Source organism: Pan paniscus, chromosome 12, assembly GCF_029289425.2.
Source record: "Pan paniscus chromosome 12, NHGRI_mPanPan1-v2.0_pri, whole genome shotgun sequence".
NCBI lineage: Eukaryota > Metazoa > Chordata > Mammalia > Primates > Hominidae > Pan > Pan paniscus.
The window spans coordinates 40,229,377-40,469,493 of NC_073261.2; the positions used below are offsets into that span (position 1 = coordinate 40,229,377).

At 45.4% G+C, this 240,117-nt stretch overlaps 3 protein-coding genes and 1 non-coding gene across 15 annotated transcripts in view; 2 read left to right on the top strand and 2 right to left on the bottom strand.

The window, feature by feature from the left end:
- The window catches only part of IMMT (inner membrane mitochondrial protein), a 52,863-nt gene extending 44,956 nt beyond the window's left edge, over positions 1-7,907 (top strand). For all 12 annotated transcript variants that reach the window (XM_063594813.1, XM_055107708.2, XM_063594814.1 and 9 more), the window contains 4 exons: positions 296-519; positions 4,009-4,140; positions 5,645-5,774; positions 6,958-7,907. In XM_063594813.1, coding sequence (XP_063450883.1) covers positions 296-519; positions 4,009-4,140; positions 5,645-5,774; positions 6,958-7,571 — 1,100 coding nt within the window. In that variant the 3' untranslated portion in view covers positions 7,572-7,907. The remainder of the gene's footprint in view (positions 1-295; positions 520-4,008; positions 4,141-5,644; positions 5,775-6,957) is intronic.
- A 5,805-nt stretch (positions 7,908-13,712) lies between these two features.
- Positions 13,713-48,250, bottom strand: PTCD3 (pentatricopeptide repeat domain 3). Its single transcript, XM_003816564.4, has 24 exons — positions 48,120-48,250; positions 46,059-46,111; positions 45,925-45,961; positions 43,306-43,351; positions 38,165-38,233; positions 37,602-37,706; positions 35,715-35,838; positions 33,164-33,279; positions 30,998-31,059; positions 29,681-29,768; positions 29,248-29,308; positions 28,883-28,968; positions 24,552-24,696; positions 23,866-23,916; positions 21,121-21,210; positions 20,747-20,775; positions 19,428-19,534; positions 18,594-18,672; positions 18,414-18,504; positions 17,473-17,558; positions 16,862-17,010; positions 15,287-15,328; positions 14,709-14,867; positions 13,713-14,380 (listed from the first exon to the last, which is right to left on the bottom strand). Exons 1-24 carry the CDS (start codon positions 48,221-48,223, stop codon positions 14,290-14,292), a joined length of 2,070 nt encoding a protein of 689 aa, XP_003816612.1. The 5' UTR covers positions 48,224-48,250; the 3' UTR covers positions 13,713-14,289.
- Positions 15,843-15,979, bottom strand: LOC112438997 (small nucleolar RNA SNORD94). The gene has a single exon (XR_003027305.1). It is a non-coding gene; the product is annotated as a small nucleolar RNA SNORD94 (small nucleolar RNA).
- A 99-nt stretch (positions 48,251-48,349) lies between the features above and the next one.
- POLR1A (RNA polymerase I subunit A) lies at positions 48,350-135,848 on the top strand. The gene is made up of 34 exons (XM_003816568.7): positions 48,350-48,767; positions 54,299-54,503; positions 55,710-55,859; positions 64,535-64,642; positions 65,595-65,680; positions 65,796-65,899; positions 71,481-71,567; positions 72,947-73,052; positions 73,675-73,837; positions 76,384-76,554; positions 76,687-76,809; positions 79,364-79,594; positions 84,362-84,616; positions 89,216-89,407; positions 101,952-102,101; positions 103,245-103,428; positions 107,000-107,082; positions 107,200-107,358; positions 108,979-109,077; positions 110,480-110,632; positions 110,889-110,971; positions 111,944-112,109; positions 113,050-113,271; positions 114,141-114,355; positions 115,491-115,658; positions 116,576-116,711; positions 117,181-117,338; positions 122,255-122,381; positions 123,662-123,772; positions 124,409-124,714; positions 125,648-125,848; positions 127,325-127,442; positions 127,987-128,151; positions 128,513-135,848. Exons 1-34 carry the CDS (start codon positions 48,691-48,693, stop codon positions 128,611-128,613), a joined length of 5,163 nt encoding a protein of 1,720 aa, XP_003816616.1. The 5' UTR covers positions 48,350-48,690; the 3' UTR covers positions 128,614-135,848.
- Positions 135,849-240,117: the final 104,269 nt, after the last annotated feature.

A 240,117-nucleotide genomic window follows, 5' to 3' on the forward strand; every position in this document is an offset into this window, starting at 1 on the left:
AGGCAAAGTTACAGTAAATGAGAAAGTCCATTTATAATTAGTTCAGATTAAAAGAGGGTTCCTGGAAAACAACTGATTATCTGAAGGCCTACCTGAATTTTGCCAGGGGTTGAAAATACCTTATTGGACACTAGCCAATTTCTGATTGAACTGGGGAATCTAAATCTCTTTTCATGTTAGCTAAGTTTTACTTTCGTTTACTGCTCTTAAATTATAATCAGTTGATGCAGATTACCTTGTAATGAGGTATAATTTCAATGACATCATTAATATTTTAACATGCTCTTTTGCTTAGCTGACAAGCTCTCTACTGATGATCTGAACTCCCTCATTGCTCATGCACATCGTCGTATTGATCAGCTGAACAGAGAGCTGGCAGAACAGAAGGCCACCGAAAAGCAGCACATCACGTTAGCCTTGGAGAAACAAAAGCTGGAAGAAAAGCGGGCATTTGACTCTGCAGTAGCAAAAGCATTAGAACATCACAGAAGTGAAATACAGGCTGAACAGGACAGAAAGGTAAGAGAAATGAGAATTGTTGCCTAACATTTAAAGTGACTCTAACTTGATTGTTTACTTGTAGAAATAATACTGGCTCAGCCGGGTGCAGTGGTTCATGCCTGTAATCGCAGCACTTTGGGAGGCCGAGGTGGGTGGATCACTTGTGGTCAGGAGTTCGAGACCAGCCTGGCCAATATGGCGAAACCCCTGTCTCTTCTAAAAATACAAAAATTAGCTGGGTGTGGTGGCTCGCACCTGTAATCCCAGCTACTCGGAAGGCTGAGGCAGGAGAACCACTTGAACCAGGGAGGCAGAGGTTGCAGTGAGCTAAGATTGTGCCACTGCACTCCAGCTTGGGCGATGGAGCAAGACTGTCTCAAAAAAAAAAAAAAATACTGACAGTCATTGGCTTTAGGATATTGAATATAAGTCATGCCAGCTGACCTTTAGAATGGAGCTTAGGTCCTCATTCCCCTCATCAGAACTTCTAGGAAAGGAGTGATCGAGCAGAGTTCCTTTATGTTGAGCAGATGCAGAAGTGTAAGAAAGTAATAAGCTACTCGTATCCAGGATTATCTAGCTCATCTTTCCAGTGGAGCTGAGCCTCTGTCCCTTAAAGCAGTGCTGAACGAATCTTTGTTGGAGTCTGAGTCTATTTTTCTCTGCTATTGTTGTTAAGTGGTTGGTGGTTAAAAAAACAGGTGAAATAGCTTCTTTAGCCCTCTGTCTGGGCACACCATTTATTAAATAGGTGTCCACAGGCTGATTTGGGAACCTAACTACTCATCCCACCTTTGTGTCTTCTTAGCAGTACTACTGGCCACTCCTTCCTTCTTGAAACTATTTCTTCCCTAGGCTCCCTGACACCATACTCTTCTGGCCTTTCTCCTACCTCGCTGGCCACTCCTTAACCTCCTTTTCTGCTCAGCCTCTCAAATAGTGGCATACCTGGCATTACTTCTGAAACGTTTTCTCCATCTGAACTGTCTCTAAGTGTTCTTGTTGAGTCCCGTGACTTGGAAGTTTAAATACCATCTATACCTGATAAATGTCTATCTCCAGCTCTGACCTCTGCCTTGGCTTCAGGTTCCTATCCAGCAGCCTACCTGGTATCTCCAGCTTGATTTTCAGTAGTCATTTCATGCTTATCATGCTCCAAACAGATTTATTTATTCTCTCCAACCTGTCTTCCAGCCCCTCAACTTGTTTCTCTCTAAATAAACTGAGTTGAACAATCTGCTCAGCTATTCCAGCCCAAATCATGCTTTGTTGTTCCTCCATCAACTCATATTCAGTTGCCCCACAGATCCTACCAGTTTTGCATCCAACATAAATCCCAAATCTGTCCACTCCATTACTACCACCTTAGCCCAAGCTGTCATCTTAACAGCTTCCACTATTTTTTCTTTTTCTTTCTTTTTCTTTCTTTCTTTCTTTTTTTTTTTTTGAGACAGAGTCTGTCTTTGTGGCCCAGGGTAGAGTGCAGTAGTGCAATCTTGGCTCACTGCAACCTCTGCCTCCCAGGTTCAAGTGATTCTTGTGCCTCTCAGCCTCCTGAATAGCTAGACTTACAGGTGCATGCCACCACATGTGGCTAATTTTTGTATTTTTAGTAGAGACGGGGTTTTGCCATGTTGGCCAGGCTGGTCTCGAACTCCTGACCTCAAGTGATCCACCTGCCTTGGCCTCCCATGGCGCCAGAATTACAGGCATGAGGTACCATGCCCGGCCTTCCCCAAGGAATTTAAACACCAAAGTGCTGGGATTACAGGTGTGAGCCACCATGCCCAGCCAATTTCCCCTTTCTTCATACCCTTCTTTCTGTGTCTATTTACGCAGGCAAATAAAACATAGTCGAATCAGACACTACACTGCTGGAAATCCTCCATGGACTACCCACTTCATTTAATATAATTCCAAATTCTTAACCAGTACCCAAAAGGCTTCTTGATCGCTGCATGCCATGAGCCATTTCACTGCTCCAGGCACCCTGGTATTTTTTGTCTGTACCTTGACTATATCTTTCGTCTTGGGACCTTTATGTTTTCTCTGCCTAGTACATTGTTCTATCCTCTCTGTTTAAACCTTGAGCTCTAAGCTTAAGTTTTAAGCCTGGATATCACTTTGTTAGCAAGACTGAGATTTCCTATCCCTTCAGTCCAAAGTAGAGCCTCTGTATTACTTTCTGTTATGTTGCCCTGTTTATTTTAAATGTAAGGTGGGGGAAGAGGAGGTTGAAGGGGTGTTGATGCTTCACAACAGGTCCTTGCCTGCTCAAAGTCATATGTAGAAATATGTATCACAATCTGAGATGTCTTTTTTGTTTACTGTCTGCTGCCTCCATTGAGATATACACTGTGAGAGCAAGAAGTTCGTCTGCCCTAAGCACCATTGGATCCGTACAGATAGTAGGCACTGCCTGGCACACAGGGCTAGTAGCACTTCATAAATACTTATGCACTGACTGAATGGATTCATTGATTTATTATATTATTTCTGAGAAAAAATAAGTTCTGGATTTCAGGTAATCAGTGTTAAGTAATTTGTAAAGTGACCTATGGCTATTTGTTAGGCAAGGTATATTTTTTGTTTTTTTTGGCTCATGTTGAATTTAAATTCATTTAAAAATAAGCAGTTTTCTTTGTTTAGAAGTCTATGTCAAGTCTATGTCAATAACTACCAGATACTTACTAATTTTCTTTTCTTTTTTCTTTTTTTTTTTTTTTTTTGAGATGGAGTCTTGCTCTGTCGCCCAGGCTGGAGTGCCGCAGCGCAATCTTGGCTCATGGGAAGCTCTGCCTCCTCGGTTCATGCCATTCTCCTGCCTCAGCCTCCCGAGTAGCTGGGACTACAGGCACCCGCCACCACACCCGGCTAATTTTTTTTTTGTATTTTTAGTAGAGATGGGGTTTCACCATGTTAGTCAGGATAGTCTCAATCTCCTGACCTCATGAGCCACCCGCCTCAGCCTCCCAAAGTGCTGGGACTACAGGTGTGAGCCACCACGCCCGGCCAACTAATTTTCTTAATGATTCTTCAAAGTAGGCATTATTACTCACAAATGAGAAAGTGGAGATTTGAGAAGATAAATCATTTCCCCAAGGTCACACAGATGGTTGTAGTAAAGCTACGCTTGATTCCAAGTATATAGTTACTTTTTTTCATATCCTGGATTTAGTTATTTCTCAGAGGAGCATGTGATTCAGGAAATGACAGTGTTTTATATGAGAGGCAGCCTGGTGATGTGGAAAAACCACAAGTTTGGGGGTGAGAGAGACCTTTGTTTGAAATCTGGTTTTTGCCACAGCTGTGTGATCTTGTTTGAATCACCTTCCAGGGTTTAGCTTTCCGTTTCACATGAGAAGTAGAAGTGTACACATGCCTGGCACATTAGAGGTGTCCAGGATATGGAAGCTGCTGTTGTCATGGTTGATAGTGGTCTTTCTGTTTTCCTAAAAGTATATGTGGAGAATTGAAAACTAATAATTACTATGTTTGGTTTCACAGATAGAAGAAGTCAGAGATGCCATGGAAAATGAAATGAGAACCCAGCTTCGCCGACAGGCAGCTGCCCACACTGATCACTTGCGAGATGTCCTTAGGGTACAAGAACAGGAATTGAAGTCTGAATTTGAGCAGGTGAGGACCTGGACTCCCTTCAGCCACACCCCTCTTCCTGACCGGATTAAGAGACTCTCCTTTCCTTTTAATGTACTCTGAGGATGTCGAAGATTTGGAAATCTCCTTGTATGTCTACAAAACTGCTTCTTTTTACATAATGGTGTACCTGTGTGTTCATGATCAGATGTGTTTTTAAAATATATATTCTAGTCATTTGGAATCTTCAGAGCTTTAAGGAGAGTTGGTAAAGGGGATTTCAGGAATGCAGACAGTAATATTTGACGTGTATCTTCCTCCTATAGATGGCATGGTACTGCTTAGATTTTTATAACTGAGGTAATTTCCCAGAGAAGTTTTGAAATCCCAGTAAATTATCAGGATGCCTGTAATCATAGTTTCTATTCAAGAAATCATTTACAGTAATATTAACTTGTTACTTTGTCTTGCAAGAAGATATTGAGGTTTTCTAAGTAAAATCTTCCAGAGAATCGCAATATATGTCAGTATGAAAAGGTATTTTAAATTCTATTTGATGGATATTTTTCTGAGAAAAATTAATGTATAAGCTCTTAAATACAAGATATTGGAATATAATTTAATCTAATTATTATGTTTAGGTTTGCAGTACAGATAATTTACTTTCTAAAGCTGACAATTTGTGGCTGAGCACAGTGGCTAACACCTATAATCCCAGCAATTTGGGAGGCTGAGGCGGGTGGATCGCTTGAGGCCAAGAGTTCAAGACCAGCCTGACCAACATGGCGAAACCCTGTCTCTATTAAAAATACAAAAATTACCTGGGCATGGTGGTGCATGCATGTAATCCCAGCCACTCCGGAGGCTGAGGCATGAGAATCGTTTGAATCTGGGAGGTGGAGGTTGCAGTGAGCTGAGGTTGTGCCACTGCACTCCAGCCTGGATGACAGAGCAAGATTCTGTCTCAAAAATAAAATACAGTTGGCAGTTTGTTTCTGACTTTAACAGCCTTCTCTCTTCTCTTGGTATGCCTCCTCTAATATTAGGTTCCATCAGTAAACCTGTAAAGAACTATATACATCGGCCGGGCACGGTGGCTCACGCCTGTAATCCCAGCACTTTGGGAGGCCGAGGTGGGCGGATCACGAGGTTAAGAGATCGAGACCATCCTGGCCAACATGGTGAAACCCATCTCTACTAAAAATATAATAATTGGCATGATGATGCATGCCTGTAATCCCAGCTACTTGGGAGGCTGAGGCAGGAGAATCACTTGAACCTGGGAGGCGGAGGTTGCAGTGAGCCAAGATTGTGCCACTGCACTCCAACCTGGCAATAAAGCAAGATTCCATCTCAAAAAAAAAAAAAAAAATTATATACATCAAATATGAGTCAGGACATTTTTGAAACTTTACACAAAATGTAGGAATTTCGTGACAACTCTAAGGCCCTCTTTGCTTCAGCAAGTAGTTGCTGGAAGATTACACAGTTACATGACATGCATTGAGTATCACTTTTTTCTGGAACTATTTCTGTTTTATTTCAGAACCTGTCTGAGAAACTCTCTGAACAAGAATTACAATTTCGTCGTCTCAGTCAAGAGCAAGTTGACAACTTTACTCTGGATATAAATACTGCCTATGCCAGACTCAGAGGAATCGAACAGGCTGTTCAGAGTAAGCATAAGCTATGTTTATCTTACAGATAATTTTCCTCAGCATAATTTATTAAAATAATTTTATAGGGAAAATGGGGTACATGTACTGACATCAGGACATAAAAATACTAATCACTCTACTTAATTGCAGTTTTTGCCATTAAAAGTAATGGCAAAATCTATATAACTAGAAATTTATACCTTGTATGACAAACACAAAATCACCATTTACAAGGCTATTTACCCAGTATCCTTTGGCTATGTCGCATGTGCCTGGGTGGTAAGGGCTAGGGGTCAGTGTGGTCCCATGCTTGCCTTCCACAGACTTGGTGGGTTATCTGGAGGTGGTGATTTGCCGAGTCCAACTACCAAATGGACAGTATTTATGCTGAGGCCTCCATGTGCCACATTGAAAGAGAAATGTCATGACAATGAGGGTATTAATAAAATGGGTTTTTTTAGGATGTTATGGAATCTTTTTTTGTCACATAACAATAAAAATTCAATACTCATGGAATTTCAAGATCCAGTAGTCTGTTAAGTTCGTTTGAAGTCTCCCATTTCTTCTTTTTTTTTTTTTTTGAGACAGAGTCTTGCTCTGTCGCCCAGGGTAGAGTGCAGTGGTGTGATATCGACTCACTGCAGCCTCCGCCTCCTGGGTTCAAGCGATTCTCCTGCCTCAGACTCCTGAGTAGCTGGGAATACAGGTGCGTGCCACCACGCCTGGCTAGGTTTTGTATTTTTAGTAGACACAGGGTTTCACCATGTTGGCCAGGCTAGTCCTGAACTCCTGACCACAAGTGATCCACCCACCTCAGCCTCCCAAATTGCTGGGATTACAGGCATGAGCCATTGTGCCTGGCCCTGAAGTCTCCCATTTCTTTGCAGAAAATTTCTCATGGCCTTAGCGTTAAGTCTTAGCCTAATTTAAATAATATGTTTCTTTCTCAACTACTAAAGGTAAAAATATGTGGATTAGATATCATGCAGATGTGAATGACTTCTGACTTTACTGCCTGATATGAAGAGGCCAGCTAGGAAAATACACCAGAAATAAGTGGTGGGGGTGGGGTTGTAAGAAAGTCTCTCTGGCCTCATCTTGCACATGTGTAGATGTAGCTTGTTGAATATGCATCAGTTCTGTGGATGTATGTTGTCAGATGGAGAGAAAAATGTTTGGCTTTGCCTTTTTTTCTTTGTAGGCCATGCAGTTGCTGAAGAGGAAGCCAGAAAAGCCCACCAACTCTGGCTTTCAGTGGAGGCATTAAAGTACAGCATGAAGACCTCATCTGCAGAAACACCTACTATCCCGCTGGGTAGTGCAGTTGAGGCCATCAAAGCCAACTGTTCTGATAATGAATTCACCCAAGCTTTAACCGCAGCTATCCCTCCAGAGTCCCTGACCCGTGGGGTGTACAGTGAAGAGACCCTTAGAGCCCGTTTCTATGCTGTTCAAAAACTGGCCCGAAGGGTAGCAATGATTGATGAAACCAGAAATAGCTTGTACCAGTACTTCCTCTCCTACCTACAGTCCCTGCTCCTATTCCCACCTCAGCAACTGAAGCCGCCCCCGGAGCTCTGCCCTGAGGATATAAACACATTTAAATTACTGTCATATGCTTCCTATTGCATTGAGCATGGTGATCTGGAGCTAGCAGCAAAGTTTGTCAATCAGCTGAAGGGGGAATCCAGACGAGTGGCACAGGACTGGCTGAAGGAAGCCCGAATGACCCTAGAAACGAAACAGATAGTGGAAATCCTGACAGCATATGCCAGCGCCGTAGGAATAGGAACCACTCAGGTGCAGCCAGAGTGAGGTTTAGGAAGATTTTCATAAAGTCATATTTAATGTCAAAGGAAATCAGCAGTGATAGATGAAGGGTTCGCAGCGAGAGTCCCGGAATTGTCTAGAAATGAGCAGGTTTACAAGTACTGTTCTAAATGTTAACACCTGTTGCATTTATATTCTTTCCATTTGCTATCATGTCAGTGAACTCCAGGAGTGCTTTCTTTGCAACTTGTGTAACATTTTCTGTTTTTTCAGGTTTTACTGATGAGGCTTGTGAGGCCAATCAAAATAATGTTTGTGATCTCTACTACTGTTGATTTTGCCCTCGGAGCAAACTGAATAAAGCAACAAGATGAAAACTGAGTATCTTATCCCTTTTCAAAAAGTACATTTCTGGCCAGGTGCGGTAGCTCACGCCTGTAATCCCAGCACTTTGGGAGGCTGAGGCGGGTGGATCACCTGAGGTTGGGAGTTCGAGACCAGCCTGACCAACATGGAGAAACCCATCTCTACTAAAAATACAAAATTAAGCTGGCCGTGGTGGCGAATGCCTGTAATCCCAGCTACTCGGGAGGCTGAGGCAGGAGAATCGCTTGAACCTGGGAGGTGGAGGTTGCAGTGAGTCAGGATCGCACCATCGCACTCCAGCCTGGGCAACAAGAGCAAAACTCCGTCTCAAAAAAAAAAAATTCTAGTTTGTTGTATGTACAGAAAATATCCTTGAGAAACAACAACAGCAGAAGTAGGAACTTCTAGCTCACAGAGTTTCCAGGCTGTGAATTGCGTCACCAGAAGTCCACAGCCTGCTTTTTGCCTTTGAAGGTTTTGGTGAATTGATTCCTGCTGCTCAGACTCAAAAGAGTAATATACAAGCCAAAGTGCCACATGTATTTATAATTGGGGATATATCGTTCTAGTGACTTGTTAAAATGTTGGTCTCTACCCACAAGTTAATTCAGCAGCCCTCTATGGGTCACAGCTGACAGTTCTAAAACACTGGTAATGGAGCTTAGTTCTTTCTAGTACCTGGGCTGTGAATCCCTTCAAAGTGGGGGGATGGGGAGCCTGGAATCTTAATGAAGAGATTAAATAGTTTTGTTGTGTATTTGACGTAGATTGCTATAAAACCCAGAGAACTTTCTCAGTTCATCTTTCTAAAGATTAGTACAACTGTCATATTGCATAAGCACTAACAAATTCTTTTACTCCATGAAGACCACCATCTCTACATAAAAATGTCAGCTTTCTTCAAAATTACAACTGTTTGTTGGGGATTGTGTGTTCACAAAGAAATTGAGGAGGCACTTTTATCTGAGCAACACATCTGGAATCACAAAAGGGGCAGCTTCTGCATCTGTAGGTGTATGGCACTGGCCTTGTCCTTTGATTTTGGGATATATTGGTCCACCTTTGGCTTGTGTTAATGTTGTCAATAGTCCTTATATTCCCTCCTAAGTGGATTTACTTAATTCAACAAAATATATTTAGTTTCTGATTGGAACACATGCTTTGTGTACCTTCCTGAGATTAATGCCCGTCATCTCAAAGGCAGAGGCACTCTGTGCACCTACCTAGGGGATACTAAGTTTTTATTAGGAGATAATAGGACTGTTCTAAATTCAGTCTTCCTTTTTCGAATGGCACAAAATTGCAAAATACATTACTTGTAAAGCTAAACTTCCCTATTTGTCATATTAGAAATGCTTATAATTTCTATTCTACTTGTATATGTAAAATATTATAGGTTATAAGAAAATCTAAGTTTCTCTTGGAGCCCTGAAATAACTTCCTTCAGATGTGATTATCTGTCTGAACTTAGAAGCAGCAATACTGGGTGGTTTACTTATTATTATTATTATTATTATTATTATTCTTTTTTGAGACAGAGTCTCGCACTGTCGCCCGGGCTGGAGTGCAGTGGCGCAATCTCTGCCCACTGCAACCTCTGCCTCCCAGGTTCAAGCAATTGTCCTGCCTCAGCCTCCCGAGTAGCTGGGATTACAGGTGCCCACCACCATGCCCGGCTAATTTTTTTGTATTTTTAGTAGAGATGAGGTTTCACTGTGTTGGCCAGGCTTGTCTCGAACTCCCGACTTTGTGATCTGCCCACCCCAGCCTCCCAAAGTGCTGGGATTACAGGTGTGAGCCACCGTGCCCAGCCAAGTGGTTTATTTTAACCTGTAAAACAAAATAATGAAGACTACAAGCTTCTGAATCTTAGTAGTTCCTTTACCAGCCAACACACCCACCCCCTTGATTGCTTATTAGGAACAAAGATGATACTGAAAAGGGGACCCTGCTTGGCCAGGCCTGTATTTTCCTTCCTCGTGCTTAAAAATCTTCCTGAGATGTAACTCAGTAACATGTGCAAAAAGCAGCGGAGCCTCTTCTTGGATTCTCAGTGCTACTTCAAGGAGATGATGGAGTCCCAAGGGCCAGGGTTATCCGGGAGGTGGATATAGCCCTGAGCCATTAGGGCAGGTAGGCTTCTCTTCACCCTTTCATTTAAACTGCAAGTGAAAAGTCACACGACTGCCATTTCCACAGCAAAAATCATAAAAAGCCAAATCATCACTTCTGTCTTGGTTTCATCCTCAATCTGTTTTACTCTGAAATTACTTTATTGCCTCCCTCCTCACTGATGTAGGACAGTGTTCAACATCTTAAAACTCACACATCCTGATTTAACATTTTCATGTTTAATATTTCAAAATAATGTAACAAACTAAAACCTAATTTTAGACTGTCTTTAAGGCACACCACCTTCATATTCCTTTGTATTTAAATCCCCTGTTCTCTTAACAGGTTCTGGATAAAAGCAGTCTCCAAGTCCCAAATGAGTTGTGCCACCAGTTTTAAAAGTAACTTGGCTCAGTGCAGAACAGATCATTTAACACAGAAGGGAAATAAAAAGGCGTATTAAATTTCAGGCAGATTCGCTTCATCAGGTCCAGTGGTCACTACACCCCTGTTGTACTATAGGTCTATGCTTCCCTGGTTTCCTTCCCATTGATGTATCCAGAGGTTGGCAGGGAGCTTGAGGAAGCAAAGGATGGGGGCAGGGAGGAGGGTCACCTGCCCACTGCAACTCTTACCCATGTGAGGAGTAGGTTTCACTAGTCTATTAGTTTTGTTGAAGGACTTCTGCAGGGGTTGTGAGGCAAGAGCTTGTGAAGGGGCCATTGTTGTGGGAACAGACACCACGGGTACTTGTGGCAGAACTTAGATTGTCCTGGGAGTAAATTCTGTCATGACCTTTACTCCTCTTGGACACTCTTACTTTTCGAGCATCTTAAATCACAGAGCTCTGAAAAACATCCTTGGGCTTGATCCCCAGCAGTCCTGAATCCTGAAAGTCCACAGCTGGACAGTTTTTTTTTTTTTTTTTTTTTTGAGATGGGTTTTCACTGTGTTGCTTAGGCTAGTCTTGAACTCAAGCAACCCTCCAGCCTCAGCCTCCCGAAGTCCTGGGATTACAGGTGTGAGCCACTGTGCCTGGCCTGGACAGCATTTTTTAATAGGCTATTTCCTGGGCCAGGATGAAGACTTGTTCACTGCCTAGATTTTGTGTAATCTGATTATCCCATGTCCTAGCAAATTGCCTTACAGCACCCAAATCAAATACACCCATTTTTTTGGTAAAATGCCACTCTACCATTAATGTTGAATCTAAATGGTTCTATAAAACCTGCCTTATACATCCATGCTCCTAGTGACTCAATTTCCTAGCGTATCTTACTTTTTGACCATGACCAGCAGTAAAAAATTTACATCACGATTTGCTACACTTAATGCATATATCTATGCACAGATCTATACTGCAATGCAAAAATGCACCATCACAAAACTGTAGGTGACGTGCTTAGATGTTCTAATGCATTTCATTAAAAAATTGCAATCACCCACAAAAACTGATTTCAAACTCTGCAGTTTGAAAGACAAATGCTACCCTGTCTTAGAGAATATGGGTATATAACCAGTGACAGTACAATCCGACATCTTTTCCTCTAAGCCTAGTGCTTGGTATAGTGTTTATATAGCAGCTAACTGTTTTTTGTTTTTTGTTTTTTTTTGCTTTGAGGTTGCTGAAAGGGGAGTCTGCTTTACTGTGGTTACGTTAGGACTTCTCGAAGTTCTGTTTCTTAGGCGGTCATATGCCCTACTTTTAGTAGCAACATGACTAAGGTCTCAAAATCAATGAATACTTTGCAAAGTTGGTGGCATTCATTAAGCATTTACTAAGAAGCACCTACGTGCCAGATTTGAGTTTGATTCTAGACATGTAGAATCTTTTGAGTGCCATCCAACCTCTTGAATACTTTGATGGCTATAAAACAACCCTCAAATGTTGAACCAAACTAGAAGTCTAGTTTCTGACTTCTACACATTGGTAATGTAACTCTGTGGCAACACTGAGCAAGTTTATTCCACATATAGTAAGACTCCCCTTCCCCTTCCCATTCCATGAGAGTCCTTAATCCCATTTGCTTTTTTTTTTTTCTTGGAGACAAGGGTCACTCTGTCAACCAGGCTGGAATGCAGTGGTGCAGTCATGGCTAGTGCAGCCTCAGCTTCCCAGGCTCAAGCAATCCCCTCCACCTGTCTCCAGAGTAGCTGGGATTACAGGCATGCACCACTACGCCCAACTAATTATTAAAATCTTTTGTAGGGAGGGGGGTCTCACTGTTACCCAGGCTGGTCTCAAACTCCTGGGCTCAGGTAATCCACATTGGCACCCTAAGTAAGTGCTGGGATTACAGGCATGAGCCACCGCACTCAGCCCCATTTGCTCTTCCAAAATTCTGGTTTCTCCAAGACAGGGTCTTGCTCTGTTGCCCAGGCTGGAGTGCAGTGGTGCGATCACGGCTCACTGCAACCTCCTTCTCCTAGGCTCAAACAATCCTCCCATCTCACCCTCCCAATTAGCTGGGACACAGATACATACCACCAGTCTGGCTTTTTATTTTTTTGTAGATCCGGTGTCTCACTATGTTGCCCAGGCTAGTCTCGAACTCCTGGACCTAAGTGATCCTCCCACCTCTGCCTCCCAAAGTGCTGAGATTACAGGTGTGAGTCACCACACCCGGCCGAAGAGAACATTTTACTCATAGTAGAGGCTAAAGACTATGATAAAATAAGCATTTACAGAGAATGGAGACTCATCCTGTGAGGCCTTAATTTTTCTCTATGTTCAAGGCAGTTAATTGCTCAGAGTATGGGTTTGGAGGATCTGTACCACAAACTTAAAAGTACCAAGCTAACAAATCACTCATTTTGAAAGTCTACTACAAATTCATAGGCCATCTACCCAAATGGATTTTCTCCTATCAACTCTAGCTGCAGAGCAACATGGTGATTCAGAATTGGTGCCTGGATAGGAAGAGGCATACCGTGAATCTAAGGACTGTATTGAATAGTAAGGCTAACAAGAGTCAGGCATCTGCAGGTGCTGATGAACTAGAGACAGGAAGGGACCGAGTTAACATTTCAGGTGGCCAGGCTCTCCTTGGAAGCTGTAAACCAAGACTGAAGGCTAATTTACTCTCTCTGTCCTGCAAATCTGCTTTGATATGGAGCAATACCCATGGATGCTTAAGTAGCTAGCTACTATATCGGCCTTTTTTTTTTTTGTCCCTCAATTAAATGCCTTAAGACCTGACATTCCAAGAGAAAACAAAAACCATACTTTGGTTTCTAAGGATGTATGACTGGGTCCTGGCCTTCAGAGGATGGCAGACAGATGGGAACACAAGTATAAGTAGACTAGAGTATCCCATAATTGTCAACTCTGGCAAGGTAAAGATGAAGCTGCTTATATGGACAACTCGTGGGGTACCTAAGTAAATCTGGGAGCCAGGTACGTGCAAAGTGGTCAGTGGTAGAAGCCCTCATGAAGGCAGGAATGCTACAAACCTCCACTTACTGCCTTCCAGGACCACTTAAGTCATAGTGGTAAGAGCTGCTAGAAGTAGTCGTTACCAACTTGATTACCAGCAATACACAATGATGTCAAGAAGACATTCCACATCCTTCTGTCATCACTAGCTCTCATTTCAACCACTAAAATAGGTAACAGCTATAGACAAAAAAAAAGGGAGACATGAAACATTCATGGCTGTTCAAGTTAAAAACTATGGCAGCGGCTATATTAACAGAAATACAAACGTGTACACTAATTACAACATTTATTTACAGTCATTTTACCAGTTGTGCAGCCTAAACTGCCATTATCTTGTTTAGTCATTCCTAAGATGCGTTATTTCTGACATCGAAATATCCTGAAATTGGGAAACTATTGACCCAACCCCAACTGTGTTAGAACTGCATGAACACCTAAGATGAAGGACCAGCATCACAGCAGCACATCAGGCCAACAAAGGCAGAAGTCCAGCAGCAGCAGAGGGCAATTGCACGAGGACAGCATCGTGAGGTCAGCTCACCGACACTGTAGGTGTGCAGGCTTATCCTGATGACAAGAGCCATGGACCTCACCATGTGTCTGAAAACCGCAATATTGCTACTTAAATGCTAAGCCTTTAATGGTGCATTAATAGATGGTTAAGTAGCAAATTAGCAGCTTAAATCTACATAAGTCAGCTGTGTACTGACTGTACCTCACAGTAACAAATTCTCCAAATCTGTATCTTTTCTTCTTTGTAACAATGTTAAATATTGGTATATCTCAGTTCTCAGGTGTGATTCCAGCAGCTATGGTGAGGCCATTGCTGCTCCTGAATCTCCACTTTCATTTGCCTTCACTGGTATCACTGTCGCTGTCACTGCTGCTGTCAGTATCACTGTCACTGGTCAATGCAGTTAGTTTACTTAGGGCTTCCCTGTTAAGAAAAGAAAATGGAGGATTACACTGCAATTCAACTGGGTGCTGGGGTTCTCGGTGTCTCTGACACTCACCTATAGCCTGTCAGTTTTGAAATCAGAAAAAGGGACCCTGCAGTTGCATTAAACTATATTAGAAACAAAAAGGTTCTAACAGTCAAATCTATAGGCTTTCCTGACTTGCATGACAAATGAAATAGTCATTAAATTACTACATTCTGACTTTTTGAAAGGAAATAGAAGGGATAGAAAGCTATGAACACTTTGAATGGGCAGATGGATGAAAGGTCTCCATTTTACAAACTATGCTTCATGGTGACCACTTACTTTTGTTCCTGGTTGATTGCAAAATCACTCATTACTCTCTGGGTGAGGCCCTCACAAATAGGTAAGCTGAAGGCACTTGCCAGCTCTACTACTTCAATGGCCTGGGAAGGGCTGTTAGACACGTTTGCACTGTCCATAAGCTCATTCAGCAACTCACTTCTGTAAAAGAAAGGCAAAGTGTGAACTTTCTCCAACCCCTTCAGTAAAACATTTATAGGCAAGATCCAGCGTAAGTTCAGTAACAGAATTCCCAACAGTATTTCTGGAGACAAAGATGAAGTCTAACATTTATTTTTATTTGTTTCCAGTGAGGTTAGAAAGTCTAAAGGGCCAAATGGATTATCAACATTCATTCAGTATGACTTCATGATGATCTATTCAATGTAGCCCCAATGTATGATGATCCGTGAACACAGATAAAAAACTGCTTGCCTCAGGATGCCCTGGATAGTAGGGAGTTGACGGTATGCTTGCCTAACAGAAGAGTGCCCAAATGTGGTGGCTAAGGCTGGTGAAGAAATTCCAAATGTGGCTACTTCCAGGCTGTACCCAAAGAGAGCTGGCTGATTTCAACTTACCTAGGAATCTTATTATGCTTCCTGAAAAGCCCCAACATTTTCCTGCTCAAGAAAGGAAAAAGATTATGAATACTATTAGGAAAACAAGGCAATCAGATACTATAGCTGTCTTCTCTCTGAAATCAGAGACTAAATGCCCTTTTCTTAACTATACTGTAAGCTCCCAAAGACACACATCTGTGGGCTCTACTAGCTCCCAGCCCTGTGTGTACATGAGAATCACCGCAGGTGCTTAAACTCCCCAAACGAATCTACACTGCAGTTTTCACAGGTAAATCTGATATGCTGCCAATGTCGAGATTTGCTGGTACAGGCTGAATATTCCTAATCCAAAAATGCTCCAAAATCTAAAACCCCATACACTTCTGGTCTTAAGCATTTTGGAAAAGGGATACTCCAACTGTATTTGTCCTCTTGTAGAGGATCACCACTGTCCTTCTAAGGAGGGAATCCATCCTGTGCACAGCTGGAAAAGAGGCATAGAACCGAACCTGCTGTTTCCCTCTCTTAAAGTACAGCAGGGGTTCAGTCTGTCTTAGAATTCTGTTATGAAGTGCAGGCTCAGATTGAGGCAACAGTCTCATGTAAGTGCTCCCCATCAGCCTGCCACACGCAGGACAAAGGAGAAACACATACATTCAGCTCCCATGACTCAGCTGAGGTCCGTACCCCTGCGCCAATCATCACAGCCTGGTCGTATCAAGTGTGTGCCAAACTGCCTGCGCTAACAACCAAATGTAAATGTCATACGTCTCTGTCACTAGCAGCATAGTTGCTAGAGAGACATGTGTGAGCCACACCTCAAAGACAAGCCTTCATCATCTTTTCCTGGAGACAGCTGACTAGCAATCAGATGTTCAAATAAAGTTACTTTCTTGTACAAGGAGCCATGCACAAGCACCCCCCACTAATGACTTCTAGAACACACATTTATATACAAAACAAAATACAGGAAAACCACCCGTCACTACCCCTACAAAAGATCCTTTTGCTCATTTTTGGAAACATGAATATGCATAAGGTTCCCATTCACAAACACTAAAAATTAGTATGTGAATGAAGTGCTGATAAAAACATAACCAGAACACAGTGGCACCAATCAAGGACGGGTTGTGGTCAAGGCCAAGTTTAGTTAATGTGCGTAAATGCCAGCTTCCAGAAGTCTAAGTACACAGCCCACATTTTAAGCTGGAGAGTGGGATGGGAGAAGCATCCAAAAATACTTCAATAACCCAAATGACCAAAACATTTTCAAAACTACGTTTCTTTGATCATATATTTCTTTGATCTTTAGTCCATTTAAGTGGAATAATGAGGTTAAGTGACTTACTTGTCCATAGACACAGAAAGTAGAAAGATAATTCTCAGCCTATGGTTTGAGAGAACTATGCCTTATCTCAACTACATCATGCATACTGTCTTCTTCCAAAAGTTTGCTTTTTAGTTGGTATTTGCAAGTTCCCGAATCAAATACTTGTTATATGGCCAAATGAAAGAACCTCTACCAGCGTGGGCCAATGTTTTAGATTCAAATACAAAAGCTTCTAAAGTGTATACTTGTGGTACTGTACTCACCAGGCTTCCTGAGTTCTCCCAGCCCTTAAAAAGAGGATAGCTATACAGTTGAGAGAGGTGGCTGGCCAATCCTGAGCAGTCTGTCTGATGAGTTGGCTTTCATACGCAGATTTGATATCAGCAGCACAGTCAGCAAATGCCACCTGAAGCTGAGAAGCTTTAGGAGTCAGCAGAACTGCCTAACTGATTTTATGAGAATTTCAGTTCAGGAGACTAACACAGGATCCTTAAAATCTGAGCAATGCATTTTACCATTTGAATATATTATGTGTATAGCACACAAGTAATTTAATAAAAAAAGGACCCTGTCCTAAGTATTTTGATTAGCCACAACTTTCAAATTCAGCTATGCATTTCCTTTGTAGATGGAGATTTTTAAAAAAGCAAGCTGAAGACAGAAGCTAATTTCATGTTGCTTGCTTTGGACTACAGGAAAGAGGGTAACTTTAAGAACAGATTTCTGCTAAGGGCAAGATATGTTTAGATGTATCATCACTCAAATATGGGTTTGGGTAGCAGAACTCTCCAAAATGGCAGATAAAACCAGGGAAGCTAGCCTTAAGAAGACCTCAGTATGGGAGGATATACTGGCTGGTGAGTTTCAGGCCTACCTCTGGTGGGTGCTTGTCCCTTGCCATGAGCATCAGGATCTCTTCTCTCAGGTCACTGCGGAAAGTATGACCATATTCTTTACTATCTTGAAACAAGAAAGGAACAAGGAGTGATCATTGTTATGTAAAACCAACACACTTTTGTTCACTGTCAACCTATTTTTTGGTAGGTAAAAATAAGTTGCTGTTATTTATTCTAGGCTTATCCCAGGATTCCAGAAACCCACCAGGATTCACAGTGGAACAAATGTAAAAGCCAATGCCTGGGCCTTGCTCCAGTGACGTGTTCATCACGGCATGTGCACTACATGGGAGCGGCCACCAGCTCCACGTGGTTAAGACGTTGTTTTATAGCACTTGGGAATTTGATATACTTTTATCACTCATTAGAGCAGTCGTGTGAAGCAGGAGGGCGGGACTAGAGCCTACTGACTTTATGATACAGTAGTCACCTAGTGAAAGATACAGAGTATCTATTTCATTTTGCAGCCAAGTTATACACATAAGACACACACACCCATGATGCGTGATGCTCATGGCTATTACTTGGAAACATAATCATCACTGACTGTGGTTAGCAAAGTGAGGCAACACTGGCACAGAGGAATCACACAGGCTTTCGGGTCAAAGACCTTTATTCAGATTTAGGGTCTGCCACATCATTAGCATTTATTTTCTTTGGGTCATATCCCACAACAGGGGCACAAAACTCAGCTCATTCCTATGTCACGAAGGGACTGACTTAAGTCATTTTCAACAAAATTTTCTCCTGATAGCCAACATGCAACATGAGCACATGACCTTGAAGTAGATCTCAACTAACACATTCGGTTCAGTCAAAATGGAAGTTTTCATCCCTAACAGTAATGTTAGCACATTCATTATCAAAGTAGAGGATATTGAGGTGAGATGCACCTGGACACATAAAAAGTAAAACTGACCTTTCCAAATTTTAGGAATCACTTCTAGCCGATTGGCCACATCCAATGCTTGGAGAAGATGTATCATTGTTTGGGAGTGGGGAAAGTAGGCCTGATTAAGAGAAACACATTTTTAAAGCATTAATCTGCAGAAACCCAATTCATCTAGAATGATAAATAACAAGTAATGAACCATCTTACTGAAGGTATCAGGTCCTCATACCACTTCAAGGTAACATCAATTTGTTCCATTAGACAAATCAAATTGAAGAACTTGGAACTGTGATGAAGGCAAAAAGTATGTTTAGTCTAAAGTCCCTATGTCTAACAACAGGGGAAATAAGGGTTGAAATTATAGCATATTATATGTTACAAAGAATTTCAAAATACTTACAGTTTCAAGTTAAACGAGCCAATATTTGGTTTAAGAGCTGCCAGTGTGTGCTGACTTCTCAATTAAACACCCTACCCTCAACTGGTCATTTCTAACTGTTTCCTCTGTATACTCTTAGGTCATGGTGAATAGATACTGAATTTCAAATTCATTTTAAAAACATTCAATGTGAAACAAGGATTTGGATACACAGAAAACAATTCTCACACATCTGTTAACATGCTGCCTTCTTAAATTCATGTTCTTATCTGCCTAAAAGCAAACCCATTTAGGGAGTATCTCTAGGTTCCAGTATCTTCATCTTTGAATACAAAAGCAAGGGAGGTGAAAGGAAATCTTCAGGGCTCACCCTGCTATAACAATTTGAAAATGTAAAATGAGAGGGGGTAGAGGAAAAAGATATGTGGATTTTACAGTGTTGCAAAAAAAAAAAAAAAAAAAAACCCTTAAAGGACACAAACTAGTCTTTCAAATCTGGCAGTTTTACCACTGCTTTAATTCCTAAGTGCTCAATTAACATGTCCTATTAGATCATTGGCATGCTGCCTGAAACCAGAGGTGAGGTATGAAGGGACATCAACAGCCTCCCACTTGCAGAATCTGGTAACTCATGCAAAAGGATATGTTTCCAACACACTTACTAATAGAAATTACGATGTTGATCAGGTCCAATGAATTTCCAGTTGTCTCCGGTTTTTAAAAGGCCATGTACTTGGTAGGCAAGTTCTAGATCTCTGAGAGATGCGCACTGAAAATATGCAAGTAGTAAGTATCACTCTGATACCCTGTCAGCCAGTGGTTCACAAATAAATAAAAACAGTAGAGTGTCTTGTGAAAATAATGTTGATTCAACATATTATTGGTTGACAGCAAATAAGTTATAAGAAATGGGGGGGGAGACAAATCCCAAGTTCTGTGAAATTTATTACAATATTATTTTAATTAAGCAATTATATCATTAAAAATTAATCCTATAACAACACCTGGTCAAGTGCACAAAAGACACCTGCACTGCAGAGTCTGGACTAGTAAAAATCTCCATGAAATAACTCCAAAATCTACCCACAGGAAAGTTAAGTTATGGTTCTTACTATGAAATACTGATTACTGCCAATAAATAAAACACCCTGAAAGTATGCCTGGATATACATACGCTTGAGTACCCAGAGTAAAAACCTTGTGAGGATCCACACTAAATACTAGGTTGGTGCAAAAGTAATTGTGGTTTTTGCTATTGAAAGTAGCGGCTTTTGTAATTGCGGTTTTTGCCACGGAAAGTAATGGCAAAGGCCACAATTACTTTTGCACCAATCTAATAGTAAAGCAATTAAATTACCCTTAGGGAACAAGGTTCATCCTAAAACTGCCTGAAATTTTTCCTATGATAAGCATGATTACATAAACTAAAATAAAAACCATTATCAATTTTAACTTACTAATAGGCAAATCTGAAATATTATGGAAGCTTATCTGTTCAGGGGCATGAAAAATGTCAATGTAAACAATAAACAAAGGGTAGGGATAGTATGTGATTGAAAAGTACAGATTTTAGGCCAGGCGTGTTGGCTCAGGCCTGTAATCCCAGCACTTTGGGAGGTGGTCAGGAGTTCAAGACCAGTCTGGTCAACATGGTGAAACTACATCTCTACCACAAAAAATACAAAAATTAGCCAGGTGTGGTGGCGCACACCTGTAGTCCCAGCTATTCGGGAGGCTGAGGCAGGAGAATCGCTTGAACCCAGGAGGCAGAGGTTGCGGTGAGCCACTGCACTCCAGCATGGGTGACACAGTGAACCTCCATCTCAAAGAAAAAAAAAATTATAGATTTTAGAGAAAGAAGAAAAAACAGAAGCAAAGACATGAACAGAAGAGTTAGAAAGTGAAAAGAACCAGGGAGAACCCTCCAGTTACAGATAAATTTAGGAAATGGATAGCAAATTAATAAAGAAATGATACTTACTATGCTCATGGCTGACTGAAAAAACTTATCTGAAAATCAAAGTTCACAAGAGCTTTGGTTACAATGGATAAAATATATTTTCAAGTCAGTAACATTAACAAAAATCCTGCCAACAAAACTGGTAACATGCAAGATAAAGCTAAGAACATAAAAACTTAAGAGAGGCAGGAATGTACCACAATTTTGGCTTTCTCAGAAAGACCATGGCAAATATTACTAAGCTATATACACCTACTATGTACTCAAATTTATTTAAAAATAAAATAAAAAAAAATACTTCTAAGCTATAGGGATCACAAGGCCTCTAACTGGTACTCAGGTAAACCGGCCCTCTGTCTTTAGAGGAGGAAAACACAAGTGATTTCTATACATGCCATCATCCGGGTCCTTTGGAGAAAATCTCTTTCCCATTAATTCATTCATTATATCATAAATGATGAAGGATGATCTCTTTAAAGGGTCTCCTGCAGAACAAGAAAGCAAATGTGTTTAATCCACTTCCTTTACCACCACCAAACTCACTGTACCTAATACAAAGGGACACATTTCTCCTTCCTCCACCTCCAGCCTAAGTCCTCGCATAGATCTGGGTGGAGGCCAATGCTTACTAAAGGAACCACTATACCCTGCAGAGAGCAATTCTCTGTAAAATCCGGAATAATCACAGGTCTCTGTTCATGTGCTCCACTGAGACTTTCCCCTTCCTTTAGTCTCTTCACATGAAGCCTGACTTACTGAAGTAGGCGGCAGACAGTAACACACACTCCCTCACCAAACCAGCATACTTAGAAAAACAATTTTTTTTTTTTTTGAGATGGAGTCTTGCATTATTGCCCTGGCTGGAGTGCGATGGCACAATCTCGGCTCACTGCAACCTCCGCCTCCCGGGTTCAAGCGATTCTCCTGCCTCAGCCTTCCGAGCAGCTGGGACTAAGGCCCTCGCCACCACGCCTGGCTAATTTTTTGTATTTTTAGTAGAGGAGGGGTTTCCCCATGTTGGTCAGGCTGGTCTTGGAACTCCCGACCTCGTGATCTGCCCACCTCGGCCTCCCAAAGTGCTGGGACTACAGGCATGAGCCACTGCACCCGGCCAAAAATGTTTTTTGCTAGTAATCATTTGTGTTCCCTTTAAATATAATCAGAATGAAGTCAAGAAAAAGTAAACTAGAATTAATGGACAGGGCAGTTCTTAAATATAACATGAACTGAGCACTAATAGGTCAGAAAATCATCTGCAATATTCCCAGTCAAATATTTCTCTACACTCCTTTCCCTACCTGTTTTGTATGTTTGTGGTAGTAAAGCTGTACTGACAGTACAGATAGAGTTTCACAATTTACTCAAGCATGCTTCCCTTTGCTAACATTCTTAATTTTATTAGTTACATAATATTCTCTTTTCAATGTATTGTTTCTAGGTTATTTTAGGTTCTCTCTTTTGGGTAAATTCCTAGAAATTATTATTACTATTGAGACAGGGTCTTGCTCTGTCACCTAGGCTGGAGTGCAGTGGGGCAAACGCAGCTTACTGCAGCTTCAACCTCCTGGCCACAAGCAATCCTCCTGCCTCACACTCCTGAGTAGCTGGGACTACAGGGGTGCGCCACCATGCCCAGCTACTTTTTTCATGTTTAGTAGACATGGAGGTCTCTCTATGTTGGTTTCAAACTCCTGGGCTCAAGCAATCCTCCTGCCTTGGCTTCCTAAATTGCTGGGATTACAGGCGTAAGCCAAAACTACTGCTGCACACAGGCAAATTTATATACATAAGACAAACCAACACAGCTCCCCCAGATCCCCCATCCCCCAGTCCTGGCTGTTACTTAGGAAATGTAAGTACATCTGACTTTGATTAGCAATTGAACCAGTGATGAGAGTTATAGAGGAAAGGAATATACTTTGGAGTCAGAAATACTAGCTCCATCACAATCTCACCAAGGTTGAGTAAAATTTTAGGGGACACAATTATGGAAACTGTTTACCTGTTTCCAAGGTATAGTCAATTAACTGGTTCCTTTTCCTAAAGATAAAATTTGCCTATACAGGTGAGGATATGGATTTTACAAAATTAGTCCTCCAAACCAGAGAGAAACAACTTCCCTTCTGTGATTTTTATAGTCTATCCACAAGAAAGAATGACTAGAACTGTCAATTCTGAACTCAAGGGTTATTTCTCAGGCTGGGGATAATGGATAAGAACCAAAAGATTTTGAGTGCCTCATATGTGCCCTCCAAGCACAGTAGCAGACACGGTGTGGAACTCATTTAACTACCACACCCTGCTGCTATTCCTCAGGTAGGTATCTAGTCGCTTTGACATAGCTGGTAAATAAATGGTAGAGTGGACATCTCAGCTCAGGTGTGTCTCTCTTCAAAGTCCATCTACTACAGAGCAGAGCTCCCACTGGAACTGACCTAAAAGTGGACAACGAATGGAGCCTTGAGGTCCTCCCAAAACGCTTCACAATAAGTTTACCTTTCCTCTGGAGCAGAAACGTCCACAAACTTTTGGCAAAGATGGAAATGTTCTGAATCTGCATCACGACACATGGTAGCCACTAGACACATGGCTACTGAGCACCAGTGTGACAAAATAATTTATTATTTTACTTAATTTTAATTAACTGGCCACATGTGGCTAGTGGCTATGGTGTTAAATAGCACAGCTCCAGAGAACAAAAGGAATTTCAACCAAAATATATTCTACCCAATTCCTGTTTGTACAACATCACTGCTAGTACAATCCATAACCCTCTCCCCTCCAGCTCAAGTTTTAGACCACAAACAAGATTGCTACCCTCAAGAATAATTTTAGGTAGTAAGACCCTGTCCAAAAAAAAAAAAAAAATCAGCTGGGCATGCTGGTGGGCATCTGTAATCCTAACTACTCAGGAGGCTGAGGAGGGAGGACTGTTTGAGCCCAGGAGTTCAAGGCTGCAATGGGCAAGATCCTGTCTCTAAAAAAACCACAACTTTCTGCTCAGGCTGTACAGGTTAATTTACAAATTCTCTCTTCTTAATTCATATGCAGAGAAGATAACCTACAACAATTAATCACATAAACTCAAGAAAGCTGGTCAATTTTCCATATAAATTAACACAATTTAAGGCCATACATACCAGGTTGATCAAACAGGTGAATAATATGGTGATATGTTGCAAGCGAGGGTTCTCAAATTACCAGGTAGACAGAAAAAATAAACAATGAGGTAAAAACACAGCAATCCAAAATATAGTTTACTGAGACACACTGAATTAAAAACATATTGTTAATATTTAAGCAAAATATGCATTTCTATTCCTTTGAACAAAGTTATTTTCCAACTCATTAATGTAAAGGTAAAAAACTATCACAAAGACTGTATCACTTTTTGAAAGTCCAAATACTTATTAGTCACATTCTTCACTGAGAACAGTAAAATATATTGAAGTGAATTGATTCCCAAAGCAACTTTCAATAAAGTAATTAATGAAAAATATACAATACACTAGCACACACTTAGGTTCAAATACCTAATTATGTTGGGAAAATGTCATGAATTTAAAACTAGCTAACTCAAAGCAATCACTTCTCCTTAGATTCAACAGATCCATAAACAAAGTACCTAAAATACTAATGAACACTAAGATGATAAAGGCACTCCCACTATAATAAGTACATGTAAGTAAATGTGCCAAACGTGGAAAGAAAATTTCCAACATATTATGTAAGCACAAGAATAATTTAAAGCTCTTTGCTTATGTAGCCCTGAAACCTCTGGCTGGCACAGTCTCTGTCCTCAGAGAACTCAAGGGCGCATCCTCACCTATTCCAATGGCTTTCATTTCACGTAAAACCTGTAAGGCTGGCGATCTTGCAAACACATGAAATCTTCGGAGACATTTCAGAATGGTATTAAAAGTCTGCAGATTTGGTTTCACCTTCTGTGCAACCATGTGTCTTAGCAGCTCCTAGTTGAATAAAAAGCAAGAAGTATCTTTCATGCCTGGGTAATCTGTCCAATAATCTATGTTTCATACAAAATAAAGAATTTAGCTTTCTTGCTTATGTTTAAAGCAGGTTAGTAACTATATCCCTCTTTTAAGAACTGTTTATTAATTAGCAGGTTCCATGATTCTGCCTTTTAAAGAAGCCTGCTAATTCAAACACCCACCCCACTGGATAGAGGTGGTCAACTGTCTTCAATCTTCTACCTAGGAGAGTTTTCCAAGAAAAGACGCAAAAATAATAGACTAGTATGATATAAAAAAGTGGTTGGTTTTTTTTTTTTTTTTTTTTTGAGACAGAGTTTCGCTCTTCTTGCCCAGGCTGGAGTGCAGTGGTGCAATCTTGGCTCACTGCAACCTCTGCCTCGTGGGCTGAGGTGATTCTCCTGCCTCAGCCTCCTGAGTAGCTGCGACTACAGGCAAGCACCACTATGCCCGGCTAATTTTTGTATTTTTGTAGTAGAGACGGGGTTTCACCATGTTAGTCAGGCTGGTCACAAACTCCTGACCTAAGGTAATCCACCCGCCTCAGCCTCAAAGTGCTGGGATTGATATTCAGAGAAGGACTGTGTGGTAGATAGAGCTCCCTCTTCCCTCTCCCCTCTCCCCTCCCCCCTCCCCCGTCTCCCCTCTCCCCTCTCCCCTCTCCCCTCTTTCCACGGTCTCCCTCTGATGCCGAGCCGAAGCTGGACGGTACTGCTGCCATCTCAGCTCACTGCAACCTCCCTGCCCGATTCTCCTGCCTCAGCCTGCCGAGTGCCTGCGATTGCAGGCGTGCGCCGCCACGCCTGACTGGTTTTCGAATTTTTTTGGTGGAGACGGGGTTTCGATGTGTCAGCTGGGCTGGTCTCCAGCTCCTAACCGCGAGTGATCCGCCAGCCTCGGCCTCCCGAGGTGCCGGGATTGCAGACGGAGTCTCGTTAACTCAGTGCTCAATGGCGCCCAGGCTGGAGTGCAGTGGCGTGATCTCGGCTCGCTACAACCACCTCCCAGCCGCCTGCCTTGGCCTCCCTAAGTGCCGAGATTGCAGCCTCTGCCTGGCAGCCACCCCGTCTGGGAAGTGAGGAGCATCTCCGCCTGACCGCCCATCGTCTGGGATGTGAGGAGCCCCTCTGCCTGGCTGCCCAGTCTGGAAAGTGAGGAGCGTCTCTGCCCGGCCGCCATCCCATCTAGGAAGTGAGGAGCGCCTCTTCCCGGCCGCCGTCACATCTGGGAAGTGAGGAGCGTCTCTGCCCGGCCGCCCATCGTCTGAGATGTGGGGAGCACCTCTGCCCTGCCGCCCCGTCCGGGATGTGAGGAGTGTCTCTGCCCGGCCGCCCTGTCTGAGAAGTGAGGAGACCCTCTGCCTGGCAACCGCCCCGTCTGAGAAGTGAGGAGCCCCTCCGCCCGGCAGCCACCCCATCTGAGAAGTGAGGAGCGTCCTCCCTCCTCATCTGGGAGGGAGGTGGGGGGGTCAGCCCCCCGCCTGGCCAGCCGCCCCGTCCGGGAGGTGAGGGGCACCTCTGCCCGGCTGCCCCTACCGGGAAGTGAGGAGCCCCTCTGCCCGGCCAGCTGCCTCGTCCGGGAGGGAGGTGGGGGGGTCAGCCCCCCACCTGGCCAGCCGCCCCGTCTGGGAGGCGAGGGGTGCCTCTGCCCGGCCGCCCCTACTGGGAAGTGAGGAGCCCCTCTGCCCGGCCAGCCACCCCGTCCGGGAGGGAGGTGGGGGGGTCAGCCCCCCCCCCGGCCAGCCGCCCCATCCGGGAGGGAGGTGGGGGGGTCAGCCCCCCGCCCGGCCAGCCGCCCCGTCCGGGAGGGAGGTGGGGGGATCAGCCCCCCGCCTGGCCAGCCGCCCCGTCCGGGAGGGAGGTGGGGGGATCAGCCCCCTGCCCGGCCAGCCGCCCTGTCCAGGAGGTGGGGGGGCGCCTCTGCCCGGCCGCCCCTACTGGGAAGTGAGGAGCCCCTCTGCCCGGCCAGCCGCTCTGTCTGGGAGGGAGGTGGGGGGGTCAGCCCCCAGCCCGGCCAGCCGCCCCGTCCGGGAGGGAGGTGGGGGGGTTAGCCCCCCGCCTGGCCAGCCGCCCCATCCGGGAGGTGAGGGGCGCCTCTGCCCGGCCGCCCCTTCTGGGAAGTGAGGAGCCCCTCTGCCTGGCCAGCCGCCCCGTCCGGGAGGGAGGTGGGGGGGTCAGCCCCCCGCCCGGCCAGCCGCCCCGTCCGGGAGGGAGGTGGGGGGTCAGCCCCCCGCCCGGCCAGCCACCCCGTCCGGGAGGGAGGTGGGGGGGTCAGCCCCCCGCCCGGCCAGCCGCCCCGTCCGGGAGGGAGGTGGGGGGGTCAGCCCCCCGCCCGGCCAGCCACCCCGTCCGGGAGGGAGGTGGGGGGGTCAGCCCCCCGCCCGGCCAGCCGCCCCGTCCGGGAGGGAGGTGGGGGGTCAGCCCCCCGCCCGGCCAGCCGCCCCGTCCGGGAGGGAGGTGGGGGGGTCAGCCCCCCGCCCGGCCAGCCGCCCCGTCCGGGAGGGAGGTGGGGGGATCAGCCCCCCGCCCGGCCAGCCGCCCTGTCCGGGAGGTGAGGGGCGCCTCTGCCCGGCCGCCCCTACAGGGAAGTGAGGAGCCCCTCTGCCCGGCCAGCCGCCCCCTCCGGGAGGGAGGTGGGGGGGTCAGCCCCCCGCCGGGCCAGCCGCCCCGTCGGGGAAGTGAGGGGCACCTCTGCCCGGCCGCCCCTACTGGGAAGTGAGGAGCCCCTCTGCCCGGCCAGCCGCCCTGTCCGGGAGGGAGGTGGGGGGTCAGCCCCCCGCCCGGCCAGCCGTCCCGTCCGGGAGGGAGGTGGGGGGGGTCAGCCCCCCGCCCGGCCAGCCGCCCCATCCGGGAGGTGAGGGGCGCTTCTGCCCGGCCGCCCCTACTGGGAAGTGAGGAGCTCCTCTGCCCGGCCACCACCCCATCTGGGAGGTGTACTCAACAGCTCATTGAGAACGGGCCATGAAGACAATGGCGGTTTTGTGGAATAGAAAGCGGGGAAAGGTGGGGAAAAGATTGAGAAATCGGATGGTTGCTGTGTCTGTGTAGAAAGAGGTAGACATGGGAGACTTTTCATTTTGTTCTGTACTAAGAAAAATTCTTCTGCCTTGGGATCCTGTTGATCTGTGACCTTACCCCCAACCCTGTGCTCTCTGAAACATGTGCTGTATCCACTCAGGGTTGAATGGATTAAGGGCGGTGCAAGATGTGCTTTGTTAAACAGATGCTTGAAGGCAGCATGTTCGTTAAGAGTCATCACCACTCCTTAATCTCAAGTACCCAGGGACACAAACACTGCGGAAGGCCGCAGGGTCCTCTGCCTAGGAAAACCAGAGAACTTTGTTCACTTGTTTATCTGCTGACCTTCCCTCCACTATTGTCCTGTGACCCTGCCAAATCCCCCTCTGCGAGAAACACCCAAGAATGATCAAGAAAAAAAAAAAAAAAAAAAAAAAAAGTGCTGGGATTATAGGCATGAGCCACCGTGCCCAGCCGTTTCTATTCTTAAGTTACTAGGGGAGAATCAATCCAGTGATTTCAACTTTTTGAACTTACACCTGATAGGATTTGACAGCAAATATGCATTACTTTGTAACAGAAAAACTATTATGAAAAATAAATGAATAAAATGGTCCAGAATTCTAGCTCTATACTCTGGGTCAAGCAACTTTTTCTTCTTATGTGCCAGACACAGCTGAGTCCCAGGGCTGCGGAAAGGGTAGTGAACAGGTAAATGCTACACAGTGACTGCCATACACATGCTCATAAATGCTGTCTCCAGCCCATGTACTTCTGTTTCTTTTCTTTTTTTTTTTTTGAGACGGAGTCTTGCTCTGTTGCCCAGGCTGGAGTGCAGTGGTGCGATCTCTGCTCACAGCAACCTCCGCCTCCTGGGTTCAATAGATTCTCTTGCCTCAGCTTCCCAAGTAGCTGGGATTACAGGCGTGCACCACCACGCCCAGCTAATTGTTTGTACTTTTAGTAGAGACGGGTTTCACCATGTTGGCCAGGCTGGTCTCGAACTCCTGGCCTCAGGTGATCTGCCCGCCTCGGCCTCCCAAAGTGCTGGTATTACAGGTTTGAGCCACCACACCTGGCCAGCCCATGTATTTCTGGTAAAGAGTATTTAGGCCCTATTAAAAAATAAACTGAGGATTCCTCCTTACCAGTATTTTACTCCATTTTTCCTCAAATTTCTCATTTATCGCGCATACTGTTGCTTCAATCAATGCATTAAATGTGTATACATCAGCTGCAAAATAATAAAATGATAAAATTTGGGGTTGAAGATTAATCCCTAAATGGCTGAGTTTAAGGCAAAGCAGTCATTCCTATGTGTCCCTTGACTAATCACATGTCCACAAAACTGGAAAACTACTCTCCTCTCTGGATCTCTACTCTTGCTTCAATCATCTACGCCTCAGGAAAAGGTAAAGTGTAGGCCAATGACTGAGGCACGATCCAAAGCCTTCACACAGACAATTAAAAGAAGGAAATGGAGAAAGGGACAGAGGGGAGTTCTCAAACTCACCATGGAGTCTGTTGTTTAGTAACTCAGTGTACAAGTTTAATGCCTGCTCATAAGCTCGGTGCTGGAAAAGGAAAAATTAAGCATCATCAAATTCATTTACTTAAGAAGTCCTTGCACATTTCTGTCCTAGAGTTTGGTAATATAGCTCAGGCTCAATAGATCAGGCTCCTGTTCTCATGAAGCTCATACTCTAGTGCAGTGGGATTTTCTATCCACTAGTAATGCCTAAACATATTTTTATTTGTCACAACTGAAAGTGGGGGAGGAGTGTACTACTCACATCCAGTGGGTAGAAGCCAGGGAGCTACTAACATCCTACAAGGCACAGGACAGACCCCACAACAAATTACCTGACCCAAAATGTTAGTAGTTCTGAGGCTGAAACACCCTGATCGGTGGAAATGAAAGACAAAAATAAATAAAACAAATGTACCTTCACCATTCCTCGGATCATTGTGCAATAGGAATGTTCATTTTTCTCTGGCATTAGAGAAAAGATTCTCTCAGCGTTGTTTTTTGCTCTAGACACAAGAGAGTAAATGTGAACCCAGGCAATAAGAAATACCAATGAGAGCTACCACCATTTACTGACGGTTTATTATGTTCTAGGCAATGTGCCAAGTACTTCATATACATTATCTCAATTCTTACAGGGTATTATGGTTATTATCATTTTGAAAATGGGGAAAATCAAGACTTAACAATCTTAATGTGGTGTCAGGGCTTTGCAGGTTAAGTGGCAGAATTACAATTGAAAATGAAAAGTTTATAAACAAGTATATAAATATCTGTGCTATTAAAAACAAGAAGCAACTGTATGACAAAGTCCCTAGTAAAGTTTCCTCACCTTTCTTCAATCTTCAGATACTACTTCCCAGAGGCAAAACGGTTTCTTCTGGATCCTTCTGGTCATATTCTAGCACATGTACTTTTAACTCTTCTCTCATTCCATAACCTCCACCTCCTGGGTTTAAGTGATTCTCCTGCCTCCACCTCTCGAGTAGCTGGAATTACAGGCACGTGCCACCACGCCTAGCTAATTGTATTTTTAGTAGAGATGAGGTTTCACTATGTTGGCCAGGCTGGTCTCAAACCCCTGACCTCAAGTGATCCACCTGCCTCGGCCTCCCACGACGCCAGGATTACAGGTGTGAGGCACTGCGTCCAGCCTACCCCAAGGAATTTAATCTTTCATCCTATCAAATTCATCACTTCAATAACAATTTTAGATAATCATGGTAGCTTTCCCTCTCCAGACATTCACATGAAATGTCTTCCTTTTAGACACCCAGCTAATTCTCCAATATAATTAAGTTATTACCTTTCATTCTAACTGCTGTGTATGTCTACATGTTGTCAGTGGTCTTAATTTAGCAGTACACTCTAGTGTCCATGATATTTTTAGTAAACAAAAGTATTAAATCTTTCAGAATTAGAGGTATATATTCCAAGGTAGCACTGTTAATGAAACTACCAAAGGAACCATACCATATGAAAGTTATGCTGAGTTAAACAGATGAGGGAAAAAAAAGGGTCAAAGTCTCAACAGATTCTTGTGTTGTTGAATGGAGATAAAGACCTTATTGAAAAACGGTCTAAATGTGTATGAATACAAATAGTGAAATTTATATTGCACAATAAAAATCCATTATTTTAGAACATCACAAGAAAACATCTTCACAGGGTGATGGGGCATATTCCATGCACTGTAAGACACTGTAATTCAAGGTTCTAATTACGTGTGACATACCGCCATGTAACTCCAAACTGATGACCAGCTTTCCTCCTAGATGTCTCATCATTTTCCTCTTCCTGAAATGAATAATCATCAAAAGAAATAAAAGTTAAGGCAATGGAATGCATTTCCCAGTCAGACTACTCAAAATCAGAAAGGCAAAGGGAACTCAGAAAAATAAAGGAAACATAGATCCAGCAGAAGGCAAAGAGGAAGCCCAGTTACGCTTACACCTATACAGTTAATTTCTTAAGTGCAAATCAGATGAAAAGCCAAGTTGACTCTCAAAGCAACAAGTGACAGCGTGGAGACAAGATGAAGCCAGTTCCCTGTATGGCCTGGTCCTCAGATAGAAAGAGGAAAACCAAACAACACAGCCTATTTGCTCAGAGACTACATCTGGCTTGATCCATACAGATAAACTGTCATAATTAGGGTGAAAGCAAGATAAACAACATATAGTTAATGCCTAACACTCACCCAAGCAAACTAAGACTTCTTTTTTTTTTTTAAAGACAGAGTCTCGCTCTGTCGCCCAGGTTGGAATGCAGTGGCGTGGTCTTGGCTTACTGCAACCTCCACCTCCTGGGTTCAAGGAATTCTCCTGCCTCAGCCTCCGGAGTAGCTGGGACTACAGGCGCGTGCCACCATGCCCAGCTAATTTTTTGTATTTTTTTTTAGTAGGGACGGGATTTCACCATGTTAGCCAGGATGGTCTCGATCTCCTGACCTCATGATCCACCCGCCTCGGCCTCCCAAAGTGCTGGGATTACAAGTGTGAGCCACTGCACCTGGCAAGACTTCTTATAAGACTAAATCTTGTCTTTATTTATAAACCAAGGTCTGGGATGAGGCTGACGTACAGCAATACAGGCTTGGTTGGCATTGCAGAGGTCAGTGCTGGCTCTGTAGCCTGCTGCCTCAAGAGCTGGGGCTGGAGAGGCAGAGGGCCAACCAGAGCAGGGCTTCAGGAAGTGATACTCTGGAAAGCAAGGTTTAACTGCAACCTACTGCCTATGCACTTTTAAAAATGTAAAGTTCTCTACATAAATAATCCACATTTGGCCAGGTGCAGTGGTCAGTAATCCCAAAACTTTAGGAGGCTGAAGGATCGCCTGAGCCCCAGAGTTGAAGACACCATCCTGGGCACTACAGCAAGACCCTATGTCTACCCGCCCTCCCCACCCAAAAAAAAACTAGCCAGACATGGTGGCCCACACTTGTGTCCCAGCTATTTGGGAGAATGAGGAAGGAGGAACACTTGAGCCCAGGAGTTAAAGGCTGCAGTAAGCTATGATAGCATCACTGCACTCCACCCTAGGTGACAGAGTGAGACCCTGTCTCTGAGGGGGAAACAAGAAATCCACATTTAGTTGGGCAAAGAGTAGAAAAGATAGAAACGAAGAAAAACACCAATAATCCCATCACCCAGAAACACTTTTTAAACGATTTTTTTGTATGCATTTGTAAAAACATTTTTACAAAAATGGAATATATACTGCTGATAGCCTGCTTCCCACTTATTGGATGAATGTTTCCATACCCAAACACATCTACTCTAATGTGCTCAATGGCCACACAACTTTTATCATCATTTGATCATCTACTGTTGGACATCTAGATTGTTTTCAACGTTTTTGCAAGTATAAATACCTCCTCATGAAAAATGTCACATGAGCATCTCTATTTGACTGATCCAAAGGATTTCTTGAGACCTAGTTCTAGAAGTAAAATTCACGAGTCGAGAGAGAGGCTATGACTCAACTTACAGGCGGCCCCCGGCACACTACTGTTCTGTCTCCAGCCTAGTGTGTTCTCTCCTCTAAGTCCACGTATGAATTTTTGAGGGGGCCCAGGCCACGGAGTCTTTCCCTGGCCAGAATACATCATGTTATTACTCTAAGTGGCACAGGCCAGCCCAAACATTTCTGATCAACGCTTTGCCTTAATATGAAGTAGGTGAGGACAACATATTGTTAAAAAGTAAACTAGAACAGAAGTAATTGTTTAAAATCTCTCTTCCTCCTATACCACTTTTTATCAAGGCTATCGTACCACACATCTCAGTACAAATCTCTACTACCCTGACGCATGGCAAAACAACCCATCTTATTTTTAAAAGCAATTTCTTCAAAAAGAAGCTTAAGGAAAAAAAAAAAAATCAAGGCCAACAGTTATTACCAATGCTTCTGACTGTCCAGTTTGTTGAAAATGATAATCAGTTGAGGGCTCCTGGTCACCATAGTAACACAATAAATCCAAGAGACTATTTGTTGTTTCAAGAGACACAGTGGTTCCTGTGGGTAAGAGACAGAAAGATAAAGAAACCTTGAAACAATGAAGAACTAAAGCCTGTTAGGTTAAAATGTGTCATTTTTTTATATTAGCGGTGGTCTTCATGGCTACACACTTAATGTTGTCCACTACTTTATGCACTCAACGTCAACTTAAACACCTGAAGTGACGTAGACAGGGACATAACCCCTATTAACCATGTAATTTGACGTAGAAGATTGGAACACAAGATGAAGTTTGGGCCTGTGCTCACTTATTTTATGTACTCATTATCCTCAAACTACTTCATGGTTTTAATTATCATCACCAAACTGAACACACTGCAAACTATCCCCACTTAGTTCCCCCAGCCCAGGTGCATTTGAACAAATGCAAGTAGAATTATTCCATTTGGATCCAGATACTCACTGAAAACTTGCCTAGAAATACTAGCATAATTGTCGAACTATAGTAGTCTCTTAAAAATTGTTCAAAACATTATGTCCCCATCTTGACACTCATTAAAAAGGCTAAAAAGGGAACAGGAGGAAGACAAGTATGAGATATAATCTGCTATCTTATAAGAAAAGTAAATGTATCTTTTTGTTTGTTTTGAGATAGGGTCTCATTCTGTCGCCCAGGCTGGAGTGCAAGGACATCACAGCTTACTACAACCTTGAACTTCTGGGCTCAAGTGATCCTCTCACCTCAGCCTTCCGAGCAGCTGTGACTACAGGTATGTGCCACTGCACCTGGCTAATTTTTAAATTTTTTGTAGAGATGAGTTCTCACTATGTTGCCCAGGCTGGTCTTGAACTCCTGGGCTCAAGCAATCCTCCTGTTTTGGCCTCCCAAAGTGCTGGGATTACAGGTGTGAGCCACCATGCCTAGCCAATAAATTATCTTTCTAAACAAAATACATTGATAAATTTAAAATGCCCATCAGGAAATGTAAAAAGTCCAGAAGAGAAAGCAGGGCAGAGGGTACAGGCTATGGAGAAGCAACTGGTTCACACTATCTCAAAGCTATGAGACCCTGGAAAAATTACCTAATAATTACCTTCATAAGATTATTATAAAACACACCAATGAATAAGGTATTGTAGAATTAAGTATGTGAAATGGCTAGCACAGTGTTTTGCACTTATTAGGGGCCTGACAATGAAATGTTCTAGGATCCTTTCCCTGGTATGTTAGCTTTGTTACTGAGCTATGGGTCTGACACCTGTCTTTACTGAAGGACTGCACACACCTATCCAATAAAGGGGGTAAAACTAGAAAAAGACAAGCCTTAGCACTAAGAACTTCAATGCAGACTCACACCAGATGCCGATCATATTAACAAGCAGAGGGAAGCGCCTCACTAAATTACAATCTATTGCCATCACTCAGCCATACATCTGATGCTGTACCAAGCCACACACCAAAATTCTCAAACATAGCTTTCTGCAAATGTTTCTTGTGTTCAAGTGTATAATGACTCAGTCCAGTTTCCACCACTTCCATGTTTATTCTAAATCACCAAATAGCACTCTAGATTCTAAAAACTTAATGCCAGCTGCTTCTGATGTTGCTATATGTAGATTTTCATGTTGACGTATCAGCTGTGCTATTTACGTGTGTAGCTCCGCCAGTTTACATCCAGCTCCAATTCAGAGAACCACACAATTTTAGAGCTAGAAGTTTTGAGAAATTAAGTAACTTTTTGAACGCTAAGAACAATTAGTGACACAGATGGCACCTGCATCAAAGCCCCTGATCCTAGTTGAGTGTGCTTTCCTTTTTACGTATTTCTTTCTTGTGTGTTGTGGCCCAATCTTCCAAACATCCTTAAAGAGTCCAGGAAAGCTGGGCACGGTGGCTCACGCCTGTAATCACAGTACTTACGGAGGCCGAGGTGGGTGGATCATGAGGTCAGGAGATCGAGACCATCCTGGCTACATGGTGAAACCCCGCCTCTATTAAAAACACAAAAAAGTTAGCTGGGCGTGGTGGTGGGTGCATGTAGTCCCAGCTACTCAGGAGGCTGAGGAGGGAGAATGGCATGAACCTGGGAGGCGGAGCTTGCAGTGAGCCGAGATTGCGCCACTGCACTCCAGCCTGGGCGACAGAGCAAGACTCCATCTCAAAAAAAAAAAGGAAAAGGGTACAGGAAATCTGGGAGCACTGCATATCTACCTAACATTAAAAACAGAAGCTAAGGTAGAAGGGTGATACAATTTCTCTACCAGTGCTACAATAAACCAACAAAGCTGCAATTCTACTTCGCCTGTAATTCTTAAGTAACACTACAGCTAAAAATGAAATAAACTATTAAAAATATAAAGCACGCAGCCATCAAAGCAGAGTAAGTAAGTACAGCAGGACCTGTAACTCTTACTCAAAATATATGAATCATATAACTGGGGCCCACTTCAAAGCCCATGTTATTAGAGGTGCTTTAATCGAACTCAGTCACCTGCTTGCAAAAGCTGATCAAACATGTCCACAGAGGCTTTGACTTTTCTGAGCTCGATTCGTTCCTTCAGGGCGGCTTCACTTATGTCTTTGATCTGAGGTTCAAAGTACTCAGGCATTAAACACTAGGAAAACAAGATGACTAAAGTTACTACAAACAGGTAAAGGTGAGGGAAGGATAACTGAGTAGGACAAAACTTTTATCACCAACATACCAAAGTAAAACTTCACTGCTCCAATTCATGTTTCCTGCACCAGATACTACTGATCATTTTAACATCACTGTCTTCACAGGGAATTGAACTAAACCTTTCATCTCTAATGCTGTGTATCCTCTAAACATTTAATACTACCCAAGGTATGCTGATTTTACCTCATTCACTAACTTATTCAAATACTTTCTGAATGCCTACTATTTTACCCCAGACATTAAGCTTGGCACTGGGGATACAGAGACGAAAGGCATTCTCTACCTTCAGGGTGCTCACAATCTAATGGAGAAAGACACTGTCTTAGTTTAGGATTTTAATATTTTGACTTACACAATCACACTGGCTTCCTCATCTATGCACAAGTTCTACTATGAAAACAAGAAGTGTGTGTTTCCCTGTGAGCTTTGGGAAGCAGAGAGACGTAGGGGTATGGGAGCAGTTTAGATATGATGAGTCTGAGATTAGTACTTCCACCAACAAACTCAGGAGGGCAGAGGCGCATCTGTTTTGCTCACCACTGTATGGACAAGCACTAAGCACAATACCCACCACACTGCATAAATCCTCACTCCAAAACTACAGAACAAAGAGGGAGCTGGAAATACAATGTGGAGTTCAAAGTAAAGGGATCTAGGCTAGATATACAAAAGAGTACCAAATGGATTATAAGCGTCACTGAAACAGAAGAGTATATACAATAAAAAGAGAAAATGAGCATAAAAATCTAAGAAAGATACCCATGCTTAAGAAGTGGATCAAGGCCAGACACGGTGGCTCACAACTGTAATCCCAGGACTTTGGGAGGCCAAGTCGGGTGGATCACGAGGTCAGGAGTTCAAGACCAGCCTGGCCAAGATGGTAAAACCCCGTCTCTACTAAAACTATAAAAATTAGCCAGGTGCAGTGGCAGGCACCTGTAATCCCAGCTGCTCAGGAGGCTGAGGCAGGAGAATTGCTTGAACCCGGGCGGCAGAGGCTGCAGTGAGCCAAGATCGTGCCACTGCACTCCAGCCTGGGCAACAGAGTGAGACTCCATCTCAAACAAAAACAAACAAAAAAAGAAGCGGATCAAGAGCAAGCAGCAGTGGCTTACACCTGCAATCCCAGAGATTTCAGAGGCCGAGAAGGGTGTTTGCTTGAGCCCAGAAATTTGAGACCAGCCTGGGCAGTGCAGTGAGACAAGACCCTGTTCTCTACAAAAACTAAAAATTAAAAAAAATCGGCCAGGCATGGTGGCACACCCCTGTAGTCCAAGCTACTTGTGAGGCTGAGGCAAGAGGATCACTTGAGCCCAGGGGTTCCAGGCTGCAATGAGCTATGATTGCACCATTGCACTCCAGCCTGGGTGACAGCATGATGCCGTTTCAAAAAAAAAAAAAAAAGGAAGAGAAAGATGTGTATAGAGAGGTAGTGAAGGAAACTTCAGTCATAGAATTAAAGACCTAAGAGCATGGTGTCACAAAAATCAAATGGGGAAAATATTAAGATGAAGAGCAAATAAATACAGAAAGAATTTTAAAGTTAGTCTTGTGATCAAAGCTAACTCCACACTTTAAAAGGCTTATCATCCAAATATTGAGGGTATTCAAATGGCTACTGAAATATTAGCCATGAAAGCCTGGTTTAATTTACATTTAAAATAGTATTATGTAAATAATGTAACTACCTCTCCTTACCGGTATATGAGGTTCAGCTATGTCCTTCTGAAAATATTTGGGGTATGAATTAATAATAAACTTGGCCACATTCTCCCCGGATTTCTTTGCCAGTAAAAATGAACGCTATATAAAGAAAAAGATTTAAATACATGTAATTTAAACTCAAGCAAGATTATAGTTACACTCTCAGCAAGAATTTCTCCCCCCTCACAAAAAAAAAAACAAATGCAACAACACGCAGAATCCCAATTAGAAATTATAGACTATCCCACCTTTTCTACTGTGATATAATTTCAGTTAGCATCTTATACACAGCTTGAAATATATAAAAAGCAAGCCATTTAAACTGAGTGGGTCACTCCAGTGTGAAAAAGCCCTAAGTATTAGAAACCAAAGCCAAAAATCCTTTCCCCATTGACGATATGTACATCTTTTTGAAGAAAGTAGTAAAGGATTCACATAGTCTATCAATTTCTCAGCATTTGTAAACCTTTCCCAGGTTATTACAACTAAATTATTTATGTACTGTTGTACGCAAACCAGAGAGATAAAACACTAGAAAATTATATGAAAATACTCACAGATTCCAAAGAGGATGCTGGCATAAGGTAAGGATCATCTTGAAACACATAAGGCACAGCTGTGGTATCCTGTGGAAAAGACATAATACAATTTCTATATTTATTTTGAAGACAGCTCACTGTAACTTTTAGCTCCTGGACTCAAGGGATTCTCCTGCCTCAGCCTCCCAAGTAGCCTGGGCTACAGGTGTGTGCCACCACAGCTGGCCATTTCACAAAATTTTTTGTAGAGAGGGTGTCTTGCTGTGTCACCCAAGCTGGTCTCAAACTCCTGGCCTCAAGCAGTTCTCTCACTTCTGCCTTACAAAGGGCTAGGATTATAGACGTGAGCCACTGCATCCAGCCCACAAGTCTTTCTAGCTAAATTTTTAAGAGGACCTTGTGAGTTTTGATAAACAAAAATTCCGTAAGTTGTAATTATGTATGTAACCTAAATGCGCAAACGTGTGTGGGCATATATACATGTATATATAGAGAAAAAAGACAAAAGACAAACACCTGCACTGTACTCTCAGCTCTACAAGACTTGCCTTTAATTATGCAAGGCAAACAATGGCTTAAGCCTCCCTCCCCATGGCTGATTTTAATATTTAAGTTTGCTACCACTGGGGACTGTTTTAAACTCTAGGTAAGAATCATGTGAATTAACTAGTCCTAACAGCAGAATCCCAGAATAGGATTTCCTCCACAGCAAGGTCACTATCCACCCACGCTCAACTTCACCAAGAGTCCCTCCTCCAAATGAAGATATCACCGTGCCCTCTGAGGAATCAACAACAGAACCTTCTCCCACGTCCTGTTACCCATTAAAATTGCTCCCTAAACCTGAGCATAATCAACTCTCCAATACCACCAGGGGCCCCACTGAGAAATGCCCCAGAATTGCTTTCTTTATTCTCTTCTGTGTCTGAGTGCCTTACTTGGGCCTTTATTCCAAAGCAAAAACTTATCCTATATCCTTAATGCTGTTTTACTGACTGGACTCCTCAGGGAGGGGGCACAGAAGCTTCCCTGCAGCTCTCAACGGAAAGCTGCTCATACCTGGAACCTGGAGGCAGTGTTTTATTTTGGACCTAGCTTTCTGCTACCCCTTTCAAAAACCCCTTTCCCTTGAGCCTCACCTTAGCAGCCCTGTTGTGAACTTCAGTTTTTATTTGAATTATACTAATGGAAAGCCAATGTTGAATTCTTAAGAGTGATATGATCCAGGGTCACTACAGCTGCTGAACTGAGAGCAGTGTGTAGGGAGGTGCAGTGGGAGACGACAGAGACTGCTGCAATTAATCCAGACTTGTAAGACGACAATAACCAAGGTGACTGGTCGTGATATCAGGCATCTAAAATTTTGATATTTTGCAGAAAAGAGTTAACAGACCTGAAACCATTATCCTTAGGAAGGTCTGCGTCCAAGGCTGGCCCTTGGCTGCCATCTGGGAACCTGGATGTCGGAAGGGTTCTCACCGTTCCTAGAACTGCTAAGAATGGTTCACTGTGCCTAACCTGTTTGTACACCGTGTTTTGTGCCAAACACCTGCTTCCCTTCTGGGAGTATGGAAACTTGGTATAATATATGCCAGCCAGTGGGTGGTCTACATGGCCAGCCTCCCCTAAAAACTCTGGGCACTGGGTCTCTAATGAGCTTTGGTAGACACTTTGCATATGTTGTCACAAGTCACTGATGGAGGAATTAAGCATGTCCTGTGTTGAATCTTCTGGAGAGGTCTTTTGGAAGCTTGTGACTGATTTCTTTTGGTCTTTATCCAATGAGCCTTTTCTCTTTGCTGACTTTGCTTTGTATCTTCTTGCTGTCATAACTCTTAGCCTGGGAGTGGTCACGGAGACCTCGCACACACGTATCTTTTGAAGGGATAAACAAAGGCTTTGCTAACAATACCCAGGATTTTGGCCTGAGCAGCTATAAGAATGGAGTTGCCATTAATGAGATGGCAAAGAAATATGTGAGGAATGTTTGGAGGGAAAGGGGTTTGGTTTTGGATATGCTAAGCTCTTTATCACACTCTCAAGTGGAAAGCTTTCCCATTCTCCACATAGCTGTCTTTTCTAAAATGTCTGCTTAGAATTCCTTTCCCCCCATCCTGGCTAACACAGTGAAACTCCGTCTCTACTAAAAATACAAAAATTAGCTGGGCGTGGGGGTGGGGGCGCCTGTAGTCCCAGCTACTCAGGAGGCTGAGGCAGGAGAATGGCGTGAACCCAGGAGGTGGAGCTTGCAGTGAGCTGAGATTGCGCCACTGCACTCCAGCCTGGGTGACAGAGGGAGACTCCGTCTCAAAAAAAAAAAAAAAAAAAGAAAGAAAAAAAAGAATTCCTTTCCCAGTCTTGGCGATACAACCCCTTCTCAGTGCTACCTCAGTCTTCCCCTCTAGAACTACACAATATCTGTGTCTAATTCTATATCCAGCACAGTGCTTGATAAGCATCATAAGGGCACAAAATATTGTTGCTGAATGAATGGATAAACGAATAACTCTTGGATTTTAAGGGCCAGATAAGTCACAATTCTACACACAATTCTATAACTTCTTTGATTTGAAGGTGGCCCTGGGCCATTTTCATTGAAATGTTGAGAATATCTCAGAGGTCCATTTCTATGTTTACATTTCAGGTGCCTATTTATGGATAAGTGAGCTACTGAAAATCTCAATGCTTTGCAAGTAGGGAGATGTAGTAAAGTCCTTTTTCAGAAACTGGTAGAGTACACCAGTGCACATTAGACCCAACACTATCTTTAGTAGCTCCATCTTTATTTTATATTTAATTTTTTTGTGTGTGGCGGGGGTGACAGGGTCTCACTCTGTGGAGTACAGTGGTGCGATCCTGGCTCACCGCAACCTCCACCTCCACCTCCCAGGATCAAGTGAGCCTCACCTCAGCCTCCCAAGTAGCTGGGACTACAGGCGCATACTACCACGCTCAGCTAATTTTTGTGTTTTTTTGTAGAGACAGGGTTCCACCATGTTGCCCAGACTGATCTCAAAGTCCCGAGCTCACAGGATCCACCCGCCTTGACCTCCCAAACTGCTGGGATTACAGGCATGAGCCACTATGTCCAGCCTAGTAGTTCCATTTTTAGATGTAGTTTAATATCTACAATAGAAGAACAATTCTGCATACTTGTAATAATCGACTTAAGGAGGATCAATATCCATACAGATACTGTGGCAGAAAAAAAGACTTCATTATTTTAGACTTTTCCCCACAGACGAAATTAAAAGTTTTTGGTTAATAAAAAATACAACCAAGCAGAAAGTTCCATTTCTGATGCATTTACCAAAGTTTCAGTGTATCTACCAGACTACAAACTCTACTCTTGAGTTGCCAACAGAGAAAATTTCATGTCAATGAAATCAACAATACAGTAGTAGCAGTAACAAAATACAATGTACCAAGAATTTCCTTTGTCCCAGACTCTGTCCTAAATCTTACGTATACTTAATTCATTTGTTAATAATTCCACTGCAACCTTGAGGTTTGGTGCTATAATTAACCCCCAATTTATAAGTCAGGAAACAGAAGTATCAAGAGGTAAAGTAACTTCCCTAAGATCATAAAGCTAGTTGCTTGGCTATTAAAACAAACCAGTAGGCTCCAGGACCCAGATTATTAATCATTACATGATTGTCAGCATGACAGGTACATTATTTCTCCAAGTTGGTATACTACAGCCAAATCGTCCCCTAAGAACATACATTTCAACAAGCCCTTCCAGGGATTAAAGATCACTGGTATGGTAGAAAAACACTGCATTTTGAGATAAAAGGCGTGAAATTAAGCCTTTAATTAAGGTTTTAACATCCTAACCAGCCACTGGCCACTTGCAAAACCTTAGCTTCCTCCTTTGCCAAATAAAGGGATTTGATAATTTTATTTTAATTTTTTTTTTTTTTTTTTTTTTGAGACAGAGTCTCACTAACTCACCCAGGCTGGAGTGCAGTGGCAGGACCTTGGCTCACTGCAACTTCTGCCTCCCAGGTTCAAGAGATTCTCTTGCCTCAGCCTCCTGAATAGGTAGGACTACAGGTGCCACCATGCCTCGTAATTTTTGTTTTTGTTGTTTTGGTAGAGACAGGGTTTCACCATGTTCACCAGGCTGGTATCGAACTCCTGACCTCAAGCAATCCGCCTCCCTCGGTCTCCCAAAGTGATGGGATTAGTGATGGGATTACAGATGTGAGCCACTGCGCCTGGCCAATAATTTTATTCTTAAAAAAAAAAAAAAAAGGCCGGGCGCTGTGGCTCACGCCTGTAATCCCAGCACTTTGGGAGGCCAAGGCGGGTGGATCACGAGGTCAGGAGATGGAGACCACCCTGGTGAGCACAGCGAAACCCCGTCTCTACTAAAAATACAAAAAAATAGCCAGGCGTGGCGGCGGGCGCCTGTAGTCCCAGCTACTTGGGAGGCTGAGACAGGAGAATGGCATGAACCTGGGAGGCAGAGCTTGCAGTGAGCCGGGACTGTGCCACTGCACTTCAGCCTGGGCGACACAGCAAGACTCCGTCTCAAAAAATAAATTAAAAAAAAAAAAAAAAAAAAAAAAGTTTGGCGCAGTGGCTCACACCTGTAATCCCAGCACTTTGGGAGGCCAAGGCGAGTGGATCACCTGAGGTCAGGAGTTCGAGACCAGCCTGACCAACATGGAGAAACCCCGTCTCTACTTAAAATACAAAATTAGTTGGGCGTGGTGGCACATGCCTGTAATCCCAGCTACTCAGGAGGCTGAGGCAGAAGAATTGCTTGAACCCAGGAGGTGGAGGTTGCGGTGAGCCGAGATCGCGCCATTGCACTCCAGCCTAAGGCAACAAGAGCGAAACTCTGTCTCAAACAAAACAAAACAAACAAACAAACAAAAAACAGATGGGGGTCTTGCTACATTGCCCAAGCTGGTTTTGAACTCCTGATGTCAAGTGGTCTTCCTACTTTGGCCTCCAAAAGTGTTGGGATTACATTCATGAGCCACCTGGCTCAGCTGGATTAGACAATTTTAAAGAAACTTTCTAGACGCACAACAGTTTAATTCTGAGTAATGACGAGGTATGAGTATTAAATGTGTTATTAGCTGAGTTAAAAAGTGTGTTATTAGCCAAGTTTTAGGTTAAAAAAAAAACAAAATCCTACTTACCCTGTTTACTGTGGACGCAAGTGCCTGAAGAACGGCTACTTTATCCCTAAAAATAAGAACCACAAGTTAATCCTCATCAGGGCTCTTCATAGCCACAAACTGAACAAGTGATTCTACTCTCAGTGTACTGGCCAATAACATAGTGCAGATCTCATCTGAAGCTGGTTATGTCACAAGGTCACTAGAATAAATTAGAAATTAAGAAAACTGCTGGTTCTTTCCCCTAGTTGGTACATGTTCCTCTCTTTGCCTGTCCTCTCTGGCCTGGTGCATAATGCCATAACCCAGGGCTAGTGATTTCCATCCCGCCCTCATAAAACTATCTGGCCTACTTCCTCTACCCACTTTCCTATGGATTCTTACTGCGGCTTTCGGGACTACTGTTGCCTTTACTATCCTAATTGGTAGCTCTTGATTCAGTTATAGGAGAATAAACCACAGGCTTCACTCTGGACCTATTGCATCAAAGCCTCCCAAGATCCATGGAGGACTGTCACACACACTCTTACTGAAATTCCCAGATGATTCTGATGCAACCTCCTGGTTTAGAATCTCTCAACCATATATAACGTTATGGTAAGAATTGCAGGCCAGCTGTCCACTGCACCTCTGAGTAGAGACCTTTACTGAACTATTAGAAAAGGCTTCACTGGAATAAATGACAGACAAGATAATTTGATCTCAAATATATTTGTGCTCCTATGTTAGATTTAATGTGTTTCCTTTCCAAAAGGGAATTATACCAAGAGTATTTTTCTAAATAAAGTTTAACGTAACATTCTTAAGACTATAAGTCACCTGAGAAAAACAAAAGTACAGGAAATTTTATATTTCATCAAAACTAATTCCCTGATGTACATAATATCCACTAAATTTTCTATCCACGTTTAGAAGTCACATTTATGTAATTTCAGCAAGTGTGATAACGACACATTCTCTCATCTCTCAGCATTCCTTCAGCAGATCTTTTATTGCCCTATTTAAGTCTTATCAAGTTAGCAAACTTTCCTAACATATTGAACAAATGGCAGTGAAAAAATGATGACATTCAGATTACTCACTAATTCTCTTTCTTTAAAGGGTTACTTTAAAAAGGTATCATACATTATCTTAAAAAAATAAACTAGAACATTACACGTTAACCTAAAGTGTCTGGTGTCATCTTGTGACCCCTCTCCACGATCAATCTGGTATTTGTATATCCAGAACTTTTAAAGGTATTTTCACACATAAACATCTCCCTAAAAAACGTATACACACTGTCATTCTGCATGTGTTTACATAAGTTTGACTGCACTATCCATGTTATTAAATATAGAGCTAATTAATTCCTTTCAATGTAAAAAGTTATTGTATGATAACCTTTTAAAATTATCCATTCACTTTTCAATGGGCATTCAGGCTGTTTCAACCTGTTACTATTCCCAAGTAATAAAGAACAGTCTTGTCCATGTATATATGCAAATGTTCCTCCAAAGTGGCTAACCAGTAAGGTACGCACATTTCCAATTCTGATTCTGCCAAATTTCCCTCCAAAGAGCTGTTCCAATTTACTGTCCCATAAACAAACGTATTTCTTCAAATCCTCTCTCTGCCAATACGGTAAGTTTTAATTTGCACTTCTTTTATGATCCCAGTTACCTATGCATTGACATCACTGGGCTCCCTGGCCTCCCTAAAATAATCACAATTCAGATTAATAACGTTTTTTAAAAAGTCTTTTTAAATGAACCCAAGTCTTTTTTTTTTTTTGAGATGGAGTCTTGCTCTGTCGCCCAGGCTGGAGTGCAGTGGCGCGATCTCGGCTCACTGCAAGCTCCGTCTCCCGGGTTCACGCCATTCTCCTGCCTCAGCCTCCCGAGTAGCTGGGACTACAGGTGACCCCCCACCACATCCGGCTAATTTTTTTGTATTTTTAGTAGAGACGGGGTTTCACCGTGTTAGCCAGGATGGTCTCAACCTCCTGACCTCATCATCCGCCCGCCTCGGCCTCCCAAAGTGCTGGGATTACAGGCGTGAGCCACCGCGCCTGGCGAACCCGAGTCTTTAGGTCACATAATTTTAAGACCTAGCTTTTTGAGGGGCCACTAAATGCGTTCAATAGGACTACACTGTAACAAGCACTTTTGTGAAGTTTTAGTTCCTGCATATTCAACAAATGTTGAATAAATGAGATGAGGCAAGTTGTTCAAGGATATATCCAGTGAATAAAAAAGCTAAATTTTGCTGTCCACACCATTTACTTTATTTTACCTCATTAGAGATAATAAAGACAGTAACTGTCTGCTCTTGAATCATATGAGAACTTCCTTGAAAAAAATTATTCTAATGATGATGTTCATGTATAACCATGTATTATTAACCACGTAAATAGTAACCCACACTAATTCAAAATCTCTTTCAATTGTTCTTTTAAGTAAATCTCATTGCTCATTCACTCACTATTCTCCACCTTTCCATTTTTTGTCCTTTAAACTCCTAGCTTCTCCCCGCTCAGCTACTCTCTTCAAGAATGCTCTCCTATTGCTCTTCCTGTCACTGTCTCCTTACCTAACCCTTATACTTCTCTCATAGTAAGCACTCAACCATTTGCTGAATGAACACTGATAGAATACTTACCAAGTTTTCTTTCTTGGAATTACTACTTCTTCAATCCCTAATGTAAAAAATAAAACATGAATCAGTTTCCTAGTACTACAATGGAATCCAATGTGTTGATATAAAAATAGAATTCAATATATTTTAAAATATACCTGTTACATCAGTTCCTTCAACCTTTGAGAGGGTTGCACTACCAGAATAAAATCTGCAAAAAAAACAAAAGCCTTAAAGCTAATAGTCATTAATGAAGTACCCAGCTCACCTCCACCTATGTGTACTTTGAGCCCAAATTCTCCAATTATCACGGATTAAACTGGATAACTCATGTCAATGAACGCTGAGAAGACAGTCTGTACACATGTTCAATATCATTAAGGAATGGATACAAGATATGGACAAGACTGTCAAAACTTTTTTTTTTTTTTTTTTTTTTTTTTAGAGACAGGGTCTTGCTCCATTGCCTAGCCTTTAGTGCAGTGGTGCAATTATAGCTCCCTGAACCCTTGAACTCCTGGGCTCAAGCGACCCTCCTGCTTCAGCCTCCTGAGTAACTAGGACTACAGGCATATGCCACCATGCCCGGCTAGTCAAAATTTTTGGAAGCAAGCAATCTCATTACATAAATGGCAGAGAGGGAGGAAAGTTTTTAATAGCACTTGAACAATCTGGTTTGAAATGCAAGAACTTTCAACTTCAGGAACCCAAAACACTATGATGTTTAAAAGAACAATTCAGTGAGCTCTTGCTTCTATACAGATACTGCCCTGATCAGAAAGGACTACCTCACTTAAAGCAATTACAACATAGGGAAGATGACCCATGGCTTCTCATTCCACTTCTTTCAACAATCAAGAATGTACCAAATACATAAGGCCTGATTTAGACTTGGAATTGCTGATATTTTCTATTTTCAGAGGTTCAATATGAAATCCTTTTTAAACCAAAATATAGAATCATTGGCCCATGACTGAGTTTTTAAGTGTTCTGTTTAAGTGTTCTGATCACACTAAAAACACAGTCAATACACCACAGATAATGTGACGGTTAGTATCATCTTGTGTTTCCCCTTACTAAATGGCATCAGTAACATTCAGAAAATTGTCAAGATGTGATTGCACAGAAAGATACTTCCTCCAGTAGTATCTGGTTTCAGGTATCATTTAAAACAAGAACACCCCTCTACGTTAAGGACATTTCAGAAAGAGATCAACTCTTTCAAGTTTCTGAGATCAACTCTTTCAAGTCACACTATTTGTTTCTCATGACCTTAAAACAGAGATCACAGTTATTTTGAGAACGGATGCTGAGGGAGAGATTCTGCTTCAGGCAAAGAAAATGAGTAGAAAAATGCTAACGATGGCTACCAGGAAACGGAGGACTGGCATTGAATGGCAGCACAAAGGTTTCTGCAGTATCAGATGGAGTGGTTTCTCTTTCTTGAGGGGAACTAAGGGAGAGTACATATAAAAACATATTGTAAATTACATATCCCACTTATACCTCACAAACTTTTCGGATGGTTATTACCAACTCCAGTCTGCAGATGAGGAAATCTGTCTACTATCATCCAATTAAGCGAATGGCAAACACTAAACCTAAAATTAGGCTTCTAGCAAGTTTTCACTACAAATTACTGCCTCTCATATTCCCACAATGCCACTGTTTGTACTGAGTGAAAAAAAAATTACACAGATAGGTCATACATGTTCCAAGCTATAACTATCACAGATCAAAAGGGCATAGTCAGATCTTTTAGACTTTTCTGCTTTTACGAAAACCTGATAACTTCTTTAGCCAAAGTCCCCACGGTGGCGACCAGAGACTGCCTTTTATTTGGGAAGATCTTGTACGTTCTCCTCGCTCCTCCTGATTGGGTTAAAATGAGTAATGGCGGATAATTTTTAATTTGGGGTAGTGTTGCTAATAGCCACACTCACTGGAACGCAAGCTTCATGAGAGCAGGGTCCTAGCTTTGCGGATGGTGTTAACTACAGAATATTGCAAGCAACCAATAAGTATTTCTCTAATGAATAAATGCGTTGCGAATCCTATTTCAAAGGGCCACCTCCGCGTACCTGGTCTTAAGGGCACGCGACCGTTAAGGGCGCGCATGAGCAAACCATTTCATCGTGCCTACTTCCACAGCCAGCTGGGAAACACAGGACTAAGGTGACTCCGCGGTCTTCTTCGCGGATACCCTAAGCGTCTCTTACCTGCAGCTGCGTGCCTGTTCACACAAACCCGCCCGCCGACCCGTCAGCGGCTGGCCAAGCCTGCTGCGGAGCCCCAGCCAGCGAACAGCAGATACAACCGCCATCTTTGATTTCTCTGCAGAGCATGTTGGGAAAGCGTGCCTCGACCTTCAGGAAGGTGGGGCGCAGTGGGCGGGGAGCAGGGAACAGCTCCGCTATTGGCTGAAGCGGAAGAAGACGAAAGCAATCATAAAATGGGAGGTTGCAAGCTCATGGTTTGAAAGACTTCGTCACGGAAGCTAAAAGCTCTATACACCCGATTTGCCTCGGAGGAATTTTCCTAAATGATTATTTTGATGTCTTATATATCTTTGATTGTTTTCAGAACAAAAGAGCGAGCAGAGAGTCGTACAACTATTTGTTCCCCCCCCATGTAGAAGTGATCTCATCCACGTAAATGTCGTTCCTGCGACCGCTTCCGCGCGCAAGCGCACGTTGAATCGCGTGGTGACTCCGGGCTTGAGGGTGAATTAAGAATAGGTGGTGAGTGGAACGTCTCTTGGGGTGTCGGAATTCAAAACGGACCTGGAGGATGTTGATCTCCAAGAACATGCCCTGGCGGCGGCTGCAGGGCATTTCCTTCGGGATGTATTCGGCTGAAGAGCTCAAGTAAGGAGTTGGTCGGGTAGCGTGCCCAGCCTGGATCTTGAGGTCGGCGCCCTAAACTACGATTCCCAGAAGCGCTTGCGCCCAGTCTATCCTCTTGAGTCCAGGCTTGTCTGGCGCTTGTCCTGCTGGGAGCCGTAGTTCTGGGAACGTTCCTGGGCCGGCGTGGACTGCCTGGATAAGAGGCCGGTGGTGCTGGGGGAAAGAGTTTGCGCTGGGGTAGGGGAATATAAGGGTGGGGAGGGTCCTGGTCTGCAGCGTTATCATCTGCCAGTCTCCTCGTTAACTAACAAGCATTTGTGGAATTAACCATAGTGTACCTGACATGGTTAATTAGGCACGTAGTAAGTTTCCTCTTGTTTGTAAAATGATTGTCCTTCAAGTGTCAGTTCAGGCGTTAACTTCTCTTTGCTAGGACCCTGCTATATTCTCGGTCTGGTTGTTAAATCAAGGGAACTCTCTTTAGTCTTCAATTTGATCAAGGTAGCATTTGACATTCTCCAATGCACTCTCTTGAAACTTTCCTTTCTTCCAGAACCTTATTTGTCTTCAAGTTCTCCTATTTTTATGACAAATACTTCTACCTCCCTCTCTTCCTCTATCGATCTATAACCTCACAAACATTTATTGAGCATCCAGTTTTTTCCAGGCACCAAGCAGGCGTTAATGACACATTGGTGAGCAAGGTCTGTACCTCGTTTTACTCCTTAAATGTTGATGTTCTTCAAGATTATATTCTAATAATGTTTTCTTCATGGTAAATATTGTCCCTAGACAATCTCACCACTTTCATGATTTATAGTCTCAAATTTAAATCCCCAACGCAAATTTATTTCCCTGATTTTCAGACCCATTTGTTCAGCTGTCTGTACATCTTTAATTGAGTTTCACACAGAGATCTTAAATGCATATCAAAAACTCAACATGGCCTAAATGCATATCAGAAACTCAACATGGCCGGGCACGGTGGCTCACGCCTGTAATCCCAGCACTTTGGGAGGCCGAGGCCGGCGGATCACGAGGTCGGGAGATCGAGACCATCCCTGGCCAACATGGTGAAACCCCGTCTCTACTAAAAATACAAAAATTAGCTGGGCGTGGTGGCGGGCACCTGTAGTCCCAGCTACTCGGGAGGCTGAGGCAGGAGAATCGCTTGAACCCAGGAGGCGGAGGTTGCAGTGAGCCGAGATTGTGCCACTGCACTCCAGCCTGGCGACAGAGCAATACTCTGTCTCAAAAAAAAAAAAAAAAAAAAACTCAACACGGCATCCCTCTTCAAAGGGAGGGGTTACTTACCCCTCCAAAATGGTGTACGTAGTGCAAAATAGTCACTAGAAACTGGAAAATTATTCTAGATCTCTCCTGACATCTAACTTATTTATTGGGCTCTTACTTTGTGTCACCTACATGTCTATTTGTTCTTAGTCTCCTTTTTCTCCCAATTGCTACTGTGTTGCCTCTGGCCCTTATCTCATATTTGAATTGTCTTTTCCTTCCACCCTCCCCTTACACCTCTCAAGTGCATGCTCCACACTGCTGTCAAAATTATTCTTGCAAAGTGCAAATGTAGTCATGCTACTGTCACCCTTAAAACCCTCCAAATGTTCTCCATTTCCCTCAGATAAAGTATATTTTCTTAGCATAGCCTGCAAAGTCTCCCATGATCAGACCAATGCTGATTTTAGCTATAACATCATCCCTTCTTCAGCCCTATTAAACCACCTGCATATTCCAGAAACCGCCATCATATTTCAACATCTGGGCCTTTCTTTAAGCTATTCCCTCTGCATGCAGTGTCCTTTCAGCCAAAAGGAGGTACTTCCCTCTGTCCCCTACCCAACATACACAACTGAAAGCTCAGTTCACCTCCCTTGTTTTGTGAGGTCATTTTGCACATGATACAGTTGTCTGTCATGGTGCTTTAGTCACTTTTTGTGCTTATGTATATTTGTCTTCCTCCACTATCCTTGAGCTTCTTACATGTGTCACTCTTGTCTTTTATCCTCAAGTCTGAATAAATGGATGAATAAACTCCTGAGCCACAGCTCTGATATCATTGGTAACAGTGTGCTAGCCCAGAAATTCCAATTATATCATCACCGCCATAAGTGGATACGATTTCATCCAAAAGCAGAAGTGTTTTAAGTTGCCTGAATTTTTAAAAAGATAATGGTGGAGTTTTCAAACAGGTTTAGAGTTGAGACATTTCAATAATACTGCCACCTTTTATTGTGCCAGGTTCTAATAGCTTCCCATCTCACTCAGAGTAAAAACCAAGTCTTTACAAATGGCCTGGAGGGGTCATTTCAGTCTCCTGTTACCTCTCTGATCTCACCTCTATTCTGGCTACCCTGACCTCCTTGCTGTATCCAGAGCACCACGGGCACACATCCACCTCAGGACCTTTGCACTCCCTGCTTCTTCCTCCTGTAAAACCCTCTGCCCAGGTGACTGTATGGCCTGCTCCCTCAACTCCTTCAGCCTTTGCCCAAGTTCCTCCTTAGTGGGCTTCTAGGACCACTTGCCTACTCTGCTCTTCCCTTTCCCTGCATTATTTTTCATCATAGCCCTTTCTGCCGTCTAACAGACTATACATTTATTTTGTGTCTGTTCCCGTTCCTCCAATAGAATGTAAGGCCTGTAAGCATAGCAGTTCTTGTCTGTTTCCTTAGCACTTAACACTGTCTGGCGCACAGTGAGCACTCTGGGTATTTGTTGAGTGTATGAATAGATGGATAGAGGAGCTAGCTGCTCAGTGCTTGGCACTTTCAGTCCTTAACGACACCCATTCTCAGTTCTTAACAACACCATTTGTGGTGGCACCTCCAGTAAAAAATTCAGGCCCAGAGAACAAAATGTCTCTCTAGGAAGTGGCAAAGGTCATCTTCAAACCTAAGTCTATTGATCTCAAACTCTACTGACTGGTGGAATCCTTGCTAGTTGCCCCTACTCTTCATCCCACTCCTGTAATGGTGGGAGGGACTTTCTCCTCTACAAAGAGAGAGGAACTTTGTTTGACACGGTATTTTCTGTATGTTATCTTCTAATCATCCCAATAGAGCTGCTGTGATGCCCAGACTTCAGGTGAGAAAAAAATTAGGTAGTTATCAAAGGATACAGTCAGCAGAGTGAAAGAGCAACCCATGGAATGGGGGAAAATATTTGTAAATTATATATCTGATGAGAGATTGATATCTAGAACATAAAAAGAACTCCTACAACTCAACAACAACACAAAATTCAATTTTAAAATGGACAAAGGACTTAAATAGACATTTTTCCAAAGAAGACATACAGATGGCCAGTGAGTATGTGAAAAGATGTTGAACATCACCAATTTTAGGGAAATGCAAATAAAAAGCTCCTCAAATCCAGTAGGGTGCTACTATCAGAAAAACAGAAAGTAGTAAGTGTTGACAAGGGTGTGGAGAAAGTGGAAGCTTTTTGTACACCATTAGTGGGAATGTAAAATGGTGCAACCACTATGGAAAACAGTAGGGTGGATTCTCAAAAAACTAAAGACAAAATTACCATGTGATCCAGCAATTCTACTTCTGAATGTGTATCCAAGGAATTGAAAGTAGGGTCTCAAAGAGATATTTGTATACCTATGTTCATAGCAGCATTATTCACAATAGTGAAAAAGTGGAAACTACCCAAGTGTCTATCAATGGATGGGTTGATACATAAAATGTGGTATATACATGCAATGGGATATTGTTCAGCCCTAAAAAAGGAAAAAAGTTCAACACATCCTATAACATGGATGAACCTTGAGGGCACTGTGCTAAGTGAAATAAGCCAGTCACAAAAGGACAAGTACGGTGTGATTCCACTTAATATAAGGTACCTAGAGTAGTCAGATTAATCAAAACAGAAAGTAAAATGATGGTAGCAGAGGAGATGAAGAATTACTGTATAATGGGTACAGGGTTTCAGTTTTACAAGATGAAAAAGGGTTCTGCAGATGGAGAGTGGTGATGGTAGCACAATGCAAATGTACTTAATACCACTGAACTGTACTAATTGAAACAGTTATGATGAATTTATATATATTTTATTACAGTTTCAAAAATTAAGATTAAAGAACAAAAGGTAAGTAATTTGTTCAATGTTACCCAGTTCAGGGTTGCAGGTGGACTCTAGATTTGTGGGAAGAGACCACACGCACAACTTTTGAGTTAGATCAAGTTTCTCATGAAATTAGCTTACTGGCAGCAAGGTGACCATATAGACAAGAGCCACAGCAGCAGATCTGCCTCCCTGTCGCCTTGGCCCTTAGAGTGACACTGGCCATGCAACATAGAATCTTCTGGAGCTGAGCAGCTTAGTTCCTGATAGACTAACATCGTTTTACACTCAGAACATGTCACCACTCATGAAAACTTGACACTATTTTTGTGCTTTATTAAAGGGAGTGTTTACATCATTAGGGGACTCTCGTTTCAACCTTCAGATTTCCTCTAGGCTGTCAGATTGGGATGGTTTCTTTGTCTTTATTTTCTAAATCAGAAAGGAGAAAATTGTAAAAGCAAAGTTAGCCTACTAAACATAGTTGTGTCCTATGGGAGCACCTTTCAAACCAAACATAAAATGTGATGAAACCTTTTTTAAGGTTTGACTAAATGTGTTTAATGTTGTCAAATTTACTATTTCTGCATACAGGGATTGTTGCATCACATTCCCTTCATTGAACTGGATGGGCTTTGGAGTTAAGTCTATTCCATATCCTGCCTCCCCCACATTCTGTTTGTGTTTGTGTCACCTGGATTCAATCACCTGACTTCCCTGAGCCTTGATTTCGTCCTCTGAAAAGTACATGTAGTGATGAGTATTTCAGAGGATTAAGATCAGGACTAAATAATGCGGCCAGGCATGGTGGCTTACTCCTGTAATCCCAGCACTTTGGGAGGCTGAGGCAGGCGGATCTCTAGAGCTCAGGAGTTCAAGACCAGCCTGGGTAACATGGCTAAATCCTGTCTCTACAAAAAAATATTAATCGAAAAATTGGTTGGGCGTATTGGCACATGTCTGTGGTCCCAGCTACTCGGGAGGCTGAGGTGGGAGGATCACTGGAGCCCAGGAGTTTGAGGCTGCAGTGAGTCGAGGTTGCACCACTACACTCTAGCCTGGGCAACAGGAGTGAGACCTTGTTAAAAAAAAAAAAAAAAGACAGAATAATGCTGCCTGTGAAGCAGTCAGTGTATAGTAGATGCTTAACTCCTTTTTATGAACAGTTTACCAGTGTACTTAGTGCAAGTTTTGTTCTAAATCTGTTTTTAAGAAGTTACCACTCGTTCATTTAGCACATATGTATTTTATGACTTATTCATTTAGCACATATGTATTTATTAACTATTGGGTACCAACTCTGCACTTAGTGTTGGGGTACACTAGTGAGAAAGACAGATTGTGCCCTCCAGAGCTATCAAGCAGGCATTAAATAATCACTTAACTATAGGTTTGTGCTGGAAAGGAAACATCAGAGAGGTTGGTAACTTTAGCTTTCCTCTTGGTCTTTTTTATCCCCTTAGGAAATTAAGTGTTAAATCCATTACGAACCCTCGGTACCTGGACAGCCTGGGGAACCCATCGGCAAACGGCCTGTACGATTTAGCTTTGGGCCCTGCAGATTCCAAAGAGGTGTGCTCCACCTGCGTGCAGGACTTCAGCAACTGTTCTGGGCACCTGGGCCACATTGAGCTCCCACTCACAGTGTATAACCCTCTCCTCTTTGATGTAAGTGCTGCCTTAGTTGTGTGGGTCTCCGGGCTGCTGGTGGGATTTGTGAGTGCTGCCTCTCTCCCACAAGAGTGGTCTAAGGAGGTTAAGCCCCAGGCACTCCAATGAAAGCATTCTGTAGAATGAGATTTTGAAGCTTTGAGCCAAATACAATAACTTCAACTTACCCTGTGGCCCTAAATAAATGAATATCAGTTTGATTCCAGTTGAATAGAGCCACAGCCTGATTCCGTTTGCGTGGAAGGTCGGGGAGAGTTCAGATTCATCCCCTACACCTTTTGTTGCAGGGGCTTTGTGCTCTTCAGAAATCTCAGTGGCACCTGCCTGGTAATAGAGAGAACTTCAGTGTTCTCAGGGTCTCCCTGAGCCCTTCAGGTGTCTCTATAGGCACTTGTGTGGTGGCAGGAGAAGCAAAGCCCCAGAAAGCCCAAGAGTGAGGTCAGAATGAAGCTCCTGTCTAGAGTCATGCTGGTACATTTTCAGCTTTTTATTTCAGCTAACCTCACCTCCAGGATTTTTTTTTTTAAGCTACACATATGTTGGTATACATGGACATGATTTTTGTCTGTTAATCGTGTTAAAGAGAAGTGTCTTTTTTTTTTTTTTAAAGACAGTGTCTCATTCCATCTCCCAGGCTGGAGTCCAGTGGCACGATCTTGGCTCACTGTAACCTCTGCCTCCTGGATTCAAGTGATTCTTGTGCCTCAGCCTCCCTAGTAGCTGGGATTACAGGCACGCACCACCATGCCCAGCTAATTTTTGTATTTTTACAAAAATTACGAGAGACAGGTTCATCATGTTGGCCAGGCTGGTCTCAAACTCCTGGCCTCAAGTGACTGGCCTCAAGTGATCCGCCCACCTTGGCCTCCCAAAATGCTGGGATTACGGGCATGAGCCACCGCACCTGGCTGAGAAGTCTCTTAATTAAATCTTGGAATAAAATAAAGATATTTCTCTACCTCAGGTTGTACGCCCAAAGTAAATTTCAAATCTAAATGGATTAAAATAAAACCTTAAAAGAAAATAGAGGGTAATATTTATCTGGTTCTTAAGATAACAAAGGCCTTTCTAAGCATGTAGGCTGAAGTAGAGTTTTTAAAGGAATAGACTGACTACATAAAGAAACTTGTGAGTATACCAAAAATCACCATGGCTACTGTGTCTCTTTCTAATATCCTGTTTGTTTTTATTCCCTCTCTTCAGAAGCTGTACCTGCTGCTTCGGGGCTCTTGTTTAAACTGCCACATGCTGACTTGTCCCCGGGCCGTGATTCACCTCTTACTCTGCCAGCTGAGGGTTCTGGAAGTCGGGGCCCTACAAGCAGTCTACGAGCTTGAGAGAATTCTGAACAGGGTAGGTGGGTAGTGGTGGTCACAGAAATCAGAAAAGGCAAAGTGGTGTGGGGAACAAGAGATGCTTGTATGTTGTCCTAGTTACCATGCCGATAGTCATCAGAACGTTTGATCTTTATATCTTATAACTGGATACCAATAGCTGAGTGTGAAAACAGGAAGCTATAAGAATAATAAAAGAAATGTTCATAGAAACAATAGTGAAATACCATTTAATCCATTTATGAGCTTTTTCTGATTTTCTGGACCAAGGATTCAATCAAGGTTTATTCAATCAAAAGACATTGCTTTTGATTGTTACATCTCTTTGATCTGTCTTAAAGTAGAACGTTGTAATGTAGAAAATTCTTTTTCATGATACCGACTTTTTTGGAGACTCAAAGCCAGTTGTCTTATAGGATTTCTTACATTTTAGATTGTCCGATTATTTCTTGTAATTAGATTCACATTTTGGCAAGAATACAACCTACATGATACAGGGTACTTTGTATTGCATCATTTAGGAGGCATATGTCAGGTTGTTCACCTATTGGTAATGCTTACTTTGTTTACTTCTTGTGTTTGGTTTTTTTGGTCTTTTTTTGTATTAACACATAATATTTACACATATTTTATGGGGTACATAGTGATGGTGTGATACAGACAGTGTATAGTGATCAGATCAGGATAATTAGTGTATCTGTCCTCTCAAACATTTATCATTTCTTTGTGTTGCGAACATGCAATATTCTCCTTCTAGCTGTTTGAAACTATACTATTGTTAGCTATGGTCATCCTATAATGGTGTAGAACACTAGAATTTATTCCTCCTGTCTAATTGTAATTTTATCTCCTTTAACAAATCTCTTCCTGTTCCCCTCCTTTCCCTACCCTACTCAGCCTCTAGTATTCTCTATTCTACTTTTACTTCTATGAGATCAACTTTATTTTTGGCTTCCACATATGAGTAAGAACTTGCAGTGTTTAACTTTCTGTTCCTGGCTTATTTCACATAATGTCCTCCAGTTCCATCTATGTTGTTGCAAATGACAGGATTTCATGCTTTATTATGGCCAAATAGTATTCCATTATGTATATATACCACATTTGCTTTATCCCTTTATCTATTGTTGGACATCTAGGTTGGTTCCATATCTTGGCTATTGTGAATAGTGCTGCAATAACTATGGGGGTGCAGGTATCTCTTTGATATACCAATTTCTTTTCCTTTGGATAAATGCCTAATAGTGGGATGCTGGATCATATGGAAGTTGTATTTGTAGTTATTTGAGGAACCTTCATATGTTTCCCGTAGTGGCTATACTAGTTTACATTCCCACCAACAGTGTATAAGAGTTCCCTTTTCTCCACATCCTCACCAGCATTTGCTTTTTTTTTTTTTTTTTTTTTTTTTTTGTCTTTTGGGGATAGCCATCCTAATGGGATGAGATGAAACCTTATTGTGGTTTTGATTTGTGTTTTCTCAATGACTAGTGATGTTGAACATTTTTTCATATATTTGTTGGCCATTTGTATGTGTTTTGAGAAATGTTTGTTCAGATCATTTGCCCATTTTTTAATCGAATTGTTTGGGATTTTTGCTGTTGAGATGTTTGAGTTCCTTACATATTCTGGATATTAAGCCTCTGTCCCTAAGATGAATAGTTTGCAAATATTTTCTCCTATTCCGTAGGTTGTCTTTTCACTCTGTTGACTGACTACTTTGTTGTGCAGAAGCTTAGTTTGATATAATCTCATTTGTTTATTTTGGCTTTTGTTGCCTGTGCTTTGAGGTCTGATTCATAAAATATTTTTCCAGACCTTATATTTAGGTCATTGATCAATTTTGAGTTGACTTTTGTAGAGGGGAGCAGTGGAGATCTAGTTTCATTCTTCTGCATATGGATATCTAGTTTTCCCAGCATCATTTATTAAAGGCACTGTCCTTTTCCCCAATGTATGTTCTTGGCACCTTTTGCAAAAATCAGTTGGCTGTAGATATGCAGATTAATTTTTGGGTTCCCTGTTTTCATTGGCCTTTGTTTCTGTTTTCATGCCAGTATCCTACTGTTTTGGTTACTACAGCTTTGTAGTATATTTTGAATTCTGGTAGTGTGATGCCTCCAGCTTTGTTCTTTTTACTCAAGATTGCTTTGGCCGTTCAGGGTCTTTTGTGGTTCCATACAAATGTTACAATTTTTTTTTTTTTTTTCTGTTTCTGCAAAGAATGTCATTGGTATTTTGATAGGGATTGTACTGAATCTGTAAATTGCTTTGGGTAGTGTAGTAATTTTAACAATATTAATTATTCTGATCTATAAGTATAGGATGTTTTTCCATTTGTATCCTCTCCAGTTTCTTTCGTCAGTGTTTTGCAGTTTTCCAAGAGTCTTTCACATCCTTGGTTAAATTTATTCCTAGGTATTTTTTTGGTAGCTATTATAAATGGGACTGCCTTCTTGATTTCTTTTTCAGCTAATTCATTGTTTGTGTATAAAAATGCTACTGATTTTTTTTATCCTGCAACTTTACTGAATTTGTTTATGAGTTCTAAGAGGTTTTTGGTAGAGTCTAGGTTTTTCTATATATGAGATTATGTCGGCTGGGTGCGGTGGCTCACACCTGTAATCCCAGCACTTTGGGAGGCCGAGGCGGGTGGATCATAAGGTCAGGAGATCGAGACCATCCTGGCTAACACGAAGAAACCCTATCTCTACTAAAAATACAAAAAAATTAGCTGGGCGTGGTGGCGGGCGCCTGTAGTCCCAGCTACTCGGGAGGCTGAGGCAGGAGAATGGCGTGAACCCAGGAGGCAGAGCTTGCAGTGAGCCAAGATCGCGCCACTGCACTCCAGCCTGGGTAACAGAGCAAGACTCCATCTCAAAAAAAAAAAAGAAAAGAATATATAATTTGTAAACAGGGACATTTTTACATCCTTCTTTTCAGTTTGGATGCCTTTTCTTTCTCTTGCCTAATTTCTCTGGCTGGTTACTTTTGGATAAAGTGGGGATGACCAGATCTCTATTGTAAAGAGATACTTTTTCATAGTTAATATTTACATTAGAATTTCTGGTGCTATTAAAAATACCTTATTTAAAATTTCATTTTGTTTGTTGATATGTAAAAATGTTATTGATTATTTATGAAGCAACGTGGCAAAATTGTCTCATCAATTCTGACAGTTTATCTGTAGATATTTTTAGATTTTCAATACAATCCTATCTGCAAATACTGGCCTTTTTGTTCCTTTCCAAGCCTTATATGTTTTCTTTTGATGGCTAGGATCTACATTACTGTGTTGAAGTGGTAGTGGGTATCTTTGTCTTATTTCTTGTCACATAGAAAAGTTGTTCCCCTTTCCTCTTCTCCTCCCTCTTCTTGGATGCTTCCGTCCCGAAGACATTAGGTGGGCGGAGCAAGCTGGGATTCCCCAAAGAGACATGGCGTAGTATGTGGTGTCTGAGCCACAGCAGAGTGAGCAAAGCTTCGTGGGAAGGGTGTCCCTGCACAGGGACTCAGCCAGAGCAGAGTGAGAGGGGATCCCTGCAAATGTGGGCAGCCCTGTGCGGAATACCAGAGCTCGAATAGGGTAAGGAGGATGTTCATTTGGAGATAAAGACACAGCTTAGAGTGTGAGAGCCCAAATCAGGTGAGAGGATGCCTGTGCAGGGTGACCCAGCATGGGATGTATGAGCCCAAATATGATAAAGAGGGGTCCACAAGGAGGGTGGGCTCATGTGGAGCTTGAGCCCAGTTTGGGTGAGGGCTCCACACAGAGGAGGGGATGACGGCGGCAGTGGTGGGAGAGTGGTTACATACGGGGAGAGAGAGAGACACGTTGATGAATAAGTACTTAATTGATCGAATACATACTTAAGGATAATGGGGGCCACGTTTTAACTATCAGAGAAGAGAGTTACAAATATATGAAAGAGAGAAGACAGAATTAATCCTGTATTGTTAAAATGGAATTAAAAGTTCGGGTGTAAAGTGTGTGTACACATGTATTTTCCCCTGGCCCTGTCCCTGAAAGGGCTCAGAGGAGTGATAGCACCTAGCACCCCCTTCTTGTTTTCTAAATACCATTCTCCGCTAAAAAACTTCTTGGAGAAATAGCTGATCTAGAGCTGGGACAGAGAAAGTATAAGACCAGCCTGGAATGTCACATGCCAGAAAGGAAGTATGTGCTCAAAGAACGATGGGACATGTCCAAAGGGCACAAAAGCCTGTGTGAAGGGCCCACTCTGGCCAAATCTAGGACAGTTTGAGCATCATAATAAATGATGATACTAAGTGATTATAACCCATTGAATAAAGTAGGAATCCATGAACCTACTTTTATGTTGATATAAATGAAAGAATGAATTGAGTGACTGAAAGTTTAACAGGCTACTTACGTACTTTCAAAGTACCCTCCCTCCCATACACACACATAGTCTTTTTTAATTACAAAGGTCAGAGAGAGAGAATAACTTTACCATGGAGAAGACTTCTTGCCTGGCAGTCACCCCCTTACTCAAGTGATCAAAGTGAAACATACCTGATAGGACCAATTGAAAGAACACAACATCGCTTCTGGATATTCCTGCCAAAGATGCGTTAGCCGAATCTGATCATGAGGAAACATCAGACATGCCTGCAATCGAGGGATATTCTATAAAACTTGCCTTTAATCTTCAAAACTGCTTATGACTAAAGTTAAAGACTAAGGAACTATTCTAAACAAAGGAGACTAAAAAGTGTAACAGATGGCTCTAAACTGGATACTTTTGCTGTAAAGGACATTAGTATTATTTTGAGACAGAGTCTGGCCCTGTTATCCAGGTTAGAGTACAGTGGCACTATCTCGGCTCTCTGCAACCTCTGCCTCCGGGGTTCAAGCGATCTCCTATCTCAGCCTCACGAGTAGCTGGAACTACAGGCATGCACCACCACACCTGGCTAATTTTTGTATTTTTTTAGTCAAGACGGGGTTTTGCTGTATTGGCCGGGCTGGCCTTGAACTCCTGACCTCAAGCGATCCACCTGGCTCAGCCTCCCAGAGTGCTGGGATTACAGGCATGAGCCATCACTCCCAGCCTGTGAAGGATATTATTAAAGGAGTTGGCAAAATTTGAATGTTGTTTGAGGATTAGAAGGTAATAATTTATCAATGCTAAATTACCATTTTTTGATGATCGTATCATGGTCATATTTGTGAGTGTCCGTGTTTATAGAAAATGTTCACCAAAGTATTTGGGGTTGTTGGTATATCACATCAGCAGTGTACTGTCAAATGGTTCAAGAAAGATAGATTTCTGGAAATACTTGGAATTTTTCTATAAATTTGAGATTGTTTCAAAATATAAATAAATTATGCCCTTAAAATAGGGAACCCTTTTGACATTTCACTATTAAGTATGGTGTTTACTGAGCTTTTAATCGGATTAAGGAAGCTCCTTTGTATTCCTATTTTGCTGTGGTGGCTAAATATTACATTTTATCAAATACCTTTTCAATATATACTGAAATTTTCAGATAATTTGGCTCCTTTTAAACCAGCTAACATGGTGAATGACTCCATTCCTTTCCTAATGTTAAATTAACCTGGGATTCCTGGGATAAACCCAAATTGTTTATGATATATTACCTTTTTAATATGTTGTTGAATTTGATTTCTTAATGTATTACTTGGGATTTTTGCCTCTGTAATCATGAGTGAGATTGGTTTACATTTCCTTTCTCCTATTGTCTTTTTGGGTTTTGGTATCTAGATTATGTCAGCCTCATAAAATAAGTAAGATAATTCTTTCTTATTTTTCGAGAGAGAGTCTCACTCTGTTGCCCAAGCTGGAGTGCAGCAGCACAATCTTGGCTCGCTGCAGCCTCCACCTCCCGGGGTCAAGTGATTCTGGTGCCTCAGCTTCCCAAGTAGCTGGGATTATAGGCATATGTTACCACGCCCAGCTAGTTTTTGTATTTTTAATAGAGACAGGGTTTCACCATGTTGGCCAGGCTGGTCTTGAACTCCTGGCCTCAAGTGATCTACCCACCTTGGCCTCCCAAAGTGCTGGGATTACAGGCATGAGCCACTGTGCCCAGCCGAGTTAGATAATTCTCTCTTTAAAAAGCCCTGGAGGAGATTGGAGACATAGTATGCCAGCAGGGCAGTGCCACACATTTCTCTTCAGCAGGTGTCCTCACAGGGACTAGTTGTCTTTGGCTCCCCACATGACAGACGACTGCTCAAACGCAAAGGAACGAGATCACATCAGCGGCTATGGGAGCCCCCCTGGCCTAGAAGCCCCATCTCCCAGAAAGGAATCAATATCGTTTCTAACAGTTCCATGGGCTGTGCTTCCAGGGACCCTAGGATATGCCCAGCTAGGACCCAGGGAAGCTCAGAGCTGTAGTCTTTCCAGTCCAGATATAGCCTAACCAATTGGGGTCATTTTTACCATCAGTAGTGTTGCCTAATAACACAACTGACATTTCTACTTTTATTTATTTATTTTTATTTATTTATTTTTTGAGACGGAGTCTTGCTCTGTTGCCCAGGCTGGAGTGCAGTGGCACAGTCTTGGCTCACTGCAACCTCTGCCTCCCAGGCTCAAGCGATTCTCCTGCCTCGGCCTCCTTGAGTAGCTGGGACTACAGGCAAACGCCACCATGCCCGGCTAATTTTTTGTATTTTTAGTAGAGATGGGGTTTCACCGTGTTGGCCAGGCTGGTCTTGGACTCCTGACCTCAGGTGATCCGCCTGCCTTGGCCTCCCAAAGTGCTGGGATTACAGGTGTGAGCCACCGTGCCGGGCCTATTTCTACTTTTATTGCATTTACGAGGGAACAGAGCTAAAAAGTTAACTCATGGTCAAATTTGTCCAAAAGACAGATTGAGAGAGAGAAAGAAAGGATTTTCTTAAACCAGTGCTCACAGTAAGTTACATGTTTCTAGGAATTTCCCCATTTCATTTAAAGTTTCAGATTTATTGGCATAAAATTATTCATGGTGCGTGCTATTATACCTTAAACTTTTTTTTGTAAAATATATACAGAAATGCATTAATTATATGTACAGTCCAATACAAAGTAACTATCACCCTTACAGTCCAGTTCAATGTCAGCATATTGTTTATGTCCCCAAAAACCCTCCCTCCTTTCCCTGTCCCCTTGTGTATTTATTTTTGACAGTTTGTCTGTCATTGACCTTTAAAAATTCTTTGTTGGGGCTGGACACAGTGGCTAATGCCTGTAGTCCTAGTACTTTGGGAGGCTGAGGTGGGAGGATTGCTTGGGCCCAGGAGTTAAAGAGCAGCCTGGGCAACATAACAAGATGCTATCTCTAGTTTTCTAATAATTATAAAAATAAATGTAAAAATAAAAATTATTTATGGGAATAATTTGAGGGCTAGGATGATGCTGCCTTCTCCAGAGAAGATTCTCATTGCTTCTGCTGTGTGCATGGCACTGATGCCAACTTGGGACTGTCATTATCCAGGTTCAACGCTTAAAGCTCCCTGGATGGCCTGAGTGATTGTACAAGGGCTGGTAGTTCCTGAGAGTATAGTCCTTTGTGTTCCAGCTTACTATGTTTATGTGTTGGGGGGTGAAGAATGATGGCTTCCTGTTAGATTTCTAACCTTATACTAAAAAAGCTTTAGGTTTTTAAATTTGTTCTTTTTAAAGGCAGGATCTCACTGTGTTGCTTAGGCAAGCACTGGAGTGCAGTGGCAGTTCTCAGGTATGATCATAGCGCATTGCAGCCTCAGACACCTGGGCTCAAGCGAGCCCCTGCCTCACCATCTGGAGTAGCTGGGACTACAGAGGCACCACTGTGCCCAGCTTAGGTTAAGACTTTCATTTCTGTTTCCTACATCATTTGAGAGTTTGTGAATAAAAAGTTCAAAATTGCTGCATTGGAAAATGCACTCAAGGCCAGGGCTCCTGGGGAGCATCATAGGCATATTCCCTGGGGCACATGAGTATACCAAGTGATGTCCTGCCTCAGCACAGCACCAAAGCCCTGCATCAGCGCATGTGGCTGCATGCTCTTTCATCTTGCTAGATTCCTAGTTCCCCTTTAGTTTGCTCTGGTTATTTATTCCTCACTGTCCTGTCAGCTCTTCAGAACATTAAGGTTTTAAAAATATTTTAACCTATCTTGGTTCTTTGCAGTCTTAGGTTTGGTCTGGGGAATCTAGCCCACCATTATTGGACGTAGGATGTTCTCATTTGATTTTTTTTTTTTTTTTTTTTTTTTTGAGATGGTGTCTGTCTCTGTACCCAGGCTGGAGTGCAGTGGTGCAATCTTGGCTCACTGCAACATCCGCCTCCCAGCGATCTCCCCACATCATCCTACCAAGTAGCTGGGACCACAAGTGGATGCCACCACACCTGGCTAAGTTTTTGTACTTTTGGTGGAGACAGGATTTCACCATGTTGCTCAGGCTGGTCTCAAACTCCTGAGCTCTAGTGATCCGCCTGCCTCTGCCTCCCAAAGTGCTGGGATTACAGGTGTGAGCCACCACGCCTGACCTTGTTTGATTTTTTTTTAACAGCGATGCTGTCTTACTCTTTTGAAAGTGCAACACAGTAGCCATAGTTTCTTTTTCTCCCTTCAAATGAATCTTTTCCACCCTTGGAGAGGCTGGTCCCAGTTGTGCTGCTCATCAGAGGTGTACATTACTGTGATAATGGAGTTTTCCTCTTTGTTTTCCAGTTTCTGGAAGAAAATGCCGATCCCTCTGCCTCTGAAATTCGGGAGGAATTAGAACAATACACAACTGAAATTGTGCAGAACAACCTCCTGGGGTCCCAGGGCGCACATGTGAGTTAACACTGTCTTTCTCCCATGCTGTTTTGGGCATCATTTTATCACTTTCCCTCTGTGTTGTCCTTTGCATATACTTCTGGCTTCCCAAAGTAGACCTGAGTTTGAATCTGAGCTCTGCCTCTCGTGAGACCTGCAACCTCACAAATTACACAACTGTCCCTGAGTGTCCACTATCTAATCTCTAATGCCTGCCTGCAGGACCAATGAGAGGATTATGTGACATATGATTTCGGTATAGCATACAGCAAGCCTCTTCTTAAAAAATGGCATCAGGTCTTTTTTTCCTTCTCCAACACTTCTCTCTAACCCACCGCTACCTTATTCTCCCCTTCATATACTGCCTAAGTATTAATTTGTTCAATGAATGAATGAATGGGTAGATAATTCACCTGTGATACTAGTCTTGGAATCTGCTTCACTTCATGCCTTGGTTTCACACCAGAGATGCTGATTTAATTGGTCTGGGGTAGGGTCCAAGTGGAGTTACAAAAGCTCCCAGATGATTCCCATCTGCTGCCAGGTGCAGAGCCACTCAGGTGGCTGGACTGTGGATGTGCCTTCCTTAGAACCCTGAGGTCCTTCTGAGGCAGGCCAGCTGCATCCAGAAGGCTTCCTTTTACAAGTGAAAGTAACTAGCGCTTATTGAGTACTGGCTGTATTTCAGGCCCCCACTGCATTCATGATTCTTTGTCTTAGTAAGAGCTTACTGAGGTGGTTACTATTCTTATTCCCATATTATAATTGAGGAAACTGAAGGCTTAAAGAGGTCACTCAGTAGTTGTCAGAGTTCAAGTGTATTAGGGTTCTATGGAAGATTTTGTTTAAGAAAGTGGTGGTGGGGGTGTTTCCTCTGGTTAAAAATAAAAGGTGAAAACCATAAAGTAAATATATTGGATTCTCTTCAAAATGGCACTCCAAGGTTCTCTGACTTTTTTTAAAAAAACAGGTAAAGAACGTGTGTGAGAGCAGGAGCAAGCTCATTGCTCTCTTCTGGAAGGCGCATATGAATGCTAAGCGCTGTCCCCACTGCAAGTAAGTATCAGGGCCCTTGCCCCAGGTGAGACGTCTCTGGGCAGTCACTCATTGCTATTATTAAATATCTTACTGGGTTTTTTCTCTCCTCAATCACAACTGTCCTCCTGCACAGGACCGGGCGATCCATTGTCCGAAAGGAACACAACAGCAAGTTGACTATCACGTTTCCAGCCATGGTGCACAGGACAGCTGGCCAGAAGGACTCTGAGCCCCTGGGTGAGCAGGCTGGGTCTGCAGAGGAGCTCCATGTGAGGCCAGCAGATGTGTCCTAAACCCTGGGAATACCTGGTTCTCCTCACCACGTGTTTCTCCGCTGCATTTGGGAGGGGCCAGCAGAGGCACAGTGTTCAGGCCTCTCAGGCCTGAGGGGACCCTGGCGAGCGCCCAGCTCAGGCCTCTCACATGGGAGAGCTGATGGATGGGAGGGGCTGTTTTATGAGGCAGTGCCCCACAGGCGCCTCTTGCCTTAGGTGGTCGTTTGTCTGAAAGGTTTTTCAGGAAGAAATTAAGAAATTTACCTGACAGATATTTTGAAACATTTTACTGTAAAACAAGTGTGGATCTATTTTGGAATAAAATGTAGGCGAATAATTTTTAAGAAAAACTGCAAGAATTCAGCAAAACATTAGCGCCTCCTGCAGGCTACTCCTGGCTGTCCACCCAGATCCCCCCAGGTAGAGTTCTTTCCTCAGCTCTGCCCTACCCAAGTTCTGCTTGGGAAAAATTTTGAGATAACTTAATACTCCCACTTTTTAATTTTTATAGTCATAGGCTTATTTTAAAATGTTTTTTGGTTTTTATTCTGAAGTGGTCAGAAGATTAAATAGAGTATTCCAAGAGAAGCACTGAGAGCAGTACCTGCTGTGTAATATGTGCTATGTAAATGTTAACTGTTCATTTCTTATTATGTCATCAGTGTGCCAGGGTAGAAAATGCATAACCTGGCTGGGCACGGTAGCTCACACCTGTAATCCCAGTAGTTTGGGAGGCTGAGGCAGGCAGATCACTTGAGGTCTGGAGTTCAAGACCGGCCTGGCCAACGTGGTGAAACCCCATCTCTGCTAAAAATACAAAAATTAGCCAGGCGTGGTGGCGGGCACCTGTAATCTCAGCTACTCAGGAGGCTAGGGCAGGAGAATCACTTGAACCCAGGAGGCGCACTCTGCAGTGAGCTGAGATCGTGCCACCGCACTCCAGTCTGGGTGACAGAGCAAGACTCCGTCTCAGAAAAAGAAAGAAAAAGCACAACCTGCAATTGTCACTTGGCTCTGCCACTTTTTCTGAGTGGCAGATAGAAGGCTGTTTTGAGGCGTTTCCATTTCCAACTCTGTATAATGGCATTCATAAAGCCTCTTGCCTAGAATTGAGGAAATTACATGCATGGCAGTCCATAGCAGATACTGTTAATAAACCTTTCACCAGGGTTTGAGAATATGGGATAAGCATGGAAATAAGATCCCCTCCTGGAGATGCATGATGTATGTTTTACATTGAACACTCTGGCATGGCCTGGACTAAATGAAAAACCTGTTTATTATTTTTTAAAAATGTTATAGTTTAGGATAATTTTTAGACTTAATAGAAGAGTAGTAAACATAGTACAGAGAATTCCTTAATACTATTTACTTCATTTGCCCTACTGTATAACATAGTAGATTACCATGGTGCATTTGTCAAAACTGAGTTTAACGTTGGTGCAACACTATTATCTAAACTACAGACTTTTTAAATTTTGCTGGTTTTCCAGTAATTTCCTTTTTATGCTCCAGGATCCAACCCAGGATACCACACTGCATTTAGAAAGCCTTTTTAATTTTGTTTCATGGTTGGCAGTTAACACTGTAAGAGTGGATTTTCCTACACTTAACCATTAAATAGCCCTCAAAACAATTTTCTTGTAATACCAGTTGGGAATTGCTTCTGTAGCCCTTAGGATGCCTTATAAAATGTTCATAGATTGAGAACAAAGATGGTCAGAATTCTTTCTAGAAGATAGTTTTCGTGGGGCAAATGTCCGGCAGGTAAGTAGTCTTTCAATGCCTTCACCAAACCCATTCTTCTAAAGTCATCTTTCATTGCAGCCATGCGAATATGATGGTGCAACCAAAAGTCTGTGCATTAGAAACAAGTAGACCATAGTCTTCTACAGCTCCAGGCTTGGGTATTCAGTATTTAGCACACATTTATTTGTTGGGTGCTCAGCATTATGCCAAGGACCATGTTTGTGATGAGCACAATGCCAGGACACAGACCAGACCATGTGGTCTCTGCTCTCTGAAGGGGCTGCAAGTGACACAGATCAGTAACCCTGGGGAGCAGGTGATGTGGAGGAAAGTGAGCACCCTCAGCGTGGGTCTGACCATGTTCCTGGTATCAGAGGGAATCAAAAAGTGAGGGCTAGGCTGGGAGTGGTGGCTCACGCCTGTAATCCGAGCACTTCGGGAGGCCGAGTCAGGCGGATCATCTGAGGTCAGGACGCAGGCAGATCATCTGAGGTCAGGAGTTTGAGACAAGCCTGACCAACATGGTGAAACCCTGGCTCTACTAAAAAAAAAAAATTAGCCGGGTGTGGTGGCGCACGCCTGTAATCCCAGCTACTCGGGAGGCTGAGACAGGAGAATCGCTTGAACCCAGGAGGCGGAGGTTGCAGTGAGCCGAGATTGTGCCATTGCACTCCAGCCTGGGCAACAAGAGCGAAACCCCATCTCAAAGAAAAAAAAAAAAAGTGAGGGCTGTGCCTGAGTAGTCTCCATGGACTGGTGATCCCACAAGGAGCTCTGTCAGCTTGTGAAATGCCACACGTGCAGCTCCAGTGCGCTCCCTGTGCTCCATGTGCCCCCCTGAGCCCCACAAGGCACATTAACATTTAAAATGAGAATTCATATAGCCAAGACACTTCTTCCAACCATTGTGATCCCAGGTTATTTGACCTCTGAATCCCTTTTTCCTATGGCACCTCTTACAGCTGAAAGAAAGACACATTCAGGATGCTCTGAAATCCCAGCTAGGCAGAAGTCATTGTTGCAAGCTGCAGAAGTTCTTGTTAGGAGGGGATGCAGCTCATGTGAGGAGATGGGCTTCCACAGCTCTCTTCTGACTCTAAGATCCTGTGATTGAAGAACAGCCTCTGCCTTCACGGTGACTAAACTGCAGTGGGGGCATTGCTGGGACAGGAGCTGAGGAGATTTGACCGATCTTCTTCAGCATTTCCAACCTATTTAGTAGAAGAGAAAGTTCAGACACTCATTTTCAGAAATCCCCACAAAATGCAGGTTAATGGGGTCTGTTTTCTCCCACTGAACATATGTAGCTTTCTAATGCTGTGGTTATCCCTGAAGGTCAAGGCCATTCTTCATTGCATACCCATGCTTCCTTCAATTGCGTTAACTCATTGAAATATTCTGCTTTTATCGACATCAAAACTTTAAACATGCAGACTCCTTGACTTAGCAATTCTGCTTTGATGACTTTATCCTAAGGAATTAGAATACTCACAGTGTTGTTTGAATACTGTATAACTGGACATGGGCCAGGCACGGTGGCTTACACTTGTAATCCCAGCGCTTTGGGAGGCTAAGGCGGGCAGATTGCGAGATCAGTAGATCCAGACCATCCTGGCTAACACGGTGAAACCCCGTCTCTACTAAAAATACAAAAAATTAGCTGGGCGTGGTGGTGGATGCCTGTAGTCCCAGCTACTCGGGAGGCTGAGGCAGGAGAATGGCGTGAACCCGGGAGGCAGAGCTTGCAGTGAGCGAAGATTGTGCCACTGCACTCCAGCCTGGTCAACAGAGCAAGACTCTGTCTCAGAAAAAAAGAAAATACTGGACATGACTTAAATACCTATTAACAGAGACTACTTAAATTATGGTGCATTTGTTAATTGTTCTCCAAGTTAGGGATTTCTCTAAAAACTTATGATGACATATCCTCTGCAGATTTTAAAGAAACTAGCTGGAGAATTGGAGGTGGAATGAAGCTAGTTTTTAAAAATGGAGGAGGCCGGGCGCGGTGGCTCATGCCTGTAATCCCAGCACTTTGGGAGGCCAAGGTGGGTGGATCATGGGGTCGTTAGTTTGAGACCAGCCTGGCCAACATGGCAAAACCCTGTCTCTACTAAAAATACATAAATTAGCAGGGCGTGGTGGCATGCGCCTGTAATCCCAGCTACTCGAGAGGCTGAGGTAGGAGAATCGCATGAACCCGGGAGGTGGAGGTTGCAGTGAGCCGAGATCGTGCCGCTGCACTCCAGCCTGGGTGACAAGAGCAAGACTCCGTCTTGGAAAAAAAAAAAAGGAAAAGCCAAGAGTGGTGTTTTTAAGTGTAGACTATCTTAGGCTATTTTATATTTGAGCCATATACTCTTAATTTAGAATTTGCTGTGAGCTAGACACCCTGTCAAGTGTTAGGAACACAGACAAGGCATAGTTCCTGTCCTGATACGTGAATAAAAAGGGAAAATTGAGTAATGCTTAGTTTCAGTGGATGTATCCAGAAAAGCTTTTTTGGGTTTTTTTGTTTTGTTTTGTTTTGGGTTTGTTTTTTTTTTTGAGACAGGGTCTCACTCTGTCATCCAGTCTGGAGTGCAGTGATGCGATCTCGGCTCCCTACAGCCTCTGCCTCTCAGGTTCAAGCGATTCTCCTGTCTCAGCCTCCCTAGTAGCTGGGATTACAGTCATGTTCCAGTATTTTCTTTTTTTCTGAGACGGAGTCTCGCTCTGTCGCCCAGGCTGGAGTGCAGTGGCACGATCTCCGCTCACTGCAAGCTCCGCCTCCGGGGTTCACGCCATTCTCCTGCCTCAGCCTCCCAAGTAGCTGGGACTACAGGCGTCCACCACCATGCCCGGCTAATTTTTGTATTTTTCACAGGGACACGGTTTCCCTGTGTTGGCCAGGCTGGTCTCAAACTCCTCAGGTGATCTGCCTGCCTTGGCCTCCCAAAGTGCCCAGAAAGTTTTGAACCTGAAAGACACACTACTTACTTGTCTTAGGTAATCATCTAAATGCCTGGTCCCTACCTCCTGAATGGCAGTCCCAAGCCTGGTTTTCTAATGTAACCTGGGTATTGCTGGTAGATGGCATCCCAGAGTGATCTTGCTTAGTGTGAGAAACCAAGCCCAATCTCTTCCTCACACACCAGTATGATATTTGTAAAAAGAAGTCAGTATATGTTTACCCATAAAAATACTTATTTATCCATAATTCAACTTATGTGAACTTTTCTGGTAAAAACCAGGTAGATAAAGATATTTATTATAATGTTACTTATAATAGCAAAATATGGAAATCAATCCAGATGTCCAATTATGAGAATATGGTTAAGTGAATTAGGAATCATCCTTAATGGAATATCACATAGCCATGAAAAATGGTGATCAGGCAAAAGCTACATAGCAACATGCAGAAATGCTGATGAGATGATACTAAAAGGGCAAAGTAGTGTGCAAAATAAATCCACACTGAAGATTACAGTTGTGTAAAATACGTGTATAGACAAAAAGGCCTGGAAAACAATATATAAAAGTGATAGGAATTGTTAATGTGATGGGATTATGGGTAATGTTTTCTTTTACTTTGCTTTTTTTTTTTTTAGGTTTTATACAATAGCCATATGGTTTTTATTACTATAGAAATGAGATTAAGGGCCAGAGGGAATCCAGGCCTGATAATATGCTACCCTTGAGATTGATTTTTGTGGTCAAGTTGCAGGCTTGGGGATAAAGAATTGATAAATCCCATTGCAGAAAGAGTACCTGTTTCTGATTTATTGCACTTTGATTCTCCTCCTTGGCTCCAGGAATTGAGGAAGCTCAGATAGGAAAACGAGGATACTTAACACCCACCAGTGCCCGCGAACACCTTTCTGCCCTGTGGAAGAATGAAGGTGCTGTATCAGGCTAAAGAAATAGCCTTGATCTTCTCTAGGCTTTTATTTCCTGGACTCATTAACCCTGCCTTATTACTTCTTTTAAGTTGTAATGATTGTAGCTCCCTCCTGGAACTGATCCAGAGGTTTGGGGCAGTCTTCAGGGCACATTGACATTGAGTCATAGAGCAGGAGAGGTCATACCCAGCACCAAAAACTTGACAATTATCGCAGCTGAGCCTGGTTATCAAATGACAACTGCAGGTGGGCCTCGCTTAATACAGGTTGGCATATTTTTAGAAGGTTCAGTGTAACTTATTTTAAATGCCCGTAAGTAAAATGCTTTGTCCTTCTGAGAATCAAAGAATGAACTCTGTCTTATTTAAATTGGGACTTTACTATAAGGGAAATCCTTCTTTCCTTTTGAGTGTATAACAAAACCTACGCAGTATATTCAAGCCCTTGTGAGAGTATGTTGTGGAACGCTGACTATAACCTCTGTGTAATAAGCGCTTACAAATGAACATGTTGTTAAAGAGGTATCAGAAAAAAAAAAAGCACTGGAGTTAGTATGATTGCTTCTGTGGCAGGCCCTAGCACATTTTAATCTTTTTCTCTAGGCATTTTTTAAAGTAACCAGAAACCTGAAATAAAGCTTTGATCCACAGAAGATCCTTTCTCGGCAGTACCTGTTAGGGGTGGGAGGAGGCTAACTTAAAAAAAAATTTTTTTATTCAACATATTTTTAATGAAGATCAAAGTAATAATGATGTGTGTGATGTCTGTGTTTTAATAGTCCAGGAGGGTGATTAAAAACAAGTGAAGTTTCTTCCCCATCCTTGCCCATCTCAGTCCCTGGTTTAAGAGCTATTGTCCCTGTAGTACCCATTTTTATGCTATCATATCCCCTGCATACAAACTGTCATGTACACAGAGGCTATTTTTTGTTTTTATAAAGAAAAATGAGGCCAGGCACATTGGCTCATGCCTCCAATCACAGCAATATTGGAGGCTGAGGCAGGTGGATCAATTGAGCCCAGGAGTTCGAGACCAGCCTGGGCAACCAAGCAAAACCTCATCTCTTAAAAAAAAAAAAATACAAAAATTAGCTGGACATGATAGCACGCACCTGTAGTCCCAACTACTTGGAAGGCTGAGGTGGCAGGATTGCCTAAGCCTGGGAGATCAAGGCTGCAGTGAGTCATGATTGCACCACTGCACAGCAGCCTGGGCGACAGGAGTGAGACCTTTTCTCAAAAAAGAAAACTGTGACCTTAACTCTACATATTATCTTGTATTCTGTTTTTTCCTCACTCAGTAATATTTTTATGGTTGTCCTCCCATGCCCTTAGTGATAGATTTAAATGGTCTTCTTGGTTTATTTCTTTCCAACGCAGGATTCTTTCTGAACTACCTTTTTTCGGGAATGGATGATGATGGTATGGAATCCAGATTCAATCCCAGTGTGTTCTTTCTAGATTTCTTGGTGGTGCCGCCCTCAAGGTAATACCCTTTAATTAACTTATTTCACCTGAAAAAAAGCGTACTAAGGAACTGAAATGTGACCTCTAGGAGAGGTGAAAGGGCCAAGGGCACTGAGAGACAAAGCTGCAGTTCCGCTCCAGGTGCAGGTGGTGGGAGGGCTTGCTTTCCTTCCCGTTTGTTGTGAACGCAATAGGAATGTTGGTTGTTTTTGTTTGTTTGTTTTGAAACGGAGTCTTGCCCTGTCTCCCAGGCTGGAGTGCAGTGGCATGACCTTGACTTACTGCAACCTCTGCCTCCTGGGTTCAAGTGATTCTCCTACCTCAGCCTCCTGAGTAGCTGGGATTACAGGCTCGCACCACCACACCCAAATAATTTTTGTATTTTACATAGAGATGGGGTTTCACCATGTTGGCCAGGCTGGTCTTGAGCTCCTGACCTCCAGTGATCCGCCTGCCATGGCTTCCCAAAGTGCTGGGATTACAGGCTTAAGCCACCACACCCAGCCGGAATGTTGGTTAGGAAGGTTGGTTGTTTTGAGCATGGTGGGGTGTGCTCCCTACAGTAGGCATGGGTAAGAGGCTGAAGAACATGACCCTTTCCTCACACTAAACATTCATTTATTCCGTATGTCCCCCTGCAGGTATCGCCCAGTCAGTCGCCTAGGAGACCAGATGTTTACTAATGGCCAGACGGTGAACTTGCAGGCTGTCATGAAGGATGTAGTTCTGATTCGAAAACTTCTGGCATTGATGGCCCAAGAACAGAACCTGCCAGAGGAAGTGGCCACACCCACTACAGATGAGGTCAGGGCTGCTCTGTTGCTGATGTGATGAGCACACATGCTTAGTGCTAACTCTGTGAGCTGTGGATGTAGACACTGGGTCTGGGAGATGCTTCCTGGGATGTTCTGTGCAGCTGGCAGCAGCCTTAGTGTGAGCTCTGGGCTTAGGGGGCACCTAGGAACATTAGGGGGACACACATGGGTCTGAGCATGGAAAGGTGTGGGTTCTGGTCTAGCTTCTGCACCGAACGACCACGCCAGGTGACCCTAGTTGAGTCACTTCCTTATACTAGTGTCTGCTATGAAGTGCATGTGATTTGTGGTGAGATTTCACACCTAGGCTGTTCCGGGCTACCAGCTCTCAGCAGCTCTAGAAAGAATAGCCTACTTCCCTCAGGCTTTAAGAGTGTCCCTTTTGGGTCACAGTACTAGAGCTCATGTTGCCAGCTCTATTTTGGACACGTTAATGTCTCCAGCATTGGGGTCAGGAAAGCAGTATTGCAGAGTGGAAATTCCTCTCAGAATAGGACAGTTTCAACTAACATTTCCTGAGCCCCTTCTGTGTGCCGGGTTAAGTAGTAGGTCTTCAGTGGGTACAAAGGTGAATTGGGCACCCAGGAAGCTTGCTGAGGTCATCAAGATCCTTCCCAGCTCTAAAGTACTCTCTGGATGCAAATAGGCAGCCTTGGGTAGACAGTCCGGGTTCTCAGACTCCAGCCACTGCGACAGTCCTGCTGTCTGCCAGGCCCATCACAAGGTGGCGCCACTGTCTCCTGGACACTTATGGTGCAGGTTACACTTGGGGCTTTCTGTGGTTTTGCTTGTTTCCTGATCGGCCCGCATTGGTGTGCTTTTAAAAACTCCTTAGTGTAAAAGACATCGGCCATGTGCATGCCTTAGTGCAGTTTCCAAGAAAAGACCATGGGATAACTGTACCCAGTGACCAGGGTTGAGAATCTTAGTTTGATGTCCCTTAAAAATCGGGCAGCCTGGCCAGGCGTGATAGCTCAAGCCTGTAATCCCAGCACTTTGGGAGGCCGAGGCAGGAGGTTCACTTGAGCCCAGGAGTTTTAGACCAGGTGGGCAACATGGCGAAACCCTGTCTCTACCAAAAATATAAAAAATAGCTGGGCATGGTGGTTCACGCCTATGGTGCCAGCTACTCAGGGGGCTGAGGTGGGAGGATCACTGGAGCCAGGGAAGTCGAGGCTGCAGAGAGCTGTGATCGCACCACTGCCCTCCAGCCTGGGTAACAGAGTTAGACCCCATCTCAATAATTAAAAAAAAAAGAAAAATTGGTCGTCCCCTTTGTCAAACAAATGCTTCGCCTCTGAGGGGCAAATAGCATCCTCTGATTCCTATGTCCCACTGCCCTCTTTCCTTGTGATTGACAGGATGTGTTTTTTCTCCCCCCTTACCCTCTGTGTTCCATCCTCATGGCAGCCCTTGCCAGTCACCGTCTAGGCATTGGGGATACTCCAGTGAGACAAGTTCTCACTCATTTCACAATCACTGGTCTTGAGCCAGGTAATGCCATGAGCAGTGAGTTGGGCTAACAGGGCCCGGTCATCATGCAGGTGATCGTATCTCCCTCTGGGACTCCAGCCAGAAGGGGACCCTGAGTGTTTTATGTAGAATACATCTATTTTCCCTAGAGCTAAAGAAGATTCCTGTGTTCCTCAGGTTTGATGACAAGCCCACTTCATCACTACTGGGTTTTCATAACATTCTCGTTTACTGAATCTTCACCCACCCTCACCCTCCCACCTCAAGACACTGACAGGTTTCTTCTCTTATCTGCCCACACTGGAAGACGTGGGACCATCTGTCTCCTTGTGTCATACCCAGTCGATTGGGCCAGTAGATGGCCAGACAGTATCAATAGGTGGTGCTCTAAGCCAGCTGAAGGCTTCTGTGTATTTCTGTCCCCTGGGTAGGGAGTGGGAGAGAGGAGGAGACAGGGCTAGGGGCAAAAATATTAAAAAAGGATTGGTTAAATATTCCAATGAGACTTGGCAATCAGCCACTAACTTGATATAGCTCAGCTGGAGACCCACATCTTAGTTGATGACATAGAATATCGTATGGCAAACCTAGTTCCTTTTAAGAAATTGTTCCACCTGCATGTTTGTAATTGGTTTGGATCAAGTTTTTCAAAGCCGTAAATAAAACTGAAACTGCATATGAGAATTGGTTATCTGGCAAGATAACAGAACTTCATAAGAAATGTACTGATGTGGGAAGGACTTCTTAGTTTTCTTTAGGAATTGCATATTAAGGGATTTCAGCAAAAATGCCTTAAGAAAGAAGCATGCTTACAAATTTTGAGTTCATCTTACTACTAGAAAGAGACAGGCTGGTAAATATATAATAGTGCTGATATGTCTTATTGACATGTACTTACAAGATTGATTTATTAGCATGTTTGTCTCTGATCTGTCAGGTTCAGAGGAGATAAACTCCAGAGTGCATAGTTGTCAGATCCAGGGTAAGAAAGAAAAATTAAATCAAGCCAGGCCTTTTGGAGCTTTTTTCCATCATCCCTGTTTTCTTGGTTTCATCTTCCAGGAAAAAGACTCTTTGATTGCTATTGACCGATCCTTTTTGAGTACACTTCCAGGCCAGTCCCTCATAGACAAACTTTACAACATTTGGATTCGCCTTCAGAGCCACGTCAATATTGTGTTTGATAGCGAGATGGACAAACTAATGATGGACAAGTACCCAGGCATTAGGCAGGTGAGCAAAAAACTGGATTCCCATTGCTAGCTACAGAAGATAAATAATAAACATTGTGTATTGAAACAAGAAACTAATAAGCCTACTGGAATCCTTGTTGAATGTTTTTTATGGCCTTTTTTCTCCATAAAGATCCTGGAGAAGAAGGAAGGCCTGTTCCGAAAACACATGATGGGAAAGCGAGTGGACTACGCTGCGCGCTCAGTCATCTGCCCAGACATGTACATCAACACCAACGAAATTGGAATTCCCATGGTGTGTGTGTGTGTGTGTGTCTCATTTGCTCCCCGTGGGTGGCAGATGAGAATGCCGCAGAGGGCTGGGGACAGGATGTGCAGCAGATTATTCTGGCTTGGGCGGAACTAGCTTCTGCCTCTTCCTGGCCAGCCCACAAGGAGGTGACTGGAAGCTGCATGATGGCATTGCTGTCACTCCTTGCTAGGCTTACAGACACCTCCTACCAACAAGTCAGCACCAGGGAGCTGACTGCAGGGTGTTCCACATCCCCGCCCGCATAGCTTCCTCCTGCCCACTTCAGCCTAGTCTTTTGACCTTCCTCACCAAATTGAATACATGACAGGGGAGAGGAAGAGGGCATGGGGCATATCAGTTATCAGTCCTGTGTACTTTCCAGGCATCAGAAATGTGTACCCCAGGTTACTGGGAAGAGGAAAGGGAGTGAGTCCCGGAGAGAGGCGTGTGCATGTTGCCCAGGTCATGTTTCGCTTCTCAGGGTCAGCAGCTTGCTGTTCACCTGTTAGTGCTCTCCCCCCAACCCCCTCCGGGAGCCAGCTTCGTCTTCTCACATCCTTAGCACTTCATGCCGTGGTGCTCAGCAGCAGCAGCCTTTAATCGGCTTCCTCCTTAATGGGCCGGCCTCTATGTCAGTAATGTGAAGGTGGTTTAATTTCCCTCCGTGGAGAGCCTCATTTCCTTGCACGCCACCCCTTCCACCCCTCTCTGGGGACTGGTGATGAGCAGTGCTGAAATGTTCTTTCCGATCATCCTGTGTCCCCATGGCCTCATCTCTTTGTGGCACACTTGGGTTTCCTGGACAAAGGCGTGATGTGTCAGGAGACAGCAGTCTGAGAAGGCCCAGTCCTGTACCCACTGCCTCCTGGGAACCATAGTCCTTGCATTCAAAGGCTGGATCATGTGGTGAGGACCAGCTTTGCGAAGTCCAGTGGTGACATTCCCAAATCTGAGGCCCTGAGGAGACATGTAGCAACTTTTGGTTGCCCTCTCTGGACAGGGCAGGGGCCACCCTTGTTGGCCTTGACTTCATAGTGCCTACAGTGTCCCCAGCTCTGTGAGAGACCTTTTGTGCTGCCTTTTCTATCTTCTAGGTGCTGGGTTCTCTTTCTTAGATCTGGGTTTGTTTGGTAGTGGCTTGTCCCTGGAGGAAAGACCCCGAAGTCACTTCTCTGCCCACCTGCAGACTGCCGCAAGTCTCAGGGCCATGGTGGCCTGGGGCGTAGGTATTCCTCACAGGATAGCTGGGAAGATTAGAGTGGATGGAACTGCCTCTGGCCCCTTGGATCACATGCTTCCCATAGAGCACTGTTGACAGGTGCCACAGGAGCAAGGAGCTAGAGACCAGCAGTGAAGCACAGACTAATGTGCTCCCATATAAAGCAGTGTCCAGGGGTGGAGACAGACAGTAAATAGATAGACAAGTATATGTATGCTCTGTTGAACGGTGATGGGTGGTAAGTGCATCAGCAACAGTAGAGCAGGCTCAGGCTGAGGAACACAGAGGCTGGGGTAGCCCCAGGAGCCTTCTGAGAAAGTGTTGCTGCGCGGGACCTGTACAAAGCTAGACAAGTTCCTTTATTTAGGACATCTCAGAGCCTCTGGTGTATTTGTGTACATTTGGAAGCATTAGAGGTTTATAATATTCAGTAGCTCAAAAACTCATTTAACAGGGAACTTGTTTTACTTGGAGCGTATCCCAGGCCCAGCTTTAAACACAGCACACTGCATTTTCTTAGGTATCAGAGGAATGCGTCAGTTTCATCTCAAGTACCACCTTGATTGTAATGGCTGCCAGAACTGTGGAGTTGAGATATTCCGATGCCATGTCTGGGCTCAGGGACAGCACCATGATGCATTAGTGATGTCTGCCAGGGTGGATGAGGGATGTCAGGGTATTTGAGGACAGGCATTTGCCACCTGTCTCAAGGAAGTGCCCCATGCCACCTTTGGGAACTTTGAATTTATTGGCAGATAAGAAAATGAAGTTTTAGACTGGGTTAAAAAATTGGCTGGGCGCGGTGGCTCACGCCTGTAATCCCAGCACTTTGGGAGGCCGAGGCGGGCAGATCAGCTGAGGTTGGGAGTTTGCTACCAGCCTGACCAGCATGGAGAAACCCTGTCTCTACTAAAAATACAAAATTAGCCAGGTGTGGTAGTGTGTGCCTGTAATCCCAGCTACTCGGGAGGCTGAGGCAGGAGAATTGCTTGAACCCAGGAGGCGGAGATTGTGGTGAGCTGAGATCACGCCATTGCACTCCAGCCTGGGCAACAAGAGCGAAACTCCATCTCAAAGAAAAAAAAATTATATAAACTGCTGCGCTTAAATTATTCTCCTCAGACTAACTGGTAGAAAAGGAGGCCTAGTCTCTATACCATTAAGGGAGTAGCAGAAGACAGGCAGGATGTTACTTTGCTCACTGGAAGACCTTCTTGGCCAAGTCAAACAGCTCCTCCACATCTTGGGTGAAAAGACAGCCTGTTGAGACAGATTTGGGGTCCATCAGACCTTTTTTTATCCCTGCCCTGAATTTCTACCTCCATTCCTCATTTCCAGGTGTTTGCCACAAAACTGACCTACCCACAGCCAGTTACCCCATGGAATGTTCAGGAACTTAGGCAAGCGGTCATCAACGGCCCTAATGTGCACCCAGGAGCCTCCATGGTCATCAATGAGGACGGCAGCCGCACAGCCCTGAGCGCTGTGGACATGACCCAGCGAGAGGCCGTGGCCAAGCAGCTTCTGACCCCAGCCACGGGGGCACCTAAGCCCCAGGGGACAAAAATTGTGAGTAAGGGCAGCTTTGGTCAGGGACCCATCCGGCTCCTGTTCGTATCCTGGTGATTGGTGGCCATCAGGTGTGACTCCAGTGCGCACTGACACAGGAGCCCATCCCTAGGAGGAAGCTCCCCGACACGTGGGTGGCTTTTTAGATTCACCTTGTAGACTCCGGGCAGAAGAATGGCTGCCCTTAAACAGGACTACTCAAAGGGCAGTCCCCAGACCAGCATCAGCAGCATCCCTGGAGCTTGTGAGCAATGCACATCCCCCCACCTCTACTGAATTTGAATCTCTGAGAATAGAGTTCGGAATCTTTCTTTACCGTGCTTTCCAGAGGGTTCTTCTGCATGCTGATGTTTGAGAGCCACTCTTAGGAAAGGAGTGCTCTGTGCCAGTGATAACCAACAAATGACAGGTTATAACTAATGTTTCCAATTTGGGCAATTGCTAATGCTAGCCCATAGTGCTGTGGTAGGGAATCCTGAGGCTCTATCGGGTTCCACTGGAAGGAGCACATGATCGATTAACAATGTTGCTGAGTGCATGAAATCAGCAGGTGACAGCTCTGTGGCTCTGTCACATAATAGCCATTCCTGCTGGGAGGGGAGTAGCAGATGACCCCTAACTAGGCAACAGTGGCAGCAGTTGTTGGAGGGAAATGGATTCGACTTGGATGTAACCCACAAGTGACTACTGGAGTCAATAGGTGACTGCCTGGATTTTCCTCACCCACCTGCACAGCAGGCAGGCCTCTCCTTGCCCTCTGCCCACCCATACCCATGGCTGACCTGCCCTTCTTTAACACTGAGTTCACCTCTGCAAAGTTGCATCAGCCTTGAAGGAACTTTGGAGGAACCGAGAGGAAAAGGAAATGCTCCTGGCCTTGTGGCGGTGCCCATCAGTGCTCATCACAGGCCTTCTTGCTTCCTCTCATTCTCACCGCCGTCCTGAGGGGCAGCAGTAATTCACCGCCTGTATTACTGTATTCTCCTTTGGTGACAGGGCATATGCAAACATAGATCAAGTCACCTCTTTTGTTCTTCTCTAGTGCACAAAGTAAGGTTTGTATTGAGGTTCGTAGAATCGGTCTGCCTTTCCTAAGTGCCTGGTGTTTCGCTAGGCACTGTGTGAGCAATGCAAAAAGAAGCAAGGTGTGTTTCACTTCACTTACATTTAACTCAGGTCAAACATGTGAAACAGACTCACAATAGGAAAGGATGAGAAAGAGACTAGGAGAAGGGGTGAGGGATGAGGCAGTACTGATGCCCCCTGCATGCTAGCACTTTGCAGTCCCTGTGGACGGATCCTCGCCACCCTGGAGTTGACAGCATGGTGGGGGAACCACTAGGAAGTGAGCATATAAATGTATTGCTGTTGCGGAGGGGTGTGGTAGACACCATAGGGAACAGCAGTGACAGACAGTGACTTTAAGCACATAATGTCCAAGAAGAAACAAGTTTGAGGGGAATGTGCAGGGCAAGTGGGCAGGGAGAGTTTGGGGTCATCAGGAGGCAACTGTGAGCCAGGTGCTGGGGCCAGCCTCAGGGCTAAAGAGGGGACCGAAGGCAGCGAATTCTTGCTGCTCTCTCAGGCCTTAGCAAGCCCTCATTCCTCTGGGGTCAGATAGTAAATATTTCTGTGGTCCTGGGCCATGCAGGCTCTGCTGTAGCTGCTCAGCTCTGCCACCTAATACCAAAGCAGCCACAGGTAGTACACAAACAAATAGGCATGGCTGTGTTCCAATCAAACTTTATTTACAGAACCAGGTGGCCAGCCTGAGGACTGTAGTCTGCTACCCACCAAAACCTGTGATTTTTTTTTTCTTTTTTTTTTTTTGAGACAAGGTCTCACTCTGTCTCCCAGGCTAAAGTGCAGTGGTATAATCACAGCTTGCTTCAGCCTCCACCTCCTGGGCTCAGGTGATCCTTCTGACTCAGCCTCCCGAGTAGCTGGGACCACAGGTGTGGCTAGTTTGTGTATTTTCTGTAGACATGGGGTTTCACCATGTTGCCAAGGATGGTTTCCAACTGCTAGGCCCAAGAGATCTGCTCTCCTCAGCCTCCCGAAGTTCTGGGATTACAGTCATGAGCCACTGCTCCTGGCCTGTAATTTTTGAAGACTTTGGTTAATGTGTTGCATATGGGTCAGGGCAAGGCTGAAGGGGCTGTGTGAGGTTGATGGGAAGGAAACACTGAGGTCTCGTCCAGGGAGGAACCACAGGCTAGGTGAGGAGGGGAAAGACCAAAAGGACCCATTTCCTCTATGAAGTATGAAAGCTCTGCCCCATCCCCTGGGCCTTGTAAATAAAAGAGGAAATGGCCCGGAGAGCCAAGGCTCATTGCCCTGCTCAGCAGCCTGCCAGAAGCAGGCCTTTGGCTCCGAGCCTGCCTCTGAAAATTCTGACCCTGGGGCACTGGGGCACGCTAATTTTCACTGCAGTATTTATTTAGAGACAAGAGAAAGGAAGGGCCTTGGGTTTGGGTTGGCAAGGGGAATACCCTGTGCTCCAGGGCTTCTGTTTGGATTGGCCGGTGCCTACCAGACTGGCCTGTGTACCTTCCCAGCTGTGGCGAGTTTGCTTACGCTGGAGGATGTCTCAAATTTGCAAGACTCAAATCCTAGGCCCAGCCTGGCTTATTGGGCTTGGTCCACAGGTCTAGGCAGTTTCTCCCTTGAGAGGCTAAAGAAAGAAGACCTCAGCTTGTATGACGCAGTCAGACAGCAGCCAGTGCCCTGGGCAGATGCTCATGGGAACCCTCAGAGTTTAGGTCTCCTTGGAAACATGGGACTTGGCAATGGGGAGGGGAAGGTTTGAATTCCTTCGGGAGCAAAAAGACGGACTCCATGCTAGGTACTTTTAAGATTGCTTTGTAGCACTTGAGGGTTTTGCTCCCTGCTTCTCTGAGCTAGAGAGAGAAAACTTTTAACCTCACTGAACAGGAATCGGGGAGAGAGTTTTGGGGAGTATCTCTTAATTACTTCTAGCCTCTCTCTTTAATGAACTTTCTAATGCAGTTTCATAAATGTGGGCAACATAAGAAGAAACTAGACTTCCAATAATTTGTTGTTTTCTCCTGCCTGCTATCTGTTGTGATTTAGAGGAGATTTGGGGTGGCAGAGATTTCACCAAGTCTTCATAATTCCTTTGTACTACTTAGAGGAGCCCTTCAGGGTGCATGGGGTGGCAGTTACCTTCATACATTTGTCTTTTAAGGTGTCACTTTATGTTCAGTGTTTAGGAGGCCCAGTAGTTAATATAATTAAAGATAAGGGTGGTAAGGGTCTTAATAGGCGGTACAGGAAAGTCAGCTTTGTGAGAGAGATGTCTGTCAGAAGGACATGACCAGCCAGATATTTATAAGGGGGGAAAAGTATGAGCAGTGGTTATCTTAGAGGGGTACAATTACTTGTGATTTTTAAATTCTTATCTTTAAATTGTATTTTCTGTTTTCCCTCTAGCAATGAGCATAGCACTTGTTCAGTATTTCTTTCTTTCTTTAAAAATAAGTGAAGACCTTTTTTAAAATTTACAGAAGCATCACATACTCATTATAGGAAGAACAATGCTAAGATGTAGGAAAGTAGCTGAGTGTGGTGACTCATGCCTGTAATTCCAGCACTTTGGGAGGCCAAGGCGGGAAGATCGTTTGAGGCTAGAAGGTTGAAGCTGCAGTGAGCCATGATTGTACCACTATACTCCAGCCTGGCAACAGAGAGAGACCCTGTCTCAGAAAAATAGTACAGCCTAGTGAGGATCCAACCACCCCTTTCCCATAGACACACACACACACACACACACACACACACACACACACACACACACACACAGAGAGAGAAGCTGGGTTGGTTTTTAAATTGTTTTTTTTTTTTTCCATCATGTCACATGCCACCTGGGTTTTTTTTTTCTTTGCTGTAATACATTATTGCTATCACTTTAGGCCTTGTATACATTTACCTTATCCTTGTTCATCACTGCATAATATTCCATAGTGTGGATACACTATTGCCCCTTCTATGGGGCAGTCAGGTTATTTCTAGTTTTTGCCGCTGTAAATGCTGCTACACAAACATACATACTCATCTAACCTTGTGTGGGTGCTTTTTTTTTTCTTGAAGAGCCAACAGAAAATGTGTTTTAAGTGTTTTAATTGCTATTTTCAAACTCCGTTCCCAAAAGACTATGACAATTTACAGCTCTTAATTTTTGAAGTGCAATAAAGTGTTCTCTGAGGGCATTGAACTAACTAAGAACCCTTTTCTGGCTCTGCTATATGAAGCTGGGCAAACTTTTTGTGAAATGTAGAATTTCTGTTTAGAATAATGTACTCACATGTGATCACGGGGGGGGGGATTCGAAAGTCTGCCAATGCCTTTCAAACCCAGTGGTTTTATGGTTATGTCTTCATTTTGTTATGGTTATGTCTTCAGGAGTTGTATCCATTTCTTTCTTTGGATTAGTTTTCAGAGTAATCCAGAAACCTGGGACGGCTATGCATCTCTGAAGAAGACAAAGACCTGTGGTCTTATTTGTTCCTTATACTTCTGAGCCTAGAGCCAGGATCAGGGTTGTAAAGGGCCAGGACCAGAAGGGCTTAGGACGTATTTCTCAGAGATTTCCAGGGTTTTGCTCCAGATGAAAAATTCCCCTTGCATTTAGTTAACTAGAACGTGAGACAAAAGCCACACCTTGGTCAAGCTGAGGTGAGCACTTGGAAAGAGCCGTGGTGATACTGACGTTTGCACTGATCACCCACCTGTCCACTCTGTTCCCAGGTGTGCCGGCATGTGAAGAATGGGGACATTCTGCTACTGAACCGACAGCCCACACTGCACAGACCCTCCATCCAGGCCCACCGTGCCCGCATCCTGCCTGAAGAGAAAGTGCTGCGGCTCCACTATGCCAACTGCAAGGCCTATAATGCCGACTTTGATGGAGACGAGATGAATGCCCATTTCCCCCAGAGTGAGCTGGGCCGGGCCGAGGCCTACGTCCTGGCCTGCACCGATCAGCAGTACCTTGTTCCCAAGGTAGGTCTGGCCTTGAGGCCGTTCCGTGGTCATCGTCAGCATGACTTAGCACTTTTAAGTTGGGCCCTGCCAGCCCCTGGGGTCATTGGGCAGCTCCAGGACAGGGGCGCCTGGAATGGAGGGTCCTGGTTTCTCCCAGGTGGGGCTTTTAGCCCATCTAGTTGCTTAGAGGCTGGGAAATGTTTCTGTCTTGCTGCGTTGTAAAATGTAAATCAGGACAGAAATTGTGATAGCCATCCCAGAAAGCCAACCTTAATAACTGTGTGATAGGTCTTGTGTTCAGCACTTAAATTTGGATTCTGCAACTTAGTAGCCCCCGGCCAGCATTAGCATCCCAACACTGTAATGGTTCTCATGGTCCACTGATGACTTTGATCCTTTGTTCTGACAAACATGAGTTTTAAGAAGCAGCCTAACCCCAAGGGCCCAGAAGAGATCCCGCAGCAGCCCGTGAAGGCATCTTCTGTCCCCTTTGAATCCTTTCCTTCTTTCTCCAAGTTCACTCCTCAAGGGCAACCCCTTGTGGTCACAGCTGTCCAGAGGGACACGAGGGAAGGATAGAACTTCCTCCCTCATCTCCTGAGCAGGTGACTCGTGGCCAGGAGTGGCAGGGGCCTGAGTTAGCATGTGCTCATGGGAGGGACAGAGCGGGGAAAGAGGCAGGCTGCAGGAAAGAAGACAGAGTGTGTTCCAGTGCCTCCTTCACCCTCACCACCCACCCAAAGGTCTGAGTCCTCCTAAATTATAAGCCATTTGCGCCACAATGATTCATAGTTATACATCATTCATTTGGATTGTGGTGGAGTATGAAGAACAATCGTAACGTCAAACCAAGGCTCCCATTTCCCAAGTACTTTTTCAGTGCCATACACTGTGCAGAGAGCACTTTAGAGGCTCCTCATTTCACCCTCCCCACAGTCCTTGGAGGTAGGTGCTATTCATGTCCACATTTTACACTTGAAGGATTCGTGTAACTTGTCCAAGGACACTCAGCTGAGAAGCAGCAGGAAGGACAAGGAGTTCCTGGATCTTCCTAGGGTTTGTGCTACCACAGGGATGGAGACCTCTGTGCACAGGGAGTGCCAGGGGCTGCTCAGAGATGCCTAGTGTCAATCAGCATCCTCTGCTCCTTGGAGCTTCTCTATTCCCATCAGCCGTCTGCCACGAGGGAATCAGGCAGGTGGCCAGGAGCCCGGCATCCCGGACCCTTTTCCCACCAGATGCACCACTGTGGCTTCACAAGGGTCCCGGTTGTTTGAGTTGGCCTTTCCCTTCTCTGCCCACCTTTGTTGGCTGTGGATTAGCAAAGGGACTAAATGTAGGAAGAAGTGGTGAAGGGCCTACCCAGATTACTTGGAAATTAAAAAAAATACATTTGCTAATTTGAAAAGTGGCTTTTTATGTTTTCATTTAAATAATAATGTGGCTCTGTGGTGGTGGCAGTAAAAGCTGCCATTTATTAAGTGGGTCACAGGCCTTAGGCACTGCTGTAAGCAGTTTGCAGACATTCCCTTCCTTATGAGGTTGGTGTGATTTTCAGACAAGGAAACACCAAGTGAGTAACATGTCAGCCAGCAATGAGGCTAAGACTTGAACCCAGCAGCTTTGGACGACACCCCACCCCCCCGCCCCCCCCGCCCATGTGCTTGGCTGTGCGTGTTCTTAGCGTGTTCTTAGCCCCACTCGACAGCCAAGGCTGGGACTAAGGGAAGGCAGGTGACAGGAAGTGGCTGCCAGAACTGTGTGGGTCTCTGACTCTATAGCAGCCGAGTCATATTTCACCAGAGGGGACACTACCGGGGAGCAGCAGATGGTTTTTTGCTGGCAGAGTGACCTGAGGCATTAGCTATGTGGGGAGTTGAGGTGCTCTGAAGTCCTCAGACCAATGACCTTGAATGTGCTGTGCTTGATTTTGATTGAATACGGTGCAAAGCCATAGGAGACTTCATGCTTACATTGTGTCCTGCAGTGGGCTGACATATAAATCCAAGTGGACCGCATCACATGCTCATATGCCTATGAGTTTTAGGTTGGGCGTACACTTAAGGGAGGCAGGAGAACACAGGTAAATAAACTTAATGTCAATAAATTAATTTATTGAAAAAAGCTTATGGGAGATGGCTTGAAGATTCACTGTACTTTCATTCACTTTCGTCGGAGGTAAAGAGCTTTTGATTCTTGATAAATTTTATTTAGTCCTTGGTGTAAATGCCAAGAAGTGGAATCCTTATATTTGCTAATGGTTATAAAAATGCAACATGTCTTTATTGGCAGAGTCCTAAAAGGACAAGAGCTGATTTGGTTAAACTAGGAAAACCAGTATTTTGAGGTAATTTTTCTTAGCATATCTTTATTTCCCTTAGCTTCCATATTTATTTATTTATAATTCAATTTCTTCTCTATTACCAGGTTATCTTCCTTAAGTAACCATAATACTGAATTAAAGTACATTTTGTCGTTGGTTTTATGTACTTAGTAGAGTTTTGTGGCGTCTTTTTACTTAAAATAGGAGTTGAATGGAACTCATTTCTTTTCCATGAAAACAGTTAAACTTTTCATTTATGTGTTACTTTTTGGACTAATTTTTTTTCCTTCTGTTTATTTATTGAGGGCCCGTGCTTTGTGGAAAGTTTTTAAGCAAGGCTCCAGATATGTTTCCTGACTTCTACTTAGTCAGCTAGAAAATTCAAGTTACAGGGATACCCTATTCACAAAGCATCCTCACCAGAGACATTAATTGTAATGTCATTTTGCTGTGCTATTAAGGAGAATAGTAAAGCTGACAATTGTCTGGGGTTTTGATTCAGAGGTGTTCTTTCTGATCCTAAGCAGGAGTTAGGAAATTTAGAATTATAAGTAGACCTTTAGTAATTGCTTTAATCAGCATTCTGCCATAGAGTTTGTGATGATTGCATTGAAAATGATTTAGCCATCAAAGTAATTGTCTAGTCATGGAAAAATCTGGACAGAGAGAGGAAAAGGCACTGAATAGATCACAGAACCTGATCTGTGTTCTGTGTTCTTTAAGGAAAAATCTATGTTCTTTAAGGAAAAAAACAAAAGGAAAAATCAGTATCTGCCCCCCAAAGACTGTGAGATGAGTCAAATGCATAATACTGGTTTGGGTTTTTCCCCCAAGCAAAATAAGACCATCTAGGCAACAAGAGGTAGAGTACAATTTTTTAATGTACATTATTAAGTGAAAGCCTTCATAAGAGGGGCTGTGTGCTCCATCTGATCTTGCCTTAGGTCTGTGCCACCTTTCCAGCCCATCTGTAATCGTTATCTTTGAGTTTACATAGAGCCCATCACTGTAGTGTTTAGACCATTTGACAAGGATCCTTTTTTAGCCTTTGAGTTAGTACATATGGTTAAATTTCTGGTGCTTCTCCCAGACTGCATTTGTGAGTTCCCTTAGCCTTAGTTATAAAACATGACCATACTGTTGGCTAGTATTTAACAAATAATCAAATGATTAATAATCTTTATATCCAAGGCACAGGTTTTTCTCAAATTCCTATAAACATTGAAAAGTTTACAAAATCTACATCTTAAAGAACGTCAGTGAGCATAGCTATTTTTACTTCAGCGTGCGTTATGTTGCCGTGAACACAGACCCGACAGATAAGGTTCAGGAGACTGGGGATCAGAATGGCTGTGAAAGTGTCAAATGAAATTAATGCACTCACCAAATCTCAGGCTTTTCATAAAAGCCTTTCTTTTTGGCATCTGGTAGATAACAGCCTTTATTAAGGGCCCACCATGAACCCTGTGCTGTGTTGTGAAGAGATAACTAATAATGGCTATTCTCCCTTCTGCAGTCATGCACATCAGGCCCACTCACAGCTCTCTTGAGGAACCTGTGCCGGAACCCCTTCCTCCCAACACTGGCCAGCTCACCCCTCAGGCCTCAACTGTGAAACTGCCCTTCGGAGAGGCTATTTCTGACCATCCCCCTCACCTCAAGTCTATATTATGACCCACCCTGTTATTTTCCTCTTTGGCATTTAAAACACTTTGTGATATTGTATTTATCCAATCATTTGTTTACTGTCTAGTTCTTCTTCGTCATAAAGGACCATGTCTGTTTGGTCCCCTGGAGTAGGGAAAAGCCTACCCAGTGCCTAGGCATTCAGGAGGTTCCTGATAAATATTTGTTGAGTGCATGACTGATTTACAGAAGAGCCAGGCCAGAAACGTGTGAAAAATACTAAAGCATAAAACCAAAGTATAAAAACAAGAACACAGCTGACAGCAGCCAGACCAAATTTAGGCATAAATGCCAAAAATATGCTGGAGTAACTAGAACCAGATGGGATTAAACAGAGAAGGCCTGGGGAACGGGATGAGTTTGAAGCAGTCTTCATATAGGATAGTGGGCAAATGGCAAACGTAGAAGCCAGTGCTAAACCCTGGTCATGTGCTTTGGGAAGCAGTTGGCTCCCAAGCAAGAACATAGTGAGGATGTGGGCAAGACAAGACAGGGATGATATAAGAAGGGCTCTTGATAGAAAGTGGCTTCCAGGCAGGCAATTAGGGATTAGAGTTTGACTTAAGATTTATTTTCATTCTTCTTGTGTTGTCTGTTTTGGCTTATAGGATGGCCAACCATTGGCGGGACTGATCCAGGATCACATGGTTTCAGGGGCAAGCATGACTACTCGGGGTTGCTTTTTCACCCGGGAGCAGTATATGGAGCTGGTGTACCGAGGACTCACGGACAAAGTGGGGCGCGTGAAGCTCCTTTCTCCTTCCATCCTGAAGCCCTTTGCGCTGTGGACAGGAAAACAGGTAATTGGGAGAGAACAGCCAGTGTATGTAACAAAAGGAAATAGGCCACTCATGTAAAAGGTTTTATTCTCAGAAGAGTCCAGACCAGAGACAGAGAAATGGCTAAGCCAGCAATAGTCTGACTTTCTTTCCCCTTTGTTTGGGGTTCCTGAGTCTGGGTGGCTTCAAGGGAGTGTCTAGCAAGAGTAGACTGCATAGTAGCCTGGTGCGGTGGCTCACACCTGTAATCCCAACACTTTAGGAGACTGAGGCGGGCAGATCACCTGAGGTCGGGAGTTTGAGACCAGCCTGGCTAACATGGTGAAACCCTATCTCTACTAAAAGTACAAAATTAGCTGGGCGTGGGATTAGTGCCTGTAATCTCAGCTACCAGGAGGCTGAGGCAAGAGAATCGCCTCAGCCTGAGGCAAGAGAATCGCTTGAACCCAGGAGGTGGAGGTTGTAGTGAGTCGGGATCAGCCACTGCACTCCTGCCTGGGCAACAGAGTGAGACTCCATCTCCACAAAAAAAAAAAAGTAGACTGCATAGTTTCTGTCCTTTGCTTCTAACTTAAATTTGGTGTCCTCATAATACAAATATGGTGGTAATAGGCAGTGGTGCTGGTGGAGTAATAGTAATATTTGTTGGGAAGTTCCATATGTTTGCTGAGTGCTTTAGACACATTATCTGATTTAATACTCACGACTAATCTGCAATGCAGACACCATTATTATCTCCATTTAGGAGATGATAAATTACATGCCCAAGACTACAGGAGACAGATCAAACCCAGGACTTTTCAACCCCAGAAGCATCATACCATACTTCCTCTCAAAGTAACCAAATTACATGATATGTGGCGACCAAATAATGAAAAACAGTAAAATATGTTCTTCTGCTGTTGCCTGAGTCTCCAAGTTCAGCCTTAAGGATCAACTTCTAATTGGCTATGTGATCTTAGCCCTGCGTGTCTCAGTTCCTCATCATTTCCTGGGACAGGAGAAATTAACTTGCTAAGCTAAGTTCTGATTCTAAACATGGTTTTTCTCTTTGAAACCAGACTGACCCACAAACAAATTCTTGCGTAGTGTAGTCACTCTTGCTCTTTTCACCTGTTTGCAAAAAAAAAAAGCCCGTACCAACCTTTAGAGACACACTAAAAAATCTCACCCGTGACAGAAGCAAAACCTGGACCTATTTCCTAATTTTATTTGGTACAGAGGATTTTAAAAGGATTCAAGATGTGGCCTCTGGGCATAATGGAATTTGGAAATCAGCAACCAAGATATTTGGAAAAGCCCTCAATATTTGTACTTCTAAATAACGTACTTCTTAAATAGCTAATGGGTCAAAGGAATCTAAAGGGAAATTAGAAAGCATTCTGAAGTAGATGAAATGAAAACACAACAAAATTTGTGGGATGCCACTGAAGCAGAACTTAAGGGGGAAATTTATACATAAAATGCCTAGGTTGAAAAGAAGAAAAAGGGTCCCAAATCAATGACTTCAGCTTCAAGTTCATGATCTCTAAGGTCTCTTCCTGCTCTCCAGTTCTTAGTCTGTGGACCTGGAACTTGATTTTCCTTTTTAAGCCAACCTTGCATTCCTGGATAAACCTTGGTCGCGAGGTATTATCCTTTTTATATATTATTGAATTCAATTTGCTAATATTTTGTCTAGAATTTTTTTACTTCTGTGTTTGTGATAGATATTGTTCTGTAGTTTTATTTTCTTATAATATGTTTGTTTGGTTTTGGTATCAGGGTAATCCTGGCCTCACAGAACGAGGTGTTAGGAGGTATTTCCTCTGGTTTTCTGTAAGAGTTTGTGTAGTACAGTATTCATATTATTTATTCCTTAAATGTGTTGTAGAATTCACCAGTGAAGGCATCTGGGCCTAAAGTTTCTTTGTGGGAAGGTTTTCTTTCTTTTTTTTTTTTTTTTTTTTTTTTTTTTTGAGATGGAGTTTTGCTCTTGCTTCCCAGGCTGGAATGCAGTGGTGTGATCCTGGCTCACCGCAACCTCCGCCTCCCAGATTCAAGCAATTTTCCTGCCTCAGCCTCCCAAGTAGCTGGGATTACAAGCATGTGCCACCACGCCCGGCTAATTTTGTATTTTTAGTAGAGATGGGGTTTCTCCATGTTGGTCAGGCTGGGCTCGAACTCCCAACCTCAGGTGATCCACCAACCTTGGCCTCCCAAAGTGCTGGGACTACAGGCCTGAGCCACCGCACCCAACCTGTGGGAAGATTTTCAATTAAAATTTCTATTTCTTTAGTAGACATAGAGCTATTTTTGGTTATCTACTTCTTGAATGAGCTTTAATTGTTTGTGTTTTTCAGGGAATTTGTCCATTTCATCTAAGTTACTGAATTTATAGGCACAAAGTTGTTCATAATGCTCCTTTGTTGACCTTTTCTATCTGTATTGCCTGTAATGGTGTCACTTCTCTCATTCCTGACATTGATAATTTGTGTCTTCTCTTTTTTCCTGATCAGTTTGCCTAGAGGTTTATCAGTTTTATTCTCAAAAAAAAAAGTCTTTGGTTTTATTGACTTTATTTTTCTGTTTTCTATTTCGTTGATTTGAACTTTATCACTCCCTTTCTTCTGTTTACTTTGGTTTAATTTGCTCTTTTTTTTTTCCTAGTTCTTTAAGTTAAGTCAATTTGAGACCCCTTTTCTTCTTTCGATGTAGGCATTTTATGTATAAATTTCCCCCTTAAGTTCTGCTTAAGTAGCATCCCACAAATTAATATGTTGTGTTTTCATTTCATCTACTTCAGAATACTTTCTAATTTCCCTTTTGATTTTTTTTTTGATCCATGAGTTATTTAGAAGTATGTTGTGTAGTTATTTAGAAGTACAAATATTGAGGGCTTTTCCAAATATCTCGATTGTTGATTTCCGGTTTAATTTCATTGTGCCTAGAGACTGCACCTTGGATCCTTTTCAAATCCTTTGTACCAAATAAAATTAGGAAATAGGCCCAGGTTTTGCTTCTGTCATGGGTGAAGTTTTTCATTGTATCTCTAAAGGTTGGTACAGGCTTTTTTATTTTGCAAATAGGTGAAAAGGGCAAGAGTGACTATACTACACAAGAATTTGTTCATGGTTCAGCCTGGTGCTACAGAGAAAAACCATGTTTAGAATCAGAAGATAAGGAACTTAGCTTAGGAAGTTTATTTCTACTGCCCTGGGAAATGAAGTCTTAGAGTGTTTCTCCAGGACATTTCATACAGCCTCTTGATTGATTTTCTATTTACAAACCGAAGGTCTCTCATTATTTGTTCAAAGAGCATGCAAAGAAAGGGATTTGCCTGTCATTGCAAATCTCGAGTTTATAACTCAGTGCACATTCACAAAGTGAATACATCTTTGCAAACTCTCACCCGGATCAGAAAGTAGCATATCACCAGCACCCCCAGAAGACCCCTCCACGGCCCCTCCCAGTTTCTACCCCTCGTCAAAGGTAATTACTAACTTGACTTCCAACACTATAAACAAGTTTTGTCTTTCCTTGAAGTTTATTTAAATGAAATCTATCTTTGTGTGTTACCCATGTTATTGTATATAGTAGCAGTTTATTTTTTATTGCTTTATAATGTTCTATTATGTGAATATGCCATCATGTATTTATCCATTTTTCTGTTGATACACATTTGAGTTGTCTTCACTTACCTTCATTTGACTGTTACAAATGGGGCTACTGTGAACACTGTCGTGTGTATCTTTTGTTGAACACATATATACATTTCAGTGGGTAACTATTGAGGCATGGAATTACTAGGTCATAAGATATGTGTTTAACTTTAATAGATAGTTTCCTAAAGTTTTCCAAAATGCTTGTAATAATACACACTTCTACCAGGATGGAGTGCAGTTGTGCCATCTCGGCTCACTGCAACCTCTGCCTCCCAGGTTCAAGTCATTCTCTTGCCTCAGCCTCTCGAGTAGCTGGGATTACAGATGTGCTCCACCACACCTAGCAAATTTTTGTATTTTTAGTAGAGACAGCGTTTTTCCATGTTAGACAGGCTGGTCTCAAACTCCTGACCTTAGGTGATCTACCCACCTCAGCCTCCCAAAGTGCTGGGATTACAAGCATGAGCCACCTCGCCCAGCTGTTGTTGTTTTCTTTTTCTGGTTTATTTGTTTAATTTTAGCTGTTCAGGTGAGTATGTAGTGGTATCTTACTGTTTTAATTATCATTTCCTTAATGACAAGAGAGGTTGAGCACCTCTTCATATGCTTATTGGCCATTTGGATATCATCTTTTGTGATGTGCCTTTTCAAATCTTTTGCCTATTTCTATGTCATTTTCTTATTGACAGATGAGAGGTTCTAATTTGGTATAAGTCCATTAGCAGATATATACATTGCAAATACCTTCTACTTGGTGGCTAGCCTTTTCACCTAATACTGTTTTCTAATGATCAGAAGTTTCTAATTTATAGCTAATCTTGGCTTTTTGTGACTAGTCCTATAGGAGCTCTTTGCCTGCCCTGAGGTCTTGTAGGTATTCCCCTCTGTTATCATCTAGTAGCTATATTGTTTTACCTTTCACACTTAGGTCTGCTATCTGCCTAGGGATGATTTTTGTGGATGTGCATGAAGTGAGGTAGGGGTCAAGAGTCATATTTTCCCATATGGATTTCCTAGCCAGTGAATGCAACATCATTTGTTGAAAAGTCCACTTCTCTACTGCTAGTACTCCTGTGTCACAAACCAAGTAGTAATATATGAGTGGGTGTGTTTCTGGACCCTGTTTGTTTCCATTGCACCAACAGCACACTGTCTTAATTACTGTGGGTTTATACTAAATCTTGACTTCTGATAGTAAAAGTCTCCAGCTTTGTTCTTCAAGACTGCCTTGATAGGCTTTAATTACATCTCAATATACCTTTAAAAAAAAAAGACTGTCAACTATTTTGGGGTGTTTGTATTTCCATATAAATTTTAAAGTCAGCTTGTAAACTTTCACACTGTGCACACAAATACCTGCTAGAATTTTTCATTGGGATTGCATTGCCTCTGTAGGTCACTTTAGGGAGAATCAACATATTTACACTATTGAGTCATCTAAATTATGAACACAGTATGTCCTTCAATTATGTAAAAGCCTTGTACATCTTTTCATTAGATTCACTCCTGGATACTGCTATGGTAGATGATACTGTCTATTAAATTTTCTAATTGTTTATGATTGGTGTCTAGAAATACAGTTAATTTTGTATATTGTCCTTATATTCAACAAGCTTTATGAATTCAGTTATTAGATCTCTGTCCTTCAAGTTCTTTTAAACTATAAAAGTAAACAAGTTTATTGATAAAGATAAACATAAAAGGAAAAACTCCCTCCCTCCCCAACCCCACTCTCCATATACACACACACTCTCATAGAAAATAAATAAGAATGAGGCCAGGCATGGTGGCTTATGCCTGTAATCCCAGCACTTTGGGAGGCCAAGGTGGGTGGATCACATGAGGCTAGAAGTTTGACACCAGCCTGGCCAATATGGCAAAACCCCGTCTCTACTAAAAATATAAAAATTAGCCAGGGGTGGTAGTATACATTTGTAATCCCAGCTACTCAGAAGGCTGAGGCACGAAAATCACTTGAACGTGGGAGGCAGAGGTTGCATTGAGCTGAGATTGCGCCACTGCACTCCAGCCTGGGCGACAGAACGAGACTCTGTTTCAAAAAAAATAAAAGAAATAATAAAATCATATCATACCTTCCCTGGGACTGTTCAGGAGAACCATGAACCACAATTAAATCTGACATTCAACCACCTGATAAATCTGATATTTACAACCACCTGTTTGACCATGACATCCTGGTACCTGAAGCATGCATTTTCCTGATGGCCAGGCACATGGACCTCAGATTTGGCTGGTCTTTAAGATGGCTTACTCTGAACGAGCCACCAAGTCCTCCAAAGGGAACTCCATTATATCAGACAGTCTGCTTTTTCATTGGGACCACACTAACACACTCTAAATATGGCAAGAAGTTCATTTAAATGTTTTCATAGGCTATGCTGACAAATGTTTTTGTAATTGTCTTGTGACTGATTTCATTCACTGGATGTACTGGGGGCTCATTCTGTGTCTGTACGTGTAGATCTGCCTCGTTCTTTTTAACCCCTCCTATGTTGTATTCAGTGATTTGGGTATACCACAGATGACTTAACTGTCCCTCTGTTAGTGGATGTTCCAATTATTACCTGGTTTTTACTATTCTAAACAGTGCTGTGGTGAACACCCATTTCTGTATATGTTAGTGTACTTTCATTGACATATCTTTTAGTATTATTATTATTATTATTATTATTATTATTATTATTATTGTAGAGCTGGTGTTTCACTGTGTTGCACTGGCTGGTCTCGAACCCCTGGCCTCAAGTGATCCTCCTGCCTCCGCCTCCCAACCAAGTATATCTGTTAGATAAATTCTTAAAGTACAATTGCTGGGTCAAAGGATATAGACATTTCAATACATTTTTTTTAATCCATTTTATTTTTAAGACTTTTTTTAAGGTTAATACAGGCTTAGTATAAATAATAATTCCCATAGATATTGCTGCCCTTCTTGGTTTAAGAAAACATTGCAGATTTTTTCTCCCTAGCATAGTTTATGACCAGAAAGTAAATTATACATTTCTAGAATGTTAGTGCAAGAGGAGACTTCAGTTCCTCTTGTCTGGGTCCCTTATTTTTTTTTTCATTAAGATATAATTCATATTCAACATAAAATTTACCATTTTATGAGGTAGGAGGATTGCTTGAGGCTAGGAATTCAAGGCCAGCCTGGCAACACAGTGAGACCCCCATCTCTATTTAAAAAAAAAAAAAAAAAAAAAAGGCTGGGTGAGGTGCCTCACACCTGTAATCCCAGCACTTTGGGAGGCCAAGGCGGCCGGATCACGAGATCAGGAGTTTGAGACCAGCCTGACCAACCTGGTGAAACCCTGTCTCTACTAAAAATACAAAAATTATCCAGGCATGGTGGCACGAGCCTGTAATCCCAGCTACTCAGGAGGTTGAGGCAAAAGAATCACTTGAACCCAGGAGGTGGAGCTTGCAGTGAGCCAAGATCGTGCCATTGCACTCCAGCCTGGGCGACAGAGCAAGACTCCATCTCAATAAATGAATACAGTAGAGTAGAGTAGAGAGAGTAGAGTAGAGTAGCTGGGCATGGTGGCACACACCTATAGCCCTAGCTACTTGGGAGGCTGAATATGAGGCTGCAGTGAGCTATGATTGTGCCACAGCACTCTAGCCTAGGTGACAGAGCAAGACCCTGTCTCTCTTTTTTTTTAAAGGACCATTTCAAAGTGTATAAGTCGGTTTTTAGTGTATTCGCTATGTTGTGCAACCATCACCACACTCTAATGCCAGAACATTTCCATCACTCCAAAAAGATGACATGTACCTAATAGGTACAGCAGTCAGTCCCAATTCCTCCTTCCTTCTCATCCCCTGACAACTACTTTTTACCTGTATAAATTAGCCTGTTTTGCACATTTCATACAAGTTGTATCAAACAATATGTAGCCTTTTATGACTTATTTCTTTTACTTAATGTTTTCCAGTTCCATCCATTTTTTAGTATGTAATAGTACTTTATTCCTCTTTATGGATGAATAACATTCCATTGTTTACTCTGTATCCATTTGTCAGTTGATAAATGGATAATTTGGATTGTTTCCATTTTTTGGATACTACAAATAAACCTGCAATGAACATTTGTGTACCAGTTTTTGTATGAACGTGTGTTTTCAGTTTTCCTGGGTATATACCTAAAAGTAGAATTGCTGTATCATATAGTAATTCTATAGTCAACTTTTCTGAGGAACTTTCAAACTATTTTTCAAATCAGGTGTGTTATTTTACATTTCCACTAACAATGTATGAAGGTCTCAGTTACTCCACATTTTCACCAACACTTATTTTTTGTTCTTTTTTTTCCTTTATAGATTCTTCTTCTAATTCTAGTTCTATTTCTACCACTGCTGCCGTTACTTCCTCCACTGAAGTCTTGACCCCCTGAAAGTCATACTTAAGGGTTGGAATCAACTTGTTCCAAACTCCTGTTAATATTGATATGAATCACAAATTTTTTAATGACATCTAGAATGGTGAATCATTTCCAGAAGGTTTTCCATTTACTTTGCCCATATGCATCAGAAGAATCACTATCTATGGCAGCTACAGCCTTAATGAAATGTATTTCTTAAATAATAAGGCTTGAAAGTCAAAATAACTCCTTTATCCGTGGGCTGCAGAATGGATATTGTGTTAGCAGACATGAAAACAGCATTAATTTCCTTGCATATCTTCAGAGCTCTTGGGTGACCAGATGCATTGTCAATGAACAGTAGTAATATTTTGAAGGAACCTTTTTTTTCAGAGCAGTAGGTCTCAACAGGGACTTGAAATAGTTAGCAAAACATGCTGTAAACAGATGTGCAGTCACCCAGGCTTTGTTGTTCCACTTATAGGCACAGGCAGAGTTGATTTAGCATAATTCTTAAGGGCCCTAGGATTTTTCACAATGGTAAATGTTCATTGGTTTCAACTTAAATTCACCAGCTGCATTAGCCCCTAACAGGAGAGCCAGACTGTCCTTTGAAGCTGTGAAGCCAGACTTCTCTCTAGCTGTGAAAGTCCTATATGTGGCATCTTCTTCCAATAGAAGGCTCTTTCATCTACATTGCAAATCTGTTGTTTAGTGCAGCAACCTTCATTAGTGATCTTAGCTAGATCTTCTCGCTTAGCACTAGCTTCTTTTTTTTTTTTTTCTTTTTGAGATGGAGTATCGCTCTGTCGCCCAGGCTGGAGTGTAGTGGCGCAATCTCGGCTCACTGCAACCTCCAATTCCCTGGTTAAAGCAATTCTCCTGCCTCAGCCTCCCGAGTAGCTGGGATTACAGGCATGCACCACCACGCCCAGCTAATTTTTGTATTTTAGTAGAGACAGGGTTTCACCATGTTGGCCAAGATGGTCTCGATTTCCTGACTTTGTGATCCACCCACCTTGGCCTCTCAAAGTGCTGAGATTACAGGTGTGAGCCACCGCGCCTGGCCTTTTTTTTTTTTTTTTTAAATTTGAGACGGAGTCTCGCTCTGTTACCCAGGCTGGAGTGCAGTGGCGTAATCTCAACTCACTGCAGCCTCCACCTCCCAAGTTCAAGTGATTCTTCTGCCTCAGCCTCCCTAGTAGCTGGGATTACAGGCGTGCACCACCATGCCCGGCTAATTTTTGTATTATTAGTAGAGACGGGGTTTTACCATGTTGGCCAGGCTGGTCTCAAACTCCTGAGCTCAGGCGATCCACCCACCTCGGCCTCCCAAAGTTCTAGGATTACAGACGTGAGTCACCACACCCGGCCAGCACTAGCTTCTTTACCTTGTGCTGAGATGTTATAAAGACAGCCTGTTTCCTTAAGCCCTGAGAACCAGCCTCTGCTAGCTTGAAACTTCTTCTGCAGCTTTCTTACCTCTCTCAGCCTTCATAGAATTAAAGAGAGTTAGGGCCTTGCTCTGAATTAGGATTCAGCTTTGGCTTACAGGAATGTTGTGGCTGGTTTGAGCATCTATCCAGACCATTAAAATTTTCTCCCTATCAGCAATAAGGTTGTTTTGCTTTCTTATCATTCACATATTCACTGAAGTGGCACTTCTAATTTCTTTCAAGAACATTTCCTTTGCATTTATGGTTTGGCTGTTTGGCACAAGAGGCCTAGCTTTCAGCCTGTCTCAGCCTCACTAAGCTTAATTGTTTCTAGCTTCTGAGTTAAAGTGAGAGACCTGTGAGTCTTCCTTTCACTTGAATACTTAGAGGCCATTGTAAGGTTATTAACTGGTTTAATTCTAATATTGTTGGGTCTCAGAGAATAGGGAGGCCCAAGGAGAGAGAGAGACAGACAGACAGACAGCCAGACATGGGGGACAGCTGGTTGGTGGAACAGTCAAAATACCAACATTTAGAGATTAAGTTTGCCATCTTATAAGATGTGCCAGCCTGGGGTGTCCCAGAACAACAACAGGAACATCAAAAATCACTGATCAGAGATCATCATAACAGATAGAATAATAATGAAAAAGTTTGAAAATATGGTGAGAATTACCAAAATGTGACACAGAGACACAAAGTGAGCACTTTCTGTTGGAAAAATGGTGCTGGACCTGCTCCACACAGGGTTGCCGTTAACCTTCCATTTGTAAAAAACCATGTTATCTGCAAAGGAGAACAAAATGAGATATGCCTGTATTTAGATCCTCTTTCTTTCAAGTGTGTTAGACTTTTTGATGTACAAGTTTTGCACTTCTTTGCCTAAATTTATTCTTTTTTTGTTGTTGTTGCTAATGTAAATGGAACTCTTTTTTTTTTTTTGGTGGGGGCGGAAATGGAGTTTCACTCTGTTTCCCAGGCTGGAGTGCAGTGGCGCGATCTCGGCTCACTGCAACCTCCGCCTCCCCAGTTCAAGCGATTCTCCTGTCTTAGCCTCCCGAGTAGCTGGGATAACAGGCACCCGCCACCATGCCCAGCTAATTTTTGTATTTTTAGTAGAGACGGGATTTCACCATGTTGGCCAGGTTGGTCTCAAACTCCTGACCTTAGGTGATCCGCCTGCCTTGGCCTCGCAAAGTGCTGGGATTACAGGTGTGAGCCACCACACCTGGCCGGAACTTTTTCTTAATTTCATTTTCAGATTGTTCATTGCTAATATATAGAAAGAGAATTAATTTTTATACGTTGATCTTGTATCCTTCAGCTTCGAAGAAGTCATTTACAAGCTCTAATAATTTGTTTTGTTGGCACTTAAGGGTTTTCTCTCTATAATATCGTGTCATCTGCAAATGTGGTTGTACTTCTTTCTCTCTAATCTGGATGTCTTTTATTTCTTTTCTTGCCTAATTGCCCTGGCTAGAACCTCTAGTACATTGTTGAATAGAAATGGCAAGTGTAGACATCCTTGTCTTGGTCCTGACTTTAGGCAGAAGGCATCCAGTCTTCCATCATTGAGCATGTTAGTAGTAGGTTTTTCATAGGTGCCTCCCTTTATTAGGTTGGTGACGGTCTGTTCCTAGTCTGTTGAGTATTTTTATCCTGAAAGGGTGTTGGAGTTTATCAAATGCTCTTCTGCCCCATTGATTTTACAGATGAAGTGGCAGGTCATATTTCCCTGCGCTTGGATGGGTGTGTTTCTGTTACCTTTCACACCAAGTTCCAGTCTTGAGTATGCCTAGCCTGGGGGGTCCCCACTGTGCATGTGGCACCTTGGTTGAGGTGCAGCTTGAAGTAGGCACCCCAGGAAGTGTCACTCTCCTGCCTTTGCTCCCTCACCCCACTCACCACACAGTGCTGGCATTCTATGTAGTTGAGGCATGGAGAGTGTGGGTCATAACCTTTCTGGTCATCTTCTGCTGAGAAAACGGAATATTTTCTGCTCTCTTTAATAATGCTGTTGTCCATTGTCCCCTGCTCCTGGTGCATGTGGGTGAAAAGGCAGCTGCTCTTATAACTGCCCTGTCCCATTGCCCACTCTTTTTTTTTTTTTTTTTTTTTTTTTTTGAGATAGAATCCCACTTTCTCACCCAGGCTGGAGTGCAGTGATGTGATCTTGGCTAACTACAATCTCTGCCTTCTGGATTCAGGCGATTATCGTGCCTCAGCCTCCTGAGTAGCTGGAAGTATAGGTGCACGCCACCATGCCCGGCTAAATTTTGTATTTTTAGTAGAGATGGGGTTTCACCATGTTGGCCAGGATGGTCTCGATCTCTTGACCTCATGATCCACCCATCTCAGCCTCCCAAAGTGATGGGATTACAGGCGTGAGCCACCGCGCCCTCGTTGCACACATCTAAAGACACTACTTTGTGGGGCCTGCTGCAGGCACACTAAGCGCTGTTGATGGCAGTTAGTCTCCCAGCCCTGGAGCCTGTCACACCTGCCGGTCTGCCCCTGCCCTGCTTCCTCTCTGGGAATGTGTGTGCCTGCATTCGGCCCTTCTGTAGCCAACTCTGGTTATCTCCAGATAAAGCTGTCTCCCTTTGAGCTCTCTGCAGAGCAGCCGCTTGAGAAAGTGCTTCTCTTGGCTTCCTGTTAGCAGTGCTTGTTGGGTGGATGACCCCTCTGAGGGATCCAACTGGGGCCAGGGAAAGATTCCTTGGCTTTTCAGTAGCTATAATTAATTCCAGTCATAGTAAAGAAATATCTGAGTATGTGGCATAAAATGAAAACAATTTACTTTTTCCTCTCCTTCCTTTGGTCTATTTAGGAATTTAATTCAAGTCTAGGGGATTATTCACTTTAAGAACTATTATAGGGAGTAAAAATCCCAGTGAAGTTCTTTTTTGTTTTCATTCCTCATTGGTTTAAATAAAACCTGAAATCACCTTGTCGTATGGAGGTGGACCTGTCTGTTTTTCTTGCCATACCTGAGATCATCAGAAATGGCATTGCAAGGGCAGGAGGTCCTAAAAGGGAAGTTCTTAACTCTTCTTTTTGCCATCACTTTTCTTTTTGCCATCAGTTTGTCCTCTTTTTCTTTGCAGGTTGTGTCAACGCTGCTCATAAATATAATCCCAGAGGACCACATCCCACTGAACTTATCTGGAAAGGCGAAAATCACTGGGAAAGCCTGGGTGAAGGAAACTCCTCAATCCGTTCCTGGCTTTAACCCTGACTCGATGTGCGAGTCCCAGGTATGGCTGTCCAGCTGTGTGGAGTGGAGACTTCTAGTGCCGGGGTTAGACAGATTGGTTTAAAATGGAGACAGAAATGGAGGCACATTCACAGAAGCAGGTACTGTGCCTCAGAAGAGAAGGCATTGTGCCTGAGTTGTTGTCAGCTTTTGTTTTGGAAGGGTTCAGGGTTGATCTCCAGCATTTGACCCTCAGTATAAAACTCACAAGCAGTTTAGGAAGGCTTCTCCTGCAAAAAGGCTGAAATTGATTATGCAAAGCTTGGCAATGCAGAGTCCTGTTTTCCCGCAAGACTGCTGAGTGGCTTCAGATAATCAAACTGGTGTAAGGCTCCACACCCCTAACTCTGAGCCTTAGGAACCAGGCCACAAAAGGGCAGGCCCAGGGCAGAGAGAGCTGTCCACACTGAATATTTCCAAGGCCTCTGCATGTTCCCAGTGGAGAAGTCTTTCCAGGCCCCCAGTGCACAACGCGTTATCACAGAGTCTTAATGGACAGTCCATTCACCCCTGAAACTGCCAGGTTTCTTTTCCTTTATAGACCATATGCTTCATGGGTGCTACATTACGCAGCTAGAAATGCTTTTCTGTTCATTGGCTTCTAATGCTTTAACCCAGCTTTGAGAAAGTACACATTCAGGCCTTAGAGGATGTTAGGAAGATTTTGTTGTTACTCCCAGAGTTCAAGGGAGGAAGTACCTAGGCCAGAGGCACAGTTATGAGGTTGAAGCTCGCCACTTCAGGAAGACCTTGTAACTAGAAGCTCCCATGTCCGGTCACAGGTCTTTGTCAAGGATACTTGACCTCAAGTCAGCGTGGGTGGGTGTGGGGAGAAGGGGATATAAAACACATGGAGAGAAAGAGTGTGACTGTGTGTGTATGTCTCTGTGGTATAGTCCCTGAAGGGAAGAAAAAAAACTGCTGGTCTGTATATGCTTGCCTCTGTTATATTAAAAAATAATAATAATATATATAGAGAGAAAATACTAGTTTCACATATGCCCTACTTTTTTCCATGAAGGATTCTAGGCGGGTCACAGTAGAGGGACTTGCACAACGAGGGTCACACACGGAGTAGAGGGTGGGTGGCTCCCACAGGAGGCATCTACCCGCAGCCCGGCATTGGTGGCCTTGCCCTCCGCAGGTGATCATCAGGGAAGGGGAGCTGCTCTGCGGAGTGCTGGACAAGGCGCACTATGGGAGCTCCGCCTACGGCCTGGTCCACTGCTGCTATGAGATCTATGGAGGCGAGACCAGCGGCAAGGTTCTAACCTGCCTGGCCCGCCTCTTCACCGCCTACCTACAGCTCTACAGAGGCTTCACCTTGGGTAAGTGCCGGGCTCGCTGCCCTGGGGCAGTGACCCGCCAGCGCAGCCGCCTGGCCGTCTCCCAGGCCCAGGACAGAGAGAGCCGTCCACACTGAAGATTTCCAAGGCTTCTGTGTGTTCCCAGTGGAGAAGTCTTTCCAGGTCCCCAGTGCACCACGCTTTATTACAGGGTCTTAACAGATAGTCCATTCACCCCCAAAACTGCCAGGTTTCTTTTCCTTTGTAGACCATATGCTTCATGTGTGCTACATTACACAGCTAGAAATTCTTTTCTGTGTCTTCTCGGGAAGGAGCTGGGAAGTAACCAGGCTCTTCCTACAAAGGCGCCCTCACTTGGCCATCCCTCTCCTCCACAGCTGGTGCTTATTCCCCTTCACAGTGCAGAATGGCACCCTCGTGCCCATTTCCATTCTGTTTCTTTCCTAACCCCTCCCTTTACAGGTTTCTGTCCTCGGACTGATTTCTCATACTCTTACAACCCCATTCCCTGCTACACAAGTGCCCTTTCAGAATTCTCAGGGCCCATCCCACTCCACAGAGGGGCTTCCTTTTTGTCAGAACTGCCCACTGCCGGCTGGGTGCAGTGGCTCACACCTGTAATCCCAGCACTTTGGGAGGCCAAGGTGGGTGGATCACTTGAGCCCAGGAGTTCGAGACCAGCCTGGCCAACATGGAGAAACCCCGTCTCTACTAAAAATACAAAAATTAGCCAGGTGTCGTGGCAAGCACCTGTAATCCCAGCTACTCAGGAGGCTGAGGCGGGAGAATTGCTTGAACCCAGGAGGCAGAGGTTGCAGTGAGCCGAGATTGTGCCATTGCACTCCAGCCTGGGTGATGGAGCCAAAGAACTGCCCACGCCTTCCCACTGCGGTGGGGCCATCAGCACTCTTGGAAACACTATGCTGGGCAAACCTGTCGGGGTGATCCTAAGACACGAAGAGGAACTACCTTGTTTGCACCCCAGAAATGAGTGCACGCTGTTTTAGGAAAATGGCTTTGATAAAGAGGCTTCACCTTGGGTGAGTGCTGGGCTCACTGCCCTGGGGCTCCCCTGAAGCAGTCACCTGGCCCCTTTTAGTGTGGGCTTGAGATCAGATCTGTCCAAAGGCTCAGCCCCTGGCCAGGCTTATGGAGGACACTGCACCTCCATGTACACAGAGCAGGGTCCAGCCCTTCCACGCTGTTCGCGTTAGGGGGACGCGAGATGCTGCGTGTCAGGCATGCACCGCAGTGTGCATAGGCGTTGTCTGGTTCATGGTGGAAGTAAGGCTCCTTTGCTTCACAGACCCACTCGTGTGCAGACAGAGTGGGAGTCTCAGCGTAGGGCCTGTGGACCTGCAGCTGCTGCAGCTGGAGTTTGTTCATTGGCCCACACTGGGGCCTGCATTACACATTTTATTCTATTTTAATTGTATCATATATTTAATCATGGAAAGGTTAAAAAAAAAAAAGCATACATGAAGATAATTTAAAATCACCCAGCATGCATTTGTCAGAGATAACCACTAATAGTAATTTGATGTTTGTTTTTCTAGACTTTTCTAGTACAAATACATTTGGAAAAAGTGGGATCCTACGCTACATACTCTACTTCCCTTACCCACCACCCACCAAATGTCCAAATGTATTTATAAAGGTCCTTTGGGATCAGCTAATACAAGTCTACATCCTCATGTCTGGTAATTACAGATTATTCCATTCTTATGGACATATTGTAGTTTATTTAACCAGTTCCTATAATTAAACATTTAGGCTGCGTCCAGATTTTCACATTATTGCTGGGATGAGCATCCTTGAACAAACATCTTGGCTTATATGTCCCATTATTTTACCAGGATAAGGATTATAAGTTAAGTCTGTTTGGCAGCTGAAACTCACCTTCCCCCATCTTAATTCCACTAAGAGACCTGAGCCACTTCTGGGCTCAAGGTCCAAGGTCACCCACTTCCAGTTGGGAACCAGACTAGAGTACCTTCCAGGATAACCAAAGAAAGTGAAGCATGATGACTACACCTCATGAAATGTATATTTCAGTTTCAAATGGTGACCTAGAATAAGCACAAGGATTTCTGCTAACTAGAAAAAATCAGAGCGCTTTTGAAACGAAAATAGAGGAAGATCCCACACCCAGCTCATGATGAGGAACAAACTTAACAAAGGTGCCAGGCTTTAGCTCTGCTTAGTGCATGGTACAAAGAGCAATTGGTCCCTTGAGTGTGAAGATGATCCAGAGGCTCAGGGCTGCAGAAGGAAGCAGGGCCAAGCTGGGAGTGGGGCTACAAGGGGGAACAGGCGAGAGATTGACTTCACTCCAGCCCGTCTCAGCTAGCGGGGTCCATAAAGGGCACAGCTAGTTGGCCTGGAGCTGAACCCATGGGAATGCCCACTTTCACGGTGTGGCCTGCTTACAGAGGAACTGTTTCTTTCCCCTTCTGTTCACACGTGTTCTTAGAAGCCCTCCAGGACCTTGCATTGGGAATTCCAAATATTTCAGCCCCATCTTTTGAACAGTACACCTGCTGTTTTCTTTCCCACTCAGATCTTGGCTGAGGGACTTTTGAGTCCAGTAGCACTTACAGTTGCAGAAAAGAACTAGTTTTGGCCAGGTGCAGTGGCTCACTCCTGCAATCCCAGCACTTTGGGAGGCCAAGGCAGGTGGATCATGAGGTCAAGAGATCGAGACCATCCTGGCCAACGTGGTGAAACCCTGTCTGTACTAAAAATACAAAAATTAGCTGGGCGTGGTGGCGTGCACCTGTAGTCCCAGCTACTGGAGAGGCTGAGGCAGGAGAATCACTTGAACCTGGGAGGCAGCGGTTGCAGTGAGCCGAGATCACACCACTGCACTCCAGCCTGGGCAACAGAGCAAGACTCCGTCTCAAAAAACAAAAACAAACAAAAAAAACACTAGTTTGATCAAGAGTTGATGTGGAAAGACCTACTGCTGCCCAGGATGAGGAATTCCTCAACCCTTTGAGCCAGAAGGGCAGGCTTCACTGAAGTGACCCAGGCTGTCATCCTCCTGAAGCAATGCTGAGGGACCTGCGGTGGTGGTCCTTGTCACCCAGGCTTGGGTGTGTCTGTGTGTGTGCCTACACAGGTATACTCAGCTATATAGGGTGGCCCCTGTGACATGTGACTTCTGGGACCCCAGACTGAGATGTTCTCTCTCTCTTTTTCCCTGAGCTTATCTTTTCATCCAAAACCTCTTCTTCACCTTCAGCCTATTCATCCAACACATGTCTGTGGAGTGGAGATAGTATAGCTGGTGGCTAAGAACATGAATTTGGGACCCAGGCCTGGGTTTACTTTCTACCCATACGACCACAGGAAGTTAGCCCAATTTTGAGCCTGAGTTTTGTCATTTGTAAAATGGGGATTATAAGGTTTGGGCTCTGGTAAGCACCTAAGAGATGGTGGCAATCTGTTAATGATGTTAATATCATCTTCCTTACTCAGGTATTTCCTGCATCTGTGGCACTGGACTCTGTGCTCTGGCCTTACTGAGTTTAGTCTGGTGGGAGAAATCAGGCCTGAGGTCCCCTACAAGCTTGTCTGTTTCACTTCACAGGCGTGGAAGACATTTTGGTGAAGCCAAAGGCAGATGTCAAGAGGCAACGTATCATTGAAGAATCCACCCACTGCGGGCCCCAGGTAAGGCGGGACTTCGAGGCCGTGGCCTGCCCTAGAGGGGTGAAGTGTGTGCTGAGTCAAAAACCACACCCTCGTCGTTTGGCCTCAGCCTCCGCTGTGTTTCTGTTCTCATTCTAGGCTGTCAGGGCTGCATTAAACCTGCCAGAAGCCGCATCATATGATGAGGTCCGAGGAAAATGGCAGGATGCCCATCTGGGCAAGGACCAGAGGGATTTTAACATGATTGATCTGAAGTTCAAGGAGGAAGTGAACCATTACAGCAATGAGATTAACAAGGTTAGCCCAGCATTGCATGCATTTATCCCCACCACTATGAATGCTGATTTTTTAAAAAATTACATTTTGATTCTCACCCGGGCCCTACAGAGCACTTTGGCTGTTGAACAGCTGACTAGGTGAGATGCGAGGTGGGATGGGTAGAACTCGTTGTTTTGAAGGGCCCAGGGCTTTGTTTCCTGCCCCAGTTAGGGTCTATACAGGCCTCAGAATAGTGCCAAGAGAGAATGCTTTGTGCTGTTTTTCTTTATAAATGTTTTTATTTTGGGGTGACTGCATTAAAGGGGCTGAATGGGGCCACCAGGGGTGAATAAGCAGGGTGAGGGACCCGGATCGCCCCGGCTGCTCGTGCAGCGGAGCCAGGAGTGAAGGCTCAGGTTCCAGTCCTGGCTCTGCCTTGAACTTGCTGTGTGACCTTGGGCAAGTGAGATAACCAGTCCCTGCCTTGGTTTCCTCATCTGGAAGTGGGGCTGTGAGGGGCACCACCTCACAGGGCTGCAGAGAGGCTTCAGGAGCTACTAGTACACAATGCCAAGCCAGTTCCTGGGCAGTTGAGAAAGGAGAGGGGAAATCTTTGCATGAGCTGAAACCACAGCCTGCTTTTCTCTGCCTTTCTGCCCCAGAGCCAGGGTTCTCCATCCTGCTGCTTGGAGGAGCTGGCCTGGCCCTCACCCTGCCTCCTGGGCCCTGGGGCCCAGCCTGAGGAGTGGGGAGGAGGAGGCAATGCCAACGCTCGTCAAAAGTCAAAGTTCGTCTGTAGTGCTCTCTTGCCTGGCTTTTAGCATCCCTTAGGCTGCTGAGAAGACCGACTTCTCATGGGGACAGGTTCCATCCTTGAGGGGTTTTGTTGACAGGAGCTTTCCTAGCACCTCCCTGAGAACCAGGAAGCTCAGCTTCTAGGGCTGACTGGGGATGCTAGGAGTAGGGAAGTTGTCTTCAGATGCATCTCAGAATGGTTTCTTGTCCCTCCAGTTGCCCTCTTCCCACCACCTCCGCCCACCCAGGCTCTGCCTCTCCTGTGTTGGGCCGAGTCTGTGGAATTCCAGGCACAGGCTAGAAGCCCCAGACTCAGAGCCCCCTTCTCAGCATCTCCCCAGGATCCCCCTGAAGGGGCATGCTTGGTTCTGCTGGCTCTTGAGCCAAGACAGAGCTTCCTACATGGGGCTTGGGTGGCATGTTCGTAAATGTGACATGATGCGGATGTTGGTATTCACGCTGGGAGAGGACCCAGGCCAGGCTCTGCTGGGCGAATCAAGGGCATCACCTTAAATTTTATTCTTCTCCAGCTTCTTTTTAGAATCACGAACTGGATCTGCCAGCCCCTCTACTTCTCCTTTTCCTTCTCCCTTTTTGCTGCTCTTTGGCCAATGAATGAAACCTCGGGGATCCTGGCAGAGGAAGTCCAGCGAGTGCAGGGCAGGGAGCACCTGTTTGACCTCTCAGGGGTTCCAGGGAAGGATTAATGCTGAATGAGGCTTTCTCTTACCTCGAGTGGGATTTGGTACTTAGGTCTGAATAAATATTCTGGCTGTATTGCTTCTGCTTCCTGGATTTACATCCTGATTCTGGGATTTTTAAAGAAGGTGAAGTCACTGACCACTGTGCTGATTTAATCTGCAGGCATGCATGCCTTTTGGCCTACACAGACAGTTCCCAGAGAACAGCCTGCAGATGATGGTGCAGTCGGGAGCCAAAGGTTCAACTGTGAACACAATGCAGGTATGTGCAGAGGCGGGTTGGCAGCTTTACAGGTGTCAGCAAAGGCAGGTGGGGGATAGCAGGAGGTGGTTTCAGTTTGTTCCCTATAAAACATGACAAGTAAAAAGAGGAAAGCGTGTAGAAATCACTACAGGAGCTAACCACTGTTAACATGCCAATGTTAAAGGCAGATGTAGTTATGAATATGCAGATGGGATATGTATAACGTAGATATATATTACAAATTTACAAACTGTACTATTACATATATTCACGTTATATAGATACATTATGTATACTCACACAATTTTCACGTAATTTTGCATGATCCTTTCTTTCTTTCTTTCTTTCTTTTTTTTTTCGAGATGGAGTCTTGCTCTGTCACCGGGCTGGAGTGCAGTGGCGCAATCTTGGCTCACTGCAACCTCTGCCTCCCAGGTTCCAGAGATTCTCCTGCCTCTCGGGATTACAGGCATGCGCCACCATGCCTGGCTAATTTTTGTATTTTTAGTAGAGACAGGGTTTCACCATGTTGGCCAGGATGCTTTCAATCTCTTGACCTCGTGATCTGCCCACCTCGACCTCCCAAAGTGCTGGGATTACAGGCATGAGCCACCGCACCTGGCCGATCTTTTCATAATATTAAATTATAAACATAAACATTGTCCTAGAGATTTCTTAACCTTAAACCTTGGTGACCTTGAGAGGGTCTAAAGGCCCACCCCATTGTCTGTTGAGTGTGACAACAGAAAGGCCAAAAGCCGTTAGGAAATCCCCTGACTACATCGAAACCTAGATATACTGCTCTCCTCCAACACGCCAAGAGTATTAACAGGCAGCTTTCTAAGCAAATAGCTCAATAGCTTGAGTTCCCATTTTGTTGTTGTTGTTGTGTTTTGTTTTGTTTTGTTTTGTTTTTAATTGAAAATAAGACAGAGTCTCCCTGTATTGCCCAGGGTGGTCTCAAACTTCTGGGCTCAAGGGATCCTCCTGCCTCAGCCCCGCAAAGTGCTAAGATTGTAGATGTGAGCCACCACACCCGGCCCTGAGTTCCCTTTTGGCTCTAGAATGTGAGGATCGCAATAAATGGCTGTTTCCTGCAGGCCTCTCTTTCCCCATCAGGACCCTCCAGTCCCTTACAGGTATAACATGAGATGGTTCTGAGACATGGCTCTTTTTATAGAGAGCACCCATTTTCAACTGACCCCAAATGTGAAAATCCAGATCAGTCAACCAAAGGAAGGTATTTTTTTTTTCTTAAAATGAAGGCTTCCTGGTTTGTTTAGAAATGTAGGTTAGCCTTCAAGAACTCGGTTTCCATGCAGCTTTTCTTCAAGGTCAGATTATACTTTCCCTGCTGGGACTAAGCACTGTTAAACACACATGTGGATCTTCAGTTTCCTGTGGGTTTCCTGTCCTCCAGATCTCGTGCCTGCTGGGCCAGATTGAACTGGAAGGTCGGAGACCCCCGCTGATGGCGTCTGGCAAGTCACTGCCCTGCTTTGAGCCTTATGAGTTCACCCCCAGGGCTGGTGGCTTTGTCACTGGCAGATTCCTCACCGGCATCAAACCTCCTGTATGTATTTTGGTTTTTCCATTTAGCTTTTTCCCTCATTTCTAGGCTTAATTGTAGGTGAACTATGACTGCCCTACAGGGTAGGGCAGAAGACACTGGGGGCTATTGTAGCTGTTGAGGTCAAAAAGTCCTAGGAGATCAGGGAAGGGAGTGGCCTGTCTGGTCAGGAAAGGCTGCTGGAGGTGTTGGCCTGAGCCCTTCAGGAAGCGCACTGTCCTCACTGTCACCTTTGGGACCTGGGTCCCATTCTCTGCAGGAGTTCTTCTTCCACTGCATGGCAGGACGAGAGGGCCTGGTGGACACTGCTGTGAAAACCAGCCGCTCAGGCTATCTCCAAAGGTAAAATGTATCTGCCGTGCCCCTTGAGGTAGAGTGCCAGGGCCCTTCCTCCCATCGTCTTTCACATTATATCAACAGCTCGTTTAAGATTCCTTGGATGAAAAAACTTTTGGAAAGTTTCCATGAATGGCCTGAGACAGAAAGCAGCAAACACTGTTCCCCTTCGCAGGATCGGTAGAGCATGAGCTCAGAGGCTTATACCAAGGGCTCTGTGTTCTGAGGGTCTGCCATTCCCTGGGGGAAGCTATGGCTGTGGGAGAAGGTCTTGGGCGGTGGCAAGCTTGTCTTGCTTCCTAGAAGGCTCAGCTGCCAAGACAGTAGTGACTAACATTGAGCTCTGTCCCACAGCTTGGGGTGGAGGGACAGTGACTCCTGGGAAGCCCACTGTTAGGGTGGCAGGAGGGGAAACCTAGGCAGAGTGTCCGGAGAGGTAAGCAAAGGGGCTAGGACCAGGGCAGAGAGCAGGAGAAGTTGAAATAAAACTGAGGAGAAAGGCCGCCAGCGGAGGGATTCACATCAGCATGTGGTTCCCAGTACCCCTTAGTGTCCTTGGCAATCCCTGGGCTGACCAAGTTTGAGAATCCTTGACAGCTCCCCTGCTTCGCCCGTCTTTTGGTTCTAAGGACACTGGTCTCTGGGGAGCTCTGCATTGTGGGAGAGTGTAGGGGCAGGCAGTCATCTCAGCAGCTGGGGCTAGATGGGAGCCCAGGTCTAGGGGTGGCAGCCAAGCCGCTCAGTAACATGGCTGCAGCCTCCTCCTCCTAGAAAACCATCAGGAAATGCAGCCCCTGGCTGGGGGACACTGGAGCAAGCCCAGACCCCGGGGCATTGGATCCAGCCTGTTCTGAAGTCTTGTTTGCCTGCAGAACAGGAGCCCCCCTTTCCCTCCCCTCCACTGCCCCCAACCCTCATCAGAGGCTGCCCTGGGGAGGTGATGGGCCGGCGGGGACTGAGCCGATGGTGTCCTTACAGGTGCATCATCAAGCACCTGGAGGGGCTGGTCGTGCAGTATGATCTCACGGTCCGTGACAGTGACGGCAGTGTGGTGCAGTTCCTGTATGGGGAGGATGGCCTGGACATCCCCAAGACACAGTTCCTGCAGCCCAAGCAGTTCCCCTTCCTGGCCAGCAACTACGAGGTAGTGTGCTAGACCCCGGAGCCTGGGGGCCGGGCAGTGGGCCTCCCCCACCGAGGTTAGAGAACTGGAATGCACTGAGCTTTGCAACCCAGTCCAAGTGGCCACTGGAAAGTAGAGTGGGAAGGGTTTAGAAGACACCGGTCAGTGCCCTGGAACACTTGTCGATTTCAAAGCCTGTGAACTTTCATCACTTGAGGTGGCTGGAGGGCACGAGCACCTCTGGAATAATACCTACTCTTTGGGGCCATTTGCCGTGTGCTGGGCCCTCAGCTAAAGCACACTATCAATACTATCCATTTTCCTCCTCACTGCAACCCAGGGAAGTAGGCATTACTCTGCCCATTTTGCAGCTGAGGCAACTGAGTATCAAAGCATAAGTAAACAGTCAGTGAGTGGCAGAGCCAGCATTTGAACATGGGCCCGTCAGACACAAACTCATGATTTTCATTGTATACCTTAATGCCCTTGTAGTGACCATCACTGTTGACTGGGCAGTCACCCCATTTGGCAGATAGGGAAACTGAAACCGATGTGACCTGTCCAAGGTCATCAAGCTGATGATAGAATTGAGGGTTGTGCTCTGGTGCTGAGTCCTTTCCATCCTGGTTCCTATCCCTGAGCTTGGCCATCACTCTTCCCCTCTTCCTTTCTTCCCAGAAACTCCCTTGTGCTCCTGGAGGGGCTCTGAGAGTGCTGCTTTCTTTCCTGTGTCTCCCTCTGCTCCCAAGACCATTGGTTCCCAAATCTGGTTTGCACAAAGTGAGGGCCCTGATTAACAATGGATGCTCAGCCTCTCTGAGAGTGGTGCTCGGCCCCATCATGAGGGCTCCACACCAGCCACCTGGGTCCCCTGAATTTGTGCTCCATGGCCCTCTTGTCACGCCCTCATCTCTTTGATCTCATGTGTGTGATTTGTTTGTTTGTTTTTTTGTTTGTTTAGGTGATAATGAAATCACAGCATCTCCATGAAGTTTTATCCAGAGCAGATCCCAAAAAAGCTCTCCGCCACTTCAGAGCTATCAAAAAATGGCAAAGCAAGCACCCCAACACCCTGCTGAGAAGAGGCGCCTTCTTGAGTTATTCCCGGAAAATTCAGGAAGCTGTGAAAGCCCTGAAACTTGAGAGTGAAAACCGCAATGGCCGCAGCCCCGGGACTCAGGAGGTGATGCAGGGAGGTGGTGTCCTTAATGTCCAGCACGTCCAGGCTTAGTCAGTGGGTGAGGGATGAGGGGCTGTTTTCCTAAGAGAAGGTAGAATCATGAACTCCAGCTTTGTTCACCGTCAGTCAGAACAGAATGGCTCTCAAATGGGAATGTAAGGTGGGGACTCTTAACAAGGGTGTAGGCAGGGTTTGGGGGAACTAACTGGGGCCTGTGACTTCGGGGTTCCCCACGATCCCAGGTGTGAAGGAATGGGGAGCAGTCATGAGAAACGGAGAGGACGACTATGTGCTAGGGCCACTGGACAGAGCCCTGGGTAGAGATCCACTAAAGGGGGTTGAGGATAAATACCAGGATCCCCTTCCTCCTGCCTTTCCCTCTGCTGCTGGTGCCTCCCATCAGCCAAGCACACCTGGGAGCTGGAAGCAGGGGATCTCTTTGAAGCAGTCACTTTAGGACAGCCTTGAGGGCACAGAGCGTGTGAAAGAGCCTGGATCCAGAAATAACCACGGATCCAGCACAGTGACTGCATCCTAGCTGGCCTGAGACAGTCGTGGCTTTGCCTCTTGTCCTAGCCTAATCATAACAGTCTCCTGTTTCACTCTAAAAGAAGCCCAGTTTGCTCAGTAAATTACATGCTTGCCCTCCCTGGGCTTGAATGGGCCAGGATGAAGAGCTGCTAGGCTTATAGTCAAGCAGGGTGCCCTAGGACAGGTTGAAGTCTCTCCCCATTTTAAATGGGGAGATGGTTTCTCATTGCAATCAGGTTTCTTTCTGTCTCCCTTTATTCTCATTGGAAGCCAATGCTTTTGATCCCTCTTATGCTACTGGGTATCCCTCCCACATAGCTGAGACCCATCCTTCTGTTCAGATGCTGAGGATGTGGTATGAGTTGGATGAGGAAAGCCGAAGGAAATACCAGAAGAAGGCGGCCGCTTGTCCTGACCCCAGTCTGTCTGTCTGGCGTCCTGACATCTACTTTGCATCAGTGTCAGAAACATTTGAAACAAAGGTTGATGACTACAGTCAAGAGTGGGCAGCTCAAACAGAGAAGAGTTATGAGAAATCAGAGCTTTCTCTCGACAGGTATTGACAGTGATTTGTTGCACAACATGTGCGGGAGAATCTGCCTCCTAGCCCCTGCCTCCTAGCCCCTGCCCTACTCACTCCGGAAGAGGGCTGCCTCCTGGGTTTGAGACTTCAGCTAGAGGGAGGGCAGTAAGACAGCCAGGGGCAACGCACAAGCCCCGAGGGCCCAGGAGTGAACAAGTGCAAGGGAGGCAGGAGTGGACACCCCCATCTGGGCCAAGATAGGGATAGTGGTCTGCTGGGACAGAGGCTTGCAGGAAAGTCTGCTCTCTTGGGTTTGGTGTGGTGGGTGGGGCTGACTGAGAATCAGGGAATCTGGTCACTGTTCACCTGCTGCCAACCGTGTGACCCAGGGCAGGTCATTCATGCCCAGGGACATCAGGTCTTAACTTTTCATGAGGCCTTGGATCTGATTACTCCAGTAATCCTTTGAGCTTTGGGTTCCCATTTGAAGGCCTCAGCTTGGACTAGGACAGACACACACACACACACACACACACACTGTAGCTCAGCACACACACACACACACACACACACACACAGTGTAGCTCAGCGCTCCTAGTGGCTGTTCTTAACAGGGTCAGGCTTCATAGGAAAAATGGTTAGTAAATTACAGAATTGTGCAGCATGAATACTTCTGATGTGGTCTGCAGCCATTTGCACTAACTAAAAATATAAACACTCTCATCACCCCCATCCCCATAATGGCCTAGTGAACCTCTTTCTAATTTTTATAGCAGGAGGTTTAAGCTGTCTCCAAATTGTCATAATTGAGAAGAAAGAATGGATAAAGGAAAAAGTGAATAATGAACCCAGAAATTCTCCTGCTTAGGGGGCTTGTGGTAACAGGCCCAGAGTGGACATGTGACATTCTGGGGGCAAACATGAGGAGTCCAAGCATGAATGTCTAGAGCTTCAGCCACCCAGCTGGGATCTGTGCTGTGTAATTTGAGGACATCTCAGGGTCACTGGGGGGAATTTGAAGATTAGAGGGATCTTTTGCCTAGGAAAAACAAGTCCAGAAAGAGGTAGAGGTTTCAGGTTTCTGGTTTCGGGCAGCATTGACAGTCTGTGGTGTCTGCTCCTGACCCCTGCCACAACTCCCACCCTGACCCCCCACCACCGTCTCTAGGTTGAGGACCTTGCTGCAGCTGAAGTGGCAGCGCTCACTGTGTGAGCCGGGCGAGGCTGTGGGCCTGCTGGCTGCCCAGAGCATCGGAGAGCCCTCCACCCAGATGACCCTCAACACCTTCCACTTTGCAGGCAGAGGCGAGATGAACGTCACCCTGGGCATTCCAAGGTATGGGGCACAAGGGAGCACGGGGTGGGGTCTGTCCTAGCCTCTCCTGGAGAAGGAGCCATTTAATGAGAGGGAGTGAGTGAGTGTGTGTGAATGAGAGAGTGTGTGTGAGAGAGGGACAGGGTCTCATTAAAGTGGGGATCAGGGTTAGAATTTCCAGAGCCCGGCTGGTTTCTTTGGTGCCCAGGCCTGGTAGGATCTCCATTTATTCCTCTGCCAACTCCTGCATCCAAGTTCCTGGGGATGCCCATGAGACTGCACACTGCTGGGGGAAGGACTCAGGAACGTACATTGTTAACAAGCCCCACACAAGGTGCCTGGTTGCCCAACTCCAGGGGAACCATTCACATAGAACGTGGCCCCACGTGGCCCTGGGCCCTGGCCCTTCAGGTAAATATATGTGCTGGACAAGGGGAATGAGTGTGGGGTCAGACCCATCTGCATTCAGTCCCTGGCCCTGCCTTTTTCTAGCAGAAAGACTCTGGACAGGTACCTCACTTTCCAAACCTCAGGGGGTCCTTCTGTGGAAGGCCAGAGGCTGGGACCCACTATACATCCGGGTAATGAGGGCTGGCTGAGCTCAGCAGGAGCACTGTGGGTGCTAGTTGCCTTCGTTTGTTCATTCAGTAAGCGTCAGCAGGCACCTGTTGTTTGCAAGGCACAGGTGATAGGAAACAAGAATCAGACAAAGCCCTGAGCACAAGGAGTGGGCCCTCCAGGGAGGAAACTGACAGGGGAGTCCCTTACTGTTGCACACGAGGCCAGAGCTGGGATTCTCTGATCTAGCATATTATCCCTGTGAGATCCCCAGGCCTCTCTCAGATTCCAAAAGAACTCTGACATCATTAGGAGAAGCTGCACCCAAACAGAAGGTCTGGTTGCCACTCATGATTGGATGTGCCCTTATTCTGTGACAGGTTGCGGGAGATTCTCATGGTGGCCAGCGCCAACATCAAGACACCCATGATGCGCGTGCCCGTGCTCAACACCAAGAAAGCCCTGAAGAGAGTGAAAAGCCTGAAGAAGCAACTCACCAGGGTGTGCTTGGGGGAGGTAACGTCTCTCCTTCCCAGGTTGCAGACGGGGTGAAGGCATGTTCCTATATCCTCCTCATGTGTGAAGAACAGGCTTTGCTTACTGCTCTGACCCTAGGCTCAGATTCCCACCAATGAGAGATAAGCTGTCTCTGCCAGGTGCTGAGCAGAGATGGACCAGGAAGCTTTTAAGAGAGTCATTAGTTCCACAGCATCCTCCTGTGCCTGAAAAATAAACCATTTCCTGAGTTTGCCTCCCCGCTCTGCTGAGGCCACTCCTAGGAGGTTCAGGCCACTCTCTGGAGGTGACTGCAGGCTGTGGGTCCCCCAGCAGATCCACACCAGTATAGCTCACCAGGGTTTCTTTGGGGTTTGGCCTGTGGTCTCAGCTGCTGTCTCTGTAAACCCTTGGGTCTCGTAACCCACTCACATTGCGCAGTCACCTAGGACCTGAACAAGTCAAGTTCTCTCTGTCCGTCTGGTTCCAGGTGTTGCAGAAAATTGACGTCCAGGAGTCCTTCTGTATGGAAGAAAAACAGAATAAATTCCAGGTGTACCAGCTGCGGTTTCAGTTCCTGCCACATGCATATTACCAGCAGGAGAAGTGCCTGAGACCCGAGGACATCCTGCGCTTCATGGAAACAAGGTCAGGGCTCAGGCTGTGATTGTCATTGACCTTGACCCAGAGAATGCGCTTGAACTAGGGCAGGAAGCACCTAGCCACAAGGCTCCCAGAGATTGAGTGCCTTTGCCCAAATGAGCCCTTCAAGGGAAGTGTTTAGGAAGCAGAGGGCCTTGCAGCCTGATCTGGAAACCTGACCACAATCTGGCTTGTGGGTATGACTTTATTAGCCACACGTCACTCCCTGAGCCCATTTCTTCTCTTGGGTTGACGTCAGGATTGTTGTCTTCTGGGGCTTGCAGGCATTAAGACATGGAAATGTGGGTGTGGTAAAGAGAAAGGAGCACCATCAAAGCGGTGCTTCTGTGGTGTCGGAGCAGCACATGCTGTTAATGTTTGCTAGGGTGTTACTCCAGGCAGTATAATGTGGTTCCTGATGCATTTAGATTCTGTGACTAATGAACAATGTGCTGGTGGCATGCTGCTGTTAGATCTCCATTCTATAACCAGGATTGCCTCCAGAGAAATTCGAGTTCCTGTCTCGAGTTCCTGTCCAGTAGGGAAAAGGAACTTTTGTCTCAAGTTCAAGTTACTGTTAGATATTTGAAAAGCAGAGGCCACAATGCTGAGTTCCGGGGAGCAGGAGGATGGGCTTTTTGGGGACTGGGGCAAGCCTGGAAGAGCCCACGAAGCACTTTTGACTCACCAGCTAACCCTAGACGGTGAAGTGTGAACACAGACAGGCTGCATAGCCCAGCAGGTGACAGGCCAGTGAAGCAGGCTTGGGAGGCCCCCGGCAGACTGAAGAGTGTGGAACCTGTGTCAAGGGGCACCTGTTACTATGCAGGAATGGAGGCCCGGGGGGCCACATCTTTTGATTTAAAAAGAAAGAAAACAAGCTTCCCACCTCCTACGTTTTTTTCTTTCTTGGGTCACTTGTTTACTTGCCTTTGCTTTTATATAATTGAGGTCTCCTGACTTTTAAACATCAGCAACTAATTCATGTGTTTTTAAAAGCCCAGTAAGGCCCAGATGGTTCTCATCTGTTGCAGGATCTGGCCACAGGCCACTGACCACTGCCTCTAATCTAGACCAGTTCTCGGTCTTCTGGGAGCTGCTCCGATAGAGAAGCAATGACAGAGCAGAAGCAGAAAGCTCCCTGCACTCAGCCATCCCACAAACACATACTGAGCCATGCCCATTCGTCGCTGAGTCACAGGGGCAGGCGTGGGCAACACAGTACGACTTTTCTGCCCTCAGCCCTCTGCCCTCTCACCTTATGGGGCCTGGCCTCGAGCCAGCCCTCTGTGCAGGTGGCATTTGGGATGGTGGGTCTTGGGGTGGAGGAGCTTGGATGTGAACTCAGTCCTTTGGACGGGGGTCACTGGCCAGGTGCTTCCTGCCCCAGTTCACGAGCCCTGGGTGAAGTTGTTGTTGGCTGGGCCTCAGGAGCACCTGCGTTGGTGCCAGCCTGGGCTGAGAACATTCCTTCTGTCAAGTGGTCCTCCGTGCTATCTGGGCACTGGGCAGAGTGGCAGGGGAGTGCTCTGTGCACCTGCCTGCCAGCTCCTTAATTAACAGCGAGGAACGTAACTTCCAAGTGCAGGGGGCGTTTGTGCTGGCCTGGCAGTGGTTTTCTGGGAAATGGGAATTCAGATTTCATGGCCTCTAGAGAATAACTAAGGGTGGGCGGAGTTAGATGTTTTGCCCCAGTTCTGTTCACAGGAGGCCCAGGCCTGCCCAGCAGGTAGGTCGGCACGAGGCTGGCGCCAGCCCATGCTGGGGTTCTTTTTACTTATATTACCTCATGGAATTGAAAATAGGAAATCACTTTTTAAGACTTCTTCCTGATGAGGGACAGCCCTGGCTTGTTCCCAGCCGTGAAGTACTTTTTCAGCTCCTCCCTGTGTTTTGCTTGTGCACTTGAAAATCTGTGATAAATAAAGCCATGCGCAGTAGCTTTTGGTGGAGGTGGCCTCAAGGACTCAGCAGAATGGGGCTGAGGGGTTAGGCAGAGCTAAAAGATGGGGCAGTGGATGAGCTGGGTGCGGTCTGGACTCCCTTTGTCAGGCCCCAGGCAGCAGAGCAGCTGCGTTCAGGCCTCTGGCCGCCCACAGGAAATGGGAGGAAGTGTGAGTGCACTTTCAAAAGAGCAGCCAACCCCCAAGAAGCTTTTTCTCCTTCCTTTCTCCCATCCCTCCCCCTTCCTTCCTCTCTGCCACCCTCCTTTTCTTTCTCTTTGCCCTCACCCTCCCTTCTCCCAGCTGTGGAGTCATGAGACCCTTGACAGAGCCTGGATAAAAACAGCACGAGACAGATGGTTCCCTAGGTAGAGATATACAAGTGTAGAAGGCCCCCCAGATCTCTGCACTGGCACCCATCACATGGGCTGTTTGTGTAAATTGTCTGGCAGGTGGCCGGGGAGGTGAAGTGGAAAGAGCACTGAGCTAGGAGTTAGGGGCTGTAAGTTTTGGCCTCCGGTCCCCAGCCATGAAAAGACCCAGCTGACAGTCTGTAATTGTAGCTTCTGTGAATCTGACTTTCCAAACAGCAGGTGGTGGAGCTGTTGCCAGGCGCGTTCAGAAACCGCCAGGGGTCATGTGCTCTGTTTGTAATTATTTACGTGGGACGGGAGGCTTCTCTGCCCCTGCCCCTCCTGTTCCCTTTCGGTTGCTACATTCCGATGAGCTGCACAACCTTGAGAAGGCAGTCACTGTGGGCCATTAGTTCCCCTGCTCTTGGCAAAACCATAGAAGGGCAAATTGCACCTCCAGGAAAACTGGCACGCTAGTCGCATGCCTACCACTTACTCACCAGCCATTCATTCTGCCTTCTCACCTCCTTCCCTCCTACGTTCTCCACAAGTCCTGGTCACCAAAAGAGGCAGGGAAGGCAGAAAGCATCCCCAACTGGGGGAATCAGGGAGGGCTTCTTGGAAGAGTTACAGCAGCTGAGGCCCGGCCTTGAAGGATGAGTACAGCTTCAGTAGGTAGATATTGGCCAGGGAAGTTACTGGCAGAGTGAGCCGCTCAAGCAAAGGCCCAAAGGGTGCACAGGGTGGAGGGAGCAGATGGGCAGTTAGAGTTGAGGCCGGATGTGAAATGCTGGGGGCAAAAGCATCAGAGCCGTGACATTGCCACAAGTTGAGACAGGCTGGGGCGCCCAGCTGAGGGAAGCAGCCCTGTGTGTGGCAGCAGCTGAGCCCCGCACCCCCACTCCGCCTCATTCCATCTCCTCTGCTCTGCACAGTAGCCTCGGGTGCAGAGTGAGAGTGATCCCATGTTGCAGATGAGATCAAGGCCCTCCTCTCCAGTCTGTGGCAGGATCAGGACTTTAACCTGAACCTGTCCTTACAGAAACATCTCTCCCACCCCCTCTTTCCAGTGGGATTGTATCTTTCTAAAGTCAAGCCCGGCCTTCTCTCATCTGGCTATCCTGTTCCTGTCCCCAGTGCCTGGTAAACAAGCTCTTCTCTGGATTAATGGATGAGGGGGCTTTTTTTCTACCAAGGGCAAACCACGTACACCTTTAAAAAGTTAAAAAATAATATTGGGGTCTGGGTGCAGTGGCTTACCCTTGTAATTCCAGCACTTTGGGAGGCCAAGGCAGGTGGATCACCTGAGGTCAGGAGTCCACAATCAGCCTGGCCAACATGGTGAAACCCCGTCTCTACTAAAAATAGAAAAATTAGTCGGGCATGGTGGTGCGTGCCTGTAATCCCAGCTACTCAGAAGGCTGAGGCATGAGAATCGTTTGAATCTGGGAGGCGGAGGTTGCAGTGAGCCGAGGTCGCACCACTGCACTCAGCCCGGGGGATAGAGAGACTCCATCTCGGGGGGGAAGAAAAAACTAATAATAATAATACTAGGGAAGATGAGTGGCATTCTTTTGTTTTTAATGAGCAAAATAGTATACATTTGACCTGCCTACTTTTTCAGATGAAGACTCTAAGCTCCTTGAGGGCCTGGAGTCTGTCTTTTCGTCCTTGCTTTGCCACCAGGGCTGGCACATGCTGGGCACAGTATAGGCGCTCAGAGAAAGTGGGACGGCTGGCTGGATGTGTGAGGGACCCGATTCTCACAGTCACAAGCAGCCCTTTTTGGTGTGCTATTCTGGCCTGTTGGAAAAGACAGGCAGGGGGTTACATGAGGAAAGAAGTGGTATGGAGGGGACAGGGTGGATCCTAAGGGGCCCTAAAAATAGATGGCTCTGGAGGAAGTGGCAGGGGGCCAGGTTCTGAGCTTCAGGTTGGTTCTTTTAAATTGGTGTGGTTCTAACTTGTTGACACGATTCATTGCCACAAGCTAAGTTATCTCTGCCCTTCGAAATTTTGATGAGCCCTTCCGAAGTCCTCGTTCTTTCGTCACATTGCCGGGGCTCCCACACCAAGGACGGGAGTTCTCTGGCCAGAGCAACACCACCTTCTGGAGATGCTGCAGGTTGTGGGCAGGGGAAGGTCCTAGTCCTGGATGGGGTTCCCCTCTCCTACAGTAGATTCTGCCTTCCTTGTTAGAGGACGACCACAGCGGCACCTACAACTGTCCTTCACCAAGCACGCACTCTGCCAGGCGCTGTGAGAGGAATCAGACATAGGGTTGTTTCTCATCGTTAGCAAACAAGATTGCAGAATACGTAGTAATTCCCATATTTTCTAGACAATGGGGCTTAAAGCTGAGGAAGCTGCCTGTCCTACTCATACCCCGGGAGTGGCAGTGCACCTATTGAGACCAGGCCTGTTGGACTGTGGAACCGGTGTTCCTGATATGCCAGAGACGGTTCCAAAACAGCGGGTAGGGACAAGTGAGTGGCTAGGAGAGGCTGGGCCTCCATCTCGTGCACTGATCCCCTGTGGGAATCCCTCAGCATCCTATCCCCCAAATGAGGGTAGGGCTGGACATGCTGGTACTGCACAGGGCTTTTTGGCTTTCTTCTTGTTTTAGATTCTTTAAACTTCTGATGGAATCCATCAAAAAGAAGAATAATAAAGCATCAACCTTCAGGAACGTAAACACTCGAAGAGCTACGCAGCGGGATCTGGACAACACTGGGGAGTTGGGGAGGAGTCGGGTGAGTGAGTCCCTGGGGGTCGCTAGAGTTGCACAGGGACAGCCCCCAGACTGGGCAGGCTCTGTGCCTATTCTCTGTGCTCCTCCAGCCCCGTCCTGGTGCTGGCCCATCTCCTACCTATCTCAGCTTTTACCTGCTGTTCTGAGAGCCCAGAAGCAGCATTCACTTCTTGGCCTGATGGGCCAGGCAGGCGAGGCTGCCAGGCAGCATGGTGTAGCCAGCCCCGGGGCAGGCCTCCGCATCATAGCTCTGCTCTCCAAGACCCCGCTGTAAGTGGTCTTCATCCTGAGGAGGGGCTCGAGGTCATGGCGTGCACTGAGCCTTTGAAAGTTCTTTTTCCGGTTTCCTTTGGCTCTGCCTTTGACTTGCCCAGGCAAGATGAACTGAGGCCCACCAGGGCACTGACAGGGACCAGAGAGGTATCTGGAAGCAGAGAAGTTGGACTGCAGTGACAAAAAGGGGAAGAAGAGGGAAAAAACCAGGAGGAGCAAAATAGTCCAGGAATAAATAATCAGATATCTGCCAGGAGACCCAGGAGCAGGCCAGACCTGAGGGTGGTGTGGGAGCAGGTCCCTGGGTGCCATCTGAGCCAGCAGCGAGCCTGCCTGGGTTGGGGATGATGTGGACTGGAACTACCCCCAACCAGCTCTGTGGTCTCAGTTGTCTCACCCTTCTCTGGGTCTGTCTTCTCACCCCTAAAATGAGGGGCTGGCCTACACCAGGGAAAATGCTAGGTCTCTCCTGCTCCGTGAGTTCACCTGCTAGCTCACTCAAGCACAAGCGGGTGTGGACTATCTTTAGAATGCTGCCTGGTCTTGATTCTTAATTCACCCAGAAGGAGAGTATAAAAAACTAGGAGCCAAGTTCAGGAGGAGAAAGGAAGAGATACTCAGTATTCTACAAGATAACCCTTCCTCCTCATCCCCACCTGCAACTGGGTTTGATCAAAAATATTTGGAACAATATTTGACACCATCTTCTTCTAAGAAAGCAAGTCCTGGCACTTTTTTTTTAATTTTTGGGAATGAAACTTTGCAAGTAAGTGGTGCATGTAAAGATGAAGACTGAAGGGAAGGAGGCCTGGGTTCTGGGACTGGACAGAGTAGATGCCAGTAGACGGGTTGGGTTGGGTGGCAGTGGATGGAGGGTGGTGGCTGGATGGGAGAAGGGGTTAGAAGGGTGGGGCATGGATGGATGGATGGGTTGGTGGGTGGATGGATGGATTCACTGAGCACTAGATATTGGAGTTAATCTTTTTCTTCCTTGCCCACAAACCACAGGGAGAGCAGGAGGGTGATGAGGAAGAGGAGGGGCACATTGTGGATGCTGAAGCTGAGGAGGGGGACGCCGATGCCTCTGATGCCAAACGCAAGGAGAAGCAGGAGGAGGAGGTGAGAGACCCTGTGTGGGGTGAAGGGGCTGTGGTCCCAGCCCCCTTCCCTGTTAACCTAGAGGGATTATCTCCCGGCACCCAGGCCACACCTCTGTGTCATGAACCCACAAGGAACCCTGAAGCAGCACCTGCCTGCCCAGCATACCTCTCTCTTGAGAAGATGGGGTTCATAGGGTGGGAATTTGGCACGGGTCCACTCCAGGGCTGCCTTTTAGATGTGGCCATCCCTGGACTTAAATCGGACTCAAGGACCCAGACAGGCTTCTGGCAAGAAAAAGTCAGGCTGCCTCTGGTTTTTACAATGAAAATATACCTCTCTCTCCTCCCACAAACCAGTCCCCTGCTGTCATAATGGCCGAGGGAACTTACCGGTGAGCAGGTACACCAGTGAGGGCTGAGTGAGGGTGAGCTCCACCTCTGTGGGGGGCTCAGGGGGACAGAGAGGTGGCATTCTCAAGGCAAAAAGAAGAAGAAAGACCAACCAGGCCGGAGCAGAGGAGCCGGGAGTGTGGAGCAGGTGGGGCCTAGGTAGCCCAGGCCAGCCAAGGCTTTGCAGGGGTCTTTGTTCCACAGGCAGAGTCCAGGTAGATGGTGGGGCCCCAAGTGACACAGCCTGTGCTCCCTTTTCTGCCAGGTTGATTATGAGAGTGAGGAAGAGGAGGAGAGGGAGGGCGAGGAGAACGACGATGAAGACATGCAGGAGGAACGAAATCCCCACAGGGAAGGTGCTCGAAAGACCCAAGAGCAAGACGAAGAGGTGGGCTTAGGCACTGAGGAGGACCCGTCCCTTCCCGCCCTCCTGACGCAGCCCCGGAAACCCACCCACAGCCAGGAGCCCCAGGGGCCCGAGGCCATGGAGCGCCGGGTCCAGGCTGTGCGTGAGATCCACCCGTTCATAGATGACTACCAGTACGACACCGAGGAGAGCCTGTGGTGCCAGGTCAGTGTGGCCGTGCAGGCCAGGGCTTGGGTGGTTGGTCCAGCTGGCCAAATCCCTCTGTGGGAGGGGCCTGCTGAGCTCCCCTGCACAGCTGGGCAGGGGGCAGCCAACATTCCCCATGGTCTCCCACTCAGAGCACACCCAGGCCTCCTGTTTGGGGCCTGCGAGAGTCATTCGTTCTTTTTAATCCCAGATCCCTTTAGGAATCTGGTGATGGCTATAAACCCTCTGCCCCGAAAAAGGGCCCACACGTGTCATTTTCAAACCCCTAGTAAGCCACTTCTCCCCGATCTTTCAAGACACACAGGACTGATCTACCAGGCCCTTTAGGTACTTTCAAATACACCACCTCCTTTAATCTTCAGTACAACAGATATGTTACCATGGACCACACGTGTTGTAGAGACACTGTTCGTGCCCTCAGGCAGGGACACTTCAGTTCCCCACACACACAGCCCCTGCCACCATCTTTTTAGGGATTTCATGGTTCCCTTAAAGCCTGGATGGTCTGGATGCCTAGACATGTGCACACACTTACGCTTTGTCTTTCCTTTGATCCAGTTCAGTGGTTCCCAAGTGATGGGGTAATAACAAGAACCACTGATGGGATTGCACGCGTGAAACAACGTGTACCCTGCCTTGTGGTCTTTAAGGACATTAAGGGCAGTGCAGAGTGGATGTGAATCTCAATGTTGTCACCGACAGCTGTGAAAACAACCCCACTGTTTCCCCCTGAATCTGGGGGACTGGAGATGGCTGACCTGTACACAGTTCAGCCATCTCCAATGTTCAGACTACCTGCTGGCTTGCCCAGCAGGACCACCTTCCCCCAGCCAGGGAGTTCCTGAAAAGGTTTTGAAGGAGTCTCGCCTCAGTCCTCTTTGTGGGGACTGGGGTAGCTGTCACCCTACCCAGTTCTCCCTCCTTTTGCAGGTGACAGTGAAGCTCCCTCTGATGAAGATCAACTTTGACATGAGCTCCCTGGTAGTATCTTTGGCCCATGGTGCCGTCATCTATGCGACCAAGGGCATCACTCGGTGCCTCCTGAATGAAACAACCAACAATAAGAACGAGAAGGAGCTTGTGCTAAACACAGAAGGAATCAACCTCCCAGAGCTGTTCAAGTATGCAGAGGTAAGACAGGCTGTCTGCTGGCCTGGGACAAAGCATTAGTCCTCACCCCACGTTGTCTCAAGACCCAGCCACTGGGAGGCTCGCTCTAGGCGATTTACTCTGGCCCTTCCTGAGCCATTCGTGCTTCCAGGCCACATTCCCCAAACCAAGTGTGCGTGTCCTCGTCCGCCTCCCGGGGATTCTGGGGCACGTTAGCCTCATTCAGGTCCCCAGTAAAGCACCCTGCTGAACTTATCCAACCCAGAGTCGCCCGGGTTAATTTGAGTAGAGTTTTTTCCTTGAAATTAAGACCCTCGGGCCGGGCGTGATGGTTCACACCTGTAATCCCAGCACTTTGGGAGGCCAAGGCAGGCGGATCACGAGGTCAGGAAATCAAGACCATCCTGGCTAACATGGTGAAACCCCTTCTCTACTAAAAAATACAAAAAAAAAAATAGCCGGGCGTGGTGACGGGTGCCTGTAGTCCCAGCTACTCGGGAGGCTGAGGCAGGAGAATGGCGATAACCCAGGAGGCGGAGCTTGCAGTAAACCAAGATTGCGCCGCTGCACTCCAGCCTGGGGGACAGAGTGAGACTCCATCTCAAAAAAAAAAAAGAAATTAAGACCCTCCCGAAGTAGAGTTGTAAGAAATCATTGCTGCATCACCTGCCTAGATGGTGTTCGCTTTATCTGGTAAAGGGGGTCCCAGGGGTAGAGGTGCCCTGGCATTCCTGTCCCACCTGCTCACCAGCTCATCTGTCCTTTGAGCTGTGTCTCCAAGTACTCCCACTTCACCAACTCTCCCAGAACTTTCTGGGTTTCCCCCACAGAACACTGAGGAACTGGGGCCCTCTAGCCTAACCCCCCAACAAGTCTATGCTAGGCTGGCAAAGCTCCCCCTGCCACGTACACTTCTGCCCCCACCAATGACCACCCTGCAAAGTCTCCTGCTCCCCTGAACCCTTTTACCAAACACTTCCCAGAGGATGAGCAAGGAGGATTGGCACCTGCCAAGAGTGCAGGGTGAGAGGCTCCTCCAAGACAGCTCAGCCGCACCTTGGCCCCTTGGTAAGGCCCGGCACATGCCTGTGCGGCTGACTGGCCCCCACTCCATGCACCCTGGAGGGGTGTGTAATGTGTCGCTGCTAGGGGAACTTTCCTTGCTTCCTAAGGGAAGCCTTAATCCTAGTAAACAGATCTCAGTTTAAAAATAAGAAGAAAAAATCCTTTTCTTCCTATTGAATCTAAAGCGTGTCCAAAGTTATCCCTGGATTCTTGTAATGACGATACAGACCTTGGGCCCCGGCCAGCGAGCCGTCAGCAGCTCTGCCTAGCCATTTCTTTCTGCTAATCCTGGGCCACCTCTTGACCACTTTGTCATCAGCTGTACCGAGCTGCCAGACACAAGGAGAGAGAGAGCGGCCAGGGGGAGATACGCAGGCAGAAGGGAGCAGAAGGCCAGGCCCTCTAAATAAATCCCTTCCTTCCTCTCTCCAGGTCGTGGATCTGCGCCGCCTCTACTCCAACGACATCCACGCCATGGCCAACACGTATGGCATCGAGGCCGCGCTGCGGGTGATCGAGAAGGAGATCAAGGATGTGTTTGCCGTGTATGGTAAGGGGAGCTTGCAGATAACACCCCGAGGTCTGGGCACCAGCCAGGACACCAGAAGGCTCGGCAGGAGGGTCAGGACCGTGTCGGTCCAGCACCGAGTCAGTCCAGCACCAAGGCAGGCACTGCAGCACGGGTGCAGTGAGTGCACCTGTAGAAGACTGCAGATCTGTGAAGAGGTGACGTCTCCCATCACTGAGGCCGCTTCAGGGGTGTCTCATCTGCTGGTGCCTTAGAGAAAGCTCCTGATTGATAACTTGGCCCCATCCTGCCTTTGGGGTTTCAGTTCCCAAGTGAAAACAGTGCGGTTAGATCCTCATTTCCTGTGCTGCTGGAAGGAAGTGGGAAGCAGGATGCAGGGGTCAGGGAAAGATGCCCCAGACCACGGGGAAGGGTTAAGTAGCGTGAGCAGGTGGCGGAGCTGAAGGGGAGCCCCAGAGTCTAACTCCCAAGCCATGTGCTGATGTGGAGGCAGCTTGGCTTGTGTCTGCTGACTGCTCCCGTGGTCACTGCTTAATCCCTCCTAATTTTACCTCCCGTTTGACAGGCATCGCGGTCGACCCTCGCCATCTCTCCCTGGTTGCTGATTATATGTGCTTCGAGGGTGTTTACAAGCCACTGAATCGCTTTGGGATCCGGTCAAACTCTTCCCCGCTACAGCAGATGACGTTTGAAACCAGCTTCCAGTTTCTGAAGCAAGCCACCATGCTGGGTTAGTGCGTGGGCAGGAGCCCTGGCCTCCCCTCTACTGACGACTCTGGGCACACGGGCTCACCCATGGGCATCTTTCCATGGTTCCTTGCACACCAGTGGGATCTTGGGATCTGAGGGGAGCGGGGGCGGCTGGAGGGGGCTGAACAGCAGACACGACAGCTGCCTCTACGCTTTGAAGGAACAGGAAGAGGGCCTTCCCCTCTCAAGTGCTAGAGCGGGGCTGCCTCGTGATCCCATCAGCTTCAGAGACTCAGGACCCACCTGAGTCCCGAGACTTCAGTGTTCAGCCCCATAATCCCCTCATGACATTCCCAACTTCTACCTCAACACCCTGACACGTGTTCTTGTGTCTCTGTCAGGATCCCACGATGAGCTGAGGTCTCCTTCTGCCTGCCTTGTGGTCGGGAAGGTCGTCAAGGGCGGGACAGGCCTGTTCGAGCTCAAGCAGCCTCTGAGATAGCAGCTACCCCGGCACCATCTGCCCAGCTCCAAGGACCCTCGGTGAGGGCGTGGCCCAGCCTGCCTTCTGCATGAGAGGACCAGGAGACTAGAATCCAGGGCAGTTCCAAGTGACAGTACAGAGCACAGCAGCGACCTTGGGCCTGAAAGCAGTGGGCCTCTGAGCTGGGCCAGCTTCACCTGGAAAGTGACGGAGTTGCTCATCCTTGCCCTTCCCTGTCTCTGGATTTTTATCAAGGTTTACCAAGTCTTCTGAGTCCCCCTGAGATGGCTGGGGCCTCACCTGTGCTGCAGGAGGCCTCTGTGGCATAACCCCTAAGGAGAAGTCCTGATTCACGATTCACTGAGAAGACCAAGGGGAAGCCATGCTTTGCTGTTGGGGACCCCAGGCACCTCCGGAGTAGGGAAGCGGGGTTCTTTTGCTGTGAGTGGCCAGGGACAACAGACAAGATTCCTGGGGGCTCCCGATGAGCAGGAACGTGGAGCCTGCTGCCCAAGGCCTGCTCCTTCCGGCTGCTCCAGCCCCTGGGGGCAGAGTCCACAAAGAGTCCCCATCAAGACTTCTTCCCTGAGTCAAGTACAGCGTAGCACAGTCCTCCACCCACCCAACCTCTCTGCCTGGCCAGGGTCCTGGCCCTGCCACTGTGTGGCGAGGTGTCCTTCTAGACCACATCAGCCCCAAGGCTGGAGCAGTCGCTCCAGGGCCACAGCAGTTCACTCCCACACATAGAACCCAGGTCACTGCAGGGCGATTGAACAGGTTGCCTGGCTTTTCTCTGCTGTCAGTTTGGTGCGGAGGCCTATGTTCCGCCCCATACACCCCACAGGCCCTGCTTATGGGAAGGAACACAGGCCTCCAGCCCAGAGGACTGTGCCGCCCTGTTCTTGGCCGTCCATATTTCCTCTCCCTCTAGCACCAGCAATACATTTCCCTGGCATGGACAGAAAAGACAGAGAGGACTTGTACAAAGGCTTTGTAAAACCAGAGGCTAGCTTCTATCTTTGTCTACTGTTATTTCAGCTCAGGGTGGGTAATAAACATCATTGGAACTAGCTATTAGGAAAGAAAAAAAACTTGGTTTTTTTAAAAACAATTTTTTCCCTTGGTTTGCAGTTTCTGCATTTGGATTTGAGAACCCAGGGCGGGGATTTTCTTGGCACAGTCAGGTCTCGGGTCCCTCTTCCTGTGCTTTCTTGTCTGAGGCCTTAGGGGAAAGAGCTCAGCCTCTGCAGCCTCCTCCACCTCTCCCCCTGGCCTGCCTCTGCTGTGACCTCCTTCCAGAGCTAGCTGCTGGCCCTGTGGCCAGGAGAAGCACAGGGGAGAAGCCTTTATGCAGAAGCTGTGCTAGCCTTGGCCTGGGGTGGGGAGGCTGCTGCTGTGACCTTAGGGGTAGGGTTGGGGATCAAGGGAGGCTTTGTCAAGGGAGAGTGACCATGTTGCTCCCTACATCCATGCAATAGGACCCAGCCTGCACCTCCTAGGCCTACACTGGGGAAAGCCTGACAGAAATCAGTACCTCCTAACAGGGTCTGCCAGGTTCACTAAGGCATGGGCACAGAGGAATATGACAGTTTTGAGGCAGGCAGGAAGGGCCCAGCCTGCAGGGTAAGACATTCATTCTTTGAGTTAAAGGCCATATTCACTTGATGATTTCTACACACACTAGAATTGTGAGAGTGTCCTTAAAGGAGATCACAAAGTAACCTGGTGACTGTGACACAGGGTCCGTGGGTTCCATCTCTCCCAGGCACTGAGGGCGCAGAGGCGAAGGAGCAAGCCCTGCATATTGGCAGGGCTGTGACCATCACACTTAGATCAGACCCCCGACCTGTGTTGGGATGTGAGGGATGCCCTCCTGCCCCACCCATCCACATGGTTCCCGGGCAGCTCTGTTTTATTCCTGTGTCTTTCCTGATGGATGAGTATTAAGACAGCATGTCTGGTTTTTAAACAGACATTTGGGAGCTTGCACATCCTGATGAGCAAGGACTCTCACTGTGGTGGCCTTAGGGAATTACACGCTCACTTTGGTGGTTCTCTATGCTCGGAAGCCTCTGAGAGTGGCCTTGGCAGCTTAAGATGGCAGAGGCTTTGGAGTCTTCTTAGGACTGTAAGTGCCCATTGAGGATGCATTTGAGTTTTGGAAAGTAGGCCCAAGTCAAATCTGATGGATGGATTCAAGAACATGGACTAATCTGCGTTGTCATTTTTAATCAAAATGTAATGGAGATTGATCATCTGGTGGGGTTCACAAACTTTTCATGAGAGCTGTGAGTTCTTTTTTTGAGATGCACTTTTGCTCTTGTTACCCAGGCTGAGTGCAATGGCACGATCTCGGCTCCACTGCAACCTCCATCTCCCAGGTTCAAGCGATTCTCCTGCCTCAGCCTCCCGAGTAGCTGAGATTACAGGCATGCGCCACCACGCCTGGCTAATTTTTGTATTTTTAGTAGAGATGGGGTTTCACCATGTTGGCCAGGCTAGTCTCGAACTCCTAATCTCAGGTGATCTGCCTGCCTCAGCCTCCCAAAGTGCTGGGTTTACAGGCGTGAGCTACCGTGCCGGCCAGAGCTATGAGTTCTTTCAGAATCCTCAGATGCCATTAGCTAGCCACTGTTTGGACATCCTTCTCACCTTGCCCTTTGGGGTGATATCCATACCTACTTGCTTGCTTCTAACAGTTTTTTTATTTGTTTTGTAGAGACGGGTTTTGGTTTATTGCTCAGGCTGGTTTCAAACTCCTAGGCTCAAGCGGTCCTCCCACTGTGGCCTCCCAAAGTGCTGGGTGGTGTGAGCCACCGTGCCTGGCCAGTTAATTTTTTTTAGTGTCTCTTTTCTGGGTTCTCACCAGAAACACTATCAGCATTCCCACAGTTATTCCTGTGAGTCTTTGAAACATTTTCTATCCTGCATTGAGTAAGAATAAAACCGAGGAAGGGGTGAAGCACCTTGTCTCATCCCCAGTCTGGAACTTGAACCTTCTTTTCCCTTCACTTTGCCCTACCCCCAAATAATATGTACAAATGTCTGTATCCATTGATACAGACTCCCTATTGATACTAACTCCCTATTCCTTCCACCTCCCCAGCCCCTGGCAACCACTGTTCTACGTTCTGTCTCTATGAATGACTTCTCTAGGTCCCTCATACAAGTGGAAAAGTACAGCATGTCTTTTTGTGACCGGCTTATTTCGCTTAGCATAATGTCCTCAAGGTTTATCCATGCTGTAGCATGTGTCAGAATTGCCTTCTTGCTTGAGGCTGCTGATACCTCAACATGTGTATATACCGTATTTTGTTTAATCACTCATCTGTTGGTGGACACTTGGGTTGCCTCCACCTCTTGGCTGTTGCAAATAACGCTGTGAACATGGATATACAGATATCTGAGGCCAGGCCAGGCGTTCACACCTGTAATCCCAATACGTTGGGAGGCCGAGGTGGGCAGATCATCTGAGGTCAGGATTCGAGACCACCCTGGCCAACATGGCAAAACCCCATCTCTACTAAAAATACAAAAATTAGCTGGGCGTGGTGGTGCGCGCCGGTGCGCGCCTATAATCCCAGCTACTCGGGAGGCTGAGGCAGGAGAATCTCGAACTCAAGAGGTGGAGGTTGCAGTGAGCCGAGATTGCGCCACTGCACTCCAGCCTGGGTGACAGAGTGAGACTCTGTCTCAAAAAAAAAAAAAAAAAAAGAAAAACTCAGACCCTGCTTTCCTTTGAATATATACTAGAAGTGGAATTGCTGGATCATATGGTAATTCTTTAATTTTTCTGGGGGAACTGCTGTCCCATTTTCCACAGCAGCTACACCATTTTATGTTCCCACCAATGGTGTACAACAATTTCAATTTCTCCACATCCTTGTTCTTGTTAATAGTAGCCACCCTAATGTGTATGAGGTGCCATCTCTCGTGGTTTGGTGTGGGCTGTGTTTCAATCAGATGTTGGGACCCTTAAGTGTTCTGCACCTGTGGAGAGTTAGGAACCACTTAAGGAGTGTCTGTTGCTTGCCAATCTTAAAATTTTTAGTTTGCACCTGAATCAGGGGCTGTCAGAGTCCAGACTGCTCTTGAAATAGAAAAGACTGGTCGTTAAAGGCTGGTTCGTTGAGTCTTTCATCGTTGAGTGATACCATCTCTGCAGATGGCTCAGTGGGGCAGCCCCGTACCACAGCCTGCCCTTGAGGTTGTGTAGTTTAGATAGGTCACAGAGTTGCTGGGCCTACCACAGGTCTCCTGACCCTGGTGCAGTTTTACTTCAATTACAACCACCAAAATAGCTACAGTCAAAAATTCCAAATTTCCTACACCATCAACCTCCACCCCACTTCCGTCCAAAGTCCACTTAGAGGCTCTCAGTTTTGCACCTTAGAAACACTTAGGAAGCTTTTTAAAAAGATCGATTCTGTATTTTTAGTAGAGATGGGGTTTCACCCAGCTACTCAGGAGGCTGAGGCAGGAGAATCACTTGAACCGGGGAGTTGGAGGTTGCAGTGAGCCGAGATTACGCCACTCCAGCCTGGGCAACAGAGTGAGACTCCGTCTTAGGAAAAAAAAAAAGATTGATTCTGGCCGGGCACAGTGGCTCACGCTTACAGTCCCAGCACTTCAAGAGACCCAGGCAGGAGGATCACTTGAGCTTGGAGTTTGAGACTAGCCTGGGCAAAACAGTGAGACCCCGTATCTACAAAAATTAGCCAGGTGTTGTGACATGTGCCTGTGGTCCCAGCTACTCAGGAGGCTGAGGTAAGAGGAGCAAGTGAGCCCAGGAGTTCAAGGCTGCAATGAGCTGTGATCGCACCACTGCACTCCAGCTCGGGTGACAAGAGTGAGACCCTGTCTGAAAAAAAGATTGATCCCAAGGCCTTGCCCAGATTCTGATTTTATTGGCCTGGAGTGTGGCCTAGGCATTAGAAAATCTTCAAGAGAGTCTAAGGTGCGGCGGAATTGAGAGCCACGGACAGAAAAAGCCCTAAACTGTGGAAATGCACGGCCACCGTCACCACCTATCGGTACGATGACATCTCAAGGAGTCACTGGCCCTAGGTTTCTGCAGTAGGATCTTAAGATCTGATCTCTGCCCTCAAGTGAGTGCACGTGCAGTAAAGCTGTCATCGTGCCATGACAGATGTCTGCAAGGACTTTACAGTGGGGTCCAAAGGATGCCACCATCAGCTCCACCTGGGGCTCAACAAAGCCTGAAAGAAGAAAGGGATGATGCTTCCAGCAGAAACCTGGAGGCCTGCAGCTCTGCCAGCCCAGCACAGCGAGCGAGGCCATTTGTCCAGCAGGGGCAGAAGGAGGGAACTCAGCCAGCCAGCGTTTCCTACAAGCAGCTCCATGAGAGGTTTCCACTTAAAATGCTAAATCATAATTATTTAATCAGATTCGTTCCTTAAGTTCTTTAAGCAGCATCGCTGCCCTACCACGAGTGGTCATCAAGGAGCAGGGTTTAACTCAACTCTGAGTTACCCAGCAGGATACCTGGGTAACTGCCTGGGTTGAGGTACCCAGCAGGCTTCATGTGCATGTGCACACTGCCCCCTGATAGGACCTGGTTTATTCACAGGCTCAGGTGTCACTGCAGCTCCTCAGTGACTATCTTCGCGCAAGTTGGACTCAATGGCCTGGGAGGTTTGTCCCAGCTGACAGATACCTGACCATGCCCATCCTCACCATTCCCTCCCCCATGCTGCATCCATCCAACCTTGATCTCCACTGTGTCCCAGGCACCCTAAGATGCACAAGCTATGTGGGCCCTGCCCTCACAGAACTTGTAGTCTTCTGCCCCAAACAAGCCAGTTCACCATCTTCATGATCAGGCCAAAGGCTGAGGTACCCAGCAGGCTTCATATGCACATGCACACTGCCCCCTATAGGACCATGCCTTGCCCAGCTGGCTGCACTCTAGAGGGTGCTTTGTAGGAAGGACAGAGTGGAGAGGACAGTGGGGAGGTACTTGAGTGTTCAACAGCCAGAAGGGAGGGAAACTGAAAAAGAATCAGGAGTCCAGCCATCCCCTCCCCACCTCCTGCCCCCACTTCCACCGTGGTTGCTGGCCCTTTGCCCTTGAATATAGGTGATATAGGTGTGGCTATTCAGTTCCAGTCACAGTGCTGCCTCTATGTCTTTTGCAAGCTGGGGTCTTCCTTACTCAGAAGGCCTGGAGGCCCTGCCAGATGCTGCCTTCCGGACTGGCTGCCTGCTGCGGTGTTTTCACGGGAGCCAAGCCAGCCCCGGGCCTGTAGCCTCCTATGTGACAGAGTTTCAGACACCACAGTCTTCAGCTGGACCACAGTAAACACTTGCCTTCCCCAACCCATGATTCTTGCTTGGAAACATGAACCTGATGTTCCACGTGCATTCAGCCAATCAAACCTCAAGAATGTGTTTGAGCAGTGAGACTGCGTTTTGGGCAAGACACTGAGCTCTGAAATAAGACTTTTCTTGGAATCTCAGGACCTCAACTTACAGTGGGACCCTAAGAAATGCACTTCAGTTTCCTTTTATGTAAAATGGTGATAAAATTAATTGTGTTCATTAAATTGCACACAACTATACATGTTTACCTATATACTAAGTGGTTCTCAATTTGGGGCAATTTGCCCCCCAGGGGACATTCAGCAGTGTCTGTGGACATTTTTGGTTGCTACTGGAGGGAGGTGCTACTGGCATCTAGGGAGTGGAGGCTAGAGATGCTGCTAAACTACAGTCCACAGGACAGTCTCCACAGCAAAGAATTGTCCAGCCCCAAATATCAATAATGCCGAGGTTGAGGAAACCCTGCCACATACACACAGATGCGGGTTAACATTGTTTATTTTACAAAGTGGAATCATTTACATTTTAGCCATTCTGATAGATGAAGCAGTGGCATCTTTTTTTTTTTTTTTTTTTTTAGACAGGGTCTCACTCTGTTGCCCAGGCTGGAGTGCAGGGTTGCAATCACGGCTCACAGCAGCCTCGAAGTCCCAGGACCAAGCAACCCTCCCACCTCAGCCTTCCAAGTAACTGGGACTACAGGCACACAACACCATGCCCAGCTAATTTTTTAATTTTTTTGTAGAGACGGGGTTTCACCATGTTGCCCAGGCTCAAACTCCTGAGCTCACACGATCTGCTGCCTTCACCTTCCAAAGTGCTGGGATTACAGGTGTAAGCCACTATGCCCAGCCTCATTTGTACTTCAGTTTGCAATTCTCTATTAATAAATCTAAGCATCTTTTCACATGTTTATTGGTTATTCTGATTTGCACTTCTGAGAACTGCCTATTTGTATCCTTTGCCCATTTTTCTATTGGGTTATTGGTATTGCTTTTGTCAATTTTAAAGAATTGTATTTACTATAGATATAGATAACCTTTTGTCACTTGCTAAACATTTTTCTCCCAAGCCAGGTAAAGAATTCAGCGCAGTCCCTGCATTGTGTAAAACCTTGAGTAAAGATGTTAGCTCTTGGCCACCCAGGCCAGTGGCCACCTTTAGACTTTGGCTAGGGCTTCTGGAGCAGTTTTTTTTGTTTGTTTTGTTCTTGTTTTGTTTTGTTTTGTTTTTTGAGATGGAATCTCTCTCTGTCGCCCAGGCTGGAGTGTAGTGACACAATCTTGGCTCACTGCAACCTTTTCTAAGGTACATAGATTGATTGAAAAAGCACAGCTGGGCATGGTGGCTCATGCCTGTAATCTCAGCACTTTGGGAGACCAAGGCAGGAGAATCACTTGAGGCCAGGAGTTTGAGACCAGCCTGGCCAATATGGTGAAACCCCATCTCTACTAAAAATACAAAAAATTAGCCAGGCATGGTGGCACACACCTGTGGTCCCAGCTACTTGGGAAGCTGAGGCACAAGAATCACTTGAACCTGGGAGGTGGAGGTTGCAGTGAGCCAAAATTGTGCCATTGCACTCCAGCCCAGGTGACAGAGCCAGACTCTGTCTCAAAAATAAAATTTTTTAAAAAGGCAAATTACCTATTGTGATGGATAAGAAGACTACACTTACAGCAGCATGTCCAGTTGTGCTGGAGGGGACTGTGGTAAGAGCAGAAAATTACCAGAAGTCAGGAGCAACATGAAGCAGCCCTGCTGTCATTCATGGCTTCTGCTTGGCTCGCTTACAAATGCAGGGGCTCACTTTGACCTGGAGCTCACCAGGTACAGGCTGGCCCCAGTCTTTTATACCTGTTCATCCATCCACTCCTCACAACCACCCAGTGAGGGAGTACGGTGACTCTCCTCATCTTACAGTAACTCACCCAAAGACATAGTCATCAAGTTGTGGAACAGGTATTTGAAGCCAAGCAGGTGTCTCCAGAGTCCGAGTCCTTAATCTCCTCCCTGTGTCCACCCCCTTTGCTTGGACAGACCCTGAGGATGGGACTTTGTTAGAGGCTGCCCTGCATGTGGTATGGCAGGTAGATGTGAGGGCACCAAATGCCTCTCCAGGCCCCAGAACACCTCTTCTAAGGCATGTCTCTAGGAGCTACAGACGAGACTACTAGGAGGTGGGGTCTGCAGTTTATCTAGTTGGGGAGCTGGCAGCTCACAAGAGATGAAATTAGAGCAAATGAATAACAAGCAGTCACCTTAAGGAACTGAGACTCCCAAGTGATGGCCCAAATCAAAGCACAAGTCAATATTGAAGAGTTTGAGGAAATAGTGGTGGGTTAACCCAAAGGGATCTTCCAGCCTTGGGGCTTTCCTGCGGAGAGGACCTGGCTATGGACTGTACCAGTTACAAAGAACCTCTTCATGATATCATCTCATCAAATCCCCACAGCCCGGCGACACATGTCCTGTTGGCCCCATTTCACAGTTGAAGAAATGGATCTAGTGGTGAAGGGGAGGCCAGGTCTGCTGCCCCTCTTGGAGCTGTGCCTTTGCGTGGGGCACCTCTGGCATCGTCCTCGGGTTCTGACTGGTGTAGGATGACATCTCCTAGGTCGTGCTGATCAAAGTGGCTAGTTCTCTCCTTTGAAAATAGGAGGCCCCTGAGGAATGAAAGCCAGGTTGGCGAGGGAGGGAAGGGAAGGCTACAGAAGCCTGGAGGGTGGATCCATGGGAAGGTGGCCTGCGGGGCTCAGCATGAGGGGCAGAGTATTGAAAAGGGGAAATGGAACAACTTGAGCCAAGGCCACTCCACTGCCCATAGGACGTCTGTCCTGCTCACTGTACTTCTCATCCGCCTTCCATCGTGGCCTCTGAAGGCCTGGCCTGGGCGGGCACAGCCCTGTCGCAGATGCTCTTCCACAAACCGGCTCCTCACCCAGCGTCCTGCCGCCTGGGGACCACCCAACCCCAGGGACAGGGCTGCCCGGGCTCTGCCTGGGCTCTCACAGGACCTGGCAAGCTGCCCTGGCCCCTGGCCTGGGACACGGTGTTTCCCTTCCACCCGCAGGCTGACTTATTGGGATTCCTCCGCGTCCGGTCACAACAGGCTGGGGCCCTGGGCAGCCGGCGACCATCTGGCCGGCCCAGCTCTAGACTCTCTGTTATAGGCCAAGACTCTGTCATTTTTTTTTTTCTCTGTAGTCCCAATTTTAATGCTCAATTAAATATTGGACAAAGAAGGAAGGAAAGGGAAAAAAGAGAAGGAGGAGGGAATCCATGTGTCCACGGTCCTCAAAAATGAACATCTTTTTCTCCTTCATTTTCTAGAGCAGTGGTTCTCACAGTGAAGTCCCCAGGTAAGCAGCAACGGCAGCCCCTAAGAATGTGTTAGAATGCAGGCCAGGTGCGGGGGCTCACGCCTATAATCCCAGCACTTTGGGAGGCCGAGGCAGGCAGATCACTTGAGGTCAGGAGTTCGAGACCAGAAGGCCAATGTGGTGAAACCCTGTCTCTACGTACGATACAAAAATTAGCTGGGCGTGGTGGTGGGTGCCTGTAATCCCAGCTACTTGGGAGGCTGAGGCAGGAAAATTGCTTGAACGCAGGAGGCAGAGGTTGCAGTGAGCTGAGATCATGAGATCGTGACACTGCACCCAGCCTGGGTGACAGAGCGAGAGTCTGTCTCAAAAAAAGAAGAAGAGAAGGAGGAGGAGGAGGAGCCGGAGCAGGAGGAGTTGTTACAATGCAAATTATCAGGCCGCACCCCAGACTCCTGAGTCAGAAACTGCAGGGTGGAGGCTGTTATCTGAGTTTGAACACTATCTGGGGGATTTTCACTCATGCTCCTGTTTGAGAACCTCGGCCCTAGAACTGTCATGAGGAAGCCATCTTACCTCTAGTCTGCCCTCTTTTTAGCTGTTTCAGCCCCAGAACTCGCCTGGGTGTGTGGAAATAGCCCCAGAGGCCCCCAGCCTCTGCAGACAGCAGCTCCTGTCAGCGCCCCAGTTTGACCCGCAAGCGGGCTGGGCGTGGCAGGCCTACAGCAGCAGCAGGTGCAGAATGAGCCGCCAGCTTCTCTCTGCATCCTTTGCAGGCATTAGTTCATTCAAACTTCACAACTGTCTGTGAGGCAGGCGGGCGACACCAGCACCTCTGTTTTATAGATGAAGGAAAGGAAGACTCAGGTGTGTTATCGACTGTTTTCCCGTGAGAACATTCCGACTCCTTGGGGACAAGGTCTGTGCCTGTGAAGCAGTTAAACAACTGGCAGAGAAGCTTTGTGTATCTTGGATGGGATGCGGGGCTCCCACAGATCCTCCTCCCCAGAGCCAGCTGAAGGGAGATGAACTAGGACATCCTAGGGCCTGGCATCCTCCTGCAGTGCTCCTGCGCAGCATTTTCCCAGACCCCAACGAAGCCCACAGGCACCTTTGTCTTGTATGTTTAAAACTCCTGCCAGGCGCGGTGGCTCACACCTGTAATCCCAGCACTTTGGGAGGGCGAGGAGGGCGGATCACAGGTCAGGAGTTTGAGACCAGGCTGGCCGACATGGTGAAACCCCGTCTCTAATAAAAATACAAAAATTAGCTGGACATGGTAACACGCGCCTGTAATCCCAGCTACTTGGGAGGCTGAGGCAGGAGAATCACTTGAACCTGGGAGGTGGAGGTAGCAGTGAGCAGAGATTGTGCCACTGTACTCCAGCCTGGGCGACAGAGTGAGACTTTGTCTAAAAAAACAAAACAAACAGAAAAACTCCTCTAGAACCAGGAATCCCATTTTTGGGTCTATACACAAAAGGACCCAAAGCAGGGACTCAAACAGATGTTTGTTCACTCATAGCAGCATTATTGACGATAGCCAAAATGGTAGAAACAACCTAAGTATCCGTGGACCGATGCATAAATAAACAAAATACTGTATATACATCCAGTGGAACCTTATTCAGCCACAAAAAGGAATGAAATTCTGACACACGCTACAACATGGGTAAACCTTGAGGACGTTACTCTAAGATAAAAAGTCAGACACAAAAGGACAAATACTGTATGATTTCATGTATATAAGGTACTTAGAACACTCCAATTCTTAAAGACAGAAATTAGAATTGTGGTTGCCAGGGGTTGGGGTGAGGAGGGAATAGGCAACTAATGTTTAATGGAGGCAGTTTCAATTATGAAAGATGAAAAAGTTCTGGAGATGGATGGTGATGATGGTTGCACAATAATGTGAATGTACTGAATGCCACTGAACTGTACACTTAAAAATGATGAAAATGATAACTTTTACATTATGTGTATTTTACCACAATAAAAAAATATTGCAACCCCTTAATAATTCCCCATCCACCCCCAAAAAACCCTGTGGGTGTTGGGGCCATTTCCAGAGAAAGAGCAGCCCACAGATTATTCTGCAAACACTCCACACAGTCATGAGGCTCCATGACTCCACTGTGGCAGGGGAGGAAAGGACTAGGACACTGGGTTTGATTTCCTGGGCCCCACTTTCTGGCCCTGTGACCTTCAGCAAGTGGCCAGCTGATCTCAGACCCCCAGCCTCCTCTTCTATAAAATGGACTAATAATACCTCAGGGTTCTCATGAAGACCAGTCAGGAAACGATTTGAATGCTTCTGGTACATGACAGGTGCTCAACATTGGTGTTATAGTTATTTATGACGTTCCCTCAGCCTAGAATGTTCTGGCCTCTTCTCTACAGAGTAAGCTCCTATTTATCCTTCAAAGACCCCTCTGCTTAAATCCCATCTCTTCTGTGAAGCTGTCTTAGTCTGTAGTATGGTTCACCAGTACCAGCTTCCCTTCCCTGCCAGATGTTGGGCATGGCCATTTGACTTGAATGACTTCTAAGAGTTGCTTAATTCTTTGCCATGAATGACTTCTTTCCCTCTGGCCTGGTCACCAGTGCTGCTCCAGATGGTAGATGCTCTGGCCACCTGGCTCCCAGGCGCAAAGCCCCAGCCAACTCACAGTGCACAGGCTGCATGAGTAAGGAACAAACCTCAGCTATTTAAGCCTCTGACATGTGGGGTTGCTTGTGACCCCAGTATAACCCAGTTTAGGGCCACTCCAAGTGTGATCTTCCTACTGCCAGGATCAGCAGCCCTGGGAGCGTGTTGGAGATGCACACCTTGGACCCCATCGCAGACCTAATGAACCAGCCTCTCCATTTTCTCATAAGTTGGTGCATGCTGAGTGTGGCTTCTCTCCCATAAAAGCACTTAGTGGTGGTGGTTCCCCCCCCCAACTCCTCCATGGCCTCTGCAGCAGGCCCTGCTAGTTGCTTCCTCTAGATCTATCCTCTCCTTCTTCCTTACTGAGAATTTGGATTTTATTGGTGGTGTCAGTGTGCTCAGGTTAAAATACTGTTTCCCAGACTCCCTTGCAGCTAGGGATAGTCATGTGACCCATTTCTTTCTCTGGACCCGAGGAAGGCACTGAATGAGACTTCGGGGAAAGCTTGTTCAAAAGGATAGGCCTAGCTAGGTGGCAAGTGCTTCTGGCCTTTGGCTTTGTTTTTCCCTTTCTTCCTGTCTGGAACTTGGATGTGGTGGTGGGGTGTTATGAAATGATCCCAGCGACTTGAGCCTCCTTGTATTCACACCGTCAGGTAGGCCCCACCAGCACTGAATCTGGGCTGGCCTGTGACTAACTTTGACCAACTGAATGTGGTAGAAATAAGATTCGGGGACTTCTGTTCTGTTTGGAACCTGGGACCTGCCCAGGCTTGGGAGTCAATCACATCTCTGTCAAGGGGATAACTATTTGTGCAACTCATCATGATCCAGGCCAGAAACTGGGGAGTCATTCAGCTCTGCCTCTTCATCTGCAGCTAATTGGTGACCAGGCCCATCCCTTCCCATGGCCCACATCTACCCTATGGTTGATCCATGGAACAGCTGCCTCTTGATCTCTTGCCCCTTCATCCCCACCCTTTCCACTGCTCCTCCCCACTTCTACTGATCAAGCTTGCACAGAGCAGTCAGATAGCTCTTTCTAAATGCAAATGTGAAGATCATTCCTCAGTGCTCTTAGGGTAAGTCCCAAGGCCCTGGCATGGCCTGCATAGCCATAGATGATATAGAGGCTCTCGCTCTCTGATTCCATCTCTAGTTACACCCCTCTCTAAATGCCACGGCCTCTGGACACACCATGCTACTCCCCATTTCTGATACAAGCTATGCCTGTTAATACTCCCATGCCTTTGCCCCGTGGCTTCATGATGATTCGATGTCTCAGCCAGTTTGGGTTGCTGTAACAAAATACCACAGACTGGGTGGCTTAAACAACAGAAATTTATTTCTCACAGTCTGCAGCCAGAAGTCCGAGATCAAAATGCCCACAAGGTAGGTTTTATTCTGAGGTCTCTTTCTTTGGCTTATAGGCAGCTGCCATCTTGCTGTGTGTTCACATGGCCCTTCCTCATTCCTCCACAAGGAGACAGAGAGAGACAGACAGAGGCAGAGAGAGAAGAGAGGAGAGAGAGCACGAGCGAATGCTGGCACACTCTGATGTTTCTTCTTAGAAGGACATTAATCCTATTGGATCAAGGCCCCATCCTAGGACTTCATTTAACCTTAATTACTTCCTTAGAGGCCCCATCTCCAAATACATCCACACTGAGGGTTAGGGCTTCAACATATGAATTTGAGGGGGGACACAGACATTCAGTCCATTATACTCAATTAGGGATGGCTGCCTAGAGAACTCTAAGCATCACAGCAGGCTGTGAGGTAGGGATGAGCCATCAGAGACAATTGAAAGTCTCTTGTGAAGGGTTCACCCTTCTCTTTCCTCCCCCTGTATGGGATATGCTGCATCTGTCTTAGAGATGCTGCACAGATGCCTATACTGGGGTCTGTCTGGATCACAGGCGGCTCTTCCTGCCACTGTCCCCTAGAACAGCTGAGGCTTTTGTCCTTCCTGCCATCTCCACTGCCTGTACCCCACCCATCCCAGCACTGCCACACCACCCTCTGGCTGCCATCACTTTGAATGAGAAGCAAATAGGTTCAGTGACTTCCAATCCTGCTAGAGCAGGGAAGGGATTGATTTGCCTTCTGACTGGAGGCAAGGGGACCCATGTTAACCACTGCAATGTCACAGGCAAATCAAGAGCAGGCAAGGGTGTCTGCGACTGGGGAGCGGGGTGCTGTGGGGAATGGAGAAAAGTATTCAAGACTGAAGTACTTAGCATCGTTAAAACCATAAAGATGGAAAGCAGAATGCTGGTTGCCAGGGCCTGGGGGAAGGGGAAATGGGGAGTTAGTGTTTCATGGGTACAGAATTTCAGTTTTACAAGAGGAAAAGGGTTATGGAGATGGATGGTGGTGAGAGTTGCACAGCAATGTGAATGTACTTAATGCTACTGAACTGTACAGCTAAAAATAGCTAAGATGGTCATTTTTATATTATGTGTATTTCACTACAGTAAAAAAATTTTTTTGAGAATAAAAAGGACATGCACTAGCTGTTAGAATGCAGCTCATGTGATTGTAAACATGCATCTGAGTGTGTGTGGGGGCCTGTTCCCCTGCCCCCATGCTCAGCCAAGCTTCGTCCACCAGCAGTGCATGCCACATGGCCAAGCCCCCTGGGGACGGCTGCAGGTGGGCATCCTGCCCTGGCCATGCTCCTGCTCTGGTCCTGCTGCAGCCTCTCCCCATTGGGTGCTAATTCTCAGCCAGTGCCCCCTACCTAGCCCTGTGAGATGTGCTCCTCGAGGCCAATGTGGGCTGCAGGACCATCCTGGGTCGGCTGCATGTTGGGAGGGCCAGAGGGGGGCAACTCTGTCTAGGTGGAAGATCAAAGACAGGCCTTCCAGGTGAGGGGCCAGGTAATAGGCACAGGAATGTGTGAGCATGTACAGGACAGCACACTCTCCCTTTCACCTGAAGTGGATGGTGGGAGCACAGGGCAGAGGGTAGGGGGCGGGGAGACCCAAGCAGGAGTAGGTTGTTAGGGCTGGACTGGATAGTGAAGAGACAGCCCCAGGAGCCTGCTCTCTTTGGCTCGCAGCCTTGAGAAAGGAGCAAGGGCTTCCTGCAGCCGGTTCACACAGGGCTCCCTCTCCTCACTTGGGGACAGTGTCTTACGGTCACTGCTGGAAGAGAAAGGAGCGGGGCCCAGCTCTGCTCAGGACCCAAGAGGGCCTAGAGCCCCACACTCAACAGGGGACTGGCCTTCAGCGAATTTCCCAAGGATGAAGGAAGGCTGGGAAAAGCCTGTGATCATTTCCCAGGCCCCTCACAGGCCTCCCAGGAGACCCACGCAGAGGGCGCTGGCCTCTGCACGTCCCCAGCATTTTCCTGGAGGTCACACTTTCCCAGCCAAGAAGGATGTCGAGTGCCTGGGAGCAGAGTCACAGAGGTGAGGACTTCCTTGGCCCTGCCCAGATGCCAGTGCCCTGGGGGAACAGCTCCCTGCCCAGGAGCTGGGCCATCAGAGGTGCACTGAGAGGCGGCCAGGTCTACCTACACTCAAAACCTGCTCTTTGGCATGCCCCAGTCCTGTGAGAAGGATCCTGGCTGACTCACTTTATGAGGCTCCTTGCTCTCCAACAAAGCTGTTTAATGTTTATTGCATTGTAAAAATCGAGCTTTTTCACATATGTTTCCTACTGCCCGCTGTGTCTTCTACAGTGGGCTCCCAGAATGGGGACTAGGGGGAGGCAGCAAAGGCAGTTGTCTGACATCTCACTCCCTACTTTGCAGCCCCTCTGCCTGCTCTGCCTCCCTTACTGACAAAACCCCAGTTTCAATCAGGCTGTAATATGTTCAGCTATAAGTGGCCTAAACCAATCATAGCAACCCCAGCCCCTGTGCTCTTGACTGGCCAGACCCTTATCAATGGCATGTAAGTAGCTTCTGGGAAAATACCTAGTTACATCCATAGGGAGAGGTCCATCCCCTTCTTCCCTTGCCTCTGTGCACCGTCCTGTGCAGGTGTGGAGCTGGGGCAGTCACCTTGCTGCCACTGGCATGCCTAGAGATTGGCAGAGGGCTGACCTAGGGCCCTGGCATGGTTGAGTGGTTGTGACCCATTTCATTCTGCATTGTATTTTTTTTTTTGAGATGGAATCTCACTCTGTTGCCCAGGCTGGAGTGCAATGTTGTGATCTCGGCTCACTGCAACCTCCGCCTCCTGAGTTCAAGTGAATCTCTTTGACTTAGCCTCCCGAGTAGCTGGGATTACAGGCACCCACCACCAGGCCTGGCTAATTTTTTGTAGTTTTAGTAGAGACAGGGGTTTCATCATTTTAGCCAGGATGGTCTCGATCTCCTGACCTTGTGATCCACCTGCCTCGGCCTCCCAAAGTGCTGGGATTACAGGCGTGAGCCACCAGCCTGGCCTCTGCATTATATTTTAAAGTTGATTTGCTGTCACCACTCTTACATTTTACAAGGAAGACTATCCCTTTCACCATGTTCCTAAATTTAAGAAAACCTGCACAGTCCTCTTTTATAAGGTGAGTAAATGAAACTGAGATCAATGAAGTCAGGTTTAATAATCACCTCAACTGGTAGATAAGATCAAATGCCTATGCCAAACACAATTTGCAGTTTTGTGTGAACAAAAGTTTTCTACAACACACATCCTGGCAGATGTTACTGTAACAAACATATCCTGGTCTCAAGATTGTAAGTCAATCAATGATCCTTAGGACTATTACTATTAGAACTATCACTATTTCAGAAAATCTCTATGCCCTTCTCAATAAAAAAAACTTGGAAACTGAATTTTATGATAAAAATAGGGGGGACAAGGTATAGATTTAACTTACCTTGTTTGGTAATAGGTATGGAAATATTTGCTAACTTTTCTTTGTCTTATAATGGCTGACTCAGAGCTTGTCTTCCTAAAGCATGTATGTCATTAGATGCCCATTCTGTCATTGTTCTTCAATAACTATGGATTCAGACTTGCAGGCTTGAGCTTGGATTAAACTCTTATAGCCAAAGCTGAGTTTAAAAATGTATGGCTTGTAAGTTTTTGTTTCCACAAACTCATGACCCAATCTTGGAACTCCTACTTCTAGGCCTTTGTTATATTAATTATAATATAATTAAACATTTTTATTATTAAGTCTAGTCATTTGGGTTTTCTATTACTTGTGGCCAAATGCCTTCTTTTTTTTTTTTTTTTTTTTTTTTGAGACAGAGTCTTGCTCTGTCACCAGGCTGGAGTGCAGTGGCTTGATCTTGGCTCACTGCAACCTCCACCTCCCAGGTTTTAGCGATTCTCCTGCTCATCTTCCCGAGTAGCTGGGACTACAGGCGCGCACCACCACACCCAGCTAATTTTTGCATTTGTAGTAGAGACAGGGTTTCACCATGTTGGCTAGGATGATCTCGATCTCTCTTGACCTCGTGATCCGCCCGCCTCGGCCTCCCAAAATGCTGGGATTACAGGCATGAGCCACGGCGCCCGGCCTCTTTTTTTTTTTTTTTTTTTTGAGTCTCACTCTGCCGCCCAGGCTGGAGTGCAGTGGCATGATCTCGGCTCACTGCAACCCCGCCTCTTGGGTTCAAGCAATTCTCCTGCCTCAGCCTTCCAAGTAGCTGGGATAACAGGCACCAGCCACCAAGCCAGGATAATTTTTGTATATTGAGTAGAGACAGGGATTTCACCATGTTGGCCAGTATGGTCTGTATCTCCTGCCCTGGTGATCTGCCCACCTTGGCCTCCCAAAGTGATGGGATTACAGGCATGAGCCACCGCGCCCGGCCCAAATGCATTCTTAACTAGCACAGTGATTTCCCAGTAAGGAATCCATAGAAACATGTCCAATGAACAAGTTTTCCCTTCTAGGGTTTCCCATCAGAGCTGATTATGCTCAAGCCTTGAAGACATCATTGACCCTTCCTTCACTCACCTCCACCCTCCTAATCTACCAACTACTTCCCCAATATATTTTGAACTGGTCCATTTCTCCCTATTTTTTGCCAGCAGTGGAGTTCCAGCCCCTCTTTTATATCTTGCCTCTGCTACTGCAGTCCCCTCCCAACTGATCTTGCTGCCTCCATGTTCTCCCTCCTTGAAGCAGCCAGAGTAATCTTTCAAGAGTGCAAATATGATTCTTGCTCTCCATCCTTAAACTATTTCATGGATTCTCCTTGGACACAGGGGAAGAGTTTAAAAAATAGCAATTTCTATTTTTTCTTTTCAAAATTTATTATTACTATTTTAAGTTGGGTGCAGTGGCTCATGCTTGTAATCCCAGTACTTTGGGTGGCCAAGGCTGGAGGATTGCTTGAGCCCAAAAGTTCAAGACCAGTCTATGCAACATAGGGAGACCTTGTCTCTTAAAAAAAAAAAAGAAAGAAAAATTAGCCAGGTGTGGTGGTGCACACCTGTAGTCCCAGCTACCTGGGAGGCTGAGACAGGAGGATCAATTGAGCCTGGGAGGTGGAAGCTGCAGTGAGTCATGATTGTGCCACTGCACTCCAGCCTGGGCAACAGAATGAGACCGTGTCTCAAAAAAAAAAAAATAGTATTATTTTAGACTTCAGATCATGAGCATCAAAAAATTATTTTATTTTTACATCAACAAAAATATTGTATGCATTTACTATGTACAGCATGATATTTTGAAGTATATATACATTGTGGAATTACTAAATCTGACTAATAAACTAATGCATTACCTCACATAGTCATCATTTTTGTTTTGTAAGGAACACAACATCTTATTAACTATATTTACTATTATTGCTATTATATTTACTAATATACTATTAACTATATTTACTATTATAGCTACTATTAACATAGTCCCTATGTTTAAAAATAGATCTCTTGAACTTTTTCCTCCTGTCTAACTGAAATTTTGCATCTTTTGGCTAATATCTTCCCAACCACTCCGCTCCCAACCACCACAGCCCCTGCTAACCACCATTTTACCCTCTGCTTCTATAAGATCAACTTTTTTAGAGTCCACATCTAAAAAGGGGGTGAGATTATGCAGTATTTGTTTTTCTGTGCCTGGCTTGTTTCACTTAACATAATAGCCTCCAAATTCATTCACGCTGTCACAAGTGACAGGATTTTGTTTTCTGTTTTGTTTTGAGACAGGGTCTCACTCTGTCACCCAGGCTGAATGCAGTGGCACAATCACAGCTCACTGCAGCCTTGACCTCCTGGGCTCACGCGAGCCTTCCGCCTCAGCCTCTCAAGTAGCAGGGACTACAGGCACATCCCACCACGCCTGGCTAATTTTTGACTTTTTGTAAAGACAAGGTCTCACTATGTTGTCTAGGCTGCTCTCAAACTCCTGAACACAAGTGATCCTCCTGCCTTGACCTCCAAAAGTGCTGGGATTACAGGCATAAGCCACCATGCCTGGGTGATTTTAATACTTTTTTTATAGTCGAATGGTATTCCATTGCATATATATATACCACATTCTTTTTATCCATTTATCTATTGATGGACATTTAGGTTGATCCCATATCTTGGCTGTTGTGAATAGTGCTGCAATAAACATGAGAATGCAGATGTTTCTTTGTCATACTGATTTCATTTCCTTTGGATATATACCCAGAAATGGGATTGCTGGATCATATGGTAGTTCTATTTGTAGTTTTTTGAGGAATCTCCATCTTATTTTCCATAATGGCTGTATTAATTTACATTCCACCAACAGTGTGCAAGTGTTCCCCTTTTCTCCACATCCTTGTCAACACTTATCTTTTGTCTTTTTTGATAACAGTCATTCTAACAGGTATGAAGTGATATCTCATTGTGGTTTCAATTTGCATTTCTCTGCTGATTAGTGATGTTGAGCATTTTTTCATATATCTGTTAGTTGTAGGTCTTCTTTTGAAAAATATCTATTCAGGTCCTTTGCCCATTTTTTAATTGGGTTATTTGTTTTCTTGCTATTGAATTGTTTGAGCTCCTTATGTATTTTGAATATTAACCCTTTATTGGATATATAGTTTGCAAATATTTCTCCCATTCTGTAGGCTGTCTTGTACTGTTAATTGTTTTCTTTACTATGAGAAGCTTTTTAGTTTGATATGATCTCACTGTCAACTTTTGCTTTTATTGCCTGTTCTTTGGGCGTCATATCCAAAAAGTCATTGCCCAGACCAATGTCATAGAACTTTTCTTATATGTTTTCTTTTAGTAGTTTCATAGTTATGGGTCTTACATTTAAGTTTTCAATTCATTTTGAGTAGATTATTGTATATGGTGGGAGATAAGGGTCTAATTTCATTCTTTTGCGTATGAATATTCAGTTTTCCCAACATCATTTATTGAAGAAATTGTTCTTTCCCCATTGTGTGTTCTTGGCTCTTTTGTTGCAAATCAATTGGCTATAAATGCATAGATTTATTTGTGGGTTCTCTGTTCTGTTTCATTGGCTTATGAGTCTGTTTTTATGCCAGTACCATGCAGTTTTGATTACTATCACTTTGTAGTATATTTTGAAATCAGGTAGTGTGATGCCTCCAGCTTTGTCCTTTTTGCTCAAGATTGCTTTGGGCATTCGAGGTCTTCTGTGGTTTCATACACATTTTAGAATTGTTTTTTTCTATTTCTGTGAAGAATGTCATTGATATTTTGATAAGGATTGCATTGAATCTGTAGATCGCTTTAGGTAGTATGGACATTTTAACAATATTAATTCTTCCAATCCATGAACATTGGATATCTTTCCATTTATTTGTATCTTCCTCAATTTCTTTCATCAACATTTTATAGTCTTTAGTATAGAGATCTTTCACCTCTTTGGTTAAATTTATTCCTAAGTATGTAGAAGACCTTAAACCTATAGCATGGTGTATAAGTTTCCTGTTGCTGCATATCAAATTACCACAAATGTAGTAACTTAAAAGAACACACACGTATAATTCCAGTTTCTTAAGTCAAGAGTTTGGGCACAGCTAAACTGGGTCTTCTGGCCAGGACCCCACAAGGCTGTAGTCAAGGTGTGGATGGGGACCATGATCTCATCTGAGACTTGCTCATTTTCAGCAGGTCCCTTGCAGCTATAGGTCTGACACTCAGCCTCTAAAGACTGCTTGATGTTCCCTAACACATGGTCCTCTCCACAACATGGCAATTTGCTCCCTCAAGGTCAAGGAGAGAAAATCTCTGCTGGTTCTTCTGACTCTGACATCTAGACCCTTTTTAAAAAAATTATGGCATAATGCACGTAACAGAAAATTGACCATCTTAATCATTTTTAAGTGTACAGTTCAGTGGCATTAAGTACTTTCACATTGTTGTCTCTGTAATTTTAACTACTTTAGGTACCTCATATAAGTGGAGTCGTACAGTATTCGTCTATTTGTAACTGGCTTGTAGGCCTTCCATTAAATGGCTCACATCAAATGACCTAATGGTCATCCACCCAAGAAGATAATGTTCCAGGCTGGGCACAGTGGCTCACGCCTGTAATCCCAGCACTTTGGGAGGCTGAGGTGGGTGGATCATCTGAGGTCAAGAGTTCAAGACCAGGCTGGCCAACATGGAAACCCCATGTCCACTAAAAATACAAAAATTAGCCGGGCATGGTCGCACATGCCTGTAATCCCAGCTACTCGGGAGGCTGAGACAGGAGAATCACTTGAACCCAAGAGGCGAAGGTTGCAGCAAGCTGAGACTGCACCATTGCACTCCAGCCTGGGCAATAAGAGCGAAACTCCACCTCAAAAAAATAAAAAAGATAATATTCCTTTTTATCAATTAAAGTCAACTGATTAGGAGCCTTAATCACATCTGCAAAATCTCTCTACTTTTGCCGTAAAATGTAACCTATTTACAGGAGTGACATCCCATTATATTCACAGGTCCAACCTGCACTCAAGGGGAAGGGATAATACAGGGTGTGTACACAGGGGGAAGGAATCTTGGAGCTCATCTTAGAATCCTGCCTACCACAGTGGCCTCTAAGGCCTTGCATGGTCTGGCCTCTATGTCTCTCTCCCTCTGACTTGGTCCAAGCCATTGTCCTCATTGTCTGCCCTCCTTTGGCCACACTAACCTTCCTGTGCCTGAAGTATCAACCTCTGAAATAAGTTGTTCCCATTTCTGGAACACTTCCCCCTAACTCTTCACCTGGTTAATTCCTACTCACTCATTCTTTAAGTCTCAACACAGAAGGTCCTCTAAAGTTCTCAAAACTAAATGAAGACCCTACTATGTCCTTTCATGACATCCTGTGCTTTTTTTTCTTTTTTTTTAGACAGAGTCTCCCTCTGTCACCCATGCTGGAGTGCAGTGGTACGATCTCGGCTCACTGCAACTTCTGCCTCCCGGGTTCAAGCAATTCTCCTGCCTCAGCCTCCCAAATCCTGTACTTTTAATTCAAACACATATCACAGTATGTAATTCAATATTTATCTGTGGGATTATTTCTTTCATGTGACTCTCCCCACTAGACAGAAATCTCTATTACAGTAGAACCCATGTCTGTTTTGTTTGCCATTGTATCTCCAGCCCCTTGTATAGCACCTGGCACTTGGGAAGCTCTCATTAAACATTGATGGACTGACTGACAGGCTGAATGAATGGAAAAAATTATATCAAGACAGTCATAACCACAAATTGCTTCCCCATTAATCTTTAGAAGCAGGAAGCTGAACAATGTTCTTGGTGGTAGGATTCACCACTCCTTATATTAGTGAAGATACAAGTAAGGTGACAGACACCTCGAAATACAGTGACTACAAAGGCTCAAATAAGATAGAAGTCTATGCCTTGCCTATGAAATTGGTCAGAAGTAGACTGGCAGTAGAAGGTGGGAAGGCCATTTAGTTTAATGAGGTTGTCCACATCATCAAAACTGCTCACTCACCAGCACCATGTCCACAATGCAGTCCACAGAACAGAAGAAAAGTGAAGGACAAGCCATTTACTGATAATAGTGTGATCTGTAAGTTGCACACATCACTGCTACTCACATCCCATTGGCTCAGACTTAGCCACATGATCACATCTTGCTGCAAGCGAGGCTGGGAAATGAAGTCTTTACTTGGACAGCCATAAGCCCAGCTTAATCTGAAGACTAAATCTATTAATACAAAGAAGGAAGGGAGAATCAGTGGTAGTTCCTGCCACCCTCATGCCTGTGTAACTCTTCTTTTCAAATTCACTTTCTTGTCTATTATCTCAATCCCACAGGTTAAACGTGGGCTGGTCTTTGGAAACACATATTCACGTAATAGCTTTGACTCACTTTGCAAGCTTAAATCAAAGTATCTGTTCCGTTTTCCCTATTAGTTGCCTGAGCACCCATTTGCGTATATTAGCAGGGAGGTCTGGCATCTCTTTTTTTGAGATGGAGTCTCACTCTGTGCCCAGGCTGGAGGGCAGTGGCACGATCTTGGCTCATTGCAACCTCCACCTCCCAGGTTCAAGCAATTCGCCTGCTTCAGCCTCCCTAGTAGCTGGGATTACGGTGTGCACCACCATGCCTGGCTAATTTTTCTATTTTTAGTAGAGATGGGGTTTCACCATATTGGCCAGCCGATCTCAGATTCCTGACCTCAAGTGATCTGCCCACCTTGGCCTCCCAAAGTGCTGGAATTACAGGGGTGAGCCACAGCGCCAGGCCTGGCATCTCTTTTTTGAGGCTTTCCTCTCACTTTTCCCCACCCCATTGCCAACACCATTGCCCAAGGACCCTTAGAGGCTGACCATCCAAAGAGCCCAGTCTGCCCCAGCCACCAGGCCTAGAGAAGAGGCTGGGATTTGGGATTGTTCTTGTTGCTTCTGTTGCCACCATGCTGTGTCTTGGTTAAAAACTAGTCCTGCCCCATATGTTGCAGCTTTGTCCCTTCTACAGTGATGACCTCATTGGCCTGATTCCCCAGGAGCCTCCTGCGCAGGAACTCCAAGTTCACCCTTCTATGCTCAGCCTCAGCAGAAGTTGTGTGTGTCTGAGTGTCCAGGGCATTATTATACTTGTTCTTGTACTTGGCCAGGAGCAGCCTTTCCCCACAATCCTCTAGGCCTTGTTGCCCTCCTTTTCTTTCACGATAATGATGTCCTGAGTAGGGTCTCTTCCAATCCACAAGGGAGGTCCTAATGACAGTGATATTCAGAGAGGAAGCAGTTGGGGGTCTTAATTCTGCCTCCCCAGGAACTTCCTTGTCCCCCAGGCAGCCATCTCTGCATACAGAGGGTGCTGGGTGAAACAGATCTTGCTTGGCTGCCAAGGCTCCTACTATACATTGGCCCTGTGGCAATAGGGGCCCCTTTTTTTGTTTTTGCACAATTCAGAGTGGCCAGTGAGGTTCAGGGGGAGAAGACAACCAAGATCTAATCCAAGGTGACTTTTCCACAGAGATGGAAAAGTTATTGGCAGCTTTTCTCTCTAAATGTACTTACCCCTCATCGAGCCCCCAGTCACATATGGGAAGGAGGCAGAGGCTCAAAGGTATGAACTGGCCAAGGTCACAGAGCCAGCCACCAGACAGACCATGGTGTCATGCCTCCTGGCTCTGACCACCCTGATTCTGATGTGTCTGTGCTTGGGCCCCACGTCTCACCCAGAAGGCTGATTTGTGTCACTTCAAGCACTTTCTTCTGATTAACACCTCTTTGCTTCCAAAGTCATTGCCATTATTTACTTTGAAAGGTTCTTCTCTCTTTAGCCTGCCCTTTGGAGGGACTGATAATGCTGCCCAGGCGTGGCTTCATTTATTGTCTGTGAGTGTTCATCCAAGAACTACCTGGTACCTTGATTCATTCATCATGGGGTGTCCTTCCACTCACATTTCACTGGCCAAAGCAGATTACATGATAGCATCTAACTTCAAAGAAGGCAAGAAAATACAACCTTACTATGGGGATGAGAGGAGGAAAAACTGATTATCTATGCACCACTGTAATGACTATCACAGCTTTTATGAGAGGATTCCTATGTGCTTTGTGGAAACCAATGCATTTCACCTAAAATTCTTCAAATCTATATCTATAGTAAATCTCTAACAGATCAGCTTGTTGACTCTGCGAGAAAAGAAAATGAGATTAATTTGACATGATATATTCTTAGAAAATATATTGGCTTCCAATGATTTGTATTTTTTCTTTTAACTTAAAAATATTGCAGTTTAAATTCTTTTTATTTCTAATTTATATTCTATGTAGTCACAACCTAATGTTTAATGAACCATTCTAGAATTTTCCCAGGGAGAGACAGAAATCTACAAGTTTATGGTTTCTTAACGCATGTGTAATTAATTGCTGCAAAAAATTAATTGCATTATATTCACTGTTAAAATGTTGTAAAGGCCTTTGTTATAGAGGACTCTGTTGCTATGGTCAAAGCAATTGCAACTCAAGATTGAATGAGCAAAAGTATTATGAATCCTCAAAGCTCTGTGTGTGTATGTGTGTGTGTGTGTGTGTGTGTGTGTGTAGCCAAAGATAGTTGAAACCAACTGATGCTTAACCTCAAAAGCAGCAAAGACTTGGACTTTCTATATGGGCAAAAGGAGGCCTGGGGTCCCACAGCATTCACAAGGCCAGGTCAGGACTCCCCATCTGAAGATAGGCAGATTGTGCTGTGAAGGCACCTCCTGGGTGAAGTTCTTCCTGATACTTGCTTAAGGTCCCCTATCTTACCCTTTGATCCAAGCACTCAGATGACACAACCTGGGGCCCCAGATTTTTCTGTCAAGAGAGAGTGACCGGCACTATCACATGATGAAGCCAGAGGACAAAACCAGGTAATGGAGAGGCCTGAAGAGAAGGTGACACTGCCTGGAGCCACAGGGTCTCCCCTTAGCTCCTTTGGGATGAAGTTGGCTATGCATCTGTGCAGTGAGGTGCACAGAGGGTCCTCTGTGTGTCCCTGAATGATATCCAAACAGGACAGTGCAGAGGCTGCAACTGGTGTATGAATATGGTTCTCTTTCTATCAGCTCTTCCTCCTTAATCTCCGAGCACTCCCACTTCAGAATGGCAGGGGTTAACCGTGAGGAGTCACCTCCAGCTGAGTGGGCAGGGAAGGCCTTAGCTGGGATGTGGGATTTGGACGGCATGTTGAAGAACAGATGGAGAGAGTGGGTGCAGGGGTTGGAAGGTCAGTGAGGAAGATCTGATTTGTCAGGTGTAGGAAGTTCCTGAAATAGGAGGTAGACCAGAAAGTTGAGGACTGCTGCAGAAGCCTTGAATGTCAGGCTGAAGTGTTCAGACACTTCAGCAGGAAGCCATAAAATGCTTTGATCTGGGTCTTGACATGTATAGACCTGGGTCAAACCAAGACAAACTTGACAGAGGGCTGTGGAACAGACAGGGAAAAAGAGACCAGAGACAGGGTCACAGGCTATTGTAGTAGTCAAAGCCAAAAGCAAGATATCCATGAGCCAAACTGCCAAAGGAAAGGAAAAGACAGGGATTCCTGTGACTAATCCTATGAATTTGAGAGTGAAAAATACCTAGAAGTTGACAATTTAAAAATATTTTCTGTCCACACCCTGTATGATGCTGAAATTTTAGGCATCTGTGTGCCCAGAAAAAGAGAGAGCCCTGACCAAATTGATAGCATATTTCTGCCTCTTCCCCGCGGTCACATTCTCCCGGGAAAATGAAGTTTTTTACAAAAGAAGTAACTCCACCCAGTGCACATGCATTCTTTTTCACTCTAGCAGAATAACGGGTATCTGCTCAGTTCTATCTTATTGCTAATGTTTATCTCAAACCTAAAGCTCTTCATCCACTTCCTATGGGAGCCGGAGTGGGAGGTGGGGCAAAGAGACAAAGCTGACTTCCCCTTGATCTTATTGCATCAGTCAGAGTCCCAGCAGGAGAGAGATGGCAATTCAAAGTTACAGTTCAGTCGCTGGAGAGAATACAGTGAGCAGACATGGGCAAGATGGAAAAAAATGAACAAGGATGGTGCAGCACCTCTGGGTTAGTAACAGTGGGGAGCCATCACCACCCTAAGCGTGAAGGACCAAGGTGGGAACGTGGCATCAAGAATGCAGAGAGATAGCACTTTGGGAGGCCGAGGTGGGTGGGTTGAGGTCAGGAGTTTAAGACCAGCCTGGTCAACATGGCGAAATCCCATCTCTACTAAAAATACAAAAATTAGCTGGATGTGGTGGCACGCGCCTGTAATCCCAGCTACTCGGGAGGCAGAGGCAGGATAATCACTTGAACCTGGGAGGTGGAGGTTGCACTGAACTGAGATAATGCCATTGCATTCCAGCCTGGGCAACAGAGTGAGACTTCGTCTCAAAAAACAACAACAACAACAACAACAAAAAACAAAAAACAAACAAACAAAAAAACCAATAACAACAAAAGAACGCAGACAGAGCTATAGCCAAAGGAGGGGCTTGCTGGAAAGGGTGCCATGGCCTTCAGTAGAGGAACCAGACACTTCACCACCAAGCCACCCCCCATGGCAAAGAGGGAGAACAGTAAGTGCCAGGATGGCTCTTTCCTCCTGCCCTCCTATTCCCTGCTGCTGGCCACGATGGGCTGAACTCAACCAGAACCCAGAAGGTGCGGGAGCTCAGTTGACGTGGTTCCTACAGGCCAGTCCCAGGATCAGGGCAAGGTGGAGAAGAAAGGAGAGCGAGTGGGTCTAGAGGGACAAACGAAATCTTCAGCATGCTAATATTGATGTGCAAAACCAAGCAGCACAACAGAAACCCGCTGTCTTTCACTGAGCTCTAACCATGGACCCAGCGTGAGGAAATGATGTCAGGCCAAGGCTGGGGCTCTGAGTAAATGGTTTGTACAGACAGGAGCCTGCCACTGAGGCCCTGAGGGAAGCAAATACCCGAGAACAGGCAGAGACAGAGGGAGAGAAACTGCAAATCCCTTTCCTAATTCCTGATTCCAATTCTCTGAGAGGTTTTGCAGCCTGTTTCCATGAGAGTACCCTGATTTCAGAAAAAAAAAATTTCCGTTTTACACAAGGCAGAAATAGAAACTTCCTCAAGTTTCTAGTATACCCAAAGTTTCAAGTTTCAAGTATACCCAACATTCTTTGGTTATAAGAAATAGAAACTTCCTCAAGTTTCATAGAAACTTATAACCAAAGAATTTTGGGTGTACTTCATCTAAAACAAGAACCTCAAGCATGCTTAATTTCATCTAACCCATAACCCTGTCTCCTTCCCCATGTTAAAGAAGAGGGGATTCAGGATCTGAGTAAGATAAGGTGAACCTTATCCTGGGAGGCGGGACTCACACTCGGGTCTACCCGACTGCAGCACTGTGGAATTTTCTAGGACTCCACAGGCAGGCAAAGCTGGCCAAAAGCAACTTCCAAAGCCAGGAGGGAGCTCCACCCCCAACCAAAACCACTCAGTGAGGAAACTGGTGTCTCCATCTGTTTTTGAGTGAAAACACCCTGGAGTTCTGGGGAGCTCGCAGGCGCGGCCACCCAGCACCTAAGTGTGGGACAGGGAGCAAGAAAGGGACTGACCTTGGACCTGTGAAACCACAACCCAGTTTCCCCAAGTGCTCCTAGGAAAGCAGTGTATTTGAAAGTGCTGTCATTCCTTTGCTAAATGCCAAGGATGGAGTGGGCTGTGCATGGGTGCGCCTCTTCCCCACACAGCCACTGCTCCCAGCCCCAGTGAGAGCCTGAGCTCTTGGAGTGAGGAGGGACCCCTGGCCCCCCTTGGTGGGCTCTCCGGCCTCCCTCTCTCGTCCCCACCCCGAGGCCCACACCCTGTCAGCCTCCCACCTCAGAGTGGAAGGTGAGGTGAGGTAATGTCTCCGCTAACCTGCAGTGGCAAGGAGATGAAAAGAATCTCAGAAATGCTATGTTTAATTTAAAGCAGACCCAGCCTGCCTTAGCCAGGCTGTAATTTCACTCAGAATAACCAGATTGTTTTTCTTGGACATTCCGGGCCACCCCCTGTTAAAGCCCAAATGGAATGTTAAGGGGCCCCTTACTGGGGGCCACATGGCTGTCCGAAACTCATTCTCCCTTGGGCCAAGGACTCCTGCTTTGGGGAAGGTCAGGACCTCTCTGAGGGTCACTTAAGGGCCTCCCCTTGGCTCCCTGGCACTCCTCCCCACCCGGCACCCCACCCCTAACTTGGTGCCCAGAGTTCTAAGGGTAAAAGGTTGTCATAGATGAGAACAGCAACACCATCTGTTCACTCTGTGTTCTCTGTGCCCAGTGTTGTGTGAAACTTTCTATCCAATATCTTGCAAAATCCTTATAGCAACCCTATAAGGTGGGTAGAATTTTTTGTGATTCTCCTTCTACAGAGGGTGATAGGGAGGCTGCATAACCTGTCCCAGGTGGCCCAGTTGGGATTTGAGCTCGCTTAGCTCTGGGTGCAAAGCCCAGGCTCTCTGGGCTGCCCATCCCAATGGCCCCTCCCTCCTGGGGCTGAGGAGTTTGGGGGACATTTGTTTCAAGGGAGCTGCCCTTGTTGGCCATCTGGGTATCTGTGGAGGGAGTCGTTATGGGGACACCTGGGTGACAGACAGCTGAAGGGAGGAGGTGCTGTAATCCTGAGCCTTTCTTCTTTCTAGTTGCTGACACCCCTACTTTGGGTAGGGTTGGGTCGGGGCCTTCCAATCTCTATAGGTTTTACTGCTTCCAAAGACCTAGCAGACTCCTGGTTTGTGATGATCAAGTTCCGGGTCAGAGCAGGGAGAAGCAGCCCATGAGGCCGGTGAAATGGTGCCCAATGGAGGGGAAGGCCCTGGCTTGTGATCTTGGGCAAGTCCCTCCTCATACCCAGCTTCAGCTTCTCCTCTATAAAATGGTAAGTGGGGATGGAATGGCAGAGAGATGCGGGGCTCTGATTTCTCAGGCCTCTTCTGGCCCTGACATTCTCTGACTTTATTCTGCCAGGATCTGTGCAGATGGGCCTTGGCCCAAGGAGACATGGGAGGTAGAAGGAAGGGAGGGACTGGCAAGGGAGGGACTTCTGGGGAAGTTTCCAGGACTTGGGGGAGGAGAAAAGAATGAGTGGAGCCTGAAGCCAGAACCAGGCATGGGGTGGCCCAGATGGATTTATTCCAGAGCCTGGCCTTCTTCCTGCAGGCCTGAGGGACACTGTGGCTGGCTCAGGGCATAAGGCTGCCCCAAACAGAGGGAGGGGCCTCTCTCTGCCTGGTGCCCCCTCCACTCTCAAGGCTCAGCGCAACTAAAAAATGAGCTAAAAAATGAGCACTAAAAAAATTTTTAGTGCAACTAAAAAATGAGCTCTCTTGCCTCACTACTGGGGCTGCCTTTGATTTCATGGGGAATAAGGAAGGGGCCAAGGAGTACAGGATCCCAGGTGGTGGATTCTGTGACTGATGAGACCCCTCCAGCTCCCCAGGCCTGGCCGGCAAGAGGAAAGCTCATGTTGCTGATGGGGTGGAAGCCAGGATCTGCAGGCCTGGGAAGGGGCTGATAAGGGGCTGCTCTCACTGCTCAGGGGACAATGAGCTTAGTGTGAGAGGGCTGGGCTGTTGCTTTCCCTCAGGGCTCCCAAGAGAGGTTTCCATGGCACCCAGAAGCTGACTTGGCCACAAGAGTCAATGAAGACATTGTGTGGGGGTTCTTGAGCCCCACCTCTCTCATGGGGTGGGGAGGAGGGGGTGCAAGGCAGGGGAGTCGTCCCTCTAGTCCTGCAGATGCCCCTGTGTACTGTGCTATGAGATGGGACTGGGGCCTCCAAAGATACCCACCTCCTTCCTCTTCTTCAGGAAAGGGTGGAGCTGTTGGGGGCCTTCCCAGGGCAGACACTATATGAGATCCCGAATCCAGACATGCGTTCCTCAGGAGCTGCTCACCTGGGAGAGGGAGGCAGACAGGTGACACATGCCCTCTTTGTGCCTTTTTCCCACACTGAAGCCAACAGGTTGTGTCTCTCCTCTACCAATTCACCTGTAGGAATGACAAGACTCAGCCGGGGTGACAGAGTGAGACCTTGTCTCTAAATTTATTAATTAATTTAGCTTGGAGACTCTTGCATGCCTCACCTAAACACTGGTCAATCCATGGGTTGGCCAGTGCCCCTTGACCTGGGTAGCTTGGGTCAGACAAGTGAGTGGGGTCATGACACTCTCTCTCTCAGGAATGTGGCCTCCAAGACTCAGAGGGAAATTGCCTCTGGTGGAGACCCTGGTTCCACTTGGACTGGGCACGGTGCTACCCAGACTCCTCCAGGACTGAAGGGCCTGCACCCCAGTGGTTGTCCCTCAGCTAAGCCCTCTTTGGGAGCAATTCAGCCCAAATCCAATGACTGGTCAATATAGAGGCATAAAGGCCAGGTACTCTTGTCCCAACTCAGGGCAGCTGTCAGCGTCCAGCCCAGCTCCAGCGCTCCTCCAGGGCTTGGCCAAGGTCTTTGTTGGGACTGTATCACAGCCCAGTTTCTCCCACTGCCACTCCCTCCTTCTCCTTGTGTGTCCTGACTCCGGGGCACACAATAAACTGTCTGCCCACCTATGTCCATCTTAGAGTGTTTCCCAGGGAACAGGAAAGATGCCACAGGGAGGGCAGGAAAGAGGATGCATAATTAGGCCTCTCACAGGTCTGCCCCTTCTGTCCCAGCTGAATCCTGCCTCTTCTGCAGGGGGTGGGGTGGAAGCAGTGCCTCCACCCCCACCTCTGACCTTCCTGCCTGTCTGTCCTAGAGAATGTTTGCCCGGCTCTCAGGGTCTCCAAAGGAAGAAGTCAAATAAGTCACAGAGAAGCAAGGCCAGACATGATATTGCCTCTCTGGGCCTTAGTTTCTTCATCTATAAAATGGATCACTGCCACTTACTTTGCAGAATTTAGGGGAAGATCCAGAAAAAGAACATAAAGCTACTAGTTTAAGGCTTTCTTATTCTGCTGGGTCTGAAGTCAGTCATTGATGGGCTAGAAAAAAAAAGAGCCCCAATGATCGTCATGTACAGTCCCAAAGATTCCCAGGACAATGGCCATCCACTTCACCATTTCCCCTGGAGTGAGTGCGCTTAAGGACTCAAACACTACCAGTGACTCTCCTTGACAGATGGCATCATCCATGCCAGGCGGTGCCCCGAGCCCTCTTCATCCTCCTTGTGCCCACTCATTCTGCAGAGAAACAACTGGAGGTCAGGGAGACTCAGCTGGGGTCACACAGCTGGTACACTGTGGAGCCAGTCCCCCAAGCTTTGGTTTGGGTAGAGCCACTGCTCTCACTTCCTCCCCATTGCAAAAGGGACTCAAGGTGGGAATCAGGGTCAGCTGCACCCTGAGAGGAACTTACCTGATTTGCAGCCAGGGATGCTCCTCTCATCTTTTGGGGAACTATTGAGAAAGGAAAGATGTGCCCAATTTCCCAGGATTTCTCTGAATTCCTGGATATTTACTCCTCAGATTTCACATCTAGGGGATGCAGTGATGTGCCGAAGCTAGCTCATACCAGCTCAAAAAAGCTGACCATGCTCCTCTCCTCACAGTTCCACGTCCACACCTTCATGTTGGTCACCATGGTGGGAGTAGGGACACCATGAGAACTGGCAATTCTACCCATCAGGGATTTGAGGGCTTTTGTTTTCAGAGACCTATGGTTACACACTGCCCAGCACACCCCTGGGTGGGTTCCTTAGGACCCCTAGGGAAGTAGTCCCAGCCACTCAGGAGGCTGAGGTGGGAGGATCGATTGAGCCCGGGAGGTCGAGGCTGCAGTGAGCTGTGATTGTGCCACTGCATGCTAGTCTGGGCAACAGAGCAAGACTCTGTCTTAAAAAAAAAAAAAAAAAAAGATGTATTCTCTTTACTATACATGTTACACTTTAAGTTTTTTGAAGGAAGAAAAAAAGAGCATTTTCTTCTGAAGTTATTCACATTTTAGTGGGGATAGAGGCCAATAATGCCACTGGCTCCGATGATAAGAGTTTTATCAGCTTTTCTAGTTTTTTGCTAGTTTTTCTAGAGGGCCCAGGGGAGCCTGGGAGATACCCTTTGGGCTGTGGGGTTTCATTTTGGTCACATGTCTCATTTCTGCCTCTGATTCTGCTAGTTCTCAGAACAACTAATATTCTGCCCTACATGTTAGGGTCTATTTTTAGAACTTCCTCTTGACAGCACCACTCCTATCTTGTGTCCACAGAAGGGGATCCTGACTCAGCACAGGGTTCTTGGGTGTGCCGATCCCAGGCTGGGCCTCTTGAAGACCTGTGTGGCCCTTGAGCCCTCAGCTTACTTTTTTTTTGAGATGGAGTCTTGCTCTGTCACCCAGGATGGAGTGCAGTGGCGCGATCTGGGCTCACTGCAACCTCTGCCTCCTGGGTTCAAGTGATTTTCCTGCCTTAGCTTCCCAATATCTGGGATTACAGGTGCGCCCCACCATGCCCAGCTAATTTTTGTATTTTTAGTAGAGATAGGGTTTCACCATGTTTGTCAGGCTGGTCTGGAACTACTGACCTCAACTGATTCACCCACCATGGCCTCCCAAAGTGCTGTAATTACAGGCGTGAGCCACCACGCCCAGCCCCTCAGCTTTTTTTAAAATTTTTTAATTTTTAAAAAATTTTTTTGAGATGGAGTCTTGCTCTGTCGCCCAGGCTGGAGTGCCGTGGCATGATCTCGGCTCACTGCAACCTTCGCCTCCCGGGTTCAAGTGATTCTCCTAGCTCAGCCTCACGAGTAGCTGGGACTACAGGCACGTACCACCACGCCTGGCTAATTTTTTGCATTTTTAGTAGAGAGGGGGTTTCACCATGTTAGCCAGGATGGTCTCGATTGCCTGACCTTGTGATCCGCCCGCCTCAGCCTCCCAAAGTGCCCCTCAGCTTACTTTTAAAGACCTTGTTCCAATAACACATCAAACAGCCCACACTGAGTATATGTATGTATATACACATATATGCACACATATGTGTATTATTTATTTGTTTATTTTTAATTGACACATAATAATTGCACATATTTATGGAATACATAGTGATGATTTGATACATTTAATGTATAGTGATCAGATCAGGATCATGTGTATTTTTAATATTGCAAAATATTTTTAAATGGTTTTGATAATTTTTCTTTTTAAAATAATAGTACATGAGCAACTTGTTATTTCTTGGCAATCACCATCCTCAAGAATTCTTGCAAAGGAGGAAATGCTACTTTCAATTTGTTTTGCAAATGTAATGAAATTTTTAAAAATACTGAATGTATCAATTAAGGAAGCTGACATAGTGTTCCACTTTGCAGACATTTAATTAAACATTTATTCACTTTGATCATGCAGTTTTCTTTTTATATTTTGGAAGAAATTAGTTTTTTTTTTCTCATAACTCAGACTTTTCCTGTAAGGATAGTGGCCAATCGATCAACCAGGTCTGGCTGGGAAGTCAACTTTTTGGCCAAGTGGGTGGGCCTGGCCAGGACATTTGGGATGAATAGCAGAGCCACAGCTGGGGTATGCAGGAGAGATTGTGGGCAGAGAGTAGATGGTCTCAGAAAAGTCAGCTGTTCCCTCAGGAATTAATGACTGTCAGGCTGTTTTCCAGTTTTTGGTGATGGGGAGAAAATCTTTGGGTCAGTCTAGAATACCCTTGGAATCATGAACTTCATTTGAGCCTGACCCAAAAATGTGTCTGATGAGTCGTCTTTTTTTTTTTTTTTTTTTTTTTTGAGATGGAGTCTCACTTTTGTTGCCTAGGCTGGAGTGCAATGGCACGATCTCAGCTCACTGCAACCTGCGCCTCCCAGGTTCAAGCAATTCTCCTACCTCACCCTCCCAAGTAGCTGGGATTACAGGTGCCTGACACCATACCCAGCTAATTTTTGTATTTTTAGTAGAGACGGGGTTTCGCCATGTTGGCCAGGTTGGTCTCGAACTCCTGACCTCAGGTGATCCACCTGCCTCAGACTCCCAAAGTGCTGGGATTACAGGCATGAGCCACTGCGCCCGGCCTGATGAGTCATCTTAAAAAGTCCTCTCATCAGACAGATTTTTATGAACTGACGAGAAAAGATGTCCCAGGTAGAGTCAAGTGAAAGAGGCACAGTGAGTAACAGACAGCACAGTGTGGGTATGCGCACACTTGGCCACACACTTGCACAGAAACACAGACGAAATCAGGAAGAATGTACTAAGAACTGGAAACACCGAGTGTATCTGGAAAGCAAAATGATGTGTGAATTTTTGACTTCTAAAATAAGAATGCTGGCCGGGCATGGTGGCTCACACCTGTAATCCCAGCACTTTGGGAGGCCGAGGCAGGTGGATCATTTGAGGTCAGGAGTTTGAGACCAGCCTGGCCAACATGGTGAAACCCTGTCTCTACTAAAAATACAAAAAAGTTAGCCAGGTGTGGTGGTGCGCACCTGTAATTCCAGCTACTCGGGAGGCTGAAGCAGGAGAATTGCTTGAACCTGGGAGGCAGAGGTTGCAGTGAGCTGAGATCATGCCACCGCACTCCAGCCTGAATGGCAGAGTAAGACTCTGTCTAAAAAAAATTAAAAACTAAAAAATAAAATGAAATAAGAATGTACATCCATCTCTTGATTTATGTGGTCAGTCCTAAAATGTGTCCATTCACTCAAAATGCTTACTGCAAAACTTCAAAATGAAGATTCTCATACAAAATACGGAAAACGTGAGTGGTATGTTCCAGTTGATGGAAAACAACATATTCAGACTGTCCTTTTTGTCATCTATTAAATGTAGCCAGTAAACAACCCATAAAAATATATATTAATGATTATCAGGAAACAAAAAGGTCCCCAGGCAAAGACTAATGAAGTGGCAGGTGGTGTGGCCAGCCTATGACCACGAACTATGTGTTCCTCTATTTTCTCCATTTTAGAAAATCTTGTTTCCAAAATGTTTGTCATGGGTGACGTTTCAGTCTTTGTCCTTTTAAAAATGTTGTGGCTCTGTTGTTTGATAAAGTGACATTTGATTGAAAGATGAAGACGGAGGCCATTTCTCTAAGGGCTGGCAACTTCTGATGATAAATATTTGGCCATGTATTCACCCAGGGCCTCCCAAGGGTATGACTTGCTAGTTGCTAGTCACATAGCCCTACAAGGTAAACCCTGAGAAATGCATGTCACAGAGTGTCATCTCAGACCACCTGGAGGATGCAGTACCCAGGCTAACGAAGCCCAAGGCTGGCTGAGAGTTCACTTCACATCACGTGGTACATTTGCTTGTCTCCAGGTCACATGCCTGAACTTCCTGGTCAGAAAAAGGCCCCAAAAAAGTGGGCAGGCAGGTTATTCCAAAACAAGCTTCTATATCTTTTATTTTATTATTTATTTATTTATTTTCAGAAAAAGCCTCGCTCTGTCGCCCAGGCTGGAGTGCAGTGGCGCGATCTCGGCTCACTGCAACCTTCGCCTCCCAGGTTCAAGAGATTCTCCTGCCTTAGCCTCCCGAGTAGCTGGGAATACAGGCATGCGCCACCACGCCCAGCTAATTTTTGTATTTGTAGTAGACACAAACACCATGTTGGCCAGGCTGGCCTAGAACCCCTGACCTCAAGTGATCCACTCACCTCGGCCTCACAAAGTACTGGGATTATAGGTGTGAGCCACCGCCTATATATTTTAAAGGAATTAATTTCTTTAATCATTTTTTTCTAAAATGTGTATACATTAATCTTGAGTGAACTGGTTAATCAGTAACAGTCCTACTTAACAAAATTTTAAAAGGAGAAGCTCAGGCTCCTGGGTGTCCATGTTTTCATTAGTTGATTTGTTCATTTAGTCACCCAGCTTTGGCTCATTACTGACTGTGATGCTCTAGACCCCATCCTGGAAGGGTGCAGAAGGCATGATGGCACGTAAGCCAAGGCCCAAACCACCAGCACACGCTTCATCCTCTCATCGACTCACAAAACACAAACTCAAAGAGAAAATCATTAAAAATTTCAAGATAAGCCAGGCACAGTGGCTCACGCCTGTAATCCCAGCACTGTGGGAGGCCAAGGCGGGTAGATAACCTGAGGTCAGGAATTTGAGACCAGCCTAGCCAACATGGTGAAACACTGTCTCTACTAAAAATACAAAAATAGCCGGGCATGGTGGCAGGTGCTTGTAATCTGAGCTACTTGGGAGGCTGAGACAGGAGAATTGCTTGTACCTGGGAGGCGGAGGTTGCAGTGAGCCGAGACTTTGCCATTCCCCTCTAGCCTGGGCAACAAGAGCGAAACTCCATCTCGGGGTAAAAAACATTCAAGATAATCAACTCAGAGCATTAAACCCCAAACGTGAGGCCTTTTAAGTGAGGGCCTCACACTGGTCTCAAACATGACCAGCCCTGCTTTATGTTATAATTATCCTTGCACATTGTGTAAGTCAAACCTCCTCAATATAATCAGTGTTTCCCTGAAGGCAGCTCATTCCAGGGCTGGCCCACGAGATGCCGTTTGGTGATATGTGAACAGGCATTTTAAACATTTTAATAGTTTAGTATTGATTTTGATGTGCATTAGAAAAATATGTGATTATCACATTCCATCTATTAAGATAATTGCACAGGGGTACATAGACTCCCTTAGGAGCAAACTTACTGCAGGTAAAAAAAATTAGTTACTCTAAAGAAAAATATTAAGTATTTGCTGGGCACAGTGGCTCATGCCTGTCATCTCAGCACTTTGGGAGGCTGAGTCAGGAGGATTATTTGAAGCCAGGAGTTTGAGGCCAGCCTGCGCAACAAAGCAAGTTCTTGTCTCTAAAAAATGTTTAATAATTAGCCAGACATGGTGGCACATGCCTGTAGTCCCAGCTACTCTGGAGGCTGAGGTGGGAGGATCGCCTGAGCCCTGGAGGTTGAGGCTGCAGTGAGCTATGATGGCACTATTGCACGCTAGCCTGGGCGACAGAGTGAGACCCCTTCTAAAAAATAAAAGTATTAAGTAAATGATAGTACCTGTAGCAAAATATGGGAAGATGATACTCAGAGTTTGAGAAATACTACCCAAGACTGTGAGTTCTTTAAGGTGTGGAAGGCATGCGGGCAGCTTAACACTATGCTTGGTGGGTCAATCAGCAGGGGTAGACCTCTTGCTCACCCCTGATCCAGCATCCCAGCGCAGAAATGGTGATATCCCTGGGGGTCTCCCGTCCCCCGTGGGTTGGGGCAGCAGGCCCATGGAATAGGGAGATGCCCGGCCCAGCACACTGACTCAGCAGCTATAACTCAACATGCTGACCCAGCAGCTATAGTGGGAGGGGATCAGGGCAGCCAGTGGTCTATGGGCTCCGGGGTAGAGGGTGGGGGCCCGGGTGCCTGTGAGGGTCTGCACTCATATTGGTATCCTCGTGCCTGATGGAGCACGGACGTCAATAGAGAACAAAAAATAGGATGACATGCCGAAAGAGAGAGACCGTGGAGGAAAGGAGAAAGCTTTACATTTTAGCACTTTCAGCAACACCTTTTTCTCCCTTTTTAAACAGGGTGCCCACGGTTTCATTCTGCACTGAGCCCCACAAGTTATGTAGCATGTCCTGACCCAAAGCAGCATGTGTCAGGTCTCACTGGGGACATGTCAGGTACGGTTTCCAGGAAGCACTAGAGGATGTGTCTCCTGGTGGTTTCAGGATCCAGAGAAGCTTTGTGGTAGATGCGGCGCCTGTGTTGGGCTTTGGAGCCAGAGGCGATTAAGACCTGCAGGCCTGGGAGAAGACACACCTTGTGGAAATGCCTGGGGTGGGACACTGAGGCTCTGCCTGGGGGATTGCCAAGGTGTGGTCTGGCTGGAGCACAGGTGGGAGATGGGTCAGGAGGTGGGGATGGGAGAGAGGCCCAGGAAAAATAATCCAAGGCTGGGACGGGGCAGGATTTGGCTTCTCATGGTGTTCATACAAGTAACATGTAACAGATTCGTTTCTAAACTTTTAGAGGCCAGGGACTGAATTTTCCCAAGACATAATTTATGAGAAGAGAGTGAGACAAGCAGAGCAGGGTGTGGGGAGAGTTAAGAGCAAGCAAGGCCAGATGCGTTATCCAGGCCAAGAAAGGAGGATCGATTGCAGTTATCTCCAAAGTTTTTTGGTTATGCACTCATAAAATATTTTTGAGCACACACCCTAATATGTGTATCTGCTTCTGCATCAATTGTATACTTGCACAACATTATTATTTCTGATGGATGTTATAAAACAAAAGCAAAAACAGAACTTGTAAAAAGGTCATTAAAAATGAGCATAAAAGGCCTGTCAACCATCCTCCCTCTGCCCGGCAGTGGACCGTCAGCTCCTGCCTGTTGGGGATCTCCAGGCTGGCGTTGTGTCTGGAGGCAATTTGCCTGTTTTTATGTCCCCTGTGGCAGCTCAGGACTCTCTTCCCGGATCTTCTCAAGTAGATTGAGGCTGGGTCTCTGGGAAATTTATGTTTTATATGTGTGTGCAGAGCCAGGCAGATGCAAGACAGGGGTGGGGGAGGCAGATGCTGAGTTAGCTCAGTGTCAGGGAAGATCTCAGAGGGGAGTATCAGGGGACCCTCGCAACAACCCAAATGGCAGGAATTGTTGCCTCTAGGTTGTTAGGGGATGCTGAGAAATCCAGTAACTTGCCAAAGTCACACAGCTGGAGCCAGGATTTGAACCCAGGTTTGGCCAACTCCAGAATCTCCCCTTGTGAACTTTGGGTTCAGTGCCACTGTCAGTGCAGAGCTGGCCATTCCTGGATGAGGCAGGGCACTGGGACTTCTGGAATTGGCACCCTGTCCAGGAGTGCACAAGGGTGTCTCCCACAGCCACCAGGACCTCCAACTCAGGGCTCACTGTGGGGTGGGCTGGCAGGCTGGGGAGCATGGCAGGATAAATTGTCCCTCCCTCTCCCCTCAGGTGGAAAACTCTGAGGGGAGAGGGAGGGACATTCCCTGTCCTCTCCCAGAGGTGCCCCCAGGTGGGCCTCTGTAACTTAGTGTGAACCCACTTATTAGCACCCCTGTATAGGCTTCTGTCTCTTCCCTTCTATCCCTTCCTTTTCCCACTCCCCACTCCTGGTATCCCTTCTTTAAAAACTACTTGCACACAAATCCTTGTCCTGGCGTCACCTTCTGGGGAGCCCAATGTGAGCAGCCTGCCTGGGAGGGAGCCCTGGGTCTGGAATTCGACCATGGAGCTTGCGTGCCCTGCTCTCTTCTCCTAGGCCATGGCCAACATTACCAATCAATTGCAGCATTGTTTTCTAGAAGCCCAGAGTTCTCAACAGGGCACTTCAAATATATATATATATATATATATATATATATATATATATATATATATATTTATTTATTTATTTATTTATTTATTTTTTTTTTTTTTTTGAGATGGAGTTTCGCTCTTGTTGCCCAGTCTGGAGTGCGATGGCACTATCTCAGCTCACTGCAACCTCCGCCTCCCAGGTACAAGCTATTCTCCTGTCTCAGCCTCCCAAGTAGCTCAGATTACAGGCATGCACCACCGCCTGGCCAATTTTTTTGTATTTAGTAGAGACAGAGACCGGTTTCACCATGTTAGTCAGGCTGGTCGCGAACTCCTGAACTCAGGTGATCCATCCACCTCGGCCTCCCAAAGTGCTGGGATTACAGGCGTGAGCCACCACGCCTGGTCCAAACCAGTATTAAACAATTGTTTGGAGGTGAAAAGTGAGTTGAAACCTATTTGCCAGGGACAGAGCCTAACTGGAATGCCTGCAGAGGAATATGCCCCTTGATTCCAGCACTTAGTGTGAAGTGAACTGATGCCCAGGTTAGCAGAACAGGGTGAGGTGAAGAGGAAAGAGGAGGGTTCTCCTCATGCACAGAGCACCCCTCCCCAGACAGCTTTGGTGACAAGTCCCAGCAGGCCACAGGAATGGAGAACGGCAGTTAGAGGTGACATTAATACCATCCATTAAGTGCCTGATGAGCTAGGCCTTGGGCTGAGGCCCCTTATGTCATTATCACCAATCCTCTTGCCAACGATTCTCCTGGGTCCTCAGTAGGAGGGGACAGTATCAGATGCGAACGGAGGGCTATCTGACGTGAAGCCTCCGTTCTCCCCACCGCACCGCGCTGGGCCTTGAAATTCAGCCCCCAGATTGACCAAACTTCTTCTTATTCAGCATCACACCTTCGGTGACCATACATCCCAGTCTATCCATGGTGGTCTAACTCTCACAAAATTTCCTGCTTTTCAGTCCAGCATTAGGGCAAGAAGCGTATACAGCCAGCAGCATTTGCTGGATTTTCAATATGAATACAATTGCAAACCAGAGAAACAGCATTTGTGAGACTATGTGTCTGATTCTTTTTTTAATTGACAAATGACAAATGATATTTATGCTTTCCAACATGAAGTTTTGATATAAGTGTATATTGTGGAATGGTTAAATGAAGCTAATTAATATATTTACCACCTCACCTACTTATTGTTATGATAAGAACATTTAGCATCTACTGTCTTGGCAATTTTCAGACATACTATACATTACTATTAACTATGGTCACCACACTATACAACAGATCTCTTGAACTTGTTCCTCCTAACTGAACTTTTGTGTCCTTTGACTAATGTCTCCCCAATACCATCCTACCCCATGGCACTATTCTACTCCTAATTTCTATTAAATTATTTTTTTAGATTCCACAAAGAAGTGAGAACATGCAGTATCTGTTTCTCTGTTACTGGCTTATTTCACTTAACATCATGTCCTCCAGGTTCACCCCTGTTGTCACAAATGACAGGATTTCCTTCTTTTTAAAGGCTGCATAGTATTGCATTATAAACACATATCACTCGCCAGGCGCGGTGGCTCATGCCTGTAATCCCAGCACTTTGGGAGGCCGAGGCAGGCGGATCACAAAGTCAGGAGATCAAGACCATCCTCACTAACATGGTGAAACCCCGTTTCTACTAAAAATACAAAAAAATTAGCCGGACATGGTGGTGGGCACCTGTAGTCCCAGCCACTCGGGAGGCTGAGACAGGAGAATGGCGTGAACCCAGGAGGTGGAGCTTGCAGTGAGCTGAGATCGCACCACTGCACTCCCGCCTGGGTGACAGACGAGACTCCATCTCAAAAAAAAAAAAAAAAATCACCTTTTTAAAATTCATTCATTGATGGCATGTCCTGGTTTTTAAACTTAGAGACTGTGATCATCCTTAAGTCTGGGCTTCTGTAGGCCTTTCTGGTGGGGTCTTCTTGTAGGGTTGAGATAGCTAGGCCTTGGGAGTATAGAATTGCTTCCTATCTGGAAGGTGAGATATACAAGCTCAACACATTTGCATGTGTTCTCTCTGCATCTAAAGCATTTCTGGTAAGTGCTTTTTTTTTTTTAATATTTAAGTGTTTCTGCATTTCCATATAATTTGAATTTATTAGCACTCAGCCCAGCTTGTAAGCAGCTCTGTTTCCTCTGCTTGGGGATGCTGCATCCTAGGCAAGAGAGGCTCCTGGGAGAAGCTGCAGGCACCCACCAGAAACCAAGGCTCACTGAGGAAGCCTTGCCCAATCTCCCCTCCACTCTCCCACGTGGCAGTTCCCAAAAACCCAGCTCTATGTAGACATGGCTTTTGCCTTTGTTTGTTTGTTTTTGAAATGGAGTCTTGCTCTATAGCCCAGGCTGGAGTGCAGTGGATCGATCTTGGCTCACTGCAACCTCCACCTCCCGGGTTCAAGCGATTCTCCTACCTCAGCCTCCCGAGTAGCTGGGACTACAGGCATGCACCACCACGCCTGGCTTATTTTTTGTACTTTAGTAGAGACTGGGTTTCACCATGTTAGCCAGGATGGTCTCAATCTCCTGACCTCGTGATCCGTCCGCCTCGGCCTCCCAAAGTGCTGGGATTACAGGCGTGAGCCACGGCGCCTGGCCGACTTTTGCCTTTGTAAGGACAGGGAATCTTTCCAGCATTCCAGATTAAAGGCACACCCTTGAACGCCCCCTGGAATGATGACTAAAAGATCAAGCTGGATGCCCCCCAGGACTAAGAGAGAGGACAGCCAGAGGCTCCTGGAACACAGTTCCTTGTGTTTGGCACACTCACAGCTCACTGCAGCCACAATCTCCCGGACTCAGCCCCCTACCCAAGTAGCTGGGACTATAGGCACATGCTGCCATGCCCGGCCAATTTTTTAATTTTTTTCCTTGTGTTTGGCTGTGCTGGCTCCACTAGATACTATTCTCCCTCGGGTGTCACTTCACACCTCTCTGGCCTTCCATCCCACTCCTAGCCCGAGATGGCCATATTTGAAGTTCTGGTTTGCCATTAGAGAAGTCTTGGTTGACCTCATCTGTAAAGTGGGGATTCAGGCCCCTCCTTCTTAGAGATGATGTGAGATTTAATCAAATGGGAGAGAACCTGGGAGAGCTCTCCCAGTGAGGCCTGCCCTCAGGGTGGGGGGAACGGGCTGCCCCAGGAGGGGGTGCAGAGGCTGATGGCATGTGTTAACTGCCTCAGTGTTAACTGTGAATGGGAACGGTTGTATCTCCTTCACAAGGTATTCTCGTAAAATGCAGATAAAACCAGCCTGACCAAGATGGAGAAACCCCATCTCTACTAAAAATACAAAATTAGCTGGGTGTGGTGGCGCTTGCCTATAATCTCAGCTATTCGGGAGGCTGAGGCAGGAGAATCACTTGAACCTGGGAGGTGGAGGTTGTGGTGAGCTGAGATTGCACCATTGTACTCCAGCCTGGGCAACAAGAGTGAAACTCCATCTCAAAAAAAAAAATGCAAATAAAAAACTCTACGCAGAAGAATCTGCCCAATAAATGGAGGCAATTAGTTTTCCATTGCTGACAATTGCCCTCTGTCATCCATTCATTCACTCGGTGACATTTATTGAGCTCTTACTATGTGCCCCGTCTCTGTTCTAGGCTCTAGGATGCAGCAGTGAACAAAACAGACGAGTCTACAGAGTTGACATGACATGCAGGGGCCATGGAGAAGGCGAGAACTGTGGAAACGTCGTTGTTGAGTATGTCAAATGGTGATGTGTGCTGTAAAGAAGGAGTGAAGCTGCACTCAGAGCGGACAGGAAGACAGGGGTAGGGGTAGGTCTGGGCTTTTGTACAGGGTGATCTGAGAAGGCCACTTTGACAAGGTGATATGTAAAGTGAGGACACAAGCCCTGTGACTATGTGGGCACAACTCTCCTAGGAAAAGGGAGCAGCAAAGTGCACGGACCCCAAAGCAGCAATGAATATGCTCAGTGAGTCCAAGGAAGAGCCGGGACCAGCAGAGCTCAAGTGAGTGAGTGTGGGGAAAGAGCGGACCCGGTCAGTGGGGTGCTGGGGACCAGACAACGTCACGCCTCGTGACCATTGCTAAGGATTTGGGGTTTTACTTTGCATGAGATGAAAAGCCACAGGAGGGTTTTGAATAGAGGAGTAGAATGATTTGACTTGAGTTTTTAAAAGGTTTACTCCAGCTGCTTGGTGGAGAGTGGATGGTGCAGGTGAGGGCAGAGGCAGGGAGACCAGTTAGGAGGCTGCTGCAGTGACGTGGGAGAGGACTGTGGGTGGTTTGGGCCATATTAGAAGCAGTGGTAAGAAACACTGAGCTCTGGATGTGTTCTGAAGGTATGCCAACGTGATTTACTAACCGATCCATGAAGGGCATGAGAGGAAGAGAGCAATCAAAAATGACCCCCAGGGTTTTTGTCTGAGCAACTGGAGTTGCCCTTATTTGAGAGTTAGAAGACCAAGAGGGCCGGGTGCAGTGGCTCACGTCTGTAATCCCAGCACTTTGGGAGGCCGAGGCAGGTGGATCACTTGAGGTCAAGAGTTGGAGACCAGCCTGGCCAACATGGTGAAACCCCGTCTCTACTAAAAATACAAAAAATAGCCAGGCATGATGGTGGGCATCTGTAGTCCCAGCTACTCAGGAGGCTGAGGCAGGAGAATCGCTTGAACCCGGCAGGCGGAGGTTGCAGCAAGCCAAGATCGTGCCACTGCACTCCAGCCTGGGTGGCAGAGCAAGACTCTGTCTCAAAACAAAACAAAACAAAAAACAAGAGGAATGCATTAGGTGGATAGGAGATGTCGTTTGGGTGCGGCCAGGCTGGGTGGCTCACACTTGTAATCCCAGCACTTTGGGAGGCCCAGGTGGGAGGACTGTTTGAGCCCAGGAGTTGGAGACCAGCCCGGCTAACATAGTGAGACTCCATCCCTACAAAAAAATTAAAAAATTAGCCGGGCATGGCGGCATGTGCCTGTAGTCCCAGTGACTTGGGTGGGGGGCTGAGTCCAGGAGGTTTTGGCCGCAGTGAGCTGTGATCACACCGCTGTACTCCAGCCTGGGCATTAGAGCAAGACTTTGTCTTAAAAAAAAAAAAAAAAGAAAATTTGAATTGCCCATCAGACATCCAAGTAGATAGGTCGAGTTTTAAGTTGGGTATAGAAGTCTGGAGTTTGGGGTAAAGGTCTGGGCTGGAGATCTAGCTTTAGGAGTCATTCAGTCCTAGAGAGAGGGTGAGGTCAGGAAGGAGTGACAGAGGAAGCACCCAGGCCTGGACCTTGGGACCCTCCAATGTTCACGGGCAGAGAGAAGTGGGGAGTGGCCAGTGAGGCAGGGGAGACCCCCTGGAGTGAGTGTCAAGAGGATGGAGAGAGCTACTCTGTCAAAGACTGCTGTTCATGGGCCAAGTAAAATGAGGTCTGAGAACAGCCCATTGCATTTGGCAGCTGGAGGTCCTCCAAGGTCTTGACATGAGCTGTTTTGGTGGAGCCAGGTAATAAAAGTTAATGGGTAGGAGTTAAAGCAAGAAATTTCTTTGACTTTTGTCACCTGGCTCCACTGAAACAGCTCACGTCAAACCTCTGAGGAAGGGAATTGGAGACAGTAACTGGAACACTCTTAAAGTTCTTTAGGCTGGGGACAGTGGCTCACGTCTGTGATCCCAACACTTTGGGAAGCCGAGGTGGGTGGATTGCTTGAGTCCAGGAGTTTGAGACCACTCTAGACAATATGGCAAAACTCAATTTCTACTGAAAATACAAAAAATTAGCCAGGTGTGGTGGCCTGTGCCTGTGGTCCCACCTACTGGGGAGTTGGAGGTGGACGGATCACCTGAGCCTGGGAGGTGGAGGCTGCAGTGAGTCCTGATTGCATCACTATGCTCCAGCCTAGGAAACCAGAGTGAGGCCCTGTCTCAGGGGGAAAAAAAAAAAAGAATTATCCAGCCTGGGCAACAAAGTGAGACCCTGTCTCTACAAAGAAATAAAAATAAAAAAATTAACTAGGTGTGGTGATGCACACCTGTGGATCCAGCTACTTGGGAAGCTGAGGTGGAAGGATCACTTGAGCCTGGGAGGTCGAGGCTGCGATGAGCTGTGATTATGCCACTGCACTATAGCCTGAGTGAGAGTGAAATCTTGTCTCCAAAAAAACAGTTTTGTCTACAGGTGAGCAGAGCAGGGAGCAATGGCTAAAGCAGGATGAGAGATAAAGGAAGAGAACTAGGTTGTTGTTCTGCTTCCCATCTTGTTATTCCAGGTCAGACATGGTGAGGTTCACCAAGGCAAATCCAATAGTGGGAGTTGGAATGTGGGCAAGGAAGTTCTGTCATGATCAACTGTGAATCTACATTGGCTAAGGAGCGAAATGAGGCAATTAAGGGGCTAATGATTCATGAAGAGGTGGTTGGATCATAGATTCTAAGTCTCAGCTGGTAGAAGGATTATTGAAGTCTGGATAAGAGAAGGAGTGAGCTGGAAACCCAGGGCACAGCGGTTGGAGAGTGGGACATAGAAACTGAGATGACTAGGCTGGACGTGGTGGCTCACGCCTGTAATCCCAGCTACTCAGGAGGCTGAGGCAGGAGAATGGTGTGAACCCGGGAGGCGGAGCTTGCAGTGAGCCAAGATCACGCCACTGCACTCCAGCCTGGACGACAGAGCAAGACTCCCTCTCAAAAAAAAAAAAAAAAAAAAAGAAACCAAGATGACAGACAACTGCAGCCAGAGAGAATGACAGTTCTAGGGTGTGACCGTGGGAGTGAGAGGTTAGGGTGGAGGTGACCAGGTGGACAGTAGGACACAGAACTGAGAGGCACAGAAGGATCTTCTGTGTGGATATTGAAATCAGTGTGAGATAAATATAGTGCTGGAGAGAGTGAGAATGAACTCAAAGTCCTCAAGGATCGAGATGAGAAGTGACCTGGGTCAGCAGGTACCTTCAAGAAGGAGGGGGTCGGCCAGGCACAGTGGCTAACGCCTGTAATCCCAGCACTTTGGAGGCCGAGGTGGGTAGATCACCTGAAGTAGGAGTTCGAGACCAGCCTGGCCAACATGGTGAAACCCCATCTCTACTAAAAATACAAAAATTAGCCAGGCGTGGTGGCGGGTGCCTGTAATCCCAGCTACTCAGGAGGCTGAGGCAGGAGAATTGCTTGAACCCAGGAGGCAGAGGTTGCAGTGAGCCAAGATTGCGCCACTGCACTCCAGCCTGGGGGACAAGAGTGAGACTTGGTCTCAGAAAAAAAAAAAAAAGAAGGACAGGGTCAGTGGTATAGTTTGATGAGATTCGAAGGGAGATTCAACCCAGTGGTTGTTTAGGAAGGAAAGAGCAAATGGTTTGGAATCAGCAATCAGTACTGAAGAGGTTATTGACCCCACCCTAGGGCTGAGGTATGAGGGCAGGAGGGAGAACAGCTACCACTTGAACACCCGAGCTCAGGTGATCCACCCACCTTAGCCTCCCAGGTAGCTGGGACCACAGTCTGGAAAGGGGATGTAACAGCTTCACTAGGACACTTTTTGAGTCTTGAACTCAGTTTCTCAGATTACATAATTTCACTTCCTCCTAACTTGTTTGAGAGGCACCACTTTCTGAACCTGCATCTGATGCTGACATTGGGAATTTTAACCCAAACCACAATTAACCATTCAAATAATATTTGGACAGTTTTCCTCCCATTTACCCAGGAGATATATATTTATAATCTTCAAGTTGCATTTTAAAATGATTTTAAAAAGCCTTATTTACAAAAACATGCAACTCTTTTCATTGTGAGGTCATATCCCTAGGGAGACTTACTAAATCTGTGTTCAAATTTCTCTGCCTATTTTTTCACCACTGTCATCAGGTGACCTTTATAAACATACAAAGTAGCATTGACTGAGGTCATTTCAGGTGACGGCATCTCAGACAGCTGTCATTACTTAAAAAGATGAATAAAAAAAGCGGAGGGAGGAAAGGTGAAAGAGAAATGCAGAAAGAGAAAAAAGAAAATAAAAGAGAGGAAAAGAGAAAGAGGAAAGAGTGAGAATGAGAGAGAGAAAGAGAAGGAAGGAAAGAAGGAAGGAAGAGGAAAGAGGGGAAGGAAGGAAAAAAGGAAGGAAGAGGAAAGGGGAAGGAAGGAAAGAATAGAGGGAGGGAGGGAGGGAGGGAGGGAGGGAGGGAGGGAGAGAGGAGACTAAGCTTTCTAATATAAGACTACATGGAATTAGTCTTTTCTGAGGGATAATTTTCAGAAAAATAGACAAACAAAAAAAAACCCTTGGCTCATATTCAGTCATCTCTGGTGCCATCTTTTCAGTCATAGTGTCTAGAACAGTGCCAATGAATGTTTCTGGGATGAATTAACTGATTGCTATTGCTTTCTAGCCCTAACAAAGATTTCTCCATGACCCTTAGATCCTTGGACCCCCAGTCCTAAGAGAAACATCACCCACCTCATGCCCCCATGCCTGGCTTTTGCTTGGCTACTAAGCTCCATCTTGCTTCTTTTTTCTTCCAACATGTGTATTCAGAAGCTCTTGGCTTTTATTAAATGCAACTCTGCTGCTAATACATTACAGAATTTAATCTTGTGCTAGCCACACCCTGGCACTGAACCCAGCTGGGCAGGGGGCCAGATTTGAAGTGAGGTTCTCCCTGCCAGTGATTAAGTTTGGTTAAGAGGTGAGATAGTCACTGCCAGATGCAAAAACTCCAGGAGGCATTTCCAGCTGCATGTAGAACTCTGTAGTTTCTGCCTCTGGTGATGGAGTTTGGGGGTCATCTGAATGGGAAGTGATGAGAGGTAGGAGCTGAAATAGAAAGATGCGGCCGGGCGCGGTGGCTCACGCCTGTAATCCCAGCACTTTGGGAGGCCGAGATAGGCGGATCACGAGGTCAGGAGGTTGAGACCAGACTGACCAACATGGTGAAACCCCGTCTCTACTAAAAATACGAAAATTAGCCAGCCATGGTGGTGTGCACATGTAATCCCAGCTACTCGGGAGGCTGAGGCAGGAGAATCACTTGAACCTAGGAGGCGGAGGTTGCGGTGAGCCAAGATCATGCCACTGCACTCCAGCCTGGGTGACAGAGTGAGACTCCATCTCGAAAAGAAAGAAAGAAAAAAGAAAGATGCAAATAAAACAGAGGTGAGGACAGCAGCGGGTGAGGAGTGGGTCTTCGATGTTGGTAGAAACTTCTCTAATCTTTTACACCTCTAACTCTATCTCCCTCCTGAAAGCCCTCATCTGGCCTGGAATTGGCTTTGAGGGTTGTACCACTATGCATTTTGATAACACATGATGAGTTTTTAGATCAAAGCACACTAGGGTAGTTGTTGTTGAATACATGCATGGCTAATTCTAAAGCCTCCTGTGGGGTCAGGTTACCCCCAAGCCCTGTGCCTCAGCCATGGGACACATGGCGATGGTTGTGGATGGATCCTCACGCACCATTCCCTTAGCTCTTGTGTTCGTAATAGAATCCTTATTTGAGAACCCGGGTCCCTATCAGTACAAGTAAAAGGAAAAGAAGAAACACCCAGAGTGAGATTCTTCAGGTAGCTTTGAGGATGCCCAAGGTGAAACATTAATCAATCAATAACAACATGATGGAGAGGCAGGTGTTCCCTCTTCTGTACCCCCTTTCCTGGAGTGTGGGAACTACTGAGGCTCTCACAATGCAACTCAAGGCTAGGGAGGAGATAGATACCATTTTGTTTTTGTTTTGGTTTTGAGACGGAGTCTCACTCTGTCGCTCAGGCTAGAGAGCAGTGGCATGATCTCGGCTCATGGCAACCTCCGCCTCCCAGGTTCAGGCAATTCTCCTGCCTCAGCCTCCCAAGTAGCTGGGACTACTGGTGCCTGGCCACCACGCCCGGCTAATTTTTGTAGTTTTACAGAATTTTTTTGTAGAGATAGGATTTCACCATGTTGGTGAGGCTTGTCTCAAACTCCTGACCTCTGGTGATCCACCAACCTCGGCCTCCCAAAGTGCTGGGATTACAGGTGTGAGCCACTGCACCTGACCTAGACATATACCATTTTTGAATAACAAGGTATAGTAGAAACGCCAGCGGGAAGTTTACTCTTCATAGGTTGAACACGTGATGTTGCAGATGCATTACCTCAATGCTGATCACCATGAGGGCTAATGAAATCCAAAGGAACTTTCTGCCAGCCCACTCGTCACTCCCCCTGCCCACTAACCAGTCATGCAGACAGAAATGGCTAAAAAGGCCCCAACATCCACACCAAAGACTGGGCACAGAGGCTAGTGCTTGAAAAGGACCAAAGGGCAGAGGTGCAGAGAGAGTGGGAAGGAGAGAACCTGGCGGAGCGAGGGTGATCTTTGCTAGTCAAGGTGGCCACACACTTAGTCTTCCAGATGGGTACATGGTCACGGAGACACATTCAACAGGGCAGAAGAGCCACAGCAAACCCTGGCTGTGTGGGTTTTCTATGGAGAGGGCTTGAAGCGAGGCTTCTGGGGGTCCCCTGTGTGACCAAAAGACCAGCTACCAGAAAGGCTGCTTGGCATGGGTCTGGCACTGCCTTCCCTTCCCAACAAGGGTCAAAGGAGGGGCTACTCCAGCCTATGCTGAATGCTTCCTAGGTGCCAGGTGCTTGAACGCACATAATCCCCTTGGCAGAGAGAGCCCAGTCACCATCCAAGGTCCCAGGGATTAGACACCAGGCCTGTCTGACTTGGGTCTGTGGTCTTCCTATAACACAGGAAAATGGCAGCAGCTGACAGGCTTCTTGTTTTAAGCACTGGCTGGGGTCCACCTCTCTTCTGAGGCTGCTTCAAGCCCTGCCAAGGTCCTCCCAACAGAGCTCGGTCATGCCAGATATGAATTCGTTTCACACCCCTCTGATCTTTTCCACGCTGCCAAACACACTGCATCCCTCATTTTCACTTAGGCATTCTGTTGAAGGTGAAAACAACATGTTGGAAGAGGGCTGTGAGAAGAATGAGGGAACACTTATTTTAAAATGAGATTTACCCTGTTCAGCCCTACTCAGTCCTTGGAAATGAACTTCAGCACAGATTAGAGGTCTCTTTTTGGAAAATGGCAAAATTACAGAGACTGGTCCACTCCTATGTCCTCTTACTGGTCCCTTGGAATAATACTTTTCAAACTTTACTGTGCCTAAGCATCCCCTACAGAGCTTCCTAAAACTCATATTCTTGGGCCCCATCCCCAGAGACTCTGATTCAGTGGGTCTGGGTGGGGCAGAGGCAGAATTGTCATTTTTGACAAGCTCCGAAATGACGCAGATGCGAATGGTCAGTGAAGTGTGTGTGGAGTGCCCCTGCCTTGTGGATGTCACAAATGAACCCTTTCTAGGCACTGGCTGGATTTGTCTGCCAGTGCTGGAAGAGTGGGGAACTTTCTAGATTGCCCTGAGGGCCCCTGGGAAGTGTGGCTCCCTCGAGTGTTACTATCACCCAAGAACATCAGACGGTCCCCAACTTTCTCTTCCTCCCACTCACTTGGTGGGGAGAGAAGGACAGAAGATTGGAAAGAGATGAAGGAAGCACTAAAATAAACTTTGCCTACTGGTGATTGTGCTGAGACCATTCCTGCCAAGAGAATGACTAGAAACAATATTTGCGTTTGATCCAGATTTGAAGATTTGAGGTTGGACATGCATATCAGTTTCCTTATTTGTAAAACCCGGAAAAACTACAACCTTGAAGATTCTTGTGAGGAGTAGAGTCACAGCTGGTGAGGGTAGCACTAGAGCCAACATCTGGTTTCTCAGAATCTCAGGTCAGTGCGCTCATGAGCACACCAATGACAGTGGTGCCCACGGAGTGAGCGCCCACCAGGTCTAGGCATTGCATAAATGGCTCCACAGATGATGTTCCAGTGAAACCTCACAATACCCTGACAAAAAAGATATTGTTCTTCTCATATTACTCCTGAAGAAACCCAGTATTAGAGATTAAATAACTTGTCCAAGGTCACAGGGCCAGAGGTGGGATCCAGATCTCACTCACACTGTGGCTGTTACCACCTCACAAACCCCAGGAATCCTCCCACCAGTGCCCTCAAAAAACCGTCAGGTTGGCTGCAGCCCAAATAGGGCTGAGAGTGGGGAGAGCTGGGGTGTAGAACCTGCTGTCATGAAGCTATGTGGACTAGGGCAAGCCATTTTCCCTATCTGGACCTCAGTTTCCTCATCTGTAAAAAGGTGTCTAAGTGCCCTTCCAATGCTGATATATAAGGACTCCACTACTTTTTCACTAGGGCATTGGTACCAAGTTGAGTTCCGTAAGATTCTCTCATTGCCAGCATGCCATCTCCAGGGTTCCAGCAGTCAGTAAACCAGGTCCCAGGGAACCACTTAGACTCTTGTACTCCCTCAGGCTTAGAGAGGAGGGGCCTCTATAGATCATCAACAAAGACAGCTGCAAGTCAGAAAGCAGGAAGGTCCAGGTGAGCTGCTGGCTCAAACTAGGCAAGTACATGGGGTGGGTCCTGTCATGTCTTTTCCTTGACATTTAAAGAAGGGAATATGAGCACAGTAAGGTATGTACTCTGTACAAAAATGTTTCAACACTATTTCTTTATAGATGAGATAGTTAAAGAGACTGGATCCAGCTGCCAGGCTGAGTGCATACAACCATTCAATGTCAACACAACCTTCTTACAAGGCAGAACAAAGATTTTATTTTAATTTAATAGAGAACACCCGCCATTAGCATGACATTTACCACTAACACTTTACTTGCTTTATCACATATGTATTCATCTAGCCATTCACTAATCCATCTTATTTTTGATGGATTTCAAAGTAAATTGTGACTTCAGTACATTTCCCCCTAAATATTCAAGTATACAGATCACTAACTAGAATTCAATATTTGATATATTGTCTTTGATATAAAATTTATATACAATGAAATGCACCAATCTTGCCTATGTGTTAGCTGAATTTTGTCAAATGCATCAAACCTGCACAATGCAAACCCCCATGAAGAAATGAAGAATTCCCATCACCTCAGAGTGTTCTCTCAAGCCCCTTCCTGTCATAGATTCTTCCCGTTCTTCATTAAAGATTTGTTTTACCCAGGACAGGTTTTTAAATTTAGTTTTATCGAGTTATAGTTTACATACAATGAAATTCACCAATTTTGTTTTTCTGGATGAGTTTTAACAAAGTTGTGATACAGTTGTGCAACCACCACCAGAGCCATGACATAACATATTTCCATCACCCCAAAACTTTCCCTCATGCTCTTCTGCAGCCAATCACCTCTCCCTCACACCTGGCCCCTGGAAACTGCTGATCTGCTCTCTGTCACTGTAATTTCGCCTTCTCTAGAATGTCACATTAATGTTACAATATAGTATGTAACCTTCCACATTTAGCTTCTTTCAGTCAGCCACATGCTTTTCAGACTTCTTACCCATGTTGTTGTATGTATCAATAGTTCATTCTTTTCTTACTGAAAAGTAGCATTCCATTGTGCTTGATGTACATAATTTGCTTATCCATTCACCTGTTGATGAACATTTGGATTATTTTCTGTTTCTGGAACTCAAATCCCAAACGAATACAATATAGAAATGATATGGAGTAAGTCTTGGCTGGAAAGAATTAATCTCTGTATTAACTCTTGTATGGGGAGTGGGGATAGACATCTAGACCAAGGATCAGCAAACTTATTCAGTAAAGGGCCAGATTACAAATATCTTAGCCTTCGTGGGCCATACAGTCTTTGTCTCAACCACTCAACTCTCCCATGATAGCACAAAAGCAGCTACATATATAAACAACTATATATATATATCTAAAGACAATATAGAAACAAGTAAGTGTGGCTGTGTTCCAATGAAACCTTGCTTACGGACACTGAAATCTGAATGCTATATACATTTCATGTGTCATAAAATATTATTTGTCTTTTGATTTTTTTTAACCACTTAAAAATATAAAGGCCGAGTGCAATGGTTCATGCCTGGAATTCCGGCACTTTGGAAGAACAAAGTGGGAGGGTCACTTGAGCTCAGGAGTTCAAGACCAGCCTGGGTAACATAGCAAAACACTGTCTCTACCCCCTAAAAGGAAACAAAAACAAAAATTAACTGGGCATGGTGGTGTGTACCTATAGTCCCAGCTACTCAGGGGGCTGAGGTGGGAGGATCTCTTGAGCATCAGAGGTCAAGGCTACCGTAAGCCTTGATTGTGCCATTGCACTCTAGCCTGTGTGACAGAGTGAGACCCTGTCTCAATAATAAATAAATACAAATACAAAAAAAAATTCTTAGCTTCTAGGCTGTGCAAAAATGTGGGATAGGTGGGATTTTGTTACCAAAATACCAGGGGTTCAGTCTAGGTCCTGCTGCTCACAGCACAGAAAGCCAGTCCCTGAGACAACAAGCACTGCCAAGGAAGAAGGCTTTAATTGGGTGCCAAGGAGATGGGAGCTCAGTCTCAAATCCATCTCTCTGACAAACTAAAACCTGGGGTTTATATAGCAGGGAAGAAATGTAATGATGTGTAAAGAAACAGGAACCAGGGAGGGGCAAGGAAGCAATCATGATGAATGAGGGGTCAGGCATGTCATTGTCTGAATGTGGTGATCTGGGGAGTTTCAGTTCTTCGCTACTTTCTTGAGAGGCCTGAAGGTCTTTTCCTGAGGAAGGAACTCAGATAAAGCAAATGTAAACTTCAAGCTTTAAGATCAGAAAAGTCAATTTCTATGTTTATCCAAAAGAACAGTCTATGGGACTATTTGGTTGGTTTCAACTTGGCCCATAGGCTGTAGTTTGTTAATAGTCTAGATTACTTCAAAACATTTTAGAAAATTGTGTTCAAGTACATGTCATCAAAATTTAATTATAACCACAAGAGGAATAGAAATAGGATATATAACTGCCAATCCATAAAAGGAAAAACAATGGAATAACAACAATGATCATCTGAAGAAAAGATTAAAAAGGAAAAGAAACAAAAGAAGAAAGTATGATAAATAGAAGACAGAAAATAACATGATAGGAATAAATCTAATCATATATGTAATAACAGTACTCATGAATAGGTTAAATTAGCCTATTACAAGACACAGAGTTTCAGTTTAGGCAAAGAAAATTTAAAAAATGAGCCACTGTTGTTGCCGAAAGTTATATCTAAAATGAAATTATACAGGATATTTGAAAACAAAGGTATAGAACTATATATGCTACCTAAATGCGTATCAAATATTATGTAATTGCTTCAAGAACAGGTAAATTGTTGTTTATTACATAATAAACAGCGAACACTAGGTAAATTGCTAGAAAAACAGACTTATCAATATTAACACCAAAAACAACAATTTGAAATAAAAAGCATCAAGGCCAACAGGCAGAGTTCATATTGATAAAAGTTGTAGTCCACCAAAAGGATATACTAATCATATGCTTCAGTGTACGTCAGAATAGAATTCTGAAATCTATTGAATGTATATATATCAATAGAATATTATACTGGATAAATAGAAAGTACCCATTCTTTCAAGCATCTACAGTCCTTTTACAAAATGAGTCATGTATTTGACCACAAGGAGAATTCCAATACATTTCAAAAAGCATAAGTTATACAAACCTTCTTTTTTGGCCATTACACAATAAAATTAAAAATTAAAAAGCAGCAGCCAGGCGTGGTAGCTCATGCCTGTAATCCCAGCACTTTGGGAGGCTGAGGTGGGTGGATAACTCAAAGCCAGGAGTTCAAGACCAGCCTGACCAACATGGAAAAACCCCATCTCTATCAAAAATACAAAAATTAGCCAGTCTCATGACCTGGTCTCAAAAAAAGAAAAAAAATTAAAAAGCAAAATGAAACATACAAGATAACAAACATATACATATATTTTATATATATATATTATATATATATATTATATATATATATTATATATATAATATATATATATTATATATATATTATATATATATATTATATATATAATATATATATATTATATATATATTATATATATATTATATATATATATATATTTTCCTCCAACTGGAAGTTCTAAAGCAACCTCTAATGCAGCAGTCCCAAACATTTTTGGCACCAGGGACCAGTTTCAAGGAAGACAATTTTTCCATATATGCAGTGAGAGGGCTGGTTTCAGGATGAAACTGTTCTACCTCAGATCATCAGGCATTAGATTCTCATAAGGAGCATACAACCTGGATCCCTCACATGTGCAGTTCACAATAGGGTTCGCACTCCTATGAGAATCTAATGCTGCTGCTGATCTGACAGTAGGTGGAGCTCAGGTGGTAATGCTCATTCTCAGGCTGCTTGCCTCCTGCTTTGTGCCCCAGTTCCTAACAGGCCATAGAATGCTCTCGTCTGCGGCCTGGGGGTTAGGAACTCCTGCTCTAACATTACTCTTAAGTTAACATTACTCTTAAGTTAAAGAGGAAAATGTAAACTAGAAAGAAGTGACCATCAGAAACCCTGTTTCAGGGGCTTGTGGGACATGGCCCAAGTGGGACTCAGGATAAGTTTATTAGAAACAAGTAGGGCTAACACTAAATGAAAGAGCATGAAATCAATAGTCTAGAATGAAAAGGCAGCAAAATAAACTCAAAGAAAGTAGAGGGATGGAGTATAAAAATCAGCAGAATTTAATGAGGTAGAACACTCACACAAAAATATGAACTTAGTTAATAAAACAAAATCTTGATCTTTGAAAAGACCATTACTATTTACAAATCTAGTTAAAATTCATTTTAAAATATATTTAAATTTAAAAGATAATTAATGTTTGAAATGGGCAAGAAAATACAACTATGGATATTTTTTAAATATTTCCAAAGATGACCAAAAAGAAATTGTTAATTTAAAAAATTGAAAACCTAGATTGAAATACAAAATTGTCTAGGAAAGTGTAAATTACCAATTTTTTTTTTGTAGGGACTATGCAATGAGATTTTGCAGCAGGGAAGAGAGATTGGGTTCAACTCTCAAAATTACCAAAATGAACACAGGAAGAGACAGAAAACCTATATAGGTCAATAAACACATAAGAAATTAGAACAATTGTCAAAGTTCTTTTTCTAAAAAAACACCCAAACAGACTCAGATGGTTTTATTTGTGAATTACATCTAATTTTCAAGGGTCTAATACTTTCTATGATATATGAATTCTTCCAGAGTATAGGAAATAATCAGAAATCTACAAAGCTAAATACCAAACTGGAAAGCACAGCATATGTGCCAGTTGGGTGCCACGAGAGGCAACTGTTTTTTTTTTTTTTGTCTTTTTTTTTTTATATACTTTAAGTTTTAGGGTACATGTGCACAACGTGCAGGTTTGTTACATATGTATACATATGCCATGTTGGTGTGCTGCACGCATTAACTAGTCATTTAGCATTAGGTATATCTCCTAATGCTATCCCTCCCCCCTCCCCCCACCCCACAACCATCCCTGGTGTGTGATGTTCCCCTTCCTCTGTCCATGTGTTCTAATTGTTTAATTCCCACCTATGAGTGAGAACATGCGGTGTTTGGTTTTTTCTCCTTGCGATAGTTTGCTGAGAATGATGGTTTCCAGCTTCATCCATGTCCCTACAAAGGACATGAACTCATCATTTTTTATGGCTGCATAGTATTCCATGGTGTATATGTGCCACATTTTCTTAATCCAGTCTATCATTGTTGGACATTTGGGTCCTATTGTGAATAGTGCTGCAATAAACATACGTGTGCATGTGTCTTTATAGCAGCATGGTTTATAATCCTTTGGGTATATACCCAGTAATGGGATGGCTGGGTCAAATGGTATTTCTAGTTCTAGATCCCTGAGGAATCGCCACACCGACTTCCACAATGGTTGAACTAGTTTACAGTCCCACCAACAGTGTAAAAGTGTTCCTATTTCTCCACATCCTCTCCAGCACCTATTGTTTCCTGACTTTTTAATGATCACCATTCTAACTGGTGTGAGATGGTATCTCATTGTGGTTTTGATTTGCATTTCTCTGATGGCCAGTGATGATGAGCATTTTTTCATGTGTTTTTTGGCTGCATAAATGTCTTCTTCTGAGAAGTGTCTGTTCATATCCTTCGCCCACTTTTTGATGGGGTTGTTTGTTTTTTCTTGTAAATTTGTTTGAGTTCATTGTAGATTCTGGATATTAGCCCTTTGTCAGATGAGTAGGTTGCAAAAATTTTCTCCCATTCTGTAGGTTGCCTGTTCACTCTGATGGTGGTTTCTTTTGCTGTGCAGAAGCTCTTTAGTTTAATTAGATCCCATTTGTCAATTTTGGCTTTTGTTGCCATTGCTTTTGGTGTTTTAGACATGAAGTCCTTGCCCATGCCTATGTCCTGAATGGTATTGCCTAGGTTTTCTTCTAGGGTTTTTATGGTTTTAGGTCTAACATGTAAGTCTTTAATCCATCTTGAATTAATTTTTGTATAAGGTGTAAGGAAGGGATTCAGTTTCAGCTTTCTACATATGGCTAGCCAGTTTTCCCAGCACCATTTATTAAATAAGGAATCCTTTCCCCATTGCTTTTTTTTTTTGTCAGGTTTGTCAAAGATCAGATAGTTATAGATATGCGGCATTATTTCTGAGGGCTCTGTTCTGTTCCATTGGTCTATATCTCTGTTTTGGAACCAGTACCATGCTGTTTTGGTTACTGTAGCCTTGTAGTGTAGTTTGAAGTCAGGTAGCATGATGCCTCCAGCTTTGTTCTTTTGGCTTAAGATTGACTTGGCAATGCGGGCTCTTTTTTGGTTCCATATGAACTTTAAAGTAGTTTTTTCCAATTCTGTGAGGAAAGTCATTGGTAGCTTGATGGGGATGCTGTTGAATCTATAAATTACCTTGGGCAGTATGGCCATTTTCACAATATTGATTCTTCCTACCCATGAGCATGGAATGTTCTTCCATTTGTTTGTGTCTTCTTTTATTTCATTGAGCAGTGGTTTGTAGTTCTCCTTGAAGAGGTCCTTCACATCCCTTGTAAGTTGGATTCCTAGGTATTTTATTCTCTTTGAAGTGATTGTGAATGGGAGTCCACTCATCATTTGGCTCTCTGTTTGTCTGTTATTGGTGTATAAGAATGCTTGTGATTTTTGCACATTGATTTTGTATCCTGAGACTTTGCTGAAGTTGCTTATCAGCTTAAGGAGATTTTGGGCTGAGACAATGGGGTTTTCTAGATATACAATCATGTCATCTGCAAACAGGGACAATTTGACTTCCTCTTTTCCTAATTGAATGCTCTTTATTTCCTTCTCCTGCCTGATTGCCCTGGCCAGAACTTCCAACACTATGTTGAATAGGAGTGGTGAGAGAGGGCATCCCTGTCTTGTGCCAGTTTTCAAAGGGAATGCTTCCAGTTTTTGCCCATTCAGTATGATACTGGCTGTGGGTTTGTCATAGATAGCTCTTATTATTTTGAGATATGTCCCATCAATACCTAATTTATTGAGAGTTTTTAGCATGAAGGGTTGTTGAATTTTGTCAAAGGCCTTTTCTGCATCTATTGAGATAATCATGTGGTTTTTGTCTTTGGTTCTGTTTATATGCTGGATTAAGTTTATTGATTTTTGTATGTTGAACCAGCCTTGCATCCCAGGGATGAAGCCCACTTGATCATGGTGGATAAGCTTTTTGATGTGTTACTGGATTCGGTTTGCCAGTATTTTATTGAGGATTTTTGCATCAATGTTCATCAAGGATATTGGTCTAAAATTCTCTTTTTTTGCTGTGTCTCTGCCAGGCTTTGGTATCAGGATGATGCTGGCCTCATAAAATGAGTTAGGGAGGATTTCTTGTTTTTCTATTGATTGGAATCGTTTCAGAAGGAATGGTACCGGCTCCTCCTTGTACCTCTGGTAGAATTCGGCTGTGAATCCATCTGGTCCTGGACTTTTTTTGGTTGGTAAGCTATTAATTATTGCCTCAATTTCAGAGCCTGTTATTGGTCTATTAAGAGATTCAACTTCTTCCTGGTTTAGTCTTGGGAGGGTGTATGTGTTGAGGAATTTATCCATTTCTTCTAGATTTTCTAGTTATTTGCATAGAGGTGTTTATAGTATTCTCTGATGGTAGTTTGTATTTCTGTGGGATTGTTGGTGATATCCCCTTTGTCATTTTTTATTGCGTCTATTTGGTTCTTCTTTCTTTTCTTCTTTACTAGTCTTGCTAGCGGTCTATCAGTTTTGTTGATCTTTTCAAAACACCAGCTCATGGATTCATTGATTTTTTGAAGGGTTTTTTGTGTCTCTATTTCCTTCAGTTCTGCTCTGATCTTAGTTATTTCTTGCCTTCTGCTAGCTTTTGAATGTGTTTGCTCTTGCTTTTCTAGTTCTTTGAATTGTGATGTTAGGGTGTCAATTTTAGATCTTTCCTGCTTTCTCTTGTGGGCATTTAGTGCGATAAATTTCCCTCTGCACACTGCTTTGAATGTGTCCCAGAGATTCTGGTATGTTGTGTCTTTGTTCTCATTGGTTTCAAAGAACATCTTTATTTCTGCCTTCATTCCGTTATGTACCCAGTAGTCATTCAGGAGCAGGTTGTTCAGTTTCCATGTAGTTGAGCGGTTTTGAGTGAGTTTCTTAGTCCTGAGTTCTAGTTTGATTGCACTGTGGTCTGAGAGACAGTTTGTTATAACTTCTGTTCTTTTACATTTGCTGAGAAGTGCTTTACTTCCACCTATGTGTTCAATTTTGGAATAGGTGTGGTGTGGTGCTGAAAAGAGTGTATATTCTGCTGATTTGGGGTGGAGAGTTCTGTAGATGTCTATTAGGTCCACTTGGTGCCGAGCTGAGTTCAATTCCTGGATATCGTTGTTAACTTTCTGTCTTGTTGATCTGTCTAATGTTGACAGTGGGGTGTTAAAGTCTCCCATTATTATTGTGTGGGAGTCTAAATCTCTTTGTAGGTCACTAAGGATTTGCTTTATGAATCTGGGTGCTCTGTATTGGGTGCATATGTATTTAGGATAGTTAGTTCTTCTTGTTGAATTGATCCCTTTACCATTATGTAATGGCCTTCTTTGTCTCTTTTGATCTTTGCTGGTTTAAAGTCTGTTTTATCCGAGGCTAGGATTGCAACCCCTGCCTTTTTTTGTTTTCCATTTGCTTGGTAGATCTTCCTCCATCCTTTTATTTTGAGCCTATGTGTGTCCCTGCATGTGAGATGGGTTTCCTGAATACAGCATACTGATGGGTCTTGACTCTTGATCCAATTTGCCAGTCTGTGCCTTTTAATTGGAGCATTTAACCCATTTACATTTAAGGTTAGCATTGTTATGTGTGAATTTGATCCTGTCATGATGATGTTAGCTGGTTATTTTGCTCATTAGTTGATGCAGTTTCTTCCTAGCCTTGATGGTCTTTACAATTTGGCATGTTTTTGCAGTGGCTCGTACCGGTTGTTCCTTTCCATGTTTAGTGCTTCCTTCAGGAGCTCTTTTAGGGCAGGCCTGGTGGTGACAAAATCTCTCAGCATTTGCTTGTCTGTAAAGTATTTTATTTCTCCTTCACTTATGAAGCTTAGTTTGGCTGTATATGAAATTCTGGGTTGAAAATTCTTTTCTTTAAGAATGTTGAATATTGGCCCCCACTCTCTTCTGGCTTGTAGAGTTTCTGCTGAGAGATCAGCTGTTAGTCTGATGGGCTTCCCTTTGTGGGTAACCCGACCTTTCTCTCTGGCTTCCCTTAACATTTTTTCCTTCATTTCAACTTTGGTGAATCTGACAATTATGTGTCTTGGAGTTGCTCTTCTCGAGGAGTATCTTTGCGGCGTTCTCTGTATTTCCTGAATTTGAATGTTGGCTTGCCTTGCTAGATTGGGGAAGTTCTCCTGGATAATATCCTGCAGAGTGTTTTCCAGCTTGCTTGCATTCTCCCCGTCACTTTCAGGTACACCATTTAGACGTAGATTTGGTCTTTTCACATAGTCCCATATTTCTTGGAGGATTTGTTCATTTCTTTTTATTCTTTTTTCTCTAAACTTCTCTTCACGCTTCATTTCATTCATTTTGTCTTCCATCACTGATACCCTTTCTTCCAGTTGATCGCATTGGCTACTGAGGCTTGTGCAGTCATCACGTAGTTCTCATGCCGTGGTTTTCAGCTCCATCAGGTCCTTTAAGGACTTGTCTGAATTGGTTATTCTACTTATCCATTCGTCTAATTTTTTTTCAAAGTTTTTAACTTCTTTGCCATTGGTTCGAACTTCCTCCTTTAGCTCGGAGTAGTTTGATCTTCTGAAGTCTTCTCTCAACTCGTCAAAAGTCATTCTCCATCCAGCTTTGTTCCATTGCTGGTGAGGAGCTGCATTCCTTTGGAGGAGGAGAGGTGCTCTGATTTTTAGAGTTTCTGGTTTTTCTGCTGTTTTTTCCCCATCTTTGTGGTTTTATCTACCTTTGGTCTTTGATGATGGTGACGTACAGATGGGTTTTTGGTGTGGATGTCCTTTCTGTTTGTTAGTTTTCCTTCTGACAGTCAGGACCCTCAGCTGCAGGTCTGTTGGAGTTTACTCGAAGTCCACTCCAGACCCCGTTTGCCTGGGTATCAGCAGCAGTGGCTGCAGAACAGCAGATATTGGTGTATCGCAAATGCTACCGCCTGATTGTTCCTCTGGAAGTTTTGTCTCAGAGGAGTACCCGGCCGTGTAAGGTGTCAGTCCGCCCCTACTGGGGGATGCCTCCCATTTAGGCTACTCGGGGGTCAGGGACCAACTTGAGGAGGCAGTCTGCCTGTTCTCAGATCTCAAGCTGCGTGCTGGGAGAACCACTACTCTCTTCAAAGCTGTCAGACAGGGACATTTAAGTCTGCAGAGGTTAGTGCTGTCTTTTGTTTGTCTGTGCCCTGCCCCCAGAGGTGGAGCCTACAGAGGCAGGCAGGCCTCCTTGAGCTGTGGTGGGCTCCACCCAGTTTGAGCTTCCCGGCCACTTTGTTTACCAACTCAAGCCTTGGCAACAGTGGGCGCCCCTCCCCCAGCCTCGCTGCCACCTTGCAGTTTGATCTCAGACTGCTGTGCTAGCAATGAGCGAGGCTCCGTGGGCGTAAGACCCTCCAAGCCATGTGCAGGATATAATCTCCTGGTATGCCATTTGTTAAGCCCATTGGAAGAGCACAGTATTAGGGTGGGAATGACCCAATTTTCCAGGTGCCATCTGTCACCCCTTTCTTTAACTAGGAAAGGGAATTCCCTGACCCTTTGCACTTCCTGGGTGAGGCGATGCCTCACCCTGCTTCAGCTCACACACAGTGTGCTGCACCCACTGTCCTGCACCCACTGCCCGGCACTCCCCAGTGAGATGAACCCGGTACCTCAGTTGGAAATGCAGAAATCACCCATCTTCTGCGTCGCTCACACTGGGAGCTGTAGACTGGAGCTGTTCCTATTCAGCCATCTTGGCTCCTCAAGAGGCAACTGTTGACTTGAAGTTAGGAATGCAAACAGTTTGTCACACCTGCAAAAGAGAAAAGGTAGGCTCAGGATTAGGTAAGAGAAGCTGTCAGACCAGGATACATATCTGACCGAGTATTTGCCAGGCCAACGAGAAGCCCCAGAGTTCTAGAAGCCATGCAATAAAATTATAAATCAAATTAGAGGCTGGGTACAGTGGCTCACGCCTGTAATCCTAGCAATTTGGGAGGCCGAGGTGGATGGATCACCTGAGGTCAGGAGTTCAAGACCAGCCTGACCAACATGGTGAAACCCCATCTCTACTAAAAATACAAAAAATTAGTTGGGCGTGGTGGCAGTTGCCTGTAACTCCAGCTACTTGGAAGACTGAGCCAGGAGAATCACTTGAACCATGGAGGCAGAGGCTGCAGTGAGCCGAGATCATGCCACTGCACTCCAGCCTGGGTGTGACAGAGCAAGACTCCATCTCAAAATAAATAAATAAACAAATAAGTGGAGGCTTGTGTTCAAGGAAAATGGCTGGGCCCTTGTTCCTTCCTCACTCTAGCTTAGTCATTACCTGAAAGCATTCTGAGAAAAGCATGACCTTGTGTCACCACAAAATATTAAAAACAAAAGAAGAAGAAGGAGAAGAAAGAAAAGAAAACTAGGCTGGGCATGGTGGCTCACGTCTGTAATCTCAGCATTTTCGGAGTCTAAGGCACAAAGATTGCTTGAGCCTAGGAGTTTGAAACCAGCCTGGGCAACATGGCGAGAACCCCATTCTACAAAAAACTACAAAAAAAATAGCTGGGCATGGGGACATGCACCCGTAGTCCCAGCTACTTGCAGGGCTGATGTTGGGTGAGGATCATCTGAGCCCAGGAGGTGAAGGCTGCAGTGAGCCATGATTGCGCCACTGCACTCCAGCCTGAGTAACAGAGCAAGACCCTGTAAAAAAGAAGAGATGAGAGAGAGAGAGAAGAAAGAAAAAGAAAGGAAAGAAAGAAGGAGAGAAAGAAAGGGAGAAAGAACGAGAGAAAGAAAGAGAAAGAAAGAAAACTATGGGCTAATCTCACTAAAAACTTAAAGGCAATAATAATAATAATAATAATAATAATAATAAACCTATTAGCAAGTTGACTCCAGTGGTGTTTTAAAAGGATTATACACAAAGAATATAAAGATAGCTTTAAGCAGAGAATCTATTAAGATAATTTGCTACAGGAGTAGATGAAGGGCAGAAAAGATATTCCCATCATAATAAATGCTTTCATGAATAGATTTGATAAAATGTATGCCTATTTCTGAATTAGAACCTAAAATTCTCAGCAATCTAAAGGTAGGAGGAAACTTTCCTTGCTAAAGGCTAACTAACAAAAACTTGTAGCAAACCTCCTATTCAGTGGCAAAAAATTAGACATTCCCAGAAAAGTCAAGAACGAGACAAGATGGCCCACTGCCACCATTACTACTTTATTTAATAGTCTGCTGGTGATCCTAACCAATTCAATAAGAAATAAAAAGAGGAAGGAGAAGAAAAATTATGAATTTAAAAGTTGCCATTCCTTGTGAAATGGACTGTGGTTATGGTTGCCCAACTCTGAATATATAAAAACCATTAAATTATATCCTTTAAATGGGGTGAATCCTATGGTATTGATGGCAGGGGCAGGCCATCTGAAGCAGCTGCTGTCATCGCACTGGCTGCAGCAGTGAGGCATGGCTGGGGCTGCACTCTCTATTGAGCCAGCAGGAGCTAAGGACAAGTGGGAGACCCACTCCTTCTGAGTTGGGGCAGGAGCTGCCTGGATGCTGTTGCAGCTGCCCAATCCATAGCTGTGGACCTGGGCATCCCTGTACTCTCGGGGTTGGGAGCAGGCAGGAGACCCACTCTTCTGGGTGTAGCTGCAGCTGCCAAAGTTGTCATTGCAGACCTGGGCCTCTGGCTCCACAGAGCAGGCAGGAGTCCCACTCCCCAGGCACAGCTGCAGCTGCCCCAACTGCAGCTGCTGACCCAGGCATCGCTGCACTCTTGGGGGCCCAGGAAGGCACACCCAGCCCTCTCAGGCTCAGAAGTGCCTGCTCCCACTGCCTGGCTTCTCTCTGCTGTCAGTGCCTACTCCGATCTTGGAGCAAAGTTGGGCCCGAGCCTGGGTGATGTCTCAGCCAGGCTGGGTGTGCGCATGCTTGGGACAGTGTTGACACACCAGTCCCCTGCTGTCTCAGCCCCCTCCAGACTTTGGTCACCAACGAGCATAGGAGGGAAGCTGAGTGGGAGTTGAGGGCAGCTTGGTGCTGGCCTGCAGGCACCCCTTGGCAACTACAGCCTGGATGCCATGAAAGGCAGCAGGAGGCAGACAGGTTCCTGGGTGGAAGGGGGTGGGTCCCCAGTGGCCCCACCTTTGGGCCAAGGAGGGCCTGAAGGCTGGCGGGCTAGGGGCCAGGCTGCCAGTCCCACAGACCAGAGTGGGAACTTGTGATGCCTTTTCTGGTCCTGCCCAGGGCTGCCCATGGACCAATCAGCATGTGCTTCCTCCTCTCTGAGGCCCATAAAAGCTCAGGGCTCAGCCAGAGCTGAGCAGACATCAGGATGACCAGCTGCAGAAAGGAGCTACCCACTCCAGGGCCTCCTCTCTGCTGAGAGCTGCAGAGATGATGGGATGACCTGTCTGCAGAGAGAAGCTTCCCACTCCAGGGTCTCCTTTCTGCGAAAAGCTGAACACTTGTCAGGACACCCCGGCTGTGGAGAGGACTGTGGGTCTCCTCAGAGCTGTTCTATCACTCAAAGCTCCCCTTTGTCTTGTTCACTCTCCACTTTTCTGTGTACCTCATTCTTTCTGGTCACAGGACAAGAACCAGGACCCATCAAATGGCAGGGCTAAAACAGCTGTAACACAAACAGGGCTGAGATGTGTCTTGCTCACCACGTTGCAGGTGAAGAGGAGAGAAAGCTGTGGCCCTTCGGGGAGCCCAGACCTGGGAGCTCCCCAAGCCAGGGCTGTGACTCCCTCTTTGGGGCCCTGTGGTTCTTGGCATCTCCAAGCTTCCAGGCACCACATGTTCCCTGGTGCCAGCTGTGGAAACTGCTTGTAGTGTGCCTGGTCCAGCCATAGCCTTGCAGAGAGCCCACACTGGCACCTGGAACTGCCCACCCTGCTGCAGCAGCCGGCGTGTCTGACTGCTCAGTAGCCAGACCCCATGCTCGCTCACACACCCCTCACCACTCCATGCCTGACTTGCCCTTGGCAGGTGTGGGATCCAGGCTGGTAGCATGAGCTGAGCACAGTTGCCAGGCCGAGTGGGCAGAACGAGCCCAGCAGGCCTGAGAAAAACTTGGGCAAAGGCACCCCCAGCCACAGAGGTTTCTGGCAAGAAAAACGACACTCCACAGATCCCGTAACAGTATGTGAATTGTATTTCAATATAGCTGTTAAAAAAATTATCATTATCAGCTCCATGATTATCTACTAAGAAAATCAAGGAGAATAAATTTTAAAATGAATTAAAAGTGAGAGCATAGAAAGTTGCCAAGTGAAAAATCAACATACAAAATCACTTTACAGTACACCAGCAATAGCCAATTTCAAAGCATCCCAGAAAAGAAATCCCATTTACTGTACACAGAAAGATCAAACATCTACAAATAGGTCCAATAAGAAATGTGGAAGGCTTAAATTGTAAAAACAATAAAGCTTTACTGATTGATATGAACTGAGGCAAAAAAACTGGGCTGCCAAGCATTTCCAGCCCCTTGTCTCCCTTCAGGAATGGCCAGGGGGTCAGGGGGATTCATTGTAGAACAGCCTTGGGGATGTCACGGGAACTATGGAGAAGGTGACTAATGAACTATTTTAAATGCTTTGCACCAAGTCTGACACGTAGTGAGCAGTCAACAAATATTAATCCATTTTCCACGTATATTCCATGTGCAGCCAGAACTTGGGGTCACAGACATTGAAAATCAGACTGGATCCTGTGGTGTTAGCTGGTTGATTGGGATGGCAGGAAAGCTTAGGGAAGAGCGTGACAATTCCTGAAATTAAAATATGCCACTTAGAGGTGAGGGGATCTGAATGGACATACAAGCTCACAGGAAAGCAAGTTGTTACAGTTCAGAGACAGAACACACTCAGTGTGTGTGTTTGGGTGCAAGTGGGGAAGCTGTCTCACTTGGGGTGACCAGTGAGATATGGGGCTCCCTCATGTTCGTCCCCGAACACCCCAACTCAGGGGTCTGCTAGAGCTCGCTCTGTGGGGTGTTTTAAGCTCAAGCTCCTCTTTAGCCATTCAAGGCTTCCACAGTCTGGTCCCACTGGTGGACAATGCTGGTGCTCAGCTTGGACCTCCTTCCTTCTTAAAAATTATTTTTGTCCTCCTCCTCCCACCCATAATAGCCAGCAACTGCAGCTCATTCTCAAAGGATTATCCTCCGACTAATGGTGTTGGAAGTGCCTGAGAATGTACTTTCCCCAATTACAGTAATGTCTAAGGAAAACGATGTAAAAAGAAACCAATTTTCCCAGAGGCTAATTGATTAAACAGAAGTTAAGTTCCTACAGCCTACTTCCGGTTGTAAAAACATCACTAAACTTCTAAATAGAGACCAAAACACTTCTAATATTAACCATTGAAATAAATGTGAACTATACATACATTTTAAAAAGATAATAAAAACAAGCAAGATAATGATTTACCAACTTATTCCATTCAAGGTGGGGGTGTGTCAGAGCCCATCGCAGCAGCTCAGAGCACCCGGTGGGGACCCGCCCTGGACAGGACGCCAGCCCATCTCAGGGCACACTCACACAACCCACACTCTGGAGTACCCAGGGAAAACCCACGGGGACGTGAGGAGAACCTGCAGGCTCCACACAGACAGTGGCCTGGCTGGGGATCGATTTTTTTCTCATCAGTGTTAGAACAAAACCACGTTGAACTAAATGACATTATTCCAGGACCTGCTGTCCTAGGGTGGTGCAGGCACTGCGGGGGTCTCCAGGCTTCTGCTTCCGCGCACCAGCTCACCTCGGTTCTAACAGTGGGGGTCTGTATTAGTTATGGTAAAGCTGGCTGCCATAACGAAAACGTACCGTGATTCAAGGATAAAAGCAGCTTGTTTTTCAGATAAAGTCTAAAATGGGTATTCCTGATTTGTGGGTGGATCTCCGCTAAGAGGGGATTTGGGGTCCAGGTTCCTTCCCTCTTATGTTCTGTCAACTGCAACACATGTCTTCCAGAAAGTTAGAGGCTGGCCTGAAAGTGGCATGCATCACTTCTAACAGTAAGGAGGCTGGAGAGCTGTCAACCCAAGGAGAAGAGGAAATGGGTTTGGTGAGCAGCTAAGCAGTCTCTGTGTTGTACCTGTGCCATATGAGTTGTGAAATCTTTTGGATACCACCCCTGGTCAGAGACATGGATTTGAGGCTTGACCCTGCCTTTTTTTTTTTTTTTTTTTTTTTTCCCAATCAATGGCTGCTGCCTAGGCTCTGCCTCTTTTTCCTCTTTTTTTTTTTTTTTTTTTTGAGATGGAGTCTCACTCTGTCGCCTATGGCCAGCTAATTTTTTTATTTTTAGTAGAGATGGGGTTTCACCATGTTCGCCAGGCTGGTCTCGAGCTCCTGACCTCATGATCCGCCTGCCTCAGCCTCCCAAAGTGCTGGGATTACAGGTGTGAGCCACCGCACCCTGCCGGCCCTGCCTCTTAACAGTTGAGAGAGGATAGCCATGGTGGCTCACGCTTGTAATCCCAGTACTTTGGGAGGCCAAAGCAGGAGGATTGCTTGAGGCCTGCAGTTCAAGACCAGCCTGGGCAACATAGCAAGACCTGCCTCTACAAAAAAATATTTAAAAAATTAAAAAATTAGCTAGGCATGGTGATGAGTGCCTGTAGTCCCAGCCACTTGGGAGGCTGAGGTGGGAGGATCACTTGAGCCCAGGAAGTCAAGGCCGCAGTGAATTATGATCATTCCACTGCACTCCAGGCTAGGCAACAGAGTGAGACCCTGTCTCAAAAAACAAAGAAAAATAGTTGAGAGAACTTGAACAAATTGTTTAACCTCTCTGAGCCTCAGTTTTTCCATATGAAAACAGAAATGCTAATAATTATAATAAATAATACCTTCAGGGTTACTTGGAATTATAAAAAAGATTATGTTTGCCAAGGGACCTTATAAACTATTAAGTCTCATGGAAATGCTCTTCTTCATTCACCCTGCCTGGAATGAACTTCCTTTTCCCTTCCTTTATCTAATTTCTATCCACCTTTCGAAGTCTGAGTACAATTCCCTGTTAAGAGGGCCAGAATGCTCTATTTTATTAAATAGCAACTGTGACCTCTTGGGGTCCTGACACCACTAAAAAGAAGAAAAAAACATTGGTTTGAAATAGCTTGGGAATTTTACTACCCTGGGGAAGCCTGAGAGCAATTCCCACAACTGTAGCACTTCCCCCTAACTCAGAAATGTTTGTTTCGCCTCCTGGTGAGCTTGTAGCAAGTTGTGACATTCCTCCCCAAAATACTAGGAATCAGGACCTTCCTCTTGGACCATTGGTATCCAAACCCAACAACCTAAAAGATTAAAAACTCAATTTAAGGGAAATTAGAGGCTTATAACATTGCTTCATACCGCACCAGCTATGATATCAGACCCCCAAAATGTAACTGGCAGAGCCCAGAACAACTGACTAACCCTCATACAAATCCCCTTAACAATCGCCTCTTTTAGAAAATATTCTCAAGCGTTTCCAGTCTATCTACGACATGTTCTATTATTCCCAAAGGATTGCATTTCATAAATGCCACCAGATTCAGATGCCACTTAAACTTAAAATCCTTCTTTCGCTAGTTTTGCCTCTCACACTGATGTTCAGTCGCTTGAGACCAGGGACTGGGTCCTTTGACTCCACACTAGAGACATGGCAAACCATCACTAAAGACTGGTTAACCAAGGACTTCCCGTGGGGAGTGTCATTTCATGGAATGGGATAGTCATGCTCCATTATCATGTTAAGCATCCAATATAACCATTACAATATTGGGATTCTTGAAATCTGGTGTTCTTGGGCATTCATCTCCCCAGGTTCGCATTGACCCAACCACATGGCACCACTCAGTGATAGGAAATGGGTGAATCACAGAGGAGTTTCCATTCATTCATCTGACAAATAATTATTAGATTCCAAAACCGTTCTTAGCACCTGCAAGGAGTTTCAAGAGAAAAGGCATATATATATGATAAAGACCCACTTTCTAGCCTAGTACAGTGACACCAGGTTATAAGCAGACCAATAAAGTTGGATAAAGAAGCAGGCAAGAGATTTAGAAATAAGGTCCGAGGAGGCAACATTAGGGACAGGCATGTGGGAACATGACCCAAGGGAGGCCCAGAATTGAGAACAGGTTTCAACAGCTGTCTCCACTTATCAAACTGGCAAATGTTAAAGACTGACAACACCAGGTGTTGCTAGGGTGTGCAAAGCAGACTCCCACGTATTGCTGGAAAGGTGTAAATTTGCACCAACCTATCTGTGGGGCAATCTCACAAAATGTACCAGCATTTAAAATGTATATATGTATAACTCGGCAATTACAGTCCAGATATTTATCTTGTGGTAATAACTGGGCAAATGAAAACTGACATTGGTACCACTGTAGCCTATTCATTGTGTCACCGCTTGGAGAGGGTAAAATTGTAATCATTTGACCACGAAGTTGTCCCTGAACCAATCACAATGGCCAGAGGGATCGAGTCTTTTGCTTGGCCAGGCCTCAGTCACACATCTCTCCTCTGTTGTCAGGGGATAGAGGACTGTGATTGACAGCTGAGCCATATGGATTAGGATTAGAGAAAAGACAATTCCCTAAAGGAAAAAAAAAGGAGGAACATTGTTACTAGAGGACTGAGAATGGGAAAGCCAAATAAAATCTGTAACTAGGGCCGGGCAGGGTGGCTCACGCCTGTAAACCCAGCACTTTGGGAGGCTGAGGAGGGTGGAGAACTTGAGGTCAGGAATTTGAGACCAGCCTGACCAACATGGTAAAACCCCGTCTCTACTAAAAATACAAAAATTAGCTGGGCGTGGTGGCATGTGCCTATAATCCCAGCTATTCAGGAGGCTGAGACAGGAGAATGGCTTGAACCCGGAAGGTGGAGGTTGCAGTGAGCCAAGATCGTGCCACTGTACTTTAGCCTGGGTGACAGAGCAAGACTCTGTCTCAAAAAAAAAAAAGAAAAAAAAAAATCCTGTAACTACCCCAGTATACCATAGCAGGAGTCACTGGTGCAGGGGCAGAACTGCTTCAGGCAGACGGACTAGATTATTTTTTACAGAGCCTTTACAGTCTGTGATGAAACCACCTCCAGAGAGGAGGAGGAGGAGCGGAGAAGGCCACCCCTGACGAAGGAGACCTAGACTTGTAAATCCAGCTCTATGAATAATTGAATAATTTTAAAGACATGGTTGAGGCTGTGAGGTAGTTGTAAGAAACATATAAGCAAACAAGACGAATGAGGATGCTATGGGCAGAGCCAGGAAAGGTCCCTGACCATGGATGGGCCCATGTGGTACCCACACATGTCAGCGAGACATTGGCTAGCACTGTGGGTACAACTTGCTGCCAGGCGACCTGGGACAAATGACTTAACCACTTAAGACCTCAGTTTCCTTATCTCTGAGATTGAGAGAAGAAACCGATCTATGGGCTGACTGTGAGAATGTCACGAGCCTGTGCAGGTAGAAACACCTCTGTGCCAGTCATTGTGTACACAACCTCAGCAAGGAGAAGGGCAGGGCATAAATGGCCCTCCAATTTAAACAGAAGAGAAAAAAGTAAACAGAAGAGATGAAGGATGGTGGCTCCAGGAAGTCTGAAAACTAGGGGTTTATTCCAGGGCAAAGGGAGCCCTCAAATTTAAGCTGGTGGCCATAATGAGGGTTACAATGGCACTTTCAATCAGAAACTATGTTGAAAAACTGGAACTTGCCCCCCTCCCACAAGTCCTTAACTGTGTATAAGTGGAACGACTGTTTACTTGTACATTTTTATTCTCCATGGCTCACTCTCACTGGCTATTGAAACACTTCAAAACAGGAACCTCTTAAACCCCCCAAGACCAGGTTAGGGCACCCTGCCACCACCACCCTGTTCCTCCATTTTGCCTTGTGCCAAGAGCACCACAGGCCTGCTCCTGTCTCAAGTGCCTTTCCCTGGGTCCGACGGGGGACAACGTGTACTGTGGTTGCCTTGAATTTCCTCACCTCAAATTCAGATCTAGTGATGCTTGCACCATCAAGGTGGCAAGCACGCATTGCTCTGTCTGGGAGGGAAGGGGAGATTGACACCATGAGAAGGTATGAGCGCGGAGAGAGCACGAGGTGGTCCCACTGCTCCTGACCCCCATGAGGTCCAGTCTGTGTGAAAAACAGCATTGACCCAGAAACACAAAGGCACCCCGGTTTGTGTGGTATTGGGCAAGCCTCTGGCCTCTCCAAGCCTGTTTCTTTATCCTTAAAATTGTGGCAATTCTATCCTCTGAGGGCAGCCATGAAAAATGGGGAAAATCTTGCAAGAGCCTCATAGCCTCCTAAGCAGCCATGCCCTGAGAGGTCTGTGTCTTTTTTTTCCCCTCCCCCGAGACGGAGTTTCACTCTTTCACCCAGGCTGGAGTGTAGTGGTGCCATCTCAGCTCACTGCAACCTCTGCCCCCCGGGGTTCAAGCGATTCTCCTGTCTCAGCCTCCAGAGTAGCTGGGACTACAGGTGCCCACTATCACGCCTGGCTAATTTTTGTATTTTTAGTAGAGACAGGGTTTCACCATGTTGGCCAGGCTGGTCTCGAACTCCTGATCTCAGGTAATCCACTCGCCTCAGCCTCCCAAAGTGCTAGGATTACAGGCATGAGCCACCTTGCCCCACCGGTGTGTCATTTTCACTCTTCCCCATCTCAGAGGATTTTACGGAGTGTCAGAGCCGTGGTCTGTGCCCTGAGGTAAGAAGTAAATGGGTCAGATAATGAGGCATGAAAATGAAGCCAAAATGAAGCAGGTATTTCAGAGAGGCTCGTCTTGGAGTTTTCCATCAGGAATCCAAAGTGTTACGGCTACTGCGGACATCTGGTGTTGCTTGGCTGTGGCCAGAGGGAGATGCGATGTGTCAGCCAGGAAATCTCAGAGGTGCCTGTGAACAGGAGGGAGGCCACTCAGAGGCGGTGTCCACGGGGCTGTGAAAGGGCAGGAAGAGAACGAGGAAGCAAGGAAGCAGGCAGAAGGTGCTTTCTTTCCCTTCCCTGGCTCCTCATCACATGCCTGGGGGCCCAACCAGCTCCGGTATCAGAGCATAGCCACCCTCAAATGGCTTCATGTCACCCCCCACCCCCAACTGTGAGATCTCCCTAGACATGAGGCAGAGACTCTAGCAAAAGGATGGCAGTGCTCTATAGCAAACACAGCCATTCCAAATGGCATTCATGAGACAATTCCTTCATTCTCTGCTCTGTGCTTGGTGCTTTGGAAAGAAGCAAAAGACATTGAAGCTGCAAGCTGCTCACAATAAATAGCTGTATTTGCACAGCCAGCCCTGTAGGCCTTCCCCAGGTCTAAGCCACCTAGGACCATAGATGCCACTATGGCTCTTCTGTAAGCACATCACTGGTCACTGATGTCCAGTCCAGATGACTGGAGTGACAGGAAGGTGGGGGTATCTGGGGGTGTGGTATGGACCCCAGTCAATGTCGAGAGGCACTCTGGAGGCTGGGTCAGGTTACTCAACCAGAGAGAAAACACCGGATCAGGATGGCAGATTCAGCAAGGGCAAGGCTGTGGCAGGAACCCAGGTGACAGTAGCAATGGCTGTGCTTCCCAGGGAGCTTCAGACAGGGAAGCTCCCTGACCAAGTTCAGGCTGCAGGTGTGGTTAGGACGATAAAGAGAGGCAGCTCACTTAAGGAGGTTCCTGAGGATGAAGCCTCCTTGTTTCCCTCCCCTTTTCCTCCCCTTTTCCTCCCTCCCTGTCTCCTCCTTCCTGCCTTTCTTCCCTTGACTTAGCAACTTTACACAGGATTATTTCCAAACAGCAGGGGTTCTTGGGACTTTTACTACTCTAATGTGCATTGTGAGTCTAAAAACTACCTGACTGCTCTTGCTTGCCCATATTTCCTGGTTCTCACAAACACATTTCTTCCTAGGGAGCAGAGCAGCTCTACAGTCCGAGATTAGCTAGTCTGCGGTTAGAAAACGTCTCTCCAGCATCAGGTGAACTTTGGGTACACATCCCCTTGTGCAATGTAGGTAACTCCCTGGCCTTATCAGCTGCATGGTGGCCATCTCTTGGGTGAACTGTTTCCTCAGAAGGGCCACATGCTTCTTCCAACTCTCTTGAGTATTGTTCCAGAGCTCAGGGACACATGATTTTATCTTTCCTTCATGCAGGCCACAGACCTCACTTAGCCTATAGGCCCTCTTGAGATACTGCACCCCCACAGGTAAACAGGCAGGCAGAGAACTCATGAACACAGATTGCCTGGAGCTTTCGCCTCACCAGGGTGGGACCTTCCCTCTTCTCACTTCGGCCTGGGACACTCAGCCCATTTGAGTTCTCACGAGACGCTGGTGCCCAGGCACGAGATCTGAATGAAATCTTTCTAGGCAACAGGCACCTAACAACCAGGCTCCCTAATCCCACCAGCCACCCTCCCTGTGATGCTGGCCAGAACCATTTTAAACACCAATGTGAGCCCTCCCTGCAGGTAAAAATCATGTCTAATCTCGCCATCACCTCCCCAGCCCCAGACACCCTTTGCTCTCCTCCACCTGTCCTGCTGCCCATGATGCACCCATACCCCACTGCCAGTTCCTGAGGACTCCATGCTTTTAAATAGCATGGCTCTCCTGGAAAATCATTACTCACGCTTCTAGAGCTGGAGCAAATGTCAATGCTCTGTGTACCTTCTCCTCCTCTAGGCAGTTTGCTACTCTGTTCTCTGAAGCCTGTTGCTCCAGCTTGCGTAATAGGGTTACTGCCCTTAGGCTGTTGACACTTGCGTCTCTCCCATCTCTGCTAGAGCAGCTTGAAGGCAGGGGCGGGACACAGTGTCTGGCGGGTGCTTCCTACGGATCTATTGATGAAGACTGGACAGACATAAGAAGCTCTAGTTAGGGAAGAAGAATAGTGCACTGCGTACCTATTGCATGCCAGACACTGTTCTAAGTTCATTTAATACAACAACCCTGCGGGGCAGGTGCTATTGCCACCCTCAGTTTACAGCTAAGGAAACTGAAGAACAGAGTGGTTAAGTAACTTACACGAGGCCTCTCAGCTACTAAATAGTAAAGCCAGGGTGGATTTGAACCTGGAGCCTCTGCTCTTAACCAGTATACCTATTGCCTTTCAAACTAACAGAAATGAGACCAAGAGTTAAATTTCAAGGTTAGAGGCATCAGCATCAAACAGCCTGGATGCAAACGTTGGCTCTGACCTTGATCGTACTCAACCAAGCTGAGCCTCAATTTTCTCAAATGTGAAATGGACATTATAATAATATTTGCCTCATCTTTCGTTTGGTCGATTTTAAAACTCTATGGATCTGTTGTAATCCATAACGTCAATGCCTGTGTGCTGTGACCTTGTGAATCTTTCAGATTTGAACTGCTGCTGTCAACCCTAATCTCAACCCTGTGAGAAATGACATTCACAGAGGATTGCCTGGAGTGTATTTAATATATCTCCTCCTTTAGATTTTTGACGGAACCAGACCATCAACGCCTGTGCTCTTGGAATTCTAACCTTCCCTGCAAGTATCACATTTGCTTTCATTGCCCTTGGGTGTTGGGCCCTCACTGTATGTTTCATCTGATTGGGTTTATGGTGGGCACGTTGGGGTGGATGTGACTCAGTTTCCTTTACACAGGATTGCGGGGGCGAAAGAGCACTGGAATTGTCTTCATCCCTAGAAAAGTGCCATAATAAAAGGAAACTGTATTATTTTAATTGCTGGGAGTAGAATTTTTCTTAGGCAGTAAATGGCTTTTGTTTGGGAAAACATTTCCATAAGCTGTGAGTGGTGGGAGTAGGAAGCCAAAGCACTGGATGTTTCTACAAGTAACTCAAAAGAGATAGTCTGTTCTGCCTGAGACAAAGAGGGGAATTTGGGCTCTAAGAGGCTGGAGAGAAAATTCAGAGAAGCCAGGAGAGGAAGGGAAGGGATGCCTATAAGATAGTGTGGGGAGTAAAGGCCAGTGGCAGAGGGCCAAAGGCAGTGTCCTCCATCTCCCCAACCTTGACTTTTTGTGAACATCTTCACTATTTTGTGTGAGTAGAGTCTTTCATAGAAGTCAAAGAAAAGGCTAAGCTTCACACCTGCGAGCAATGTGGTGTGGAAAGAGGTAGCCTTTGTAAGATCAAGAGCTCAGAGAAACTTGGCCCTCAGGGGAACAGAAGAAAACTCAAGACATGCTCTGAACCTCCCCCGGCCCTGGAGACCCCAGCCAGCATCTGGCTTACATGACTGATTGTGTTTTCTTATTGGCTTTAGTCACTGGGAAACTCACTAGGTCATTGAGTATATCGGGGTCCCTTATAATAAATGTTTGGGAACTTATTGGCTTTCATTGTTGGGAAACTCAGGGTATATCGGGGGTCCCTTTTAATCAATGTTCAGGAACTTATGCAGAGTTGCTTCCCACATCTTATCCTACTATTTGGCCTTCATTTCTCTTGCTTGTCCAGAATGAACCTTGTCTTCATCTGCCTGGCATCCCTTCCTGTGACACATATTGTCCCACTCCATATGGTCCCTACAGAGCTGCCAATCAGAGTGTTCAGCCCTACCTCTGTCACAGGGGTGGGTACCTGAATGCTGGCAAAAATGCCCCACCCACCTGGCCACAAGGATGGCCACAGAACTCAAGCTGGGTCAATCAGAGAATCGTCTAAGGTTGATATGAGGAGAGAATGTTCTCTCAGCTGCTTGCTAATTTGAATGAGTACAAATTTGAGGAGCTCTCTTGCCCATCATATGAACACAACTTTATTTAGCCTGGTGCCAAGTGGAGGCAAGCAGATCTGAGAGACAGAATAAAAGACAGAGCACTGACAGTATCATTTGGGCCCCAAAATCTAGCTATACCTTCAGCTGGAGCCATCCCTGGATCTACCTGTAAATTGAGCTAATAAATTCTCTCTTTTTTCACCGTGCACTGGGATACAGGCTGGAGGCGGAAGTCAGATTAGCTTTGTTCCCATTTCAAGTCCAGAGGAAGTCCTCAATTTGGGCATAAGGCCAAAGGGGCTGTGCTTATCCTTAAGTGTCAGAAACTACAAGGGAAAATTCAGTTCAAGAACCATGACCAGGAATAGATTTCTGAAGTTAGTTACTAGTTAACAAAAAATCGAACGGATCACCTCCCCAGTAGGATTGTGGGAAAATAAAATTTCCAGAGAACTCCAAGCTTGGCAAACGGTGATCTGTGATTGCTCAAATGCAAGGGCAAGTCCCAGGCCCTGCAGTTATGCTGAGAGGAGGCGGCCATTAAAGTAGCACCCCAATGAGGAGTCTTTCCCTAAGTCCTTCTCAGAAGTGGCCATGGAAAACCCTAGACAGGGGGTGTCCTTGAAATAGGAAGGCAGTTGGGGTCACCTGGGTTGGCTGACCTGGGAAGTGACTCCCCTGCCTGGGGCTGTCCCAATTCCTTCCCTGTAGACCATGCAGTATACAAATGGGACATTTTATTGCAGTGTTTCTTTTTTCCCTTTATCATTGGGGCCTCCCTATGTTGGACATGATGGTGACGGCGGTTAAACTTTTTTTAAAGCTATAGTCTACCAAATCCACAGAAGGTTGTTTCAAAACCTAATGAAGAAGGAGAATATATCACCCAGAAGCTCTGGGCCTGGGACTGGATCGGGCAAGTAGATGTTGATTGGTTTTTAAGTTTTTATTTATATAGTCATTGTATTATGCCAGGTGGGGGCATTCAGAGAATTGCATTTATGGAAGAAGGGTGATTTTCTTGCTCTAGCTTTCCTCCCAGAAGAGACGTCTTCTCTGACCCCATGTAGTTCTGGAGTTTCTAGGAGTCAAAATACCCCCACTCTTATTCCATCTCCACAGAAGTGGGACCTAGCCCATACTAAGCAGAGGGAGGCCCGCCATCTCTCTATCCATTGTGATTGGTTCAGTTGTGGGCATGTGACCTAAACACAGCCAATCAGGATTGACAAACGAGCACTAAGGCCGCCTTTACCCAAAAAATGCTAAAGAAGTCAATGCAGCTTCAAATTCAACATTCGGTTCTCTTTTCTTAAAGGTTCTTCCTTCATCCCAACATTGAGATTTTCCACTGTTTTACCTCATGAAAGTTTAGAGCCTCAGACCATCAGTTTTCTTTTAACCTATGACATGAGTTATTTAGACAATATGTTTTAATTTTCAAACCTATATTTTGTTGTTTCTGATTAACTTTATTGTTTTTATTAGAGAAAGTGATTTATATAAATGCCAATTCTTTGAACTTTATTTAGACTTGCTTTATGTACTAGCATGTGTCAGTTGTAAAACATATGTTGGGTGCTTGAAAATAATGTTTTCCTAAATTAATTGGTGCAAAGTTCTATGTAAGTCAATAATTATTAGTGATGTTCAAATCATTAATATTTTTATGAATTTTTTTCTATCTACTTGGTCTGTAAATCTCCCATTATAATGATGGATAAGTTGATTTCTCCTTGTTATTCTAATTTTTACCATCTTTTAAAGGCATGTCAGTAGGTATTTGCAAGTCTGGAACTGTTAAATCTTCATGTGAAATAAATTTTGTAGCAATATGTGTAACTCTCTTTATCATTAGTATAATTTTTAGCCGTAAAGCCTATTTCATCTGTTATCAGTCTGGCTGCACCAGCTTTCTTTCAATAAAATTTGCTTAGTGTATCATTTTTTCATGCTTTTATTTTCAACTTTTCAATGTTCTTATGCTTTATCTTTGTATCATATAGGCAACATGTAGTTGGGTTTTTTTTTAATCCAATCTGGTAATCTCTGTCTTTTAACTGGAGATTTTGGTCCACTTAACATTTATTACAGATGTCCAAAGTTAATGTCTTAATTTGGATTGCCTCAGAAGCAGACCCTGAGGTAAGAATTTGAATGAAAAGTTTTATTTGGGAGGTAGCTTGAGAGAACACTGATAAGGGAGTAGGGAGATGAGACAGGGAAGGGAAGGAAGCCAGTAAAGTATGTCTCATTTGGTTACCAATGTGGACAACTAGGGCTAAAACCCAATAGGTAACTCTACAAGACAGTGCAGAACAAACCAAGGAATGAGGGTGAGGGAGCTGGAGTGTTTATCCATTAATTTCCACACATTATTAGTTGAGGGCTGCTTCTGGGGACATTAACTCCTCAGCACTTCCAGCTTGTCCTGCACACATGCAGGGGAGACACAGTGGTCAGAAGGAGCCCTCATGCAAAGAGCCCCAAATACTGCCAGTTAGAAGTTCGGAGAAAGGCCAGAAAATGCTAAAATCCAAGGCTGTATGGGCAGGGCACTGATAGCATCTGCTATCAGTTAATATCTTTACCCTCCTTCTGCAAAACACAAAAATCTTAACTCAAACTACTGTCATCCAATTTATACAGTATTGTCTAGAATTTTAGTTCTTTTTAAGCACACAAATCATTATTTTATATAGTCAGTATTTGCTTAGATTTCACCAGACGTCTACATTTTTTTCTTGCTCACTTTTCCTTTATACACCTTAGATTGCTCTTCTGGAATCATTTTTATTCTTCCTGAAATAAATCCTTTGGAGTTCTACAGTAGGAGTATGTTGGACTTACCAGTCTTGCCTGAAAATGTCTTTATTTTATTCTTGCTCTTGAATGAGAATTTTCCTGGATAAAAATTCTACACTGACAGTTATTTTCTCTATTTTGAAGATATTATTAAGCTGTTTATTGGCTTCTGTTCTTGTGTTGATAAGTCAACTACTAGTTTGTCATTCTTTGGTAGGTAATTTGTCTTTTCTGCCTGCCTGCCCTTAAGATCTCTGTCTCGAGTGTTCTGCAATTTTGCCATGGGTGTTTAGGTATAAGTTTCCTTTTTTTAAATTTTAATTTTATTTTTTTTAGACAGACTCTTTCTCTGTTGTCCAGGCTGGAGCACAGTGGCACAATCTTGGCTCATTGCAACCTCCACCTCCCCTCCCAGGTTCAAGCGATTCTCGTGCCTCAGCCTCCTGAGTGGCTGAGATTACAGGCATGTGTCACCACACCCAGCTAATTTTTTGTATTTTTAGTAGAGACAAGGTTTCACCATGTTGGCCAGGCTGGTCTCGAACTCCTGGCCTCAAGTGATCCACCCACCTTGGCCTCCCAAAGTGCTGGGATTGCAGGTGTGAGCCACTACACTCGGCTTTGCTTTTATTTTTATTGCATTGAATTTGTTGGGCTTTCTGAATCTGACAATTTATGTCTACACCATTTAGAACTAAGTTAAACACATGTGGCAGAAAACTCAAAGTAATGGTGGTTTGTAAAGGACAGAAGATTATTTCTCTCTTGCATGCAAGTAGTCAGATGTTGGACAATCCTGGACTGTTAAGGGTCTTCTAGCTCACTGCTCCACTGCCCTATAATGGCTTCCTTTCTCAGGGTCTGAGCTGGCTTTTGGAGCTCCGGCCCTCACACCTGTGTCCCAGTCAGTAGGATGGTGCAAGAGAAGGAGGGCTTGCCCCTTTTTCTCTAAAGAGACTTCCCAGAAGTCTTAAAGACTTTTGCTTATCCTTCAATGCCAGAATGCAGTCACATGGCCACACCTAGCTAAAAGGGAGGCTAGAAATAATAGAACTTTAGTAGGTTGCATTGCTACTATAGCTTGGATATTTGATCCTCCAAACCTCATGTTGAAACTTGATCCCCAGTGCTGGAGGTGGGGCCTAATGGAAGATGTTTGGGTCATGGGGGCAGATCCTGTATGAGTAGCTTGGTGTCATCTTCATGGTAATGAGTGACTTCTGGCTCTATTAATTCCTGCAAAAGCTGGTTGTTGAAAAAACCTGGCACCTTTCCCATCTCTCTCTTGCTTCCTCTCTTGCCATCTGATCTCTGCACAGGCCAGCTTTGCTTTGACTTCCACCATGAATGGAAGTGGCCTGAAACCCTCACCAGAAGCAGATACTGGCACCATGCTTCTTGTACAGCCTGCAGAACCATGAGCCAAATAAACCTCTTTTCTTAATAAATCGACCAGCCCCAGGTACTTTTTTATAGCAACACAAATGGACTAAGACAATTACCATTCCAAAAGAATTTGTGGTTCTGACATCTGGAAGAGGAGGACGAGTGCTATTGGAATAGGCAGCTAGCAATCTTTACCACAGTCTACCTTTTGGCTATCAGACATCCATTTTACACTCCATTCCCACATTTGGAACATGTTCAGCCTCCAAAAGAGAAACCTTGAAATTCCCATCCAGTTACTACATCTAGGTCAAAGTTCAGTATCTTTGGGTAACACAAAGGTCTTCCCATCAGGTCTAGATGTAGCTCTTTATGTTCTGGTGACTTATAAAATAAAAGACAATCCATCTGATAAACAATGACTGAATAGGTTAACACAATTATAGCTCTTGTTCAGCAAAGGGGAATATGAGAAGCATGCAGTCATCACTGGTCCATAGTGGTCACCAAGTCCAGTTGGGGAGGAGGAGTGGAGGCTTCCAGCCCTAGCAGTGGGGAAAGCTGCCTGGTTAGTCCATCTGGCAGCCCCAGGTTCTTCCTTCTGGGAGGAACATCCTAATCTATTGTCCGTTGTGACCATCACTTTGCCTTCTCTGAGGCTCTTCCCTATCCCTTGTCCCCCGTGGTCACATCTGAGTGGGCATAAAAATTATGCTTCTTGGAGCTGCATAGCATTTACACTCTGTTTCCTGCTGATGCTGATTTAGGGCTTGGGTATGCCTTAGGGAGTTTAATTGTCACAGATCCAATATTCCATTGTGTTAATATTACCACAAATTATTTATCCAACACACTGTTTGATGGGTGTTTTGGGATAGTTACCAGTTTAGGGTTAGTACAAATAGCGCTGCTATGAATATTTTCAGGTTTGTCTTTTGATGAATTTACATTTCTGTTGGGTATTGTTCCAGCTACCTATTACTGCATGACAAAGTGTCCCAAAATGTAATAGTGTCAAACAACACTCATTTTATTATACCCATGAGCCCTGTGGGTGAGGAACTTGAATGGGGCATGGAAGGTATGGTTTGCTCTGCTTCACCTTGCCTGGGGTCTCAGTTAGGAAACCCGGATGGCTGGGGATGATTTGAATGCCAGGGCAGGAGTCATATGGAGACTTCTTGCTCACAAATCTAGTGTCTGGGCTGGAATAAGTTGAAGCCTGCACTTACCTGGGACTAAACCTCAGGATCCCTCTCCATAGCCTGCCCCTGTGACTTAGGCTTCCTCACAGCAGGAAGGTCTTGATATGGTCAAACTCCCTGCCTGGAGACTCAGGAATCTAAGAGAAATCATTCTAGAAAGAGAAATGGAAGGTGTAAGGCCTCTTATGATCTTTTTCTGTCTGCAGAGTCTCATAGTGTCACAAACACCACATTCTATTGGTTGAACTGTCAAGCTCTCCATAATTCAAAGGCATTTGATGTAGATTCTGCCTCTTGAGGAAAGATGTGTAAAAGAATTAGACACATCCTCAGGAGTGGAATTTCTGGGCCACAGAGTATGCACATACTCAGTGTTGGTGCTGCCAATCAATTTGACAAAGGAATTATATCAGCATAACCCCCATGAACAGTGTATGAGAGCTCTGCTTGGTCCTGCCTTTTTCATTTTAGCTATTCTGTTGGGTGTGAAGTAGCAGCACATTGTGACCTTAATTTGCATTTCCTTTAGGTTTTCCTGATGCCTAATAATACAAGCTGTAGTGGGCTGAGTGGTGTCCCCCAAAAATATCAGATGCTTTAATTCCTGAAAGCTGTGAATGTTGCTTTATGTGGTAAAGTTTTTGGAAGTGTGATTAAGTTAAGGATTTTGAGATAAGTAGATTATTCCAGATTATCTGGTGGGCCCTAAAAACCATTACAGGTTGATATGGTTTTGCTCTGTCCCCATCCTAATCTCTTCTTTGTAGCTCCCATAATCCACACATGCCAGGGGAGGAATCTAGTGGGAATCAATTGAATCATGGGGCAGGTCTTTCCCATGCTGTTCTCTTGGTAGCGAGTAAGTCTCACAAGACCCGATGGTTTTATAAAGGGGAGTTCCCCTGCACATGTGCTCTTGCCTGCCACCATGTAAGATGTGCCTTTCTCCTCCTTTGCCTTCTGCCATGATTGTGAGGCCTCCCCAGCCATGTGGAACTGTGAGTACATTAAACCTCTTTTCTTTATAAATTACCCAGTCTTGAGTATGTCTTTAGTAGCAGTGTGAGAACAGACTAATACAGTAAATTGGTACTGGTAGAGTGGGGTGCTGCTGTAAAGATACCCAAAAATGTGGAAATGACTTTGCAACTGATTAACAGACAGAGGTTGGAAGAGATTGGAGGGCTCAGAAAAAGACAGGAAGATGTGGGAATGTTTGGAACTTCTTAGAGACTTGTTGAATGGCTTTGCCCAAAATGCTGATAGTGATATGGACAATAAGGTCCAGGATGAGGTGGTCTCAGATGGAGATGAGAAACTTGTTGGGAACTGGAGTAAAAATCACTCTTGCTATGCAAGGAGACTGGTGGCATTTTACCCCTGCCCTAGAGATCTGTGGAACTTTGAACTTGGGAGAGATGATTTAGGATATCTGGCAGAAGAAATTTCTAAGCAGCAAAGCATTCAATAGGAAGCACAGCATAAAAGTTTGGAAAATTTTCAGCCTGGCAGTGCAATAGAAAGGAAAAACCTATTTTCTGGGGAGAAATTCAAACCTGCTGCAGAAATCTGCATAAGTAACAAAGAGCCCAATGTTAATTACCAGGACAATGGGGAAAATATCTCCAGGGCATGTCAGAGACCTTTGTAGCAGCCACCCGCCATCACAGGTCTTGAGTTCTAGGAGGAAAAAATGACTTCCCGGGCCAGACCCAGGGTCCCGCTGTTGTGTGCAGCCTATGGACTTTGTGCCCTGCATCCCAGCCATTCCAGTCATGGCTAAAAGGTGCCAAGGTAAAACTCAGGCTGTGGCTTCAGAGGGTGCAAGCCCTAAGCTTGGCAACTTCCACATGGTGTTGAGCCTGCAGGTGAATAGAAGTCAATAATTGAGGTTTGGGAATCTCCACCTAGATTTCAGAGGACTTAGGGAAATGCCTGGATGTCCAGGCAGAAGTTTGGTGCAGGGGTGGGGCCCTTATGGAGAATCTCTGCTAGGGCAGTGTGGAAGGGAAATGTAGGGTTGTAGCCCCTGTAGAGTCCCCACTGGGGCACTGCCTAGTGGAGCTGTGAGAAGAGGGCCACCATCCTCCAGACCCCGGAAAGGTAGATGCACCAACAGCTTGTACCGTGCACCTGGAAAAGCCACAGACACTCAACACCAGCCTCTGAAAGCAGCCAGGAGAAGGGCTGTACCCTGCAAAGCCACAGGGGTGGAGCTACACAAGGCAATGGGAGCCCACCTCTTGCATCAGTGTGGCCTGGATATGAGACATGGAGTCAAAGGAGATCATTTTGGAGCTTTAAGATTTGGCTGCCCCTCTGGATTTTGGACTTTCATGGGGCTTGTAGCTCTTTTGTTTTGGCCAATTTCTCCCATTTGGAATGGGTCTATTTACTCAATGCCTGTATCCAGGAAGAAGCTAACTTGCTTATGATTTTACAGGCTCATAGGTGGGAGGGACTTGCCTTGTTTCAGACAAGACTTTGAACTGTGGTCTTCTGAGTTAATGCTGAAATGAGTTAAGACTTTGGGGGACTGTTGAGAAGGCATGATTGGTTTTGAAATGTGAGGACATGAAATTTGGGAGGGGCCAGGGCAGAATGATATGGTTTGGCTGTGCCCCCATCCAAATCTCATCTTGAATTGTAGTTCCCATAATTCCCATGTGACATGGGAGGGGCCGAGTGGAAGGCAATTGAATCATGAGGGTCGTTCCCATGCTGTTCTTGTGATAGTGAATAAGTCTTATGAGATCTGATGGTTTTGTAAAGGGCAGTACCCCCATACATGCCCTCTTGCCTGCCACCATGTAAGACGTGACTTTGCTCCTCCTTTGCCTTCCACCATGATTGTGAGTCTTCCACAGTCACAAAGTACTGTGAGACCATTAAACATCTTTCCTTTATAAATTACCCAGTCTCAGGTATGTCTTTATTAGCAGCATGAGAACAGACTAATACACTAATACAGACTAATAATTTATAAGAATACACTAGTGTTCTTTTAAAAGAGAAGCAGAGGGAGGTTAGACATTCACATTGGAGGTGAGGGCAAGATGGAGGTAGAGGTTGGAGTGATGCAGCCACAAGCCAAAGGAAGCCAGGAACTGCCAGCAGCCCCCAGAAGTGAGAAAAGCCAAGGAATGGAACTTCCTCAGAGCCTCCAGAGGGAGCATGGCCTTGCCAATACCTTGATTTTGGGCTTCTTACCTCCAGAACTTTGAGAATACATATCTGTTGTGTTAAGTTGCCATGATTAGGGAATTTGTTACAGCAGCCCCAGGAAACTAACACAAATGTATTTTTATTTGTTTACCGGCCATTAGCATATCTTCTTTCATAAAGTACTCATTCAGGTATATTGCTCATTTTCTATTGGGTTGTCTACCGATTTGTTTATTGATTTTAGGAGTTCTTTCTATATATGCTGTTTCTTTTCTTTTCTTTTTTTAAAATATATTTTATATAAGTTGAACTGGTTTGTGTTCCCTGAGAAGCAGAGACTGAGGTGGTAGAAGTGTAAAAGGCTTACTGTGGAGTACACTATGAAAGAAAAGGAAAGAAGATGGGATTGGGTAAGGGGAGCCATCGATCTGCAATACAGCCCTGGTGGCCTCTGATAACCCCATAGGGAGCTCTGAAGCAAAGACCGCCCATCAAAGGAGCCCTGATTCAGGTGGAAATAGCTAGGCCTTTGTATCACTGCCTTCTTTAGTCACTGGCTGGAGCATACTCTGCAAAGAGCACGGTTGGTTACCTTTGCCTTTCTGAATTATTGGCCGAGGATGGCCTCCAAGAAGAGCATGACCTTGGCTCAAAAGCTGATGTGGACCTGAAGCATCCTGCCAAAAGCAGGACGTTGTGAGTTCATTACGCTCCTCACAGCTCCACAGGGGGTCCTTTCTTAAAGGAGGACCTGAATGGTGCATTCACATTGCCATGAGTCCTATATTGTAAATGTCTTCTCCCAGTCTATGCTTATCTTTCCCAGTTTAAATGATGTCTTTTGATGGACAGCAGTTCTTGATCTTAATGTAGTCCAATTTTTCTTTTTTTCCTTTATAATAAGTTATTTTTATGTCGTTGTAAGAAACATTTGCCTACCCCAAGTTTTCTTCTAAAAGATTTATTTTTAAACCTTCCACATTTAGACCTACAATCCATCTGGAATTTTTATGAACAATATGTGAAGTAGGGGTCACAATTTATTTTGTCCATTTGACTATTCAATTGCTCTTCAAAAGACCATCTTTGCCCCCTGCCCCACCATACTGTAGGTGTCATCTTTCCCATCAATCAGGTGAACATATATATTTTGATTGGCAGCTCCTCAATGGCTAATGATGTTGAGTATCTTTTCATGTGCTTATTGGCCATTTGTATATCTTCTTTGGAGAAATGTCTATTAATATTCTTTGTTCATTTTAAAATTAGGTTATTTATCTTTTTATCATTGAGTTGTAGGAGTTATTTATATAGTCTAGGTACAAGACCTTTATCAAACATATGATTTGTGAAAATTTCCTCCCATTCTGTGGGTTGTCTTTTCACTTTCTTGATTATGTTCTTTGAGGTACAAAGAGTTTAAATTTTGAGTAAGTCTAATTTGTTTCTTTTTTTCTTTTGTCACATGTTTTTAGTGTCATATATAATCCAAGGTCATGAAGATGTATGCCTATGTTTTCTTCTAATAGCTTTATAATTTTTTAGCTCTGACATTTAGGCTTTTGATCCATTTTGAGTTAATTTTTGTATATGGTATAAGACAGAGGTCCAACTTCATTCCTTTGCATGTGGATATGCAGTTGTTCCAGTACCATTTGCTGAAAATACTATTATTTTCCTCATTGAATTGTTTTGACACCCTTGTTGAAAATCAATTGATTATAAATACGAAGATTTGTTTCTGGATTGTCAATTCTGTTCCATTGATCTATGTCTGTCCTTATGCCAGTACTACCCTGTCTTGGTTACTGTAGCTTTTTAGTAAGTTTTGAAATTGAGAAGTGTGACCTCCAACCTTGTTCTTTTATCTCAACATTGTTTCGGCTACACTGGATCCAAGATGAACAAAGTGTCCTATTGCATAACATACTCCCTTCTTTATAAGACAGTTGTGGTTGAACAAAGGTTTTGTTGCCTTCGGTTAGCCTTACCACAGGTGATTTGACAATGATCAGTCGTTCTCAGCTGGGGACAATTTTGCACCTCCCTTCCCTCCAGGGGACATTTGGTAATGTCTGCAGAGATTTTTGGTTATTACAATTGAGAAGAGGGTGCTACCCACCTAGTGGGGAGACACCAGGGATGTTGCTAAACATCCTGCAGTACACACAACAGGCCCCCACACCAAAGATTATCTGACCCAAAATGTCAATCGTGACAAGGTTCAGAAACCCTAGACAATAATTATCATGTCTTTTTTTAAAGCTTTCTATGGAAGTCCTGAGTACATGTGTGACTGTTATTTCTTTGAACTCCTTTAGCTTAGAAATACATTTTGAAAATGTTTATTTGTCAAAAATTAATGAAGGAGAATGAACATTGCTACCATTTATTGAAGTCCCTTTCTGCCTTAGACACAGTGCTTAACATGTTAATGAGGCCACCAACATTCATTTCATTATTTTCTCCAGAACTTTTCTGCTTTGGGTCAAAGGTTGATATAAAGCTTCCGGAGGAAATGATGAGTACACTGCAATTTTCAAGTAAATCACATAATTCAAAGCAGAAACTATTTAGATTGAGTCTTTAGGCATGAAAATATGTAACATTTCAAAGTTGGATTTTACTCAGATGAACACGTCACATTGTGATTGATAGGAGTACAATAATTTTTCCACCCACTTTTGAAAAAGCTGGAGTCCAAAAGCAAGCCTGGTACTCATCTTCCAGCATCTAGACTCAGGCTGCCAGTAAGAACATTCCCACGATCACTCCCCTGGCCCCCAGTACAGACTCTCCCTGTCTCAGCTTGTGCTATCTTCCCTGCAGGTCTAGGGATTGAACAATGACTTGAAATTTTGAAAAATAGCATCAAGCTCACTTTCCCGGCTACAGAAAGAAAACAAAGATAATAAAAATCCTCATAAATGTATAGGGCCATTTGACTCAAGGAGTCCGATAGCATTGTCCAGGGATCGGGGAAGTGGATAGGGATGAAATAAGCAGCTAGAAACCAGAGATGGAATAAGGGTTTTGTATTGTTAGCAAGGTCAGTGTAGGGTGCTGAGCATGAGTCTGAGGCAGTGTCCATATCCAATGGGAGAGAGCACAGCTCTCAACTGAGAACTGGCAAATGCCATATTTGCTATGCCTGCTTGAATGTCTTTTTTTTTTTTTTTTTTTTTTTTTTTTTTGAGACTGAGTCTTGCTCTGTCACCCAGGCTGGAGTGTAGTGGCACGATTTTGGCTTGTTTCAGCTCATTGCAACCTCTGCCTCCCAGGTTCAAGTTCAAGTGATTCTCCTGTCTTAGCCTCCTGAATAACTGGGATTACAGGTGCCTGCCACCATGCCCAGCTAATTTTTTGTATTTTTAGTAGAGTCAGAGTTTCAACATGTTGGCCAGGCTGGTCTCAAACTCCTGGCCTCAAGTGATCCACCTGCCTTAGTGTCCCAAAGGGCTGGGATTACAGGTGTAAGCCACCGCATCCAGCCAAATGTCTTGCTTTCATTGAGAAAGGCATATTAATGGGGGAAAGTTATTGGCTGTAGTTTATGTCATTTATACAGGGTTAGGACAGAGGTCATCTTATCCTTATTGGCACACACAGTGGGAAAGGGTGCACATCCAGGTGCATGTTGGCCTATGTCACCAGATTTCCACCACACCCACCTCCCCATTGTCCTGTAACACTTGGCCACTGTCTCATCTTTCCCAGTTCTCCCATCCTGGTTGGCTCAGTAGATTAGTTGATTCTCTTTTCAGGTGCCGTCTTTGAATTTGCCACACTCTTGGCGCGTGCGCCTCAGCTCCTTGGACATCACCCTGACATTGAGCCCCTGGTGCTGTGCTTGGGACTGAGGGTAAATGACACAGTCAGTGTCCCCAACCCCACCGCATGGCAAAACAAATGCTGACACTTCTAATTGCCTTTTATCAGCCGGGGAAGTGTTGAATATTATCAGGATTTCAGGCAAAATGACTGGGTAAGAGATGACTTGATATCTGACTTAAAAGAGGACACCCTGATGGGCAGAGCCCCAACTCTGACTTTGCTCTGGCTTGAGACAGTCCTCAGACAGTTCTCTTGGGTGAGGCTGCCAGATAAAACACAGGATGCCTAGTTAAATTTTAATTTCAAATAAACACGGATTTCTTTTTTAGTATAAGCAGGCCCCATTTAGCGCAAGTATGTCCTATATTTTTATTTGCTACATCTAGCAACCCTACTCGCGAGCTAATATTGGGTCGGTCACCAAGTGTACCTGACACCTTGCCGTGAGCCAGGGCTGGGCAAGAGTCAGCTCCCACCTCCCGGTGCCCCGCTACCAGCCCCGACCAGACCTGACTGCACATGTGCACTGAGCAGTACAGGACTGTGTTGAGGGCCCACGGAAGGATACCGGGAGAATGGGCGCAGTTCTCTGGCTTCTGCATGGGGAGGGCCTCCACCTCTGTCAAGGTCCTTGTGGTGGGACTTTCCACAACTGGGTTTGCGGTACTGCCAGGCAGCTAAAGAGAGTGACCAGCAGACATAGGTTTGAAGATTACCCCAAAGGCATTGCGCAAGGTCCGGCCTGGTACACCAGAACACGGCAGCCGCTGGCGCAGCCAGGCACCGAGGAGGGACCTCCCACTCCTGCCCCTTCCCGCGTGCTCTGAGTGACCCTGGGATAGAGAGAGAGGGAGAGGAGAGCCCTTGCTTCTTCCCACCCCCAGCCCACTGGCCACTCAGGAGGAACCCTGAGATGGGGTCAGAACAGGGCTAAGTGGACTCTCTTTGTTCTGCAAGTTTCCTGTGACCCAGCCCCAGCCACACCCTTCTCCCAGGGAAAGTGTCTCGTCCCGCCTGCCTTCCTAACAGGGACCCTTCTTCTGCCACTGGCCTTCCCTGTCTACCTACATGGCTGATGATTTTCATTCCTTATGAAAATAAAGCTGGCTTTAACTTATTTGTAATGTGCACACTTGATGCACAGATTCTAATAATGCCATCCTCCAATAAAAGAAACCAGGGCTCCTTGGAAATGGCCACTAAAGAAAAAAACAAAAACAAAAACAAACAAACAAAAAAAGCCTTTAGACAATTAAAGTTAGTATTATTCAGAGTCTTACAGAGGAATCCAACCCCAGAGGGGTCCTTCAGGGCGTTTCTGTTACACTGCTCCAAAGCAGTATTTCAGCCCACAGCTTATATACGGGTGATGGAGGTTCTCTGCTTGTGTTCACAAGTCACATTACAGCAAAATCTCATCAAAGTTTGGGTGGGTAGATTACAGAGGCACAATCATTAATCTTGTCAGATGTTATCAGGCTCATTCCCAGGAACTTACCTCTCTTGGCAGGGGGAAAGAATCTTCTTATTGCAGGCAGGCCAGATTGCTAGCAGCATGGGGTAGGTCACAACACAAGGCTGCATGCCATTCTCCTGAATAATGATTCATCTCTTGTCAGTGGGCGACCAGTACTTTGGCCTTAGCCATTGAAGAATAGTTGTCCAATTTTGAAGAATTTAGGTAGAGAGAAAGGTAAATGTTTTAATTTTGTTCACAAAAGTAAACTTTATCCAATTGTTGTAAGATAAAAATAGCTCAAAAGAAAAGAAGCATTCTTCACTTTGGAAAACAAAATATAAATAGAATCAGCAATGTTTCAAACAGAAGTCATAAAAATCACTGTAACCTTCCATCAGTTCAGCCCCATGAAAATCGTTTTAGTTCTCCATCAGTTCAGTCTCATGTAATTCTTGTTCTGATTGTTGTTTGGCAATCTTCATAAATGCTCTCATTAGAGTTCTGGAATTTTTTGTTTAGTCCATTGATCTTAAAGTTACTAGACATCTGTGTTCAAGAGTACTTGTTAAGGCCAGTCACAGTGGCTCACATCTGTAATCCCAGAACTTTAAGAGGCCAAAGTGGGCAGATCACTTGAGGTCAGGAGTTCGAGACCAGCCTGGTGAAATCCTGTCTGTACTAAAAATAGAAAAAAATTAGGCAGGCATGGTGGTGCACGCCTGTAATCCTAGCTACTTGGGAGGCTGACGCATAAGACTTGTTTGAACCAGGGAGGTGGAGGTTGCAGTGAGCTGAGATCTCACCACTGCACTCCAGCCTGGGTGACAAAGCCAGACTCTGTCTCAAAAAAACAACAACAAAAAAAGAGTACTTAGAGAATAATTCAAAACAATAACTGTGGATGACAAAAACTTATAATAGCCATGGTTAAAATCTGATGAAAGTTCTCAATTGAAGAAAATGTAGTTCTTTCTATTACATATAGTATTTTAAGATAACAACCAGAATGATGACAGACAGTGGCCCATCAGGACCATCAGACTTTTATAAATTTTATTTACTCTTTATAATGCTCACATTAATAACATCCATACTTTGGAAATGTAACTTTGGAAAACATTTAACATTACAATCAAAATTATTTGACAGATAACATATTAGAATATTTTTGAATTTGTATAATTATAGAACATTTATATCAATAACATACCCATAAATATAACTGGAAGACCTAGTATCATTTATGATTTGATAATGCTTTCCTTATAATTTACCAAATAAGTCTAATCATTTAACATCTATGCAAGATGACAGATGCTTTTTTTTTTTTTTTTTTTTTTAGGTTTTTCAGCAACCCCAACTGGAAAATCTCAAAGTTATGTGAAGCCAAAAAAAAAAAAAAAACCACTTAATTTAGGATTTTGATCCTGGGGAAACCTGCCAAAGATGTCAAAAGGTTAAAAACATTTAATTGAAACAGAATTGCCGGTCATTGTTAAGTAATAATCATTTAGAAGTTACATTCGGGCAAAATCTCATCAAAGTTTGTGTGTAAGAGTACATCTGGTTATAGATTACGGAAGCATAATTCTTCATCCTGTCATTGTCTTATGTACAGGAAAAGGCGAGGGCTAGAATCATTGAACTTATCTTTTCTAAAAATGTGGTAATCAGGCAAGAGATATGGGAACCTATTCTCTATCCTGCTTATCATGGTCAAAGCATTCTTCTAGAGGGCTGTGCTCAGTCACTGAGTCAGAGGTTTCTGAACGAGCAGAAGGAGCAAACGTGGCTTTTTTTTTTTTTTTTTTGACAGGGTCTTACTCTGTGGCACAGGCTGAAGTGCAGTGGTGTGATCATGGCTCACTGCAGCCTTGAACTCTGGGATCAAGTGATCCTTTCACCTCAGCCTCCCGGGTAGCTGGGACTACAGGCGCATGCCACCAAGCCTGGCTAATTTTTTTTTTTATATATAAGTTTTTGTGCAGAGCAGTGGTTTCATGTAACCCAGGCTGGTTTGGAACTCCTAGACTCAAGTGATCCTCCCTCTTTACAGCAAGGGCCAACTATGTGACTAGTCAGAGGCAGATGTTCGCTATTTTTTCTCATAAAGGAAAGATTGATTTTAGGACAGGCAGGAAATGTACAAGATGAGATGAGCCTGGAGCATCATGTAGTGCCAGAAAGTAAGGAAGTGTTTTATACACACACACACACACACACACCAACTCACATTGATGGGAAGAGGTCAAAGGAGCACAGGAGCCAATTGAAAGAGCTCCTAAAGGCCAAAGCTGGAACAATTTGAGCAACAAAATAAAGTAATATGGGACTATAACCCAAAGTGTGAGATAAATATTTATGAGTTATACTAATAAAAATAAATGATTGAATTTTAAAATGGAGAAGTGACAGATCTCCCAGCAGAAAAGTCTAAATAACTTATGTAGATAGTTCATCCTCAAGAAGGTACAGGATAACTCTTGCCTCCTCCATGTGGGCTCTGCATAGTGACTTCCTTCAAAGCATACATGTGTGTGAAACAGGAAAACAAGAATAACTACAGTGGAGAAACTTCACAAACACTACTTCAGCCAGGTGATCAAGGTTAACATCAAGTGATAAGTAATGCTAATAGTATGCACTCTTGATATGATGTGACGAGAATGGCCCTTTACCTCTGTAGTCTTTCTCCGAATAACCCGTAACCCCAGTCTAATCATGAGAAAAACATCAGACAAATCCCAATGGAGGGGTAATCCACAATCTACCTGAAAAGTACTCCTCAAAACTGTTGGCTGGGAGCGGTGGCTCATGCCTGTAATCTCAGCATTTTGGGAGGCCGAGGCAGGTGGATCACTTGAGGCCAGGAGTTGGAGACCAGCCTGGCCAACATGGTGAAACCCCGTCTCTACAAAAAATACAAAAATTAGCCAGGTGTGGTGGCATGCGCCTGTAATCCCAGCTACTTGGGAGGCTGAGGTATGAGAATCACTTAAACCCAGAGGCAGAGGTTGCAGTAAGCTGAAATCACTCCATTGCTCTCTAGTCTGGGTGACAGAGTGAGACACTGTCTCAAAAAAAAAAAAAAAAAAAAAGAGAATAAAAATTAAAAAAAATTTAACTGTCAACATCATCAAAAACAAGAAAAAGACAAGGAAAGCCTAAAGAAACATGACAACTAAATGTAATCTGATATTCTGGATGGAATCTTAGTACAGAAAAGGGACATTAGGTAACAACTAAAGGAAATCTACGGCTGGGGGCAGTGGCTTACGCCTGTGATCTCAGCATTTGGGAGGCTAAGGTGGGTGAATCTCTTGAGCCCAGGAGTTCGAGACCAGCCTGGACAACATGGTGAAACCCTGTCTATACAAAAAATACAAAAATTAGCAGGATGTGGTGATGCATGCCATAGTCCCAGCTACACGGTAGGCTAAGGTGGGAGGATCGTTTGAGCCCAGGAAGTTGAGGCTGCAGTTACCTGTGATCACACAACTGCATTTGGGCAACAGCAAGACCCTGTCTCAAAAACAACGATAAAACTGAATAAAGCATGTACCTTAGTTAATAATGCATCAATATTTGTTCATTAATTGTGACAAATGTATCATGTTAATATAAGTTGTTAATAATAGGGAAAGCTGGGAGTGGAGTATATAGGAACTTTGCACCATCTTTTCAAGTTTTCTGTAAATACAAAACTATTCTAAAATGAAAGGGTTATTTTTTTAAAAAGACAAAGGTAGGGGGAAGCTGGCTTTATTGAGTTTTCTGATTATGAAAATAAATATGCAAATTCAAGCAATACAGAAAATACAAAGGCAAAAGTAGCAATTACTTGAAATCTTAGCCTGCCTTTAACATTTTGGTAACTCCTCCCAGTCTGTGTCTAATGTCCACAGAGTTGAATGTGAAAATTTTTATGTAAATCAGATCCTACATGAATTGCTATCCTATCACCTGGTTTTTTCTCCACACAACAAAACATTTGTGTGTATTTAAAGGTTATCTTTAAATGCTAGTATAGAGCTACCTCATTATTTTAATAGTTTATAGTATTCTATAATATTATAATCCACCTGAGAAAGCTTATTTGCCATTTAAGTGTGTTTATTTTCTCCTCTGAACAACACTGCATTCACATGCATATACAAACATCCTTGAACCTGTCCTTTGGTATTCATGGGGGCTTGGATCCAGGACCTCTCATGGATACCAATATTCCTGGATCTTCAAGTCCCTGATATAGAGTAGCAAAGTATTTGCATATAACCTATGCACATCCTCCAGTGTACTTTAATTCATCTCTAAATTACTTATAATGCCTAGTACAATGTAAATTCTATGTGAATTGTTGTTATACTGTATTGTTTAGGAAATTACAAGAAAAGAAGTCTGAATATGTTCAGAACAGATAGTTTTGTTTGTTTGTTTGTTTTTGAGGCAGTCTCGCTCTTTTGCCCAGGCTGGAATGCAGTGGCACAATTTTGGCTCACTGCAACTTTCACCTCCCCAGTTCAAGTGATTCTCTTGCCTCAGCCTCCCGAGTAGCTGGGACTATAGGCGTGTGCCACCACGCCCGGCTAATTTTTTGTGTGTTTGTTTTTTTTTAGTAGAGATGGGGTTTCACCATGTTAGCCAGATGGTCTCAATTTCTTGACTTTGTGATCCACCCACCTCGGCCTCCAAAAGTGCTGAGATTACAGGCATGAGCCACCGTGCCTGGCCACAGTTTTTTTTTTTTTAAGTGAATGTTTTTGATCTGAGATTGGCTGAATCTACAGATGCAGAACCCATGGATCTGGACAGCCGACTGTACTTACATAAACTCCTGGATCTGGAGAGCCAACTGAACTTACATAAATTCCTGGATCAGGGAATGAACATTTACTATCTTGGTAGAGATTGCCAGGTAGCCTACAGCAGCATTGCTTCATTTTTCACTCCCATCACCAGTGCATGACAGTACCTGTTTCCCCACACCTTGCCAATATTGCATTCTTGACAAATATGCATTTGTCATTCTTCTTAATATTTGTCAATCTGATAGTCGAAGATAGCTGCTGATTTCCATCTAGTGTGGCTGGCCTATCTTTCAAGCCTGTGTTCCCACATTTCTGTTGTGAAATTACCATACTTACTCCATGTTCTAGCCTTTAACTGGCCCGTCGGTCCAATGGTTGAGTCCCCGCCACTAGAAAAAGATCTTGGAAGTCAGGGCCATTATAATTCAAGATTTCCTTTCCCTTTCCAGGGCCTCAAGTATTCTGCGAAGGTACAGGGCAGCCAAAAAAAATTATTGTTGAAATGAATGGCCCTAAGCCAATGACTGCATGGAGGGTGAGTGTGTTGTTGGGGCCTGAGTAGCTGGGAATTGAGTGTGTTCAGCAGGGTGGCCCTTTGTAGACCAGGCTCCTTACTTGGGAGGGGCTCCACAGCCCCCAGGAAGATGGTGCTGCCTGAATGGACATGTTTTCCTGGGGGACCCATTCCCTGGTCACAACTGATTGAACCAGATGAGGGAACTGATCCAAGCTGAGCATTCAGATTCTCTCTCTGGAATTTGAAATAACAGACACAGAAACCAGTTAAGTAATGTGGGCCATTGGAGTCGTAAGATCAGGGAGAGTTGAGGCCATTTTTGGTACCATGGTAACCCAAAACAATGAGTTATTGCAGATTAGGAGATTTTCAAGGCCATAAAACAAGCTAAGAGAGGCAGAAATGAGGAACACGGGGAGGGAGGGATTGAGAGACAGAAAGAATCAGAGAATAAAAAGCTGTGTGGCTTCCCCAAGTCCTGTGGGCCCTGGCTATATTTCTTGGAGGTGTGCTCCCTGGGGTTACCTTGTGTGCATCTTCACAATAAATTATTTCAGGAACTCATCCTTAACCAAGACCAAAATAATTGCTCAAGTCCAACAACTCTTTTTGCTTATTCTTCACAGTTTCCAAACAACTTTCATATAAACGAACTAAATCCTGATAAACTAATATTATATGGATACATATTTGTAAGTGTATATTTATCCATTATAAATGCATGGTTAGCAAGTAGTTATTGATTAACCATGGGGTGTCTGGCACTGAGCTGGGAACCACAGACACACTAGAAGAGTAAAGACACAATTCCTCACCCCAAGGAGCATTGATGGGAGATAAGCTAACAACAAGTAACATCATGTGGTAATTACTAAATGCAAGAGACTTGGGAAAGGTCAGAATTACTGTGGGGCAAAAAAGTCAGAAAATTTCTTACAAGTAGAGAAACTTGAACTGGGATTTGAGTGGGCAAATGTTGAATAAAAAGAAGAAAAAAATGAGGACATTCCTGGAGAGGTAGAAGAAGAAACAAACAGTCCTCTAACATGTTGCCATTTGTAATTGCTTTTACTTGCATTCTTTCCTTTTTTTTTTTTTTTTTTTTTTTTTTGAGACAGTCTCGCTCTGTCACCCAGGCTGGAATGCAGTGGTATGGTCTCGGCTCACTGCAACCTCCACCTCCCAGGTTCAAGTGATTCTCCTGCCTCAGCCTCCCGAGTAGCTGGGAGTGCAGGTGAGAGGTGACAACGTGCTAGCAGCCCTCGCTCACTGTCGGCGCCTCTTTGGCATTGGCGTCCACTCTGGCCACGCTCGAGGAGCCCTTCAGCTCGCAGCTGCCGCTGTGGGGGTCCCTCTCTGGGGCTGGCCGAGGCCGGAGCTGGCTCCCTCTGATCGCGGGGAGGTGTGGAGGGAAAGGTGTGGGCAGGAGCCAGGGCTGTGCGCACACACGGGTTCTAGGTGAGCGTGGGCTCAGCAAGTGCCTGCTGGGCTTGATCAGGGGATGAGCTCCCTCTGGGTGGCCGGAGTGCCCAGGCTAGGTGCTGCAAAGTCCCATGGCGAGTGCCAGTGAGAGAAGCCGGCTGGACTTCTCCTACCGATGGGGACTTGGAGAACTTTTCTGTCTAGCTAGAGGATTGTAAACGCACCAATCAGCACTCTGTGTCTAGCTAAAGGTTTGTAAACGCACCGATCAGCACTCTGTCAAAACGGACCAATCAGCTCTCTGTAAAACGGACCAATTAGCTCTCTGTAAAATGGACCAATCAGCAGGATGTGGGTGGGGCCAGATAAGGGAATGGAAGCAGGCTACCTGTGCCAGCAGCGGCAACCTGCTAGGGTCCCCTTTCACACTGTGGAAGCTTTGTTCTTTAACTGTTTGCAATAAATCTTGCTGCTGCTCACTCTCTGGGTGTGCGCCGCCTTTATGAGCTGTAACACTCACCGCGAAGGTCTGCACCTTCACTCCTGAAGCCAGTGAGACCACGAACCCACCAGAAGGAAGAAACTCCAGACACATCTGAATATCTGAAGGAACAAACTCCAGACACACCATCTTTAAGAACTGTAACACTCACTGCGAGGGTCCACGGCTTCATTCTTGAGGTCAGCGAGACCAAGAACCCACCAATTCTGGACACACAGGTGTGTGCCACCACACCCAGCCAATTTTTGTGTTTTTAGTATAGACGAGGTTTCACCACGTTGGCCAGGCTGGTCTTGAATTCCTGGCCTCAGGTGATCCGCCCACTTTGGCCTCCTGCATTATTTCCTTTAATTCTTTAAACAATGCTAAATGTATTACTATTATTATTATTGTCAACAATAGCCTGGTTTATAGCTGAGAAAATGGAAGGTCAGAGAAGTGACCATGACGTGTCTAAAGACACCCAAGTCAATAAATGGCAGAGCACACACAGATAGACCAAAGGTAATGCCAGCCCCTGAAGGAGAAACAGCAGCTCCACTTTTCTCTCCTTGGGGAATCTTACTTCCCTAACCTCACCTTCACGGGCCTGACTCTGCTAGTGTCTTCACTCCATGCCTTCACTCTCCAGTTTCTAAATCAGCTCTAAGGCCACATGTTAAGGTCTCTGGTCACTGGGTTTCCTACACGCTTCCTTGGCTGACCTGCAGGAAGGCTTGGCTGGGACAGCAGCCTGTGGTCAGGTTGGAGCTTGCCGGGAGCCCTGTGTCTATGTGGTCTCTGACACAGTGGTCACAGGTGTGAGCCTGTCCATCCTCACACTTGCTACAACCATGAATCCTACATATAGGGGAGGAGAGCAGTGTGGGCTGTAAAAGGGAGTTCCGCATGGCCCAAGAGCTACTTACGATTTAGATAAGCCTGTCCAGCGTGGGTCTCCAAACTTGATTCCCACACTCACCTGAAGTGATGTGTAGACTCTGTGGAAAGGTTGGGGCCTCACCAGGCACCCCCATTTATCAGTCCAGCACGATAAGAGCTGAGCCAAGATTATTGCTCCTTGAGAAGACTGCTGAGATCAGAATGACAAGCCCCGTGCATAGACAGGGTGGGTGCCGGGAGGCCCAGTGGCCAGCTGTTGTGTCAGGGGCACCCCTGCTGAGGAGATGTCGAGTTGTCGTTGGAGAAGCCATCCCACATAGCCTTGTCCTGGCAACTGGGGACCTCCCAGGAGGCCAATGAGTTCTCCAGGCAACAGCCCTGAGGGCCAGGGGTGTGCCCATGGTGGAGTTGCCCAGGAAGCCGTCCTGCTGGGCTTGGCACCGTGGGGGAGGGGTGGGAGTGGGAATGGGGCAGGAGCTGAGCCTTCCAGCTCATGTGGGACCGAGGGGCCAGAGGACCTGGCCTATTCCAGGGACTACACTTCCCAGGCAGAAGTCTCCGTTTCATTTTCAATGGAAACGAGGATACTCTGCTTCCTTGTGAAGGGTAGTTTTAAGACATTGACAAGCAAGTGTGTCATAACCATGTTGCAACTTTTAAAATGCTATTCCAAAGAGGACTGTGGTTATCCTGGTGATTAGAATGAGGAACATAGTTTTCCATTTGACACAGAGTATTTCTTTTAAGGGTAAGAGCCAGTGGGCTAGGTTTCATTGCACCGACCTGCAGCCTCCAGGACTGTCCCCTGCTCTGGGACCATCCCTGACTTGCTGGAGGGATTTAGGTTCTCAAGAATACTGATATGAATTGGCAGGTATCACACGCCAGGTAATCCCAGGTGCATTACATGCATTACCTTGTCTCCATCCTCCTTGGGAGGAAAGCACTACGATGATTCCCCTGAAGTAGAAAAAGCTGAGTGACTTTCCCAAGGGTCATGTGGCTAGGGAATGGTGAGCCAAGAGTCACCCCGGGCCGTCTTATCTTGGAGCCTTTGTTCTGGACTTACCTGTTCTGTTGCCTTAGGAAACATGCCTGCCTCTGTGCTTCCCTGCCCCTACCCATGCCAATCTCCCTTTACCCCTTCCTTCTTGCGCTCCAAGCATCCAGATATGGATCAATTCTTTTCTGCTTTTTGAATGAATATGGTTCTGTCTTGCTTCTGGGCCTTTGCACATGCTGCTCCTTCCTCTAGGACACCTGTCTCCCCATCCTTCTTTTTTTTTTTTTTTTTAATTTGAGATGCAGTTTCACTCTTGTTGCCCAGGCTGGAGTGCAATGGCGAAATCTTGGCTCACTGCAACCTCCGCCTCCCAGGTGTAAGTGAAGAATCGCTGCCTCAGCCTCTCAAGTAGCTAGAATTACAAGCATGCACCACCACTCCTGGCTAATTTTGTATTTTTGGTAGAGACAGGGTTTCACTGTGTTGGCCAGGCTGGTCTTGAACTCCTGACCTCAGGTGATACGCCACCTCTGCCTCCCACAGTGCTGGGATTATGATCATCGCATCCCCATCCTTCTTTGCTTGAACAACTTTGACTTGTTTAAATGTCAGCTTGACCACTTGCCTTGTGGGAAGCATTTTTGGAGCCCTCCAAGTCTGAGTTAGTGCCCCCGCTCTCTGCTCCTGCAGCAGGTGTACACTTCCCCATTGCAGAATTAATCATTCTGTACTCTAACTGCCTTCTGACTTTCTGCAACTGAATCCTGAGTGGTCAGCAGTGTCTGCACGTGGATGCCCCACACATACTTGTTGGAGGAGGAATTAATGAATGACTGCTCAACACGGCCTCTTTCACCGTTAGTCCACCCCGCCCTGTCTCCACCTTGTATTGTACATCTTGTACCAGACACATTAACACTTTATTTGGTGAATCCTAGCAAGGCCTGGAAGAGAGGCCAAAGCAACAGAGGATAGGACCTTCAGGGGGTTGGGGACAGCAGGTGTTCATTAACTGGTACAGAAGTATTTCAATATTTTAACAACCAGTAACACAACTGTTGTGTGTCCTACTTGTGTGCATTGTTTATTCCACCAATGACTTCCCTGAAGTGATCAGCAACCACGGTCACTGGCAGGATTGTGCAGAGTGGAGTGGGCTGAGAGCTTGGAAGGACAGCTCTTCTGCTGGTTGCCCAAAGCAGCATCACTGATGCATATTAGCCAGTTATTCATGGTTGAGATAGGGAGACAATAAGCCTCTGTGACATTTCCCTGGGACCTGGGGTTTGAGAAGCACTCCAGGATAGGGAAGGACAGAAGCTGGTACTGATGTAGCTCCTGCACCAAACAATAGCTTTGTGTGTGTCTGTGTGTGTGTGAGAGAGAGAGTTTGTGTTTGGTGTGCCATTATGCATGGTAAGCATCTGCATGTATGTGATGGGTATTTGTATGTGGTCTGTAAGTGTATGTGCGGTGTGAGGGGTGGTTTGGTGTGTATTTGTGCTGTATGCCATGGATATGGTGTGTAGATGTGGTTGTGATTGTGTGCATGTGCCTATGTGTGTGCATGTATGTGTGGTGTGTATTATGAAGGTACTGAGGCAAGTGTTCTGGATGAGACTGAGGAGATGGTGACAGAGAGAGAAAAGAATGGAGGGGACCCTCCCTTAGCCAACTCCTGGAAGTTCGTTGTATGTGGTTATCCAAGTGGGCAGAGTGAACAGGAGACCTGGCTGGGACCACCAGCAGCCAGCAGGACAGAAACACAGAGGAGGAAGAGAGAGCCCCAGTGATCACCTCGCCTGATCGGGAGGGTGTCTTCCCTCTGCTGGGCGGGCAGAAAGCATGTTCTAAAGACAGAAAATTTAGCAAAAAAGGGAGAAAGGGCTCCCCAGTTTCCTTTGCAACTTCTGCACCGTTCGTTTTGTTTTTGTTTTTGGTATAGCTCTGTGCCAGAAAGAGCTTGCCCAATCGAGCATGTGAGGGAAAACTCATGGCCTCCCAGGCCACATCAAACAAAGCAAGGCCTTCAGCACAAGAGAGATTTTTGCTCTTCTTGGCAGGGATGACATCCTGGAGATTATAAAGGATTTGGGTCAGGGAGAGTCATCAAGAACATCCTGTTCCAGGAGCCCTGAGGCCCCGAGGCCCAGGATGGAGGACAGGTGACAAATACATTGCCCAGGGTCACACCACTGTTTCTTTCTGGTGGTTGAGTGTTAGCAGAGCCCCAGACTGATGTATTGATCAGGTTATTGGAAGGGCAAAGTCTCCCCCAGGCTTCCTGATTATCAGTCCAGAGCTCTTTCCACCTCCCCAGCTAACAGGAGACCCATGGTCTCCTCCAACCCTGTGGAACCTTCTTTTTTTTTTTTTTTTTTTTTGAGACGGAGTCTCGCTGTGTCGCCCAGGCTGGAGTGCAGTGGCGCAATCTTGGCTCGCTGCAACCTCCGCCTCCCAGGTTCAAGCAATTCTTCTGCCTCAGCCTCCTGAGTAGCTGGGACTACAGGCACGTGCCACCACGCCCAGCTAATTTTTGTATTTTTAGTAGAGACGGGGTTTCACCATGTTGGCCTGGATGGTCTCGATCTCTTGACCTCGTGATCCGCTTGCCTCGGCCTCCCAAAGTGCTGGGATTACAGGTGTGAGCCACCACACCCGGCCATTTTCAGAAAATTCTTTCACAGATGAGTAACTGACAACACAAAATGAAAATGTTGCCAGCTGGCTGCTGACCACATATGACAAACCACCTCTCCACCACTAAAGTCACCAGTGCCCCATTAACACTTGGGACATGGATCTCCTCAGTTTGTTGTTGGAACATTTGAGGAAATAGCCCAACTTAAAAAAAAAGTTTTAAAAATGAGGTATAATTTATACACAGTGAAATGCTCAGACTAACCTACAGAGTTTGATGATTACTGGCAAATGCATTCACCATGTAGCCATTACCCCAATTAAGATAGAAAGCATTTCATCACTTAGAAAGTTCCCTCTTGCCCTTTTCCAGTCAACCCCAATTGTTCTGATTTCTATCACCATAGATTGGTTTTGCCTTTTGTTGAATGTCATATAAATGGGACCATACAGTATACCGTCTCCTATGTCTGGCTTCCTTCATGCAGCATAATATCTGTGAGATTCATCTACATTGTTGTGTATATTAGCAGTCCCTTCCTTTTATTGTGGAATACTTTTCCATTGCATGCATATTCCACAATTTGTTTATCCATTTATCTGTTGTTGGATGTTACATTTGGATTTTTCCAGTTTCTGGCTACTAAGAATAAAGTTGCTGTGAACATTTAGGTACTAGTTTTTGTGTAGGGTAGATGGACATAGGTTTCATTTGTCTAAGGTAAAAATACCTAGAGGTGAAATTTCTGGGTCACAAGATACATGTATGTTTAACTGTATTTAAAAAAAAAAAGCTGGGAGTGGTGGCTCACGCCTGTAATCCCAGCACTTTGGGAGGCCAAGGCAGGCGGATCACGAGGTCAAGAGATCAAGACCATCCTGGCCAACATGGTGAAACCCCGTCTCTACTGAAAATACAAAAAATTAGCTGGGAGTGGTGGCAGGCACCTGTAGTCCCAGCTACTCGGGAGGCTGAGGCAGGAGCATCACTTGAACCCAGAAGGCAGAGGTTTCAGTGAGCTGAGATTGTGCCACTGCACTCCAGCCTGGCAACAGAGTGAGACTCCGTCTCAAACAAACAAACAAACGAAAAAGCCTCCATGAGGAGGGGTGGCCACAGCTGTTATTGAAAGTAACCATTTTGGCTGGGTGCAGTGGCTTATGCTTGTAATCCCAACACTTTAGGAGGCTGAAGCGGGTGAATCACTTGAGGCCAGGAGTTTGAGACCAGCCTGGGCAACATGGAGAAACCCCATCTCTACAAAAAAAAAAAAAAAAAAATTAGCGGGGCGTGGTGGCAGGTGCCACCTATGGCAGGGACCATAGGGTCCCTGCTACTAGGAAGGCTCAGGTGGGAAGATCACTTGAGCTCAGGAGGCAGAGGTTGCAGTGAGCTGAGATGGCACCATTGCTCTCTAGCCTGGGCTACAGAACAAAACCCTGTCTCAAAAAACAACAACAAAAGTAACTGTTTAATTTGCTGAACTAACCAATAGATTTCATAATTGGTGCTAACTTTGGGTTGTACCCAAGAAAATGCTTCTTCATGTTACTAATGGAAGCGGACTAAGTAAAGTTGAAATAGATACACTGAGATTATTTACACCAAAAGTTTGACCAAACCTTTTGGAAATTTGCCTTAAGCTCCACTGATTACAATTAAGCAGGATGATTCATTAAGAATGTAAATTATGGAAAGGTCGGCCTTTGAAAACCAATCTGAGTGCTGAATTTTTACTGCTGTAGACTTAGTCTTACCCCAGGAAAGATAAACAGAATTCTTTGTAACTCAAGGGACAAGTTGCCTGGGCTTTCACTCTCTTGTAGATGTACCTTCAAGCCCAATTGTAATAGAAAATGGCATGATGAAGCTTTTGTGTTTGGGGAATTTGAACGGGAAAAATGGGTCTGACTCTGGCTGGCCCCTGGGAAAGTGGGGCAGAGGAAAATGGCTTCTGGCCCTACAAAGAGGTGTTGCAGTCTCACCAACCCACCTTAATGTAGCAGTTTCTCTTTGTCTTAACTAGTACCCCAGGTCCTTTGTCCTATGTCCAAGAAAATTAAGGAACACAGACACAAACATGGTGTTGGAGGGAAAGTTTAATAAGTGAAAGAAATAAAGCTCTCTGCAACACAGAGAGGAGTCAGAGTGGATTGCCAGGTTACAGCTGAGAAACCCCTCTCATCTCTGTAGCAGTTTGAGTAACTTCTCTTATCAGTAAGGCTGTCTGTGCGACGCCCCTTATCTCATGCAGCTGTGGGTATGTTTTTAGGTAAGCACAAAGCACACCTTCTCTTGTTTGTATACTGTGAGTTTGTTTTAGGTAATCCCCCCTCCTCCCTGTGCAAGTTCTCACCATGTATCTGACTGAAAAGGGGAGAAAATTTTTTCGTGGGAGCTTGCTAATTAGACAAAGAATAAAGAACTCCTGTGCAGGACCCTGTTTGTTTATCTGTCCAGGTCCAGCCTGAGTTTTGTTTTGTTCTATTTTCCCCAGGTTGTTTTATTTTTGTCTGTTCCAGCAACTTTTCAGGCAGGCTGCTTCTGCACTCTGAATTTTTCCCAAATGATTTTTCCCACTTTCCTTCTCCCTTAGAGGCATCCTGAACTACTCTGTTTGTCTTGGCAAAACCTTAGAGAAAAGGCTGCAGGTGTCTGGTTAGGCTGAAACTAGGGACTGTGGCCTAAAAAGCTCATGTGAGAGGCTAGACTAGCTTAATCTGTAACCAGGGAAGTGGGATCATCAGAACTGGAAGCTACACTGGGAGCTGAATTGTAGGACAGCAGCAGCAGCAGGTTCCTGGGAGGTCTCCGGGGACCAAGACTGCAGACATTGAATTTCCTGGCAATCTTGGTTGTCCTCTGTATAAATGAATCATTGTTTATCATTCTGCAGACGCTTCTGGTGTTAGAATTTTACACTCACACCCTTTGTTATGTGATTTTGCAGTGCCCTCCATTAGTGTGAGTGCAGTATACCTCCACCAAGCCCAGCAGCCCTGTAGCCTGATGCAGAGCCTCCCAGCCAACCCACAGCCCTGAGGGCAAGGAAAACAAAAGCTCATTGTTGTATGCTCATGGTTTGTTATGCAGAATTATTATAGCATTTGCTGACTGATACATCTACCAAATACCTGGTCTTTTCTTTCATAATAATGCAAACCCCAATTTTTAACTGGCTCTTTGGAATAAGGCTAAATTTCCCAGCCTTTCTTACAGCTAGATGTGATCATACTAGTGAGTTCTGGTCAATTAGATGTTAGTAGAAGTGGTTGGGCATGGTGGCTCACGCCTGTAATCCTAACACTTTGGGAAGCTTAGGCAGGCGGATCATTTGAGGTCAGGAGTTTGAAACCAGCCTGGCCAATGTGGTGAAACCCCGTCTGTACTAAAAATACAAAAAAAGTTAGCCAGGTGTAGTGGTGGGCGCCTGTAATCCCAGACACTCGGGAGGTTGAGGCAGGAGAATTGCTTGACCCCAGGAGGCGAAGGTTACAGTGAGCCAAGATCATACCACTGCACTCCAGCCTAGGTGAGAGGGTGAGACCCCATCTCAAAAAAAAAAAAAAAGTTAGTAGAAGTGTTTGTGGCAACTTCTGAGACCTTTCCTTAAAAGCCAATGGCATGCAATCTTCATCTCTGTCTTCATCCTGCTGTCTGGAACAAGGATATAACAGCTGGAGCTCTAGCTGACATTTTGTATCCTGAGAAAGTTGCTCGTGCCCTAGGGAAGATGGAGCTGTGAGCTACCTGGAGCTACCTGGACTATTCTATGAGAGAGAAACAAACTGTTCTTTAAGCCTCTTCATCTCTACCATTCCCCTGCCGAACTTACTCCTGACACAGTTCTCAAGCCAGCTCTTACTAAGTCTGAAGAATAATTGTGATATTACTTATGAGCAGACTACTGACTATTCTGTAGCAATGATCAACTGTTATCTATACAAAGCAAAATGGGTACAGCACCAAATAGTTTAAAGTCAATCTCTCAGGAGGGAGGATAGAAAGTGATTGATAACAGTATTGGTTCCATTAGGAGTTATAAAAATGTTCTACTATGAAATAGTGGTGATGGTTGCACAACTCTGTGAATACACTAAAAAACAGAACTGCATACTTTAAAAGGGTGAATTTTGGCCCAGTGTGGTGGCTCATGTCTATAATCCCAGCACTTTGGAAGGCCGAGGCAGGAGGATTGTTTGAGCTCAGGGGTTCATGATCAGCGTGGGCAACGTGATGAGAGCCCGTCTCCACAACAAAATTTTATAATTAGCTGGGTGTGGTGGTGTGCACCTATAGTCCTAGCTACTTGGGAGACAAAGGTGGGCGGATCACTTGAACCTAGGAGGTCGAGGCTGAAGTGAGCAGTGATCATGCCACTGCACTCCAGCCTGGGTGACAGCAGAGTGAGACCCTGTTTCAAAAAAAAGCAGGGGTGGTGAATTTTATGGTACTTGAATTATATTGCAATAAAGCTGTTACCAAAAAAATCAATCTCTTGTTTATTGCTTATGCCTTTGTCTTGTTTTTGTTTGTTTGTTTGTTTTGAGATGGAGTCTTACTCTGTCACCCAGGCTGGAGTACAGTGGCATAATCTCAGCTCACTGCAACCTCCGCCTCCCAGGTTCAAGCAATTCTCCTGAGTAGTCAGCCTCCCAAGTAGCTGGGATTACAGGTGCCTGTCACCACACTTGGATAATTTTTGTATTTTTAGTAGAGATGGGGGTTTTGTATTTTTAGTAGAGATGGGGTTTCACCATGTTGGCCAGGCTGGTCTCGAGCTCCTGACCTCAGGTTATCCACCCGCTTTGGCCTCCCAAAGTGCTGGGATTACAGGCGTGAGCCACCACACCTGGCCTATTTATGCGTTTGTGAGGGATGTATTATTTCTCCCACTTTACAGTACACAAAACTAAGGCTCAGAGAGCTGAAGTGACCCTCCCAGTTTATACACCTCATAAATGTCAAAGACAAGACTGGAACTCAGGTCTCCTGACACCAGCACTGTGATGCTTCCTTTCCAACCCCCGAGTGTGTTTGGCCCTCCTAGGGCCATGAGGCATCTGGATTCAAGGACTATTAGACAACTTTGAGTGATGGGTCAAGCTTGTTTTCAGCTCTTCCTTTTAGCACCTTCTCTTCTGGCTCCCCATCCTCTGCTCGCCGCTTGTCATGCCAACAGTCCTGGTTGCTCAGGGTCCCTGCATGCTCTATTTGACAGGCATTCTTGCCAAGAAATAGAAAAAGATATTTGACTGATCTAAACCAACATAACACAGTTGCAAATAGGTTTTCCCATGTTGCCATGTACCCCAACTCTCACATGTCCCTATCCCCAGTAGCTGGAGGTGTAGGACCTTACCATCTGGGGGACTTTCAATTGACAGCAACACACATTTATGGGAGGGTTCTTTGAACCAGCCACTTTGATGGATGCTTTTAGATGCATTCCTACTGAAACTTCCCCACAGTCCATGGAATATGAGTATAGCTGAGCCCATTTTACAGATAAGGAAACTGAAGCTTAGGAAAGGTTAGGTAACCTACCCAAATTTTTGCAGATAGTGACCAAGCCAGCATTCCAACCTGGGCATCCTAATTTGAAATTCATCATTCTTTTTCTTATTTTGTATGTGTGTTTGTCAGTGTTCCCCATGAGGTCTAACACATTTCTGGAGCAAGGCAGGAGATATCAAGGAGGTGACAAAAAACAAATAAATGAAAGCCAGCCTTTGCCAGCTTGCCCAGAGGGCTTTTTTTCTTAAGGAAGATTTATGAATCAGCCCTCAACCCAAGCACACACATATGTGGCAGCAAGACTCACTCTAAGGTTTTCGTTTTCAACAGAAGACAGCCAACTGCCTGGCATTGGCATGGTTTGTGCATAAAATGGGCAGGAAAAGAATGGGAGGAAGAGATGCAGCACAAGTTTTGCTTTATCTTCTTAGAGGCAACAAGGGCTGCTGAGGGGATGGAAGCCAAACATCCTGAGAGGGGAGTCGCTTGAGAGAGTTTGAGGTTGATTAAGTTTCAAGGGAACTCACAAACTACAGAAGGAAAAGGAATGTTGGTAAAGTCATGGGCTGGCAAGATGTAGAAACTCTTGCCAAATTAATGCCATATGATGTTATTTACAAGACCTTACCTCCTTCCAAAATGGATTGTAGGTAGATGAACACTGGGCCCTTTGCTGGTATTGTGGTCACTGCTTGGCCTGGGACACTACTCTACTGGCCCCAGTGCCACCAATGCTTTGCCATCAACCCCAGAAGGAATTCCAATTACTTTGTTCAGTCTAGATTTATTTATTTATTTATTTATTTATTTATTTATCCATCTGAAGATGGAGTTTCACTTTTGTTGCCCAGGCTGGAGTGCAATGGTATGATCTTGGCTCACTGCAACCTCCGCCTCCTGGGTTCAAGCGATTCTCCTGTCTCAGCCTCCTGAGTAGCTGAGATTACAGGCACGCGTCACCACACCCAGCTAATTTTTTTTTATTTTTAGTAAAGACAGGGTTTCACCACATTGGCCAGGCTGGTCTCGAACTCCTGACCTCAAGTGATCCACCCACCTCGGCCTCCCAAAGTACTGAAATTACACGTGTGAGCCACCATGCCCGGCCCAGTCTAGATTTAAAAGTCCCAGGTGGCCGGGCACGGTGGCTCAAGCCTGTAATCCCAGCACTTTGGGAGGCTGAGGTGGGCAGATAACGAGGTCAGGAGATTGAGACCAACCTGGCCAACACGGTGAAACCCTGTCTCTACTAAAAATACAAAAAATTAGCTGGGGGTGGTGGCGGGCGCCTGTAGTCCCAGCTACTCAGAAGGCTGAGGTGGGAGAATGGCGTGAACCCAGGAGGCAGAGCTTGCAGTGAGCCGAGATCGCACCACTGCACTCCAGCCTGGGTGACAGAGCGAGATTCCGTCTCAAAATAAATAAATTAATTAAAACTAAAATTTAAAAAAAGTCCCAGGTGAGGATCTGATTAGCTGTACTTGGTTTGTATATCTGTGTTCCTGCTACCAGAGGTCCAGGGGAGTTTTTCACTTTCTCAGCATCCAAGATGAGACCCTCACACAAGGGCAGATTCCCCACAATCAGGAAGTAGTCTCAGATGTCAACAATAATAACAAAAAAAGTCTACTATAATTGAGATAATGATATCTACTTCTTAGAGTTGCTGGGAGCATTGGATAAGATCATTCATTTATTCTGCCACAATTTATTGAGTTATTTCCAATACCCTAAGCACTGTGCTAGGTGTAGGGTAGTGCCTGTAAGTCCTGGCAAAAATAAGCACTCGATAAATAACAACTATCTTAAAAGATGCCATAAATGGACATGGAAAGGAAGTAAATGGTACCTAGAAGTTTTTTTTTTATTTATTGATTTATTTGAGATGGAGCTTCACTCTTGTTGCCCAGGCTGGAGTGCAGTGGCGCGATCTCAGCTCACCGCAACCTCCACCTCCCGGGTTTAACCAATTCTCCTGCCTCAGCCTCCCAAGTAGCTGGGATTGTAGGCATGTGCCACCACACCCAGCTGATTTTTTGTATTTTTAGTAGAGACAGGGTTTCACCGTGTTAGCTAGGATGGTCTCAATCTCCCAACCTCAGGTGATCTGCCTGCCTTGGCCTCCCAAAATGCTGGGATTACAGGCATGAACCACCGTGCCCAGCCGGAGGATTTTTTTAGTTGAATATTCAACTGAGCTCTGATCTCTGAGCTTCCTGGAAGCCAATGGGAGTAGTAATTCTAACGACAATAACATCAAAGAGCTGATTTATTGGGTATTTTCTATGTGCTAGGCACTGTGCTAAACATTGTACATATATTAACTCACTCCCAGTCCTCATGATAACTCAATAAAATAGATATGGTGATGATGATGATTTTACAGTCCAGCACATCTAACCAAGATCACCCAGTTAGTGAATGGAAGCACAAGGAATTGAACTCATATCTTTCTGACCACAGAGCCCAAACTATTAACCACTGCCCTGTAATTCTCTCTAGCACAAACATCTGGGATGAACTACGGAGGGCTGCCAGCTTCCATTGCCATAAGTCAAGCCTTTGTAAAGCTCCCAAGGTCTGTTTAT

Bases quoted from the DNA above. Each gene is read 5' to 3' on its own strand.
- POLR1A (XM_003816568.7), top strand. From the start codon at position 48,691: ATGTTGATCTCCAAGAACATGCCCTGGCGGCGGCTGCAGGGCATTTCC. The intron at 55,860-64,534 runs GTAGGTGGGTAG...TTTGTTTTCCAG, and splicing joins TTGAGAGAATTCTGAACAGG to TTTCTGGAAGAAAATGCCGA. The intron at 122,382-123,661 runs GTGAGTGAGTCC...CACAAACCACAG, and splicing joins GGGAGTTGGGGAGGAGTCGG to GGAGAGCAGGAGGGTGATGA.
- PTCD3 (XM_003816564.4), bottom strand. From the start codon at position 48,223: ATGGCGGTTGTATCTGCTGTTCGCTGGCTGGGGCTCCGCAGCAGGCTT. The intron at 21,211-23,865 runs GTATGTATGGCC...CTTGTTCTGCAG, and splicing joins TCACCTGTTTGATCAACCTG to GAGACCCTTTAAAGAGATCA. The intron at 20,776-21,120 runs GCATGTATAGAA...TTTGATTTTCAG, and splicing joins TCCAAAGGACCCGGATGATG to ATAAGTTTTTTCAGTCAGCC.